The following is a 230,567-nucleotide window of genomic DNA, read 5'->3' as shown; positions in this document are numbered from 1 at the left end:
CCCCTGGGAGACTTTAACCCCCAGGGCATAAGCTCAGATCCGCTCCCCAACATCTAGTCTCTCCCCTTCCGGTTCATGCTCCATCCACACTACAGTTAGAATCATCTTCCTAAAATAGGCACAATCATGTCCCTTCCCAGCTCTTAAAGGCCTGCTCTGTCCCCGGCCTTTTAAAGTCCAAACTCGGGCAGCAAGACACTGGAGGCCCTTGAAACCGCCTTTCCAGCTTCATTTCCAATCACTCCTCCCAGCTGACTCTGCCCAGCCACACCCAAACAGGTCATATCCTCCTGGTCTCTGGGGACTTGTCCCTGGAGTGCCTTCCCCCACTTCTCCAGGTGAAGTCATCCTTCAGAGCCCAACTCGGATGTCCCCACCTCCAAGAAGCCTCTCCTGATTCCTGTTGCCCAACAAAAATAGATTTCTCCTCTCCGCCCCCCCGTTCCACTTAATTACAGACAGCTAATAGTCATCGGATGCTTCTTTCTCTATGCTAAAGTGAAAGTCACTCAGTGGTGTCCGATTCCGACTCTTTGTGACCCCAGGAAGTATACAGTCCATGAAATTCTCCAGGTCAGAATACTGGAGTGGGGAGCCATTCCCTTCTCCAGGGGATCTTCCCAACCTAGGGGTTGAACCCAGGTCTCCCGAACTGCAGGAGGACTCTTTACCAGCTGAGCCACCAGGGAAGTCCCTCTATATGTAAGCATTTCATGTTCATGATATTATTTCATCCTCATGGATACCTTAAAAGAAAATATCTTATCATCATCTCCATCTTACATACATGAAACTGAGGTTTGGAAAAGGTAGGTGACTGGCCCCCTTTCTAAAGGTAATAAGAGAGAGAGAGAGCTGAGGCTCAAACCCAGGAAGCTGGGGGCCACAGTTCAGTGCTTACTCCTTAGTCCACCTTGCCCTAGTAAGGTTTCTAGCCATGTCTCTGTCTTCCCTTGGAGACTAGCAGCACTCAGAGGGCAATGTCCAAGTCTGATTCATCCAGGGTCCCCAGGGCCAAGCATATGGCTCTACGTATGGAAGGGGTGTGCAAATGTCTGTAGACGGAATAAATGACTTCAGTCAGAAAGCTACTACTGGGTCTTCCCTGGTGGTCCAGTGGTTAAGAACTACCTTGCAATGCAGTGGACCTGGGTTTGATCCCTAGTGGGGGAACTTAGATACCACATGCTGTGGGATGTGCCACATCTAGAGATTGGCCACTACTAAAGAGTCCCCTGTGTGGCAATGAAAGATCCCAGGTGCTGCAACTAAGACCCAACACAGCCAAAAAAAAAAAAAAAGAATGCTACTAGAGGGCGGTGAGCGGGCTCACAAGGCGGGTTTCTGAGGGTAAATCAAACTGTTCTATCCTGAGTGGATCTGGTCATCATCCTGGGACCACACCATGCCCAGTCTAAATCTGGCCCCTGGTCCAGCCCCAACAAGAGTCTGCTGGTGACCTTGGGATTCCTATCCTTTGGCTGGCAGCCCCTTTGGGATCTGACAGATCCAGCTTTGAATCTCAGCTGTGCCCCTAGATATAGCTCTGTGACCCCCAGGTAAGAGGGGTCTTACCTCTCTGAGCCTCGGTTTCTTCATCTTCAAAATGGGCTCAATAGTGCCTGCTTTTCAGGGCTGTTGTGAAGAAAATGGATAGCAGCGATTCTTACTATTTCCCAAGGGACTACTACAGGCTTTGCCATTTCTTCTTAATTAGTTTGATCTTTAGGCCCAGGCAACCAGGGAGGTAGGAACCCCCACATTTCAGAGGGTCTACTTTCAGCCTCCTCTACTGGCTCCTTCCCTCACCGAATGAAGAGTCAGAGAGAGGTCAAGAGGCCATGCCTACCTGAAGCCCACCTCCATCCCCTCTAGACCACCTCTGGATACCCAGATCCTAGAAGCCCTTGAACTAGGTCCCAGAACCTGAATGGCCCTAGCCTAGACCCAACCCCACTGCCAGGGTAGATTCCTAGGCCTTTGAGCTGGCCACGGAGCAGCTGATTGCTGGGGACCGATGACCAGAGCTTGAACAGGCTGATGTGGAGGCAGGGAGGGGATGTGAGAGAGAGGCGTCCAGTGCACTCGTCTTAGGGGTCAGCTCGTCCTGACTGATATTCACATATGACCTGAAAGGCAGGCATTATCAGCACCATTTTAGAGATAAAGAAACTGAGGCTTGGACTAGAGGAGCGACTGCAAAGTCTGTTCGTTTTGCTGCCTCAGAGGTGGCAGTGATTTATATTTAAATGCTTTATACCCACTGCCTCACTTAATCCTCACAACAACCCTATGCTTTAAGTAATAGAATCATTCCACCTTACAGATGAGGAAGCCGAGGCACGGAAAGGTTAAGGGATTTGCCTCAGGTCACACAGCCCACAAGCGGCAGAGCTGGGAGCTGAACCCTGGCAGTCAAGCTCTTAACTCTAGGCTCTGCTGCCTACTACCATTTGCAGAGGTAGAATTCAGTGCCTTAACGTGGCTCCTGATCACTCTGCCTCAGCCATCTGTCTGAGGAATGGGCTTCATTGAAGATGCTCTGAGTGCCCCCTGGTTGTAAAGCCAGGAAGAGGCAGAAATGAGATCCAAGCTGAAGGGAGGGCCCTGTGGAAGGAGATGGACTCTGCTTCTCATGCAGCTCCAGGATAGCTGGGCAGGGCCCTGGGGACGGCTCCAAGAGACACCCCTCTAGCCTGAGCTCACAGCCATGCCCTCCTTTGCAGCCTGCGCCCTGAGAAGATGGCGCTTTCCCAGGGCCGAGGCAGAGGCAGCAGCCCCCCGCCCCCGCCCCCGCCTTCCCCTTCAAGACTCAGCTGTGGGGTGGCTGCCCAAGTTCCCGCCTCTCCCACTCCCTGGCCAAGTTGCTGCTCTGTGGTCACCTGGACCCAATTTCCTCCTTCCTGCCTCCTCCCATCTCTGGGAAGCACCCTGGGCTGCCCTGCCAATTTCCAAAGGCTTCTCCCCCAAGAAGCCATCTCTGTCTTCCCTTACCGCCACTCCCAGGTCTCCTACCCTTCCTGGGAACACTCCAGCTCCTCCCCTCCAGCCCCACACGTAGAAAGAATCACTTGGACCATCAGCCCATTTTCCATCTGGTTCCTGGCTGAACACTGGGTCCCCCTGGCCAGATTGTGCGTTCCCTGCACTAGGGTGGTTATCACATTGTGTGCTTTTCTCTCCCCCCATGGTGCCTGGCAAGGGAGGAGCCCGGAGCCAGTTTCCTCTGCTCCAGGAACTGAAACTTAGTGCTCAGAGGCCTGGAGCCAGCATCACCATTTGTCAAGCTTTGGAGGCCAACCTACTCTTCATTTTAAGTGAAGAAACCAAGCAGACCCAGGGACAGGAAGGGATTGCCCAGGGTCACCCAGAGGCCAGGCTGGGACTCAGACCTAGTTCTTCTGACTCTTAGGCCCAGGCTCCTGATGCTCCATATGGATTAAGTTTCTAATCCTTCCAGGTCCTCATTTTCAGGCATGAAACCAAAATCGTCCCTGACAGTGCATTGTCAGAACCTGAGGGGTTAATTCTGCCTCAAATGCCGTATCTGGAAAAGTCCCAAAGGGGTTATTATCCAACCTCCTTCCATCCCCTCAACCCACCCATTTTATAAACAAGCAAACTGAGACCCAGAAAGCAGAAGGACCTCCTCAAGGTCACAGTGAGCTGGAGCTAGAGCTGAGATCAGGTTCCATGTCTAATTCTTCGCAGGAGAATTAAGCATCACCAACTAATTCATTCATTTAAAAATTTTGAGAGCTTAATAATGCCAAACTCTGTGCTGAGTACTAAGAATACAAGGGTGAAAAAAGACAGCCATAGCTGGATGAGACATGTGGGGACTCCTGGGTACAGAAAATGTTTAGCGTCATGTCATGATGGTCTGGGTACCGGTCACATGGTGTGTTCCATTTGTGAAAATTTATCAAGCTGTATATTTCCATATGCGTGGTTTTCGGAATGTCTATTTCAATACAAAGTTTTTAAAGAAGACCTTCACAGGCACTGAGTTCAGAGAGCTACAGTGTGCAAGAGGAGATGAGATGTTAAACAACTAATTACACAAATAATTGTTTAATTACAATTGTGACAAGTGCTACAATAAAATAGAGGGTGCTCTGGGCTATGGAGTGGGAGGAACTGATCTAGTCTTGGAGCAATCAAGGAAGTCTTCTCAGAGGAGGTGAGGGATAAGCTGAACTGTCAAGAACTTCCCTGGTGTTTCAGCAGTTTAGAATTTGCCTTCCAATGCAGGGCACATGGGTTCAATCTCTGGTCAGAGAACTAAGATCCCACATGCCATGGGGTAATTAAGCCCATACCCCACAACGAGAAAAGCCCAGGCACTGCAGTGAGAAGCCCTTGTAGCCCAACTAGAGAAAGCCCCCATGCCACAACGAAAGACCCCGCGTACCGCAATAAAGATCCAGTGCAGCCAAAAAATTAAAAAAAAAAAAGAAAAAATGAGTAGGAATTAGAGCAGGAATGAGTCTCAGCCCCTACCTGACAACACACCATGATGAATCAGGGACCTATATGTGAAAGCTAACACTATAAACTCCTAGAAGAAAACAAATGGACGTACCTTCAGGATCTTGGGATAGGCCAAGATTTCTTAGGCATCAAGAGCAGATGGGGAATAGCATTCAAGACAGAGAAAACAGTATGTGTGAAGGCCCAGAGGAAGGAAGAGGCAAGGTGTGCTGGAATGAACTGAGAAAAGGCAGAAGACATGGAGGCAGTGAGAAAAAGTGCACGAGGAGGCAGAAGCCAGACTACCCAGGACTTTATGGGTTGGGTTTGGAGTTGGGACTTTATCCTGAGGGTGCTAGGCCCCTGAGAGGAGGGTTCTGAATAGGGGGAGTGGCAGGAGTGGCAACTGAAGCAACAGTTGGGGGATAACCTGACCTTAACCTGGGTTTGCAAAGAGTGCTACCTCCTTTGATGTGTCTGGGATTGCAAGGGATTGCCTACACAAAAAGAGAATAAAAGGGAACACTCCTCTTCTTCCCTGCTCAGCAACTAGACAAGGCCAGGCTTGGATTCTGCTTCCTTGCAGATCAAGATGTAGTTTTACAACCTGAAAAGTCACTTCAGGCAGGTGCCAGGATGAGGCGGGGCATGGCAGGCGGGGACTCGGGCTGTGAGGCTCTGTCCTGCAGGGCCCAGCCCTGGTCTTGGAGCAGCTGGAGCCTGCCAGCTCCCACTCACGCCCCAGCTCTGGCTATAGCCCCACCTCACCCCTGCTCAGCACCTGTCCCTGCTCCCCACCTTCTCCCATCTCCTCCCTCAGAGGACTGCAGAGGCCCAGCCGGAGGCAAGAGCGCAGAGGTCAGGGGTTTCTTCTACCCACTTCCACTCCCACTCACATACCAACATACCTGCACCAGAGCTGGAGTGGGACTCAGGCAACCAGGTCCTAGCATCACTCAGGCCTCCTGCCTGCAAGGCACTCAAGAAAGGCACTGAGGGACTTCCCTGGTGGCGCAGTGTGTAAGAACCCGCCTGCCAGTGCAGGGGACACAGGTTCGATTCCTGGTCTGGGGAGATTCCACACGCTGCAGAGCAAGTAAGCTCTATGGTCCTAGAGGCGGAACTTTTGAAACCCTCGCGTGCCTAGAACCTGTGCTCTGCAACCAGAGAGTAATGGGTGCAATAAGAAGCCTGTGTACCCTAAAGAAGAGTAGCACCCGCTCTCTGCAAATAGAGAAAGCCCACACAAAAGCAACGAAGACCCAGTGCAAACAAACAAAAAAAAAAAAAACGAGAGAGAGAGAAGCACTGAAAGTGGTGCCTCCATTCAATATTACCTACACCTTCTGAGCACCTGCTGCACTCCAGGCATGGGCTAGAGTTAAGATGTTGTTCCTGCTCTCCCGGAACTCTTGGGGTAATGGGGGAAAGGGTGCAACAAGATTACAAGTGCTTTACAGAGGTGCAAAGTGCAAGTGAGCCTGGAAAGTCAAGCTGATTTCACTTGGGGAACAGAGTGTGAATATCAAGCAAGATCTCCTCCAGGAGGTGACATTTGAGCTGGGTCATAAAGAATAGTAAGACTGACAGTAGGAAATGCTCTTTGTAGCAGAGGAAAGGGTAAGAATTACGGGAACTACTGGGAGTGTTGGGTGCTGTGCTCAGCACCATATGTATTCATTTAATCCTTACGATGAATCTATGAAGAAGTATTATAATTATGCCCATTTTCCCAGATGTGGTAACTGAGGCTCAGAGAAGGAAACTGATTTGTTTACAAACTTCCACATCTGGTAAATGGCAAAATTTAGACTTGAACCTAGGTCTTACACGCTCTTAACTTCTATGTAGAGTGGTTTGGGCAAAGGACATGTGGAGAAGGGTAGGAGGTAAGACTGGGGTTGGGGGAGACTGATGGGTGGAGGCAGAGGTTTGGGTGGTAGAAGTCTTGGTGAGGAGTGCAGGCTTTATCCAGAGAGCAGTGGGGAGCCATGCAAGGTTCATTAGTGAGGGAGGGAGTAAACAGGGATGGGACGCACAATTAGCTTTCTGTTTTTATTTATTGCCACTTTTAAACTTTATTTATTTATATTTGGCTGCACTGGGTCTTCATTGTGGCTCATGGGCTTCTCACTGAGGTGCCATCTCTTGTCGCAGAGCACAGGCTCCAGGGTGTGAGCGCTTCAGTAGCCGTGGTGCATGGGCTTGGTTACTGCATGGTGTGCGAGATCTTCCCGGACCAAGGATGGAATCTGTGTCCCCGGTATTGGCAGGTAGATCCCTAACCACTGGACAACCAGGGAAGTCCCCAGCTTTATGTTTTTAGAGGCCCACTTCGAAGGAGGAGAAATTAGAGACAGAGAACCCTGTGTAAGAGTTGCTACAAAAATTCAAGGAAAAGATGGGGGTTGAAGGATGGAGAAGATGGGGTGCCCTGGGAGATGGCAAGCAGACCCTGGGGGCTGAATGGCTCTGGCAGATGAAGTGGAAGGAGGCATCACAGATGATGTCCCAGGTTTGGGGCCTGTTATATTCCAGAAAGAAGCTCAATAACAGGTCTTTAACAATACATTGGGTACCGCCTCCCTTCATCAGGGCTTCGCTCCACACATGGCACCTGCAAAACTCACCCCTGGATGGTGCTCTTGTTGTTCTGTCGCTGAGTCTTGTCTGACTCTTTGAGACCCCACGGACTGCAGCACGTCAGGCTTCCCTATCCTTAACCATCTCCCGGAGCTTGCAAAAACTCATCCATTGAGTCAGTGATGCCATCCAACCATCTTGTTCTCTGTCGTCCCCTTCTCCTCCTGCCTTCAATCTTTCCCAGCTTCAGGGTCTTTTCTGAGTCAGCTCTTCATGTCAGGTAGTCAAAGTATTGGAGCTTCAGCTTCAGCATTAGTCCTTTCAGTGAATATTCAGGACTGATTTTCCTTTAGGATTGACTGGTTTGATCTTGCAGTCCAAGGGACTCTCAAGAGTCTTCTCCAACACCACTTAGTCTTCTCCAAATACCTGAATGCATTTATCACTTGCTTTTGTCCTTGTTCACCCGACACATATGGAGCACTTACTGTATGCCAGGTATTCTGGAGCTAGGATGGACAAGGAACAAATTGAACTGGCCTTATTAGTGGCTTAATGATTCCAGCCTGGGATCTGCATCTGAATCCTCGTTCTGCTGCTACTTGCACAGAGTTCTGGCTCTGCTTCCAGCTTGCTGTGACTTCAGGTACATTACTCTATCTCTTCTTTTCTCAGTTTCCTCATCTGTAAAATGGGAAACTAACTGTACCTGGCACAGAGATTAAATGGGTTAATACATGGAAAGTTGCTGGCACTGGGTAAGCATTTTGTGTCAGCTGTTATTATTACAGAGTTCACCTTTTAATGGGGAGACAGATTCAATTACACAATTAATTATTTAATTACAATGGGGATAAATACCTTGAAGGAACAGCACAGTCTGGAGGTGAGGGAGGGCTCCCCAAAGTGAGGGATGGTCCCCAATGAGCGGCTGGGGCTGGCCAGTTTAAGCCTGAGGGGAGAGGGGTCTCAGAGGCGGCCGGCCCTCAGGCAGAAGGAGGTGCTGAGAGGTTTGTATTTCTGTTAACTCTCCCTCTTTGAAACCTCAAAATGGTGCTGAGAAGTAGGTCATGCAGATACTCTGCCCCCATTTTCCAGAAAGGGCACTAAGACCTAGAGAGAAACAGGGACTTAGCTGGTCAGTGACAGGGCCTCCTGGTTGTTGCTCTGATCCAGGGGGCTGGAGGGGACAGGCTGAGAAGAGGCCTTTGTCCCTCTGTCTGCTGGGGCGGGAGCGGCAGGAACTGAGGCTGCAGCTGGCCACCGTTCCTTCCCCTGCCAGCAGAGCAAGTCCAGGCTCATGGCAGGGGCTGGGAATGTTCCTTTCGTCTTTTTTTTTTTTTTTTTAAAGGCACTTTAATCAACATTAAGCTGTGACTTCAAACAGACACAGCTCCCAACTGTCCTCCCTAACCCTGGGTCTCTCCAACTCCCCAGGGTAAGCCCCCCAGGCAGCCAAGTTTCCAGGAAAGGGAATGAGGCCTGGCCTTGGAATCCAAAGACTTTGTGGTGAGTCCTGGCTCAGCCTCCAGCTTGCTGCGTGACCTCGGGCAGGTCACCAGCCCTCTCTGGGCCCCGAGTGTCCTCTGCAAAACAGGGAAAGGAGGGTTGAAGGACATCAGGTGGCAGGGGAGGGTGGTGGTGGTGGTGGGGGGAGCCCAGTAACCGGGTTCAGCCAGCTGCAGCCGCTTTGCTGCCCTTCAAGTTGGAGGCACTGGGGCCTCGGGGGTCCGGAAGCTGGGGACAGGCAGCCTTTCATCTCTGCTGGCCCAGGGTCGCTGCAGGTTGGCAGGCCCCACATCCCGAGATCGCGTTTCAGGCTGGAAGGGGCCTTCCTGTGACCTCAGCCGGCCAGCCTGGCCCCTGCCCCCTCCTCCCCATTCTCACCAGAGGGAAGCAGGCAGCATCCCGCCCAAGGTCACTGGCCAGCAAGTGGCTGTCCTTCGGCCTGCCCTTCCCTCCCACCCGAGCCAGCCCCCACCGGCCTCCCACTGTAAAGCCTCAGGTCTCCTGGGCCATTAGGAATCTGCCAAGCGAGGCGTGGTCTTTTTCCTCTCTCTTGTTTCTTGGCTTGTTTTCCTGGTTCTCCAACAGCCGCCTCCTGCAAAAGCCTCCGGGTGCGTGTACAGGAACATTTTTCTTTAAAAAAAAAAAAAAAAAGAGAGAGAGAGAGAGAGAAATGCAGCCACAATTTGGGTAAAAAAGCAACCAACTCCTTAATCCTTCCCTGTAACCTCTGGCTCCTCAGCAGGGTTGGCTCCAGCCGCTGGGAAGGAAGGCCCTGCTGGGGTGAGAGGCCTGGGCTTGTTTCCCGCCCACCCCCTCCTCACCCGCCTCGGCTCTCCTTCAGGGTTTCGTCTGACTTCTGGAGCCAGGAGGAGACGAGCTGCAGGGCTCAGCAGAGCTCAGGAGGCATGGGGGGCTGGCGGGGTTGGCCAGGGCCTCTGCCCTCTGCCCACTTGGCCACTTTCTAGGGAGGTTACGCGGAGCAGGAGTTTTCACCCCTAACCCACTGCCTCTCCTCCCGCTTTCGTTCCTTTATTCTCCTCTCCTAGACATTGTAGTCTCTCCACGACAAGTCCCCTGCAAGTTCCCTGAGCGCCATCTCCCATCTCACTGCTTCGTCATCCAGCACCAGGGCTTGGCTTTCTTTCTGTGAAAGCCATACACTTCCACACTCCAAGCCTCCATCCACTCAGACTCCTCCGGAGCGGGGCACTCAATGTCCCCGCCAGGTCTTGCTCTGTCTGCCGAACCCTTAATTAATTATCTGTTGCAGCCTCAGGACCTGGGTCAGTGCTTGAAACATCCTGGGTACTTGGTGTCTCTTGCATGAGTGATTTCAAACCATCAAAAGGTCTCTAGCAATATTCAGGGTGATCCTGCAAAAGGAACATTTGATCACGTCACATCCCAGTTAAAACCCTTCCGTGCCTCCCCAGCACCCTTAGAATCCAGTCCAATTCTCCATCCCCCACCTCTTTCCATTTGCCGGATCGCATCAAAGGATTTCCTTCTTCCCCCAACACGCCATTGTACTTACAAGAAATTCCCCCCTGCCTGCCACACCCTTCCCCAGCTCTCACCTGGCTGACTCCCTCTGGCCAGTTATCGTGTCAGATTACCCAAGAAGCAGAGAAACGTGTACTCAGGACACCAGCAAAGCAGGGGCACTAAAAACATTTTTAAAAAATGATTTGATGTTAGATAATTTAAAAAACATTTAAATAGTATTCATGGCAAACATCTGAAGTTTATTGGAGTTCCTTACTCTTATAGTTAGTTTCGTTTTTATGTTGAATTTACATATGGGCTGGGTGGTGGTAGGTTGACATAATCTGGCTCTGATTTTTCCTTTTTTTATTTTTAAAAATATTTATTGGAAACTTACATTACCGTATGTAAAATAGATAGCCAACGGGGGAATTTGCTGAATGGCTAAGAACAGGGGCTCTGTAGCAACCTAGAGGGGTGGGATGGGGAGGGAGATGGGAGGGAGGTTCAAATGGGAAGGGATATATGCATATCTATGGCTGATTCAGGTTGAGGTTCGACAGAAAACAACAAAATTCTGTAAAGCAATTATGCTTCAATAAAAAAATAACTTACAAAAATTTATATGGCCGTGTTGGGTCTTAGTTGTGGCACATAGGATCTTCTATCTTCTTTGCCGCATGCGGAATTTTTAGCTGTGGCATGTGAATTCTTAGTTGTGGCTTCTGGGATTAAATTCCCTGACCAGGGATCAAACCCGAGCTTCCTGCATTGGGAGTGCCAAGTCTCAGCCACTGGACCACCAGGGAAGTCCTTGGCCCTGATCTTTAAATCTCAGCCTAGATATCAACTGGCTTCCCAGGTAGTGCTAGTGACAAAAAAACCCACCTGCCAATGCAGGAGACATAAGAGACACAGGTTCGATCCCTGGGTTGGGAAGATCCCCTGGAGGAGGGCATGGCAACCCACTCCAGTACTGCCTGGAGAATCCCATGGACAGATGAGCCCAGTGGGCTACCGTCCACAAGGTCACAAAGAGCTGGACACCACTGAGGTGACAGCACAGGCATCAACTACTCCTCCAGGAAGCCCTCACTGACCCCTTGACAGGTTTACACTCTTTTTTGGTAGTCCCAAAGCCTCTCTGGATTCTTCTTTAATACTGCTGTTTTTGCTTTACTTATTGCTCTCTTTTCCCTGATTCCAAGTCTGTAAACTCCCTGGGGGCCTGGTTAATTTCTTTCCACCTCTGTATCTGCAGTGCCCAGAAGACCTAGCATAGAACTTACCCCGGCATGTTATTATCTAGCCTTTATAGATTCAGTCTCCTTTGCAGGGTTTGCACTATACATCATATGCCATGTCTCTATATTATAACTCTGTTTGAGGAACTCCTACTCACCCTTCAAGACCCCATTCAAATAATCCCTCTTCTGGTAAGCCTGCCCCAATTCTCCAGGTAAGTTCTATGCTTCTGTGGGCTCCCAGCTCCTGCTGCAATTGGTGTTCCTCTCTTTTTTTTCCAAATAATGTATGTGTGTTTTTTAAAAAATACTTGTACTTTTCTTTTTGCTGTTAGACAGTTTTATTTATTTTTTAAAAAATATTTATTTACATATTTATTTGGCTTTATCAGGTCTTAGTTGTGGCACTTGGCCTCTTTCAATTGCAGCACGTGGGATCTTTAGTTGTAGTCTGTGGGATCCAGTTCCCTGACCAGGGATAGAACCCAGGCCCTGTGTTGGGAGCTCAGAGTCTTAGCCACTAGACCACCAGGGATGTCCTATGTATGTGTAGCTTTTATGTACGTGTTTTTCTCCCTCACTGGAGAGCAGAGGCTGGGTGGATGGACCCTGGATCCCCACTGCCCTGCACAGGTCTGGCATGTCAGCAGTAGATGCTCATTAAATTATAGACTAGAAGACGTTACAAAGGAGAGAAAATTCAGGCAGAATTTTGAAGGTGGGAGGGAAAAAAAAAAGAATAACATGTACTTACTGAGGGCATAGAGTCAGTACAGATAACAGCAAATAAAACGACCACTGAGAGCACCAGAGTGCAAAGGCAAGAAAAGAACAGAACTAAGCTCTGCCTCTCATGGGCTCTGTGGCCTTGCGCAGATTACAGAACCTCTCTGTGCCTCAGTGTCCTCATCTGTAAAACGAGGGATAGTAATGTTGCAGGAAGAGGGATCCCTTCCAGGGCCCCAAACGGGACTCTTGTCTAACACTCAGAAATGACTTGTCCAAGGAAACACATATGCTGACAAAGCAAGAGTTTTATTGGGAAAGGGGGCCTGCGCGGAGAGCAGGAGGGTGAGGGAACCCAGGACAACTGCTCTGCCACGTGGCTCTCAGTCTTGGGTTTTATGGTGGTGGGATTAGTTTCCGAGTTGTCTTTAGCCAATCATTCTGACTCAGAGTCCTTCCTGGTGGTGCACGCCTTATTCAGCCAAATGAATGCCAAAGAGAAGGGTTCTGGGAGGTGGGCGGACATGTGGTGTCTCCTTTTGACCTTTCCCGAACTCTTCTGGTTGGTGGTGGCTTATTAGGTCCGTGTTCCTTACCAGGACCTCCTGTCATAAAACAACTCATGCAAATGGTTACTATGGTGCCTGGCCAGGGTGGATGTTTTAGTCAGTGTGCTTCCCCTAACAGCAATGGGATCCACCTCACCAGGAATCAAATAGACTAATATTTGCCAGGTGCTGAGAGCTGTGCCAGGCACACGTGGGCACTGGGTGTGTTGCCATGACTGTTACCAACTCCACTGCTGAGTGCTTTGGTTGTGCTGGGCACTTTCATCTGGCTTCCCTATTTAGTCCTCACAGCGGCCTGAGAAGAAGGGATTGTTGTAACCTTTTACCAAGAAATGAGGTGTAAGCAGGCCAAACAGCTTGCAGAGGGCACTCCCTGGGTAAGCGGCAGGAATGGGGATTTGAACTCAAGGCTTTCCGGCCTGCCCGCCCACCCGTGTTCCTTGACTGTGTGGCACCTGCTTGTAGGAGGAGGGGGGAGGGAGAGAAGATGGCATGGTGGGAAGGCAGGGAGGCTTCGTCGAGCTGGGGCCTCGGGAGCAGAGCGGCAGGCGTTTTTCTAGAGCTTTCATTTCCGTCTGCCTCTTCTGAGCAGGTGAAAAACCCCACAGAGGGCCCTTCACTGGAGTCCTCCCCCTCCTTCTCCCCCTCCCAGCGCTGTCTCATCCCCCATGCTGGGAGGGGGGAGGTCAGGCTTGCAGTGTGGGGGTTGCAGACAAGTGGAGTGAGGTGGTGGGGAAGCATCATTCCAGATCCTTCCCCTCCAGCGCCGCCCCCCCCCCCCCCTTCCCCCATCAAAGTCGCTCTGGGAAGGAGAGAGCATTCCAGGTGGAGGGAATGGCAAATGCAAAGGCTGTGGATTCAGGATGTGGAGGCGGGGAAAGCCTGCAAGCTTGGCTGGAACCGAGGTTCGGGGGCCCCCTGGGATTGCTCAGTGGAGAAGAACTTGTTTGACGAGAGGGAGGGAGGGAGAGAGAGAGAGAGATGCAGTGGACCCAGCCTGCGCTGAGGATGCCAGAGGCAGGGCAGTGGCTTGGAGACCATTCTACCTCTGAGTGCAGTCCTCTCTACCCTCTCGCCCTCAGGCAGGGGTTGCGTGGAGGGGTCAGGGTGATTCTCCCTGGTCCCTCCGCCCCTGAATCCCTGTGCTCCGGCAGTTCTGTACCAGGCACTGGTTCATGGCATTTGTGCCTTCTTTCACTGTGCATTCCCTCTAGCCCTACAAGATCAGTACAATTCCCTCCATTTTATAGATGAGAAAACTGAGGCTAAGGCTGCCCCAAGGTCACACAGGCGTCAGAGGCAGATCTGGGACTCGAATCCAGGACTGTTTCCAGAGATGGCAATCTGCCTGCTATGCGCTATACGGGCTGTGACTGCTTTCCCGGAGTGCTCGCCATCCCCATAGCAACAAGGAGAGGAAGCCTTGTGCTGAAGAGTACTTTATAGTTCATGCAGGACTTGTTTTTTTGCTCCTCACAACAGCCCTGGAGGCAGAGCTATTATCATCCCTATTTTATAGACAAGGAAACTGAGGCTCAAAGACGGGGTGTGACTTGGCTAGGACAGAACCATTAACTGGCACAGTTGGGAGGCAAACCCAGTTCCGGCGACTAGATGTCTTCCTGCTTCCCCTTGCAGAGGGAGAAGTGATATTCCCCGATCTTATCGGCCTCAGAGGACAGGGAACAGGCAGGGGTTATTTTTTAGAACTGGTGGGAAAGGAACAGGGTTTGGTCTTCAGAACCTGGAACTTACGGGCAATGATTATTTCATCGTTCCAGGTGAGAACTCCTTGGGTACCAGAGAGACGGCTTGCTCTCAAAAGCACCATGCCCTCTCAAGTTCCAAGGTGGGTTTAAATTGCAGTCATATTGTTTCTTTTTTTAAATTAATTTATTTAATTGGAGGCTAATTACTTTACAATATTGTAGTGGTTTTGGCCACACATTGACATGAATCAGCCATGGGTGTACCTGTGTCCCCCATCCTGAACCTCCTCCCACCTCCCTTCCCCTCAAACACCAATACAGTCATATTGTTTCTTGACTGTTTGGCCCTGGGTAAGTCAGTTAAGCTCTCTGTGCTTCCTTTATCTCATTTGGAAAATGATAACAACAGGACCTAAATTATAGGCCTGCTGTAAGAATGTAAGAGTAAACCACATGGCTGGCACATAGCAAATGCTCAATGTTAGTGCTTATTATTAGTAACAGTAATTTTTTTTTTTTTTTGGCAGCACCACGTGGCTTGTGGATCTTAGGTCCCCAACCAGGGATCGAACCCATGCCCTTGGCAGTGACAGCATGGAGTCCTAACCTTGACTGTCAGGTAAGTCCCAAGATCAGTATTAGTATTAAGATGCAGAGTACCTCCCCTTCTGAAAGTAACCTATCTCCATTGCCTTAAAGGAGAAACGAAGTCTCCTGTTGCCAGACAACCTTCAAGCAAAGCCCCAGAATCTTACCTAGTACAGACAGTAACTGCTGACATCAATAATAATTCTTATTAAGGCGAACATTCAACAACTGCAGCTGTGTGCCAATCACTGTGCTAACTACTTCACATTTTAAATACTTATTTATTTACGGCTGCATCAGGTCTTAGTTGCAGCATGCAGGATTTATCGTTGAAATGTGCAGGTGCCAGAGCATGTGGGCTCTGTAGTTGTGCCCCAGTTGCCCTGCAGCATGTGGCATCTTAGTTCCCTGACCAGGGATTGAACCCATGTTCCCTGAAATGGCAGGTGGATTCTTAACCACTGGACCACCAGGGAAGTCCCCACATTTAAGATAAATAAACTGTGATAATCTTCACATCTCTGAGAATCAGGAACAACTGTCATCCCCATTTTACAGATAAGGAAACTGAGGTTCAGAGAGGTGAAGTCACCTGCCTAAGGTCACACTGCCAGGAAATGGTACAGATGTGATTTGAACCCAGGCTTGCCTGGCTCCAAAGTCTTTTATGATAATCAAGGTCAGATGACAACTTGCCCAGTGCCCAGGTGCTTGCATCAGCTCTCTCCCAATATCAGTATTAATCAGTTAATACTAATTGCTAATTAGTATTAGCATTATTTATCTACTGGATATGCTACCTTAGGCTCACCTCCCTCCACGCTGTGAAGGCCAAACATCATTTATGAAGTGCCTTCTATGTGCCAGAGTGTCTTATACACATTTCCACATTGAATCCTCACTCCCTCACCTTAAGCCCTTCTACCACTATCCCCACTGACTGGAATAGGAGCTGAGGTACAGAGACGTGTGGTGACTACTTAAGGTCACATGGTTCAAGGTGAGATGGCAGAGCCAAGATTCAAGCCCAGGGAGGTTGATGTCAACACTCAGGCACTACCAGAAAAGAACAGAGGCCCTTGGAGAATGGCCTCACTTTCCAAAGCCAGGCACCTTACCCTGTAACACCTTGTTTGTTTAGACCCACAGCAAGAGTTCTCTCCCCAATGCTGCAATTCACCTGCATGGGCCTGGGCCTAGATGCTTTCAGCACCCTTTCTCTTGGCCTCCAATACTTCTCCCAACCACCTGCAACTTAGTTAATCCCAATTCATCAACTCACCTCTTCAGGAAGCTTCCTGAGACCTCATCTCAGTTCCTGACATTCACTCTCATAAACACATTGTACTTTGCCTCCTTATTCCTTATCATAGCTTTTGATTTGTCTGATCATTTGTTTAACAACTTGCTTCCTTATCAAACTGTAAGCCCCATGAAGGTATGAGTCTGTTTTGCTTACCACTGTAGCTACACTGCTGGCAAGCTGCCCTACACATGGTTGGTGTGTAATAATTTTTTTTACTGAATGGATGAATCCATGAATGAATAAATAGCTATCAGGCACTTTACACACATGACTCATTAATTCCACAATTAACTTATTGAATCCTCACAACTGCTATGTTGTCCCCATTTTAGAGAAGACCTGGGTGAGGCTGAGAGTTACAAAGTAGTGGAGTTTGGATTCAATCTTAGGTTAGTCTGCCCTAAAGTCATTGACCTCTGCATAGCACCTGCTGCCTCCCAGCACCCAGTGGCTACACTCAGGATTGAAATAGTCATCGGTCGGCAGACCACATGGCCCAATTTGAGCCTGGAGGTCACTGACTCAGCCTGCACTGGGGCCTTATGGGCACCACCCACTTGGTGGTTTCTGTCCTTCTAGTGTCTTAGGCTGCTCCCCCCTGGCACTCCCTTTTTGGCTTCCTTCCTTTCCAGAGAGGGAAAAGGACTAGGAATTATAGCCAAGGCAGTCCTTCCGAGAAAAACAATCCCGCGGTGAAAAGAGTCCTGTTCTGAGAGCAGAGAGACCAGAACATAAGTCCTGGAATGGAGACTGCCCCTCTTGGAGCTTCTGTGTCCTTACTCAGGATTCTACCTGGGTTTTTGACCCACCTGTCATCCCTTACCTACTTCCTGATTCCTAGGCCCCCAGAAACAGTTCGAGTACATCCCTTGCATTACTTTTCCTAGGAACCTCGGTGCTGGGGAGTGGCCTGTACCTAAGTCTATGGTGACCAGAGAGATGGGGGATTGGCCTCAGGGCACCCTCAAGAATTTCCCTGGAATGCTAACAAGTTGGGGGAGAAAAGTCTTTCTCAGGGGACACTTGACCTGGAAGGGAGAAATACGGAAATGGAAGCCGAAAGATAACAGGTTTGAGTTCCAGCGTCATTTCTAATTCCCTGGGCGACTCAGGGTTAAGTCATGGAGTTTTTAGTTTTCTCTTTTGCAAAATAAGTACAGTATCTGCCTTTAAGAATTGCTCTAGAGAACTGAGGTACAATGTGAATCCAGTCTGCAACCTTTTATGATCGGCAAGACGCGCATATACCCACTCAAGCATGAATCCTTAGCAAACACTACAGGACAAGATGCAGACATGACTGCTCCTACTTTGCAGGACAGAGTGAGATCCAGATAAGTTGAGAGAGCTGCCTGAGGTCGCAGAGTGCGGTGGCGGCTGAACCAGGGTCCAACTCACCTGACCCTGGCGTTTCACACCCAGCACCCAATCCCAGGACCCCGGGCCTCACGCCGGAGGGACCCTTAGCAGCAGGTTGGGGCCTGTGACTCACTCTCCACTCCCTACTTTCGGCCGGCCAGAGACCGGCCGGGAAGGAACAAAGCTATCAGTAACTTTAGGGGTGTCCACAGAAACTTTATAGGTTTGGCCCCTACATCCTACCAAAGATCCTGGTTATTTGAACTCTTACAAGAAGAATTTGCATCTCGATACACTTTGTACGAGTTTTTAGGTGGGATTTTCCTACTTTGAATATAGGCGTTGGTGTAGTTTCAAAGCCACCCCCACTTCACTTGGTTTGCCCCTTGCTGTTTACTCCGATTGCGGAAGTAGCTCGGGTGGAGCTCCCGGGACAGTACCCTTAAGTACGTCGTTTGCGTAGCTTTTAACTGACGTTCCACTCAGCCCAATGGAAAGCCCGGAAGTCCCAGGCGGGTGGGGCAGAGAGCCAATCAGGGCGGTTGGCGGGGTGTGGCTGCGACCCAGGGCGGGGAATCGCGTAATGGCGGACGCGGGCCGGGCGAGCGCGGCTGGGGGCGTATCGCGCTGAGTAGGGAGGGGGGGGGGTCCGGCTGTGTGGCAGCCCGAGAGGCGGCCGGAGAGAACAGACCCTGTACGGAGAAGGGCGGCCGGCCAGCCCTTCTGACGCTAAGGGCGACCACGCGAGACCAGGTGAGCAACAAGTCCCCGCGGGCGGGCCCAGCCGTGAGGCCCCGGTCCCGGTCGGGCCGCCCCTCCCGAGCCTCTCAGGGTTCCGGAGGAGTGGGTGCCGCGCCTCCGGCCGCAGACCGACCGAAACCCGGTGAGCGGTCAGCGCGGGGTGATGTCTTAGAGTACCCTCCCCTCCCCAGGGAGGAAGTGTCCTGGAGACCCCTTCGGAGGCTTGGAAGGGCCCGCGAGACTGCGAAAGTACCCCAATCTGATTTATCTGTGCTTCCAACTCGCTGTGTGACCTTGGGCAAGTCACTTCCCTTTCTGGGCCTCGTTTTACCCATTTGTAAAACGAAGCCTTTGCGGGCAGACGTTGTCAGAGATCTTGGGCAAGTTCTTCTCTCGGTGGAGCCTCAGTTTCCATCTCTGGGCCATGAAGGCATTGAACCGCTTTTTGAGACTTCTGGCCTAAGTTGCACAGTGGCGGAGAAGAATGTGTGTGTACGTGAGTGTAGGTGTGTTTCCAGGATGGTCTGCAGAGTAATGAGGAAAGTTGGCTAAACGGGCCCATCGAGGAAGACTCTGGATGGACCCCAGATTATAATTGGTGGGGTCTGGTTGTCTTGGTCTTCCAGGACCCTAGAATCTTTGAGATGGGGAAGTTTTGTACAGTTCTTCATAGAATCGGAGAAGAGGAAGGGATCCTTGGAGCCTCTTGGGGCTGTGATTGAAATTTAGGCCCCAAAGAACTCGGTTTTCTTTTGGGTGGGTTAGTCGGAATATTTATGGTGCTCCTACTGTGTGTCAAACAGGTTCTTGTTTAATTTTTACAGCCACACTTGAGAATTTACACGTAAACTAAGTTTCAGAGGGCTTGAGTAACTTGCCCAAGGTCACACAGTAAGGTTCAGAGCGTACCAACATTAGGGTGTTTCCTTTGAGAATCACTGGTCAAGGGGGAATTGGCTGTCTACTTAAAGGAAGTTTGCTTTGTCACAGATGGGGGAGGGGTTGGGTTCCAGACACTTGATTTGACTTCTGACAAGGAGACAGGCTGGGTCTTAGTCTCTGGATGGTTAATCATAAGTGCATCCCCTTTGTTCAATCTGTGAGTTGGAAAGAACCGTTACCGAATTGTAAAAGTCACTCGGAAGTGTGTCAGAATCTGAGAACTCAGTTTGAATCCTGATTGCATGGCCAGTAGAAGTTCACTAGCTATTGGTGCATAGACTTGACTCTTGGTTTGGAATGGTGCCAGCCTAGTAACTTTTTCTCTTCCCTAAGAAGGCCAAACTTTCTTGGGATGGAAGAAATTTCCCATTTGTTAGTGCAAATTTCTTTGGATTCTTGGGGTGAAAGTTTCAATAGCCCGCCTTTTGATTAAGCGAAATACTCCTTTCTTTCTTTTTGCTTCTTGTTATTTGACTTCTAGATGAGTGAAGATTGTGGCCCTAGAGTGGGTACTACAAATAAATTGCAGCCGTTAATTTTTACAAGTCTCAGAGCTTTTGGTTAATCAAAATGGTAGGACGCAGGCAGCGTGTATTGTTCTCATATGTCAACAGTAGGGAAGAAATTTGGAAGAGGAAGTTGCTGAGAAAGAGGGCGTTTCTTAGCATTGGAGCCAATATGTATTTCTTTGTTTGAAATTCTAAAACCAGAAAAGCAGCAACTGAAGGAGGAAGCAAGGAAAGAACTGTGAAACTCTTCTTCCCGTTGAAATGTTTTTAAGGACTGTTCCTGTTGCTGTCCCCTGTCCAAGGCTCTGCTTTCACAGAAAAAGTCACTTGTAATATGTTCAACGTTCAGAAATTATATTTGAGAATGAAAGAATTTTAAATCTTAAACCTTCTGAGATAATTTTTAAAAAGTCAGAACTGAATATGTTGTTTATCAGTGAATGATTGTTTTTCTCAACATAATTACCAATTGTAGTCTTTGGGATTTTTATTTATTTATTTTTTCGAGGGGGTGGGATTTTTTTTTTAAACTCTGATTTGAATCAGTGGATTTCAGCCTGAGAGGACTTGATCTAGATATTAGATGATGCAAATGTCCCCATCAATTGAAAAACACAAAACGGTGTGTTTTTTGACATTTGTTAAGTCTTTTTTTTTTCTTGACATTTGTTAAGTCTCTATAATGCTTTATTTTACAGGATTGTATAGGTATGAATAGTTAAAACATTAAATTTATTATCTATTGCATGTAAAGATTTACATTTACTTTTCATATCAGTTATATTTTCTGTAAAAGATTTAGTCTTAATTATATATAGTTTATCAGTCTGTAGTACCGTGGGTGGGGGGGAGGTTCTTGGGGCTAGCTGTGCTTCTGAATTTAGAATTTTGAATTTTGAAAAAGAAATATGGTACATATATTGTAAGTTATGTAACATCCCTGAAAGGTGTGGGGCAGCACCTTGTAATCAAACACAATTCTATTTCTGCAGTAAAATGTCAGAATGTTCATACCAACTGAGATAAATAAATGTTATAAATAGCCTCATGTCATTTCATTTATAGTCATTTCATGTCAGGATTTGCCACCAAATGAATAATGAAAACTTGTTTTTTATAGCCTTTTGGATTTTGGAAATAAGGAATTGTGGAATTTAATGGATATAGTTTATATGATGAACAATTACAAGGACAAATATTGTCAACCAAGCAAATTTTAAAGTCATAGGTCCTTAAGACAGTATTACATAGAGGACACTTTTTTCTTTCATATGATATTCTTTTTTTTTTTTTTTTAAACATTTGTTTTTATTTATTTGGCTACATAGAGCCTTAGTTGTGGCATGTGGGATCTAGTTCCCTAACCAGGGATCGAACCCAGCCCCCCTGTATCAGGAGCCAGAGTCTTAGCCACTGGACCACCAGGGAATTCCCTCATATGATATTCTTATTTTAATATACATCAATATGCCTTTTTCCTCAAGTACAAAACTTTGCCTTTTAATACAGTTATTGGTCCCTATCTTAGATGTTTGAATGACATCCCTGCCCTCTTTTTTTAAAAAGTAATTTATAGGTCTTGTGCTCGTCAATTTTTATATAGCAATTAAGAGAATTGTACCTTTTCCCATATAATTCAGAGAAAGACTAATCAGGTGAGGATCTGTAGAATCATGTTTGCAGAATTTAAAGTTTCAAGGTGGTCTTTACTATGAGGTCATTGCTGCTGGATGAGATTTAGATCAAAATTTTTATGTTTTTAACTTTTCAAGCTTCTTAAATTTGTACATCAAGGAGTTTACTAAAATATATTGGATATAGATAGTTTTGATATATATTTTTACTTTTTTAAAAATTTCAATTATTTACCATGTGAAAAACTGGAGTTTACCGGCCTTATGAATTTGGGTGATTTCTTTAAATGGCCAAGGACCTCTAGGAGCACATTTACAAAAATTCAGTCTACTCTTTACTATTCTTGAACACTTCAACTAGGAGTGAGGTGGACTGATACTGTTAGAGGTTAAAGAATTATTTCTCCTATTTAAAAGAAGGCCTTCGACAGCATGAATTTGAGAGAATCTGGGCTTCAGGACAAATTGCCACCTGATTTGAGGGCCTCGATTCATTCTCCTAATTGGAGTGTCTCCATAGTTTCTGAGAGTGGCACTTCCACTGTCTGGGAGATTGAAAGGGTGTGGAACCAGTGTATCAGTGTAACAGTGTTATTAGGTGTAGTTGGTGTTCGATTGAACTAGGGAATAGGAACAGTTCTTATCCAGACTACCTCAGTTTCTTCTGTTTGCTAAGGATTGATAATATTGCAGAAGGGTTACAAATTAGTGAACAAACATACTATTACAAGTTACTCTGTTGTGACTGTGGGTAAGCTCTTCAAAACAAGCACTGTGTATTACACTTCTTGTATATTCTGTAAAGCCTAAAGGCCAAGACATCGCACTTTTGTTGCATCAGAATTTACCATCAAAAAGTAAATTATATCTGAGAATTCTGATGTCAGTAAACAACCAGGGTTGAGAACCATTGAGGTAAGCACATGGAAGGCGTTCAGTAAATATATGTTGATTAATTTGCTACTGGTTCTGTCATGAATTGGGTAGGGTGGAAGAGGATTTTTTCAAAAGTAAAATAGCTTTCCAAGATACCAACAGACATCCAACAGTTGGCACATCTGGATGCATAGTCAGTTCATTGGTAGTTACTCCGCCAGCATCGCCATCCAGATTGTGATCTAGGCAAGATTAGATAGTCTTGTCGACTGGCAACTGGAAGTTCTCCTGAATCTGTGGATAGTGGCCTTACTGACTACTGTGATAGGTTGGTGACAATTGCTAAATTAAAGAATTATTGGGATTTGAGTTGGGGAGGTGGGCTGCTGGGCACCGGCAATGCCAAGGGAAAAAGTGGAAAGTTGTAATTTGTTCCTCCAAAACATAACAATGTGTGGAACATTATTGGTATTCCATAGTTTTTGTTGAATGGCTTTTTGTCTGGAAAGAGGCATTGTAAGCTGTGAAGTAAGATGCTTCCTACTCATCCTTCAGAACTGAGCTAAGGTGTCTTCTAAGATGTGAATCATTCCTAGGAAAAGTTGAGTGACTCCCTTGTATGTCTTCTTCATTAAAGCATTTATCAGATATTGTCGAATCAGATAACAGACAAATTATAAAACTCTTTCCTTTACCTGGCGATGAGCTTCTTATGGGCTGGGCTCTATTGTTCATTTCTGTATGACCGATTGTGAAACACACAATAAAGCCTTTTTTTTTTTTTGCCATGTGTAATGTCGGATCTTGGTTACCCATCAGGGATCGAATCCATGTCGCCTGTGTTGGAAGTGCAGAGTCTTAACCACTGGACCTCCAGGAAGTCTCAATAAAGGCTTGATAGATGCTAGTAATGTTTAATTTAGGCCTCTGTCTTCTGTTTCATTCTTGTAGTCTTCTCTTTTTTCCAATTTATGATCTTTCCTTTTCAGTTCATTCCAACAAACATTATTGAGAGGTAGGTCTTTATTGTGGAGAAGGAAATGGCAACCCACTCCAGTATTCTTGCCTGGAGAATCCCAGGGATGGGGGAGCCTGGTGGGTTGCCATCTATGGGGTCGCACAGAGTCAGACACGACTGAAGTGACTTAGCAGCAGCAGCAGGTCTTTGTTGAGCCTTGGGGTCAGGTTTCTCATCCTTAGTGCTATTGACATTTTAGGTTGAATAATATGCTGTATAGTGGTAGACTGTCATGTGCATCGAAGTATCTTTAGTAGTATCCCTGGTCTTTACCCACTACCTATTAATGGTAACTGCACCGCTCCCCCTTCTCAGCTGTGACAACCAGAAATGTCTCCAGATATTGTCAAATGTCCTTTGGGGAGAAAATTGCCCTCTGTTGAAAACTATGGTAAGGGTAGGGTAGTAGGGTCATGGAGCAGAAATGAATGTAGGTGTCCTCACATATGCACTGTCCTTCCAGTCCTTCTCTGGTTATACAGTCTCTTGTCTCTGACTTTTGGATAAGAAAGAAAAATGAGGGAAATCAGGAGGTGACATTTAAAATAGCACCATCATTTTTATTCTGCTCAAATTTTATTTTATTTGGTTTAAATATATTAGAGCAGTACAGACAGTTGAATTATTTATGCAGATTTTGTGAATTCAGTTCTGCCACTGATTAGGTGGAGTAAAGAAGTACTAGAATATTACTACCTTGAATAAAAGACTCAGCTTTTCTCAGAAAAGCTGTTTTAACTTTTAGAGAATAATCAGCATTAGTTTTATAGAGAACTTGCCAGGACTTGTCAGGATTCTTCTCAGTTAATTTTTGAGCTTCTTGGCTAAGATACATCTTTTAATGTTTCTATATAGATACTTCATAACTCTAAAAAACATGTTTAGCTAATGAGCATGTTTTTCTAAGCTCAGTATTTTTTTTTTTGTGGTAGGTAGATTGGTCAAGGCAGGGATCCTCTTGGTTCCTTTGGACATTCATAAAAGGATGACAAGTTAGTAGTAACACTGAGGAACTTCACTCCTTTGGCCAACCCTCTACAAGATAACATAATCATTCATGTCTTAGTCACCATTAAAGTGAAGTTGAATGAGTGTGTTTTTCCCCTGTTCCATTTAAAGTTATGAATAGTACTCTAGAGAATTCAAATGTATAGTTATGAATGGTATCTCAGAATAGTTACCATTTATGCAAATGAAGCACACTTCTTAACTTAGAAACCAAACAGAATTGAATTAGAAAAGAGAAGAATAGAAACAAGAATTGTTGAATGCTTACAGAAGAAATAACGTTCAGATATAGAAGTACTAAAGAAAAATTTGGTCGTCTTCATGATTTCTATACACTAATAAAGACAAACAGTTTGAGATTGATGGGAGAGGCTATTAGACTTTGCCTATGATAATATTTGTCAAGCTGCTTTTCTTTTTGGGTAAATATGGGAAAGCCTGAGACATACTCTGAGTTATAAGATGAATTCTAGTTGAACAGAATTAAGTTTCTTATTTTTAGAATGTAGAAGCCCTTTTGGGAAGAAGCAGTAGTTTAACTGTTCCAGTTTGAGTAAATATGTGTATGTATGTGCACAGATACATACTTACACACATTTATGATATGACTTACGGGGACATTTAAACTTTGTAATTGACATAGTAAAGTAGTGAGCAACTCTTTTAATCTCACGTATTTAGAATTGAGACCTTTTCCTCCTGTGATTATGCCATTGTTCTGGCAAGTACTCAGTCTAGCAAGCTTTCTCTCAAGTCGTATCTTGAGTAATTTTTTTAACTGTGTAGAGGGAGGTCTTAGATCATGTCCATGATGTTCCTTTCCCGTCACAATTGAGAACTATAAGTAAATTTCCCTTTGTAGAATACCGATAGTCTTTTTTTTTTTTTCTTCCGATAGTCTTTAAAGAATAGTATTCCTGATAACAAAGCCATTTGTGGTATTATGAGAAATAGAAGATCCACTTTGCCCCCATTTTACCTTTAAAGTTCTTTGAACATTCATTGGGTGATAGTTTGCAAAGCACAGTCTCTGGCTTTGATACATGTTACAGTCAATTCCCAGCGTTGAGATAAATTATGTTAGCTACATTTTATACCCATAAATGGGCTTCCCCGTGGCTCAGTGGTAAAGAATCTGCCTGCCAATTCAGGAGACACAGGAGACATGGGTTCGATCCCTGGGTCAGAAAGATCTCCTGGAGGAGGAAATGGCAACCCGTTCCAGTGTTCTTGACAGGAAAATCCCATGGACAAACGAGCCTGGTGGGCCACAGCCCCTGGGGTAGCAGAGAGTCAGATGTGACTGAGCTTACATACAGATAAGCAGCCTCAGAGAGGTTAAGTAACTTCCTTAAAGTCATTCAATTAATAAATAACAGATTTGAGATTGAACCCTGTCTTTTTTTAAAAAATGAGATTTCTTTAAAGGTAAAATTTACATATAGTGGAATACATACAAATACAAGTATGTAATTATTGATAGATGAGTTTCGACAAATGTTAAGTATGTGTATGGCCAACACCCAGTCGAGAGAGAGAATGTTTCCATAACCCTCTACAGTTCCCTACTGTCTTATAGGCAACCGCTATTGTGATTTCTCTCCTTACATATTAACTTTTCCTGTTCTTGGCTCATGCAATATGTACTCTTGTGTCTGAATTCTACTGTTCAACATAGTTTTTGACGTCCATGTTGGTGTGTATATCAGTGTGAATCCGAGTCCTTTGGTGTATGTATAGAGTTCTTTCCAACAAACTGTAACTCCTTATTTGCTAATTCTTATATCATATCCATTTTTTGGGCTTTGGTATTTGCATGTAATTTACTTCATTTTTCTAATATATTAGATTTATTTGTTTTTAAAATCTCTTTGAAATTACAAAAGTAATACATGCTCATTGCAACAAATTACAGAATTAGAAGTGACTAAAGAGTGAAAGTTTCCTCAGATTTATTTTTATTTCTTCATTTTTCCAATTATGAAAATAATATGAGCTCTTTTTTTAAAAAAAAAAGCCAAATTAAAAAAAATATGAAGCAGAGAAAGGCACCTGTAATCCCACTGGGCTTCCCTGATAACTCAGTTGGTAAAGAATCCGCCTGCAATGCAGGAGACCCCGGTTTGGTTCCTGGGTTGGGAAGACCCGCTGGAGAAGGGTTAGGCTACCCACTCCAGTATTCTTGGGCTTCCCTGTGGCTCATCTGGTAAAGAATCTGCCTACAATGTGGGAGACCTGGGTTTGATCCCTGGGTTGGGAAGATCCCATGGAGAAGAGAAAGGCTACCCACTCCAGTATTCTGACCTGGAGAATTCCATGGACTGTATAATCCATGGGGTCACCAGAAGTTGGACATGACTGAGCGATTTTCACTTTCACATAATCCCACTAGTTAGCATTTTGATATATTTTCCTCTTTTTCTGCAGTTTGTTTAACATATCTCAGACCACAGTTTAGGGATTTTTAGGCGTCCCTTCTTATGTTAGGTTTGTTACATCTTCATTAATCAGTTATTTTTTCAGTGTTTGTGCTTGTGGTCACCCTAAATCTGAGTATCTAACTGGTGGTGACCTTGGCTGGGCTGGATTCATCAAACAGCCGCCTTTTTGAATACTTATTGTATACTCCTTAATCACTCATCTCATTCTTGCATATCCAGCATCCAACATTTCTTGCAGAGTAGGAGGCAGTTAGTTGTGGTTATGAGTATAGATTCTGGAGTCAGCCCGTCTGGTTTCAAATGTAGGCTCCTCCATGTATTAGCTTTGTGTGTAGCCTTGGGCATTGACTCTCTTAGGTTCAGTTTTCTCATCTGTAATAGAGGGACCTGTCTAATTAAATTAAGACAGTGAGTGGCATGTTTGGTTGGACATATTATCTAGTCCAGAATTCTGCTGCTAATGGGAAAGGGGTGAAAGTGTCAGCTTCAAAGTTTAGGGCTCCGTTGCCTAAAATTTGTAATTTTTCTTAGGAAGAAGGTTCTTATGGAAAAGCTGCCTATGAATTTTTCTAGACTATCTTTGAATGATTTTTTTTTCCTTACATTCTGTTCTTGTCATCTGAGTAATGAGTTTTATTACTTTATATACTGGATTGGGTAGTAAACTACTACTTTTTATTAGTCCTAATAAAAGTAGTAAATGTAGCCTATATACCAGGCAGTGTGCATATCTCCATCCTCATGGCAGCCCTTCAAATTAGATATTTAGAGATGAGAAAAGCGAGGCTCAAAGTTAAGTATCATGCCCACTGTCACACAGCTAAGCCTACTGGGATTAAAACTCAATTCCTTCCTGCCTTCGTATTTTTTTCCTTCTTCCCTTTCCCCCTTCCCTTCCCTTTTTTGGCATAAAACTTCTCTCTGTCTTATTCTAAAACCTGGGCTTAAATTTTTTAAAAAAATATACTTTACTGTTTGTTTACACTTCTAACTGGATTGTAACTTTTAAGATTTGATGTAGTCTACCATTTCACACCCTCTTTGTTTCATACTAATGTGTCCTTTATATATCTATATTAAAAAATATGTATATAGCTACATAAGCTCCTCTGTCTTTTGGCCTTTTTGGACACCTTTTTAGGCCTTCTCTATTTTACCTTTTTGTGTTATGATGACCACAACTGCACATTCTATTCTAATACAGATACACTTTGCTTGGTACAAGGGCAAGATGATGTGTTCCTTGTTTCCAAAGCTTTCATAATAATAACGACCAGCATTTTGTTGCCTTTTTGTAGTTGTATTCAGCATAAATCCAGGGACTCTGAAATCCTTTTCCTATATTGAAACAGGTAGCTCTAGAGCTCATCATTTGATAATTATAGTTTGGACTACTTTTCCATTACTGCATTACCTTATTTTTGTCTACATGGATGCTATTTTTCACCTTTCTTAACACACAACTTTGTATCATCATACTTCTAGCTACTGCTTTAGAGTCATGTGCAAGCTAAGAAGAGTCACTAGACAGTTTTTTTCTAGATAATTTCTAAAGATGTTATTTCTAATAGGTTTCAACATTAATCACTGGGGGATCCCCTTGTTTATAGGTCTGTCTTGAGACAGTAAATACTATCTCAGAGCACTCTTTATTTCTGTTTCTAAATGAATTCTCCGGAGGAAAAAATAAGTCTTCTTAAATAGTATTTATTTACTGTTTTCACTAGCCTTTGGAGGAATTTAAAAAAATTTTTCATTCTATTTACATTGTATCATGTATCCTCTCACTTCAGATATGCATATGTTACCTGAAGCTTTGCAAACAGTAGGTTCTCTGTAGGACTTTAATGTATTAACTGTTTAACAGTAATACCCAGTATTGGGTTACTAGTTTAACATTCAGCAAATAATTATTGAATATCTGTTATGTCCCAGGCATGGAGAACACAGCTCAGTGATTATAAGAGGCAGGGTCTCTGCTCTCATGCAGTTTAAGGAGGCTTGGGTAGGCAATAAGTAAACACATAAATCAAGATTAAATTAATCACATAGACAAATAAATCAAGATAGTCTGGAGAAATATCAGCAACCTCAGATATGCAGATGATGTCACTCTAATGGCAGAGAGTGAAGAGGAACTAAAGAGCCTCTTGATGAAAGTGCAAGAGGAGAGTACAAATAGATGGGGAAAAAGTAGAAATAGTGACAGATTTTATTTTCTTGGGCTCCAAAATCACTGAGGACAGTGACTGCAGCCATGAAATTAAAAGACGCTTACTCCTTAGAAGAAAAGTTATGACAAACCTTGACAGCATATTAAAAAGCAGAGACACCACTTTGCCAACAAAGGTTGTATAGTCAAAGCTATGGTTTTTCCAGTAGTCATGTACAGATGTCAGAGTTGGACCATAAAGGAGGCTGAGTGAGGAAGAATTGATGCTTTCGAACTGCGGTGCTGGAGAAGACTCTTGAGAGTCCCTTAGACAGCAGGGAGATCAAACCAGTCAATCCTAAAGGATATCAACCCTGAACATTCATTGGAAGGACTGATGCTGAAGCTGAAACTCCAGTACTTTGGCTACCTGATGCGAAGAACTGACTTTTTGGAAAAGACCCTGATGCTGGGAAAGATTGAAGGCAGGAGAAGGGGGTGACAGAGGATGAGATGGTTGGATGATATCATGGACTCAAAGGACAGAAGTTTAAGCAAACTCTGGGAGATAGTGAAGGACAGGGAAGCCTGGTATGCTACAGTCCTTGGGGTCGCAAAGAATTGGACACAACTTAGCGACTGAACAACATAAACAGACTCATAAAATATTGAAAGATTGTGATATGTTAGTAAGAGAATAAAATAAGGTGTTATAACAGAGATAATGGAGGAACTTAGAGATGGTTGGTCTTCCTTGGTAGCTCAGTCGGTAAAGAATCTGCCTGCAATGTGGGAGACCTGGGTTCTATCCCTGGGTTGGGAAGAATCCCTGGAGGAAAGCATGGCAACCCACTCCAGTATTCTTGCATAGAGAATCCCCATGGACAGAGGAGCCTGGTAATCTATGGTCCATGGGGTCACAAAGAGTCAGACACGACTGAGTGACTAAGCACAGCACAGAGATGGTCAGAAAAGGCTCCTGTGAGACGGTGACAAACCAAAACTGAAGAATGAAAATGAGTGAACCAAATGAAGAGGTGAGGAAAAGACAGTTCCAAGGTAGAAGGAAAGGAACTAAGGGCAAAGGCATTTCAAAGCTTTGTAGGCTTGATAAGGAGTTTTATTTTTAAGTAAAATGGGAAGTCTTGATGAGATTTTTTTTTTTTAATTCAGATGCTTAAACAGTTTTTAAAAAAACTTTTTTCTTTTCCTTTTTTCTTTTTGGCCCCACTGTGTGGCTTGCGAGATCTTAGCTCCCTAGCCAGGGATTGAACCTGTGTCCTTGGCAGTGAAAGTGTGGAGTGCTAACCACTGGACCCACAGGGTATTCCCTTTAGAAAGTTGTTAATGCAAAATTTCAAGCATATATAAAAGTAAAAAATGGTATAATGGACCCCTGTGTATCTATTTCCTAGCTAAAGTTACTAATTCATGGCTAATTTTTTCCTTCTAATACTCTATCTCCTCCCCTAATGTTATTTTTTTAACAGTTAATGTAACTTTTATTTATTTTTATTTTTTAAGCTTTATCAAGATATAATTGACAAACAAAAATCTTATATTAAGGTATACAACATGATAATTTGGTATATGTATACATTGTGAAGTGATTAACTACAATCAAGCCAATTAACACATCACCTCACATAGTAACTATTAATCATGTAACTTTTGTTTAAAATTATTATCTAGTCTATAGACAGCAGCAGTTTAAATACTTGAATTAACAGCCTTTCTTTTTTTTTTTTTTTTTTCATTTTTACAACAGCTTTTTTGAGATGTTATTGGCATAAACCACATATTGAAATGTAAAATTTGGTAATTTTTGACATCTGTATGTACCATTAAAGACACTACCATAATCAAGATAATGAACATATTTATCACCGGTAAGTCTTTCCTCCTGCCCCTTTGTAATCACTCCCTTCTGCTCTGATGCTCACCCTCACATCCCCAGCCACAGGCAACAACTGATACACTATCACTATAAATTATTTTGAATCTTCTAGCCAGCGTGCATGCTCAGTTATGTCCAGGTCTTTGTATCCCTTTGGACTATAGTCTGCCAGGCTCCTCTGTCCTTGGGATTTTTCAGGCAAGAATAACTGGAGAGGTTTGCCAGTTCCTCTTCCAGGGGATTTTCCCAACCCAGGGATCGAACTCACGTCTCCTTGTCTCCTGAGTTGCAGGCAGATTCTTTACCTGCTGAGCCATCAGGAAATCTAGAATTTTATATAAATGGAATCATACAGTACATGCTCATTGACAGAGATCTGGTGTCTTTCATTTGGGATGATTATTTTGAGATTCATCCATGTTGTACAAGTTTCACTGGTTGCCAAGTAATAATCCATTACATGAATATTGTAATTTGCTTATCCATTCACCTATTGATGAATATTTGGATGTTTCTAGTTTGGGGCTATTACAGATTAAGCTGCTATGAACATTTGTGTGCAAGTCTTTTTGTGGACATTTCTTCTTGATTTTTAAAAGTGAGATGCAGGGCTACCCTGGTGGCTAAGTGATAAGGAATCACCTGTGAATACAGGAGACATGGGTTCAATCCCTGATCCGGGAAGATTCCACATGCCTTGGAGCAGCTAAGCCTGTGCACCACAAGTGTTGAACCTGTGCTCTAGAGCCCATGGTCTGCAACAAGAGAGGCCACCTCAATGTGAAGCCCATGCACCGCCAGTATAGAGTAGTCCCCACTCGCCAAAATCAGAGAAAAGCCCGAGCAGTAATGAAGACCCAGCACAGCCATAAAAAAAAAAAAAAAAAAAAAATAGTGAGATACAATTCACATACCAAACAGTTTACCCATTTTAAATATGCAGTTCAGGGACCCCCAGTGGCCTGTGGTTGAGAATCTGCCTTGTGATGCAGGGGACCAAGGTTCAATCCCTGGTTGGGGAACTAAGATCCCACGTGCTGCTGGACAGCTAAGCCCACGCTCCCTGTAGCCGGTGACTCAACTAGAGAGGTGTCTGCATGCTGCAAGGAAAATCCCATGTGCTGCAACTAAGACCCCGACCCAGCCAAAAATAAATAAATATTAAAAACAAAAATAAAATATGCAATTCAGTGTTTTTCAGTATTTTCACAGGGTTATACAGTCATCACCACTGTTTAATTCCAAAATGCAGAATGTTTTTATCACACCAGAAAGAAACCCCATACCTATTAGAAGTCACTCCCCATTTTCCCCTCCCCACTGCCCTAGACAACCATTAATCTACTTCTGTGTCTGTGGATTTGCCCTTTCTGGACATTTCATGTAAATTCAGTCATACAATACATGGTGTTTTGTGGTTGACTTCTCTCACCTAGCATAATGCTTTCAAGTGTCCATCATGTGGTAGGCTTGTATCAGTACTCCATTGTATGAATGTAACACTTTTATTTATTTGTCAGTTGGTGGACATTTGGTTTGTTACCACTTTTTTGCTATCATGACTAACAGTGCTATAACATTTATATAGAGGTTTTTTGGGGTGGATGTTTGTTTCATTTCTCTTGCGTACATACCTATGAATGGATTTGCCGGGTCATATGATAACTGAGACACTGCCCGTCTGTTTTCCAAAGTGGCAGCACTATTTTACATTTCCACCAGCACTATATGATTCCAGTTTTTCCACACCCTCACCAATATGTCTCATCTTTTTTTTTTTATCGCCATCCTGGTGAGTGTGAAATGCTACCTCATGCCTTTTGTTTTGTTTTTGAAGTATAGTTGATTTACAGTGTTGTGTCCGTGTTTGGGGTACAGCATTGTGATTCAGTTATACATGTATATGTTCTTTTTCTAATTCTTTTCCACTATAGTTTGTTACAAGATACTGAGTATAGTTCCCTCTGCTCTACAGTAGGACCTCTTGTTTATCTGCTTTTTATGTAGTAGTTTGTATCAGCTAATCCCAAATGCCTAGTTTACCCACCTCCCACAAAGATAATGTTTTGATTTTCATTTCCCTAATAACTAGTGTGATGTTGAGCACCCTTCATATATTTGTTGGCTGTTTCTGAATCTTCTTTGGAGAATGTCTTTTTAAATGTTTTACCCATTCTTAAGTTGGGTCATTCATCCTTTTTATTATTGAATTGAATAGTTTTTCATGTATTCTGGATACAATCCCCTTACCAGATATGATATGTAAATATTTTCTTTTCATTTCTTTGTGTTATCTTTTCACTTTCTTGCCATGACCTTTGAAGCACAAAAGTTTCTAATTTTGAATACTTTTCCTTTGATTGGTTTTTCTGGGTGTCCTGTCTGAGAAACCATTGCCTAGTTCAGGATTATGAAGATTTACACCTATATTTTCTCCTTAGAGTTTTATACTTTTAGATCTCATAGTTAAGCCTTTGATCCATTTTGAGTTAATTTTTATTATGGTGTTAGGTAGAGGTTCAACTTTATTCTTTTCAGATGAGTATCCAATTGTCCCAGCACTTTTATTGAAAAGATAATTTGTTCCCCATTGAATTTTTTTGCATCATTGCTAAAAATAAATTGACCATAGAGGTTTTTGGGAGTTCTCAGTTCTGATCCACTGACCTGAATGTCTGTTCCTACGCCAGTGTCACAGTCTTGATTACTGAAGCTCTTTTTTTTTATAAATTTTGAAATAAAAAAGTATGAGTCCTTCAGCTTTGTTCTGTTTTTCAATATTGTTTTGACTGTCTGAGTCCCTTGCACTTCCATATAAATTTGGGCTCAGCTTGTCAATTTCTGCAAAAAAAAAATTTAGCTGGGATTTTGACAGGAATTTCATTGAATCTGTAGATTAATTTAGGGTGTATTGCCATCTGAACAATTTTAAGTCTTTCACTCTGTTAATATAGGGTGTTTTTTCATTTATTTAGGCCTTTAAAATTTTTCTCTATATTTCAAAGTCTCTAATGTACAAGTTTTACACTTCTTTTATTAAATTTATTCCTAAGTATTCTTAAATTTATTTCGATGCATTTGTAAATGAAATTATTTTCTTAGTTTGATTTTTGGATTGTTTGTTGCTAGTGTATAAAAATAAAATTGATTTTCTAAAAAGAAATTATTTTGCTGTGTTGTGGGTCTTACTTGCAGCACATCGGTTCTTCATTGAGTCATGGGGAATCTTTTGTTGCAGTGCATGGACTCTAATTGTGGCTCACAGTCTTAGTTGCTCTGAGGCTTGGGGGATCTTAGTTCCCTGACAGGGATTGAATCCTCGTCCCTTGCATTGTAAGGTGGATTCTTTTAACCACTGGACCACTAGGGGAGTCCCTAAAATTGGTTTTGTATATTGATCTTGTATCCTGCTGCCTTGGTTCTAAGAGTGTTTTGATGGATTTCTTAGCATTTTCTATATTACACAATCATGTCATCTGCAAATAGAATTTACTTCTTCCTTTCCAGTCTCATGCCTTTTATTTATTTTTCTTACCTGATTGCCCTGGCTGGAACCTCCAGTACAGTATTGAACAGAAGTGAAAAGACTGGATATTGCAGTCTTGTTCCTAACTTTAGGGGGAAGTCTTTGCTTTTTTTTTTTATTTATTTGGCTGCACTGGGCCTTAGTTGCGGCATATGGGATTTAGTTCCCTGACCAGGGATTGAACCCAGGTCCCCTGCATTGGGAGCATGGAGTCTTAGCCACTGGACCACCAGGGAAGTCCCTTTGTCTGGTTTTGATAGCACAGTAGTACTGGCCTCATAGAATAAGTTCAGACTTGTTTGCACTTATTATTTTTGAAGCAGACTTCATTTGTAAATATTTCAGCATGAAAAATGCAAGTATTTCCCCTACTGGAGCATGATTATATTAGCATTGTCACACCCCAATACCTTTAAATATCCATTTAGTTAAAGTGTTTTAAAGAGGGAGTGGGTATGTGATATGATTTCCATTTTTTATAGATTACTCCAGGGACTTCCTGGTGGTCCAGTGGCTAGACCACCCCAGCTCCCAATGCAGGGGGCCAGGTTCAATCTCTGACCAGGGAATTAGATCCCACTTGCTGCTCCTGAGAGCTTGCATGCAGTGACTAAAGATTCTGCATGCCACAATGAAGACTGAAGATCCTGCATGCCACAATGAAGACCCAATGCAGCCAACTAAATAAATAATTTTTTTTTAAAGAAAAGATTAATCCAGTCACTGAAAAAAAATGAATTATTTGGGGGGGGGCAAGAATTGATTTAAGGTAAATAGCAGAAGTCCTTACTTACTTTGCCAACAAAGGTCTGTCTAGTCAAGGCTATGGTTTTTCCAGTAGTCATGTATGGATGTGAGAGTTGGACGGTAAAGAAAGCTGAGCGCTGAAGAATTGATGCTTTGAACTGTAGTGTTGGAGAAGACTCTTCAAAGTCTCTTGGACTGCAAGAAGATCCAACCAGTCCATCCTAAAGGAGATCAGTCCTGGGTGTTCATTGGAAGGACTGATGTTGAAACTGAAACTCCAATACTTTGGCCACCTCATGCGAAGAGTTGACTCATTGGAAAAGACCCTAATGCTGGGAAGGACTGGGGGCAGGAGAAGAAGGGGACGACAGAGGATGAGATGGCTGGATGGCATCACCGACTCGATGGACATGGGTTTGGGTAGACTCCGGGAGTTGGTGATAGACAGGGAGGCCTACCGTGCTGCGATTCATGGGGTTGCAAAGAGTCGGACACAACTGAGCGACTGAACTGAACTGAGCAGAAGTCCAGGTGTGGTAGAGACATTAGCTAGGTTAGTGGAAGAAGAAATGAGAGAAGTAGATGTATTTAGTAAGTATTTTGGAGGTAGAGCTGATAGGCTTGATGATGAATTAAATATGTGGGTCAAGGAAGAAAACAAGGATTGAGCATGCCTTTCTTCTAGAAACTCTTCTCTAAACTTTTTAACAGGGCATTGTTCTGATTCCCCCGCTTACCTTGATCTTTCTTCTTTGTCTGTCTCCAGGTTGTCCTGTGTCCTTACCTTTCTCTTTATGCTCTTGTGTTAGGAGGTCATCTCTTCTCTCATGTCTTTGCCTATCACCTCCTCTATTTGGTAACTTCCAAATCTGTATTTCCACCTTTGAACCCCAGTCCCAGAATTCCTATTGAATCCTTCCACTTGGTCATCTCTTCTGCACCTTCAGCTTTTCATGGATTGTTTGCTTTTGGGAACCAGTGGTCATATTGGTACAACTTGTTTCCTTCTTGCTAGGGAGACATTGTTAGAGGTGTGTTTTTTTTTTCCCTCACTGTTAGAGTTTTTAAGGATAGATTTTATACTTTTTATACAGGTTTTAACGATGGAACCTTTGCTTTTCTGACAATGATGCTTAGCACACCTGGGCAGCATTTTCCTTCAGCACCTTGACTTCCTCATAAGTTAAAACAGTAAGGCTGAGCTGTTCTTCTGCCCATCCCACCCTCCAAAACCCCTTATTTACTTATTCACTCAGTCGTTTATTCAGTACATTTCAGAGCTAGTATAGGTCTGCCAACATATCAAACGTTGGCTCCACTGTTTTCCCAGTTCATTGAGATGTAAGGCCTTAGTTGCTGGTTGACTTTCCTGACCTCCCTCTTTTCTTTTTTTCTCTGACCTCCCTCTTTTCATGCCAGGACACTCTCAGGTCCCTCCCTGTCTCTTTTTCCTGCTATTCCAGTTCAGGTTCCTTGTTACCTTTGCCTTAACTGTTGCTTCTACTTTCTCTATCGCTCCTGTCCCCACTGCCACTGCCCCCCAGGTCCATTCTGTTCTTCAAGGCTCAAGTGAGATGTATGTGTGTGCTCAGTCACTCAGGCTTGTCCCACTCTTTGTGACCCCATGGACTGTAGCCTGCCAGACTTCTCTGTCTGTGGAATTTTCCAGGCAGTAATACCAAGTGAGATGCATAGCATCTTCCTAAATATTCTTTAATCTGTAACTCGTCTTGTGTAACTCCTATCTCTAAGCGACTAAAGTACAAACTCAACCTGATATTTAAGATTCTATCATCTGGCCATACTTGTCTTTCCAGCCGAGTTCCCTGCTGCTTTTGCAATAATGTACTCATCTTCGTTCCTCAGAAATGTCTCATTATTTTCTGCTTATGTACCTCTGCTCACACTGTCCACCTTAGACATAATACTCCTTGTCTTTACATGTCCAAATCCTGTCTATTTTAACACCCAGTTATATGACACTCTTCTATCATGCCTTTTTGTGATTTACATAACCAGATAAACCATAACTTCATCACTTTTACTTTATTTTATATTTATGTTCTTTTCTTGTCTCTCCTGTATTATGAAACTCTTTAAACAGAAACTCTTTCTTATATCTGCATACATCTTCTACAATGCTTTGGCCTTTGCATTTAGTTAATTACTTAATAAATATTTATTGAGTAAAGTAATATTGCAAGTAACATTCCTAGAAGCAAAAAACTAGATTGACTGACTTCTTGAGGTGCTTGCCAACCCCATCATTTATTTTCATAGATATTTGTAGATTCAAGAGCTGGAAATGTCCTTACAGTAAAATTTTCTCCCATAAAAATAGTATGTTTAGAAAATTTCAAACATTATAAATGTAGAGAAGATGATATAAGGAACCTCTATATGTCCATTACTGGACTTCAGCAATTATCAGTCTCATGGTCAGTCTTGTTTCATCTGTACCACTACTGTCTCATCCTCACAAGATTCTTTTGAAAGAAATTCCAGGCACCATATCATTTAAATTGTAAATAATTTCATTATGTGGCTTTAAAAGGTAATTACTCTTGGAAAAAAAATAATCACAGTACACAGTAACATCATTGGATATCCAGTTAATGTTAATATTTCCACAGTTGCTTTCTCTTTTCCCTCTCTTCCTTCATCAGTGTTCTCCCCTTTTCTCTAAACATTTGGTTTATTCAAGTCAGGTTCCCAAAAAATATCCATACATTGATTTGGTTTATATGGCTCTGAAGTCTCTTTTAATCTTTAGGTTCTCTTGCCTCTTTTTTCCCTTATATTTTTGTTGTTGATGATGAAACCAAGTTTTCTCATTCTAGATTTTGCTAATTGAATTTCTGTGATTTATTTATTTGTTTCTCTGCTGCTTGTATTCCTTGTAAACTGGTTGTTAGATCTGGAGCAGCATTATCTAATAGGAATATTCAAGTCTGAAGTGAAATTTAAGTTTTCTAGTAGGTGCATTTAAGAGGTAAGAAGAAACAGGTGAAATTTGTTTTATTTAGTTGTAAGTTACTATCGTTTCACCATGTAATGAATATAAAATTGTTGAGATGTTCTACGTACTAAACCTTTGTGGTTTGGAGTGTATCTTACACTCGCAGCACAGGGCAGTTCACGTGAGCCGCCGCATTGCACGTGCGCAGTGGCTGTTTACTGGTCGGCACCTGTCTGCAGGCTTGAGCTGCATCAGCTCCCTGCTTTGACAACATCGTGCTTCGTAAGTGTGGTTGTCTTCTTCTGTCAGAAGGCCGTACTGGCCAGGTGTCTCTTTTTGTGTTGTAAGTAGTCATGGATGATGATTACCTAGATGTTTGCAAAATGGTGATATTCATTCCGGTTCTGTCATTCTTTTTTTTTTCCCCTATTATTCTTTCTTCATTTATGAGTGGGAATACTTCAAAAAAGAAAAACTTCCCTAATCAACTCTTTGGTTTCTCTGAAGTTTTTGATTTGTACAGGAAAGGCAGGATAAATACTTGATTCTTTACCTTTATTCCTTTATTTGCAAGTTTCAAAATAAGTTGGTTCCCTGATACACTCCAAAGGGAATGAATGAGTTGTTTAGGTTTTTTAAAAATGTATCATCATGAATTTATGAATTTTAACATACTTGATATGTTTTAGTCTATTGTAGTTACTTTTACTGATGTTAAGTTTGTTCATCTTGAGCTAGTGGGAACCTCTTCAAGTTGGTTCTGGATTCCTTTTGACATAACTGAAGTAGTCTTTGATACTGTTCCTTGCTTTCTAGTTATAAGATGTTCCAGACTCGTCTTGAACAATTCCTGCCCTTTAGCCAAAGAGCTCTGGATGCTTTTAGTGAGATATGGTATTTTAAAGACCACATTTATTGCTTAGGACTGAAGGCTCTAGAAGTAGTGTGATTTAACCAAGGTCACACAGATATAGCAGCATAAGCTGACCTAGAACCCGAGGCTTCTGGCTCTTAACTCTGTGCCACTGCCATTTTGTCTTGCTTCCTCTGCCTAGCTTCTGTGACAGGTGTTTTAGCTGTGTTTGAGCTTCTACTCTAGGCCATCAGGGGAAGATAGGTTTTGTGGGTCATCATTGGAGGTACAATCAAACCTCATTAATTTGGGCTAATTGGGGTAAATCCTAGTGAGAGTGTTGTGTTTTGTTTTTCTTTAGGTGCAGCTGTTACTTTGAGTCATAACTGAAACTAGGCTAATAGTGTTACCAGGTTATTTTGTTAGGTAGAGGTCCCTGTACCTGGTTTAATGAATAGCTGAGAATGATGTGCAATTTAACTTTAATTGTATGTAAATTAGACTCCTGAAATGCTTAAAAACAGCTCATTAAACATTTCTCCCTGCAATCTTATTTACACCATTTTCTTAGCCAGGCTTTTCTTTATTCGAGTGCAGAGGTTAACTTTAGCTCAGGTCTGAGTTTATCTCAAGTTTCAAATGGGTGTGGAGTCTATGTTAATAAAGTGTTGCCATCAAGTTCAGAGAATTTTAGAAAAAATATTTGAGAAAATACAGAGGAAGAGCATCTGAAAGTCAGACATCTGGCATTTTCAGCCTAGCAGAATGCAACTCCTTGCATTTGAAAGGAAGCTGAAAGTACTTTTGAAAGTCAAAGAGCTTTCCAAAAGCTTGTTCACCTACCTAAAAAGTCTATCATCCTAGGGCCTCACTCTGAGGTAACTGTGTTTGTATTGAGGGGCAGGGGATCTAGGTGTGCTAAGGCTGTCCGTGTCGCCTGTTGGCTCTGTGGCCCAGAGTAAGTCAGTTGACCTCTCTGAGCCTTAATTTATTCATCTATAATGAGGTAATTAAAATTGGAAGTAGTAATACATCTTCTTTTTACCTCACAGACTTCTTGTGAAATTCAAATCAGCTAATTAATCAAATGACATAGTAGATATTTATTGAATTAATGAGAGATGACATGAAAGTGCCTTTTAAACTAAAAGCCTTGTTTGACCATAAGCATTATTAGAATAATATAGAGTGGGTGCACTAATACATACAAATGATCAAAAGCATGACAGCAGAAGGAGGAGATTCAAGATGTCTGTCCAGAACTTTACAGCCATTTCACTACAGAGACATATAGCACTTCACACCTCAAGAACCTTTGACAGCATCATGGTTTTATAGCACATCATGGTTTTATAGTACTCCTGCTGATGTGAAGACCCTGAGTTACTAAGGAAAAGGCTGAATTATATTTTGTGTATTCTGTTTAAGAAATAATGGATATGCACAACATATTTTACAGAGAGTTTTCATTAAAATGACTTTAAGGAGTAGGGTGTCTAGGAACTCCTTGGCGGTCCAGTGGTTAAGACTCCGTGCTGCCAGTGAAGAGGGTAGGAGTTCGTTCCCTGGTTGGGGAACTAAGATCACACATGCTGAACAGCATGCGTTTCCCCCCCCCCAAAAAAAAACAGAACTATAATGTCTAAAGAGTTATTTTCATCATCCGACAGTTGTACTTTGTATGGAGTCTGTGTGTTACCTCATGGACTGTGGCCCACTGCCAGGCTCCTCTGTCCATGGGATTCTCCAGGCAAGAATACTGGAGTGGGTTGCCATGCCTTTTTCCAGCGGATCTTCCCAACCCAGGGATCGAACCCCGGTCTCCTGCACTGCACTGCAGGCAGATTCTTTACCAGCTGAGCCACCATGGAAGCCCTGTACGGAGTCTGTCTCTCCCTAAAAGCAGCTAACACCTGCATTCAATGCCAAAAACTGCTCTTAATTCTGTATGTTTACTCCTTTATTTATCCCAGTAATCCCATGAGGGAAGGATTAAGAAACCTGCCCACAATTCTGGATTAGAATCCTGGATTGAGGACAAAAATTCCCATAAAGAGCATTATTGGGACAATTGGTAAAATTTAGATATGGACTTTATGTTGCATAATAATACTGTATTGTTAAATTTTCTAATGTGATAATTGGACTGTAGTATGTTCTTAGGAGTTGACTTTCTGAAGTATTTAGACATAGAGGCACCATGTCTACAACCTGTTACCAAAATAGTTGAAAAATTAGTAATGAAATTGTGTGTGGGGAGGATAAAAGTAAATATGGCAAAATGTTCATAATTGCTGAACCTCGGTGATGGGCATAAAGGAGTCCTTTGTACTAGTCTTGCAGTTGTTCTCCAAGTTTGAAATTATTTCAGCAAAATTTCTTGCGGTCACAGAGCTAGAGTTTACGTAGCAGGGGTAAGATTTGAACCCCGGCCATTTGCTCTGGAGTCCGTGTTCTTAGTCACTCTGCTGTTGTGAGCACGTGCTAGATAAATGAGGGGCATAGGTACTGAATGCTAAATAGTTGGGGCCGTGACTGGGTCCTGAACACTGAGGCGGCTCTACCTCCTGGTTCTTTTTTTTTTTTTTCACCTCCTGGTTCTTGAAGGATAGGGTGATCATATAGTTGATTGTGTAAACCGATTCGCTTAAAACTTTTTTATTTGAAGTATAGTTGATTTACAATTATGTTAGTTTCAGGTGTACAACATGGTGATTTTCTGTTTTTTAAACCACTTCGCTTTTAAGAGTAAGAGGGAACATTATTAATAATTTCTCTGGGACAATTGATGGAAATCAAGTTGATGGACACCCTAAAACAGGATACCTGTTGGCAGAGTTTAGTTTTAACAAATGTGACAAGCCGTGATAATTGCTTCACTTTAATTAAATTTTGTTTACCATGGATTCTTGTTTACACAGTACTATACTTTTTTCTCCTGCCAACAAACCTCAGGCCTTCATCTGATGCGTTTTCATTTTTTCTCTTCTCGATTTTGCTAATACTTTGCTTCCTTCCACACCACTTGGAAAATAAGCTTTGTCAAATTCCATTTTCACCAAACCTGAAAAATACCAACAAAAATTTCTGTAACACTTGTCCAGTTTTTAAAACTACTGACATTTAAAACCATAAATCCTCAAACATCTTTTTGTTTTTTTGGCCTCTTGCTGAGCAGCTTGTGAGATCTCTGTTCCCCAACCTTGGTTGGAACCTGGGCCTTGGGCAGAGAGAGTGTGGGGTCCTAACCACTGGACAGCCAGGGAATTTCCCTAAACATCTCTGTTAATGTGATTTCTGTAAGGAGAAGAGCTGGTGAAATACATTGGTATTATGAGATAGGTAGAGAAGTATTACCACTGTCAACTTCTCATAGATATTTGGGAAATCTTATTGTATAATACTGGAGGCTGTGATAATGCTTGTTAAAAAAGGATTATACCAGTTTAGAATCAGAGGTGTCTGTACTGTCTTACTGATTTGTTGCCCAGGTAGTGTCCTGGACTAGGTCCAATTAAAAAGGTTGATCTTCACTAATAGAAGACTAGTATTTTTCTGTGAGTCTCTAAACAAGCTTTCAAAATTATTCTGATATAATCTGCTCCAGATTTTTTTTTTTTTAAATCTTTTTTTTTTTATTAGTTGGAGGCCAATCACTTCACAACATTTCAGTGGGTTTTGTCATGCATTGATATGAATCAGCCATGGATTTACACGTATTCCCCATCCCGATCCCCCCTCCCACCTCCCTCTCCACCCGATTCCCCCAAGTCCTCCCAGTGCACCAGGCTGGAGCACTTGTCTCATGCATCCCACCTGGGCTGGTGATCTGTTTCACCATAGATAGTATACATGCTGTTCTTTTGAAATATCCCACCCTCACATTCTCCCACAGAGTTCAAAAGTCTGTTCTGTATTTCTGTGTCTCTTTTTCTGTTTTGCATATAGGGTTATCGTTACCATCTTTCTAAATTCCATATATATGTGATAGTATGCTGTAATGTTCTTTATCTTTCTGGCTTACTTCACTCTGTATAAGGGGCTCCAGCTTCATCCATCTCATTAGGACTGGTTCAAATGAATTCTTTTTAACGGCTGAGTAATATTCCATGGTGTATATGTACCACAGCTTCCTTATCCATTCATCTGCTGATGGGCATCTAGGTTGCTTCCATGTCCTGGCTATTATAAACAGTGCTGCGATGAACATTGGGGTGCACGTGTCTCTTTCAGATCTGGTTTCCTCAGTGTGTATGCCCAGAAGTGGGATTGCTGGGTCATATGGCAGTTCTATTTCCAGTTTTTTAAGAAATCTCCACACTGTTTTCCATAGCGGCTGTACTAGTTTGCATTCCCACCAACAGTGTAAGAGGGTTCCCTTTTCTCCACACCCTCTCCTGCTCCAGATTTTTAAAGCTCAAACCATCTCTTTGCTTCTCCTTTTTCATACAGAATGTATTTAACCAAGTGCACATCCACTGGGGCAGGAGAGGGTGGGACAGGATAGGGACTCTGAAATTTAAATTAGATAGTTTTCCTTGCAGTTAGTTAGTATGTTTTAAGGTTTGAGGAAGAAGTGAATAAAACAAATGACTAACATACTTTTTTTTAAACCACTAAACTGACTTTTTTCTTAAGTCATGAAGTGTGATTTTTATAGTAACAATAGTCTTAATAATAACTGCATTTTTATTTTTTAAAGTAATGTGTTTTTTCATTCAAAGCTGTATTTTATAGCTCAAATCAGTTCCTGCTGGGTTTTTTTTTTTTCCTTTAAATCCAATGAATTCCTGTATTTAAATGGATTTTTTTTTAACAACTAATTTAATGAGTGAAAGTAACCTCTGAAACCAGTTTTTACTTGATTGAAAAAAAGGTTTTTATTTTAAAGACAACTACAGATATTACTCAGGTCAACCATATATTAATCAAAATCAACTCTTAAGAAAATACTTGTTGACTTGAACTATCAATTTTGTATTTTTTATTTGATGTAGGAAATCAGGAAATATTATGTACATATTATGTACAAAAGACTGGTAGACATGATCCCTGTCCAAAAGAAGTCTATATTCTAGGAATGCAGAGACACATGAATACGTTGCAGTATTGTGAAATCTCAAATCTTTGTTTTGGATCCTTATCTCTGCCCTGATTCTGTCTAGTCTTCTAGATATTTTTTCCTTATAGTAATCATTTTTGCTAATCAAATTAAATAATACTATGTCATTTTATTTTAAAATTTAGATAAAATGGACAAACTTCAAAAGAAAGCTTATCAAGATGACTTAAGAAAAAATTGAAAACCTTTAACTATTAAATGAATTGAATTTATAGTGAAAACAACTTCTCCTGCAGAAAATACCAGGCCCAAATAATTTCCAGAGGAATTTAAAGATACAGCCTGAGGTTTTAGATTCCGTTATAAATCTCACTTTTTGATGCTGTCGTCCCCCACTAAAAAAGGTGACTGTACAGTTTACATGTTCACTTCCTGGCCTACCTGACACAGAGCTCCATCAAGGAGACTGAATTGTCACAGTTAGTTCTTACTAGTTCCCAGTGCTTTTGTCCTACCTTGCCTTTTCTGTGATTTTTTTTTTTTCTTCATAATCAGCAGTAATTAGAAAGAACCTTTTCATTGTTTAGAGATTTTTTCTTTTCTTCTTTTTAAGAACTATATTCTTTTTGGCCGCACTGTGCAACTTTTGGGATCTTAGTTCCGTGACAAGGGATTGAATCTGGGCTCTAGACAGTGAGAGCACACAGTCCTAACTGCTGGACCACCAGGAAATTCCTTAGAGTTTTTTTCTTAGCAGATTCTGTTTATCTTTCTGTCCACTTATCCAGTGTTTTATGAAGAATTGATGGTTGACAGAGTGCTACTCAGCCCCTGAGGATTTAAGAGATAGTACTTTCCCTCAGAAAGCTCATAGTTGATCCCTGTTACAACTGTAATATGGGATGGGTGCTCTAACAGAATTATAGAGTGCTGTTGAAGCAGTGGAGAGCTTGATTAATTATTTCTGGGGAATAGGGCGAGGATAGCTTCACGGAAGCAATTACATTTGAACTAGGCAAGGAAGGATTAATAAAATTTCAAGAAGTAGGGGGAGGGAAAAAAAAAACCTTAAAAAGGTAGGTAGGTATTCCAGGAAGCAGGAAATGTCTCATATGAAATCACAGGCAGGAGAAGTATAGAGCATTGTAAAGGTGTGACCAGAAAGGAAGCTGAAGAAGTATGTTGATGTCAGGTAGTCAGAGGCCTTAAATATTGCAATGTTTGCCCCTCTGATTTTTATGTCTCAGTCTAGTCCTTCTAAATTCTTTAACTCACCTTCAGTTCTCAGAGGAAAAATCCTAGGTTTGCCTGTGTGTCAGATGTCAGTACGGCTGAGATTTGGTCATACAGTTTTAGCTTTGTGCTAAGAAAGACCAATTTTCGTCTTGTTAGTTATTGGGAGGCAGCATTCTGAAAGACTTCCAGCCATTCTAGGCTTTCAGAGAAGGTTTCTGAAAATAAAAAGTAGCTCCTTTCTACAAAAAGCATTGGGGATGCTCAGCCTTATGAGCAATCAGGAAAACGCATGTTAGAACTACAGTGATGTACTGTTTTGTGTCTGTCAGATTGGCAAAAATTAAAGTCTGGCAAAAACTGTCAGCAAGGATATGAAGCAACCAGAACCCAGCAAATGGTAGTGTAAATGGGTACAACTATTTTGCCAAACAATTTGGCATTATCTCATGATTGAAGATGTGCATACCTGTACCCAGCAGTTTCTATCCTGGATGTCTACCCTAAAGAACTCTTGCACATGTGCAGTGGGAGATGTGTACAAAATGTCCATAGCAACACTGTTGGCATTAGCAAAATAAACAAAAAATCCAAACCGGGAAAAAATCCCAATATCCATCAATTCCAGATTGTATAAGTAAATCTCAGTGTGGCCATACAGTAGAGCACCGTGTAACCATGGAAATGATTAAACTGCAACTGTAGCAACATGAATGAATCTCAACAAATTGTAGAGTGAAAAGTTGTAGAAGAACATACATTATGATAAGACTCATGTGAAGAAACATATGAAACTAAAAATGTTTAGAGATACAGATGTGGTAAAGTTATCACTATTTGGGATAGTGTTACCTCATGGTGAAAAGAGAAGAAGGTGGGTTTGGGGAGAGACATGCAGGGGACTTTAAAACTAATGGTAATATTCTTCTTAAACTAGGTGGTAGGTACACTGATACTTGCTGTCTCACTATACATATATTAAAAAATTTATACTGTAAATTTTAAAGCATTAAGAAAAGGTTGATGAAAAAAAAAAAAAAAGAAAAGGTTGATGATACGTGATAGTCTAGTGTTCCCCCCAGAACGCACAAATGCATTTTTCAGAATGTAAAAACTGAAAGAGATTAGGTAATTTAATTGTTCAAAAGAGAAAGCTTATCAGTGACAACTTGGTCTCAAACTCAATATAGACCAATTTCTGTCATCTTACATTGCAACTTTCCCATTATGTAGATTCTATCGATCAATTAGAAGTGCTTCCACTTGGATTACTGCCTCAGTCTTTCTCCCCTTCATGTAATACATTCTCTCTGCTGCCAGAGAGAGCTTTCTAAATGCAAATCCGATCATGTCACTCCCTGGCCTTAATCTTAAATAGTTCGCAGTAGCCATCAACACACTCCCAAGTGCTATAGTAAGGCACACAAGGCTCTCTGTACCTGGGCCTCTGTCTCTCTTATTAGCCTCATCACTCATGACCTCCTGCACTTCAGCCACACCAAGCTGTTTGCTGTCCCTGGAACACTGTTTGCCTCCGCACACATTGCTTCCTTCCCCTGAAACTTCTCTTAACTAACCCTTTTCATCTTTTAAGACACTCTTTCTTATGACCCCTTCACCTCCAGTGTGAGCTGGATGCCTCCATAACCCTTGAATTTTAACATTTGTGGTCACGTTTATCACTTTATATTATTGTCCCCCTTTTTAATTTGTCTCCTTGAGTAGCTATCAAGCTTCATGAGGACAGGGGCAATGTTGAATTATATCCCCACTGTGTGCACAGTGTCTGGTATGTATGGTTTGTTGAATGAAGGAAGAAAGGAAGGAACAAACAAATGATTAATTCGATATCCTTTATACTGATGCCCCACATGTAGTTTGAAGTTGTCATTTGTTGGCCAAATTCTGATCATCTCTATCAGTATTTGTAAAGGTAGGAAGGTAAAGAAAGACAGGTGGGCAGACTGGTGGGTGAGTAGATGATGGGGAAGAAGTATCGAGGGAAGGGAAGCCAGAAGCTGATTTGGGAGGGAAAGGAAAGATTCAGAGGCTTATTAACATTTTAGGCTAAGTGCCCAGGGATTTTAATAACAGCCTGGATTTCTTTCAAGCTGTGGACATGTGCTGATTTTCATGACTTACCCTATTTTGACCTTCCCTAGCCTTTTTGGAAATTTATCTTCTTTGGCTGATGACTCTTACCATTCATCTCTCTTTACTTTAGGAAGTAAGTGAGTGAATAAAAAGGAGGTGGCAGATTGATCATATTGGTCAGGGTAACCTTTTGTTTTTTAGTTAATTTTTGCCTTGGTTTTTAATTTTTAATGTCTCACTCTGTACCAGATTAGACCCTTGATATTTTCTAGGGCTTGGAAAGTGTATGTAGATTCTGTCTTGTGATCTGGTGTGCTACCAGGACTCTTAATCTAAAATAGAGGTTAAAAATAAATAAATAAAATAGAGGTTAAACTTGGGCCGTTCAGATTGGGTTCTCTTCCCTCAGGAAGCGGTGCTGTAAGACTGGAGGTCCAGAGACACTCTCCCCACCTCACCTTTGTGAGGACTAAAGTGTAATAGCCACTTACTGTAGCTTTATTCATTTGATAAATTTTTATTGAGCATTCTCTCTATGTCTTGCATGGCGGTAGGCATTAGAATTAGAGATGATTGATCACTAGCCTCAATTTAGTCTAGTGGAAGAGCAGGTAAGAAAATCAGTCATTTTTAAGCAGCGGGATAGGATGGGCATGCACAGAGTATTATGGAATTTTAAAGAGGGTGTGAGAGAGGGGCATCAAGCTCCTTTGGGGTCAAGGCATGTCAGAAGATGTTTCACTTTAGCTTAGTGAGTGGGTTTTTTTTTTTTTTTTAATATTTAATTTATTTATTTGGCTACCCCAGGTCTTAGTTGTGACATGCAGGATCTAGTTCCCTGATGAGGGATTGAACCCTGGCCCCCTGCAGAGATTGCAGGGTCTCAGCCACTGGACCACCAGTGATCCCTGAGCTCAGTTTTGGAAGACTCTAGAAGTTGGGGAGAAGACCCTAGAAGCAGGAGGAAAAGGGGACGACAGAGGCTGAGATGGTTGGATGGCATCACTGACTCAAGGGACATGAGTTTGAGCAAGCTCCAGGAGTTGGTGATGGACAGGGAGGCCTGGTGTGCTGCAGTCCATTGGGTTGCAGAGTCGGACACGACTGAGCAACTGAACTGAACTGAGAAGTTGGAGGTTGTGGTAGGTGGTTGCTGCTAAGTCACTTCAGTCGTGTCCGACCCTGTGCGACCCCATAGACGGCAGCCCACCAGGCTCCCCCGTCCCTGGGATTCTCAAGGCAAGAACAGTTGAGTGGGTTGCCATTTCCTTCTCCAATGTGTGAAAGTGAAAAGTGAAAGTGAAATCTCTCAGTTGTGTCCGACTCGTAGCAACCCGATGGACTGCAGCCTACCAGGCTCCTCCGTCCATGGGATTTTCCAGGCAAGAGTACTGGAGTGGGGTGCCGTTGCCCTCTCCAGTGGTAGGTGGTTAGACTTGAACAAAAGTATGGAGGCAAGAGAGAACGTGATGAGATGGGAAGCCATTAGAAGATCTGTGGGGGACTTCAGGGAAGGGTATGTAAATATGAAGATATGACAGAAGATGAGACTGGAGCCAAAGAAAGGGGCCATATTGTGAATGATCTTTTCTACCTTCCTAAATTAATCAGTAGATGTGTTTTCATTCAGGTAATGTTAGATGTTTAGTGTTTGTCTTGGTGTTGTCTCTTGAGCAGCTGAGTTTTACCTAATGTTTTATTTCTTTGGTTGGTTCTTTTTATGATACCCCTTGGAGGTATCATATCAATTTGGAGCCCCCTTTCCGTTTATGCTTTAGGTTCACTCCACATTGAGTACCATCTAGTCAAACCCATACTCAGGCATTGTGGAGAGGATGATGCATTGCTTTTAAGGCAGCTTGGAAGGAGGAGGATTTAAATGACCTTCAAAGACTAATGTCAGACCCCCATGTCAATGTCACTACAATTCATGCATGCATGGAGAGTGGGAAAGGGAACTTAATTACGGAGGAGGGGAATCGTAACCCTGCTTGAATGGGTAGTTGAAAGTCCTGGACCCGCCCCTTAGCCTCAAAAAAGGGCTTTCTTACATTTGCTGCCAAAGAGGTCATAGGGAGAGCCCACATAAATACCACCCTCCCTCTGGGGTGTGTGAGCCAGTCTTATTCTTTTGCTTCCACAGGTGCAGAATAGGTTCACCAAAGAGTATTCTGATCTCCATTGAACAGAATTTGGCATCTTATTGTCCTTTTCCAGAAAATCAATCCCTTTAAAGCATGGAACATGGCAATTTTAGGTCAGCATGCATTTAAAGACACCTTTTAACTTTCAAGGGCTGGCCTAATAAGATATATTTTGTACAAAAATACCAGTGTTACTAAGATGAGACTTGAATCATTTAAATCCTGAAAGGAGCTCAGTTTTAGCTGCCAGTACACCTTTTACTTGTGAAATTACTTCTTGTTGTCTTTTAATGGCACTGTCCTTCTGGAGTCCTGTGATCATCATCAGATATCAGACTCTATTCCTTCTGCTAACCTTTGGTAACTGTTCAGAATTCATTACAGTGTTTGAAATGAGGCACTCACAGTGACCCCTTGTCACTATCCTTTTGGACCATAAAATAGCCTTCCAAGTTAGCCAGGATGACAACAGAAGCCAGCCTTATGTATTATGTGGTCAGGAACTGCTCCAGTGTGGCTACAATCTGAATGGCGAAAGGAGTTAGTCATAGTTAGGTTTATCCATTTCATTATTTGTTTTGAGAAGTCATATCAGTGAGACACAGATGCACCTTTGACTCATTAATACTGGAGTCTGAACAGTGAAATTTATTTCAGTGAAATCCTGGAGAGTTGCTGAAAACGCATGATGCTTCTTTGTAGTTTCTTTTGTGTGTGTGACCGCACTGAGTGGCTTGTGGGATCTTAGTTCCCTGGCCAGGGATTGAACCTGTGCCCCCTGCAGTGCAAGCGGGAATTCTTAACCAGTGGACAGCCAGAGAAGTTCCTCTTTGTACTTTAAATAGAACTTTTCTACTTTGGAGGGGAAGTGCTGTAGAAACATGGCTGCAGTTGTTACTGCTACAACATATATATTCATTCAGTTCTTGATATTTCTAAAGTTTGGAAAAGTTCCATGTTAATGTAAGCACAATTTTAATTTTTTTAAACACATACTCATATCTTAAACAACACTCATTGATAGATTTTGGTGGGAGGTAGACAAAGCTCAGTCTTCCTAATTTCTCGTCTATATAGGCCTTTACTCTCTGTTTTAATAGAAGTTCTTCTGTGCACAGACCGTGGCAGAGCCCATTTTCAAAGCAGTTCATAGATTTAGCTACGCAATTTACTTACTCTCGGTCATGAAGAAAGAGTAAAAATCAAAGAGCCAAATGACTGCTGAGGGAAAATGTTGTAACAGCAAACTTGAGGGGCTAGACCAGAAGGGGCTAGCAAGAGAAGAATGCTTGAGGGTAGTCTCAGGGAACTGTAATTGACAGTAACAGAATAGAAATGAGGTAGTGGAAAATTTAGGCTACTATACCAGAGACATGCTCCTAATTTTGGCTTGAAATTGTCTTGCTGAGTAAAGCTGTCGTGATTATTGGAATGCCACAGAATTCATCTCTTGGCTTTTTGTCCCACAAAAGCATTAGAATTTAAAACAGACCCTTTAACATGAGTTACAGCAGACAAGAAATACCAGTTCAGTTAGGGCAGGTGTTATTTAATTACCTTTCTTTATGGGGATGGGGCTGTTCCCACAAAAATTGTGGGTGAAATCACAACAAAGATCCATAAGGTACAGCTTTATATGTATATATTTAAAATAGACATCAATCTGTTGAGTTTTTCTGATATCAAAGGTTAATTTAAAATATTAATGCTGAAAAGATTAATTTAAGATAGTGAATCTACTAGGCAAGAATACATGTACATATTGTAATTACTTCCTTTTTACAATTAAAGTAATTGGATTATATTTAATGAGCTATTTACATTTAATAATTAAAAAAGACTTATCTTTTCAGCATTCCCCATATGCAGAAAGAGATGGGGGGGTGGGACTCACTTCTGATATATAATTATCTTTACTTGGGCTAAAAAGGAAAAACAATTGTGCTTTTTAGAAAAAGGCTCAGAAGAATATTATTTTAAAACAAACATACAGTCATCATCCATTATCTGAAGTTTCAGTTTCCTCGGTTTCAGTTACCAAAATTATTAAATAATAACTAATTTCAGTAGTCCAAAATTATTAAGTGAAAAATTCGAGAAATAAGCAATTCATAAATTTTAAATTGGTCACCTTTCTGAGTAGCATAACGAAATCTCAGCCGTCCTACTCTCTCTTGGCCTGGATGTGAATCACCTCTGTCCAGCATGTCCACACTGTGTGTGTTACCTGCCTGTTAGTCTCTTAGCCACCATCTCGGTTATCAGATCAGTTGTCAGGTGTTGCAGGGTTTGTGTTCACATAATCCTTATTTTACCTGTTAGTGATCCTCAAATGCAAGAGTAGCCAAAGAAAGGCCGAAAAGTGCTTCCTTTAAGTGAAAAGGTGAAAGTTCTCAACTTAGCAAGGAAAGAAAAAAGTATTTTGTTCATATATAGGGTTTGGTACTTTCAGGCATCCTTGCGGGGCTTAGAATGTCTGACCCTTGGAGAAAGGGGACTACTGTATCCAGTTTAGGAATTACCCATGGGACTGTGTTTTGGTTCATTGTAAAAGAAGATGACAGATTAGGCACTTAAAAAAAAGTCCTTAATGACAAGATTTGATGAGTTCAACAGTGCCCAGAGAATGAAACTTAAAGTGATTTTCAGGGACCCTGTAAATAAAAGTAACCCATCATAAGTGATGGAACCCCAAATGCCTAGCTGTTTGAAAACAGGCCTTTGTTTGAAAAGCAGTAACATCTGAACATGTTATCTGAGGCTGGCACTTTAAATGAGCCAGTGTTTCTGTTATTTAAAGTGAAAGATGTGAAGCCCCTGAGCAGCTGGCTAAAACTGGGTGTAGAGAGGGAGAAAGCAGTGTGTTATTCTCATTAACACCATTGCAGTTCCAGGGTAAATATGTCAGGAAGGCTTTCTTATGTTAGCATATTATATTTTTTTTTTGAGGGGAAGAAACTAGTCTGGGGTTTGGTGGCACTTGTGTATGAAAATGAGAAACATGGGCACAGTCTTGGCTAGGGTGTTTTGTGAAGTCAGCATAGTGTCATGGCTGCAGATGGACCTGGGTTTAAAAGCTGTGTGACTGTGATAAAGTTACAGAACTGCTCTTAGTGTTTTAGTTCTCTTAGCTGTAAAATCAGAATGCTACCGGTTACCTTTCAGTAGTGTTTTGAAGATTAGATTTGTTAAAGAAAATGTGAATAAATACGTGACACATCTTGGGCAGACACTATAGGATGCAAAGAAGTTTTTAAAAATCCCACCCTTATAACAGCAGATTCCAATAGCTGCTGCTGTTACTACTGTTTCTGTTAAGTTTAAAGGTATTTTGTTTTTCAGTTCCTGTATTCAAAGAATTGTACAGTCCAAAAAGCTGTGCTACAATATAAAATGTAGTGACTGCCGTAAAAGGTTCAGCATACTTTTTGGCACCTTTGGAGAGGGAGAAATTACTTCAGACTAGAAGAGTTGAGGAAGGCTTCTTAGAAATGGTGACATTTGCCTTGGGCCTTTAAGATGAAAGAATTTTTTTTTTTTTTTTTTAAAGAAATGCCACAATCCAGATAATAGTACCTTTGAGACTGCCTTCAAAATACATAAAGTGAAAATATTGAATTGACTCGACTATGATTTGGAAGACTGATAGACTGATACCCTTTGTCTTAATCCTTAAAATTTGTATAACGTAGGCAGAGGCCATCCATTTCTTTCTTTCTCTTTTTTGACATTGGATACATTTTTATTGAACCTTTTAGTTTACAACATGAGGTAAAAGGCAAATCAGTTCTCTTCAAGTGATATTTTGCACAGCTGTAGTAAAATATTTTAAATTTCAAGGGTTTATAATGGATTGCATTTCTTAAAAGTTGAGGGATCAAGTAAACAAGTTCTAACTTGAATTTTCCATTTGACTCTTCGCTTAACAATAGTAACCAGCTCTAATTAGATACATAAGTTTCTTCAGGGCCATGTTTTATTGTTGATGATGTCTTTACTATTTTAGTCAATATCCACTAATTCCACTTCAAAAATAAGTTTTACATTTGGTGGAATTTTGAGGCCATCCGTTTCTTTCTCAGCTCTTGTCTTCATACTCCCAGAGAACCTGTTTCAGAAGGTAAGAGGCCTACCTACCGCTTGGTTTCACTGCGACCACAGAAAAGAGAACCAGTTAGGAGAATTCTGTGCAATGCTCGGCGCTGTTTAATTTGACCTGCTCTCTTTAAATTATTGTGTTACCGCTAGGAGGTAAGTCCAACAAACTCAGTGCTCCTTTGAATTAGCAATAATGAGAGCTATCAGTTGTTGAGTACCTACTAGATGCTAGATACCCCTCTAGAAGGCTTGTGTATGTTACCTCATTTTATCCTGAAAACCATCTTATGAGATAGGTTTTATTTTCCCTATTTTACAGATGAGGTTTGGAGAGAGTAACCAGCCCAAAGTCATATGTAACTAGTGGCTCAGGGAATCCTTGTCTTTTGACTGAACTTGCCTCTGGATTCATCAAGCTGTATTGATTTTTTTAAAATGTGATAAATACCAAATGAGTACCAACTTTAAAAAAAGAAAAAGGGAAATTTTCTGCCATTATTAATTATTATTATTCAGAAAATTAAATGTTATTCAAATATGTTATAGGTATATAGTGGTGATATCCTACCTTTTTGCAGTGTTTTCTTATTTGATTTTGGGATACTGGTTCTTCCTTTTAAGTTTTCCATGGCATATACTTATTGAAGATAAATTGAAATTAATACCTCTTTATGATTGGGGACCTTGCCAAACCAGAGTGGAAATCAATCCTGACTTACATAGGAAGCGTGTGGCTTTGATTGCTGGGAGAAGGGAAATAAGGAGGTGAGCCCCGTGATTACCCTGATTTTTTGTCTAGATGTATATTCTAACCATGGAGCAAGGCCGGGGCAGGGGAAATCCCAAGCAGAGCAGATTTGTCTTACTGAACTGAAGAGACAAATTGCGTTAATAGTTCAAGGGAGGCTGAGGCAACTGGAAGCTGTGGGGTGCAGTTCTGGAAAAGAGGAAGAATACTGTTCTAGAAATCTTCTTAGGGTCTCCTTGAGGCTTGACTGATCACCCATATGCCTGGGGTCAGATTACAGGAGGTTGGAAAAGAGTGACCAGGAGTTTATGAGCTAACTGATTCCCAATGCAGGGAGGTGTTCTAATTCCTATCAGCCAGAGTAGAGAGCCCGTGTTGCTCACTCTGCAGCAGAGATCCAGTAGGGAGCATCCAGTAGAGATCACTGAAGGGCCACATCTGTACCGGGGCTAAAGAGCCAAGAGAGTAAAAGCTGCTCAAGATCCACCCTGCTGCTGCTGCTGCTGCTAAGTCGCTTCAGTCGTGTCCGACTCTGTGTGACCCCATAGAGGGCAGCCCACCACGCTCCGCCGTCCCTGGGATTCTCCAGGCAAGAACACTGGAGTGGGTTGCCATTTCCTTCTCCAATGCGTGAAAAGTGAAAGTGAAGTCGCTCAGTCGTGTCTGACTCTTAGCGACCCCATGGACTGCAGCCTACCAGGCTCCTCCGTCCATGGGATTTTCCAGGCAAGAGTACTGGAGTGGGTTGCCACTGCCTTCTCCGCAAGATCCACTTTAACAAAGCTTAAAAAGAAACCTCAGGTGTACCAAATTGAGCCAGAAGTCACTTAACTGCCAACCAAAACAAAGCCTCACACTCTTGAAACCAAGACAACGTTAGGTGCTCAGCATCATAAAATCACAATGTCCAATGTCCAGTCAAAAGTTACCAGGAAAATGTGGCCCATAATTAGGGGAAAAATCAGTTTGTAGAAACACTCAAAAATGACAGAGGTGATAGAATTACCAAAGATATTAAAACAGCTGTTACAATTATGTTCAAATATATAGAGGAAAGGGCACTACCTCCAGGTAGCACTTGTGGTAAACCCGCCCTGCCAGTGCAGGAGACTTAGGAGACACCGGTTTGATCCATAGGTGGGGAAGATCCCCTGGAGAAGGAAGTGGCACCCCACTCTATTATTCTTGCCTGGAGAATTCCGTGGACAGAGGAGCCTGGCAGGCTATAGTCCATAGGGTTGCAAAGAGTTGGACATGACTGAAGCGACTTAGCACATATAAAAGAAAATATGAACATATTAATTAGCAGGTAAACATTTTAGCCTTGCAATTAAATAGTGGAATTTGGTTTCAGTCTCTCTTATTTTTTATCCTCTTTCTTCTCATGCTGTTGATGATTTGGTAACATTTGAATATTATCTTGTAAGTGTAAGTTACCAAATCATATCATTTTCTTTTTTCTTTTTTTTTTTTCATATCATTTTAGAATTGGAAAGAACTTTTAAAGATCATCTTATTCACCCTCTTATATTATAGAAAAAGAAATATTATGTTTCATTAATTCTAAGGTGTACATTTTCCCCATATTTTAACATCTCTGGAATAATCATGCATCTTAGATTTCATGAAATACCGTAAAAACCCATTAGAGTTGTGACTTTTCCGTAAATATTTATGGTAGAATTCAAGCTTTCTACTTATATTACCCCCACCTAGAAAACTTCCCTTCTTTATTCTTTAAATCCAAATCCTGCCCAGTTCCGGTCTTTATTCCAGGAATTCTGTTCAGTTGAAAGTGATCTTTTCATCCTTTCTTTTGTCATAATTGACTACAGTATTTGTTTGAGAACTTCTGTTTATTATGTTACTTACCTGTGTTTTATCTGTCTCCTCAGATTATAAGCTCTTGGAGTCATGGGAAGAATTTTCTGTTTCTTTGTATCATCTAGTGGCTACTTGATAAATATTCATTGATTGATATGGGTGCTATAATTAGTAGTTAACCACTAATGCAACCCAAAACTTATTAAAAGAGTTGTTTACCGGTTACGAGAACCACGTATTTAACTATATGCCGGAACTGAGCGCTAGATGGGTGCAGAATGAGTACTTCTGCTGCTGCTGCAGTCATTACTGCTGTTACGGTAATTATTCCGGGCCAGGTACTGTGTTAAGTATTTTATACATGCGTTATTTCATTTTTATGCACAACAAGCTTAATAACTAAGGGTCATTTTACTGATTTTAACAGGTTAGGAAACAGATGGGGAGAGTACTGCTTGCCAAGGTCCCAGAACTGGTTTGGCAGTAGTGGGTTGAAATCCACACCTCTTTCTCTAATGTCCATGCTCTTGCTGCTCTACATCACTGCTTATTAGGTCTTCTGAGGGCTTTGGTGACCTAGTAAACTGAGGATAGAAAGAAAAGAAATGGACACTTCCTTTTCCCTCTGTTCAGGGGCTTTTCCTTATAAAGCCCATGTTTTGAGTGGTGGATAGGCCTTGTGAGAGGAAGATGTACGGCTGCCCTTTGCTGCTCTTAGTTGCTGGCAGCTTGGCCGTTAGTGACAGATGAGTGTGTGACACTTTTTCAGCAATGAATTCTTGTTACAGCTGGCAGAATAGAATAGTTGATATGAAATTTCATGGCAGTTTGCTTCATAATTCCACTCCCTGGTGTATAGATGTAGTTGTGATTGCTAGGTCTCTGTCCTCACTTAAGTTGGTGTATTAGCAGTCACATCCAGGACTGCTCTGTCTACTCCATGGTGTGTTTGTGTATCACCTTGAGCTGGCAGCAAAACATTTTGCTGAATTTCCTTTTTTGTTGTTACTTTGTAACCTTTTAAACCCTGGCCTTTCTCATTTGTGTAGAACTGGCTTCTTTTTTGGCCTTTTCATCCCAGAGAGGGAGTAGTTACTACAGAGGGATGCTTGAAATATGAAGAGAAGCATCATAGAGATTAAAATGCATGGCTAGAGGGGGGTACTCTTTCTACCCCCTTCTGATGTCTATGTCAGAAGCTTTCTCTATCTCCTTTATACTTTAATAAAACTTTATGACACAAAAGCTCTGAGCGATCAAGCCTCATCTCTGGCCCCAGATTGAATTCTTCTCCGGAGGCCAAGAATCCCGGCGTCTTTTCGAGGTTCAGCAACAACCTTTCGTTAGTTCTAGAAGGCCTTGTAGATCTTCATAGAACTGTTCAACTTCAGCTGCTTCAGCGTTACTGGTCAGGGCATAGACTTGGATTACCGTGATATTGAATGGTTTGCCTTGGAAATGAACAGAGATCATTCTGTCAGTTTTGAGATTGCATCCAAGTACTGCATTTTGGACTCTTTTGTTGACTATGATGGCTACTCCATTTCTTCTAAGGGATTCCTGCCCACAGTAGTAGATATAATGGTCATCTGAGTTAAATTCACCCATTCCAGTCCATCTTAGTTTGCTGATTCCTAGAATGTTGATCTTCACTCTTGTCTTCTCCTGTTTGACCACTTCCAATTTGCCTTGATTCATGGAGCTAACATTCCAGGTTCCTATGCAATGTTCCTCTTTACAGCATTGGACCTTGCTTCTATCACCAGTCCCATCCTCAACTGGGTGGTGTTTTTGCTTTGGCTCCATCCCTTCATTCTTTCTGGAGTTATTTCTCCACTGATCTCCAGTAGCATATTGGGCACCTACCGACCTGGAGAGTTCATCTTTCAGTGTCCTATCTTTTTGCCTTTTCATACTGTTCATGGGGTTCTTAAGGCAAGAATACTGAAGTGGTTTGCCATTCCCTTCTCCAGTGGACCACATTCTGTCAGACCTCTCCACCATGACCCGTCCGTCTTGGGTGGCCCCACACGGCATGGCTTAGTTTCATTGAGTTAGACAAGGCTGTGGTCCTGTGATCAGACTGGCTAGTTGTCTGTGATTATGGTTTCAGTCTGTCTGCCCCCCGATGCCCTCTCTCAGTGCCTACCGTCTTACTTGGGTTTCTCTTACTTAGACGTGGAGTATCTCTTCACGGCTGCTCCAGCAAAGCATGAAGGTCCCATCACTTCATGGCAGATAGATGGGGAAACAGTGGGAAAAGTGGCTGACTTTATTTTTATGGGCTCCAAAATAACTGCAGATGGTGATTGCAGCTATGAAATTAAAAGACGCTTACTCCTTGGAAGGAAAGTTATGACCAACCTAGACAGCATATAAAAAGGAAAAAAAAAAAGAAAAAAAAATGCATGGCTAGAGAGCTAGCAGGATGATGAGACTTAACTCAGTGCCTAATGTACGATTCCTCCTGATTATCTTCTTCCTCATTTTCAAACTTGCTTCGTTGTCTCATCCACCAGTAGGTGCTCCAATGTCTCGTCTGCAGGGAGATTAACCAAGTGCAGTAGACTACTGTTTGCAGGAACCAGGAAAGAAAGGTTACAGCCTAGCTCCATTTTCTCTATCCCTGGGTAATATAGTAAACTGGGAATTAGACATTCTCCCATAAAAAACAACTTTGTGTTCCTATATGGTAGCACATGTCCAGGTTAGGCTTCCTCCTAGGTATTCAAGCCCAGGTACTTGGAGAGGAATGCCTTTTGTATCTATCCTCATCTCAGTTTTTTGGCCACCACCAACTGGAGATCACTCATTTCTGTCGTTGCCTGTAAATAAAGAAAACTTTTTTAAAAAGATAATACTTTATTAGGGCTTGTGTGAGTTATTGACACATTTCTAATAATCTTGTGCAGTCATTTGTTGAGGTTTTGGCTTTTTTTTTTTTGAGGTTTTGCCTTTTTTTTTAATCTATTTTTTGTTGTTGTTGAAGGATAATTGCTTTACAGAATTTTGTTGTTTTCTGTCAAACCTCAACATGAGTCAGCCATGAAAGAACGTGAAAGTGAACTCACCCAGTCATGTCCAACTCTTTGTGACCCCATGGACTGTAGCCTACCAGGCTCCTCTGTCCGTGGGATTTTCCAGGCAAGAATACTGGAGTGGGTTCCTTCTCCAAGGGATCTTCCCGACCCAGGGATCGAACCCGGATCTCCTGCATTGTAGGCAGATGCTTTACCATCTGAGCCATCAAGGAAGTCCATATCAGCCATAGGTATATGTATATCCCGTCCCTGTTGAACCTGCCTCCCATCTCCCTCCCCATTCCACTCCTCTAGGTTGATACAGAGTCCCTGTTTGAGATCCCTGGGCCATACAGCAAATCCCCATTGGCTGTCTGTTTCACATGTGGTAATGTAAGTTTCCATGTTACTCTTTCCATACATCTCACCCTTTCCTCCCCTCTCCCCGTGTCCATAAGTCTGTTCTCTGTTTCTTCATTGCTGCCCTATAAATAAGTTCTTCAGTACCATTCTTCTAGATTCCGTATATATGTTTTAGAATATGATATTTATCTTTCTCTTTCTGACTCTTTCTGACTTTCTCTCTTTCTGACTGACTTCACTCTGTATAATAGGTTCTGGGTTCATCCACCTCATCAGAACTAACTCAAATGCATTCCTTTTTATGGCTGAGTAACATTCCTTTGTGTATATGTACCACAACTTCTTTATCCATTCATCTGTTGATGGACATCTAGGTTGCTTCCATGTTCTAACTATTGTAAATAGTGCTGCAATGAACAATGGGATGCATGTGTCTCTTTCATTTTTGGTTTCCTCAGGGTATATGCCTAGGAGTGGGATGGCTGGGTCATATGGTAGTTTTATTCCTAAAAAAAATATGGAGCACTTCATGAATTTGCATGTCATCTTTGCACAGGGTCCATGCTAATCTTCTCTGTATTGTTCCAATTTTAGTATATGTGCTGCTGAAATGAGCACAAGGTTTTGTTGTGTGAGGTTTTTTTGTCCCAGAGCAGTTGAGTTGTTTTTCATGTTAAACTCCTGTGTGAATTTAATACTCAGTTGATGACTACAGCTGAAAGAAATCTGGTACTTGAGTACCCACGAATGGTGGGAATAAGGTTTCCTCACTTATTCATAATGGTGCCAGTGGTAAAGAACCCGTCTGCCAATGCAGGATACAGAAGAGATGTGGGTTCAATCCCTGGGTCGGAAAGATCCCCTGGAGAAGGGCATGGCAACCCACTCCAGTATTCTTGCTTGGAGAATTCCATGGACAGAGGAGCCTGATGGGCTACAGTCCATAGGGTCACAGAGTCAAACATGACTGAAGCAACTTAGCATGCATGCAATCAGAGTAAAAGTAAGCGCCCATTTCTTTTTTCCAGTTTTATTGAGATATAATTGTCATGCAGCACTGTATATGTTTAAGGTATGCAGCGTAATGATTTTACTTACATCCATCATTTCATATAGATAACAAAACTAAAGAAATAGAAAAAAAGTTTGTGTGTTTGTTGAAAACTCTTAGGATTTACACTCTTAACAATTTTTGTATATAACATACATCAGTGTTAATTATATTTATCATGTTGTGCATTATATCCCTGGTACTTATTTATATTATAACTGGAAGTTTATACCTTTTGACTGCCTTCATCCAATTCCCCTCCCCCTGTGTCTGGTAGCTATAAAATTGATCTCTTTTTCAATGAGTTTATTTTTGAAGTATAATTGACCTGCAACTCTGTGTTAGTTCCTATTATACAGTATATGATTTGGTGTTTTGAAACATTTCAAAATGATCACCAGGATAAGTCTAGTTAAGATATGTTACACTACAAATATATAACATAGTTACTGACTGTATTTCCCATACTGTACATTTCATACCCCTGACTTGTTTATTTTGCAACTGGAAGTTTATACCTCTTAATCTCCTTCACCTATTTCTTTCTTTCCCTGTGTCCTCTGGCAACCACCTGTTTGTTCTCTGTATCTGTAATTCTGTTTCTGTTACTTTTTTTTTTAATGGCCCTGCCATACAGTTTGCTGCTTAAGGGATCTCAGTTCCCCAACCAGCCGTTGAATCCCAGTCTTCCCAGGTGGCCCAGTGGTGAAGAATCCGCCTGCCAGTGCAGGAGACGCTAAAGACTCGAGTTCGATTGCTGGGTTGGGAAGATCCCCTGGAGTAGGAAATGGCAACCCCCTCCAGTGTTCTTGCCTGGAAAATTCCATGGACAGAGGAGTCTGGCAGGCTGCAGTCGATGGGATTGCAAACAGACGTGACTGAGCACACGTGCGCGCACACACGGCAGTTCTGAAAGCACCGAGTCCTAACCCCTAGGCCACCAGGGAGCCCATTTCTGTTATATTTGTTCGTTTCTTTTTTAGATTCCATATATAAGTGAAATCATACAGCATATGTCTTTCTCTGTCTGACTTATGCACTTAGCATAGTACCCTCTAGGTCCATCCATGTTGTTGCAAATGGCAAGGTTTCATTCTTTTGTCGGGGGGTAATTTCACTGTTGTGGGTTTACAGTGTTGTATTAGTTTCTGCTGTACCAGACAGTGAATCAGTTACACATACACACATATCCACTCTATTTTTTAAATTTTCTAAAATGTTTATTTATTTGGCTGCTTTGGGTCTTAGTTGAGTATGTGGTGTGTTTGATCTGTAGTTGCGACATGTGAGATCTTGTGGTTGTGACATGCGAACTCTTAGTTGCACCATGTGGGATGTAGTTCCCTGACCAGGGATTGATCAGGGGCCTTCTGCATTGGGAGCCTGAGTCTTAGCCATTGGACTACCAGGGGAGTCCCTGTCCACTCTTTTTTTAGATTCTGTTCCCTATAGATTATTACAAAGTATTGAGTAGAGTTCCCTGTGCTATACAGTAGGTTCTTATTAGTTTCCTGTATGATATATAGTAGTGTGTATATATCAGTCCCAAAGGTTTTCATTCCTTTTTTATGGATGAGTAATATTCCAGTATGTATATGCGTATGTATATATACCATGCCTTCTTTATCTAGTCATCTGTTGATTGGCACTTGGGTTGCTTCCATGTCTTGGCTATTGTAAATAATGCTGCAGTGAACATAGAGGTGCAGGTATCTTTTCAAGTTAGTGTTTTTGTTTTCTTTGAATAAATATCCAGGAGTGTAATTGCTGGATCAAAAGTAAGACCTTTTAGATGGATAGTTTGGCATATTTCAGACCATTCCATTTTGATGAATTAAGTTTTGCTAGAAATTGGAATTAAGACTGGGAGAGTAAAATGAACTTTGTGTCTGTTATTAAAGTTATCAGTGATAACCATGCAGACCCTGTGTAATTTAAGTGGATTCATAACTGGGAACTTAGGCTAAGATGCAGATACAGGAAATATTTTATGTGAATAAATCTTCTCTTTGAAGCTAGGAATATTTTGTAAACAAAATCTCAGTTTCATATAGCACCTCTCAAGCATTTTTTTAGTGCAGCTCACAGCTGAACTGGAAAGATGAATTGAAAGTTTTTCCCCAATTGCTAGTCATCGTTAGGCTAAGAACTAGAACCCAACTCACAGTTTTAAGTGGTTTCCAATGCACAATTTTAAGTGTATTTTCTTTTGGACAACCAGATGGATCTTACTTAGAAAGAGAGCTTAATTTTGGCCATTTAAAAAGCAGTTTTTTATTTCTCCTTTGCAAATAAACTCATCTTTACCATTTTTCTAGATTCTGCATATATGTGTTAATATATGATATTTGATTTTCTCTTTCTGAGTTACTTCCCTCTGTATGTCAGTCTCTAGGTCCATCCACATCTCTGCAAATGGCACAATTTCATTCCTTTTTATGGCTGAGTAATAATAGTCCACTGTATATATTTACAACATCTTCTTTCCCCATTCCTCTGTTGATGGACGTTTAGGTGGCTTCCATGTCCTAGCTGTTGTAAATAGTGCTGCAGTGGACATTGGGGGTGCGTGTATCTTTTTGAATTATGGTTTTCTCCAGGTATTGCACAGATGTGGAGAACATACCTATGGCTACCAAGGGGGAAGGGTGGGGTTGGGGATGGATTGGGATAGGCGTATATACGCTACTATGTATAAAATAGATAGACTAATGAGAACCAACTATTAGCACAGGGAATTCTACTCAATACTCTGTGGTGACCTAAGGAAATCCAGGGAAGAGGGGGGTATATGTATACGTGTAACTGATTTACTTTGCGGTCCAGCAGAAGCTAACACAACATTGTAAGGCAGCTATACGGTAGTAATCAAAACAAAACAAACCCCAAAACAAAAACCAACCAAAAAAGGCAGTTTTCTATGGAATAGTTGATACTAGAAGAAACCAGTTTTGCAGGTCAAAGTTAGCCCCCAATTTTAGCTTTAAGAACAAAGCTATGATTAGAGCCTGAAGAGTAGTAGAAGAAAAAAGGTGGTATTGCCCCTAAAAGATAATAGAAAGTTATGAAATTGCTAGATGTGAGTGGTCCTTGATAGATGTGCAGTATGTTCAAAGAGTAAGATACTGTAGTTTAGAAGTCCTGTTCCCCTGGACTACTTTCCCAAAACCAAATTAGGACAAGAAGGTACTTTACATTTATTGAAGGTAAGTCCATAGCTGGTGTCATTCATTTATGAAATTGGTAATTTCTCCTGGTTTTAGATCACAAGTAAGCTTTTTTTCTTGGTTCTCCCCGTCAGATACTTTCTTTGTCCACTCTTGGAGTTCCATTTATCTTGCTAGCTTTTTTGAACATTACTCTGGTGACCTAAACTGATTTGTCAGTAATTTCTTGTGTTTGGAGAGAGTCTGGTTATATTTGTAGCTTCAGCCCCACCCTGTATTTCAACAGGAAGTGGGTAGGTGCCTAAGTCTATAAAGAGACATTTCTCCTTGTGATTGTTGCATGATAGTGAGGAACTGCTATATGCAACAGTAAATTTATACTTTAAATATTTTGATGGACCAACTTAGATTACAGTAAACCTGAGTGTTGTGTTTTATTTTGAAATCAAGTGATTGTTTGACTTTTCAATTGAGATTCTTGAACCACTGTGGAATGCATATTCTTTATCATAAAGAAATTTATAAAAAAAAAAGGAAATTTATCTCCTGAAAGAGGAAACTAGTCTACAAAGCAAGGCACTTCTCATATGCCCCTATCCAAAGTGCTGTTAACTATAGAACAGTGGGAAATGCTGAAGTGAAAAGCAGAAGTCCTAATTGCCACACATACAATATCCCCACATGTTCTCATCCCATGCTACTGCTGATCAGCATTTTGAGGGTATGTTTCAAAGAGGAATTGCCTTGAGAAGCATTTCTGTTGTTATAATTATTGCTGTAGCTCAGATATACTTGCTTTGGGATGTGACCATAGAAATCTGCAGGTGTTATCAGTGACCATGGCTTTAAATGAAGCATTGTTTATTTATTTATAATAAACAGCTAGTAATACATGTCATTGCCAGAATGAGCAGTCATCTGTTTTTTGTCCTGCTGTTAATAGGAATTCAGAATGTAGGGTACAGATGAGTGCATCTTTCCCCTCACATGCAGTCTTCCTTTATTACCTTCTTCCAGCTTCCAAATCTGTCCCTCTCAACCTACTTCACTCCACTCCTTCTGCAGTCTGTCGCGAGCAGAGTTGAGAGTTCAGAGTGTAGGGTACATGTCAGAGTCTCCTTTTGCCTTAAGATTGACCAAATGTGATATATAAATATCCCATGATAACTTTAAATACACAGACTTATAGACTCTTACTGTTGTGAAGGGACCTCAAAGAACTCCTCATCCAGTTTCCAGTTCAAAGCATGAATCCCATCATGGTACTGGCAGTCCAGACTGGTCAGTGTACTCCAAGCCATGGCTTGGAGGGATGGTTGAAGTCTTTGATTTATTCTGACTCATTCTCAAGTTCCTTAAGCTGAAAATAGCTAGAGGTGAAGATGGGGGTTGCTGCTGAGTCTGACTGGATGTCTTTAACTGCCCCCCCCCAAACAAAAGTCCTTTTTTTTTTTTTTTTTTAACATCTTTGGGTAGCCACCCCCAGATTGTCTTGGGAGGCTCCCAGAGTGTAATTAACTTAACCCCAGGGCACTGTCTGGAATGTCCTTTTTACCATTCTAGATCTATAGAAGAGTTTGATTCGTGGACGTGATCCACCTATCTCTATAGTCCCTAGACCTCCCCTGGCCTTATGTTCAAAATGCAAGTGACTGTTGGCCAATTGGAGGTTATGGCAGCTTTCAGTTCAGTTCAGTTGCTCAGTCGTGTCCGACTCTGCGACCCCATGGACTGCAGGACGCCAGGCCTCCCTGTCCATCACCGACTCCCAGAGTTTACTCAAACTCATGTCCATTGAGTCGGTGATGCCATCCAACCATCTCGTCCTCTGTCGCCCCCTTCTCCTCCAGCCCTCAATCCTTTCCAGCATCAGGGTCTTTTCGATTGAGTCAGTTCTTCGCATCAGGTGGCCAAAGTCTAGCAAATCCAAGAATATTAGAAATTCTTAAAGATCATTTGGCTTAGTCCTTTTATTTTGCAAATGAGGAAACTGAAGCCCAGAGTGAGAATTATATCATCTTTGATTTAGAGGGCATTGTATAAGTCATCCAATCTGACCTCTCCATATCTTCTTTCAGTCTAGGAATCTCTCCCCCAACATGTCTAATACCTGGTATCCAGGGGATGATACTAGGGAACTTATCACCTCTGAAGAGAACCCATTCTAATATAGGACAGCTCTAATTAAAAGGAACTAACTTAATTGAAATCTACATCCCTGTAACTTTTATCTTCCCAGTGGTTCTAATTTAATTCCTCTCCTATGTAACATCCCTGAAGGTAAGACCTTCTCAAACCCCCAAATTAGCAAATATCACTATAGCGTATAATTTTTCTAATCAAAGTAAAATATAACTGAAAAAGAACTTTTACTGATTCTATAAAGACAGGACATTCCACCTTTCATGTGTCCAAAACTACTTTTTCTAGCTAAGAATGACTACTTTCTTGGTTTTCTTCAACTGTCCCTTCATTACTGGCACTAGCATTTAGTTCTTTTCTTAGTTATTTTATTAAAAAAATTTTTTTATAAATGGCAAGATCTCAGTTTCCTGATCAGGGATTGCAACCAGGCCACAGCAGTGACAGCACCAAATCCTAACCACTAGGCAACCAGGGAACTCCCCCATAATATGTTTAATAAAGAAACATACATTTATCACTTTGTACAAAACAGTCAGGGGAGAGCTACAGATAGGGCTGAAGGATTGGACTCACCCTCGCAAACTGTCTGTGGTTTCTCAGTTCTTATTTGCTAGCTGTGGTGGGCCTCTCCATTCTATTGTTTCCTTCTCATCCTGGGAAGAGTTTCCCAACTGGTCTTCTTACCTCCAGTCTTCTGCCCAAATACAGCTTCCTACTTCTGTTAGAAGATTTGTCTAAAAATGCAGATTTGACCATGTCACTTCCTTAATTTAGTGGTTCCTCAACACCCAGTGCTCCAATTTTCCACTAAATGACTACTGATGATCGAGGAGCTTTTCTCAACTGAATTCCCATGAGAACATTAAGCCCTAATGCCATTAGGCATCCATTGTCTATAATGCATTAGCTTCTCTCCAGTGCATCTGGAGTGGTGCTAGTTGTTTACACTCTTGATGAGAATGGAGAAAACAGTCACTCTAATCCTTTTCTCTGTTCTGTGGTTCAGATGAGGAACCCATTGTAAAAGAGTAGAGGAGAGAGAATGTATGTTCTTCAAGAGATCCAGCAGCATGGCTGGGAGCAGTATCCAGAAAAAGAACTCACAAATTTCATTGACGTCTAGGGTTTCATCTTTAAATTTATGTGAATACTGCGTTCTACTACGTAATATGTCCATTGTTAAAAGTGTTTCAAAATATTTGTCAGTGAATAAAATTGACTTTACAGGAGGATTTGCCTCAGGTCTGTTGAACTAAAAATAACTACCTTTTTTTCTTAGCCCTGTAGTGGACCTTTTATATATGTTACATTATTTAATGTCTCTAGGAAAATTGCCCAAGATCACACAGCTAGTAAGGTGTCAAGACTCAGGGCCCTAACCCAAGTATGTCTCACCTCCACAACTTAAAGCTGAGTTGAGTCAAGAGCCTTGGAAGTCTTTGCCTCATTTCCAAGTTTATGTTCACTGGAATGTAGGATTTCTTTCTTGATTAAGTTAGTATTTTGGTTCAGATTGTGCATAATTCCATACTTCTTTTGCAGAAAAATGAGCAGTGATGTGGGTAATTCCATTTAATAAGGAATCTTATCTTTCTTTGGTGACTCTGAAACATGTAAAATGACTTTTTTTTTAGTAGGAGATTCACTTTTCTATTTCTTTTGTCTTGATGGATATTGAATACTGAAATTTTTTGATTACTCTAGCTCGATGTGGGAGCTGGTTTTTTTTGGCAAGACATAGTTAGCTATCTTGGTATTGAAAACTTGCTTCCCCCCACCCACCCCCCCCCAACCTCCGGATGACACAGGGTTGACTCCATTTGTGTCTTCTTACCCAAGGAACTTAGGAAAACATAAATGCTAAAGTACCAAGGTGTTAAGAGTGGCTTCCCCAGCTTCACCCCCATCTGACATTTACCTAGCTATTTGGAATCCAGTTTCCATTAGGTGTCCAGAGAAAATGTCTGGAATGCCCTGTCAGTAGCCATTCGACACAGAATTTCAAGGGCATCTGGCTCTTGTGGCTCCTCTAAGACGCTGGAACAAGTTCTGAAATGATTGCTAAGGGTGGGAGCCATAGGGGCTATTTTCAGTTATCTTTGGCTGTACCCTGAATTTCTGGTTCTTCTGGCAAGCTTGAAATTTTGGGAATCTGAGGGCATCCAGAGGATGCAGAGCCCTGTGAGCTTCTTTTATTTGTAACCCCTTGTCTCCTTTTCTGTTCTAAACTCTTTTTCAGTTTGAGTTAGTTACTGAAGCTTGCATGTTAGTACCCAATACCCTTTACATTATGTAAAAGAGGAGAATCTCTAGACTGGAAAGGAAAGTCCAGAGTTTGGATTAGAAAATATGTTGAATCAAAGGGGAAGTTAGCTGAGGAACAGAATGAAAATTATTTCCTTAGACAGTAGACAAATATTCAGGAAACACCTCTGCACCCCAAAGATAGGCACAGCTGCCACACAGTGACTATTAAAGGGAGGTTCAAAGTTATGAGCAAACAGCTGATTCTCTTGGTTCTTGGGCTGTTGCTGTTGGTGACAGGAAATCTTGTTCCCCAAGCTGCTGGCTTCCTGTTTTATTTTTACTCTTAGCAGATCAGAATGTCCATAACAAGGAGCAGTCTGTTCCAAAGGGTTCTACTCCCTCTTTGAGCTGAAGGGCTTTTTTTTCTTTTGGTCAGACAATATGTGGTTCACTTTTAAGTTCTATGATGTATAGCTTGCTTTAAGCATTTTGTGTTCACAATCAACTTTTTTGGTGATGAACTGGTGTTTTAAGATTCAATGTAAGTAAACCTCTGTGGATTTGTTTTTTTGTGTGTGTGTTTGTATTTTTTTAAGAGGTGTTTGCAGTCTTGGGGACTTGAGTATATTACCTTTATGCTTTACCATTTAATTTGCCATTTTCCTTAGCACAAAAACCTTTAGGCTGCTTTAGATTTCTTTAGTTTCACAAGATAGGTGAACAGTTCCAGCCCGGTGTGCCTTGGCTATATTCATATCCATTTTGTTGGATAAAAAACCTTCTCCTGTCCTTGTAAAGTTAGGAATTTGGTAATCTAACTCTGAAACAATAGCTCAGCGTGAACCTAAAGTGCTGGGGGATTTCCTAGGGAAAGGGGCTTAGCTGACAGGATAAGAAACCATAACTGGAGGGTTTCCGGATCTGCTCCAGACACTTCCTGATGTCTGAAGAGCCTTTTGGGCCAGGTGTGCTGAACCGGATGGGAGAGAGAAAGGGAGCTGTGAGGAGAAGAGGAAGGCTAGGGAGTCTTACAGCACAGTGTGCTTGGCGTCATGTTTGATGTATTGAACATGTAAAATTTTCCTTGGTATTCTTTCATTCTGTCAGTTTTACAGACGGAACTTTAGTAGTCCTAATAGATGCTGACAGTACTTAGTTGCACATAAGAGTCCTCCGTCAGGGAAGAACTGGAGAGGTTACGTCCTGATGTAGATCCGTGGGATCACTTGGCAACGCAATTTCATTGTGGAGACTATCAGATGACAGAAGCTCATTTTTGATTCTTATAATTGATCATCTGAAGTCTGATCTGTTCTAATTGTGGACACCCCCAGGTTAGGATCTATACCTTCCAGGACCTGCTGAATGGGCTGTTTTCTGACCGTGCGTCCCTGCCTCTAGAGACTTTTGTTAGCTGGAGCATACTTGTTATTTTAGGGTTTTTAGGTTTTTATGCTGCCTGTGTACCCTCAGCCAGCAGTCACCAGTTCAGAATTTCTAAACTTATCCAGTAAGGCTCTAATAGCAAACCTGTAAAAGGGGGGTGTGATGGGGGGGGATGCTTAAAACAGGGGGAAAAAAAGAGAGAGAGAGAGATAGAGGGAGAGATTTTTAGAAGCTGTTTAGATCAGAGCAAGACAAAAGGAAAAACGACTCACACACAGCCTTGGTGTGCCTGGAATTTGTGGTTGAGTAATACTTTCCTGTTATTTCTTTTTTAGGTTGTTTTTCATCATTCAGAACATTGCCTGAAGCAGGTCCACCATGCCGTTAGTGACGAGGAACATCGAGCCAAGGCACCTGTGCCGTCAGACGCTGCCTAGCGTTAGAAGCGAGCTGGAATGCATGACCAACATCACCCTGGCAAATGTCATCCGACAGCTGGGCAGCCTGAGTGAGTGCCGCAGAGAGCCTGTGCTTTGCCCTCAGGGGTCGTTGGTGCTCTTTATTTCCTCCCCTTCTCCTCCGTGTTCCTATTTCTCCCCCATCTGCCTTCCCTAGGTAGTGCGAAAATTTATCCCACCCTCACCCCTCCCCAAAGAGAGGCTGCTTTTTATACAGATTCTTCCCCTCAACCCTTTCTTCATCTACCACCACCCTCTAGGTTCCCTCCACCTCCCCCTCCACCTGCTTCAAAAGAAATCTGTGGGAAGGGTGGCAGGAAGGGCTGCAGCAGAAACTGCAGATGGAATGACAGAGCAGAATTCTCTGTGTAAAGTGGGAGGTTCACAGAGCAGTATCTTGGGTTGGGGAATGTGCCTGTAATTGCACAAGCTATTCGGTGTAGCCTGACTTTGTTGACACCTCAAATGTACCAATAGTCTTTATCTACACCCCCCCCCCACCACCACCACCTTTCTTCACAAAGAGGAGTAAAGCAAACACGCATTCAGAGAGATTCTGGCTGACTTGTCTACCCTGGTACACATTTAATTGTGCTGCAAGCCCCCAGGTCCAAGTTCAGGGTACAAATTACTTCTGTAGTCTCTGGGGTATTGGGAGTTTTGCAAGCTGTGTGAACACAGTGACACAGATTATAGCTGGAGCCATTCTTCTCTAGGAGGAAGATGGGGGTTAACCTAGTCTATTTTGAAGCTGAGGGAAAGCCAGCTCAACTGTAATTTCTTCTTTTTTTAATTGATAAGAATGAATGAGACCGCCTTGAGTGGGGTACATGCTTGGGTTTGGATTTCATTCTGAATTGAGTGGATTTTGTTTACTTGGAGCCGAGATATGGGAAAGGCAGATGCTTGGATAGGCTCTGCATTTGTCTAGTGCCATTCTAGCTCTCATAAGAACCTCTGTCAAAATGCCATTTTAGTGATCTTCCTTAGCAAAAGAATCTTAGTGTGAATTATTTCAGACATTTAACCCTCCTGTCGCATCACTGCCTTTCATGAAAGCAGTGTAATATCAAGAAAGCGTGCATCCCACCCCCCGATAGTAATAGCCCCTGCCTTGGAATTAGGGGCCTGAGGAGATAGAGGCCTGTGACCAGATGATGTATGGAGTCTGAGATTCCTAAGCCGTCACCCAGCTCAGAGGCCGACTCAGTTGATCCAGGGCTTAGGGAAACCTGGATGGGGCGTCAGGAAAGAATTGAAGCCCTGCCGGTGTCTGTCTCACACAGAGGCACGTTGACAGCAGTCACAGCGGCACGACTGACAGGGGAGCACGTGAAGACTGCAGAGAGCCGCACTGCACTGCTTCTCAGAAGCGTCGTTCTGCTTCTGTCACCCCGAGAAGGCCAAATGGATGGGAGTCAGTCACACGCGGGTTCCTTCTCTGTAGGACAAAGGACGTTTAGCTAATAATGCGTCTTCTTCTCTCTCAGCAGGAGTTGTGGTCTCTCTCAGGTGTTTTTCCAGGGTAGTGTTGCTGGATGCCATTGCTTGTGATCTCCCACTTGTGATCAGGCCACTCTTATCTTGAGGAAGCTCATCTGAGGGCCAGAGTTGGCCTGTGCTTATGGAAACAAGATTTTCTCACATTGTAGAACTAGCTGACCATTTATTCATCCAGTAAACATGTATTGAACATATTTTATGTGCCAGATGCTGAGAGGATACAGCAATAATAAGAAGTGGTCTCTGCCTTCTAGGAGCTCATAATCTACCAGAGGAGAAAGAAAGAAATAAGGGGAGAATGAGAGAGGGTGAGAAGAGATCTCATATTTGTTGATTGTCTACTTTATGCCAGGTTTTAATAGGATCTTGACATATAGACTATCTAATCTTTTTAATAATCCTTTGAGGTTAGATGCTGTCATTCCTGTTTTTCAGGTGAAGAAACGAAGGCTCAAAAAAGTAAGGTAACTTGCCTGCAGACTCAGTAGCCAGTGAGAGGCAAAGTTGGACTTCCTAAGAATCTCTAAGCTTGTCCCCGGCTCCCTGTCTCCCCCACGACTGCCCCGTGTTGGAGCTTTGCTGTGCCGTGCTAAGTCTATTCAGTCATGTCTGACTCTGCGACCCTGTGGACTGTAGCCTGCCAGGCTCCTCTGTCCCAGGGATTCTCCGGGCAGGAACTGGAGTGGGTTGCTGTGCCCTTCTCCAAGGGATCTTCCCGACACAGGGATCTAAACCACATCTCCTGCAGCTTCTGCATTGTAGGCAGATTCTTTACCGCTGAGCCACCAGGGCAGCCCAATTGAACACTCGCTAGACGATTCTTAGCCCACCTCTGGCCTCCCTTTCTCTGATCAACCCCTTTAAATCCGTAAACCTAAAAGTTGTGTAAAATCTTTTAAAAATCTTAAACTTACATACTCTCGCCAGAGTGGTCTGCCCAAAACTAAAATCTGACTTCTTACTTCATGATTCTGAATTGTTTGAATTTTTAAAAGTTAACTCTGTGTTAACTGTTGCAATTTAAAAAATGTTTTTAAAATAAGAGCATAAATGTTAGCTATGTATTTTATCTCCCGTCTTCCTCACTATGGAATTAATTTTAAATTCCTTCGCTTGTCATTCAAGACTTTAAGACCTACCTTTCTTTTCAGCCTCATTTTCTGCAATCCATCTTCTCCCATTTTACAATCTTTTTAAGAGATTCTTTTGAAATTAAAAAAAAAGGAAAAAAGAAGGGGGGAGAGGAAGAAGGAAGAATAGATGAATTGCCAACTACTCATAGCTTCTGAGACAGACCATATACTCTTCATACTTTCGCACGGTGCCTTTGTTGTTCCCACTGCTAGAGAGCCCTTGCCATCTTTGTAGCAGATTTTTGAGATCCTATTACTTGCTTGTATTATTACCTGCCACATTATATTGAAAATTATCTGTATCTACTATACTAAACTAAAAGTTTTTTGAAAGCAGGAATCATGTGTTGTTTTCTTGAACCCCAATGTCTATCTTGTATAGTACCCGGCACCCAGTAGGAGCTCAGTAAATATTTGTTAAATGATTCGTGCTTCTATTCTTTCTACCCTTCCATGCTGTTGGTGCACAGAGAATACAGGGAAAGAAGGAATATTTCCTATGGGGAGTGGGAACATAGCAGGAATAGGGAGAGTCAAGAAAAGCTTCATAGAAGAGGTTACATATGAACCGAACCTTGAAAGATGACTAGGATTACATCCAGCAGAGAGGGGTGCAGGAATGGGCTCCTGTGTACTTCAGGCTCATGACCTTGACCTCGTGTATTATATACTCTAGCTGGAAGTGCTTGGTCTAGTAGGGAAAGTCTGATTATGGAATGCATGAAGCACAAAACTAAAAATTTCACAGCCATGGATTGCTCCCTGATAGCATATCCAGAATTCTTATTTTCCCTCAGGGCAGTGAGATTGGCGTTTCACATATTAGGTTGCCATGTCTTAGAAAATGTGGGCCCAGCCAGCCAACCAGTGCTTCTGAATCGGTATTCTGACCACCTAGGAGAATGGAACCTCCTCTTGGGTCATTGAAAAGATTTGTTTTTCGTTTGAAAAATTCTACTGCTAAGGTATCTTTTGCAGAATGAGATAGATGTCTATTACAAATGTCCTGATTTGATAGTGGATCTGTCTTGGTAATCTGAATGAGTGAAATTTAACTCTGAACAAGATATTTAAGCATTACACTCCTGTTTTCAGAGGTTGGAGTACTTTTTAGTACTTATAGAGCAGGGCTATCACATTACCAACTGGAATTATATTTTAAATTGGAAGATCCCCTGGAGAAGGGAGTGGCTACACGCTCCAGTATTCTGGACTGGAGAATTCCGGGGACTGTGTAGTTTATGGGGTTGCAAAGAGTCGGACACAACTTGAGCGAATTTCACTTTCATTTTCAAGCATAAGTCTTAAGATACTGAGATATTGAGACTCTTAAAAGTCATCAGTATAAGGAAGAATCTCATTATATAACTGTTTACATTTTGGGCTCATTTAGTCCTATGACAACTTGGTGCGATAGATACAGTTGTCCCCATTTCACAGATGATGAAACTGAGGCTGAGAGTTTGACTTGGTGAAGAGTCAGTAAGACAAGTATAAAGAGAAAGAACTGAGACTTAAATTCAGACTTTCTGGTTTGACGACTACTGCTTCTTCCATGTATTATCTTGAGTTCTAAGTATGCTTAAGTCCTGACCTAACTTGACAATGGGGAAGCCTTTACGCCCCTCACTGCCCCCTCAAGTAGCCTTCTCAGTGTCACCATTTTTGTGTGGTGGAGCTCTCTGTGTGATTTTTATCTTAACTCGCTGAACTCTGCTCCCACTGTCACCACGCCTGTCCTGAGGAGCATGGCAGGTCCCGGGCACTCCCTTTCCGTGATCTAAGGGGGAGTTGACTTGGGGTTTTCTTTTCCTCCAGAACAGTTGGTTGGTTAACAGATACTTTTGAGCCCGGTTTATTTTCCATACTGATGTTGTGTGTTTCTCAGTCAGTTTTTCATTACCTAGGCAGGCATGATACAGTATGGTTTTTTTTTTGTTTGTTTTTTTGTTTTTTTTTGAATATAGTTGATTTACAATATTATATGTGTCAGGTGTGCAACATAGTAGTTCACAATTGTCAAAGGTCATATTCCATTTATAGTTATTATAAAATGTTGGCTATATTCCCTGTGCTCTACAATGTATCCTGATAGCTTTTTAAATTTATTTTATACCTAGTAGTTTGTACCTCTCAGTCCAGTAGCCCGTCCTGTCCCTTTCCTCTTCCCTCTCTCCCCTAGTTTGCTCTCTGTATCTGTGAGTCAGTACAGTGTGGTTCTTACAGGAACTTAGCCGTTTTATGGACGGGGATCAGATAGGAATCTTCAACCTGCACAGTGGAAATGCAGTTTGTTAAGCCAATTTTAAGTCCTTTGAGCTCAGGGCTTCCCATGGTTGTTTAGATCACAGAACCATTCAGTATGCAAAGACTTGCTTCTTCCTTGATTAGAAACTTCTTATTGACTAAATTTACTAGCATTCCAGAATATGCTGTTGATTGGTCTTATGCTTACTCTTCAGGTTTACACCGGGAAGGTGAGTGAGCTGTAGTTCACCCTGAAAGTGAAGTTTGGCCTTTGAACTAATTTTTTTCCCCTCAGGTGTGGACTAAGCATAAATGTAGTTTAGAAGCTAAAAGTCAGATCTACTTTAAATAATTCTCAAAGAAATGATCTCTTGGTTGGGCGCAGTCACTTATGCCTGCCTTCACCTTGCAAGTAACACATTCAGATGGTATATTTATTCGTATGCACCACTTTTCATTCCTACCAAGAATGTGCTTTGTGGCTTGGAATGACAGTATGGAGGTAGTGTCAGATTGCTGTTCTGTTTCTTTGGCTGCAGATTCCCCTTGCATTCCAGGGTTGAAAGTACGGAGCTCTTTCTTTTTCTGAAAAACAAGACATTGTGGAATGAGACCACTGGTATGTTGTTTTTCAGGGAGAGCTTGAATGTTTCAGCTTTCCACTTGTTCCCTGAGATGTAGATTTGAAGAATTATAACCTAAAGCAAAGACTTTCAAAATTCTAGCTTATAAATCGTAAAATCACCTTTTCACCCCTTAGAAGAAGTTGTTAGTCTCTACTAGGAGTTGTTAGTGACCGTTCAAGGCCTCTCACAGATACCACACCTCATCATGGTTGTTAAGTGTACTTTTTTTGGGGCTCCATTGAGGATGTGACTTATTTTTTATGTTAATTGTAAACACTAACTAACTAACTAGCTCACAATTTGTTTTCCAGAACCACTTTCATAGGGTACTTTTACAGAACAGCAAACAGCTAAGGGCTATAGGCAAATGTGTAGACATACTATCCACTCTTCTAGGATGTTTCTCTGTATTACACCTTTTGATTTTATTCAGCTTGCTTTGAGTTTCATGGCAGCTCAGTTTGCCAAGAAGACTCTTAGTTACAGAGCACGTTGAAGGCTGCCCAGGCTCTGGAGGGTATGTCTCTGTCTCCAAGAACAAGCTCTTTCTGTAGCCTGAACCATCTTAGAGAGGCGGGGTCCGTGTGTATTTGGGAGGTGGGGAGTACAGCCTTTAGTAGCCAGTTTTTCTGACCATTTTTGTCACTTTTATGCACTAGTGACTTGGTTCTTTGCTCTCTCAGGTAAATATGCCGAGGACATTTTTGGAGAGCTCTTTACTCAGGCAAATACTTTTGCCTCTCGGGTAAGCTCCCTTGCTGAGAGGGTCGACCGCCTACAAGTTAAAGTCACTCAGCTGGATCCCAAGGAAGAAGAAGGTAAGGAAGCTGAGCTCAGCATTTGCAGGCTCTGCTGAGCAGTTGCTTAGAATTTTTTCCCCTGATTTATAAAAAAAGTGAGGAGGGAAATCACAGAGACCTATGGAGTTCTTCTTTGAAATGATACAAACCTGGGTGATGTGAAGAAACCTTTTCATCTCTACCACACCTCCACACACTCCCTTTCTCCCCTTTCCCCAATTCTCTTTTTCTGAAATTCCTCTTCCCCCCCAATAGTGTTTTGCTACCATAAAAGTACTTGGAAGATTCAATCCTCCTAAGGAGGGGCCTGCTAGATCTGGCCACATAGTAAACCTTTGTGTTGCCTCATTTTGTTCAGTCATGAAATGGCTGGGCTGCTGACAGCCTTGTGGGGCTTCCCCAGAGGGGGAGAAGGAAAAAAAAAACCTGGCTGCAGACAGCCGCAGCCAAGAAATGCAGCAGCTGAGGCCTCTCCGGCTGGTGTGACTCAGTGTTTGCTCAGATAGCCTGTCGTCCATTTTCTAATGCCTTCCATCTTCTTTCAGTATCACTACAAGGAATCAACACCCGAAAGGCCTTCAGAAGCTCTACTGTTCAAGACCAGAAGCTCTTTGACAGAAACTCTCTCCCCATACCCGTTTTGGAAACATACAACACCTGTGATACTCCTCCACCTCTCAACAATCTTACCCCTTACAGGTAACCTGGCTAGCTTCTCCCCTCTTCAGCCTGTGGCTAACAACACTAGATTGTCTTTTTAAAGATGTGTACGTCAGAGGATTGTATCAAAAAATGTACTACCTACCCCAGAGTTGCTTGTGGTGGAAGAAGCTAACATTTACACATATAAATAGGTGTCACTTATTGCTGTTTGGTTTCTGAAACTCATATATAATATGAGTGAATATAATATATAATATTGAAAGTTTGCTATAGCATTTATGCTGCAGAGTTTAATTTGGTATAAGCCAGGTCCATCTTGGACCCCATCCAAGGAATTTAGTTATTATAGAACCAAAAGGACTTTGTTGCAAGGCAGTCCTATAGCTTACATCCCAGGGGCAACATTTTAGCAAGGCTCCCACTTACCCTGAAACCGCTAGATTACCAGATGTTTGGGCGTGTTAGTGGGGCCAGCCTTGTGGACTGGCTTCTCTGGGCCCTGAGGGTCCTTCCAGAGCCTAAGGAGTAATTGGCATTCTTCCAAATGAGTGTCGTTCACTTTGTTTTGAACATCCTTTCAACATTCCCCTGTGAAAGGACCTACAGTGCTATGGTTAGACTTGAAAAAGGTAGCCTTATAGACAGCTTAAAGCCCCTCCCCTCTAGTGGTCTGGTCTGGTAGTGTTATCCTGCAAAAAACTTCCAAGCAGGGATAGAAAGCGAATATTTATCTTGCGCGCATCCATAAATATCTTTGGAACAGGTAAAAGTAATTACAGATAGCTGGAGGCAGATGTCTTCTGTGAGACATGGGTGTACTGCAAAGTAGAATGTGTGTGTGTTTGTGAAATTCAAGGACACCCACCTGATCCAGAGAGCCAAAATAGGAACATGGACACTTCTCACACAGATGCAGAGAAAGTGCGTGGTACCTCTCCTTTGTTATTACCGTGTGAAATTATGTCTGCCCCTTGTCTCTCAAAGGGGCCAGCTAACATAGCAGGGCAGAGATCTGACTCTGCAGCCTCCATCATTGAGTCTGGTTGGATCTGGGCAGAGGGTTTGTAAGAGAGGAAAGGATTACACACTTGATAATATCTAACAGAGTATGGTAAGACGAGTATATTTTTCAGTTAATGTAGGGTATGTTCCTTTTTAACATTCTCTTCTCAGTATTCTGGATTTAGCCTAACAGAAACGAGTGATGTGGCTAACTCAGAACAAGATTTAATATAAAAATCATTAGTGCTTGATTGGAACTGGTTTCTGTGTATTGTGATAGGATTGGAGGTCAGAAAAGAATTACCTTTCCAATTTGTTTTAGTTCAGAATAGTGTTAAAATAACTATCCATCCCTAAATGCGTGCTTTCTGAAAAGTGGGAGAGTCTTAGCCGTGCAAAAGTGCAGGGTTCCAGCCAGGGTCGTTGAATCTGGCGGATGACCCTTACACTGACACTCATCAGCTCACCCTGTTCTGTCACAGCCACTGAGAGATGGTAATTAAATCTTGTGGTCATAGACCAGCTGGCCGTCTTTTCTCACTGGGGCCCCCTTGTGGTTGGGGGATGGCGGGTGGATGCTGAGCTCCTCTAGTAGGTGAGGTGCTGTGGTTGCTTGTATTTAAGAGGAATGACAGCTATACACATAATACACATTCATGTGTGTACATACATACATCTGTACACATGTGAAGCTGTGCATGTGTACACAGGTTTTGGGTGGGTGGAAGGCCATTAATGCTTGCTGGACAGTCCTGGGCAATTGATGGTGATAGGGGAGCCAGTGGCAGAAATCCCATCTGATGTCCCAAGATATCAGAATGTCCTCAGGGAGATGTCTGCGGCCCTGGAGATCATTAGACATAATCAGGATCCCTGCTGCTGTAACCCGTTCTTGCCCTCACCATGCAGATTCCTCCACCAGGAATTGAAAGTAAGACTATGGTTCTTAAAAAGCTAGATAATGAAGAGGTGCCATGCCATTCAGGGGCTTTGGAACACTGGTATAGAGGAGGAAATATGCAGTCGATTTGAATGACTTCTTGATTCCTCAGTGTAAAAACTGCTAACTGGTAGGTGTTTGGAATATTGGATTTGGTTGGGAGCTCATCTGTCTACTGACAGCTACTTGTCTTCATTTCTATCCCAGGGACGATGGGAAAGAGGCACTCAAATTCTACACAGACCCTTCATACTTCTTTGATCTTTGGAAGGAGAAGATGCTGCAGGACACCAAGGATATCATGAAAGAGAAGAGAAAGCATAGGGTGAGGGGAAAGGGGCTTCTGTTCTACACATCAGTAGGCACGATTGTGGAGGGGGGATAAAAAGGAAGCCAGTCTTATGTGAAGTAATCATTCTGAGTGGCTGCTTGCTTGGATGCCAGGTGAGACTCTTAAAAAAATGTGTCCACTCCGAGCACAACCAAGATGAAAGTATAAATCACACCAAAAATGTGTTTGTTCCCCCCAGTGCTATTAACAATTGAGTATATTCAGGCTGAGTTTTAGAAATTGACTTTTCTATTCACCATTTATTTCTCTTGCAATTTGCACCTGACTCTGCTGGACACTCGAGCTAGGCTAGTCCCTTCTGCGCCAGCTCTGCCGCTCAGCATAAGGCTCTACAGTGTTTGATTTGCAACAGGAGCGGTTTAACACCTTGACTACTGGTTGGGCGGGGCAGGGGTGGGGGCATAGGCCTAGTTTTGGTACAGATGCTCCCCTCCCCTTAGACTCCCAGTGATGTGTGTAAGCGTATGACCTAGCAGTTGCAACCTCACAATCCCATTAGCATGGCTGCTGGGAGGCCTCAGAGAGCACCAGGGGCTAGTGCAACTGCACGAGCTGAAGAACCCATCAGTTGTTCGGGTTTGTTTTTTGACTATTTCCTTGTACCTGTCCCAGATATCTTTGGCTGTCATTATTTCTCTTCTCTCTTGACTGACCTTTGTGGCATAATGAATAATAAATAGCTATTTATTAACTTCCTAACAGTTAGAGTTGCTCAAAAACATGAATGAATTACCCAAAAAGGTGGTGGATTTCCATTGCTACAGGTATTTGAGTATGGGATTGAAGAAATGTGTTTGAGCCCAGGAGGTGGTTTGGATTAGATGACCTCTAGGTCACTCTAAACCCAGCAATTTTGTAAATTCTGTGGTTACTGTGTGTTGTCTAGGCAGATTATCTCTAGGGTGTATATCCATGAAGGTGGGTGGAATTTTAATGAAGAACTTTGGGAAATGTTTATTAAGCTTTTCTGTTTCTTTTCATTATAGAAAGAAAAGAAAGATAATCCAAATCGAGGAAATGTAAACCCACGTAAAATCAAGACACGTAAGGAAGAGTGGGAGAAAATGAAGATGGGTCAAGAATTTGTGGAATCCAAAGAAAAGCCTTCTCGGTAGGTGCTGCTTTTGTCCTCTTGGTAGCATTCTTTGAAGGGTCTGGGCAACTGGGGGCAGCATTCTGACAGCTCTGGTGTGACACCTTTCGTACCCCCGAAGTCTGGCTGTGTGGCTTAAATCAATACCACTGCTAATCAGCTACTTTAAAGTACCACCATCTGGTGATTAAAATTTGCTTAAAAAAAAAAAAATTTAGAGGCTCAGCAGTTTAAATAAGGTGACCAGAGTGGTCTGGAAAATAAAGCCCGTGGCTTCTAGTGCCCTTACGATGTCTGAGGGCCTCAAAGGAAAGACTAGAAAGGGAAGAAACGTCATCTTAGGAGTCCTTTGCCTTTAGAGCATTGATTCGAAGGTCATGACTAAGAACTGGACATTTCATGGGAGTGGGGAAGGCCAGGCAGAGAATTTGTGCACATTACCAAAGCAACTTTTCAGTCAGCCTTTGTCAGTCTTGGGAGAGAGGCTGGCCAAGGGACTGAAAGCAGACCTCAGAGACAGTGTGGGAAAGGTCGTGTGGCCAGTACTGACGCTATATATCTCTGTGGAGAAATAGTAGATGTCAGTCTGACCCCATTTCCCAATACCAAATCACACTAGAGGTTTAAAAAGGGGGGAAATGGTTTTAAAGCTTGGTTTGATGCTTATCCTGGTGTCCGACCTGTGTGACATTCAAAGCCAAGTCACCGAGATTGTTTGGCGTAAATGTCGCCCTGGTTTTCCCCTAAGTACCTTGCATCCTGGCTGTTGGAGAACCATGCCAGCCATGCCGGGTGTCTGGGAATGATAAAAGGAAAGAGTTGAGTTGTTCTTGCTTTTAGGAATAATTCTACCATGAAATTCTTAACTTTTAGAAATCTTGACACTTCTGACACTTGTTCTTCCTAGATTAAGAGATTTGTTTTAAAGAGTGATGAAGATGGTGAGAGGGAAAAAATGAACCTTTCTACAGGGAAATCAGCCCTGAGGGTACCTCCATTACCTTCACCTCCCAATAAAAAGGGGCCATTTTGTTCCATGATCTCATCCTGTTCAGACAGGCCCTTGTCGTAGGAAGGCTCAGTGACTCTTAAGACCAGCAGCTTGTGTGTTCAGAATGCCAGCTATTACTGGTGTGTGTGTGTCTGTGTGTGTGTGTGGTGATTCTGTTGTCCGAGAGGTTTGGGATCAGGCAGCAAGGCTGTTCTACCTGGACGTGCTTGTTGGTGAACCTGTGAAGAGATGTGCCAGGTCTACAGGGCTGCAGGCCTTGGGGATCTTCTGCGTCAGAGCATCGTTTGATTTAGTTAGTTTCCTCCAGCTCTGTTCTCCCTGGGGTCTGCTTTAGGTGAGCTCCTTACCACCCAGCAGTGGTGTGAGTTCCTCACCACCCAGCCGTGGTGGGAAGGAGGGCAGCTGGAGGGAAGAGGCCACACTTGGTTAGCTGCTGCCTGGTGTATTCCTGCTTGCCTGGAAGCTTGTTGCTGTTCACCCAGAGCGAATTCCCCCAGCCCAGCGCTGTGAGGGACAGGGGTGCATGAGGCCAGCCCTTGCACCCCACTTGAATCAGCAGCTTGGTTTGTGAGATAAGAGACCACATAGCGACTTGCACTTATCCTCAGCTTGGTTTTGCAGTCAGATGCCTCCTTGGCCTCTGAGCACTCCAGAGGCTTGCCGACCTCAAAACCAGGCTGTGTGCCAGTCACGTGTTTGCAGCTCACTAGCCTTGGGGCCTGGCTTTGCCCTTTGCCGCAAGACAGACTTTGGGATTTGGGTCTGGGCTGCTCCTAACATTTGGGAGAGAATTTCAAAGAATTGCTGGGTGTGACAAGGCCAGCACTAGGAAAGGAACAGCATGATTTTGATAAGCTAGGTTGAGTCCCATTTTTGCAGACAATCCAACAGAAATATCTGGGAGAGGGGAGGGGTGGATTGGGAGATTGAGATTGACGTGTAGGCACTAGTATGTATGAAACAGATAACCAGCAGGGGCCTGCTGTGTAACATGGGGAGTTCTGCTCGGCACTCTGTGACGACGAGTAGGGGGTGTGTGACCGATTCACTTTGCTGTGCGCCTGAAACTAACACAGCGTTGTAAATCTATACTCCGTTAAATGTAAAAAATAATAAAATAATTACAACTACAGCAACTTGGGGGGGGTGTAGAAATATCTGGGAGATACTTAGCAATAGAATATTTAGTCCCCAAATAAAATTTCAGTACAACAAAAACTATATGGGAAATATACTAATTTTATTTCTCCTTAATAGCTTTTGTATCAAATGCATTTTTGTGGGCTCTTTTAAGAAAGCGAGAGAGTATCACTCAGACTTTAAATAACAATTTTGGCATTGGGTTCATTATCAGGTATCCACCCACTTTGGTGTACCAGAATGGCAGCATTGGCTCTGTTGAGAATGTGGATGCAGGCAGCTACCCACCACCTCCACAGTCAGACTCCATTTCTCCACCTTCTCCTTCTTTCGCAGAGGACAGCTTGCCTCCCCCACCAGCAGAATTCAGGTAAACAGTGGTATCTCTTCTATTTACTCTGGGTGGTTAAACACTCAAGAACGAAGTAAAAGTTCCAAATCCAGGCCAAGACCACTAAAGTAACTCCAGACAAGTGAGTCAGGATAATAGAAATAATTGATATTTATTGTCTGTAAGGTACCAGGCATTATGCCAAACACTATATATGTTACTTAACCTCCACAAGAGTCCTCTTGAGATAGGTGCCCATTTTACAGATGAGTAAACAGTGAAGCACAGAGGTCAGTGAACTTACCTAAGATCACACTGCCAGTAAGAAGCAGATTCATGATTGGAAAGCAGGCCAGTTTGACTTCGGAGCCTGTGTTCTTAACTACTGGCTACACCTGAGCAGAGAGAGGTCACTAGCTTCTTTCTTGTTTTTTTGCTTAGCTCTGACTCAGCATGAAATAAAGTGGTATAATCTGCTGCTGTCCATAAAATAGTGAATAGCCTTTCTCCCCAGTTGTCAAAGAACCTAGCAAGTAGTCACCTTTTTCTCCTGTTGCCTCTGCTCCATTTCACTGTGGATAGAATCTCCAGAAAGAATGAAACAAAGGAGAAAGGGATGAGACTTAGGATCTGACCATTTTGATATTTGTCAGTGTCCCTGGCAGAGGTGTATACAGGAAGAGTTAGTGTGTGATGGCTGGAAAGGGGAGGGATCTGAGGAGTGTTAGATTTCAGTGTTTCCTGAGGAAAAATAGTTGCTTTTCTTTCTGATGCCTAACAAGTGAGAGCTTTGAAAGGTACATTTGTCTCCTCGGACACTGTTTATCGGAGACTGGATGTTGAGGACCCTTCTGATGGAGACCTATAGCTGTGCTGTCACCCCCACCCCCCTCCCCATTCCTGGCATCCAAAACCATTAATCCCAAATCTCCTTCTGCCTCCCAAATCACTTCCTGCTTGTTGCCGTGTCTGATGCAGTAAGGCTCCAAGATCTGTGGAAAATTCCAACATAGATGCTTTCCTAAGGAGTAGCTATTAGTGTAGGACAGACACAAAGGTGGAAAAAGGGGCCCTTCAGTCTCATACGTGGCCTGAGACCTCGCTGCCGCAGGTGAGCAGGCCTGACCCAGGAGAGGTGAGCCTTAATGCTCCCTCAACTTGGGTCAAGTCTGGCGGCACATTCACTTCCCATCTCTCCTGACCCTCAGGCCCCTGTTCTCTCTCAGGTTTCTCCACAGGAGCACTGAAGGTGCATTCACCTCAATCTGTACCCTGCTCAGGTCTGCCTAGCGTGGCTTGGGTTTCCTGCCCTCACAAGCTCTGGTGAATGTTAATAGCCTATGGAATGGAGCCTGGTGGGTGGTAGTGTTTGAATTTTTATTTCGGTTCGTTCTTACGTGGCTTATTAGTCTTGGCTGTAGGATTGAGCTGACCCTTCGTCTTAGAGGAGGACTCAGGAGGGCGCCTTCCCTTGCAGAGCTGAAAGGTTTGAGGGGGACCTAAGAGATGGTCTTGGCCAGCCTTCCCTGTTAGAGAACTCCTAAGTCCACTTTTTTCAGGCGGTATTTCTCAATTTCTGCTTCTACTCCTCTGCTGATGGGAAGCTCATTATCTTACAAAACTGCCCATTGCAAGGCTGGGGATTTCTAACCATCCCCAGGTTGTTCTTTCTGTTTGAGCCAAAATGAAATGATAGTGTCAACCAGAATGAACCTAGGGTAATTAGATAAGCTTAACATAAAGGTGGGTGTTTGCATCCTGAGAGTGATCATGGGTCTTTTTTCTTTGTCCTTTTAGCTACCCAGCAGACAATAACCAAAGAGGGTCTGGTATAGCTGGACTCAAAAGGTCCAGTGTGGTCAGCCCAAGCCACCCACCACCAGCTCCTCCTCTGGGCTCTCCGCCAGGCCCCAAACCCGGCTTTGCTCCACCACCTGCCCCTCCGCCTCCACCTCCGATGATAAACACTCCACCCCCACCACCGCCTGGAGGATTTGGGTCTCCAGCGACCCCGCCACCACCTTCACCCCCGTCCTTCCCACCTCACCCCGACTTTGCTGCACCTCCACCTCCTCCCCCACCGCCGGCAGTTGACTACTCGGCTCTGCCACCACCTCCCTTGTCCCAGCCAGCAGGAGGCGCGCCTCCGCCTCCGCCCCCGCCCCCTCCTCCAGGGCCCCCTCCGCCCCCCTTCAGTGGTGCAGATGGCCAGCTGGCTGCACCTCCTCCGCCACTTTCTGACACCACCAAGCCCAAGTCCTCCTTGCCTCCTGTGAGTGATGCCCGCAGCGACTTGCTTTCAGCCATCCGTCAAGGTAAACCCCCAGTGGTGGGTCCAGGATCATGACGCCTTGTCTGGGCAGCTGGGATGAATGACTGGAGGGTGGATGGGGGGTTCTGTGCCCTTCCAGGGGAATGACTTTTGTTGGGTGGAGAGAGATCAGGACTTCAGACCTCAGATCAGTCTGAAGAAAGGCTTCACTCCAAAAATGCAGAGGTCTGTATTTCTTTCCACCTTGGTTTAAAGTAAAGGCTTCTTAACCTAGGATCTTTGAACTCCTTGGGAATTTATGCTTTGTGTGTTCTTGCATTCATTCTGTGCCCCAGAGAAAACCAAGAATCACTGTCTTGGAAGGTCCTTCCTCATCTGGACTCAGGCACTCCCTGTCCTTCACTTTTTTGCCTTTCCTATCCTTCTCTGCTCCTCTCCCCCGCCTTCCCACCTCCTTCCTTCCTCCCTTTTTCTCCTGTCTCCATGTCTCCTTCCTTTCACCCTGCCTTCCTCCCCTCCATCATCATCACCTTCCCATTGTGGAGCATTTATTCTCTGTCAGAGGCTGGTTCTGGACCCAGGAGGCTAGAGTGGTTTCTTTTGTTTGATCCTCCGTGAACTGAAGGGTTGTCTAGAGGAGACAACCTCAGGCAGCTCAACTCCACGAAAATCGCCGACTTTGGCAGACTGAGTGCCTGCTGGGTGGGGCATGGCGGCCACTCCTCACTCAGAGCCTTGTGGAAGTACCACCCTCACCAGCCAGAGCGCGTGGGAGCCTGGAAGAGGGGCAGGCTCCCTTCAGACGCACTTGCGCACTGGGGCCTCGGTGTCATAATGCCTGTCTGACTTCTCATCGGCTTCCCCCTTTCCTCTTTGCTCTCCTCCACATCCTTCTTTTTAGTTGTCCTTTCCAGTACCCACCACCACCGGGGGCCACTCCCTCTTCCTCAGTCCTGCATGGATTCATAGACTGACTCACCTTCTTAACCCTTCTCTCTCTCCCCCACCAGGCTTTCAGCTGCGCAGGGTTGAGGAGCAGCGGGAACAAGAGAAGCGGGATGTTGTGGGCAACGACGTGGCCACCATCCTGTCGCGTCGCATTGCTGTGGAGTACAGCGACTCGGAAGATGACTCCTCTGAGTTTGATGAAGATGAATGGTCGGATTAACTCTTCTGCCTGCAGTCTACTTCCTTTTTCTTTCTTTCCTACCTGCCTTTTTTGATGCCTACCCCAACAGTCCCAAGGGGAAGAAAAGGGAGGAAAAAAAGAATTTCAAGGGGCCAGAGCCTTCCCTGAAGCAACCAAAGATATATCCCAAGTGCTTCCTCCAAATCACCATGTATTTCCCGTCTCCCCGAGGTCAGGCCCCATGGGGCTGCTGAGGTTCAGTAGCTGGGATGTTCCCTGTTCCCTTCAAGTGACAGTTGCTCACTGAAAGAAGGGAAGACCCCAAAGCACATCCCTTTGATTGGATTTAAATTGGAGTTGGTGCCTTCCCCCAGGAGCCATTTTCTGTAGTCTTCCAGAATCCTTGCCCTCAGCTGCTTTGAATAGTGCCAGCCATCTTCTGGTCCTGAAGCCTGTTGGCCCCTTTCCCATGCACTGAGAGGGCGGAGCAGCCTCAGGCCCAGTGCCTCACCCCTCTGTCCTCATACACAGGGTGAGGCTGCCTTTTTCTAAGCCGTCTCTGCGTTTAGATGCCCTTTATTCCAGGAGCCATCAAGCCCCTAAAGAAATGTCGCACCCCTCTCTGCTCAGAGACAGTGCCTTTTTGAAGGCAGGGGTGGTTGCCTCCCTCCCGGGCTCCCTTCCCTGAATGTGTTGTTCCCATGTCCCTTAAATACCCCTCCCTCGCCACCAGGTGCCTCCAAGCACCGCAGCCCGGTTCTAACTTCTAGAACTCATGACCAAACTAGCCCTGACACCCAGGGATCTGAGCCTCTGCCACGGTCAGGAGTTGAGCAGAGACTCGAAGCTGCAGGACTGGAAGAAGGTGGCAGTCTTTGGGTTGAATGACACTGGAGCCTGGAGGTGGGAAGTGCCTTGCTCACAGTCACACCGTTGGATGGGGACAGAGCTCAAGCCCGGAGTTCCTGATTCCGATTCCCTGTGCTTTATGGGACCAAATCGTGGACACTTGCTAGATTCCGGGCTCTGTGCTGCTCCAGACCTCCCCATAGAGGAGAGTCCCAGGAGAAGGGCGCAGGGCCTGCGCCAGGCCTGTCAGTGCTGCTCAGACCCTCGTGGCCGCTCTTGTCGTTGTTTGCTCCCCCTTTGCTGTCACCAGCCCGGCACCTGGCCTTGAGACCTGCCCTTTCGGGGGACCAGAGGTAGTGAGAGGAGGGAGAGGGTAGGCAGTGTGACAGGCGCTGCTTTCAGTTCCTCTGCATCCACCCCCCCCACCCCCCCGCCATTTGTTTCCCCAGTTTAAGCATAGGTCCTGCCAACTGTAGAAACTTCAGTCCCTCAGGCTGGCAGCTGCTGCAGGTAGCTGCCTGGGGAGGTGGCGTGGGGAGGCCTGGCAGCTGTGAGGAGGGCCGAGAGGCAGGACGACTCTGGGTCCTGTTTCCAGCTCCCCTCCTCACTGCACTGTGATGTTCCCTCCCTCCCTCCTCCCTTTTTCCCCAAGCTAATACACAGGTGCTATTCTTGAGAAAAAAAACTGGTCAGCTTTGGCCAGCAATGAGGTTTCTTCTCTTCTGTTGTGTAGCCTCTTAGGCTGAAACCGCCTTTTCCTGGCTTCCCCAGCTCTCCGAGCCCTGAAACAAAGACAGACAGAATCTGTCTCCCCCCAGCACAGCACATGGTTCTAGTAATTGCCAAAGCCCTCGTCAGCCCCTCCAGCTTGAGGAGAGTGCAGTCATGGGGATGGAGCCATTAAGAGGCCGGCGTGCCCGCCTGTCTCCCCAGACAGGGCGTCTCGGGCGCCGGGCGGGCACCAGGCTCCGGTGCTGAGAGAGCCAGACAGTGTGCACCCCTGCCGTGCCTCCCACCGTGCGCTCCGGAAGCTGAAGGTGCTTCTTCAGAACTCTAAAATGGCTGTTGAAGGTGCCCCCCAGCTGTCACCCAGCAGTGACCAGAGCAGCAGGCAGAGGGCAGTGGTTCTCCCAAATAGGAGTCCTGGGGCCTGGCCAGGCCAGGCCAGGGTTTGAGCCTAATGGCTTTGACTGAATTAGCCCCATCCCCCTCCTTTCCGGAAAAGGGGGAGCCAGCACTGCCCGAATCATCCTGCTCTGACCTTGAAGGGGGCGGTATTGGCCTGGCTTCTGGAATGGACAGAGCCTGCCGTGGAAGAGGGCTGGGGGCAGGAGGAGGTGGGGAGGGGCACTGCCTGCGGAAGGTAGGATTAGATCATTAGCTCAGTGACCTCCTAGGGTTTCGATGTGCTGTGTTCTCATCCTACAGCTGGTTTGGTAATGATCTGCAAGTCCCGGAGAGCAACAGCACAGCTCTGCCTGACGCTCTCATTAAAATCTATGCAACCAAGCTCGGCGCTTTGTAGCAGCCGGCCTTGCGAAGCCTCCTCAGCTCGGGGGGCTGGGGACCCAGTCAGCCGAGCGGCCCTCTGGGCTCTACCTTATGCATATGTGCACACACAAAAAGAAGCTTCTTTAAACCCAGAGCCCTTTAAGATGATAAAGGACTCTGTGCAGGTAATTGTGTGTCTTTGGAATCCTGTAATTGTAGAAACCCAAGTTTAGTGATTATTTAAACTGGACTGAGGCTGGTGAGGGTGTGGAGCAGTGGCCCCTAAGGACTCTGAGGGCTGAAGGCAAGGAGCCGCCTCCCTTCCCTGTTCTGCCCAGCCCAGGGGACCTGCCCCCGTTCCTGTGGCCCAGGGGCCCAGCTTCCAGTCGGCAGTGTCAGAAGTGACTTGTGGCTCTGCCTTGGTTGTGAGTTGAGTACATTCCAAAGGAGCAGCCAAGGGGAGGGGGCAGGCTCAACGATCCCTTGGAGGCTCAGAGCAGCTGGCCCGAGCTCCAGCTCGCCTCCAACGGAAGCTCGCGCGCCCCTCAGAAACGACCCTGGCCAATGTCACCGCAGAGCCGAGGCGGTGTTGTCAGGGCTAATGTGAAATCTCTTCCCGTGGCGCCGATCCTCTGGCTCTGCAGCGCCAGCTCGGACAGATTGAGGTCTCTGTGGCTTTGGTGACCCTGCTTAAGCATTCCCTCCGTGTCCCAGCTCTGCTCTCTGCCTGCTTCCCACTGCAACCCCTCCTCACCTGTCTTGGGGAGGGGGGCAGTGCCCCAAGGCTCGGGGCTTTTGCTCAGGAGAGATGTCAGACTCCCTGGGGTCGTCAGGCTTTGAGCTCTACCGGGGTCCAGCTGACCTGGGATACCAGGTGTTGCCCAGAGATGCACCTCATCCCGTGCCTCAGGAAGGGCTAGGGAGCAATTTTGTTATTGTATTAACTTTACTCAGTTAACTCACTTGAGAAACTAACCAATTTTTACTTTCTGTCTAGAATGATGTATGTGTAGGAGAGTGAGCTGTAATGCTCCCAAAGTGCCTTGTTTTCTCTGATATAAATATATTTATAAGGACCTGGTCCGGTGGATTATTCTTGGGTGTGTTTGCCACATGAAGATATTAGGGACTGGGCTTGTATGTCGTGGGGTACAGTCTGAAGATGGGGCCCCTTCCCTTGAAGATGGGACAGGAGCTGCAACTGAGATCTGAGCAGTGGGGCTGAGCCAAACCCCTAAAGTGACCCTGTCCTCTTCACCCTGCTCCTCTCAGGTCCTTAGAAGAGAGGGACATCCAGTTTTTCAAAGTCCTGTGCCTCCAAGCCTGGTCTCACTTGAGTCCCTGCCAGGTTCATGTGTGTAGCACGTTAGCACCCCAAGTGACCTGAAGATTCTATGTAAATCTTATACGTATACTTGCGAATACATAAATGCCAACATTTTAAATAATTTGATGAAAGTCTTTGTAACCACGCAGCCACCTCTGGGGGTGGGGTGTGTGTGTGTGCGCGCGCGCGTGTGCGTGTATGTGTGCGCGCGCGCGCGTGCGTGTATGTGTGCGCGCACGCGCATGCACTTGTATATATGTAATGGGAGAAGCAGGTCCAAGGGGCGACGTTGATAGCCACAGGTGGTGGCCAGAGCTCCAGAGGGAGGTCGGTGTGGGTGGGCTCGGAGGGCGGGGGCCTCTGCCTCTGACTGGTGTGCCCTCTGTGGGAGGTGGGGGTGTTGATTTAGGAGGAGACCCATCGGGGGATGTGGAGGCCTCAGCTGGCTGAGAGGGGTGTGCTGGGGCCGGGGAGGGCGGGGGGGTGCCTCACATCAGGCAGGAGAATGCTGATGCTGCCTGCCAGCATCTGGCCGGCATCTTGTCTGCCTCTCAGACCCAAGCAACTTACCTTAAATAGAACGACTTACAATGGAATCCGATAAAAGGGTTAGGCTGCCGCAAGCCCCCTCTCTCTCCTGCCTGGGAAGGCGACAGGTCTGGGTTTCTCTTCTGACCCTATAAAAATGACCTACCCAGGAAGCAACGGTTGTTCCGAGCACAGCTGCTGCGGGTAGCTGTCCCCGGGGGTAATTGATGAGCGGACTCCCTGTTCCAGCCCAGCAGACGGTGTGGGGCGGCCCCGGGAGAGGGGTGGGAGCTGGGTTGGTGACTCGGCTGGTCACGCCTGCTGTTGCGAGAGAGTCACCCACTGGCATCCCAGGAGAGGGGGCAGAAGTTTTGAATCGTCAGCAAGTGCTGCGCCAGCCACTCTGAGCTCATCGCTGAGGGTGGGGGTGCAGGGGAGGGGGCGCGGGAGCCGGCTGGCCCCAGCGGAGCCCCTCGCCCCACCCTCCTGCTCAGGCCTGTGTTTAGTCAGCACTTGGCTTCCCGAAGCCGGTGACTGACAGGCAGCCAGACGCCCGCCCTGGGAGAAGACAAAATGGTGGTGTCGGGAGCCGCCCTTGCTGGAGAATTGGAGGGAAGGAATGTGGTTCTGGGCAGCTGGAAGTCTGACTTAAATTCCGGCTCCTCCACTTGGGAGCTTCAGCTCTTTGGGCTAGTCGTGAGAAGAATGAGCATTCAACTACTACCTGCCTGAGACTGCCTACACTTTATTTCACCAACCAAGGGTCTCCCACTTGACACTTGAGAAAAAGATTCAGAGAGGTTGGGTTGCCTAAGATCGCAGAGCCGACCAAGAGCGGAGCCACAGTTGCATGTGGGTCTCTCGTGTTCTGCCCACCACGCAACGTAAACCATTTTCAGAATTTCTTCATCGAGGATCATGGTCTTTGGTGTCAGAGGGGGCGTGTTAAAGGTTTTCTGTTAGAGGCTGCCCTACCTACCCGCTGGTGCCTAGTTTTATAAGTGATGGTTAATTTTGCTCTTGCTTTGAAATAAGTGAGCTGGACTGGGGGCCCTGCTGTGTTAGACCTTTAGAGTTAGAAGTACCCCGTGCCCTCGACTGCCTGGAACAAAGTGGTCTCCCTGGGTATGGGCTGGGGCTTCCAGCAGACACAACTGCAGTGTATGCACACACCTGCTCAGATGCGGGCGTTTGTGCACACAGACCTGGGGACACATGCACACAGAATCCTGTCTGTGCAAACAAGGGCACAGAGCAGCACAGTTACAGGGTCACAAGCGCAAGCAAACCGCTCCAAGTCCTCAGGAGCCACCCCTTCTGTGCTGCCTCGGCCGGCTCCTCACTGCCCCCTCCTGGCCGCCTGGTGGCCAGGGCATCCTGGCACCACTTCCTGAAAGTGCTGCTCCGGGGCGGTGGTCAGCGAGTTCCCTTCTAGATCAGGAAGCCAGGAGCTGTCTCAGGTGCTCCCCAAAGCCAGCCTTAGCCCTGGGAGAAGTGTCTTGTGAGGCGTCTGAAGCTAGAGGACAAAAAAATAAGCCTTTCACACCCAAAAGGATCTCCCTGGTAGAATGCTCAGTACCATGGTGGCAGGCATTCTGCAGAGACACCCTCCCACTGCAGCAGCAGGCATCCCCGCCCTTACCTGGGGGATTGTGCATGTGCATCTGCTCATGCCCTGCATATGTATTTAAAGAGGAGCAGATTGCCTGGCTGAGAAGTCAGAGGCCAGGTTTTCTAGCTCCCACCTTGCGGCTCCCTCTGGGCCTCAGCTCCCTCCCCTGTTCAATGAGGAGTTGAACAGGATTATGTATTCTGCCCAACATTGACCCCCCCACCACAACTCCAGTGTCTCACTGTCTTGGGAACTAACCTCTCCCAGACGTGTGCCTGAGTAAAGCACATCCATAAAGATGAACCCATGGACTCACCTCAGGCAATCCTGGAAGGATGGCCGATACCAAGCTTTCTATTCCTAGTTTACAGGTGAAAAGGCAGACACAGAGAGGTGCAGCAACTTGCCCAAAGTCACACAGCACGTTGGCAGCAGGCATGAACGGAGAAACCCTCTGCTTTCCAATGCCCCTGGCTGTCGACAGGAAAGCAGAGCTCGCTGTGGGCTCAGGCCCAGAGCCAAGGAGACAGGAACTAGAGAAGCCAAAGCCAGAACCTGCGTCCTGTCTGAGAGCCCTGAGGCTGAGGAGAACCCAGAGGGAGTACTGGACTTAAGTATTAGGCAAGTTCCACCACTCCCCACCCCCAACACACACCCCTCTCCCTATAGACTGCAGGAACTCCAGACTCCCTTTTCCTCCACAAAGCCGGTGGCTGGCTGTGGGAGTTCTTATTCTTTGGCTATTTGGGAGTCCATCATGGTAGGCACACACATGAATGGTGTGCATGTACAGGTGTGGATGTACTTACATGCCTACAGGTACACCTAGGTGTACATTCATAGGCATGTACAACATGTAAATTTGTGTTTGCAAGCATGTATACATGTGACACAATTGGGCTTTTAGGTGAAGTGTGTTTGGATGTACATATATCAGTGGTCTCTTGTGTGTCTGACAGGTGAATTTATGAACATGTAAGATTTTGATTAATGGGGTTTTTCCTGAGTGTATGTGGGTGTGTGCAAATGTTCACATGCATTTGTGTGAAGTGTGCTGGAGCATGTCAACCCACATGACTAGTGTGTGTAAAAGTGCGAGCAGCGAAGGCTCAGGTGACTGGGTGCATGTGAATTCTAGAGAATGCCCTCCCATGAGGGTACGATGCCAGTGCCCCCCCAGTCCTGGTATAGGGGCACCCTGCCTGGCTCCAGCTCAGCACTGAGCTCATAGCACCCCCGCCCTGCCTCGCATTCTATTCCCCAGACCCAACCTGCTTGGCCAATTTGCAGCCTCTCGCTCCCAGCTCCCGAGAAGGCCTGCAGCAAAGTCAAGGGGCTGGTGGCCAATTAGTGAGGGGGTTAATCAGGGATCTGGGGACCCTCGGGGGGTGGGAAGCCAAGGGCAGACACTGGGGTTGGCAGGAGCCGAGCTGCCTGTCATGAGGCTGGGGGGAGGGGAGGCTGAGCCAGCCGGATGGTGCTGGAAACCAAGGGTCTGCCTGTGAATTCATGATTGCTGAACACTGACAGTGAGGAACTGTGCGCAAAAGACATGCATGTATATATATATGTACATGTACATGTCCTTGAATGTAGTCCTGTATGCACATGTGTGTACATGACTGATGCCATCTGTATGCACACGGGCAGTTTTGTGTCTGTGTATATGTGGGTGTGCCATGGTGTGCAGATGGGTCTGGGTATGCAAGAATGCCTGGACCTGTGTGCACACATGTATATACAAGGCTGTGTGTGTGTGTGCATACATATTTGTGCAGGGGCATGTGCATACATTTAGGTATGTGCTTCTGCATGAGAACATGTGCACCTGAAGTTGACATGGTCTGTGTACATGTGATGTATCTGTGTGCACAGGTGTGCACACCAGTGTGCAGATACACTGGGCATATGTGCGTGTCTGGGTGTGTGTGCATGTGTGGGTCTTCTCTAAACAGCCAGGAACTTGGACCCCCACATGTGTGGCTGTGTGCACATGCCTGTGTGCACTCATGTCTCCGCATGTAGGGAGTTGGGAGATGCAGGGTTGGCAGGTTTCAGGCTCCAGGAGAAAATCTGACAGACGAGACTTGCTGCAGCCCCCGGCCCCAGGAGCCTGTTTTCCAGCCTGCAGAAGCTGTGAGCCCGTGAACTCATCTTATATTAATAGCTGCTGTCTCCTCACTTATTGCAGGGAGAAGCGGTCATGGCCCTGGTGGGGGCTGTCCCCTCCACAGGGCCTGGGAAGAAGGGGAGGAGAGAAGGGCCCCAGCCCCACCCTAAGGCCTACCCCCGCAGGAAGGCAGGGTTCTGGGCCCCAGCCTTTGCCTCCTCCAAGCCAGGGCGCCCCCACTGCCCAGCTCATCCTCCTGGGCCTCAGTTACTGGGTGGGATCAGGCATGGGGTTGGACAACTGGCTAAGGCAGAGAGGCTGGAAGGCTTGGCTACTCCCCACCCCGAAAAACAGACACACAGGCATACACGCACACGTGATGAGCAGCCCCAGGCTGAGAAGTCAGGCTGAAAGAGGCTAGACAGCTTCAGTCGGAGGGGCACACATGTCCCTTCTCTCAGGGGTCCTCGGTTGGAGCTGGGACACAGCCTTCAGAGGCCCCCATTCTGATGAAGACGGTAAAACTTCTCTGTAAATGTTTACTAAGGAGAAGTGTAGCAAGGTGTATAAACTGCATCTTCAAAGCCACAGGAGGGCTGAGCCAGGGAGGCTTCCTGGAGGACAGACAGACCTAGGGTACCAGAAGGACCTGAGATGTAGCTGCAGAATCCCAGGAGGAAGGAGAAGCCAGCGGGCCCCACCTCGCACACAGACCCCAACCCAGGGATGGGCTCAGACACCCTCGTGTGGGCCCAGGACTCAAGGCCGAGACTGAAGATGCAGGCTTCCAGAAATGCCTGAGCGCCACCACACAACCACACGGAGACACAAGAGGACTCGCAGCGTGAGGGTCCACCACAAATGAGGCTGGCCCTGCTGGGCCCTGGAGCCAGAAGTGAGGAGGGGGCCAAGGGCCAAGCCCACCGAGGACCGGATGGGCCCCTGGCCCTGCTCCTTCAAGACCTTGGTGGGTGCTCCTTGGAAGTGTGGTGGAGGCAGCCAGGAGGCCCATTCCTCCTCTGCCCCTCCCAAAGGTCTAGGGTGCCCTGGAGACCCCTAAAACTTTCCCTAGCCCAGGACAGGGCTCCCTGCCCTGGTTTCCTTGCTTGCTATTTCTGAGCTGCTCCTGAAACCAATTCCCTCACCCAGAAAAGAAACAGATTGGGAGTCACAAGGACCTGGTTCAACCCTCAGGTCAGCTCAGCTCTTAGCTGTGTGACTTTAGGCAAATCAAATGTCACCTTCAGTGAGGATTTTGAGGGCATCCGTATCTTTTTTTCACTTTTAGGCCACTCCATATTGCTTGCAGGATGTTAGTTCCCTGACCAGGGATCCAACATGGGTCCCCAGCAGCGGTGGATAAGCTGAACCCTAACCACTGGATTGCCAGGGAAGTCCTAAGGGGCACCCTCGTTTAAAGAGTACATGCGCTCCCTGTGTCCCATCTCTGAGGACTTATCACTCTGACATTATCGTATTTTAGTTCCTCCCGTTATTACTGTGTCCTCCAGCTAGAATTTATGCTGCCCACAAGGACAGCAATGAATAAACAAAAATTCATTACTCTCAGAGCCTCAACTTTCTCTTCTGTAAAATGGGGAAAGCAATAGTACTCCCCCTCCCAAAGGGGCCATGGTGATGTTGTGTGAGATGTTTGGCATGGGACAGGTGCTTCCTGACTGGGGACCTTTTTTCCCAGGGACCTTCTAGGAAGGTGGGGAGAGGAGGTAAGCCTCAACCTGACCTGGTGGAGCCTCCCTACTTTGGGCCTGGATTGGCACTGTGTGTAGCTCAGCCCAGGCCCGCCCTCCACCAGCTGTGGCCCAGCCCTGTCGGTACACCCACTCCCCTTGGATTCCTGTGGCTACTATTGGGGAGGAGTCTTGAACACCAGGCAAAAGCTTTCTGGCCAGGGAAACAGTTTCCCCATCTGTGCAATAGGGGTGCTCTGAGGGCCCCACCTCCAGGCTTTGCCCATCTGCATAGATGTGGGTTTGGGGTAGTCAGAGCTTCCTCTTCAGCCACACCCCAAACCTACTCCTGCCTATACCTGGTGAACAAGTTCTTTTTGGTTCTGAAACACTGAAATTCAGAGTCCTACACAATTATGTCCTCAAATGCACACATGGGTACACACACACACTACCCTCACTCACCTTTGCATAGAAAAAAAAGTCCTTACAGCTCCTGAGTGAACAGACCCCATCCAGCTGCCTCCCAAAATGGGGCCACTGGCTCTGAAAATTAACCCCGGCACAAAGCAGGGTCCAGAATGTCCTAAGCCCTTGGCTTGGGAAGGAAGGAGAGGAGGGGGCATCGGCCAGGAGGCAGTGCACTGGGTCTGGAAACAAATGTGCCTCTTTTGAATCCTGGCTCTGCCATTTCCTAGCTATATGACCTTGAGCTGACCACTGAATCTCCCTTGGCCTGTTTCCTGGTCTGTAACATGGAGAAGTTATTACCCGTGCCAGGGGATGCTTGTTAGGCATAAGTGAGGTAATGGATGCAGAACACTTAGGGCAGTGCCCAGCACACAGAAAACACCTGTGAGTGGAAGCGGCTGCTGCTGTTAAGAACATCTACATGCCTTGAGCATATTCTTCATGCCAAAACCCCAAACTAAAGCTCATGTAGGCAGGATGTGAGCAACCTAAACCCAAGGGGGTCTAGCACCAGGAGTTCTAGTCCCAGTGGAGGTGGGGTTCTTGTCTGGGGATGCCTGGGTCTGAACAGAGGAACCCATCAGATTGGCATCCTGGTGTGGTAGGTGTCACTTGCCAGCCATACTCCACCTGGGTCTCCAGTTTCTTGGATCCCCCCCATAGGCCCCCAGGACTGGCCTAATCCTCCCATTCCGGGCTGTCACCCATCACACCCCACACCATCCCTTCCATGCACAGACAAATCTTATTTATCACAAAATCATTTTTTTATTGAGGGTTGGGTCAGGGACAGGAATAGGGATTGCATTGGGGACCCTACTCCAGATAGCAGAGGGCTCAGGTGTTGGCTCGCACCCTGCCTCCTGTAGGGCACCGCAGGGTGAGACCTGGCCCCAGGCTCTGGCTATGGTGCTGGACACCAGGCTGGAGTGGAGCTGGGGTTGCTTGGCCTGGTTCCGACTGCCGACCCGGCTGCAGTTCCCCAAAAACGGCCACCAGAGGGCAGCCGGCCCCCAGAGCAGAGGAATTCTCGGTTTCTCAGGTGATGGCTTCTTAAAAAAATAAAAAACCAGAGGCTGGTGTGTTCCCCCTGCAAACCCGAGGGGGGCGGGCCTGGGGAGAAGGCTCTGGTTTCTATGATCTCTTCGATAAAAAGTAAGCAAAAATAATAACAAAATACGTGGTTTCTCTCTCTCCCTTTTCCCCCTCTAGGAACTGAGGTCAGAAATGAGGGTGCTGGGGACTGGGAGTACCCTGGTATGGCCTCGATTTCAAGGTGTGGGTCTCTTTTTTACCCCTTAACACCCATAAATAAATTCATAAATAAATAATAAATAGATATTCTCTTTGTATGTGCACATATATACAGATAAATCTTTCTCTTATCTAGGCAACGGAGTAACTAACCTCTCTGACTCTTTAGCTCAGAAACGCAAAAGTAAAGTGACATGGTCAAGGTCAAGGGAGGGGGAAGGTCAGGGACTTGGAATGGCACTGTGAAACACCCAGCAGCCTACTGGAGCTCCAAGCCTATCTGGGCTGTGGGACATTTCTAAGTTGGAACCCTGACCACTGGAACATTCTAGAACCATGGAGCCAGCTGGGCCCTGCAGGGATCTGAACAGAATCCTGTGAAACACCCAAAGTCCTAGAACTCCAGAACCAGCTGGGTCTTGGGGTGTGGAGCTGGGGGTTGGAACAAAGCCCTGGAGGACCTAACATTCTGGAATTCTGTAGTGATCAGGGCTGGAGGGTCACCAGGATGAGACTAGACATCACTGGGGGAGCGGGATCGGAAGAGCGTCTTGGAAGAGGAACAGCAGCAGCAGACAGCCCACAGCACCTTCTGCACGTCCTGGTTGCGGAAGGCATAGATGATGGGGTTGATCATGGAGTTGTAGGTGGCAGGGAGCAGGGTGAGATAGGTGTAGAGGGTTGGGGAGTGGGCATCGCCCAATAGGCAGTAGACGGTGAATGGCAGCCAGCAGGCAGCAAAGGCGCCAAGCACCACAGCCAGGGTGGCGATGCCCTTTCGGGTGGCCACGTAGTGGGAGGCAGGCAGCAGGTGCCGCTGGAGGGCAATCTGCTGGGCATGGCGGCAGACGATGCGACAGATCTGGGCATACAGCTGCAGCATGATGCCAAACACCATGAAGAAGGCAACGGCCAGGACCACCAGATGGTTCTTGGAGAGCGGATAGACCACACCGCATGTGGCCCGGGCATCCAGGCAGTTCCAGGCCAGCACAGGCAGCAGCCCCAGGCCCAGCGCGCCCCCCCACACTAGGGCCAGCATCACATAGGTCCGCGTCACTGTTGTCTCTGAGTAGTAGGTGAGCGCATTGTACAGAGAAAGGTAGCGATCAACGGTGATGGCCAGCAGGCTGCCGATGCTGGCAGTAAAGGCCATGGCCAGCACGCCAACCAGCACCAGGCTCATCACTGCTGAGCCAATGCAGAAGACAGCAGCAAAGTGCATGACCAGGCCCAGGCCCGCCAGCAGGTCTGCCACAGCCAGGCTGCCCACTAGCAGGAACATGGGGGCACGGAAGGCAGGAGTGCCCACGATGATGGCCACCACCAGCGCGTTCTCACAGGATACCAGTGTGCCCGAGATGCACAGTACTACGTCCCAGGCCGTGGGGGAGGGCAGCGGTGCAGCAGGGCCTGTGGGCCCCTCTGTGGACCCCATGCTGCTCATGTTCACGTTTCCGGGGCCAGCAGAGAGCCAGGCCAGGGGGCTGCCTGCACCCCACATCATGGTACCTGTAGGAGAAAGGCCCTGTGAGAAGCTGGCAGGGCTGGGTGCTAGGTGCTAGGTGGAGGGGTCTGGAAGCAGTGGGGGTCTCTCCTCAGGATACCTGGCTGGGTCCCAAGTTGCCCACCCCCTCCTATGCCCTGAAGCTCCTTCCAGGATACCCTTGTCTTCGACTATGCCCCTAGGCCAGCAGGGGTCTGCGGATCCCTGTGGTGGGTCGCTCCACTCTCCCTTCTAACTCACTGAGTCCTGCAGGTCTCTTTCTCCCACGTGTGTGACCGAGGAGGACAAGATGGACTACCATAAGTGGATGGAGGCCCATAGGATCCCGGAGAAGCCGGGAAAGGCCCGAACCGGGGGAGGGGACATCTCAAGACTGACAGCAGCTCTGCTCCCTCCTCACCAGGGAGGATGACGCTCAGTTTCTGAGGCTCACCAGACCCCTCACGATTCTCAGTATGGCCAGCCCCAGGCTCCGCCCCCAGAGAATGCTCGTGAAGCTCCCGCCAGCCCCCACCCTGCACTCCTGGGGTAACAACATCTGGGAACTCAGCCCCCAACACACACTCGCCCAGACTTCTGCCCCCAGCTGGACCCCTCTTTCTGCCTGAACCTCTGGGTCTTTGGGACAGACACCCACTGCTGGAAGCCAGGATCCCGCAGTCAGATCCCTCCCTCTGCCTGGACACCTGGATCTTGGGCCTGACTCCGCCTCCTGTCCGGACGTCTGGATTTCTAAGTCGGACACCTCCTCCTGCTCGGACGCCTGGGTCCTGGCCCAGACGCCTCCTGCCGGCCCAAACTCAGATGACCATCAGTCCCTTCAGGGCCTCGGGTCCTTGCAGGAGTGCTCACCCCACGCCGGGCTACCCAGCTGACAGCTCTTATCACCCAGAACCTGGGTCCCCTCCTGTTGGCCCAGACTCAGGGTTCCTGGTCTCAACCTCCGACCCCAAGCAACCGCTGGGAGCCTGACCGCTTGCCCAGCGCCCCAGTATCCTGCGTGCCCTCTCGGATGCCTGGTACCCAAGGAGGGGCCCGCTACTCACCTCTCGGGACGGGCGCGCGGCCGGGCCGCGGGGAGGCTGCACTCGGGTCCGGGCTGCGCAGGGTGTGTGAGGACCCCGAGAAGCCCCCGCGGCCGCGGGAGAAGCGGCGTGAGTCACCCCGCCCCGCCCCGCCCCCGACCACCGCTTTGGTGACGTCAGTGGCCCGGCTGGCCAATGGGTGCGTCGCGCTGGGGCGCAGCGCGCGCCGCTCGGCATAGTAATGAGGCCTCGTGCCGCCCGCTCCCCCATTCATAAAAAGCGACCGTGGCTGCGGCTCCGCCCCCTTCTGAGTCGGCCCGCGCTGTCCTTGACGCTGCGCCCTCTACGGGCCGGGGGTTTCGGGGTCGCTGGTGCGAGAGCCCTTGAAGTCTCAGGGAGGTGGAGGGGTTGTGGGGGGCCATGTGTTAGAGGGAGAGGAGGAAAGGGGCCCCGGAGAGTTTGTGGAGGTGATGGGACCTTCGGGTGGCAGAGACAGACTGACGGAATTCAGGTGACGGAGAGAGAGTGATGGGGGCTGGATGGGCGTCCCCGGTGAGGATGACAGGGGTTGCCAAAACGATGGGGCCCTGAGGTGATGGTGACAGGAGCACGAAGGAGCAGGGAGGTGGGTGGAAGTGACGGTATGAACGTGGTGACAGGATCTTGGGGGGATGGTGGCAGCGAGACGCTGAGGTAGAGATGGAAGCCCCCAGGGCAACCATAGCAGTGTCAGGGTGACTCTGGGCCATGATGGGGTTCAGGGATGAGGTGGTGGTGAAGGAAAGGGAAGGTGGAGGGGCTGGGGGATAGTTCTTCAGGTCACCGTGACCCGGTCACAAGTGCTGAAGTGACCAGGCTGTGATGAGGGTCATAGGGTCCTGGAATGAAGATACCTGGTTACTGCAGGCCCCCAGGTGAGCCGGACAAGGTGGAGGGTCTGGACTGACAGTGACTGGTCCGGCCCTCGTGATGCCCGGACTGGCTGAAGGAGCTGGGCGACGTCAATCATGTCAGCCCAATAGCGCCCTCATGGCACAGGGAGGGGTGGGCCTGGCAAGATTTCAAAACTTGAATTATTTATTCAAGGATCTGGAAAGTCAGCGGGGTGGGGGGTGCACTTCCCCGAAGCAGCAGGAGTCGGGGAGCCGGGAAGAACTTGGAAGCAGAAAACCATCAGCTCAGTCCCCAGGGCGGGCCTCGCATCTTAGGCACCCTGGCAGGGCAGGGCACAGGGAAGGAACTCCCCCTTCCCCACCTCTTCCTGGTCCCAGGGAACGTCTCCCAGCTGACTTCTCCAGATACGACAATACGGCCAGTTCTGGGCAAGGGGAAATAGCTGCCTCCTCCTCCCTCCAACTCGAGCTCTGATCCTCATTGGAATCAACCAGGCCTGTGGGATGGAGCTGGGGGGCAGGGACCAGGTGAGGGCCCAGATCCCAGGCCCCACCACTTATCCTCCCAGCACAGAACCACTGCAGTGTGGGGCAGGGAGAAGGAGGGGGTGGGCCAGTGGCAGGGTACCTGGGGAGGTCAGGGCTGGGGAAGATACTGTACTTCAGGTTGGGCATGGTGAGTTTGGGGTGGTTAGCAGGTGCTGTGGTCAGCAGTTAGTTTGGGTGAATACCTTTGGCTCTTTGGGCCTGTTTCCTCTAGAGACAGGGACTTCCCACTTGGCCCAGTGGCTATGATGCCGCACACCCAGTGCAGAGGGCTGGGGCTTGATCCCTGGTCAGAGGAACTAGATCCCACATGCTGCAACTAAAGAGTTTGCATGCCACAACTAAAAAGATCCCATGTGATGCAACTAAGACCCAGTACAGCCAAATAAATAAAGTTAAGAAAAAAGATAGAGACCTTGTTAGTATCTTCTGCATGGGATTGTTGGGAGGGGCCTAGTACATTGTCAGCACTGGCTGTGCTGGTTGCCCATCTGTCTGGCAAGAGGAGGACACCTGGGAGGCCTGGGTGTGCTGGGAGGGAGCAGAGAGGAGGAGCTTCAGGGCAACCCACCAGTGAGAACACAGACTGTGGGTGAGAAGGTTCCTGCTCCTGGGCTTTGCCTGGCTGTTCCCTCTGCCCAGAACCCCTTCACTCCATTCAAGAGTCTCTGCGGCCAAGTCAATTTCTTCCGGAGCAGGCTTTCCCAACCTCTACCCTAGACGACCACTCCCACCCCATCATTCCCTGCTTTCCTTGGTTTATCATTTTTTAGAGCACTTAGCACTCCTGAAGTTATAAATTTATTGTTTTAAGAGAAAATATATGTCAGCCCCACCAGGATATATGCTCCACGAGGGTACAGACTTTGTTCTGGTCTGTGCTGGAGAACAAAGCCTGGCATGGAGGAGGTGTTCAATAAATACTTACTGACTGGATGACTGGACAAAAAGCAACATCCGAGAAAGAGAAGGAAAACACAGAGGGAGTAGTAATATGCACAGTGTCAAGGAAAGCGGGGCATCAAAGAGAATACAAGGATATCACTGTCCCCAGGAACCCAGGTGTTCACTTTCTCCCCTGTCAGAGCCAAGTCCCAACAACTGTCCAGTTGGTCTCAGAGAGGAATGAAGGCTGCTGGAGGTTGGCATGAGAGGGTGTATGAGAGGGAATCCCTTTGAGGTCCAGTGGTTAGGACTCCACACTTCCACTGCAGGGGGCATAAGTTCGATTCCTAGTCAGGGAACTAAGATCCTGCAAGTCATGTGGCACACACACACACACACACACACACACACACACACATACAGAGGGGAGATGTATGAGAGACCATTTTCTCTTCTGAGTGGCAGTGATCTTTTTCTATTTTCCATAGTTTATTAATCCTCTCATGAAAAATCTGCACAATCACCACAGATAAAGTCACTGCAGGATCTTTAATCCTTCCTTCTGCCAGCACCAACATTGGTCTTTGTGACTCCCCAAGCTCTTTCATTCTGTCCTTGAGTTCTTTTTCTTCTCAGGCAGCCCATGTCTTGCAGGGTGGTGTTGGTTTATTTTTCTTTGCATAACCCAAGGAATCATAAATCACGTCCAAGCCAGTTGTCACCACTAAAATGGGTTCTGACTCCAAATATAAAGATGACATCTGGTGTGGTCTTGTATACTTTGGCTAGTTTTCCCCAAATTTCTGTCTTGGATACAGTTGCCCTTCCAGGGTGAAGAATGTCAATGATCACCTTTCCCTTGAAGTAGTTGATTGGTCATAATTTCCTGATCCAGATAGTTATGGTGTCGGTTCATGATGGAGGTGATCCTCAGCCAGCCAAAGAGGAAAAGAGTGGAGTGATATTTCTAACAATGAGAAACCCTGGAGACCTAAGAAACTCAAGTGAGACTGTGGAGTTTCTTTTTTGCTTGTTTTAGGTTTCTTTGGCTGTGCCATGCAGCATGTAGGATCTCACTTCCTCAACCAGGGACTGAACCTGCGCCCCCTGTAGTGGAAACACAGAGTCTTAACCACTGGACTGCCAGGAAAGTCTGAGGCTATGGATTTTCATGTGAGCACACTCTCTCATGCTCCAAAACGGCCCCATGTCAATAGGACAATTTAGGCCATCACTGCCAACCAGGTCTGTTCCCCAAAGATCTGCTATCTAGAGGAAAAGGCAACCCTTCCTCTTCTGTCATCCTCAGGCCGGCTTCCCTGTCTTCCCCCTCCAGCCCCTCCCACTTGCCAGGTGCCAGACCAGAGCCCAATGCGTACAACAATCCTACACCCCCATTTCATAGGTGAAGCCCAGAGAAGCCAGACGACTTGCCCAAATCACACTGTCAATGGCAGAGCTGGGATCTGAAGCCGTTCTATTTGGAACCAAATCCAGTGTGCCTTCGTTCTAGCCTAGATGTCACCATCTCCCCAGAAGGGGCTTGGAGTGACATTTGACTCAGGTGGACAATACTTGTAGTTCCCCAGATGACCACCAGATGGCTGTGAGCACTCACCTCCAGGTAAGACTTCTTTCTTTCTTTCCCTCCACCAATCCTGTGGGTCTAGACTCTGGAGGTAAGTGTGTGAGAGACACACAGACACAAGCCCCCTGTCCAAGCTCCAAGAATCTGGCCATCATCAGTGCACACATTCTTAGCACAGACCCATTCATTCAGCCAATATTCACTGACAGTTCCCCTGGGCTTGGGTTTGAGAAGGTACTACAGACAGAGATGATGTGGCCGTATCACTGCATTTTCAACATTCAGTTACTATCTATTGGGTATTTACTATTTGCCAGGCACAGTTCTGGGCATGGAGAATATAGCAATGAACAGATATCTCCGTCTTCATGGTGTTTCCATTCTGATGGGGAAATGGACAGTCTACAGTAAACACTTAATATGATATTAAGTAGGAAATCCTTGAGGGTCTCACAGACCAGTGAAATAGGCAAACATGTACACAGTCACAACATGGTGCAACATGGTTATTTAATAAGCACCTGCTTAGCTTTTATGGGTGCAGGGAGTCAACTGGAGATGAAGATAAACAAGGTTTCTGCCTTCCTGGAGCTTATTTATAGACTAGGAAACAACTGAGTAATTAAGTACATAGCTGATACATGTTCCGAAGGGAAAAGGAGACATTGTGATGTAGAATAACCAGGAGATCTGTTTTTAGTAGGGAGGTCAGGGGCAAGTCAGTGGAAAAGAGAATAGAAGAGTTCCAAAGAGAGAGTACAGCAGGTGCAAATCCTAAAAGATGATGCTGTGAAAGTGCTGCACTCAATATGCCAGCAAATTTGGAAAACTCAGCAGTGGTGACAGGACTGGAAAAGGTCCGTTTTCATTCAGATCCTAAAGAAGAGCAATGCCAAAGAATGTTCAAACTACTGGACAATTGCACTCATCTCACACGCTAACAAAGTAATGCTCAAAATTCTCCAAGCCAGGCTTCAGCAATACATGAACCATGACCTTCCAACAAACTGTGGAAAATTCTTCGAGAGATGAGGATACTAGACCACCTGACCTGCCTCCTGAGAAATCTATATGCAGATCAAGAAGCAATACTTAGAACCGGACATGGAACAACAGACTGGTTCCAAATCGGGAAAGGAGTATGTCAAGGCTGTATATTATCACCCTGCTTATTTAACTTATCTGCAGAGCACATCATGCGAAATACCAGGTTGGATGAAGCACAAGCTGGAATCAACACTGGCGGGGGAAATATCAATAACCTCAGATACGCAGATGACACCACCCTTATGGCAGAAAGTGAAGAAGAACTAAACAGCCTCTTGATGAAACTGAAAGGGTGAAAAAGTTGGCTTAAAACTCAACATTAAAAAAACTAAGATCATGGCATCCAGTCCCATCACTCATGACAAATAGGTGGGGAAACAATGGAAATAGTGATAGACTTTATTTTCTTGGACTCAAAAATCACTGCAGATGGTGACTGCAGCCATGAAATTAAAAGACACTTGCTCCTTGGAAGAAAAGTTATGACCAACCTGGACAGCATATTAAAAAGCAGAGACATTACTTTGCCAACAAAGGTCCATCTAGTCAAAGCTATGGCTTTTTCCAGTAGTCATGTATGGATGTGAGAGTTGGACTATAAAAAAAGCTGAGCGCTGAAGAATTGATACTTTTGAACTGTGGTGTTGGCAAAGACTCTTGAGAGTCCTTTGGACTGCAAGAAGATCCAGCCAATCAATCCTAAAGGAAGTCAGTCCTGAATATTCATTGGAAGGACTGATGCTGAAGCTGAAACTCCAATACTTTGGCCACCTTATGCGAAGAACTGACTCATTGGAAAAGACCCTGATGCTGGGGAAGATTGAAGGTGGGAGGAGAAGGGGACGACAGAGGATGAGATGGTTGGATGGCATCACTGACTTGATGGATATGAGTTTGAGCAAGCTCTGGGAGTTGGTGATGGACAGGGAAGCCTGGCATGCTGCAGTTCATGGGGTCGCAAAGAGTTGGACATGACTGAGTGAATGAACTGAACTGAACTGAAAGTCTTAGGAGGAAAGAGTTGATTGTTTAAGGGACAGAGAGGAAGCTAGTGTATCTGGACCAAAGGAGCCAAGGGGAGAGGTAGGAGTTGAGCTCAGAGAGGTGGGCAGGGGGAAGATCATGTAAGTCTTGGAAAGCAGTGAGATGGAAGCCATCGGTGAGCTTAAACATGGAATATGATTTGATTTACATTTTCAAAGGATTGCTCTGGCTGCCGAGTGGAGAACAGACTATGGCAGAAGCCCTACCAGGAGGCCACTGCAGTCACCAAAGCAAGAGATGGTGAGGCTCTAGGTGCAGGAGGGCAGATGGGTTTGGATCTACCAGCTGGGACAAGTGCCACAGCAGTTCAACCTTGCTCCGTGAAAGTCACCGAGGGCTTCCTGCAGGTGGTAGTCATTTAGTGTTGTCATGAAGGATTAGTTTGCCAGACACATGTAGTCAGGAGAGGAGGAGGACCCTCCAAGAGAGAGAACCACTACTAGATGAAGGCAAGGAGGTACAAAAGAAGATGCATACTGGGAGGAAGGCTATTCTATTTTCTCAGAGGGTAAGATGTTGGGGTGAGCACAAGACTTCTGAGGCTTCTAGAGACAGGAATCAAAGGGCTATGAAAGCCAAGTTGAGTTGAAATTTGTTTCATGGTCAAATCCACATTTTCAGGACAGCTCTGCACTGTGAGAGGTGAGCTTGGGAGAGGTCTGGAGACTGAGAGAAGGTATGAGATCAGCAAAAGAAAGCTGAGGGAACAGGACCCAGGAGCAGGATCTGCAGGACTTTAGTCTGGGGGCAAGACAGAGGGAGGGGGTGAGGATGAGACCAGGGTTTCCAATCAAGTGCCTGGTGGGATGGAAGGAGCCTCCCTGAGGGGAAAAGAGGGACTGGGCAGTTTCCAGGGCCTGAGACACAAACTCAGTGGAGGTGCCCTGGAAGCAGATGAACCCTCAGGAGGCACAGTGGACGGCAGAGTAGCCTCTGGCCTCACTAGATCCCAGTCCACATCCTGACCCCCTTCATTGTAACTGTGTGCCCCTGGAAAAATGATTTTACCAGAGGCCTGCAAATTGGAGATAACAAAACCCATGTTTAGAGAGTAGTTGTGGACATCAGAAAAGCCCTGATAAGTTAAGCCGCTTAGTAGAATGCACATTCTGCTAGTAGTAAGTCGTTAATAGTTGCTTTGTTGCTGTTCAGTCCCTAAGTCATGTCCGACTCTTTGCGACCCCACAGACTGTAGCCTGCCAGGCTCCTCTGTCCATGGGATTTATCCTGGCAGGAATACTGGAGTGGGTTGCCATTTCCCTCTCCAGGGGATCTTCCTGACCCAGGGATCGAACCCTCATCTCCTGCGTTGCAGGCAGATTCTTTATCACTGAACCACCTAAAGATATATTATTACAGGTGTGGCAGCTGGGGAGCGAGCATTGGGTTGGAGATAGAGATATGGTACTTGTTGACTGAGATGACCCAGGAGAGGAGAGGAATACGGCTCAGGACTGAACTGGGCCACCAGCGATGAAGAGGGAGAAAGAGGAAAAGGAGAAGTAGAGAAGCGGGAGGGGAGGGGAGGGGAGAGACGGGGAGGGGGAAGGGAGAGTGGAGGATGGGGCGGAGTGGAAGAGGAGTTGTCTTCTAAGGGACCTGAGAAGTGGTTGCAGAGGGAGAAAAGCCCGAAGAGGCAGAGAGGAAGGTTGCGGAAAGACCACGGATCCCAGTACCAATGAGATGGCTGGTTTGGCCAAAGTGTGTGGTGGGTCAGAGATAGACGCAGTGTATTGAGGGGCAGAAGAGAAGAGGGTGCAACAGGTGAAGTGATACAGGCTGCCGGAGTCTGGGGGCCTATTCTTCCCTCCTGGTTGGAGGATGAACTCTACAGAAGCTCAGAAATCAGGAAAGTGACCTCCCTTCAAATCTAGATTTTGCCACTAACTCTGAGACCTCTGACTCAGTTCAGTTCAGTCACTCAGTTGTGTCTGGCTCTTTGTGACCCCATGGACTGCAGCACACCATGCTCCCTGTCCATCACCAACCCCCGGAGCTTACTCAAATGCATGTCCATCGAGTCAGTGATGCCATCCAGCCATCTAATCCTCTGTCAGCCCCTCCTCCTCCCACATTCAGTCTTTCCCAGCATCAGGGTCTTTTCCAAAGAGTCAGTTCTTCCCATCAGGTGGCCAAAGTGTTGGAGTTTCAGCTTCAGCGACAGTCCTCCCAATGACTATTCAGGATTGATTTCCTTTAGGATGGACTGGTTGGATCTCCTTGCAGTCCAAGGGACTCTCAAGAGTCTTCTCCAACACCACAGTTCAAAAGCATCAATTCTTCAGTGCTCAGCTTTCTTTATAGTCCACCTCTCATGACTACTGGAAAAAGCATAGCTTTGACTAGACGGACCTTTGTTGACAAAGTAATGTCTTTGCTTTTTAATATGCTGTCCAGGTTGGTCATAACTTTTCTTCCAAGGATCAAGCGTCTTAATTTCATGGTTGCAGTCACCATCTGCAGTGATTTTGGAGCCCCAAAAATAGTCTGCCACTGTTTCCACTGTCTCCCCATTTATTTCCCATGAGGTGATGGGACCAGATGCCATGATCTTAGTTTTCTGAATGTTGAGCTTTAAGCCAACTTTTTCACTCTCCTCTTTCACTTTCATCAAGAGGGTGTTTAGTTCTTCACTTTCTGCCATAAGGGTGGTGTCATCTGTGTATCTGAGGTTACTGATATTTCTCCTGTCAATTTGGATTCCAGCTTGTGCTTCATCCAGCCCAGCATTTCTCATGATGTGCTCTGCATGTAAGTTAAATAAGCAGGGTGACAATATACAGCCTTGACATACTCCTTCCCCGATTTGGAACCAGTCTGTTGTTCCATGTCCGGTTCTAACTGTTGCTTCTTGACCTGCATACAGATTTCTCAAGAGGCAGGTCAGGTGGTCTGGTATCCCCATCTCTTGAAAAACTTTCCACAGTTTGTTGTGATCCACACAAAGGCTTTGGCATAGTCAATAAAGCAGAAGTAGATGCTTTTCTGGAACTCTCTTGCTTTTTCGATGATCCAGTGGATGTTGGCAATTTGATCTCTGGTTCCTCCGCCTTTTCTAAATCCAGCTTGAACATCTGGAAGTTCACAGTTCACGTACTGCTGAAGCCTGGCTTGGAGAATTTTGACCTCTGACTAATCACACACCTTTTCTGAGCCTCAGTTTCCTCACCTGTGAAGTAGGGATAATAACGCAACAGTGTTCATGATCCTACGAGGGAAGGGGACATCCAGGGACCTGGCCTGCTACTGTGAACAGTTCTGGACTCCGCCCTTTTTGCCAGAGCCCCACCCCAGACCCCCAAATCCCTCCCCACCAGACCGCGCCCACAAACCACGCCCCATCGGACACCGCCCCAGACAACAAAGCCCCGCCCTCCCTTCACGTCACTAGCCCCGCCCTGTTTGGGCCACGCCCACCTGGCCTCGCCCAGGTTGCCCTGGTCTCGCTCCCCACACCCGGGCGGAGCTGTCCAGAGGGGCCACGCCACACCCGCTCTCCGCCGACCCCGACCCCCCCCCCCCAGGCCCCGCCTCCGAGCCCATGGCCGCGCCGGGACCCCGCGCCTTCCGGGCTGCGCTGTGTGGCAGCTGCTGCTGCCTCCTCCTGTGTGCCCAGCTTGCAGTGGCTGGTAACGCATTTCCTTCACCCAACTGCTTGCCAGGAGCAGTCTGGGCTTAGGGGGAGCGGGAGGGGACTTTTCATTTGTGTGCGGGGCTCCTGGGCTGGGCAGACGGGGGCTCCGACTGTCTGTGGAGCCGTTTATATAGGCTCCTGCTGTGAGGCAACTTCAGGTGTAGGGAAGTGAGGCGGCCCCAGGTGAATGGGATGGGGGTGGCTCCTGATATACGCAAAGGGAGGGTGTTCTGGTGAATGTCAGGGAGCTTCTAGGTGTGTGTGCCCATGTGTTTGTGGAAACTCCAGGCGTGCGGTGGGGCTTAGGGGATCCAGGTGAGTGTATGTGTGCAGGGGGGTGAGATCCGTGGTAGTGGGGAAGGAAAACGGTAGCTTGGGTTCCAAGTGTTGCATCCACCTCACGCCCAGGTAAAGGTGCTCGAGGCTTTGGGCGGGGAGCCCTGCTCCGTGTGAACATCTGGCCAGCTGTCCGAGGGGCCTGCAAACAGCTGAAGCCCTGCGAGCATTGTGTGGAGGGGAACCGAGCGCACAACCTCTCCGGCTGTGTGTGGGAGCAGTGTCGGCCGGAGGAGCCAGGTATGGAGTTAGGCCCTCCCCAAGGTTAGTGCCCCCAGTTCTGAACACCAGAGCCTTGGCCCCGCTCCCTAAACTGCTTCCCTGCTCCTTCCACCAGGACACTGCGTGGCCCAAGGGGAGGTGGTCAAGGAAGGTTGCTCCATCTACAACCGCTCAGAGTCATGTCCAGGTAAGGGGGCTCCCAATGACCTAAGTCAAGTTGGGGGGAGGGGGCCGAGGTGTCCTCAGCCAGAGCCTGCCTCCAGTAGGGAATCAGCCTCTCCCAGAGAGAAGACTGTGCCCACGAGCACCTGGGTCCAGTGTCAGTTCTGCCTTTAGCTCACTGAGAAGTCTCTTCCCCTCTCTGGCCCGTTTCCTCCCCTGAAAATTGGTGCAGCTAGAGGATCTAGGACAAGCGTGTAGAGGGAATGGAGAAACTAGCTCTTCTATTTTAAACCATAGTGAGGACTTTGGAAGTTCAGAAGGGAATGGGGGGAGGGCTTCCTGGAGGAGGCAGCATCACAGATGATGATTAAAGGTAGAGATGGAGAGAGAGGGCTCTGCTGGTGGAAGGAACTATATGAACTAAGGCTTCGGAGTGTGCCAGGTGGGCCCGAGATGGGGTCTTGATGGGAAGTGGCAGGGGTCTGGTTTAATCATGGATTCCCTGTCTCTTCAGCTGTGCACCACCACCCAACTCATGAACCGAAGATAGTCACAACAGGTAGGTCCTATCTGGGGCAATGGAAGGACAAGAGATGCAGGGGAAAACAGCTGGGCTCAGGCACTGACATGCTCTGTGACCTCAATCCTGTGACTTCTCCCTCTGAGCCTGTTTCCAACATCTGTAAAATGGGTTGAAGAATACCTCAGAAAGTGAGGATTTTATGAGAGGGTGTATAGCACCTCGTTCAGTTTCCAATGTATAGAAGGTGATCAAGAAATGATGGTTCCCATCCTTTCTCCCTGACCCCGGTTCTGAGAACTCAGGAAGGCCCCCTCAGGACCTGCTTGGTGCTGAGGGTGTGTGTCAGGTTGCCAAGGAGATGTCCTCAGTGACTGCCTACTGCAACCTCCAGGCCCAGAGAGGGTCACAGAGCAGGGTCCCAGCCGAAAAGAGGCGAGAACCCCACCCTTTGGTTCCCACTGCCCCTCAGGGTCTGGAGGTCAGCAGGCTTGGCAAGGATGGCTGAAGAGGCTCTTGGTTAATTAAAGCCAGAAACATGATCTCAGGGACTGAATTATTGATGGCTCCTCCTCCAGTTTGAGCCCAGCTGGGTCTTGTGCAGCTCATTTCTTCCTCCTTCTGCTCCTCTTTCCCCAGTCCCCTTCTCTGGGGCTCCATGAGCTGTTGCTGGGACCACCCTTCACATTCTCAGATTCCCCTTCTGCAAGCTACACCCTCTGGGAGGTGGATCCAGCACCCACCTGGGCCCCTCTCACTGCCCTAGAATGCTCTTCTACCACCAGCCCTGCCCTGCTCTGGGCACCTGGCCCAGGGCCTGAAATCAAATCCCTGGTGGGAGTGGATGGCTAACGCGGCACAGCTGGGAGCCACCTAGACGTCCTGGCAACCGTGGGCCCTGAGGCGGGGGTTGGGGGGGGGGGGGTCAGGGGATGCCGTGTAAGTCTGGCTCTGCCTTAACGGAGAGGTGACTGTCAGGCCTGGCACTCAGAGCCTGGTTAGTCCCCTTGACACATGTCATCGAGTCTTCATTTATCCCCTTGGTCGGGTGTGGGCCACCACGTCTTGCTCTCCTCCTTACCTCTCTCTGGACCCTGGGTGACGCCAGGACTTGGGACTTGGGAGTCCTGAAAGGAGACCACAGCATCTGCACCTGGGTTTCAAACCTCAAGACCCAAGGTGCAGAGGGACTCTGAGCTGAAAGGGGTGTGGACGCTCAAGTTCTGGATCCATTGTCACCCTGTGGGGCCCTGGTGGAAGAGGGAGGCAGGCAGGGAGCTCACTTACCATCTGGGGCCTGCAGTCAGGAAGCTCAGAGAGGGTGTGAGAGGCATCAAGCCACAGAGCAACCCAGGAGCGGAGCCAGGGCCAGGTGCTTCCAGGCACTTACCAGCCACCCGTAAAATCTGGGTGGAATGTCTGAGCCTGCTGCCCAAGGCTCCCCTAGTGAGGACCGGGGGCCTCCAGATGACCTGTGCCAGGTTTTGGGGTGGGGCCGGGCCCCTGGCCTACAGTGGCCTGCTGTGGCCTCCACCCTGCAGAGAGCCCCTCGGTCCCTGAGGCCCACAGCCCCGGCTTTGACGGGGCCAGCTTCATCGGTGGCGTGGTGATGGTGCTGAGTCTGCAGGCGGTGGCCTTCTTCGTCTTGCGCTTCCTCAAGGCCAAGGAGAGTACCTACCAGACACTGTGAGTACCTGGCCCGCTGAGACCCTGCACCCGCTTCCCTGCGGCCCCCCAGGTGGCCCTCGCTGCCGTTTGCCCGCTCCTCCATGGGGCAGCCTCAGGGGCCCTGAGGCCCTCCCAGCCTCCTCCATGTAGGCCGCACCTCGTCTCCCCACCTCCAGTTGTGGGGTTCTCTTGGCTGGGTATTGGCCCGCGTGGGACTCGGCCTGGGCCTGGTGTCTGAGAGCCCAGCTGAGGCCCCCTGTCTCTGTCCCCTCATGCTGCCAGCAGGGAGGAGAACCAGTAGGTGACTGCCCGGGCCGCCTCCGGCCTGCAGCTCTGTGGCCGGGGGCAGGAGCCCAGGCCACGTGTGCGGTTTGGTTTTCCTCTGATAAGGGGAGCTGCTCCGGCCCCCATGTGTGCTGTGGGGTGGATCGCTGCAACCTCCATTAAAGTGTTTGCTCTTCTGCCCACTGCCTGCTCTCTGCAGGGTGCGGGGTGGGGGGGGGGGGGGTCCTCAGCCCGGCTGAGGTGGGGCCACCACCCTGAGTGCCTTGTCTGTCTGGCCTCTGCAGAATCTGACCCCCTTCAGGCCTGGATTCCACGCTCAGGGGAAAGAGGATGAAGAGGCAGCCCCCTCTTGGCCCCCTTGAGGGCACTTGGGGTGGGAAAAACTTTGGTCACCAAATTGTGGCCCCTCTGGACACTGAGCTGGCTCAGGGCCCCATAGCTGACATCCCTTCCTGTCCTGGGCCTGGTTCATGCAGATGAGAGCATCCTTCAACCACCTTCTGTCTCATCCGTCATCCCTACAGCCCCCGCCTGGTAGTCGGTCTGGGCCTGCCTCTTCCCATCGACCCGGCTTGGACACTGCCCCCCAATAAAGGAGCTCTTTCCAGCACTGTGCTTTATGTCTCATGTCTTGGGCTGTGTGTGGATTGGATGGGGTGGGGGGTATGGCCCACTGCCCTCTCCTTCATGGAAATTCAGCCTTAAATTGATACTGTCACCTTTTAAGTATTTTTATTTGCAGGAATTCCCTGGCAGTCCCGTGGTTAAGACTTGGTGCTTTCACTGAAGGGGCCTGGGTTCAATCCCAGGTCGGGGAACTAAGATCCCGCCAGCCGCACAGCGAGGCCAAAACAAAATTTTTTGCTGTTATGTGTTTAGTCCCTGCCTCCACTGCGCTATAGAGAAGGGTGCAGAGACTTGGAAAGGGAAGCACGCCTGCTTAAGATCACACAGAATGGAATGGGGCAGGGCTGGGCATTTAATCCAGGTTTTTCTGACTCTAGAATGAGCTGAACTTCAGAACTCCTCTGCAGAGGCATCTCCAGTTTCTTTTGGCTCCTAAAGTTAGATCTCTGCCCTTGTGCCAAGGTGGAGGTACCCCCGGGGACCCTCCCCCGGGTACTTCTGGCCTTCCTTGAGCGGGCCCTCCTAGAAAGCTCCACCCATGCCCACCTCCCTCTCTTCACCGCCACCCCCCCCCAACCCTGGGCCCAGAAGTCTTCTCTAATAACATCTCCCACCCATGGGGCACTTGCTGGAAACCGGCTGAGAGTCTGGCATCAGTGTCTGATTTAGTCCCATGATTGTCCTAGAAAGCTGAGAGGCAGTAGGGAGTCACGGGCAAGAGTTTAGCCTGTGGAACCCGACTGCTTTGTGTGACTGGGAGTTGATGGAGCAGCTCTGGGCCTCGGTTTCCTCGTCTGTAAAGTCCAGTAACAGCTGTTCCATCCCAGCGGGATGTAGGGCAGGTTCAGAGCAGGGGCATGTGTCCTGTCTGCTTCACTCCTGGGCACCCATTCACCCCTCCCGCTGTCCAAACGCCTGCATCTCTTCCTCCCCTCGAGGCCTCCTCTCCTCACAGGATCTCTGGCTGCAGCTGGAAAGGCTTTAGGGCCGCTGGGCTCCACAGGGAGTTCCAGCTACTCCTTGGCCTCACAGAGGGCTCACCTGCCTACCCATTAATGCCAAACGCAGTCCACCCCCTCATGCGCCCCGCGACACTCACTTCTATCAACACCCCCCCTCCTCTCAGACATCAGCCTCCCCTCCGAGTCCCTGCATCTGTGTCATGTGACCCTTGCTCTCTCTCCTTCAAGCCTCTGCACGCACACCATTTCTCCTGCCTGGGTCGCCCTCCCCTGGCTGGAATGATGTCCATCCCCGTCCCCCACCCTGGGCCAACGGAGAAATGCCGCCCCCCTCCTCCTGGTTTTTCACCCAGTTAAGGACATTTCTCTACTGGATGTTTTCATTTTCAAATGTAGTAAATGCCTGTAAAGAACAAAAGGACTACACAGATGTTTATGTATGTAAAGAACGAGAATCACTCTCCCCAGCATCCTACTCCCCAGAAATAACTATGCTTAACAGGATGGGTCAGACCTTTTTCTGTGAATTTACAACATACATACCTATACACACTTAGTTGTGTTTTTTTTTTTTTTTTTTATACAAAATGGGGGACTTCTCTGGTGGTGCAGTGGTTAAGAATCTGCCTGCCAATGCAGGGCATGCAGGTTCGATCCCTGGTCCAAGAAGATTCTACCATCCTCGGAGCAATTAAGCCCGTGTGCCACAACTACTGAAACCTACACGCCTAGAACCCGTGCTCCGCAGTAAGAAAAACCACTGCAGTGAGAGACCCATGCATGGCATCAAAGAGTAGCCCATGCTCGCCGCAACTAAAGACGGCACAAAGCAACGAAGACCCAGCGCAGCCAAAAATAAAATTATTAAAAAAAACATACGAAGTGGGAACATGCTTTACATTTTATTCTGCAACTTTGCCCCTTTCGTTAGAGATCAGATTTGCCCCATGACTTATTCAGATGGTGATCGTTGATTTGCCTGCATCCTATCAAAGTCCAGCTGGGTTATTTCCATTTTATCGTAATCAGCATCATGATAAACGGGCTTGTCTTCAGATCTTGGCAGACCTGCGGCAGAGCATGTGTGGTGGAGACATATTCCTAGAACTGGAATTGGAGCATCCATCCTGTCTGGCAAGCTTGTCCTCCACCTTCCTTGACACCCTCATGAACCTGGCCTTCTCCACCCCCACAAGAACTGGGCCTGGGATGGAGAAGGCCCTCAGAGAGGGTTTGATGAGTAAATGAATGAGTGAATGAATGACCAACGTTTTCCTCTCCTCTGTCACCGGAGGTCCCTCTCCAGCTCAGACCTCACCCCTCAATCTGGTCCAAAGCTGCTGCCTCTTCACTGGCCTCCACGCCTGCCCTGCACGGCCTGCCCATGTGATGGCCTATATCAGCAGCTGTTTTCTAGCCTCTGCCAAAGGCTCCTCAGTGGACCTGAGGGTGGGCATGAAGTCACCTTGCTAAGAGTGTTTAAGAGTGTTTCTCCCTGCTTGGGGGCATGGTTAGGGGCTTGGGCAAAATCTCTGGCAGAGAGAACACAAATCATGTTCTGTCTCTGAGCCCATTTTTCCTTGTTTATTCACTTATTTCACAAACATTAATGGAACACCTGCTATGTACCAGCCTATAACCCAGTTTCAATAATATTAATAACAACCATCAGTGGGACTGTGTAAGGATGGGAGGCCATATACAAATAGCACCCAGCACGACTTGTTGGGGGGTTGGCAGCAGGTGCCCAACAGATGGTATCAGTGGTCATTCCTGATACAGTGACAAGGATCAGGGAAGAATTCCTAGTGGAGATGACATGAGGGCTGGACCTTCATGCACAGGAGGAGCTTCACAGGGAGAGATGAGGAGGGGGTTCCAGATGAGCTAAGGTACAAAGGTAGAAAGACCCCATGTAAATCCAGAAGTCTGAAGAGATGGCTGCAGAGTCTTGATGGCTAGGATCAGAAATTGGACTCCATCCTGGTTGGACTGGGCAGGAATAATGCCCATTCTCTCCAAAAGTGAAAGAGGAAAAGCCCCCACCTTCTGCTGGTTCCAGCCTGGGTGGGGTGTCCCTGGGGAAAGACGATGGAGGAAGTCTTGCTTCGTGTCCTCCCACCAGCCTTGCATCTCTTCTCAGGGCCCCAGCAAATGGGCCAACTGCGGACCCCACTTTCCCTTTTCCTCCTCTTGTTTGGGGAGCCTGCCTGTCTGAGGAGCCAGGACCATCCCAGCTGCCCAGGTAGGGGCCCAGGGTACCCTCCCAAATCACCCACTCACTCTCCCAACTCACCCACTCACCCTCCCGTCCTCATCCTCTCCCTAGGTATCCTTCTCCCACCCAGGTTCACTAGCCTCAAGGAGCAGGGTGGGAGTTTGATAATTTGGGTTCTACACACACACACACACACACACACACACACAAAGTATGCAGATAGATGCAAATGATGAAAAACCTGACAGCTAGAATTGGAGGGATGGAAAGAAAAGTGCAGAGGGGTCTGGAAGAGACATGCCCACTACCCCCATGCCCCATCCTGTGCCCACCCGGCCCTGTGTCTCCCTGCAGAACCCAGGAAACTGGAAGCCAGTAAAGTTGTCCTCTTGCTCAGTTGTCCTGGAGCCCCAGGAAGTCCTGGGGAGAAGGGAGCACCAGGTCCTCAAGGTAAGAGATGGGGAGGCAGCAATTAGCATGGTCTGTGCTAAGAGACCATGGCAAAGGGGCAAGGAACCTACTGTGTGCCAGGCTCCAGGCTGGATGCCCAGCATCCTAAGATTGACCCTGTGAGGTAGGTAGTACCATCCCCATCTCTCTGGGCTAGGGGGGAAGGGAGGCTCAGAGAGGATCAGTCATTCGCCCACACTCACAGAGCCAGGAGCCAGGAAAGGCTGCAGCTGGGATCTGACTTCATTGCTTTCTGGCCCGTGACATGGGGCAGGGTGTAAGGCATCTCTCTGGGATGTCAGGGAAACCTGGACCCCTGGGCAAGATGGGTCCCAAGGGTGAGCCTGGGGAGTGTGTGGAGCCGGAGGTCTCTTCTTCTTTCTTTGCTCTGTCCCTGGACCAGAGAGGGGGCTGCTTGACTGCTGCTCAGGAATTGGCTGTGATTGATCTCCTGTAGAGGGGGTGGGAAGCTTGTGGCACTAGTGGTAAAGAACCTATCTTCCACTGCAGGAGACGGATGCACGTTCGATCCCTGGATCGGGAAGATTCCCCTGGAGGAGGACATGGCAACTCCCTCCAATATTCTTGACTGGAGAATCCCAAGGACAGAAGAGCCTGGCAGGCTACAGTCCACAGGGTCACAAAGAGTCAGACACGACTGAAGCAACTTAACGCTCATGCACTGGGGGTGGAAAGCTGGGAGGAGTGGGGAGAATCAGGAGAAGGGCCTGGGCACCCTCCCCTCTGGTGGTTCATGAGCCTTCCCTTGGGGGTACTCAGGGCCAATGCTCATCTTTCCTTGGGGCCGGAGATTCAGCGAACTTGCTGTGGGGCCAGGAGGGTTGAGGCCACCTTCGCTGGACCCCAGGCACCTAGAATCAGATGGTGCTGGGGTGTTGGAGGGTCAGCAGGTGTGGCCCAGCCCATCCCAGAGCCTCTCTTCAGGGGTCCAAAGGAATTGAGAGGACTCCTGGAGTCCAACACATGGCCTGTTCCATTGCCTGTGGGCTGGGGCTTCAGAAATAACTTGGGGGCCCCCATCAGCTCATCTGCCCTCCCCTTGGCCCCGGGAGCTGCCAGGAGCTGCTGAGCCGGAGTACCACTTTGAGCGACTGGTACCATCTGTGTCTACCTGAGGGCTGAGCCCTCCCAGTCTTTTGTGACAGTTCAGTTCAGTCACCCAGTCATGGCTGACTCTTTGCAACCCCATGGACGCAGCACACCTGGCCTCCCTGTCCATCACCAACTCCCCGAGTTTACTCAAACTCATGTCCATTGAATCAGTGTTGCCATCCATCTCATCCTCTTTTGCCCCCTTCTCCTCCCACCTTCAATCTTTCCCAGCATCAGGGTCTTTTCAAATGAGTCAGTTCTTTATATCAGGTAGCCAAAGTATTGGAGTTTCAACTTCAGCAACAGTCCTTCAAATGAATATTCAGGACTGATTTCATTTAGGATGGACTGGTTGGATCTCCTTGCAGTCCAAGGGACTCTCAAGAGTCTTCTCCAACACCACAGTTCAAAAGCATCAATTCTTCAGCTCTCAGCTTTCTTTAAAGTCCAACTCTCACATCCATACATGACTACTGGAAAAACCATAGCTTTGACTAGATGGATCTTTGTTGGCAAAGTAATGTCTCTGCTTTTTAATATGCTGTCTAGGTTGGTCATAGCTTTTTTTCCAAGGAGCAAGAGTCTTTTAATTTCGTCTTTTGTGACAAGGACACCGCAGGTGGTGGCTGGCTAGTGAAGCAATGTCAGGGAGAGCAAGGACTCCAAGTCAGAGCCAGTGGGCACTTCTTCCCCTTGGCCCCTAGGGGGAGCCAGAGCCCACTGGAGCCAAGACATCCCTTCGCTGATTCACTAACAAATGCTTACTGAGCTCCCAGAGCGCCTGAGGAAGTCTGAGAAGGGTTCACAGAGGAGATGCCATTTGAAAGGGCCCTGAAGGCTGTGTAGAAGTTCTCAAGCTAGGTGAGGTGCAGAAGGGCATTGCAGGTGGAGGGAAAGACAAATGCGGGGAGGCCGGAGAGCACGAGGGGGTGGGGGAGACCGTGTGAATGAGCTGAGAGCGGGTGGAGTGCTTGGTTGAGGTCTACGGGTGTGGGTCAGGCATGGATGAGGGCCCAGTCTGCAAAGACCCGTTCACAAAGGGCACTGAGTGACTGACTCAGTGGGGAGTGGGGAGCCCTGGAAGAGTTTCAAACAGAGGAGGGACCAGGTCAGACATGTTTCAGAAAGAAGACTCAGGCTACACTGTGGAGGATGCATTGGGTGGGGACCAGAGTGCAGGTAGGGACACAGTTTAGGACAACTGCAGGGGTCCGGGCAGGAGAAGAGGGTGGGCAGGGGCAGGAACGGAGGCAGAGGTTCTTAGACTGAAAGATATTTAAGCGAGAAACTCTACAGGACCTGGGGACTGCTTGGCTTGAAGAGGAAACTGGGGTTGAGAGGGCGTATCAGGGTAAGGCTGAATGGACCTCTGCTCCAATACCTTGGTTCTTATCACAGTAAATGAAAGCAGGGTTATTTTGAATCTGACCCCCAACTGGACTAACCGTCTCCTGAAGGCAGGGACAACGTTTCTACTATTTCAGTCCATCCAGGGACTCTGGTGTGAAACTGAGAGTCAGTAAAAGTTAATAAGGGCATGTAGGGTTGATCGGTATATTCACAGGCAAGGCTCACTTGGACTCACACTTTATCAACAAGCCCACAAACCAAAGAGGGGGCGCCTGTCCACCTACCCCTCGCAGTGCCTCTGCCCGATGCATCTCCTCATCCCAGGCTTGGCCTGGAGTGATGACTGCCATCGTCACCTTCTCTGCCTCCCTAGGTGTTCCAGGGGTGATGGGATGGTTCTGTGGATTCCTTGGTCCTCCTACACAGCAGGTGTGGGGAGCCAGGAGTCTGGATTCTGGCGGGGGATGAGAATTTGCACCAGCTTACTCTCCAGGGTAGGTTTCTCAGTAGGGTCCTGGGAGTCTAAGGGGCCTTTCCCTGGCATTCTGACTTCCCAGCTGGGATCTGAGGATTTCTCCATCTCTGCTTCCCCGTCCCCTCCCCTAGGTACCCAGGAGCTGTGGGTGGAGCTGGAGAACTTTAGGCAACCACACCTTTGTTTCCTGTAGGTCCTTCCTCCTCCTAGTGGAGGCAGACCATCACCAGCTGGTGCTGGGCAGGTTCTCAAAGGGTAGGGCAGGTGAGCGAGCCTATGGTGGGGCCCTGGAGCAGTCCAAGAAGTCTAGGGAGGCTGGATTCTTCCCCAGAGCTGCCATGGTCTCCACGAATGACCCAGGACACCTCCTTCCCCTGATGCGAGTCTGTTTCCTCACTGGAAAAATGGCAGTGATGAGACAGGGTGGTGCAGGAGTGAGCAAATTGGGCTCTGGAGGCAATCGATCCTGAGTTTAAAATCCAGCTCTGTCATTTACTAACTGTGTGACCTTGGACAAGTCTCTTCTGGGTCAGAGCCTCAGTTTCCTCCCCTGTAGAATGGGTAAGGAGGCAGGGAGGGAGGATGTGAGAGCCAGCTGAGGTTCTGTTGAGTGTTATCATTATCTGCTTTGGAAGAGGAACCAAGAAAGGCTTTTTTTTTTTTTTTTTTCCCTCAGAGAAACACCAACAGTCGAGAAGAAAGTTGAAAGAGGGAAGTGGTTACAAGGAGGTGCCTCAGCGGAGCCCCCTTTCCTGCCTAGGCATCTGAGAAGTCCCTCTTAGCTCCCCCAGGCACAGTTGCTCAGGCTGCAGCTGGGAGCTGCGAGGAGACAAAGCAGCAAGAGGGAAGCGGAGATTCTGGGAGGGGACGAGGCAAAGGGAGGCGTCAGTGGCTTTGGAGCCACAGTCCTGAGCTCAAGTCCCAATGCCTCTGTGATTAGCTGCCTGGGCCAGTGCCCTGGCTCCATGGCACTGCTGTTTTTCCCACAGGGCCTGCAAACACCCACCTTACAGTTGCTCTGAGGCTCCTGCGAGATCATCTCTTCAACAGTGCCAGGCATGGTGCCAGCACCAAGGTGCCTCCCACCCTCTTCCTGCCAGAGGCCCCCAGAGCTTCCAAGGCAGGAAACCCTTTCCCACCGACCATGATACAAATGGGAGAAACTGCATGGTGACTGTTCCCAGCGCCTGCTGGTACAGATCCTGCTATCAGACCAATCTCAACGGGCGCTACTCGATTTTCAAAGCCCCTGCCCATAATTATGGCATCCACTGGGCCTCACGCCAAGGCGTGGGCCATCCTTACCACAGGGATTAAATGGTGCTTCGCTAGGGCACCCTGGTAGCCAGCACCCTTATCTCTATCACACAGCTTCCGGACTCTCGGTGGTTGTTCAGTTGCTCAGTTGTGTTCGACTCTTCATGACCCCATGGACTGCAGCATGTCAGGCTTCCCTGACTTTCACTGTCTCCCAGAGTTTGCTCAAACTCATGCCCATTGAGTTGAAGATGCCATCCAACCATCTCATCCCTGCTCCTCTTACTATTTATTAAAAAATAAAATCATTTTTACTCTTTCCCGACTGGCAGACCTCTTCCAGTTACTGGGAAAAACTCAAGAGGGCAGAGCAGGGACACAGGTTTCAGTTCCATTCAAGGAAGATCTTCCTTCCAGTCAGGAAGATTGACAAGTTGACCTCAAAAGGTGGTGAGGCTTCCGTCCCTAGAGGTTTGCAAGTCGAGGCCAGAGGAGCATGGAGTAGCAGACATGGAAGAATTCAAGCATCCACTGACAATATTCTTGGGTTCCCTGGGTCCTACAAGTGGATGGTTTCGTGGTGGGAATTGCACCGGCATCTCACCGGCTCTGTTGTAAGTCACATTTTCATCCTCTGCTACTTCCTGCCTGTTCCATTAGGGGTTAGTTCGAACTCAGTCAAAACAAGGCAGGCACATTTTTCTCCCATGGGGCAACAGGGCAGTGAGACAGCAGTTCCTGAGCTGGCATTTAAGTAGTTAGATAATTTGCCAGAGTCACATTCAAGAAAGTGTTAGAACAATAGTTAAGAGTCTATCTCTGAGTCTGACAGGGAGTCCTGGGCTTGCATCCTGCTTTGTTATGTAGCTGAGTGATCTTGGACAAGTTACTCAACTTCAGAGTTCCCAGTTCCTGATTTCAGAGTCCACTGATGTTTATGCCAGGCTGTGGCCTCACTAATTCCCACTAGAAGGTTAGGGATTCTTGGGAATTGGAGCTGGGAAGCCATTGTAACCCAAGGGCTGGGGTTCCTGGGGTTCTCCAGGGAGATGGAGAAACGCTTGCATGAAGATTCTTCTCAGGTTTCATGGTCATGTCCTGGGTGGAGGTCAGGGGTCAGAAGGGCTCCAAAGCAGATTGAGTTCCGGGGAAAGCAGCCCCCTGGCAAAAAAGGCAAAGGACCCAGCTCTGATGCCAAGTCCCATGCTCCTGACAGGCTGGGGAGCAGGCTTCCCCAGTCCAGTCCCTCCCAGCCTGCCTACCAAGGACGCCGAGGGACGGGCTCTCTCCGCCGTGTTTGTTCTACACACCCTGACATCTCTGAAGATCCCTTCTTCCAAAAGATCCCCGCAGGGCAGGGCCTGCAATGCGCTTGGGTCTTAGCTCTGGCCTGGGCACCCATCTCACGAGTGCCTGCTCTGAGCAGTCCACAGTGGTTGGCTGCCCAGTGGCAGAGGCTGTTCCGGAAGCGGCCTGTCTCAGAGGTTCTGGCGGGAGCGGAGGGAGGGAAGAGGCAGTGTCCCGGGCCGCTAGGGAGCGGTGCTGCCCCAAGGCCGAGGGTGGAGCTTTCCCGGTCGGCCGGGAAAGGGCTGGGCCCGGCCTACATGTGGGGGCAGGAGACAGCGACGGCCGGCGTTTCGCGGCGGATCCTGGGTGGTGGGTACTGCTGGCCCGATGCCTGGGGCCTTCCACGTGACTCTGAACTGCGGATCACTGGATGCCCAAGATTCCCAGGACCCAATCCCCGAAGTCAGATCTTCAGGACCTTGCAAGTCAGAGTCCGGATTTTCGCCCTGCACACCAGATTCCCAAACGGGACCTCTGGCCAGACTCCTGACCTCCAGATCCCGCAGGAAATTCTCGATCCCGGAATCTGTTCTCCGCTCCCGTCCCACCCCGGGTGCCCAAAGTCCGGCGCCCGACACCCGAGCGCCCCCGTATGGCGGGGCCGAGCCCGCGGTCCGGAGCCCTGGAGCGCGCCGGCAGCTGCTGGCAGGACCCGCTGGCCGAGGCGCTGAGCCGGGGCCGGCCGCTCGCGGCGTCCCCGGGTCGGGGCTGTGCGCGAAGCCGGCCGCTCAGCGTGGTCTACGTGCTGACCCGGGAGCCGCTGCCCGAGGCAGAACCCGAGACGGGAGCCGAGGCGGAGCCGCTGCCTCTGCGCTGCCTGCGTGAGGCCTGCGCGCAGCTCCCCGGACCGCGGCCGCGACCTCAGTTGCGCAGCCTGCCTTTTGGAACCCTGGCGCTGGGAGACACCGCAGCGCTCGATTCGTTCTACAACGCGGGTGAGCGCGCCCGGGGGGCGGGGCGCTGGGTGGAGCTTAGAGTCTGGGGGCGGGGCTCAGCGACCCCGAGGTGCGGAGTCGTGGGGGCATAAAGTGAACTAAAGCAGAGGGGCTAGAGGAGGGACCCGCGATAAAAGCGGAGTTTAGGGGGTCTGGAGCGCGGCCAGACTCGGGCAGGGACTTCACGGATCCAGGTCTGGCTCGGGGTTCAGGGTGGGAGCTTAGGAACTCTGGAGTTGGCACGGTGCCTAGGGAGTGGGGCTAGAATTAGGGAGTGGCTGGGAGCGGGGCAGGGTGTGGTATCTCAGGAATGGGATTGGAGAGCTCAGCCTCGGGATGATCTCTCACGGAGCTCATGACGGAGGATCCTGGAGGTGGGACTTGGACTGGGGGAAGGGGCCCCTAATACGTGGGGCTAGAGTTCAGGGGTCCTAGCATACTACTTCCGGGGATCCGGCTGCAAAGGGAAGCTAAGGGCACTAACGGCATTGGATTCTAGAGGCGGGAGCTTGGTTCATGAGGCCCCAGGAGTTCTGAGAAAAGTAAAAACTGTGGTGCTGGGGAAGACCGTCCCCTGGACGGCAAGGAGATCAAACAAGTCAATCCTAAAAGAAATCAACCTTGAATATTCATGGGGGGGGGGTCGCTGATGCTAGTGCTGAAGCTGAAGCTCCAATACTTTGGCCACCTGATGCGAAGACCCGACTCATTTGCAAAACACCCTGATGCTGGGAAAGATTGAAGGCAAAAGGAGAAGGCAGGCAGAGGATGAGATCGCTGGATAGCAACACTGACTCAATGGATATGAATTTGAGCAAACTCCAGGAGATAGAAAAGGACAAGGGGAGCCTGGCCGTTCTGCAGTCCACGGGGTCGCAGAGTCGGACACGACGGAGCGACTGAACAAGTAGCTCCGGGAGAATCTGCAGAGCTGGGGCGGAACTGGAGGCGGAGAAGGGTCGTCCGGGGGCGGGGCCAGAAAGCGGGTATTCCCCAGGGGGATCACCCCGCCCTCTCGCCAGCTCGGATGCCCCGCCCCGATACTAATTTGTTTATCCAAGAGTTCAGGAACCCTGCTTGCAGGATGTCCATAAAACGTTAGCCTAAAAAAAAAAAACACGTTAGCCTAACAATGAAGGCTGGACTTCCCTGGTGGTCCCGTGGTTAAGAATCTACCTGCAGGCGTGCTCAGTCGTTCTGTGGGTCCGACTCTTTGGGACCCCATGGACTGTAGCCCGCCAGGCCCCTCTGTCCACGAGATTTCCCAGGCAAGAATACTGGAGCAGGTTGCCATTTCCTACTCCAGCAGATCTTCCTGACCCAGGGATGGAATCCACGTCTCCAGCGTCTCCTGCATTGGCAGGTGGATCCTTTACCACACTGCTGCCACCTGGGAAACAGGGGACATGGGTTCAGTCCTTGGTCAGGGGAAGATTCCGCCACCTGTGGCAGGGCAACTAAGCCTGTGTGCCACAACTACTGAGCCCGTGTCAGCCTGCAAGCAGCAACAAAAACCCATCACAGCCAAAAATAAACAAACATCAAAAATGAAGGCTGACTCGACCTTGAGATCACAAAGATACACACAGAATCATAGACAAACTCACAAATTGTGCATATCTTGCTTCACAAAGGCTGTCACAGACACTGTCCCACACAGAGATACAGACAGCAAGCGACACACTCACAGAGGCACAGTGTTGTACACACACAAGGCAAGTATGTATACACATGTGTATACACCAGCACTGCTGGTGCCAGCCCCTTTCAAGAGACTGTGTTGAGGATCCAGGGAATGGCACGTCTCTCTTTGCACAACTCTTGCCCCTCATATGGCCCAGAACAGGCTCCGGGCTGGTGCACAGCCTCCCCTTCTCTGGGCCCAGGGCCCGTAGGCTCTGCACAGTGGGATACAAGCAGTGGGGCCTGGGGAGCTCCACTCCTCTCCTTGCAATACTATAGATATAATTTCTGTACAGCCCAGAGGAACCCTAAAAGGGGGAAACTGAGACCCAGAGCAAAACTGGACTCTGAGGAGTTACATGGGAACGCAGGCCCAGCCAGGATGGATCCCCAGGCTTCTTCCCCACAAGCTGGGTTCGGGACTTGAGGTTTGGGGTTCGGGATCAGAGCTCAGGGCCTCCACCTGTGTGCCCACAGACGTGGTGGTGCTTGAGGTGAGCAGCTCCCTGGCGCAGCCCTCCCTCTTCTACCACCTGGGTGTGAGGGAGAGCTTCAGCATGACCAACAACGTGCTCCTCTGCTCCCAGGCCGACCTCCCTGACCTGCAGGCCCTGCGGGTAGGTGGCCAGCGGGCTGGTGGGGACCAGCCCAGGGCGGGGGTGGCCCTACCCAGAGCGCCAGTATCTGAATGTCTGTCTCCTGCAGGAGGACATTTTCCAGAAGAACTCGGTGAGCCGAATCCACCCCTCCTCTGCGGTTTCCCTTTGACCTCCATTATAACCTCTGCTCTCCACCATCTTTCCGGGCCTCCTCATTCACCTCTGACCTCTCTAGTGCCCCCCTGACATCCATGTGACCTTTGACCCCCTATTGCCTCCTTTCGTGAAGTGGGCCCCTTCCCCACTATTCTAATCCCCACGGGGGTGGACCTCTGACCCCTCCACTGCCCCTCTCTAATCTAGTCCTGACCTCTGACCTCCTCTGATTCCTGGCCTCTCTCCCACCCTAGGATTCCATTGGCAGCTACACGCTGATCCCCTATGTGGTGACAGCCACCGGTCGGGTGCTGTGTGGCGATGCAGGCCTCCTGAGGGGCCTGGCTGACGGGCTGCTCCAGGCTGGGGTGGGCACAGAGGCCCTGCTCACACCCCTGGTGGGTCGGCTGGCCCGCCTGCTGGAGGCCACGCCCACGGACTCTTGGTAATGGGGGTCCCCTTCAGCGAAGGTGCCAGGAGGAGCTGGTGAGGGCAAGGGGGGCCTGGAGCTGAGGGGCAGGCCCTGCCATTCTCTCTCTCCTGCCCTGGGCATTAGTGGCTACTTCCGGGAGACCATTCGGCAGGACATCCGGAGGGCACGGGAGAGGTTCAGCGGGCAGCAGCTGCGGCAGGAGCTGGCTCGCCTGCAGCGGAGACTGGACAGCGTGGAGCTGCTGAGCCCCGACATCATCATGAACCTGCTGCTCTCCTACCGGGACGTGCAGGTGTGTAGGGCTCGAAGAGGCAGGCTGGCCAGTCCAACAAGCCCCAGGCCAGTTTCCGGACCCACTGGAGGCTCTGAGTGAATTATCTGACATCTCCAAGCCTCGGTTTCCTGGGCCGTGGGGGAGGCTGGGCACCCACTGAGGTCTCCCTGTACAAAGCGGTGTCTGTACTTCCTGGGGGAAGTGTGCAGAGGATGGTGGGTGGGAAGGTGGGGTGTTGGGTGGGAGGGGACCCCCGCTCAAGGTTTGCCTCAGGGTCTGTGGGCTGAAGGGACCCCCCGGAGGCCATGAGGCCAGTGCATGCTGTTCTCTCCTGCAGGACTACTCAGCCATCATTGACCTGGTGGAGACCCTGCAGGCCTTGCCCACCTGTGATGTGGCCGAGCAGCATAATGTCTGCTTCCACTACACCTTTGCCCTCAACCGGTGGGTTGGCAGAACAAGGCTCAGGTCATAGCCACATGGGGACATGGGTCTCTGCTGTGCAGTCACTTCAGTCTGCAATCACGGCTGTTCAGGGAATTTGCGGCCCAGGATCACACTGATGTCAAATGGTCACTAGGGTTCTGTTTCTGCTGCCCAGGGTGGGGTGGGGTGGGGTGGTGGTGCCGACCTTGGAGTAGTCACAGCCGTCTAAGGCCACGGCTCCTCAGAGTCACTGCAGTCACTTCCATCTGGGATTCCCACCTCTCGGAAAGTCAGCGCTGCCCAGAGACACCGCTCTTCTGGGTTCATGATGGTCAGGCCCTTGGGAAGGTCCCTGCTGTTCAGGGTCTTGGGGTTTCTGGACAGAGAGTGGGTCTCCAGCCTATCTTCCCCTTCCCCCTAGGAGGAACAGGCCTGGGGACCGGGAGAAGGCACTGGCCGTGCTGCTGCCACTGGTACAGGTGGAGGGCCCGGTGGCACCTGACCTGTACTGCATGTGTGGCCGTATCTACAAGGACATGTTCTTCAGCTCTGGCTTCCAGGATGCTGGGCACCGGGAGCAGGCCTATCACTGGTAAGGGGCCCAAACAAGTGGACAGTGGGCTGAGCTAGTGGACTGAGGGATGGGGCTGTGGGCATTAGTCCAGTCCCACATCACCCCCACCCTCACCCCAGGTACCGCAAGGCCTTTGACATAGAGCCCAGCCTCCACTCAGGCATCAACGCTGCTGTGCTCCTCATTGCCGACGGGCAGCGCTTTGAGGACTCCGAGGAGCTCCGGCTCATAGGTGAGCCCCAATCCTGCACCCCATCCCCTACCCACAGGCGCTCTGAGGGGCTTGGAGAGAGGGCAGGGATAGAGGACACTGGGCTATGGCTGGGGCTGACCCATCCCATGTTGGCCTGTTCTGCCTGAACCCACACCTGGGTCCTCATGCGTATTCTGGACCCTCATGAGCCCCTGAGGCCACAACTGTTCCTAAGCTCACACCTGTGTTCCTTACACACTGAATTCCACGTACACTTGTTCCCACACCCTCACCTGTGCCTGAACTTCTACTCCCACCTGAGATCTGGCCACACCTAAGTTTTCACCCATTTCTATCTTCCTACCCATGTGACTTTGGTGGCCTACACCTGGGCTTTGCCAAAATCCACAACCACATTCATTACAACCCAGGCCCCTCTCTCCCAGGCATGAAGCTGGGCTGCCTGCTGGCCCGAAAAGGCTGCGTGGAGAAGATGCAGTATTACTGGGATGTAGGCTTCTACCTGGGAGCTCAGATCCTCGCCAATGACCTCACTCAGGTGGCACTGGCCGCAGAGCAGCTGTACAAGCTCAACGCCCCCATATGGTGAGCGGCCCCCTCTGGGGTCCTGGGCTGGCCTGGGCTGGCAGCTTCTACACCTATATCCCCTGGCATCTAGTCTGAATCCCTTCCAGACCAGTACCCACGGCAACCAATGGCCTGATGCTGGCTGCATCCAAACCAGTCTAGTACCGCTGGCAGTGCCAGTTGGTGCCTGGGCTGAAGACACGCCTGTTGTCTGCAGGTACCTGGTGTCCGTGATGGAAACCTTCCTGTTGTATCAGCACTTCAGACCCACACTAGAGCTTCCTGGAGAAGCCCCCCATGGCGCCCACTTCTGGCTCCACTTCTTGCTACAGTCCTGCCAGCCACTCAAGACGGCTTGTCCCCAAGGGGACCAGTGCTTGGTGAGGCAGTTGGAGTATGGGACCCGGGAGAGGTGCTGGCCCCTTCTGACCAACCCCTCTGCCCTGTCTTCTGCAGGTGCTGGTCCTGGAGATGAATAAGGTGCTGCTGCCGGCCAGGCTGGAGGTTCAGGGTACAAACCCAGTGAGCGCGGTGACCCTGAGCCTGCTGGAGCCCAAGAAGCAGGTGAAGTCGCCGGTAAGTCACCCCCTTTGACATCTATGCACCTCTTCTGTCCGGCCTTCCCCCCCCCCCCATCCCCAGACCCCTCTCCCTGTCCCCAGCACCCCTCTGGGACCCCTTTCTTCTCACAGGACGTTCCCTCCAGCTGGACCTTCCTGGTGGCCTCCATCAGCGGCGTCAGGTAAGAGGGGGCCCTGGGGGAGGTGGGGGCGGGGGCGGCGCGACTGGGAGGCCGGCTTACCCGGGTTCTTCATCCCTTCCAGCGTCTCGAAGCGGGATGAACGCTGCTGCTTCCTCTACGCGCCTCCTCCCGCTCAGGACGTCCAGCTGTGCTTCCCCAGCGCCGGACACTGCCAGTGGTGCGCGCTGCCCCGCGGGGTCGGGGTGCTCCGAGGGCCAGGAGAAGGGACCATGTTCCCTGGGTGCGCTGGGCAGAGAGGGGAACAGTTTCTGCCCCAGGTTGCCCTCCCGTCAGTCTTGATCTCCTCCCTCAGGTTCTGCGGCCTGATCCAGGCCTTGGTAAAGAGTCCGGATTCCGGGGCGCCCGCAGAGGAGACGGAGGGCGTTGGGGAGGTGTTGGAGGTGAGGCGGTGGGTGCAGGGAGCTTGAGGAGGGGGGTGGGCCGAGGGTCCCACCGAACCCCTCATCTCACGCGCCCTCGCAGTTTGATTACGAGTTCACGGAGTCGGGCGAGCGGCTGGTGCTGGGCAAGGGCACGTACGGGGTGGTGTACGCGGGCCGCGATCGGCACACTCGCGTGCGCATCGCCATCAAGGAGATCCCGGAGCGGGACAGCAGGTTTGCGGGCGAGGGGGTGGGCCCGGGGCGCCAGGGAACAAGTGGACGGGGCACATGGGCGGGACCGGAAGTTGATAGGCTCCTGTGGGCCGACTGTAGGCCGCGGCGACGCAGAGGCACACGTGGTCGGGACTGAGTGCTTGAGCTCAGAGAAGCGAGAGTTCGGGCCCCGGGGGCCCAGCCAGGCCTGTGCACAGAACCGCAGGGACCCAGCGGGTGGGCTAGGGTCCGGCGGGGCGTGTGGGCTGGGTGATAAACTGAGGAAGGAGGAGGCGGGGGTCTGGTGGGGTGAGGGGGGAGAATCTACAGGTCTGTCCTGCCGGCACTGGAGTGGGGTAAGCGCCCCTGCCCCAAGCAGGCCTGTTAGTCACTCCCTACCGGCCCCCAGGTTCTCTCAGCCGCTGCATGAAGAGATAGCTCTGCACAAACGCCTACGCCACAAGAACATCGTGCGCTATCTGGGCTCCGTCAGCCAGGGCGGCTACCTCAAGATTTTCATGGAGGAAGTGCCTGGAGGTATCTGCCCTGCGTGGGAGGCAAATGGAACTGGAGTTGTGGGGCCTGGGGATGGAGCCAAGCAAGGGGTGGAGAACCCTCCGGGGAAAATGACCCCTAGCCTGTGTGGGTGGTGTGGCCCAGAATTAGCTGAGGCAGTGCGATTGGGTGATGGAAGCTGGGCCATGGCCTGGCCTTCCAGCAGACAGCTGTGGGCTGGACTAAGTGGGTGCCAATTATGGCCCTGGACTGCACCTTCCCAGGCAGCCTGTCCTCCTTGCTGCGGTCAGTGTGGGGACCCCTGCAGGACAACGAGAGCACCATCAGTTTCTACACCCGCCAGATCCTGCAGGGACTCAGCTACCTGCACGACAACCACATTGTGCATCGAGATATCAAGGTCAGCCTGTAGCTGGCTCACCTTGGTGGGAGGTGGGGTGGGCAAGAGGGAGGAACAGAGAGGGCTCCAGACACAGGCTGGCAGTTTAGATTAAGTGGGCAGACACTTTGCAAAAGCTTGGGAAATTCATCAAGAAGGTTCCCTAGGGAAGGAAAGAAGTTCAGATCTGAAGCCAACTTCCAGGATTTCCCTGATTCTTCCATGGGTTAAGAATCCACCTGCCAATGCAGCGGACATGGGTTCCATCCCTGGGTTGGGAAGATCCCACATGCTGTGGGCCAACTAAGCCTGTGCGCCACATCTGAGTCCGTGCGCCCTAGAGCCCATACTCTGCAACAAGAGAAGGCACCGCAGTGAGAAGCCCAGGCACCGTAACTAGAGAGTAGCCCCCACTCGATGCAACTAGAGAAAACCTGCACACAGCCACAAAGATCGAGCACAGCCAAAAATAAATCAATAAAATGCAGCCAACTTCCAGGGGGACATAAATGGGATGGCAGGGGGAGGGGGTTGAGAGAGGCAGGGTCAGGCTGGGAGTCTCAGGAGATGGGGTCTGGGATAGAGTCTGGTTCTGGCATCAGGAGCCCAGTCCAATGTGTGCTGAGCACAATGTCCACTCTGCTCAGGGGGACAACGTGCTGATCAACACCTTCAGCGGGTTGCTCAAGATTTCTGACTTTGGCACCTCCAAGCGACTAGCAGGCATCACACCCTGCACTGAGACCTTCACAGGTAACAGGGTGTGGGGTGGTGAATGGGGCTTGCTGATGTGGGGCAGAGAACTCTTGGGACATTCCAGGGAATGATGTTTCTCCTGGGCATGGAGTTAAAGTCTTAATGGGGGATGGAACCTGGGGCAGGTCACTGAGCCAGGGGGCAATGATACAATCTAGAACTGGAGCTTGGAGAGCTGATAACTGAACTGATTGAGTTCAGTCCCTGAAATGGAGCCCAAAAGTGTGAATGCGGACCAAAGTTCAGAGCAGATGATGCAGTCCAGGATAGATGATGGCACCTCCTGTGGGTGATGGAGGCCATGAATGTGATGGAGCCTGAGATGAGTGAGGAGACTCAGGATAGAGGTTTGACGACCAGGGTAGGTGATGGGAACTGTTTCGGATGATAGAGTTCAGGGTGAAAGCTGGTGGCCAGAGGATAATAGAGCCCCCTGCCACCCCCACAGTGATACAGCCTAGATGAGCATTCCTGCTACTGCTCCTGTCCTAGGGACCCTACAGTATATGGCCCCAGAAATCATTGACCAGGGCCCACGAGGTTATGGGAAGGCAGCAGACATCTGGTCACTGGGCTGCACAGTCATCGAGATGGCCACAGGTCGCCCGCCCTTCCACGAGCTAGGGAGCCCGCAGGCTGCCATGTTTCAGGTGAGATCCTCAGGGCCTGGCTTATGAGGTGGGGTGGGGGCAGACTGAGTCCCAAACACCTCTAAACGTGTCCCTTGTTCCCTGCCCCTGCTCCCTTCCCAGGTGGGCATGTACAAGGTGCATCCGCCAATGCCCAGTTCTCTGTCAGCTGAGGCTCAAGCCTTCCTCCTCCGAACTTTTGAGCCCGACCCCCGCCTCCGAGCCAGTGCTCAAGCGCTGCTGGCGGACCCCTTCCTGCAGCCTGGGAAGAGGAGCCGCAGCCCTGGCTCCCCCAGACAGGCTCTAAGGTCCTCAGGTACTAAGTGGGTGGAGGGAGTGAACACCCTGGGCTGAGGGCAGCGGAGGTCTGGACGGATAGGGCTCAGGGGCCCCAACTGATGGCCTTGTCCCTCCCTCAGAGGCGCCATCCGCCAGCCCTGCTCCTTCAGCGGACTCCACCTCGCAGTCCCAGACATTCCCCCGCCCTCAGGCACCCTCTCAGCACCCTCCCAGTCCCCCTAAGCGCTGCCTCAGTTATGGGGACGCCAGCCAGCTCCGGTGAGCACCCAGGGTCCCAGGGTGGGTTCGCTTCATCTGGTTTTGTCCGCGGGGGACTCCCTCCAGCAAAAGCCCTTCTTTTGGACCCGGACACTTGGACCACATGCAAGCTTGGCATTAGGTGCTGTCCTCCCAAACGCCCTTATTGAAGTTTATTGTGCCTTCTCAATACTGAGTTCATCTCTTTTATCCCTGTGAGGTGGGGGATAAAAGTAAAAGCCAGGATTCAATCTTCTGGGGTGGAGGTGGCTGGGTGGTGTTGCTGCCCTTCCTCCATCGGCCACTCTTCACTGCACCCAGGGTGCCCGAGGAGCCTGGGGCTGATGAGCCCGCGTCCCCTGAGGAGAGTTCGGGGCTGAGCCTCCTGCATCAAGAGAGTAGGCGCCGGGCCACGCTGGCCACGGTACTGGAGCAGGAGCTGCCGGCCCTGGCGGAGAGCCTGCGCCTGGAGCAGGAACAGGTGGGCGGCTCGCCCCAGCGCCCCCTGCTGGTCGAGCCCCGACAGGACGCCTGCTTTTCCTGCTGACGGCCTAGCGCCCACCCCGCACATCCTCCCATGAGCATCTCTTCTGGCTCATGCGTAAACTTGCTGAGGACCCTTCTCTTCCTTCCCAGGGTCCCCGTCTGGAGAGGAGTCATGTGGAACAGCTACTGCTCTGCCTCAGGGCGCACATCCACACTCCCAACCGTCGGCAGCTGGCCCAGGAGCTGCGGGGACTGCAAGAGCAGCTTCGGGCTCAAGGCCTTGAGCCCGAGCTTCTGCAAGGACCACTCTTCGCCTTCCCGGATGCGGTGAGGGAGCCCTCTCACAGTACGGGCTGCCCAACTTCCCAGGTGGTGCTTGGTGGTAAAGAACCCACCTGCCAATGCAGAAGGCATAAGAGACTCGGGTTTGATCCCTGGGTTGGGAAGATCCCCTGGAGGAGGGCATGGCAACCCACTCCAGTATTCTTGTCTGGAGAATCCCATGGACAGAGGAGTCTGGCACGCTACTGTCCATGGGGTCACAAAGAGTCGTACTCAGGATGAAACAACTTAGCACGCATGCACTCAGTAAGGGGTAGTGAGCTCCCAATGCTTGGGCATGTGCAAAGACTTGATGTCGCAAGATTCCGCGTCTTCCCCGTGAAGATAGAGCCTTTGGGAATGGGACGCCTGCCCAGTCCTAGCTGCTCCGACCCTTCTTTGATCCCAAGCCCGCCCACCCTACTTGGCTTTCTAGGCTTTTCCAACTCAACTCCACCCCTACTTGAGGCTCAGCCGTCTCAGCCGCACCCTCCCTCCCTCTCCAGGTGAAGCATGTCCTCCGCAGGCGCCAGATCCGCCCACACTGGATGTTCGTCTTGGACTCGCTGCTCAGCCGCGCTGTGCGGGCAGCCCTGGCCGTGCTGGCCCCAGGTGGGCGGAAGGGCGGAGCCTACCTGCCTGCCTGCCCGTGGGGCGAGGGTGTGATCCTTGGGGGCGTGGCGAACACCAATAGGGCAGGTGGGGGCGTGGCCACCGAGGCCCAGCCTAGACTCGGCGCCAAGGAGGGGGACGTGGCCAAATGGACATCTCCCAGGCTGACGCGGCCTGGACGGTGCCCAGAGTCCCGTGTCTTTTGCCGATGTTGGGGTCCTAAATGGGCATTCTCGTCCTACCTGAGTTCAACCCCCCCTCGGATTGGCAGAGGCGGAGAAGGAGGCGGTCCCACCGAAGTCGGAAGAGGCCAATAACACAGAGGAGTCCGAGCCCAAGCAGCAGGAGACCCCAGCCGAGCGGAGCCCTCTCCTGGGGGAACCGGAGCAGGGCACCCCTTCTCTGATGGTGCAGCTGGGCCTCTTGCGAGCAGAGACCGATAGGTACAGTTCTGGGGACTTGCCCATAATCTCTGCACAAGCTTCACCCCTACTCCCCCTCCATTCTGTGGGCTTCTGCCTTCAACAGGCTTCGAGATGTTCTGGCTGAGAAGGAAAGGGAATGCCAGGCCTTGGTGCAACTGGCCCTCCAGCGGGTCAATGGGGAGGCCAGGACCTGTGCCCTGGCTTCAGACCCCCCAGGTGAGCAGGACCAGGCTGGTGAACATGAATGGTGGGTGGGGGCAGCTTCTTGGCCGAGGCACCCTTGGGTTCAATCTGAATGTGACTTCTCCTTCAACCTCAATATGACTTCTCCCTGACAGCAGCTCTCACGGTGGACCAGGGCCTGGTGCAGTGGCTACAGGAACTGAATGTGGATTCAGGCACCATCCAGACGGTGAGGGGAAATGTGCTGGTTGCCCCTGATACCCACCAACCAAAGACTCCTCTTATGCCCATCTTTCAGCTCTTCTCCCTTTCTCCGTCTGATGCAGAGAATCTCAAAACTGAATGAGCACTTTGTATACCCCTGGTGGCTCAGATAGTAAAGAATCTGCCTGCAACGCAGGAGACCCAGGTTCGATCCCTGAGTTGGGAAGATCCCCTGGAGAAGGGAATGGCTACCCACTCCAGTATTCTTGCCTGGAGAATTTTGTGGACAGAGGTGTCTGGTGGGCTATAGTCCATGGGGTTGCAGAGTCAGACATGACTGAGTGCCTAACACTTTCACTTTACTTTTCCAAACCCCATCGTACATATGAGAAAACTGAGGCACAGAAAGGACTGCCCTTGCATGTTGGTAGTATTGGGTTGGCTAAAAATTCATTCAGGTTAAAAAACACTCGAATGAACTTTTGGCCAACCCAATAACCCAGAGCTAGTTCTTGGATCTTTGGACCTAGCTTCCTCTGATTTTTACCTTTCCCTGTTTCTGTGTGGGGGTCTCTGTCTACAACCAGCTACTGAACCACAGCTTCACCCTCCATGCCTTACTGACCTGTGCCACTAGAGATGACCTCATCTACACACGCATCAGGTATGTCCTGGCCCTCGAGGGATAACCCACACACATGGCCTCATGCTGGCCAGATCCTGACATCACCCCACCCCACCGTTACAAGCCTGTCTGGGCTCCTCCCTGAAAACTACTGGGACACCAGTGTCCACTGGGGACAGAGGGGGCATCACGCAGACAGTGGCTACCAGAGAGCACCCAGGGCCGCCTTCTGGCTGAGCCTCACCAAGCCTGGTACCCCCAGGGGAGGGATGATATGCCGCATCTGGAGAGCCATCTTGGCACAGCGAACAAGATCCACGCCAGTTACCCCTGGCCCCCAGGAGGCTGAATGAGGACATCCGAGGCAGGAGGCCAGACCCAAGGATGGATGAATGGAGGAAACACAAGAGGCTTCTGACATACCTGCCCCAGGACCCAGTGGCAACTGGAGGAGGCCAGGTGGGTGGGGGGTAGGGTAGGGGCCAGGCCTCTAGCCCCAGTGGGGAGAACCAATCACAGATGTGCCTCAAGCTCACGAGGGCCACCAGGCAAAGACTATTAAACAATACTTTTGTACCCCTGGGCCTTGGCAATGTCTGAAGTATGGACAGGGGTCCTAGGACCAGCTCCCTGAGGTCTTTATGTCTTGAGTCTAAAATTCCTTCCTCTGGCCCCCTTCACTTTCACCACCAACCCCCTCCCCCATACCAGGCAGACATCAGCCTCCTTGTTGCCCTCAGAATAGACTTTATTTTTTAGCCAAGGGAAGGCCCTGAGATGGGGATCCCAAAAGAGGGGTTTTGTAGAGCATGTAAGGCAGCTATGTCCTGGGGGCCAGGTTGGTCCTGAGGGGCAGAAGGCCATCCACCCACTCACATGGCCGCTCCAGGAGGCTTTGCCACAGCCGCCTCTCCTCATGTGTGGAGTCCATCCAGGGCACCTGGAGCCCGTAACTGCTGCCTGGATGTAGTGGGCAGGGGAAGGGGTGGAAGGCATGGTCACGTTGGACACCCCAGATCCTGAGAAACACTGCCTGGTCCCTGGTCATGCCCCACCCCACCCCCCAGTTCCCAGTGGACACCAAGCTCAGGAAAGGACAGAGACCTGCCCAAGGCCACACGCTGAGCCCCTGCCTCTTAGCATCAGGTCCCCTCAGGGCTCTGCCCCACTCACCGGTGCCCAGGCTGAGGCGTGTGCCCCCCAGCTGGCGACTGCCCAGGGTCCCATGGTCCCAGAGGGAGAGCTCTGCACAGGCCTGGCGCAGGTCAGCAGGCCCGAAGCCATCATAGACCATGGTGTGATTGAACATGGGGTTGAGGCTGCGTCGCACCACCCTTGTCCGCTGGCGGCTGGCCCGGCTATCATCAGGCAGCACCGAGCTGTGGGGGAGGTGGGCTGACGTCAAGTGGCCACCCCCTCACACTCCCCAGCACCCACGGGTCACCGAGTCCTACCCACACTCCCTCGCAATGTCCATGTCCTCTGGTTCCTGCCTGAGAACCGGCCTCAAACCCTTGCTGGGACCTTTGCTTTGATCTCCTGCTTTTAAAAAGTACAACTCCTATCCACAGGACCCCAGAGTCCCTGAAATGCCAGTCTGCTGCTCCTCAGCTCAATCACCTTCAAGACCACCCAGAAGTGATTTCCAAACTTTTCTAAAGCAGGCGCTTGAAGCTCTTTCTGCAAAACAAAATATTACTCAGAAGTACAAAACCTAAGGGGAAACCAAAGCCTCTGGTTGAACCAGGGCTGGGAGCTCAGAACCTCATGGGCCCCACCTCTGTTTTTTTCTCTGAGGGTGGAGCAGCAGATGCAGGCGCCCCTAGAATTCCTCCGGTGCTTACTTTGAAAACCACTGAACTGCAAGGAAAACCACAACCTGGTTTTCCAGGTCCTCCATGGGTGGGCCCCCAAGACCAGCCAGGTCTGTCTCAGCTCTCCAGCAAGTCCTATAGGCACCAGTCACTGGAATGCAGCTGCTGGAAGGAGTCCTCACTCCTGACTCGAGGCCTTTGCTCAAGCGGTCCCCTCCACCCCTGCTCAGTGGTCAAAGCCCAGAGTGGGGGTAGGGGGGAATCAAGAGTGGGTGCATGTTAAAGGCGGGGGCACGCCATTGCAGGAGAAAGGAAGGGAAGCCAGGAAGTGGCGATGCCCCTCACCATTGTACGAAAGTATCTGGGGACCCTGAGCGCAAAGGGATGAGATCCTGAACCTCCTTCACCCAGAAGTGCAGCTCCCCGCTCGGGGGCAGTCCCGGACCTGCGGAGAGACTCGGCTCAGGCCCTGGCCCGGGGACAGCATCCCCTCACCCTTGCGGGACCCGGGTTCCCCCCCTCTCCAAGCCCATCCGGCTTGGCCCCTCGGGGGCGGTCACTCACCCTCGGAGCCAGCAGGGACGTACTTGAGGGACAGAGAGAGCAGCCCGCGGCTGGGAAGGTCGTCGGGAGAGGGCGGGACCTGCGAGAGGCGGGCTTGTCAGGGTCTGGGGACGAGGTCATAGGGAAAGGAGGGGGGCGGAGTCCCCAGAAATTGGTGGGGCGTGTCCCTGGGGCGGGGTCTCTGGGGCGGGGCTCCGAGAGAACCGCCTGCGGAATCCGAGAGCCACCCAAGCACCAGCCGTTGGAGACCAGACTTCTGCATGGGGCCGTTAAGGTTTCGAGGGCGAAGGGGACTTGGGGAGAGCCCGGTGGGGTAAAGGCGGGAGATCTGTGCCGGGCTCTCCCCACGCGGGCCAGCTGCTCACTCGGGGCTGCAGGGGGAGCCAGGTGGGCTCGGAGTCCCAGTCCCACGTGTTCAGGGGCACTTCGACTTCGCCCAGAAAGATGTTGCGACCCAGGCTTTCGCGGTGCCACACGGACAGGCTCAGCACGCGGCCCCGGAGCTGGGTCTGCGGGACGGAGTACTGGGGACAGGAAAGAAAGAAAGGGGAGTCGCTCAGTCGTGTCCGTGAGGTCTTTGCGACCTCATGGACTGTAGCCTACCAGGCTCCTCCGTCTGTGGGATTCTCCAGGCAAGAATACTGGAGTGGGTTGCCATTTCTTTCTCCAGGAGATCTTCCTGACCCAGGGATTGAGCCCGGGTCCTCCGCATTGGAGACAGACGCTTTGCCCTCCGCGCCACCAGGGAAGTCCGCTGGGGACAGGAGGTGCACTTAAACAAATGGAGCAGCGTCGAGGCCGCGGCCTCAGTGCTGTCGGAGGGTTCGCTGGGGCGTATCCTACCACGCTCCTTGCCAGAAGGAATCCTGGGGAGCCCCAGACGGCGTAAATGGGGGTCTGGACTAGCGCCGTGCCCACCTCTAGACCGACGTGCCGGCGGGTGAGTTAATGCGAGGCCCTCCCTGCCGTTCCTCCCGCAGAATGGAGGACTGGAGCGACCAGGAGTGATAGTACCATGTCTATCCCTGCCCCCCTGGGCCCGCAGGAAGGGGGGTTCGGTTCATTAATGGGGCCTGCCTCGTCGTCGAAGCCTCACCCGGAGAATCTCGTTGAAGACCGGGTTCAGATTCCGTTTCTTCACGGTTGTCTTGCGCTTGCTCTGCTTATCCGGGAGGAGGTAGCTTTTGACGTAGCTGGAGCGGGGGAGGTGAGGAACGGAGGTAAGGAGGGGGGGGCTTTACCCTTCCAGCCCCTTCCAGCACCTGCTCCAGCCACAGCCTGGAACGCGTGGCAGGCCTCGTGCCGCGCTTTATAGGAGTTAAATAACCCAACTCCCGCGTCTCCCAAGAAGGTTATTCCCATTTTGCAGATGGGGAAACTGAAGCCAAGAAAAGCGGCGCGGTTGGACAGAGAGCGCGGCCCCCTTAGCGCCCCAGCCTCGCGGGGTCGGGCACTCACGGGTCGGAGCGGCGGCGCCGTGCGGCGGCCAGGCCCTGGCACTGGATCACGTGCACGCGCAGCTCGGCGGCTCCGGGCTCGTAGCGCAGCGCGAAGTGCACGGAGCCACGCACCTGCACGGCGCCCGCCTCCGGCTCCCCTGACAGGCTCATCTGGCTGCCGCTCAGCTGCGGACGGAGGGTGGGAGGTCAGGGCGGGGGACCGGGGCTCACGTCTGCGCTGGGAAAGCCGAGCGCCGAGGGTTCAGATAGCGGGAGTTGGGGGTGGGGGGAAAGTGAGGTCAAGGGAGGGGTTATGCAGGGGTTGCGTGTTGGGATACGGGGAAAGGAGGCGTCCCCACCCCCACCCCCAGACCCTGTCCCTCGTCCCCTCACCGTGGAGGAGTTGAGGCTGGACATGGAGGAGCTGCTGCTGAGCATGCGGTCGAACGAGGGGTCGGTCCCCGGGGTCTCCTCCCCATTCTCCAGCATCTCAGACGCCGCCTGGGTCTTAGGAGGGGGGTAGGTGACTAAGTGACCGGGGCGCCCCCGTAACCCCTCGCCCCTCCCGCGGCGTTTCCCGGTCCCGCACAGCTCGCAGCCTCGGGCAGAGGTGCTCCCCGCCCAGAATCCGCTCCGGGTCTTGAGAGCAGCCGCGGGCCTCTCCCGCCTACCTGGGCAGGCGGGGGCTGCGGCTCCTCCTCTCCCCTCGACGGCGGCTGCATCTCCGGGTCCGCCTCCTCGCCGGCGACGACCGGAGGGTGCCCCAGGTCAGGGGCTGGGAGGGGCAAAGCTGCTCAGCGAGCCCCTCCCTTGCCCGCCCGCCAACCCGCCCCTGAGCAAATTTGGAGGGACTGGTTTACCAGCCAGGTTCAGGCCCCAGGGCTGCCCTGCGGTCGCCCGTGGAGACCACGCCTCCCCGCCCACAAAACAGGAGGAGAAAGGTGAACACAGGTGTTTGGGGGTCACTTAGAGCTGTCTCTGGGCTTTCCTGGACTGTAGCCTGCCAGACTTCCCTGTCCATGGGTTTTCCAGGCAAGAATATTGGAATGGGTTACCATTTTCTTCTCCAGGGGATCTTCCTGACCCAGGGATCGAACCCATGTCTCCTGCATTAGCAGGCAAACTCTTTACCGTCTGAGCCACCAGGGAAGATCAGATGGTAAAGAACCCGCCTGCAATGCGGGAGACCAGGGTTTGATCCTTGGGTTGGGAAGATCCCCTGGAGGAGGGCATGGCAACCCACTCCAGGATTCTTGCCTGGAGAATGCCCCCCCCCCCCCTCCGTAGACAGAGGAGCCTGGCGGGCTACAGTCCATGGGGTCGCAAGAGTCGGACACGATTGGGCGACTAGGCACAGCATGCATAGAGCTGTCTCTGATCCCCCAGCCTCCCTGTGCTTTGAACACACACCTCCTGGCTCATCTTCTTGGGCTTGGGGCTCCTCCTCCTGCTCTGAAGGCTTTGGGGGGACACATGGTGAGGAGACATCCGGTCCCTGAAAGAAGCAAGGGGTAGAAGTCACAGTGGGGACTGGTAGTGAAGGGGTCAGAAGTTATGATGGGGTCAGAGGTCAGAGGCTTCAGCTCCAGATTTTCCACCGCCCTCAGGGCCGAGCCAGCAGCCAGCTGCAGGACCAGTCTGGCCCTTTTACTTCACACCCCTTCACACTTCAGGACCTGCCCTGCCTGACTCCCAGGGTCCCCAGCGGTGGCATCTGAGTCTTGGACCTTGCCCAGTTCTGTCCCCCACCCCACCCCTAGTAGCCAATTCGGTTTCCCTTAGAGGCTGGGCCCAGAGCCCCATGTGACAGAGGAGGAGGACAGAGGCCTAGCCCAGGGTCTCCCAATTAATTCGCAGTCTGGGTTCTTTCCCCCCCGCACACCCCACCTCCGCTCCAGAGACTGTACACGCACTCGTTAGCCTGTTGAATCACTCATTACTCACCTCCGCCTCGCTGAGCCTCTCTTGGGGGCCCTCGTCTACGGAGAGCCTGGGAGGAGGGAGAGGTGTAGTCAGGGATGGGCCGACTGGGAAGCACCTGCCACTGCCTGCCACACCTTCTCACCTGGGCTCCAGGGCCTCTTCAGTCTCTTTCCCTGCAGCCTCGGCCTCCCCATCGCTGCCTCCAGCCTGGTCTCCTGCACCCAGGTGAGACGTTCTGTGAATCCCTGTTCCTGGGATGTCTGGCCCTTGGAGATGCCCACTCACTCCCCAGAGCCCATGCCAGGGCGGTGCCCACCCAGAGTCACATAGTACCAGGGGCCCCCTCTCCTTGTCCACATATACCCAGTGACCTGGGCTGCACAAGGCCTGCCCCCTCTGGGGAGCTCCTCTCACCCCTGCAGCCCTTCTTTCTGCGGATAGAAGCTCGGACCAGGTCAGAGCCGAATTGGGCGTGCTGGTGCCGCTGGGAGCGTGCTTCCTGGAACCAGTCCCCAGTTAGGATCTTCAGCTGCCCAGGGTCTGCCAGTGATGCCCGGAGCTTGCTGGAGGATGGGGGAGGACGTGGCGGTCACCGCTTATGCAATCAAGCATTCTTGCCACCCACTCTGTGTGCCAGGCCCTGTACCTGGGGCCAGGGATATAACAGTAAATCAGACTTGGTCCCTGCTTTGGAGGTGCTCAGGTTGGCGGGAGATTGAGTCTGGAATAAACCAGGACTACTATAATGTTGTAGGAGTCATATGTATGTAAGAGGGTCAGCTTTGCCTTTGAGAGTCCTGGAGAGCTTCCCAGAGGAGGTGACATTTGAATTTCTTCTTTAAGAATTCAGTTCTCCAGGTAGAGAAGGAAAATATTTATTCTTCATTAAATGACTGTGTATAACCCTTCTTAACTCTATGAAGTAGGCTCCTTAACCCCATTTTACAGATGAGGAGAGTGGTGCTGGTGAGGTCCAAGGTTATAGGCTAGGAGGTGTCTGTGTGTCCCCAAACACTACTGACAAGTCCCACGCTCCTCTTCACCGTTTTATTCCAGGCATGAGGGAAAGCACAGAAGTGAAGGGTGTGTTTGGGGACTGTGGAGCGACTGAGTGGCCATAGCATTACACTTTGAGTATGTCAGGTGGTGGGGTTTACTGGTGGAGGGTGAGATGGGAGAGGCTTCCAGAGACCAACCAGGGAGGCCTTGTGGACCACAATTCTGAGCTTGTCCCTGACGGGATGCTGAGGTTTCAGGAGTGGATACCAAGAATAGATCTGGAGAGTTCTGGCTGCAACATGGCAGGTGGACCCGAAAGGGCGAGACTGCAGGCAGGGAGGCTGGCCGGGAGTGGGTGCAGCCATGCTGGGAGAGGTGATGAGCTGAGGCCATGGGCCTGATGGCCAAGCGCCAAGTAGACCAGGGGGCCAAAGCAAGGCCTACTGAGATTTCTGACGGGCTGCACCTTGAAGGGACAGGGTGGGGGCCACCTGAGCACCCCCAGGGCCAGAGGCCCCTTTCTCCAGGGCTTCCCTTGTTCTGCCTTACCTGACCCGTCCCTCCTCCAGCTGGCGCAGGCGGGCATCTCGCTTCAGGACCTCGGCAATGGCCTCCTGCTCCTCCTCTGTCAGGAAGCTGAGATCCAGGAGCCCATCGGCCTTGGGCTCTGGCTCATGTGCCATGAGGAGGCCAGGCAGGGACCAGAGCCCCTCTGGAGCTGGGTGGCCCCTCTGGGGCATCAGCCGGGGCAGCGCCCAGGCTGGGCACACGTGGCTCCCTGGGGGCACACCAAGGGTCAGGGCACATCCTGGAGCCAGCTGCCTTTTTCTGCCCAAATATACAACCCTGTGGTGGGCAGGGTACAAGCCCAGGAAGGCTGAGATCAAGGTGGCTTGAGAGGTACTCATGGACACATGCTTACAGAGGCCCATGAACATACTCAGGGACACACTTCAAGACATGTACAAAGACATGTGTGTACACACTGATACATGTAGATACACTTGTCCCCAGTGAGACGTACACCTGGTCACGCATGCACACTGACCCTTGTATAAAAACAGGCACATGATATCTGGTCCCACATAAAGGGCCCTAGGCGGTCATAGACCCAGATCTATGTGCAGACCAAGAGATGTACCTCACACATCCTCACACCTGCACACAGGCAGGGGCATACAAGGGCGACAAGGACCACAGATGGCTTCACCTGTGCAAGGGTAAGTCTGGGAGCAAAGGCGTGTCCCTAGATACCTACAAATCACACAGACTTCTGCACACACATACTGAACCCCCCCAAACCGGATTGTGACCTTGAAGCTAGGGACCAGGGCCTCCCCCCTAAAGCCAGACTTGTGCACACAGCAGATGGTCAGTAAATGTTTGACTAGTTAAATGCAGAAATACACCTGCACACACATGGGGAATACACACACACAAACACACAGCCAGACACATATCTGGCTTGGGAAACACAGGCTCACACACATATCTGCTTGGCACTCTGCCCTGGGAATCTCCCTACCTGGGTCCCTCCCCTCCACCCTTCACCCCCACCCTACCCTGGCCCAGTGGGCCTTCCTGTCTGAGGCAACCTCCTCCCCAGCCCACAGCCCAACTTCCTCCCCCGGAGGTAACCGCGGCACCCACTCCCCCTGCGGCCTCCAGCCCAGGGATGCCCCTGCTGCCAGCCCTGCCCCCTGACCTGGAAGCCCGGGCCACTCTACTCTGACTGCATGGGATCCCCACACCCCGGCCTGGCTCTGGCTGGGGTCTTGGCCGTGGAGGCTGAGTGCTGCAAAGCAGCTTGGGTACCATGGTGACTCCGGAAGGAAAACATCTCTGCAGCCCCGAGGGGCGTGTGGACGTGGCAAGGGGCCCGTGACCCGGCCTGAGCCCACGGGGCGGGGTGGTCTCTCCTGTCCTCCCACTCCACCAGTCCCCTCCCTCCCGGGGCACCAGGCAGGGCCAGGGTGGGGCGAGGACGCTCAGTAGGCAGGTCCTGGCTTGTGTCCGCGCTCTGTGCCCTCCCAGCTGAGTCAGCGAGCCCGTCGAGCAAGCCCCTGCCCCACCCTCCCAGGGGAGGTGGGTGGGTGTCTCGATCAGGTGTCCTGTATGACGCTGGGGAAATGCCTTGTGCCCCACGCTAACAGCATTTCCTGAACATCTACCATGTGCAGGTCCGGGGTGTTGCAGACGCAGGGTTTGGGGCTCCTCTGGGGCCTGGCGTGTGAGCCCCCGTGTTACCTGGGGTCGCTGTGAATCTCTGCTCTCGGCAGGCGCCTGCATACCGTGGGCCTGGGCGCCTGTGTGTTTTGTGGGTGTGAGTGTTGCAGCTGCGTGTGTCTCTGGGCGTCATGTCACAGCGTGCCGCTGCAGAGGGGACTGTCGTCTGGGTGGTGTGTTCTGTGACCTTCTGGTGACAGCAGAGTGGGGTGTGCGCCTGTGTGTGTATGTGTGACGGGGCTGTGTGTGGCAGTGTGTAGCCTGGTGCCCCGCGGGCTACCCAGTGTGTGTGTATGAGCGTGGAGGCAGAGGGACGGTCTGTGGAATTGACTCTACCCTGGTCCTGAGGTTGAGGGCTGGGCTGTGGGCTTCTGAGCCCAGGGTCCCAAGTAGCGCGCCCCTCCCTGCAGTCCCTTCTGGTCTCAGAGGCAGAATCCAGCCTCTGGCCCTCCCCATGGTTCCAACCCTCATGGGACAGACCCATTGGTCAGCTTAAGTGTCTGTCCGTTTGTCTGTCTGTTTGTCTGGTTGCTCCAGTCCGAGACACGTTCCACCTCCCCCCTACACCCTGAGATCCTAGAGGGTGCTCAGGATGCCAGGTGGAAGTGCCCGCCCCTCTAGGCACAGGCAGGGGACCCCCAGCCCAAGGTGTATTACCTGTAGGGGTCCAGAATGGAGGGGACGCCTTTGTGGGGTAGCCCTGGCTCCCCTGGCCGTCAAGTTCAGGGACCAGGAGAAGAGCAGTGAGGGCCTAAGGCTGACTCAACCGGCAGCCCAGCAAAGTGGCTGCCCCACGGAGGAGGAGGAAACACCTTCTCACAGGGCCCGATGCAAAACCGGGCCTGGACTCCTGGCTCCCCAGGGGTGCAGTCTTGGCTTTCAGCAAACCCAGAGCTGATCTGGTCAGTGGGAGAGGCCCCGGGCTTGGCCCCAGCTCCTGGGCAGACTTCCTCTGTAACTCCTGTAACCCGAGCTGGCTCTCACCCCTCAGAGCCTCGGCTGCCTTTTTCTACAGAATGGGTTGCAGCCCCATCCTGCCCACTAAGGAGCTGATAGAAACTTGCTTTGAAAGCAAAGTTAGAAACCTTTCTGAGAACAAGGGCAGTGGAAGGATTGCACACGGCAGCCAGATAACCCCGAAGAGTTCCTGCTCTGCCGCTGTGTGACCTTTAGCAGGTCTCAACCACTCTGAGCTGCAATTTCCTCCTATGCAAAGTACGGGCTGCAGAGCGTGAAGAACCTCTAAGGGAGATGGAAGTGCCTGGAACCAGTTGGCACAGTTACCAGGTCCTCTGGCCAACATAAGGCCCTTTTGACAACCGCTGTCCCTCAGTGTCCACACATGCGTCCCAGGAAGTGCTATTACCCACCCCGTATCTATTAAATGGGGATAATAATCCCTCCTCAGATGGGTCTCACTAGAGTGCAGTGAGATCCCTACAGGCCCTTAATAAACATGTATATGCATGGGTAGATGCAATAGCCATTGAATGTCCACTGTGGGAGCCGTCACTTTGATGCCAGCCTCCTCTGCCAAGTCTCCCCAAATGGAAGGAGAGTGGCCAGCAGCACCCTCACCCTTGCCCATTATTCTGTCCTGGCTCCACCCAAGGATGCTTCTCTATTCCACTTCTCAGCTTTCACCCTGGAAGGCATCAAACTTCGCTGTCTATTCTGGCTTCTATACTCTCTTCCTCTTTCTCATCTCCTATCCTAGCATCTGTGACTCTCCTCTCTTCTCAACCTCAATTCCTCTGTACCCTTCCCACCTCTAACTTTCTGTTTCCACGTTTCCATTTCTGTGACCAGCCCTCCTGTCCTGGCCCCCAGGCCTCCTGACACTTGCTGCCGCTCCCGAGGCTGCCCCCTCTTTCCCATCTGTCCCCCACTTCCGCCACCGTCCCACTGGACAGGTTTCCGTTCCTGTCCAGTCTCTTCTGGAAGCCTCTTCCTCCTTGCCTCCTGGCCTCCACCCTCAGCACTACCCCCAGCCCTTTATCGCCCAACTGTCAGAGGGCTCTTTTATCTGTCATTCCTCAGCTTTGGAAGCTGCCAGCAGACAGCCAGGGGAACCCTCTGACCCTTTTAACAAATCTACTCCAAGCCTGCCCAGCCGATTCTTATCATCTCCCAAGACAGTCCATCCTCCTTTGGGCTGCCCGGCCCCTCGGCCGACCCTCAGGACCCCTGCCTGGCTTTGACTGGTCCTACATCCTTAGAGCCCACCGACAGGCACTGCTTCCTGCCCCTCAACACCCCCCTGCCCCCGACCTGGTCCATGTGTGCTCCCAGCTCAGCTGCAGAACTCCTTCCCCACCCGCTGCCACTCCGCGCCTCTGCACTGCGGCTGGTCTCCAGGCAACTCCAGGCTAAGAGGCCCCGGACCTCAGCTAAAATTCTGGCTCTGCCACATGGCTCCCGTGGCCTTGGATCAATGACAGTCTCTCTATAGTGTCTATCCCTTTATGAAACAGGGACAATGGCAGCCGCCTCATAGAACGATTGTAAGGAGGTTCCTTTTTCTTGCCTCCAGCGTCCATTCTCCCTCTTCGTCAGGGACAGCCCCTCCTCACCTGCCCTCCTGGGCTCCAGCGGGGCCACCTCGCAGGGTGGCTCCAAGTGGGGGGCCTGGGAGCCCCGGTTGCTGCCTTTGAACGTGGCTCCACGCTTCCTACCTCTGTGACCTTGAGCAGATCACAGCGCTTCTCTGTGCTTTTCTTTTTCAAAAAAACATCTTTTAAATTTTATTTTGGCTGCCTCGGGTCTTAGTTGGGGCGCACGGGTTCGTTCCTTGCGGTGCATAGGCTCCAGAGTGCAGAGGCTTAGTTGCCCTGCGGCATGTGGGGTCTTAGTTCTCTGACCAGGGATCAAACCCGCGTCCCCTGCATTACAAGGCTGATTCTTAACCACTGGACCACCAGGGAATCCCTTCCTTTTTTAATCTTCAAATGGGGATGACAGCATGTTCCTCATGGAGCTGAGGTGAGGGTAAATGACAGACTTTATCAGCACTTAGTAACCGTTAAGTGATTTTTATGACACCGATTTAGGTCCATCACCACACAGCTGATTTAAAGTTCTGCTGTGTGAAAGCAGGCCTGAAAACTTTCCCGTCCATTCTGCCATTGTGTCCTCTGTACCAGAACTTAACCCCAACCCTTAGGTTGGACCCCAGTATGCAAAACAGATTTTTGAAAATGGGATAGCTCTTAAGAGGGAAGGTGGCACTACCCTAACCCGGAGAACCCCCAGGCTTGCAAACCACAACACTGTAGGGTTTGGGGTGAGCCGACGGACATCTGATCCAGGGCCCAGAGGGCCATCCTTGGGCTTTCAGGATTCTGAGACCAAATCTTTTGCTAGTTCAACTAAAGTGACAACTGGCATAGCGCAAGATTAGGGAAGACTTTGCCAAGGAAGTGGCTTTTAAGCCGGGAAGGAAGGGCATGACTTCAACAGGTGGACAGCAGAGGACCAGAAGCAGGCGGGTGTTGAGAGTGGGTGCTAGCTTGTCTTGGTGGAGACCAGGAGGCACCGAGAGAGACTGCCGGGTCCCCAGGGCCATGAAGACTTGAGGCGCCACGGAGCAGGGCAGAGACCTGACCCCTAGGGGTCAGCACTGGGAGCTTGGCAACACGATCCGTGGATACGGCGGGGGCTGGACCCAGGGCTCTGGTCTATCCTGCACTGACTCCCAATCCCACTGCCAAGTTCTTCTCAAAAGGGAATATGGGAGGGGATTCACTATTCGTCTGCCTCAGGGAGACAGCTTCGGGGTGGTGGATGAGGCGTGGTGAGGAACCTCCACAGCTCAGGCTCAGAGCGGGATACACCCGAAGGATGCTGACTCTAAGCTCCAGACACAGCCATGTCCTCGGCAACCAGATCCCTTGCTGGGGGCAGAGGATCCCAAGTTCATCCAGAAGACAGGAGCTGAAGGGAGCTCACATCCTCCGTGAACCCAGGGAGAAAACAAGGACAGGCCTGCTCCGGAGTTCACACTCTTTATTGTCCTGTCCAGGGAGGCTTGCACAAAGCAATCTGTGCAGCAGAGGTGAAGGGGCGGCATGGCCCGTCCACATCTTGGAGAGAAGAGGGAGCTGTGGGAGGCGGGCAGAAACAGCTCTCCTTCAGGCTTCTGATGGCGCTGGCTGCACCAACGGCCCTGCGACATCTTGGAGGTTGTCCAGTCACCAATGCAAGGTCCACACCTGGGGCTGAGGTCAAGCTTTGTGACACTGCTCTGATCTGCAGGGGTTACCTTGGGTATATCACTCGTTTCTCCAGCCTGGTTGGGGGAGCCCAGGCCCCGAACTTCAGGGGAAGATAGGCCCAAGGGCTTGCAGGCCCTGGGAGAGTGGGAAGACAGTGCTGCATGGGCTGGAGGCCGCCCGCTTGTGGGGCCCAAACCACCCCGAGCGCAGCTTCTGACAAACATCTGAGGGGTCCGTCAGTCCTGCTGGGCCATTCTGGTGGCCAGTGGAGAAGGCAGGCCCTGGGGCGCCGAGCTCACGGAGACTTCTCAGGGTGCCCTCGTCCTGGGACCAGAGCTCTGGCAGGAGAATGCAGGGCTGCCCTGGCTGGTGGGTCCAAATGCCCTTCTCTCCCCAGCCATGCACTGGGCTGAGGCAGAGGGAGCCCAGCTCCAGAGGGAAACTAAGGCTTTTCCGACAGATGAACAAAGGGTACCTCGAGGATGGGGGTCTCAAGCCTGGGATGGAGGGGTCCGGGAGCTTCTGAGCAACCGGTTAGGCACAAAATGCAAACGCTTCTGCCCCAAGCTCACCCTCAGCCTTTTACTCCATCCCGCCTAGACCAGACCCTGGGTCAAACCCAGCAGGCCCATCCCTGCCTTTCGGGGCGAGGACAAACAATCTGGGACGAAACAGAGGTGGTGGCTGCCTCCTCAGGAGCTGGGTGGGCCCAGGGCCACGGAGCGGCTATCACCGCAGGTTAAAGACCAAGCTGACGGTCAGGATGATGCCCAGGAGGAGGACAAAAGGCAGCCAGGTCTTCACGAAGGCGCCGACGCTGCGGAGAGAGAGGAGAGCGTGGGCCGTAAGGGCCTGGGGAGTGAGTGAGTGTGCAGCTCAGAACATCGTCCACCTGCACACCCAGACGGGTCTGCTCCCCGCAGGAAGCTCCCAGACCCACCCTCTCAGACCCGAACTCGGTCAACTGAGGGACTGGTCCATTACGGAGGCCCACCAGTTCCCATCCCGGGCGGCCACCATTCCAGGCGCCTAGTGATGGGACACCTCGCTGGGCGTGTACAGGAAGACAGGCCCCGCTGTGGGCCTTCATGACTCCATCCACAATTGCCCCTGTGTCTGGGGAGGGGTCTCCGGCAAGAGAACCAGCAAGTCTTTAGTCTGTATGGTGCAGACAGCCTACGAGGTGTGGACTGGCTGGCCAGAGTCAGCACAGGGTTGGGGCTGGAGTCAGGGCCCCGGGTTCAACCCCGGCTCTGACTCAGCCTCTGTGTGACCGCAGTTAAGGGCTTCCCAGGGGACCTCTAAAAGCCTTTGGATCAAAAGAGTCTTCTGAAAAGAAGCCTTTTCAGAAGCTTTGAACCATGAGCGCAGCTGGAGGAAAGCCTGAAGAGCCGGCCAGGCTAGCCCAGGTGTGCGCTGGGGCCCCATAGGTGGGTCACTCCACCTCTCCGAGTTCCCTCTGCCTGTGAATCATGACTACGACCTGTGACCTCACAAGTCATGAGGCCGTGGCTTCAAAGGGCTTCCCAGGCCACCACGGGGGGCCCACCTGCCCAGAACCCTGCCTCTGGCAAGGAAAGCTGGGAGGGGACCCTGTGGGGTCACCCACCCTCCTTTGAGGGTCTACCTGGTTCCCTCGACCTGAGCACAGGGCTCAGCACGTGCGCAGTGTCCCCGAGGAGCCAGCATCTTTATCTCTGTTTTACCAAAGGGCAGGTGCCGCTTAGGAGAGGCCAAGGCTACTCGCCGAGATCTCGCCGTGAGCAGGGGACAGAGCTGGCCTCAGACGGCACGCCCTCTCGGCCAGCTCTGCGTTATTTCAGAACCTCCGCGGCTCCCATCAGCACCTGCTTGGCCCTGCTGGTGGAGGACCCCAGAAGCCGCCCTGCTGGGATGCATGGCCCTGGTGGGATCTGTGGAAGCACAGCCCCCGGGGGCTCACCTGACATACTTCCCGTAGAGCAGGCAGAAGAAGCAGAGCGTCACCATGTTCCAGTTGGTGCTGTTGTTGTAGCGCATCAGGTTCAGGGCCAAGGCCACGTGTGAGTGGCAGTTGTCACAGCAGAGATTGTGCTGGAGGTGCAGGGAGGGCTGGCTCAGGCCAGGCTGGGGGGGGGGGGCGCCCTCCCATCCTGTTTCCCGCCCCCAGGGGTGGCCCACCTACCATTCGGTGCTTGTACTCCTCTGAGGCGTCGTGCACACCGGTGTCCCACGCGTTGGGCCCGCTGGCGTAGACCTGAGCAGGGTCCAGCTTCCAGTACCTGCGAGGGGGAAGAGGGCGTTCTGGGCACTGGCTCAGCTCCACGAGTGTCCCCTGACGCCTGCTCCGTGCGCGGCCCTGAGCGGGGCGGAGCTGCAGGGGTGAACCAGGCGCAGGCCGAGAGCCACGCAGCTGGCAGCTGGGACAGTGTGACATGCGCGGCCTCGCAGATCCTGGGGAGGACATGGGCTCACTCAGGGGGGCTGTGAGAGGCTTCCTGGGGGTGGGGGTGGGCGGGAAACACGAGTCTTGTGTGAAACAGGAGGGATCAGCCAGGCACGGCGTGGGGAGTGGACGTTCTAGGCAGAGGGACCGTCTGAAGGGAGGAAGCGGCACGGCGTTGTGTGGCGCCTACAGGCATGAAGACACTGGAGAGGCGGGGGGCCATGCTGTGGGGACCCGAATGTCCTCCTGAGGAGTTTATCCGTCTTTCCCCTCACCTCCTCACTCGGGAGGCTAGGGTGAGGAGGAGAACACCCGGTGGAGCTTAAAGCTCACAGCCCTCAAGCTGGGGGTCGGCCCACAGGGTCTCTCAGGCGGGGGCGCCGGGAGCTCGAGCGCCCTCTGGCCGCTACGTGGGGAGTGGCTTGACAGAGGAGCCGACAGCCTGGACGGGAGAAACCGCCACCGTCTGGGGACGTGGTCTGGGGACTTGGGCTGCTCGGCGGTTCCTGCTTGGAAACGGGTGCCTGATGCCCTTCTGACTCCTGCTGAAGAGCGGGCTGGCAGCAGACACCCAGGCCAGAGGTCCCTGAGGACGCCAGCAGGGCTTGGGAGCCCCGCTCCAGGCTGCCGGCGCTGTGCGGGACACCTACTCCTCCAGGGCTCCACCCTCCTGGATGCTGCCTCGACCAACAGGGCACCTGATGCTCTTCTGAGCAGACCAATGACTGAAGCGCTGTTTCCAGGCCACAAGAGAGACAGGCCCCCAGACAGAAAAACTGAGGTCCCCAAACCCCATGCAAACTAGCAATACTCCAGGAGAGCCTAAATTTGCTTTCGTTCTCTCCAACCAGAACTTCCCAGCAGAGTTCCAAACAACACCTCCCTTTTACCTTAAATGGTGTATTTGTTCCCTGAGGGGCAGGAGAAAGGGTCTAGGTTTTGGAAGGAGACACACCTGCATGCAAGTTCTGCCACCTCCTTTCCATTTCTCACCTTTTCCTTCTTTCCCTCACCTTTTCGACGCAGCTGAAAACACGACCTTGCACGGCTGAGGCAAGGTCTAGAAGTCCTGTGGGTAAAAGACCTGGCCAGGGACCGGAGCAGGAGATGTGTGGTACAAGGCCAGACCCTCTGGTGGACCCTGGCTGCGCCCCCCTCAACCCCTCCTCATTGCTAGCTTCTGCTGTGCCCCTAGGAGGCCTGGCCTGCTGCTCCAGGCAGAGGAACCTGGCTCCAGGGCCAGTCACATGCACATTCGTCACTTACTTGGCAGGCTTCCCAAAGGCCATGTTGTCTTCCTGTTGGGGGACAAGAGCAGAGGTCAGTGGGGAGCCTGCATCCGGGCCTAAAGACAGACCTGGGTTGGTGGTGGAAGTGTCGTGACTTAGAAGGAGGTATGTGGGGTGGGCACAAGTGGGGCGTGGGCCCTGCTCTGGGGCCGGCGGGGTATCTCAAGTGCCTGCAGCAGCTTTGCTGTGTGAAGAAGGCGATGCAGCAGGGGTGCACAGAGTCCTGTGCCCAGAGACGAGATGCTCGGGGTACAGGCATGACCGCCCCTCTCTGTGGCTCCCAAGTAATTCTCTCCCCCTCTCCGGGCCTGGAGTTCTCCAGGTTCTCTGGTCAGTCCCTGGTCTGTGCCCACAGGGAGGTGGTTTCCTTGACAGTGTGAATGAGGATGCCCTCTGACCTCCCAACCCGACAGTGCTGGCGCACTGCAATCGGAGCAGGACGTGGGGTGGGTTGCGGGGGGACACAGAGTGGGCCTCAAGAGGCCTCCTTTGAGGGAGATGTTAGAGCCGAGTCCTAGACCTGCTGCACAAGACGTGGAGTGCAGGAGTTACACATGGACAGAGGCTGGGCTTAGCATCTGCTCCCAGAGCTCGTCAGAGATGAATTCTCATCAACGTGTATGACACGGAAAGTGAGGGGTATGAAATTTGTGGTGTTAGAGATCATGATAAATGTGAATCAGACAGGCTGGTACTGTCACACTCGTTTGTCCCAGCCGCTGATGGAGAGGAAGCTGCAACCTCGAAAGAGGCAGGATACTGCCTGCTTATCTAGAGCAAGCCCACTGCCTCTATCTTGGGCCCAACCCCTGGGAGCAGACCTAAGAACACAGCTGGTTCATTCTAGAAGGCCTGCCCCTTCTTCTCCATGGCCACACCCAGAGAACCATGTCAGCCTCCCATGTGCCCCAACCTTGTGACTCCCACCTTCTGAAAGTCCAGAGATGTAGTTCCAGGATGGTCTGACTCTCCACTCTTGCCTCTAACCCCTACCCATGTCTTGGTACCCCCGGGGTGGGCCAAGGGCTGGGTCAGTTACTTAAGACTCCTTCTGGCCACACTGCCCTCCCGGCCTGTCCTGGAGGCAAGAGAAGGGGAAAAGGGGTCAAAACACTGGTGGGGACCAGAGGGCCAGGGCCAGGACTGTGGGGCAGCTGCACTCTCTGGATACTAGGGACATGGGAAGGCTGCCTGCTGGCAAGATAGGCCAGCCTTCCATGGGAGCCTCAGAGCCCTCCAGAGGGCGCAGAACGGGGAACTCACCGACACGAAGTAGGGGCCAGCAAAGTCCCGAATGACTCCTGTGGATGTGCAGATGCCCATGTGGCCAATGATGGGGAAAAACCACCTGTGAGAAACAAGGACATGGAAGGGCAGAGCTCAGGGGAGTCTCCCGGCTGGTCAGACAGAGCTGGGGACACTCCATCCGGCGTGAGAGCAGATGAATATAATATGTGTGATGAGTGCCCATGAGGCTGGTGTGAGGGGCGGGGGGCTAGGGAAGAGGGGCCAGTGCAGACGAATAACAGAGCGGGGAATCTGTGCACCCACAACACAGCTAAACTCCAGGGACAGTAACACCGAGTGAGGTGCGGATGCGGAGCGACGGGAATGCTCCTTCACTGCTGCTGGGAGCATAAACCGTTCTACAGCTTTCACAAACGGGCACTACACCCTCTACTTCAGCAACTCCACTTCAGAGTAAACACCCAACAAAAGCAATCTTTTGGTGCCAATGTCCACCAAAGCTGTGGACCAGAACCTTCACAGCACCTTTATTAAAAAATAGCAGGTAAAAAGTAAAAGAAAAAACATTTTAAAAGGAAGGAAAAAAAAATAGCTGGAAATATTTGTCAAAACTCACTGAACATGCACAGTAAAGTGCATGCACTTTACTGCATGTGAATTATACCACAATAAAGTTGATTAAAAAAACCAGAAATAAGCTAAATGTCCAACGATAATAAAATGAGTAAGTAGCCTGGGGTATAATCACACAGTGGAATAGCAGCTAACAATGCGAAAGAATAAACTGCTACATACAACACAGATCTTCACAGACATAAGCAGAGTAAAATAAATCTCACACAAAAATGCATGCATAGTATTCTGTTTATATAAAGTTCAAGAAAAGGCAAAACTAATCTATTGTGCTGGAGGGAGAAGATGGGTTGTTTCTGTGGCAGAACTGACAGGCACAAGGGAGGCCCCCTGGATACTGGAAATGGCCTTTCTGGACCTGGGTGACGTGAGCGTACACATATGCAGAATTCATTAACCCATACACTTAAGATCTGTATCCTTTATGCTATATCTTATATCTCAATAAAAAGGTTTTTTTTTTTTAAAGTAGGGGGGAGCATTTAAACCAAAATGTGTATATGTGTGTGTGTGTGTATGTGTGTGTGTGTTGGGTGTGGGGTAAGTTCAGAAGCTTCCTGAGGAACTGATGAAGAAACAATACGTGCAAGGGTAGAGAACCGGACAAAAGCACAGTGTATTACAGGAATTGAGAGTTCAGACTTTTAAAAGTCATGGGCATTTACAAAAACCCAAATCTCAGTAGGACCCCTATATACAAAACACACAGGAACTCTAGATCTGTCTGTAGTCTGAGAACTATGGCTCCACAGGAACTAGGTGGTGGAGAGACTGATCAGTTTAAGAAGGACTCGCAGGGCCAGCAGCCAAGTGTGATTTTAAGGCTGCCTGCTGGAGAGGTGGAGGCAAAACCTGGAGATGCAGCCCCAGGAAACAATTATGTGGGGCTAGGGCATCACAGGAGGTGACCTTTAACCCAGACCTGTGAAAGGACAGGATGTCCAGAGGCAGAAAGCAGAACTCCAAAGGCAGCAAAGTGCAGCATGTGCCTGGAGAATGGGAGGACAGTTCAGAGGCTCTTCTGGAATACTGGCAAGAGGTGACAGTGATCCTGAGCAGAGGAGTGGTGGTGGGGTGGTGAGAAGCAGATGGCTTCAGAGATCTTTCAAAGGAAACTGGGTGGTTTTATGACGACAGAATAGAGTGATTCTGGGCTACAGCCTGAGGACCTGAAAGGATGGTGGGGAGCGGTGGTTTGTTTTAAATTTTTTGCTGTCACATGGCTTGAGGGATCTTAGTTCCTGGACCAGAGACTGAACCCAGGCCCCTGCAGTGAAAGGGCTAAATCCTAACCACTGGACCACCAGGGAATTCCCAAGTTGTCTTTTAAGAACGTAATCCAAATGCCGTCATTCCCTTGCTTTGATATCCACTGAAAGCTTCCTGTTACACTTATACTCCAAACTCCTTCCAATAGTCTCGTCTTGCTTATCGTCTGATGCCACCTCACTCTTTTCTCTAGCTACACTGCCCACTTCTGGTTCATCAAACACACTAAGTCCTCCCACCTTGATGCTTTTTTTGTTTCTTGCTTTGGCTTCCATCCTAAACCCTCTTCCAGAGCTTTGAATAGCTGGTTGCTGCTTATCATTGATGCCTCAGCTCAACCATCAACTTTGGAGGTTTTCCTTGATGATGCCTTCTAAAGTAGCCACACACAACCCCAGGCACCCTAGATCCCATTACTCTGCTTTAATTTCTTTATAGTATCTACTACAATCTCAGATTACCTTGTTCACTTATATGGTCACTGTCTTTCCCTATGCCTGTGAGCTAAGTTGCTTCAGCCATGTCTAACAGTCGTGTCTGCAACCCTATGGACTGTAGCCTGTCAGGCTCCTATGTCCATGGGATTCTCCAGGCAAGAATATGGAGTGGGTTATCATGCCCTTCTCCAGGAGATCCTCCAGACCCAGGGATCGAACCCACATCCCTATGTCTTCTGCAATGGTAAGCAGGTTCTTTACCACTAGTGCCACCTGGAAAGCCCCTGTCTTTCCCCACTAGCATGTAAACTCCAGGAGAGCAGGGATTTTCTCTTTGGTATTAGAGTAGCCCACAGGCAGTGCCTGGCACATGACTGGAGCCAAGCAGCCATTGACTAAATGCTGAATGAATGAATGTCCTGCATTTAAGAGTGGAGTCAGGCTCTGAAGTCAGACCTGGGTGGAGTCTTCACTGTGTTTTGGGCAGGCACTCATTTCCATCTCTCAGTGAGAGGTGAACACTAATGATAGTGCCTCAATGTGGCGTAACTGTGAGGATCAAATAGGATATGCTTGCAAAATGCTTGACACTTCCTTGCACTTGGTAGTTGGTCAATGTTGTTACCATGAGGCGTACAATAAACACTTGCTGTATGACTGGTTGGACTGGTGTATAAGTTGCTGAAGATTCATAGCGGCCACAGCATGGACACTCAGGATTACGGGAAAGGCCTCAGATCTCTCAGACCCTAATCTCAAGATCCCTCTTTCTCTCCTCTCCCCAATTTCTTTCATCTGGTTGGGGCAAACGTATGGCTTTGACCAGTACTCTGTATCCATGGCTGCACTGGAGGTTAGAACAAAGCCTGGAGACAATGGCAGGGCCTGCACATGGGGAAGCCCCAGAGAAGAAACTCTCAAAGTGTTTGTCAGTCTGGAAGCTCCACAAAGGCAAGCTCCAAAGCTGCTTTGTGGACTACCGTCTATTCAGACCTAGTATGTAACAGGGCCTCAAGATCTGCTTATTGAATGAATCAGTTACTGACCCTGGACCCTTACCTAGTAAGGTAGAGTATTTCAGTGGAAAAAGCCCTATGCTGGCTTCAAAGCTTTTGTTTCCTCGTCTATAAAATGGGGGTGATAGTATTTATTTTCTTTCTTTAGGTTGATGTGAGGACTGAATGAGACAGTGAATATAAAATGTTTAGAACAGAGCCCAGAACAGAGTGAGTATCTACTCTTTGCTGTTTTTTGTAGTAGCAGTAGCTGTTATCAGGCTTTTCATGCAGAATCATCAACAGTTCTGAGGGGACAGACAGATCTCTGGATTCAGTTGCCTCTTCTGATCCTCCCCCTCCAAAATCAACGACAGTTGCTTGTACCCCATCTGTTCCTAGCTCTGCACTCGAGGTCGGCAATCACCATAATGCACTACAATGGTTCACCTCTCTCTCTCTCCTGCTGGAGGGCAGGTCCTTTGATGGGAACAGGAGCCCTCTGACAGGGGCACTAGATTCATTTTATGAACACCTGTACACAGATCTGCAGAGAAACAGAGTGTGCGCTGCTTCTAGCCCAGATGACTGGGGCCTGTGGTGCTTCCACTCAACGTTGCTACCAGCTCTCTGAAGAGCAGAGGATTCTGCAAACATGTTTTTGAGAACAGGGGAAAACCAAAGAGATCTTGGGATAACAACACGATTTTTAGCAAAACCAATACATTTCCTCCCACTTATTCTTACATTAACATTTTACTTTCTTCATAGCACTAATCACTATCAGTTCTTTTAATAGTTCACTTGTTTACTATCTCCTTCCACCATGATTTAACTCTGTGAGAGCAAGGATCATACCTGCTTTACTCACCACTATATTCTTGTCACATAGAACTATTCTAGGCACACAGGGGTCACTGAGCAGGTGTGTTAAAAGGAATATTGAGTTAATCAATGGAAACACTTTCTTAAATATTTTTATTTTTAAAGGACCCATACTTGGATATTCTTAAACAAATGCAAAAGCATTTGAAACAGAAACAATAGAAATATTTTAACATGATGCAAGACTTAAGAAAAAGAGCTCATTTTAGAATCAGAAACATATAAGGACAAAAATGATCTGTTCTCCATACCACCTGGCTGTTTTTGATACAGAGAACAAATAAGTCTATTCCATCAACTGAGAGGGAACAGGATGTGGTTAAAAGAGAGCAAGTCAAAAAACGGTGTTGGGGATGGCTTTGCTCACTGTCATGTGAACCTGATCAAGACATTTAATGGTAGAGATCCATCATCTGAGGCCGTAATTCCTACCTCAGAAAGTGGCTGTGAAATTCAGGGAAAATGGGTGTAAAAGACCTTGGCCAAGTGTCCAGCACGGTGGGTAATGGTTATCATCAGTTGTCAGGGCTGAAGCACCAGGGCAAACCAGCTCCCTACCTCCCTAACCCCGCGGCTCCTTGCTACAAGGCGCCAGCACTTTCTGGAGCACCTGCTTTCTTTTCTGACAAAGGCTGATCTGATGCCATAGAAAGAACTTTGGTGGTGGCAAACTGCCTGGGACCTAAACGCGCTTTGCAACAGAGATGATGTGGTCATATGTCTAGGGGCCCTTCCAGTGACGACATCCCAGGAGTCAGTGTGGTCCCAACCAAACTCCCATTCTGGGCCTCCAGACCCAGCAGGATGTCTTGCGTAGAGGAAGTGACCAGAAATCGTCTGTTTAATGAATGAATAAGCCAGTGAATGAATGAAGATGTCTCTCTCACACTAAGTCAAGGGGCCCCTTTTCTGTACGCCCACAGGTCCTGAGCTTCCCAGCCGCTGAACCTCTCCACAGTCAACAACTGTCTCTCAGATCAGACCAGGTGTAACGAGGGCGAGGAGCCGGTCCCATCCGTCAGCACCACTGGCAACACGCGGGTGGCGGGGTACTGATGAACCCCGGCCCCTCGGGAAGGCTTTGCTGCGCTTTGGGCCCGGAGGCTGGCCCGGGGCCGCCGGAGGACAACGCGCCGGCCCCTCTCCCCGTCCCGGCCGAACGCCAGAGAAGACTCACGTGAGCACCGGGATGGGCGTCCACACCACGCAGTACGGGAAGCGGCTCCGCTCCACGTCCATGGCGCCGCTGCCAGCACCGCTAAGTTGCTTCTTGTCCGTCTCGGCCGCCGTCGGCACCTCCACTTCCGCCATACCGAGCGGGGGAGGCAGCGGCGGCGGCAATAGGAGCGGCGAACTCCCTTCCGCTTCCGCCATGGTTCGTGCGCCCTGCCGGCCCAGCCCCTGCTCCAGTGCAGCTCGCTGGGTGGCGTCACTTCCCGGAGATGGGGTCCGCCCGGCTTGGCTTTCCCCCCGGGAATAGGAGCTGCGTCCCTCTGGGCCCGGCGCCCGCCAGCGCCGCGCCGTTGCGCCCGTGGCGCACAGTCTAGTGCGGGAGCCTCACCAAGCACTCAGTAATTCAGTACGCTGAGGGTTTCTGAGAGGTGTGGTTCAGTCTCTACTTGTTGAGCGCTCCTTAGGTGCCACGCGCCTGACATACACTGTTTTTAATCCCCACAAACTGGCTAGACATGCGAGAATTACTGGAGTGGGTTGCCATGCCCTCTTCCAGGGGATCTTCCCGACCAGGGGATCGAACCCGCCTCTCATGTCTCCTGCATTGGCAGGCGGGTTCTTTACCTCTAGCGCTACCTGGGAAGCCCCTAGATATGCGAACATCAGTTCAGTCAGTTTAGTCGGTCCGTCCTGTCCGATTCTTTGCGACCCCATGGACTGCAGCAAGTCAGGTCTCCCTGTCCGTCACCAACTCCAGGAGTTTACTCACTCATGTCCATCGAGTTGGTGATGCCATCCAACCATCTCATCCTCTATTGTCCCCTTCTACTGCTTTCAATCTTTCCCAGCACCAGGGTCTTTTCCAGTGAGTCAGCTCTTTGCATCAGGTGGCCAAAGTATTGGAGTTTCAGCTTCAGCATCAGTCCTTCCAATGAATATTCAGGACTGATTTCCTTCAGGATGGACTGGTTGGATCTCCTTGCTGTCCGAGGGACTCCCAAGAGTCTTCTCCAACACCACAGTTCAAAAGCATCAATTCTTCAGTGCTCAGCTTTCTTTATAGTCCAACTCTCACATCCATACATGACTACTGGAAAAACCATAGCTTTGACTAGATGGGCCTTTGTTGGCAAGGTAATGTCTCTCCTTTTTAATATGCTGGCTAGGTTGGTCATAAGTTTTCTTCCAAGGGGCAAGCATCTTTTAATTTCACGGCTGCAGTCACCATCTGCAGTGATTTTGGAGCCCCCCCCCCCAAATAAAGTCTGTCACTGTTTCCATTTCCCGCAGGTTACAAGTGAGAAACTGAGGCTTAAGAGGTGAGGTAAGTGGCTAGGACTCAACTCCAAGTCTGTTTCCCTCTCTTTTTCATTCTGTGGTCTTTCACGAGGTAGTGGTAGCATAAAGGAAGGATAAGCTAAAATGATGTGTGGCATATGTGTAGAAGTAGGGAAAACTTGGCCTGGAGATATTAGAGCTGAGTCCTGATGTTTGCTGGGTGGCTCCAGGATGGGTGCGTGCAGTGGTGCAAAGCAAGGAAGGCCTTGCAGAGCAATGCGCAGGAGTGTGAATATCATCTTGGCTGGAGTAAATCACAAGCCTGAGATGTGATCCCATCCCTTCATTGTATAATGGGCAAAACTGAGACTCAGGGAGGTTAAGTAATTGTTTGAGATCACACAGTATCATATGAAGAAGCTGGGCTCAAACCCTGAATTCTTTGGGCTTTTTAAACAGATGCCAAGATACACAAAGGAAATGGAATCTGCTGCAGTGGGAAGGGGAAATGGGAGGACAAAGAAAGAAGGCAGAAGCTCAAAATTAAGCTGGTGAGAGGTATGGCTACATCCACTCAGAAAGGTGGGAGCTGTGTATTTTGGGGAAGATTTTTTTTCCATTGAATTACCCTCCTTCAATGCTGATCTATTTTTAGCACCTAATATTTTAATGCATTTGTGGGGCGTACACCTACCTCTGTTATGGAACTCTAAGGTCCTTAATTTCAGTAGCTTGCACTGTTCCTAGTGCAGAGCAGATGCCCACTGGATATTTCCTGATTTACAGAGTGACTAAATGGATGCTTTTATAAAGGCCTTGCAGACATCACAGGTGAAAATGATTCTCACCCATTCAAAATTCTTTTGAGTATGTTGTGCCTCTCCTGTGGCCCATGTGTGTGATCCGTGAAGGGCAACGACCAGCACCTGGCACAGGTATAGAAGAGGTGGACAGTATGTTTGTGGAATGAAGAAATTGCATCTTGATTCACTGGCTATAGCTGTCTCATCTCTTCTGGAGGAAGGTCTTCGAGGAAAGTCTATACCTCAGACATGCCTCTTCCATCATTGTCAACCCGTAATTCTAGCAAAGGGCTGGTGGGTGCTCTTTAAACATTTATTGTGTATATGGATGAATAAACAACCAAAGTCAGCCTTTCTCAGGGTCTGCCACAAATCTGGTAGTACTAACACAAGCAGCACATCTACTCTGCGGCCTTCAGTGGCTTCCCACTGCACTTTAGACAAACCACAAATCCACTGTGGCTCACACGGCCCTGCATCGTGCCCTTTTGCCTACTTGTTCACTGTCGTACAGCCCTTTTCAGTTCCTCTCATGGGCCATGCTGTTTCATACCCCCATGGACTTGGCACATACTGTTCTCTTTCACCTGAAATGCCCCTACTGCCTCCAAAACTGGCTAACTTCCATTCATCCTTCAAGTCACAGATTAAATGTCGCTTTCTCAGAGAGCTCTTCCCTGGCCTCCCAATCTAAATGAGAAAGCTCCTGGAATACCTTGTTCTTTTCTTTCACAGCACGTTTGTGGCTATGTCTTGTTGGACTCCCCCACTAGGCTGGAAACTCCTTGAAGGAAGACACTGTATGTGTCTTATTCGCTTTTGTAAAACCAATGCCTACTAGTGTCTAGCATAGAGCATTTCCTTAATCAGTATTTGCTAAACTGAATGAATGACAAATACTTATAACCTTAGTATGACAGCTACAGTCAGTTTGAGGGCAGGAACCTAGCTTGTTAGCTGCTACCTCGCAGTGCCCCCAGAGTTTTAAGGGCCCCATGGATGTTGCTAGGCACAGTGCTCCGCAGGGTCTGACTAGAGAGCCCCAGCCCCTCCCCCGTGGCCTGCATCCTCCTACCCTCGGTCTAAGCAGCTGCAGCAGGCACACGAGAAGGGGCAGGCACCTGAGGGGGTCCATGTGCTGTGCTGAGCTGCTTCTGTCCTGTCTGACTCTTTGCGACCCCATGGACCATAGCCTGCCAGGCTCCTCTGTCCACGGGATTCTCCAGGCAAGAATACTGGGGTGGGTTGCCATGCCCTCCTCCAGGGATCTTCCTAACCCCGGGCATGGCAACCCACTCCAGTATTCTTGCCTGGAGAATTGCATGGACAGAGGAGCCTGGCAGGCTATGGTCCATAGGGTCGCAAAGAGTCAGTATTCTTGCCTGGAGGATTCCAGGTACCTGGAGGGAGAAGCCAGCTCCTTCTCTGACTCCTCTGGAGCCTCTGTCCCAGGCTTGTTCCGCATCACAGCCTGTTCACAGGGCCCCCTGCCACACGTACACGTCACCTTGGTTCTCTTACCCAATGTGAAAGCCTCCCTGGCCTGTGTCCTTGCTTCCTCTGCTGCTGCCCACCCCTATCACGCACAGACAGATGGGATACCTCCACCAAGGCCTAACACTCCCTTCCAGGCTCAGAGGATCACAGCAGTGTCCTGGAAGAAGCTCCTCTAACAGAGAGCTCAGGAAAGGATTGATAGAGCTCAGAGCTACCCCTCCCCCAACACACACCCCGACCTAAAATAGGAATGACCATCTGGACCCACTTATAGGACTGGCTGGGGGAGGGAAGGATGGCAGAGCTGGAAGCATCAAGCTGGGAAGCTTCTAGGGTGAGATGCTGCTTGTTTGAAGGGTGAACTCAGGGCACGTCCTCTCTTGGTGTGGGTCAGGACAGCCCCTCAACTGGCCCCAGGTAGAAGTCCCCAGGACACACATCCTTCCTTCCTTCCCCAGGCCATTTCACTCCTCATTCTGGCATTCAAGGTTCTCATGGTCTGGCCCCAACCCTTAACCTTCTTTTTCCACCCTCATCTCTCGCTCTCTGTCTCCCTTGGGACTTGCTTGGAGTTAACCTCACCGCGCTGTTTGCCCTTCAGAGAAACGAGCCCTGCACTTCATACCTCATGTCTTCGCTTGAACTGTTCCTTCAGCAGAGTGCCCTTCCCCGGCTCTCCTACACCACCTTCAAGGTTTCCAGCAAATCCTCCCTCTTTGCTCCCAGAGCACGGAGGCTGTTTCTGCCTATTGAATATTCATGTGTACTTGCATTAGCATTAGCTGTTTACATGTCTGTCTACCCCAGGAGACTGTGAACTCCTTGAGAAGGGGACTGACTAGATCCTTTGGACCTTGGAGTCAGAACGGCACCTGGCAGATAGGAAGCACTTCGGGACTGTCCCCGGAGCTGTTTGTTGACCATAGATTGGTCTCCTTCAGGGCTCTGGCAGAAGAGTCACCTCAATCAATAAGCCAGGGAAGCAGAGCTGAGCCTGGGGCAATCTCAGCGCAGGTTGGAGGAGCTGCTGAGGGTGACGCTCTGTCTGTGTGTGTGTCCCCTCTCTTCTGCAGCATTTCTGCTTCTGCTCCTTTGGATTCCCCCCATTAAGCCCTAAACTGTCTTCCTGGATGGCTCCAAACCTTTCTGTGGTGGGGAAGGGACCACCGGGGTAGATACAATGCAACAAACCATTTGAGAACACACCCTCTGACCCTTAAGACATCAGAGATTACAAAACGACTTCCTTCTCCATTCCATTTTATAGATGGGTAAACTTCCCTAAGAATATAGAAAGCACAGCCAGGCCCAGAATCTAAGTGTTCTGCTGCCAGGTGGGCAATAAAGCATGATGGTTGAACATGTGAACTCAGGTGTCAGCCAGCAAGCCCAGTACTGACCCTTAACTCTGTCAGAGGTTGTCAGACCTTAGGAAAGTAACTGAACCTGTCAGGACATCAATTTCCTCATCCCTAAAAGGGGGAGGGGGGAGTTGCAAAGTTCCTGTAAAGTTTATTGGATAAGCTATAGCTCATCAGCTATTGGCCCAATATGAACACTCAGTGTTAGCTATTATAGCAGTTAAAACCACTCATCACCATTTTAAGACTCTTAACCACTTAAAAAGCACTTTGATGTGCATACTCTATGATTTGGTGCCTCCTTACAATGCAGTGAAGTAACCAGAGGGCAGGTATCATGGCATCCATTTTCCCAAAGAGAAAAATAAGCCCAGAAAGGTTCAGGAACTTTTCCAAGGTCTAAACATAAACCGGGCTTCTCAGGTGGTACTAGTAGTAAAGAACTCGCTTGCCAATGCAGGTTAGATGTAACAGATGGGGGTTCGATCCCAGGGTGGGGAAGATCCCCTGGAGGAAGGCATGGCAACCCACTCCAGTATTCTTGCCTGGAGAATCCCATGGTCAGAGGAGCCTGGCAAGCTGAAGTCCATAGGGTCCCACAATCGGACACAACTGAAGCAGCTTAGCATGCATAAACTAGATAAGAGTTGGGGTTCTGAACCTCAACCCTGCTTTTTCTCTGCTGGTGACCCCTTTTAGGGCCATTAAAGAGAGAGGAGGATGAGACCTGAGATTCTGTAAATCATCATAAAATGGTGCAAACTGTGGCCTCACTGGACCAGGACCTGTTTGTGTTAGTCACTCAATTGTGTCCGACTCTTTGCAGCCCCATTGACTGTAGTCCACCAGGCTCCTCTGTCCATGGAGTTCTCCAGGCGAGAATACTGGAGTGGGTTGGTTGCCATTCCCTTCTCCAGGGTCTCTTTCCTACTCAGGGATTGAACCTCGGTCTTCTACATTGCAGGCAGATCCTTTACTCTCTGAGCCACCAGGGAAACCCTAGGACATATGCAGGAAGCAGACCATGTCTCCATGAGTGCCTCATGCCTGCCATCACGTCCATCAGACACAGGGCCTGACACTCAGCGTGGAACTCCATGGCGAAATCCAACATTCAGAGACCATGCACAACCCCCATAATTGCTACCCACGTCTTCCAGATAATGTGGGGGCTCCAGGAAGCAGGGGCTAACCCATTGGGTGCATTTTGGTTAAGCCAGTGCTGGGCAAACAGGGGCTCAAAAAGTATCATGACATTAAATAAGAAAAATGATTCTTAAAGAAGTGGACCAGGAAGCAGAGATTAGTGACCCAGTCCTGGTTTTGCCTCTAATTAACTTGGGTTTTAGGCAGCCCATTCCTTCTTCCTGCTCCTCTTTGGAACTTGTCTATATTCGTAAATAGGACTCCATAGATGATCTGGAAATAGGACTAGATTGGTGGTTCTCCACTCTGGCCCTACATTAGAATGAATCTGGGGTTTTCAAATAATGTATGGATGCTTGGACACCTCCCCACCTTCCCTGCAGACCAGTTAAAACAGAATCTTTGGGGTGGTTAAGTATCCCAGGTGGTTCTGATGTATAACCGGAGCTGGGAACCTCTGAGCTAGATGATCTCTCATCACCTTTTCAGTTCTGCAACTACATTTCAGCATGCTCCTTAGCACAGAGACCCACCACAGGCCCCTGGGACCACATCTGCCCACCACAAACACAGGAGCTCCAATTCTGAAGTCTCTTTTGCTACACATTCACTGTGCAGGCTTATCTGACTGAGCCCCAGGCTCCCCACCAGCAGGGTTGAGTAACACAGGTGGACGCATGTTAAAAATGGAGCACTACAGGTCTTTTTACTGTCTCTAGTTTTGCCTTTTCCAGAATGTCATATAGTTGGAATCATATGGTATGGCTTTCAGATTGGCTTCTTTCAAAAGCAATAATGCACTTAAGTTTCCTCCCTGGCTTTGGGGCTTGATTGTTCATTTCCATACACTGCACAGCTGTACCTTTTTTTTTTTTTTTTTCAGCTGTACCTATTTTATCTATTCACATTTTGAAGGCTTCTTGGTTGCTTCCGGTTTTGGGCAATTATTAATAACGCTGCTGTAAACATTTACGTATGGGTTTGTGCATGGACATAACACTTTCAACTAAGGAGAGTAGTTGCTGGATCCTACAAAAAGACTAATTAACTTTGTAAGAAACTGCCAAACTCTTAACATTTTGCATTCTCACCAGCAGTGAATGAGTTCCTGTTGCTTCACATCCTTGTCAGCATTTGATGTTGTCATCCTAATCGGTGTGGTGTGGTATCTCATTGTTGGTTTAATTTGTAATTCCCTAGTGACATAGTGACATAGAAGAACTGTACAAAAAAGATCTTCATGACCCAGATAATCTCAATGGTGTGATCACTCACCTCGAGCCAGACATCCTGGAATGTGAAGTCAAGTGGGCCTTAGGAAGCATGACTACGAACAAAGCTAGTGGAGGTGATGGAATTCCAGATGAGCTATTTCAAATCCTAAAAGATGATGCTGTGAAAGTGCTGCACTCAATATGTCAGCAAATTTGGAAAACTCAGCAGTGGCCACAGGACTGGAAAAGGTCAGTTTTCATTCCAATCCCAAAGAAAGGCAATGCCAAAGAATGCTCAAACTACCGCACAATTGCACTCATTTCACACGCTAGTAAGGTAATGCTCAAAATTCTCCAAGCCAGGCTTCAGCAATACATGAAGCGAGAACTTCCAGATGTTCAAGCTGGATTTAGGAAAGGCAGAGGAACCAGAGATCAAACTGCCAACATCCCCTGGATCATTGAAAAAGCAAGAGAGTTCCAGAAAAACATCTATTTCTGCTTTATTGACTATGCCAAAGCCTTTGACTGTGTGGATCACAATAAACTGTGGAAAATTCTGAAAGAGATGGGAATACTAGACCACCTGATCTGCTCTTGAGAAATCTGTATGCAGGTCAGGAAGCAACAGTTAGAACTAGACTGGTCCCAAATAGGAAAAAGAGTATGTCAAGACTGTATATTGTCACCCTACTTATTAAACTTATATGCAGAGTACATCATGAAAAATGCTGGGCTGGATGAAGCGGAAGCTGGAATCAAGATTGCTGGAAGAAATATCAATAACCTCATATATGCAGAAGACACCACCTTTATGGCAGAAAGTCAAGAAGAACTAAAGAGCCTCTTGATGAAAGTGAAAGAGGAGAGTGAAAAAGTTGACTTAAAGCTCAACATTCAGAAAACTAAGATCATGGCATCTGGTCCCATCACTTCATTGGTAAATAGATGGGGAAACAGAGGAAACAGTGGCTGACTTTATTTTTCTGGGCTCCAAAATCACTGCAGATGGTGACTGAGGCCATGAAATTAAGACACTTTCTCCTTGGAAGGAAAGTTATGACCAACCTAGACAGCATATTAAAAAACAGAGACATTACTTTGCCAACAAAGGTCCATCTAGTCAAGTTTACGGTTTTTCCAGTGGTCATGTATGGATGTGAGAGTAGGACTATAAAGAAAGCTGAGTGCTGAAGAATGATGCTTTTGAACTGTAGTGTTGGAGAAGACTCTTCAGAGTCCCTTGGACTGCAAGGAGATCCAACCAGACCATCCTAAAGGAGATTAGTCCTGGGTGTTCATTGGAAGGACTGATGTTGAAGCTGAAACTCCAATACTCTGGCCATCTGATGCAAGGAGCTCACTCATTGGAAAAGACCCTGATGCTGGGAAAGATTGAGGGCAGGAGGAGAAGGGGAGGACAGAGGATGAGATGGTTGGATGGCATCACCGACTCAATGGACATAAGTTTGGGTAGACTCTGGGAGGTGGTGATGGACAGGGAGGCCTGGTGTGCTGCTTTTCATGGGGTTGCAAAGAGTCGGACACGACTGAGTGACCGAACTGAACTGAAGTGACATAATGCTGGACAGCTTTTTTGTGCTTACTGCTGCTGCTGCTGCTGCTAAGTCTCTTCAGTCGTGTCCGACTCTGTGCGATCCCAGACGGCAGCCCACCAGGCTCAACTGTCCCTGGGATTCTCCAGGCAAGAACACTGGAGTGGGTTGCCATTTCCTTCTCCAATGCGTGAAAGTGAAAAGTGAAAGGGAAGTCTCTCAGTCATGTCCGACTCTTAGCGACCCCATGGACTGCAGCCTACCAGGCTCCTCCATCCATGGGATTTTCCAGGCAAGAGTACTGGAGTGGGGTGCCATTGCCTTCTCCGTATGTGCTTACTAGTCACCTGTATATCGTCCTTGGTGAGGTGTCTATTCAGATATTTTGCCCATTTTTAAATTGGGGTGCTTGTTTCATGTTGTTGAGTTGTAAAAATTCTTTTCTCTCAATTGTTGGCTTGTCTTTTTTACTCTCTTAACAGTGGTTTCATAGAGCAGGAGTTCTGATGAAGTCCAGTCCATCAATTTTTGCTTTCATGGGTTGTGCTTTCGATGTTGTATCTAAATACCTGTTGCCAAACTTAGATCTTCTCCTATGTCGTCTTCTGAGCTTTATTGGTTTGTTTTACGTTTAGTCCTATGATCAATTATGAGTTAATTTTTGTGGACAGTGTACTCAGTGTTTAGATCCTTTTTTGGGGGGATGGGGTGGGGCATGTAGATGTCTGGGCCTCAGTGAGCCGAGAAAGTTTGGGAACCTCTAGTCTAAGAAATCCTCTCATCGAGGGCCCATCAAGAAAACAGATTTTGAAATCAATTTAGTGGGTTATAGACAGCATTTTTCTTCCCCTCCTTCATAAAATAGAATGGTGACTAGAACACACTGCATGTAGCAAGGCTTAGTCTTATTGTGTAAAACTTATGTTCATTATATACATACGAATTAGCATGGGTATCTTGGGTCACAATGTAAGATGTATATTTGTTTGGGTTGTGATTTTAAAAGTCTGAAAAACCACTAAGAGTTCACCCTCCTTACTTTACAGAGGAGAAGACAGCCCAGATAATAAAAGCTGATTATTGCAAATCACAGCCATCAGGGCCAGGCTCTGCACTTGGTCCTGCTGGACTGGTGGCCACGGTCCACAGGGAAGCTCCAAGGCCGGCCTCATTCCACCCGGCAGAGGTGTGGTTACTCAAGAGTCATGGAGCTACGGAGATGACATCCTCTCCCTTTCCCCCAGACCCATGGGCAACCCACAAATGCCACCAGCCACACCTAGAACAAAATGGTTTTAATCAGTTGCGTCACCCTCACTCTCCTGGGAGCGGAGCAACAAAAAGGCTCGGCTCCTGCCCCCAGAGGACAGTAAGGCTTCTGTGTCTCTCCACACGCAGGGCCCAGGCTGGGCAGGCAGGAGGCAGGGAGGGAGGAAATGGCGGGTGGCTGGAACACAGGAAAGCAAAGGGGCCCCTGCTAGTCCTTGGGCCCCAGGCCCAGCCTCAGCGCTCCGGCTCTCCCCTCCCGGCTGGAGAAAGGTCGTGGAGAAGAGACAGGGGAGCGAGTCCCAGCAGCAGGAGAAGCAGCAGCAGCTGTTTCCTTCACCAATAAATACACTTCATTACCAAGCTAGGAGAGAGGGGTGGGGGGTGATGGGGGGGAGAGGAAGGGGGAGAGGCTGCCACCTGTGTCGCTGGGATTAAAGCAATGACGAGATGGTGCCAGACCCCCCACCACTATCCTCACCAGCCCACCCCCACCCCCATCTTCTTAAAACTGTGAAAAAGCTTTTAACATGGCCCTGCTGTCTCCAGGGCTTCTCTGAAGCCTGACTGAGAGGAGGCACCTGGCAGAGACAGGGCGGAGGGAGGGAGCGGGGCGGAGGGAGGCTGCGGGGCGGAGGGAGGCTGCAGCTGGAGGCTGGAGCCGGGGAGTGCCGAGGGGAATGGGGAGGTGGGGAACCAACGACTGGGAGAGCTCCTGAGCTGAGAGCCAAGGGGGCCAAGAGGGAGGCCTGGGGGGGGGGATGCTGGGGTGCTGGGGTGCCCGCTGCATCCAGTGTAGAGCTCTGGGCTGCTGAGGAGGGGGCCGAGTTAGGGACTTTCCATCCCAGGGCTCAGGAGACCCACCCCTCCCCCCAGAGCAGCAGGGGGCAGAGAAAAGCCATCACTTCTTTGGTCTTTGTGGCGGCTCAGCGTGTGGGGGGGGGGGGGGGGGGAGGGAGTGCCATCTCAGCAAGAGGAGGCCTGGCTGGGAGCTCTGGCAGAAAGGTCACAGTGAGGCCGGAGAGCGCCCAAGGGAGGAGTGGGGCCCCCCAGAGTGCAGAAGGGCTGGCGCGGGTGGGCGGGGAATGGTGTGGTGCCCCCGCCCACTGCCAGGGCCCATGGGAGAGGCTGAGCCCCCAGAGGGCCGGTGAGGGCGGGCGGCGCAGTAAGGACCCAGCACCCATGCTTGGGGGGTCTAGCAGGGCGGTGGGGGGGGTGGAGAGGGAAAGGACTCCGGGCTGCGAGGAGGCAGTGGCCTGACCGTGCCCTCTCCAGGTCTCCCTCCTCACTTCTGTTTCCACCCTGACACAGCGGCTCTGCAGGGATGGGGGGCACCCTGTCCTTTTCTAGAACATTCCCTGAAGACCAGGAGGGAGCCAGCCTCGCCCGTCAAGAGCAAGAATGCTAACAGGCCAAGGCCAGCCTGTCCAATTCCACCCCACTCCTGCTGCCAGCCCAAGGGTGGGGCAGTCCCCGGAGACAGCAGCAGCCCTGGCCTCCCCACCTGAGGCAGGCCAGAGCCCTCAGGGACGTGGAGGGGGGAGGGGGGAGGGGGGTTGGGGGAGATGGAGGGGCTTCCCCTCCTGCTCGTCTGCTCAGGGCTGGGGCCAGTCAAGGGGCAACTGCCCAAAAGTCCAAAAGCCAGCAAGTTGTAGCAATTCCCACCCGCAATGCCAAACTAAGAAACGTAATGGGGAAAAATGAAAAAAAAAAAAAAATGGGGGGACAGGGAAGACAAACCAAAACAGAACCCCCTGACCTCCTGCCCGGGCAGAGGATCCAGCCGATAGCGGGGGCTGGGACCGGGGCTAGGAGGGTCTAGCTGGGCCGGCACTGCACCTGGCCCTCGGAGCTGTCCTCGTCATCAGAGGCCCCGGCACCCCCACTGCTCAGGCCTGTGATCCGGTAGCCCATGTTGAGCAGCATCACCTCCAGTGGGTCTGCGTTCATGCGCCGCTGGTTGGCCTGGGAGGCGCCCTCCATGTCCTCCACAACTCGGCCTGTGAGGTCTTCACTCTGCGGAGGGGAGCCGGGGGAGGCGCACTTACTACTGGGATCTGTGTGCAGGGGAAACACACACGCAGACTGAGCTACACGTGTGCAGGGGTGTGTACATACCAGGGGGTGTGCGTGGGTGTACCCATGAGTGCCCAGGTGCAGGGCAGCATGTCCTGGGATGTATGTGGACGGAGGCACAGACACACACACAGACACAGACACACACACACACAGACACACACAGACACAGACACACACACCAGGATGCATGTGAGAGGGATGACGGATTACACTGGGGGTGGGGGGGCACATGGTCATACACAGTGGGATATATACTGGGGGGAATACACACACCAGAGTGTCTTCTGGTAGGCCCCACACTGGAAACTGATGGGGGGAATGCACGGACATAGGCGAGGGCGGACCCACACCAGGACCTGCTGGGCACACATACTATACCCCCGGGGGGGGGGGTGGTACGGACACAACTCCCCCACCCCACTCTTTTGTTGCCACTCCCCCCTCAAGGAAAGGTCTTAAAATGTATAGGCAATTGGGAAGGGGGAGGAGGTGGGCAGAGAGCAGGGGAGGCCTCAGGCCAGCCCACCTGACTGCCCACACCATCCCTGTGTCCCTGTGGACCAGACACATCACAGGCATCACTTCTTTAATCCTCAAAGCGACCTTCTGAGGTGGTGCTGTCAGGCCCATTCCAATATACGGAAGATAAAAACCTGGGTTGAGTCCCTCAGGCCTAAGTGAAGGGACCAGGATTCAAACTGAGGCCCATCAGGCTCCAAAGCCTAGGCGCTGCCCCTGTGACTGAGGCACTGGCCTCTGCAGGGCTCCTGCGGGACATGACGCAGAGGGACACAAGGGACAGGGCGCCGGGGGGGGCACCGTTCTCGGGAGCTGGTGTTGGGGCGGGGTGGGCGCCCTCCCTGCCCTCCCTGCCCTCCCGTACCTGGTCCCAGGACACACCTCCCGGGTGTGAGGCTCACCTTCACACCTGGCTCACGGATATGCCCCTAGAATTGCCCGCTTCATCTGGAGCTTTCAGAACTCGCTGGCTCCAGCCCTGACGCAGCTTGGACCCCTGGGGAGAGAGCTCCCCTGGCAGCCCCTTGCCTCGTGAGGCTGTGACTCCTTTCCCTTCCCGCCCCACACAAGCTCAGCTGGAGGCCTCACAGAGGGTACCGCCCTTCTTTTCTCCCAACCTGGCTTCTGCCACCCTGCCCATCCCCTCACCTCCGGTCGGGGGTTCCAGAGCCGCACTACAGGGTCAATACCGCTGGTGGCCAGGAAGCAATAGCTGGGGTGTGGCTGCAGGCAGTTGACGATGGATTCGTCGCCTTGCAGCACGCGGACCAGGTTGGTGGTCTCCTTTTCCCAGACGAAGAAGGAGCCATCGTCAGAGCCACTGACGATATACTGAGCGTTGCTGGCGGGGGGGCAAAGGGCAGGGAGGTCAGGTGGGGGTATGGCCCACAGGCTGCATGGCTGAGGGAAAGGGGGAGCAGGGAAGCTTGGAGCCACTCAGGCCCCCTGAATTCTGGGGTCTTCACCTGACTTGGAACTCCCATGCACACGAGAATCCTCTCCACACTGGAGAGTCGTGTCACTGTCCAACTGTTCTCCTAACCTTGGGGTCACAGATGGCCTAGGTCCCTCTAACTTACTCTCCCTCAAAGTGCATTATAAGCCCCATGGGTGCTAGGATCGGATCCTGCCTTTCAGGGGTCTCTGGGAACGCTCCTGCCTCAGCCTTTCCTCAGTAGTCCTAGCCTCTCTGGATCCAGACCCCCAGATCCTACAGCACACCTGCCCCCAACACACTGTAGATATTTAGAAGGGATCTTGCTGGAGATGCTTGATTCATATTCATGAATCTCACCTACCCAAGAGAGTACGTCATCTACAGGGGAGGGCTGGGGGTGATGGTGGCTCACAGAGGTGAAGCCATCTGCCCAAGGGCACAGAGCTGTGATTTGAGACTTCTGAAAGCCTAGGTCCCCACGCCACCCCCAACCTCCAGTGGCCAACCGGGCTGGGCCCTCCTCCTCCTCTTCAGGGCTTCGGACCTGCCAAAGAAATTGGCCTCCTTGATATCCGTGGTGGTGTTGCAGTGGCCACAGTAGCGGAACTGGTAGTCGTAGCTTCGCTCCCGCAGCACCATCTCATCCTCGGAGATGGAGTCCTTGCGGCTCATGCTGCGGAGGCGGACGGGGCCGCCACCACCACCTGCTCCCTTCTTCTCCTCTGGGGCAGAGAACAGGGACCGTGAGAGTCCTGCCCATCTCTCCCCTGCCTCCCCATTTCCTCCCCACCCTTCACCCTGTTCTCTGTCCAAGTGGTAAGCCATGAAGAGCTATCCCTCTCCCCCTACCCTGGAAAACTGGAAACAACTGTGAAAAAGAGGCATCTGTGCATCCTGCCCTTGAGGGTGTTCAAGAGGAGACCGCTGATGCCAGGAGGGCCTTGGCTTAGGTCCCTGAATAATGTCTGGAAGGCCCGAAGATGCACGGCCCTAAGGTCTGTTGCTGTGGAGGTGAGCGGTGGGGAGGGGAGGGCAAAGCACTGCCAAGAGAGCCTTGAGCGGGTGATTTTTCTAAATAGATTCATGGCTTTGAAGGCAGTCAAGTCCAAGCCCTCCTGCTCCAGAAGACAAGTCAGCCTGGATCCCAGCAGACCGCTTAAGTGCCTTGGTAAAGTCATACCAGTTCTCTCAGTGCCTTGTTCCTGCCTGCCTCAGGGCCTTGGCATGTGCTGGTCCCTCTGCCAGAACGCTTTACCTCTGGCGACACTTTGTACCTAGTCACCTCTTCCTCAGCTTCAAGATCTCTGCCTGAATGTCTCTTCCTCAAGAACCCCAGGCTGCCTTCCAGCCCTCCCCCGGCACTTGCACCCTGTCAGGTCTCCAGGGCCTTCTTTGCTGCTCCTTCATCGCTCGATTCCTTCACCAGGCTATGGATTCATGAATATAGAAATTCATCTGACGTGCTCCCAGGTGTATTCCCAGGGCATAGCACAGTGACTGGCACTATCCAGACAAATGATCAATCCATGGTCCAGTGCACTGCAGAGCAGACGAGGAACTGCAGTCTGCCCGCAGCGAGCTCCCCTCTCGTGGTTGCAGCCTGCACAGTTACCTGGTTCACTCTCCAGCGCCACCCAGGGGAGCAGGGCGGGCCCTTCAACACCCTGTACAGATAAGCCAGCAGGTTCGGAGAGGCTGTGCTCTGCCCAAGGTCGCCTGGGTCTACACGGCAGAGCTGAGATCGGAACTGAGGCTCCATACCTGTGTCTGAGGCCTTTCTGCTGCCCTGGGTGCTGTCTCTTCTGCACCCATGCAATCTGGAGCAAGTGCATTCTAGCCAACTAGCTGGAGTTTGGATCCCAGTGGAACGGCCAGAGCCCTGGCTATGACAGGAGAGGATGACTCCTATCCTGAGCCCCGGGGGAACTACACTGGGCACCTTAAACACGCTATTGCTAATCCTTGTCTCAAAGAGACCAAGTGACTGTCTCAAGGTCACGTGGTTCTCAGTCAGTGTGAGCCCAGGCCTCTGCAGCCTCAGAACTTCTGTCCTCTCCAGAATGTCACGTGGCACCTCCAACAGGCAGAGTGACAGCAACCCCTCCTCAGCGCGCACTCTACTCACCACCGTCATTTTTGGAGAAGAGGGCGGCCGTGATGTCACGTCCCAATGCATCACAGGCGCTGCTATGGGCCTGCTCCGGGAACTTCCCTTTGAAATCATCCAGGCACTCTAGGGCCTCAGCCACGTACTTGAGCTCAAAGAGGCATCGGGCCAGGCGGAAGTGCGCCTTCAGGTGGCATGGATTTAGGGAGATGGCCTTGAGGCAGTCCCTCAGGGCGTCGTAGTGGTCACCATCCCTGGGAAGGCAGGCAGTGTGGTTTGGGGGTGGGGCCCCATGGCAGGCAGGGCATCCCCATTCAGCCTCGTGGCATCCTGTGGCCACCCCAGCCCACCTTTGAGCGATCTCAGGCAAGGGTATTTGGGGATGGAAAGAATCCTGGCTCAGTCCAGGCCTTGCTTCCCAGGAGGAGGCAGAGTATGTTTAGGAGGCAAGCCAGGAAACCCAGGGTCTTGGCAGGTAGAGGGTGGGAGGTGGGCATGAGGCAAAAACCAGTGTCGGGCTGCCCTCTGCTGGACACAGTGCAACTGTGCGTCCGCTCACCCCAGGCACCCGCAGCTCTGCAGCAGAAGGCCTGGCATCTTGCCCGCCTCAGGCTCCCCAGGCCCTCCTTCTCCCTTCCTCCACCCACCTCCTCAGATCCCCCCGGCTGGCCTTCAAAGCCAGGTCTAAGGCAGGGGGCCCTCAAGGGCAGTTCTGTGGTCCGGGGAAGCCAGAAGTGTCAGGCTGGGTCTGACCAGCAGGCAGCAAGTCCTCAGCCAGGCCCCCCTCTGTCCTGGCTGACTGATCCACAGCAGCTGTGGCCTCTACCTCCCGGGGCTGGAGGATGGGGCCCGACAGTCTGGCAGTCACTTCTCTGGAAGCGGATGGCGGGGGTGGGGGCGGGTATAGGCCACAGGAGCTCCAAATTGTCCACACTAACTTCTCCAAACTCCCGAAGCACGGATGTGGGGAAGTGGGAATGGTTTTGGTGGGGGGTGGGTTGGGGAGGGTCAGAGAAGCCCCTCCTCCTCCCACCCTGTGCCGGAGTACAGAATACACATCTGCCCAGGTCCACACACAGCCCCACCTCTCCACTGGAGAGCAGGTGCCTCACAGGAGCCATTTCTCCTTTTCCCCTCTGCTGGGGTGAGGCGAGCCTAGGACCCACCTGTGTTAAGAAGCACCCCCACCGCCCCCCCCAGAGCTGATGGCCTCCCCACCAAAGCGCAGCTCACAACCCTTGTGCACGGGGGCCAGGGTGGGTCTGACGCTGGAGCTGTGCTCCTGACCTCCCTCCTATAGCACCCAGAGGGAGCACTGGGCCTCAGAGCAGCCTGCTCAGACCAGGGACAAGCGGCTCAGCAGTGCGGAGGCAGGCAGGAGGCAGCGTGTTCCGACGGCGCCGCCTGCGTCAGAACGAGTGGCTGTGACGGAGGAGCAGGCGCTGTTCGGAAACCCAATTACCGCCTGCAAGGTGCCCCTCAGAACTCCCGGGGAGAGCCAGACCAGAAAGCAGCCAGGAGCCAGAGGGTGACGGCTCCCACCGCATCCAGGAGCAGATGGCCGCCCTGGGGAGACTGGCCTGGGACAGAACGTGACATTCTAGGGTCACTGGCAGGCACGTGGGATGGGGAGAGAGCAGGCTGGCCCCAGGGCGCACCCATCCGGACTTGCTGCCAGCTCAATCTCCCTGAAAAGACAGCCCTCAACACCTCCCTCTCCTGCTCGAAACTCTTCAGTAGCTGCCCATCATCCACTGAATCGAGGCCAAAACGCCACCGCTCTGCATTCCAAGTCCTTCCCAGGCTGGCCCCAGGCTACCTCACAGACTCATCTCCTGCCAGTCCCTTCCCGAGCCCTCTGCTCCAGCCAAATGGATTTGTTGTTCTGCAAACAAGCTCTCCAGTCAGTCCGCCACCCCCACGCCTTTGTTCACACCATTCCATCTCCCTGGGAATGTCCCTCCCCCACAGCCCCTCCTCCTTCCCTCTCCTGTCTAAGCCTGCCCACACTGAAAGCAGACACCATGTCTTCCCGGAGCTCCCTGATCCCCAGGTACAGTGACCCAACTTTTCCTCTGCCCAGGGCACTTCACCTGACCCTTCAAAGACTCACTGCTTCCTGCCTCTTTGGTGATGGACCATGCCCACCTCTTTATCCCCTGTCCAGAGGCTGGGCGCTCTGAAGCACAGGAACTCGGAGGGACAGAACTTTGTGTCTCTAGTTCCCAGTGCATAGTAAGGATTCAGAGAACATGTTGAGGGTACTGTGGATTGGGAAATCATCAGTCTCTCTCAGCAAAAACGCAGGAGTGAGAGTGTTCTCAGCCTAGAGCCTGCGTGAAGACCACTGCATCCTACCCACCTGCTGGAAAAGAGGGGCAAAACACCTCAGGAGGGCCCCCAACTGTCATCTCCTGGGGTTGGCTGCCATCTGAGCCCTTGGCCAACTCCTGATGTCTGAGCTAAGGCCTGTGGCGGCAGCATCTTCCCAAACCCCCATCCACCAGCCTGCTGACTTGGGTGGGTTTCTTAAGCTTCCCTCTCTGGCCTGCCGAGTTGCAGCCAGACGATGGCACACCAGCTGGCCTGTCTGTCTGGGCAGAGCCGACGGATGCCAGACGGAGCAGAAATGGCTGTGGGCCCAGCTTTATCCATCTCCCATCCTGGCCCTGGCTGGGGGATGGGGTCTGCCTGCCTGCTTGCCTGCTGGTGCTGCAGGCGGAAGGGCTGGGGGCCCTGGTGGTCTCCAAAGATAAAGGGTTCTTCAGGATATAGACCTACTCCCTTACCACTGGCCACTACCACCCAGCAAGACCCACAGCCAGCTTCAGATGTCTAGGATCCTGCTTGTGCTTGGTCCAAAGTGTCCAAGAGCATAGGACAGCAAACCCCAAGGTCAAGGCGTTGCACAATCACTTCAAACAGCAACTGAATTCACCAGGGCCTCATTTCCATCTAGCAAGATTCTACTGCTCCTTCAAAAGTTAAATTCAAGGCCCCATTCTCCAAGGACTGGGATTAACCACTCTCCTAATTCCTGCTTCCAGCAACCACAGCACTAACATGCCGAAGCTACTTGTGAACATGTTCCACTTAACTGTGAGCTTTCCTGGTGTTTGAGGCTTCCTGACTCACAGGTCAGGCACCTGCCTACCACCAACCAGGAGCTGATGAGAGGCCTGGGCCTAACATGCCCAGGGGGCAGCAGGATGCCACTGCTAATGTCCCTGGATGCCTCAGCAACTTGGTTCCATCAGGCCCACTCACCACTTGCGCTTCATGTAGGCAGCAGCTCGGTTCCCGTAGAGCATGGCGTTGTGAGGGGCCCTCTGCACGGCCTTGCTGTAAAGCTGAATGGCCTGGGTCCACTGCTGGCAGGCAAAAGCTTCATTGGCTTGCTGTTTCACCCGCTCCAGGTATGGGGGCAGCTCTACCTGGGGGCTGCGGGGGAAGCAGAGTGTCAGGCCAACCAAGGAAGGGCAGAGCAGCCCCTCAGGATGTCTGTGTCCCTGCCTGGAGGCCTCTCAGGTTTTCTTGGTCCCTGAGATCTGCACTGTCATCTAAAAGAGGACACCACTCCCACCCTTGGCCTGAGTAACTGTGGCAGGTCAATGGTCACAATTCCATATGCTCTGTGCCAGTGAATAAAAACCAAGAGAGGCAGAAATGAAGTTGTCTTAGACAGGCTTAAAGGAATTCTTCACCAAACTGGGCATGAAAGTAGCTGACACCTCCAGCCTCCATGCTGAGCTGAACTTTGTCACCGCCCAAGTCCCGCCCATGGATCTCTCTATAGAGAGGTTTCTCCCAAGGGCTAGAGGACCTGGGCACCTCTATATCCAAAGCTGAGCTCAGGGCCTGGCAGTGAAAGAGGCGTGAAGATGCTATGAATGGAGCAAACACAACAGGGGAGGCCTGTCTATGCAGGACCCTTTAGGAGGGAGCCCAGGGCTAAGAGGAGCTAGCCCCTGGGTCCTGACCCCAGCTACTGGCACCAAGAGACCAGAGCTTCAGCTGGAGCACGACTGGGGTCCCACCAGGCAGAGGCGGCATGGGGACCACTAGCCACATTCCAGAAGCCTCTGTGCCCCAAGTCAGGCTGGCCTTACCTGACATGCCCCCTAGTCTCTGGCAGCCGGAAGCCATTGCTGTGAAGATGCAGGCCATTGGAGACGCCATTGGACACACCGTTGGTGGACATCTTGCCATTCTGAACTTCTGGCAGGGGTTGGTGAGAAAGGAACAGCAACAACTTAGGAGGAGGTCCTCACTTCTCCTCAGCAGCCCTCCAGCCTCCATCTGGGGATCTGACGGCTCCACAGCAGGGCTATCCCTCCCAGGGTAGGTCCACTCCCAGAAAGCAAGTTCTGACAGGCAGGCCGGCAGGCACATAAAGAAAGCCTGTGCGCCCTCTGCTGGCTGGAGAGGGACATAGCTTCAACTTGGCATTATCGGGCTGTGGGGAGGCCTAAAAGTGGGGGGTGGGGTGGGGGTGGGGGGTGAGGAGGTGCCCCAGGAAGAATCACTGAGGAGACTGGTCTAGGATGGCAGGGGATGGCACAACTACTTCAGGTCCTCAAGAGCCAAGCCACGGAAAGAACCTGCTTTTTCTGAGGGAAGTGAAAAGGGCCGTGAGGCAAACCCGTTTTTACAGCGCTCTCTGACCTGGGATTCCCTTTCAGTGCTATTTCAGAGAACCTGCTCCTTCTTGGAGGATCACAGCCACAGTGCAAGGTAAGGGGCAGGCTGCCCAGCAGAGGCAGCGTACACTCGCGTTCCCCAGCAGAAACGCCCTGAAGGAGCCGGGGAGGGAGAACTTACCCCCTGAGGAGTGGCATTTTCTAGGCAACAGGAAGGTGTACGGCCGCTGCTTGTAAGTCAGGTCAAACAAATAGACCTAGAGAGCAGGGGTCAAGAGAAGATGGACACTGTGAGGCAAGAACGTGGCTGGGCCAGGAGTGAGGCCTGGGCAGCTCTCAGGAATGTAGCTGAGTGTTGAGCAGGGAACCACCAAGTGACCCAGGACGGGGTGCTTCATGGAGCAAACCTCAGGCAGGAAAATCCTCCCAGTGCCCGGCCCTTGGGGTGGACGGCTAGAAATACTATCATTCCTTAGAATCACACGTGTGTTAGGTCAACAAGGGCCTCAGGGGTTTCATGTTACAAATGGGAAAACTGAAACCTCAGTTTTCAGAGAAGAGAAGCAGTTTGCCCAAAGTAACATTGCTAGTTACTTCCCTCAGTAAATATTATCTATTATTACCTAACATGTATTGAATCCTTACTTTGCTCCTCTGTTAAGTGTTTTATATGACTTTTCTCATTTCATCTTAGAAATGAGTACCACAAAATGAGTACCATCTTTAGTACCACAAAAAGGTACTATTATCATCAGCCACCTTTCCAGAAGAAGAAATGTCAGCTCAGAGTTTAATTAATTTATCCAGGACGATAAAAGCAGCAAGTGGCACAGCCAGCACCCAAAACCAAGTCTGTTTGGCTCTGAACCACTCTGCTAGCCTGTCTCTCCACTTATCCTCATACCACCTTTAAGCCAGGCGATGGCTCAACAATCCGAATCCAGAGCCCTCTTCTGAACTCGGGGGCTCACCCAGTTTCCACATCCCGTTTCGCCTGTATCACACCTTGCCTTTAAATGTCATCAATGGTTTGTTTCACTTGCCATGTCTCTCCCATCAACCTAGCATGGATCATATTTTGCACCTGTCTCCCTCATGTCTATGATAATGCTACTCCCAGAGTAAGCACTCAGTGAGTATTTGGAGAGTAAATGAATCTATGCAAGGGTTATTAAACAACCTGAGAACAGAAGGTTTAGCAACTGGCCATTATCAAAGAACACTTCCCAAAGCTGGTCCTGAACTGCACCCTGGCTGTGTGCTCTGAGCCGCAGGATTTCCTCCTAGGAAAGCAGCAGATGAGGAAACCAAGGTTCAGGAAAATGAAGACAGGTGTTCAAAGTCACAGCACACAGCTCATAAATAAAAGGCCAGAGTCTGAAGACAGGTCTGTCAGTTCTAAGGCTTACGCTCAAGGCCAGGGTAGTTCTCTGGGAATTCCAACAGTGCCATAGCATTTCTGTATTTCACGGTCACATCATTTACAGTGAGGCTTCTTATCTGCCTCACGGTAGTGGATGTGGCGGACACAGCCCTGGCTGCCGGATATGGGGGCAGGGGGAGGGGAGGGGCCACCTTGGGCGGCCAGCCGTACCTGCTCTCCCCCCATGTTGACCAGCAGCTCTGTGCCATTGGGGCTGAAGGTGACATAGGTGGCAACCAGCACTCTCAGACGGTTGTTGTAGTCAGGCAGCTTCACTGGCAGGTGACCTGCAGGGAACAGTTACCCGAGTGTGAGGCTTCCAGTCCCTCCCAAAAGGCACAGGGAGTGGTGAGAAGTCAGCCTTCCTAGTGATCAATCATCTTCCTCAGAAAAGCAGCTCTAAGTGTTGAGCCCTTACTGGGGCCCTTACTGGGGCAACTCTTATACACTATGTCACTGAGTCATCACAATCCCATTTTACAGAAAAGAGACTAAGATTCCTTCAGGGTAAGAAATTTGCCAAAGGTCACATAAGAGCTGGTGGATGGTAACCAGGATTAAATCCAGGTCTGTCTGACTCTCGGTCGCCACTGCCTCCTTGCACGGCTCCAGACGCAATCACCACCCTACCTGCTACGTAATACTGGGCCGCGCCGTCCGGGAGGGGCTTCTGTCGGTCACAGAAGGTGTGCACGCCTGCTGAAGGGCTCTGCTTCATGCTTTTTCTGGTGGCAAGGCAAACAAAATAGGTTATAACACCGATCAGGACTCCTGGCTAGACTACACTTCCTCGGGAAAAACCCATTTGTGTCCCTGGAGAGATACAGGAAGAGGTACCTTTCTTCCTGACCTAAGCACCCCCGAAAGTCAACCAACTAGACAGCTGTGGACACATCACAGTGGCCCTGCCTGCCGCCTTTGGTTCACGGCCACCCTGTTACTCCCATTTCATAGATGAGGAAGCTAAAGCTTGTGGCTCACTCTAATGTAGTGTGTGAAGAGTAACAACACTTGTCCAAATCCACAAAGGAAAGTAATGCAGGCCAGAAATTCGTACACCTGTCCCAGGACTCCACTGAAAACTCAGACTGGCGGAACCGCGCAGGTCTGGGCCTTCTGTGGAGGTTCTGAGTATACTTTATTTTTTAAAAAAGAATAAAGTAAAATCATATGTACAAATAAAGGAATTTACATGTATAAGATGATAACTATGTACACTATGTATGTACAGAAGATAATATACACAGTGATTTCTTTCAGGTAATGGAGTAATAGTAATTTCTTTAATACACTTTTCATAAAAACAAGCATGGATTGAATTATTTTAAAAAATCAAAGAATGAAAAAAACCCACCTCAAAGAGATGAGGGCCTGGCAATGAGGGTAAGGGGTAGCAGGTTCCCAGGGACTTGCCGCATATTCCTACCTGTGGTTGTGGATCATGCGAATGTCGTAGAGCCTCACAAAGGGACCGCTGGCCCCCACGGCCAGGCAGTTGTTGTCCTGGGGGTTGACGGTGAGGCACTTGGCCTCCACCAGCTGGCCACAGTACTCTGTCAGGTCGATCAGCACCTCCGAGTGTTTGCTGTTCTCCCGAAGGTCATACTGGCTGTGAGAGAGGACACAGCTGGTTGGGGGTGCGTCTGTGGGCAGAAGGCAGGGGAGAAGCCAAGGCCTGGAGTGCCAAGGATCTGGGAGGGGTTCTGGATCTGTTTCTAAGTAAGAATGTCAAAAACCACTCCCATATCTTGAGTGCCCTGTGTGCCAAGCACCCGTAGGAGGCTTCTCATACATTCTTTTTATTCTAACAGAACTCCCTAAGGTAGATACTACTGAACCCTTTTATTAATTTTTTAACAGATATCAATATTATTGCCACTAAGTACTATTACTACTGACTACTAACACTTCATGAGACATTGCTTGGTGTCCAGTATTGTTCCCAAGTGTTACACAGGTATTATCTAATTAAATTCTCACACCATCCCTAGGTACCACTAGAAGTTCAAAGAAGTTCCATAACTTGCCTGGATGACACCGCAGTAAGTGCAGTGCTGGGATGGTGCAGAGCTGGGAAGACTGCGTTTTAACCACTCTGCTCTGCTCCTTGATTCTAATTCTTAATTCTATTCTTAACCTAGTTTCTTGTAGGAAACAAAAGAAGTACAGAGGTGACAGAAAAGAGAATCTGGAGATCATCTACGAGCTTCCCAGAAACGCCAACACCCAGAACAAGCCGGAGTCCCATTCAGATGGTAAAGTGAGAGTGAAAGTCGCTCAGTCGTGTCCGACTCTTTGTGACCCCAAGGACTGTAGACTACCAGGCTCCTCTGTCCATGGAATTCTCCAGGCTAGAATACTGGAGTGGGGAGCCGTTCCCTTCTCCAGGAGATCTTCCTAAAGCAGGGATTGAACCCAGGTCTCCCGCATTGCAGACAGATTCTTCACCATCTGAGCCAATGGTAAAGGTCAGGCCAAAACATCCACCCAGCACAAGCACACTTCTGCCAGGGACCTGTTTTGCTTCTAGGACGCAGGCACATCCAGAAAATGGCAAAGGCATCATCCCTGTGCTCACCCACCTCCACCTAAACACCTGCAATAATCTCTTCATTGTTCGCTTAGCTTTCTAAGCCATCCTCACCAGACTGCTCTTCCTAAAACATGGTTTTTGTTACAGATGAGGAAACAGGTCTGAGGGTGAAGTGACTCGCCTGGACACTGAGCAACAGAGGTGGGACTCGACCTGTTCTGAGTTCTGGTTCATCCATGACGTAGATACCCCTCGTCCTCTGTGAAAAGGAAGCGCGCACAAAGTCCCATGGGGTCTCAAGGGAGGCAATTAAAGCAGATTGTGGAGAGAGGGAAAAAGTTCTCAGGTTATATCTGAAGAAAGGAGTTAAACAAAGGTAATGAGACCATTGTAAGAAAAAGGGAAGTAGAGGCAAAGGTGTGATGATACAGGTCAGTGAAAAGGGGGAGAGTCCACTTAAGCATTTCTGGCTGGTGATCTCCCTCCCAAGAATATGTCCACTGACCGACTGTTCAAGGGAAATGTATCATGTGCCTCTGTGTGCCAGGCATTGTGCTGGGCTCTAGGGACACAACCAAGGACAGGACAGACAAAAACATTGACAGAGTTTACTACTCAGTGAGGGACAGACAAAAGAGTGAATCATCAAATACATAAAGTAACTCCAGATGGTGATTAGCGCTACAGAGGATACAGTGAGGGCACGGAGACAAAAAAACAACGGTGAGAGGTCTGTGGTATAGAGGACGGCCAGAGAAGGTGCTTCTCGGGAGGTGACTCTTAAGCAGTATCCTTAGGGTAAGAGAGTGCTGAGAGAGAGCCGGGACTGAGAAAACCAGGTCGAGGGAACAGCATGGGGGAAAGCCCAGAGGAGGCAGACTGTGTGTGTGAGGCGGTGAGGAAGCCAGCGGGCTTGTGTAGCTCAGGAGATGGTAAAAGAAGTGAGGGAAGTGAAGAACAGGGTAAGCAAATGCTCCCACTGTATTTGTTCCCTGATAACTGGGCTGGGCAGACCATTGAGGCTGGACCTCTGTTGGAGGGAAGGACCCAGGTCTGCGGGAGGAAGCAGGAGGGCAGATGGGAGGGGGGAACCCACAAGGAGCGGGAGCAGGGGAGGCCCCGGCCCCATGCCCTGCCTCAGGCCCTCACCGGATAAGCCCGTCCTCAGCAGCGCTCCAGAACGTGTTGGGCCACATGGGTGCCGTGGCGATGCGTTTCACCCGGTTTGTGTGGTCTCCAAACATGTGGATCGTCTCCTTCACGGTCAGGTCGTGGACATGCACCTTGGAGTCAGCTGCCCCTGTGATCAAGATGCGGTCCCCAGCATGAGGCAGGAACTGCTTGGGAGAGATTGAAGAAGAGGTTGGCAGGTGGTGGGGGTAGGCCACGGAAGAAGACTAGCCTGCATGTTAGCATCCTTTTTCCCCCCTCTCCATAGCAGATAAGAAAAGGAGCCCATCCAAGACAATCCACCAAGAGAACTTTGGATCTTGAGCATCAGCCTGTAGGCCTAAAGGTCAAACTCAGGGTGTACACCTTTATTTTCCAGACTGGTCCTGACCCACGCCAAGCTGGACTAGCTAAGGAACTCTCTTCTTCTGATTCTTCCCCAGGCCAAGAGCTGAATGGATGATAATCACAGTTGTTACCATTTATTAAGCATTTACCATGTGCTAGACATCAAGTACGTGATTTATCTTATTAATATAATATAAAAATCTAATTTAAATTGAGGTTTGGCACTAGCATTCAGCAGGACTGGGTTCAAATTCAAGTCTGTTTGACTCCTAGATGCTTCATGATGACTATTTAATAACCTGGGGGTTAAGTAATAAATTAGTCTTAAAACACAAGTCCCTCAGTGTTTTAAGAGAGTGGGTGTTTTAAATTGGTTCGAATATTTCTGGAGAACAATCTGGCAACAGGTAACATAAAAACTATTTCTATCTTTTGATCCAAAGCTACCACTTCTGAGAAGTAATTCTAAAAGAAAAAAGGGACCCATGCACAGATGCTCCAAGTAGCACTCCTTATAAGGGCAGTGCTGGAAATGGCTCAGAAGTCAGACCCTGAGGAAGGGCTGAGCATCAGAAGGCTACAGCTCTATGTGGCCATCATTCAGAAGGACAACCCTATCATTCCAATGAAGCTGAGGACAAAATGGTCCAGATCACATATGGCAAGGACAAAACAGCCACAAACATAATTTCGATTAAGACTAAAAGTCTAAAAATACTAAAGTTCCACCTGGCTTGAGCTAAAAATTCACTCTTTCCACATACACTTCTCTGATAGCTCACCAGTATAAGGGCTAGATGAAAGATGGAACTTGATCATTTTTAGGGACAACTAGTAATCTTTAATCCTGTCTGGAAACAACATCACCCCACTTGCATCAGAAACAGAAGAGCTTGTGGCTGCTGCCCTACTCGTCCTGCATTATAGATGCCACGAGGGGGAGCTCGTGGGTTAAATACATCTGTGGTTTATCACCAGAAGGGAGAGGAACCCTTTTATAAGAGAAGAGAAGACTGAGGGTCTTGCCCAAGGTCTTAGTATTAGGAAATATCAAGGCCACTGTCCAATTCTGGTCTCTGAACTCGACATTTTGTGTTCTATGATGCCAAACTGACAGCTTAGGTCCCTTCTCCTCATCTGACCCCGCAGATTTAAACTAGACCGAACACTTTTCAGGGGACGAAAGCAGTTTCTGGTCATCATGTAAGAGGTGACTCAGCATTTCTCAGTCATTAAAAATCACAGAAATTAATCTAGGCTTGGTCCTTGGAACAGCAGATGAGAGAGCTGGGAAAGAAGTTCTGATTAGGGAAATAAGTTGGTTTTGAGCTCTTGAATCTGTCTTCCTCTTCAGGCTTCTTGTAATTGGTCTTGATATTAATCAGGAAAAGATTTCTTGGATTAGTGAGGCTTTCCAAAGAACAGCTTCACTCTCACATACACCATTATAGAATGTCAGAGCTGGAAACGTCCTTAAAGGTCATTTCCTTTAAGTTTCCAGTGAGGAATACCTCAGTGCTGGGACACTGACTACATCCTCAGAAGGCCCATTTTGCCTTTTTCAAATACCTCTAAGCATTAGACAGTTCTTTCCTTCATCAGGCCTACATCTGCTTCTGGAAAACTCATAGTCACTAATCCAAGGTCTGTTCTCTGGAACCAAAAGGGACAAGCCTCACGTTACTTTCACATAACACGTTTCCTGAGGTCTGAAGAGAGGCCTCACCAGTGGCTCAGACCATAAAGAATCTGCCCGCAAGGTGGAAGACCCAGGTTCGATCCCTGGGTCGGGAAGATCCCCTGGAGACGGGAATGGCTACCCATTCCAGTATCTTTGTTTGGAGAATCCCATGGACAGAGCGGGCTGGTGGACTATACAGTTCATGGGGTCACAAAGAGTTGGACATTTTCACTTTCAGAAGTCTGAAGACATTTGTAAGTCCCCTCCACCAACAAACAGCAGACTCATTTCCTACAATCACCTGTGCCAGGTGCTTTTTTTTTTTTTTTTATCAACCATCTCCGTAAACTGTAACATCAACCCTGTGGATTGCTACTTCCCTTTTTAGTTAAGTTATTTACTCATGAATTTGAGGGATTTTCCTTAGCTACTTCCTTTTTATAGATGGGTATATAGGCTCAGAGAGGTCAGGCAATTTGCCCAGTTCACACAGCTTCCAAGAGGCAAATAAGGGAGTCAAACACGGGTCTGCCTGCTATGCTATCAAAGTTCATACTCAGAACCATACCTTATATCATCACCACTCACATGCGTATACATTCATTTGGAGCTGACCTCTTGGCTCTGAGAGAGGAATTAGCGCATGGAAAAGAGACAGAGAGTTTTAGAAATCACCAGCAGATGCTCAGATCACAAAGATGTCTGTGACCCCCAGAGTAGGTGGGAGACACACATGCAAACACGACCACACACACAACCCAGTCACACAGTTCATCTGCTCTGCGGCTTCCCCTGCTCACCTTGACAGAAAAGATATTTGCAGTGTGTCCTGTGTGCATGGAAAGCAGCTTCTTATGGTGCAGCGGGTCCCACACAATTGTGTGCTGGTCATCAGAACCAGAGGCCAGCAAGCTGCAAGCAGAGACAGGAACAGTTTTGACCTCTCCTCAAGTTCCGCTATCCCGTGTGTCCCAGGTGAAAAGGACTTAGGCCACACACAACTTTAAGAACAACAGTATGTGTCACAGAATATAAGGTTATCTTGTAAACAGTGATTGATTCTCTTTTATTTTGTTCTGAGGATTTCTCATTGTTCCTTAAATGCATTAGCTTATCAAAAAAAACAGAGTTTGGAAGGTCATCCAACCTTCCATCTATCTGGGATTCATTATTTAACTTTACGCTGCTCCTGATGAATGAAACTTAAGGAGACAGCAGAGAGCAGAGGACCCAGCTCCTCTTCTGGGTCCACTCGTGTCCTTAGATCTACAAAGAGGAAGGAAAATCCCCTCCTCCCAACCTCTCCATATCCTCCTCCAGCACCCGTAGGTGCCGGATCTCATACTTACTCTCCTTTCTCATTCCATTCCAGACAGTTGACACATCCTGAGTGACCCTGGGGGACAAGAAGAGAGCCAATTAGAAGTTCTCCTGGAGAACTCAATGTCAAGAAGTAGAAGTGGACAGATAAAATAGCCTTTCCATCATCAGTGTTTTCTAGGTGTATGTGAGTGACCAGGACTGAATCAAACCACCTTGCAGTTCACAATATATAATGCACTTTCATACGCATAATTCCACTTGATACTGAACCCCTCTGAGCCACAAAGGGAAGATTTTATTGATTTTATTTGCAGAAAAGTAAACTGAAGTTCAGGTAATAGTGGAAGTGTATCCAAACAAATTTCTGCTCCTACCACTAGAGGGGTATCTATTAACAGTCGCTACCAGGGACAGCCCCTCAGCCACAGAAAATCTGGACAGAGGAGCCCAACTGACTGAAAGGCAGCCAGTTAGCTAGAAGCTTGATCTTGCATTCATCTGGCACATATTTATCCAGCACTCACTGCATGCCAGGTACTGCTCAGATGCTGGGGGTATAACAAAGTCCCTGGTCTTCTGGAGCTTACTTCAAGTACATGTAAAGTAAGGTAAATTAAGCACAGGGGTGTGAATTGAGAAACATGGAGAAGTGAGGCACTTAATGACAAATGCTGAAGTTGAAAGCATTCACAGAGAGAAGTCATAGCAAGCTAGAATTACGAGGAAACAGAAACCATGAAAAGCAGAAGGTATGAAGTAGCAGAAACAAGTCTTACATGGGAGAAGAAGAGAAAAAGGCACTTCCATTCCTACATTCTATTCTTTCCTTCATTCCTAATGGCATTTTGATTTTCATTTCATCATCTGTCCAGCCCAAAATAAGACTATGTATTTCAGGAAGTATAAGTTCATTGCCCTTTCCACAATGGTGGGTTCAGGAACTTAGATCTAAGCCAAATTGGCATTCACCCAGACATAGGGACTGGCTCAGAAATGAGCCTGTAACACCAACTGGATGCACGGGGGCCAGGAGTTGACAGCATGTAGAAAAGAAGTTTTCTCATTTTCAGAAAAGAGTCTACAAAAGGGACGCCTTTCTTCCTGTGGATGCTGAGTGTCCTGATGTGACTCCGAGAACTGTGACCATGAGGGTGGCCAGCCTGACAGTGAAATAAACATGGAGAGGAAAGCCCAGCCAAAGGAATCACAGAAAGATGGAGCCAGAATGACCAGAGTCACCCACCCTGATGCCTACCCGACTCCTGGGCTCCAGTCAGGAGCCAGTCATATCACTGGTTTAAGGTCACCAATGTGCTGGGCTGTTACTTGTGGCTCAGAGCATACTGATCAACTCATTCTTCAGGTCTCAGTTCATGGGCACTTCCCTCAAGAAGCCTTTCCCACCCCATAAACCTGGGAAGGAGGCACACCCTTCCTGTGGGCTCCTACTGTCAGGCTGTATCACGGCCCTGTGTTGACATGGTTGTCTGTTTCACCAGACTGAGCGGGGGTAAGTGGCCTCTGTGACCACGCTCACTGTATCCCTGAGGCCAGGGACAGTGCTCGGCACGTATCTGCTACACAGTGAACAAGTAGGTCTGGTGGGGCTCGTGGGAAGACTTGAGAGACATGAACAAACCCCTGACTCTCTCATCAGCAGAGGCTTTTCCTCTGCCTTTTCCTTCCCTCTCACCCAGTGTCCTATAAAAATTCTCATGTGGGTTGAACCTCATGTCTTTGTAGGTTCTGCACTTCAATACATAATTAACACATTCACTCTGTTCAACTTGCCAGACCACTGGCTGACCTGCGGCCTCTCACTTTCCCATGGCACTAGGTTGAAATCCCATACACGGCTCTGGTCACTCTTCCTGAATCAGATTCATTTCTGTCCTCACCCCTCTCATTTTCCCACCAGGCTTTAAATTACTTGTGCCCAGGGGTTACATCTTCAGCTTGCAGTTTCCCAGAGTGCTGAGGGCTTTCAATGTTCGTCACTTACCAAGGGCTTACAAAGAGCTAGGCATAGTGCCTTGCACCTGTGGTGGGCAGAACAACGGCCCCCTTACAAATGTCAATGTCCTGGTCTTCTGAAACCCACGAATACATTATGGTAGATGGCAAAGATGCAGATGTGATTAAGGTTAAAATCCTTGCGATAGGGAGATTATCTTTATCCAGGGGAGCCCAATACAATCACAGGAATCCTTAAAATCAGAGAACCTTTCCTGGCTGCAGAGAGGAGAGAGATGTAAGTGTGAAACGGCCTTGACCGACAACTGCTGGTTTTGAAGGTGGAAGGTTTCTTCTAACCAAGAAATGCTAGAAACTGGGAAGTGCAAGAAAACAAATTCTACTCTACAGACTCCAGAAGGAACAAAGCCCTATCAAGACATTAGGCTTGTGAGACCCAGGTCAGACTTCCGACCTACAGAATTAGAATATAATACGTTTATGTTGTTTTAAGCCACTAAGTTTATGGCAATTTGTTACGGCAGCCTTAGAAATTTTACAGCATTCTACATTCATCATCTTGTTTAAGAAATAGGTATCATTACTTATCTCATGGATAAGAAAAACTTCCCTGGAGGTCCAGTGGTTAAGATTCTGTACTTCCAACACAGGGGGTGTGGGTTTGGTCCCTGTTCAGGGAACTAAGAATCTGCAAGCTGAGCAGTGTGACCAAAAAAAAGGAAAAAAACAAAACAAAACAAAACAAAGAAACAACTCTCCCCTCCCCCCAGCCAAAAAACCCCCAAGAAAACCCAATACTCAGAGAGGTTAGGTAAGCTGCTGCGATTCTGTAATTTATATGTATTTACTGTATGTCAGAAAGATATAGTCTTTTTTTTTTTTTTTTAGAAAGATATAGTCTTGATCCTTCTGTCTGGCACAGAAGTCCTAAAAACCCTTGGAATTTTCTAAGTAATAAAAGTAATAAAAATATCGTGATATCCATAACAAATCTCTTTTAACTAATACCTGAGTTTATGTTAATGAAGAGATTTTTGGGAAGCACCTAAGGCTACATACAGGCTGGTTACCCAGAGAACCAAACATATGACTGGAGGGTTGGAACTTTCAGTCCCACCTCCCTGACCGCCAGGGAGGGGGAAGGGGCTGGAGGCTGAACTGACACCAATGGACGAAGATTTAATCAGCCAGCCAGTGTAATGGGATACCCAAAAGGACAGGGCTCAGAGAGCGTCTGTGTTGGGACACATGGAGATCTGGGGGGAGTGGCATGCCAGGAGAGGACATGGAAGCTGTGTATTCCACCCCAAGGACCTTGCCCTATGCACCTCTTTTATCTGGCTGTTTTCTGAATTATACCGTTTTATAATAAGCCAGTAACCTAGTAAGTAAAATGTTTCTCTGAGTTCTGTGAGTCACTTTAGCAAACTAATTGAAACCAAGGAAAATGGGTTTGGAACTTATGAAATGTTAGTCGCTCAGTGTGTCTGACTCTGCGACCCTGTGGACTGCCAGGTTCCTCTGTCCATGGAACTCTCCAGGCAAGAATACTGGAGTGGACTGCCATTTCCTTCTCCAAGGGATCTTCCTGACCCAGGGATCGAACCCGGGCCTCCTTCATTGCAGGCATACTCTTTACTGTCTGAGCCACCCGGGAAGCCCCTTGGACTTCTAATCGACAATTAGTCAAAAGCACAGGTGACAACTTGGATTTGCAATTGGTGTCTGAAGCAGCTGTTGGGGCTGAAGGGCAGCAGGGTTGTTTACAGGACTGAGCTTTTGACTTCCTTGGTGGTCCAGCAGTTAAGGACTGAGCTCCTAAACGAAGTGATCGGATACTATCTCCAGGTAGACAGTATCAGAAATGAGTTAAACTGTAGAGAACCAGCTGGTATTGGAGAGTTGCTTGGTAGTATAAACCAAACCAACACACACCCACACGTTGGACATGGCTAATGTAGCACAGCTAAGCAGTGGTATCAGGAAGCATTTTAACTCAAGGGCTCGGGCTCTTAAACACTGTCCGAAAAGTGCATGAATGCTTCCAGGATTATTATATTTGTCCTCAAATCAGTAGCCCATCCAAAGTACAGAAGACAGGCCACAGCAGACAAACATACTTATGACTCATTTTTACACAGTAAAAAGCAGCTCAGAGACAGGTTAAGTTGGAGAAAGCATAAAGAGAAAGTCCAAATCAGATTCTATAAAAATACAAAGTAACTATTGACAAAAAGCATTAATAAAGGGCTCTATAAGTTAGAATATGTGTTTGGGAAGCTAATTTATATAAGGCATGGGATGTTTAAGAGGATTTGTTTTGGCCTTGATAAATAAGGCTGGCTTAGATGAGGTACGTGATCTAGGATTAAGTTGAATACAGTGGAAGAAAATATGCCTATGACATATCAGAATTAAACAGTAGGTAAAAAAGAAGGAAGAAAACCTCAAACTTTAAAGAAATAGAGAGGAGTGGCTGTTTACAGATGGCTCCGAGAGAGGAACAGACCTCTGTGTGGCTGGCTCCCTGGAACCCTGGCCATGTCTCTACTTACGGTGAGCCTTGCATACCAGGAATAAGGAAGAAACAAACCGCACAGAGAACGAACCTGCAACAAAAGTCCCAAATCTCACTCAAGTTCCAAATTCCAACCTCTTACTACCTGCTTAACTTGATTAAAGATTGATTATAATTACTATTTATTATAAATTCCTATAATTGCTAGGCAGCATTAGTATACAGGAGGAAAAGCAGGCAAGGAGATGCATTTTATCACTGACACTGCTTAGAGCTGCAGGTGCATAATGATGATAAAAAGCAGATGGACACTTAGGTGGTTTTCTTACTGCTTTTAAATTCTTTACAGACCACACACCCCCTTACAAGCCTGCACTACTGCCCCCAGCTTGGTATGCCACTGCTGGGTAGAATACTAGATAGCAATATACATGACCCTATTGTCATTCCCTTTTTACAGGTAAGACTAAATCTCAGAGATATTAAATTAAGTCACTCAGACTGTTAACACCAGAGCCTGGATAGGAACCCAGGTCTATATAACTCTAAACATTTCTCTGTGCTGGATTACCTCAAATGCCGCCCTTATTCCCACCCAAGTTAAAAAGAGATCTCACTGCTACTTTCACCTTAGAAAACTGTCAGTTTGATATAAAGTCAAATTCATATCTACCCTATGACCCAGCAATTCCATTTCTTAGGTATTTACTCAAGGGAAATGAAGACATTTGTCCACCTAAAGACTGATATAAGAATATCCCTAGATGCTTCAATTTTCAAAGTCCCACACTAGAAATAACCCAAATGATCATTAACAGGAGAAGAGATACACAAAATGTAGTGTATTCAAACAGTGTAATCCTACTCAGAAATAAAAAGGAACTACTATAGATACATGAAACCATGTGGATGAAACTCAAAACACATGATGCTAAGCAAAAGAAGCCAAACAGAAAAACATGCATACTGTGTAATTCCAGTTTCAGAAAGTGTATGAACAGGCAAAACTAACCTATGGGGAGAAATAGAAAACAAACAAACTAATCTTTGGAGACAGAAGCCAAAAAGTGGTTGCTCTGAGAGAGGAGTGTTGACTGGAAAGGGCACCATGGGAAGGTCTACGGTGATGGAAGTATTTTCTGTCTTGTCATGAGTAGTGGTTACTCAAGTGTCAAAACTCATCCAACCTGAGACCTACGTACTTTATTTTTATGCAAATCATACCTCAATAAAGGGAAGAAAAAAGGTAATCATAATAATAGTGATAGTAGTAGCTAATATATAATAAGTGGTATCTCACCATCCTCTAGGGACAATATTATGCCCTTCACTTACACGGATTTAAACTTTACAACTGCCTCATGATGGAAATACTACTACTATTCTCATTTTTTTAAATGAGAAAAAGGTTAATATCCATATTGCATAAACAGTATAGTAAGAATGTGAATCCATGTCTGACAGACTCCACAGCTTGGCTCTTAACCATGGTGTCATACTGCCTTTTTAAATTCCAGGGTATCTCCCTCAAAACTGAAATGTCTGCTATGTACCTGTAAGTGCTAAGCTTTCATGTATACCAATTCATTTAAACTTTATAATACATGTTGTTTATTAGCCTTAACATATTAAGATTACACAGTTGCAGTATATGTAGTGAGTCCTGAAGGCAAATAAAACTCAGTTATCTTAAAGGCAGAATGATGTGAGTACACAAACATTTCCATAAAATCCTTCTGTTGCTTCTTTAACCGAGTTCAATGCTTTCTCAAATTTTAGTGTGACTGAAAATTACCTGCTAGAGTAGTAAGAGAAACAAGAATAACTAAAACTCATCATACTACGTGTCAGGCTCTGTCCTAACTGCTTCACATAATTACTCTTCAAAGTTCATTAAACTGTTCATAAAGGACAGTAAATGTGTTTCTGGGTTCACAAGCTGTGTTTCCTTGAGGAAGTCCTATAACTTCTCTGTGTTTCAGATTTTACATCTCTAAAAAAAAGGTGATAATATACATAACCTCATAGGATTGTTGTGGGGAACAAATCAGTATTTGTAAAACACTGTGATAGCTGAGTAACAAAATTGGAAATCAAGTCCAAATATGTTCTGTCCCCTGCACCATGATAATTTAAGACTTACAGTACAGCCTGATGTGAACTATGATTACTAGGGAAGGAAAAATCCTCCTAGAAGTCATTAAAAGGAACGATTTAAAACATATTTCTAAAAAAATAAGGTAAAATATATTTCAACTGCTATATGTTTAAGTAAAAGTCTAAGTATGAATATAGTGGGGTGAGTCAACAACCATAATTCATATGAGAAACTTTTTCCTTATGCTGACCTGTATCTGCTGTCTATCCCAGCAAATTCACTTTATTTGATTGATGGACTGATTTATTTTTATTTCTTATATGCTAGGCACTCTTATATATGCAAAGGCTATGGTGGTAAATAAGATAGAGAACTCCAGTGATGAGGGAGACAAAAAAACAAATAAACACAGGGATCAATAAAATGAGTTCAGACAGTGATAACTGTTATGTAGAAAATAAAACATGGTGGGACTTAGCTGGTGGTGCAATGGATAGGAATCCACCTGCCAATGAAGGGGACATGGGTTCAATCCCAGGTCCAGGAAGATTCCACATGCCACAGAGCAACTAAGCCCATGTGCCACAGTTATTGAGCCTGTGGGTCACAACTACTGAGGCTGCAAACTCCTGGGTCTGAGAGCCACAACTGCTGAGCCTATGTGCTGCAATTACTGAAGCCCATGTGCCCTAGAACTATATGCCTCACCTACTGAGCCCACATACTGTGACTACTGAAGCCTGTGCGCCTACAGTCTGTGCTCTGCAACATGAGAAGCCACAGCAATAAGAAGCCCATGCACCACGAAGAGTTAGCTCCCATTTGCTACAACTAGAGAAAGCCCCTGCACAGCAATGAAGACCCAGTGCAACCAGAAAATTAATTAATTAAAAGAAAAGAAAACATGGTGATGGGTTATACTTTAGATACACTGGTCAGGGAAACCCTATAGATATGTTTGAGAAGAAATTTGAACACTGAGAAGGAAAAGCATGCCAGGCATAGGAAAGAACAAGTACAAAGGTAAGATCAGGCTTGGCATGCTATAGATATAGAATTAAGGCCAGTGGCTAGAATATAGGGATAAAAGGGACAGAGTAAGGCAAGCTAGGTTTTGGAGGTAAGCAGAGGCAAGATTTAGTGGTGTCACATAGGCCACAAATAAACCCTTACATTTATGTAAGGTTAGCTGCTTTCCAACAAGAGTGCCAAGACAATTCAAATGAGAGAAAGAGTAGTCTTTCAACAGATGATGCTGTAATAACTGAATGCCGCTCCTGCTTAGTTGCTTCAGTCGTGTCCAACTCTGTGTGACGCTATGGACAGCAGCCCGCCAGCCTCCTTTCTCCATGGGATTCTCTAGGCAAGAGTACTAGAGTGATTTGCCGTGCCCTCCTCCAGGGAATCTTCCCAACCCAGGGATCGAATTCAAGTCTCTTACGTCTACCTGCTGTGGCAGGTGGGTTCTTTACCACTAGCGCAACCTGGGAAGCCCAATAACTGAATGGTGGTAGTGGTTTAGTCGCTAAGTCATGTCTGACTCTTGCAACCCTGTGGACTGTAGCCTGCCAGGCTCCTCTGTCCATGGGATTCTCCAGGCAAGAATACTGGAGTGGGTTGCCATTTCCTTCTCCAGGAGATATTCCCGACCCAGGAATTGAACCTGGATCTCCTGCATTGTAGGCAGATTCTTTACCAACTGAGCTATGAGGGAAGCCCATATACATAACTGAATAGGTATATGCAAAATAATGAAACTGGGCCTCGACATGACACCATATATAAAAATTAACCCAAAATGGATAAAAGACATACATAGAAGACTTAAAACTATAAAACTTTTAGAAGAAAACACAAGTGTATATCTTTGTGATCTTGTATTAGGAAATGGCTTCTTAAATATGACACCAAAAGTGTAAATGAAAAAAGAAAGAAAATAACTTGGACTTCAAGAAAATTAAAAGTTTTGTGAGTCAAAAGTGCTCTCAAGAAAGTGAAAAAATCCACAGAATGAGAGGAAAATTTTCAAATCACATAATCTGATAAAGGTTTATTATCCAGAACATACAAAGAATTCTTATGACTCAACAATAAATAACAGTTTAAAAATAGTCAAAGCACAAATAGATGGAGAAATATACCATGTTCATGGATGAGAAGAATCAATATAACAAAAATAAGTATACTATCCAAAGCAATTTATAGATTCAATGCAATCCCTATCAAACTTCCAACGGTATTTTTCAGAGAACTAGAACAAATAATTTCACAATTTGTATGGAAACACAAAAAACTTTGAATAGCCAAAGCAATTTTGAGAAAGAAGAATGGAACTGGAGGAATCAACCTGCCTGACTTCAGACTATATTATGAAGCTACAGTCATCAAGACAGTATGGTACTGGCACAAAGACAGAAATATAGATCAATGGAACAAAACAGAAAGCCCAGAGATAAATCCACGCACCTATGGACACCTTATTTTTGACAAAGGAGGCAAGAATATACAATAGAGAAAAGATAATCTCTTTAACAAGTAGTGCTGGGAAAACTGGTCAACCACTTGTAAAAGAATGAAACTAGAACACTTTCTAACACCATTCACAAAAATAAACTCAAAATGGATTAAAAATCTAAATTTAAGACCAGAAACTATAGAACTCCTAGAGGAAAACAGGCAAAACACTCACTGACATAAATCACAGCAGGATCCTCTATGACCCACCTCCCAGAGTAATGGAAATAAAAGCAAAAATAAACAAATGGGACCTAATTAAACTTAAAAGCTTTTGCACAACGAAGGAAACCATAACCAAGGTGAAAAGACAGCCTTCAGAATGGGAGAAAATAATAGCAAATGAAGCAACTGACAAAGAATTAATCTCCAAAATATACAAGCACCTCATGAAGCTCAATTCCAGAAAAATAAATGACCCAATCAAAAAATGAGCCAAAGAACTAAACAGACATTTCTCCAAAGAAGGTATACAGATGGCTAACAAACACATGAAAAGATGTTCAACATCACTCATTATAAGAGAAATGCAAATCAAAATCACAATGAGGTACCATCTCACGCCAGTCAGAACAGTTGCTGTCAAAAAGTCTACAAATGATAAATGCTGGCGATGGGGTGGGGAAAAGGGAACCCTCTTACACTGTTGGTGGGAATGCAAACTAGTACACCCACTATGGAGAACAGTGTGGATATTCCTTAAAAAACTGGAAATAGAACTGCCATATGACCCAGCAATCCCACTGCTGGGCACACACAGCGAGGAAACCAGAACTGAAAGAGACACGTGTACCCCAATGTTCATCGCAGCACTGTTTACAATAGCTTGTAGTATTACAATATTACTCAGCTATTAAAAAGAATGCATTTGAATCAGTTCTAATGAGGTGGATGAAACTGGAGCCTATAAGTAAGCCAGAAAGAAAAACACCAATACAGTATATTAACACATATATATGGAATTTAGAAAGATGGTAATGATGACCTTATATGCGAGACAGCAAAAGAGACACAGATGTAAAGAACAGACTTTTGGACTCTGTGGGAGAAGGCAAGGGTGGGATGATTTGAGAGAATAACATTGAAACATGTATATTACCATATGTGATATAGATCACCAGTCCAGGTTCGATGCATGAGACAGGGTGCTCAGGGCTGGTGCCCTGAGGGATGGGATGGGGAGGGAGGTGGGAGGGGGGTTCAGGATGGGGAACACATGTACACTCATGGCTGATTTATATCAATGTATCACAAAAACCACTACAATACTGTAAAGTAATTAGCCTCCGGTTAAAATAAATAAATTAATTAAAAAAATAAAAATTGTCAATGGATCTGAATAGACATTCCTCCAAAGAAGAAGATATACAAATGGCCAATAAGCACATGTAAAGAAGTGCAACATCATTAGTCATTCAGTTCAGTTCAGTTCAGTCGCTCAGTCGTGTCCGACTCCCTGTGACCCCATGATATCACAGCACGCCAGGACTCCCTGTCCATCACCAACTCCTGGAGTTTACTCAAACTCATGCCCATCGAGTCGGTGATGCCATCCAACCATCTCATCCTCTGTCGTCCCCTTCTCATCCTGCCCCCAATCCCTCCCAGCACCAGGGTCTTTTCCAATGAGTCAACTGTTCGCATGAAGTAGCCAAAGTATTGGAGTTTCAGCTTCAGCATCAGTCCTTCCAATGAACACCCAGGACTGATCTCCTTTAGGATGGACTGGTTGGATCTCCTTGCAGTCCAGGGGACTCTCAAAGAGTCTTCTCCAATACCACAGTTCAAAAGCATCAATTCTTCTGTGCTCAGCTTTCTTCACAGTCCAACTCTCACATCCATACAAGACCACTGGAAAAACCATAGCCTTGACCAGATGGACCTTTGTTGGCAAAGTAATGTCTCTGCTTTTAAATATGCTATCTAGGTTGGTCATAACTTTCCTTCCATTAGTCATTAGGGAAATGCAAATCAAGACCACAATGAAATAGCACATCACCCCCACTAGGAATGACTGTAATAAAAAAAAGACAGTAAGTATTGGAAAGAATATGGAGAAAATGGAACCCTTGTACATTTCTGGTGGAAACATAAAATGGTGGTGCCACTTGGAAAAACAGTTTGGCAGTTCCTCAAAAAATTAAACATAGAGTTGCCATATGACACAGCAATTCTACTCTTAGGTATATAACTAAAAGAACTGAAAATAAATGTCTGCACAAAATCTTCTACACCAATTGTTCACAGCAGCATTATTCACAATAGTCAAAAAGTGGAAACAAACAAAATATCCACTAACTGATGAGCGGATAAATAAAATGTGGCATATCCATATAATGGAATGTTATTTTGCCATAAAAAGGAATGAAGTATTATTCATGCTTCAACATAGATAAATCTTGAAATTATCATATTAAGGAAATGAAAAAGATGTTAGTCACTCAGTCGTGTCTGACTCTTTGAGGTCCCAAGGACTGTAGCCTGCCAGGCTCCTCAGTCCACAGAATTCTCCAGGCAAGAATACTGGAGTGGGTAGCCATTCCCTTCTCCAGAGGATCTTCCTGACCTAGGGGTCAAACTGATGTTTCCCACATTACAGGTAGATTCTTTACCTGTCTGAGCCACAAGGGAAGCCCCCTTATTAAGGAAGTCAGATACAAGAAGCTACATAGTACATGATTCCATTCATGTGAAGTATCCAGAATAGGAAAATCCACAGAGATAGAAAATAGATGAGTGGTTGCCAGGGGGTGGAGCCAGGGGCAGGGGATGGGGAGTGCTATGGGTAAAGAGCTTCTATTTTGGGTAATAAAATGTATGGACTTAGGTAATGGTGGTAGCTGCACAACACTGTGAATGTACTAAAAAACAAAACAAAAAACCCAGTGAATGGTCCACTTATATAAAACACATAAACGTGAAAAAAACCCAAAAAGCTCAAGTCAACAAAAAGAGGGCAGGCTAGATTTGGCCTGCCAAGTCATAATCCGCTGACTCCTGATCTAAAGGATAGTCCTTGAAATCTCTCACAAAGTCAGATCTCTGCTCCATCTTTTTCTTTCAGGGTGACTACTTGATAAACGTTGTCAAATTTCCTTCTCTAAACTGATATTGTAAAAAAAAAAAACTCTGACAAGTCTTCATTAGAATCAGGTTACTCTATCAAACTATCCTGGTCTACCATACCAACTATATTCAAAAAGAAAACCTCACTAGTTTGATATGATTTGTTTCCAGTGAATTTATGCTCAAATTTACACAAGAAACAAAACATAAACAAAAAAGCAATCAAACCAATTGTGAAGTTGGGGTATATATAATGTATGCAACTTAAAAGGTCATTATTAATAAAACTAAAAAGGCAGAAAAATAAATCCACCAAGCTAAGAACTATTTGTTAAGGACTTTAAAAAAAGCAGACGCATGGGTGAGGTGGGAAAGACTATGAAATTTAAGGCCAGACAGGCCTGATATAAATCTTACTAATCTTATTTCTACCACTCATGTGAACGGAAGTGCTTTTTTACTCTCCTTATTTGTAAAGAGGGTCCTTTCTTCTCCCTCTCTCTACCTCAGTGCTAATGCCAAGCATTGTGCCAAGAAATCCCATGAGTGGAAGAGACAGAATGGATCAAAGTATGATCAGAACTTTTTAAGGCAGACCTGGAAAACCCTAGCGATGTGGAAAGCAAACAGCTCCCTGCCAACAAAGTGAGGACTGCAGGTCACAAACTGAAATCCCAGGGTATTTGGTCCTGTCTGGTTAGGATAAAACTCACTGAGACAAGATGAGCTAGCACATAAAACTAGATGGGGACAAGGAATGCTCAGCAAAGGTGTCCAAGGAATACAGAGAAGTGTTTTGGTCTATATGACAGAACACCTTACAACTTATCCTAATCAACGTTAAACTTAAATCTTGACCTCCCTTTGGTCTCTCTTAATCAGTTCCTGCCACTGCAATACTTCATATTTTCTTAATGAACATTTTAAACTCTCTATTTAAAAAAAAAAAATGGGTGCAAAAATATATGGGTGCAAAAACACCCATATACATCTTTCCCCTAATTCATTAACTGCTAACGTTTGTCTCCCCCTCTCCTCTCTCTCCACACACACACACACACACACACACACACACACACACACACACTTTTCTTTTCCCCCTTGAACCATCTGAGAATAAGTTACAGACTTCAGGACCCTTTATATACTTAAATTTCAGTGTCAGGAAATTTGACACTGACACAATACTATTATGCAATATATAGTCTATATTGACGTTTCATCAACTGTCCAATATTATCACTTTGAATCTGTGGATCGAGGATCCAATCCAGAATCACATGCTGCATTAATTGTCATTTTCCTTTTAGTCTCCTTTAATGTGGAACAGTTCCTCAGTCCTTCTTTTTCTGACACTGACATTTCTGAATAATATGTCAGCTGTTCTGGAGAATGTCTCTGGGTTTGGATTTGTCTGATTATTTCCTCATGATTAGTTTTAGATCATGCATTTTGACAGAACCACCACCCAGGTGATTTTGTGTCCTCCTCAGTGCACACTATCAGGTGGCACCTGATGTTAATTAAGGTGGCGTCTACCGGGTTTCTCTGGCTTCCCAGCTGGCGCAGTGGTAAAGACTCTGCCTGCCAATGCAGAAGATGCAAGAGACATGGGTTTGATCTCTGGGTCAGGAAGATCCCCTGGAGTAGGAAATGGCAACCCACTACGGTGTTCTTGCCTAGAAAATCCCATGGACAGAGGAGCCTGGCAGCCTACACCCTACAGAGTTGCAAAGAGTTGGATGAGATTGAGCACAGACAGACCAGGTTTCTCCACTCTAATGTTATTATTTTCCCTTTTGTTTGTGAGAAAGTACTTTTACATTGTGCAAACATCAATTTCCACCCAAAGGTTGGATAACTCACTGATTATTTTTGTCTGAATCAATTACTGATTTGGTATGATGCTTATAAAACTGATTTTTCCAACATTTCATTTCTTCATTTAGCCTTCCCTTGAGGCTCAGCTTGTAAAGAATCCTCCTACAATGCAGGAGACTTGGCTTCGATCCTTGGGTTGGGAAGATCCCCTGGAGAAGGGAAAGGCTACCGACTCCAGTATCCTGACCTGGAGAGTTCCACGGACTGTATAGTCCATGGGGTTGTAAAGAGTTGGACAAGACTCAGTGACTTTCATTTTGGGCTTCCCTTGTAGCTCAGCTGGTAAAGAACCTGCCTACAGTGGAGGAGACCTGGGTTCGATTCTTGGATTGGGAGGATCCCATGGAGAAATAAATGGCCACCCACTCCAGTATGCTTGCCTGGAGAATCCAATGGACAGAGGAACCTGGCAGATTACAGTCCATGGGGTTGCAGGAGTCAGAAACGACTTAGAGATTAAACCACCACCACAATCTACTAGAATCAAGTGGGTTTTTTCCCCCTTTCTCTCCTCCCCTTCTTCTCTCTCTCTCTTACCAGCACAAACTCAGGTATTTTTTATTCAGTGGGTTTTAATTCATTAATGTCATTATTCATCCTGATGCTCAAACTGCAACGGGTTTGGCCAGTAGTATGCCTTTCAAGTTGGCTTCTGTGTCCTTATGATAAGCCCCTATCATTTTTATTTCTTCACTTTCTGTTAATCCTCTGCCACAAGATGTTGTAGGCTCATGGCTGTCCCAGTCTTGAATCAGTCACTCCTCCAAGAACCCCTAGTTCTTTTTAGAAACCAGTAACTCATATGGCTATTGAGGTACCATTGCTTCTTGGACCCTCTCAGAAGACAGAGCTAGAAATAATATATAAATGTATGTTAAAATAGATGTACTTTTAAACAATGAATTCAGGAATTCCCTGGCAGTCCAGCGGTTAGGATCTGGTGCTTTCACTGCTGGGACCCACGGTCAATCCCTGGTTGGGGAACTAAGATTCCACAAGCTGTGTGGCCGAAAAAAAAAAAAGCAAAACACCCATGAATTCATACTGATACTAATAATTCCAATTTAATACCTCAGAGTTCTTCTTTTGCCTAATCCATATTTGAATTTCTCTTTTCCTACAGCAAGACAGGAACAACACTGATAATATTATATCAATATTATAAATATTATATGTATTATACATTGATAAATTTACCCCAACAACACTGACATATTTACTCATTTGCTCAGTTCTGCAACATACACAAAATAGTTAACAGAACTGCTGCAGAAATAGCACTACAAATGACAAATTTACTAACTAGAGTTCAATCAAGATTTCTTTGTCTTCAAAATATATACAAAGAATATTATATATATAGTCTAAGTATTATGTCAAAAATAACCTGAGTTAGTTGACATCCCTTTCCCCATCTCTGCCAACTTTATTTTACTTTTTGAATGTGTAAAACCTCAATGTGGTTATAAAAGTAAAAATTTTACAAAAAGGTCCAGAAGCATTATTCCCTTTTCTCTACCCCTCCATTCTATGCCTTCTATCCCCCAGAGATGACTAATTGCATTAGTCTCTGCTTATCCAGTCTATGCTTAGGGTTGCAAAAATATGCAGTTACGTATATAAATTCTTACTCTCCTTCGTTACACCAAACTTGGCAAAATTATATTAAACAACCCTTACATACATTAAAAAAAAGATATTCCATCTCACTCATGTGTGTTAGTCACTTAGTCGTGTCTGACTCTCTAAGACCCCATGGACTGTAGCTCTCCAGGCTCCTCTGTCCATGGAATTCTCCAGGAAAGAATATTGGAGTGGGTTGTTATTCCCTTCTCCAGGGGATCTTCCTGACCCACAGATCCAACCTGGGTCTCCTGTATTGCTGGCAGATTCTTTACCATCTGATCCACCATGGAAACCCACTCATAAGAGAAATGTAATCTGAAACTCTATTGAGATACCATGTTCCATCAGCTAGAATGGTAAAATATTCTAAAGCTCAACCCCCCAATCTGTTGGTAAGTTGTGGAGAAACAGGTGCTGTCATGCACTCATACTAGGAAGGCAAAATGGTGTAACTCCCATGGAGAAAAATTTGGCAATAGCTAACAAAACCACATATACATTTACCCTTTGGTCAGCACTCCCACTTCTAGGTGGGATGTATCTCCAGCAATACTAAAATCCCTATACACAAGTTTATTCATTATGGCATTGTAATTACAAACTATTAGAAACAACTGTAAGAGCGCATACATGGGAAATTCACTGACTTAGCCTTGCTTTATCTACATACTATTAATAGACTACCATGCAGCTGTGAAAAAGAGCTCCATGAGGGGTTCCCCAGAGGTCTAGTGGCTAGGATTCAGCACTTTCACTGTCATGGGCCTGGGTTTGATCCCTGGTCAGGGAAGCAAGGTCCCACAAATTGCAAGGCAGAGCCAAAAAACAAACAAAAAAAAGAACTCTCTAAACTGACCCGGGTGATTTTCAAGACATATTAGTAAGTGAAAAAAAAGAGAATATATATCATTCCTCAATGATTCTTATCCTTAACAAGTCCTCCAAGTCCAATCACTCCATTCTTCCCTTACAAGCTACTTATATCTTGACTTCCTTCCCACTCCCCTAAAAATCTATGATTCATTACCACAATCATTCTCTTCCAACCTTCATCTGACAAAATCCCAACCCTAGATGATCTTTTAACTTTTCTGTATCTTCAACTTTCCCTTTCTCTACTGATTCTTTCCTGCTGAGATTAAGTGTGCTTAAGGTTCTCTAATCTAAAAAGTCCCCCTTGATGCCAAATTCACATCTAGCTGTGGCCTTCCATTTTTCTTCCTTCATAACCATACTGAAAGAGCATTCTATACTGGACATCTTTACTTCCTCATTTTCCAATAATTTCTCAACCCACTTTTACTGATACCACAAAAGTAGCCCTAGACAAGGGGACCATGAGGCTTCCCTGCCCTAAATCAAAGGGACACTTCTCAATCCTTATCTTACTGGTCCCTGGCTGTATTTGATGATGCTGACTACACTTCCTCCTCAATGAAACTTTCCTCTTCTGGGTTCCATGGCATAACCCTCTGTTTTCCTTCCCACTCCTCTAGTTACTCTTTCTTTTCTTTTTTAAGGTGCTCTTTCTTGATACCCTTTGCATGTTCTTCTTTGTCCCCCTGGCTCTTATCCTGGTCTTCTTATGGCTCTATCCTAGGCTTTCTTCCTACTCTATACACTCAATGGCAATCATAACTTACTTTTATTGTTCCAATGTATATGTTGCTCACTGCTCCCAAATCAACATCTCCACTGTGTAACTCATTCCTAAGCTCAGACTCAAGTATTCCAACTGCCTATCTAGAAGCAACAGTTAGAATCAGACATCGAACAATGGACTGATTCAAAATTAGGAAAGGAGTACATCAAGGCTGTATATCGTCACTCTGCTCATTTAACTTATATGCAGAGTACATCATGTGAAATGCTGGGCTGGATGAAGCTCAAACGGGAATCAAGATTGCCAGGGGAAATATCAATAACCTCAGATATGCAGATGATATCACCCTAATGGCAGAAAGCGATGAGGAACTAAAGAACCTCTTGATGAAGGCAAAAGAGCAGAGTGAAAAAAGCTGACTTAAAACTCAACATTCAAAAAACTAATGATCCAGTCTCATCACTTCACAGCAAACAAATGCGGGGAAATTGGCAACAGTGGCAGATTTTATTTTCTTGGACTCCAAAATCATTGAGGATGGTGACTGCAGCCATGAAATTAAAAGACGTTTGCTCCTTGAAAGAAAAGCTATGACAAACCTAGACAGCATATTAAGAAGCAGAGGCATCACTTTGCTGGAAAAGGTCTGTACAGTCAAAGCGATGGTTTTTCCAGTAGTCATGTACAGATGTGAGAGCTGGAACATAAAGAAGGCTGAGCGCTGAAGAATTGATGCTTTCAAATTGTGGTGTTGGAGATGACTTTTGAGAGTCCCCTGGACTGCAAGGAGATCAAACCAGTCAATCCTAAAGGAAATCAGTCCTGAATAGTCATTGGAAGGACTGATGCTGAAGCGGAAGCACCAATACTCTGGCCACCTGATGCAAAGAGCTGACTCAGTGGAAAAGACCCTGATGCTGGGAAAGACTGAGGGCAGGCGGAGAAGGGGGCAAAAGAGGATGAGATGGTTTGATGGCATAATTGACTCAACGAACATGAGTTTGAGCAAGCTCTAGGAGATAGTAAAGGACAGGGAAGGCTGGAGTGCTGCAGTCTACGGACAAAGCTCAGCGGCTGAACAGCAACAGTCTAGAAAGCACTAGACGACACGTGGCCTAAGCTCCAGAACAGCCATAACCAAGCTCATCATCTTTTCCTTCAAAATTATTTCTTCTCCAGTGCTCTTCAACTCTGTGAATGATACTATCATTTACTCTGCTAAAAAGAAACTTAACTTCATCCTGGCTCCTCTCTTTTCCTAACTTTTCACATTCAATCACCAAGAATTCTGTTAATTCCACCTCTTACATCTTTCAAATTCACTGACTTCTCTCCATCCAAACTACCATTATCTAGGTTCAGGTAACCAATTACTTCTTCCTGAATCACAACCACGGTCTCTTAAGTGGTTTAGCTGTCCACAGTTTAAATGTCAGCAATCTTCATTTTGAAGGCAATTTTAATTAAAAAACAAAAACAACCTTAACTCTCATCATGTTGCTTACATGGTACGGACCACTCTATTAGCTCTCCACTGCTCCGAGGATAAAATCAACAATCTTCAATACAGCTTACATCACTCTTCATTATGGAACATCCCATTCACACTCATCTCACCAACCTCATCTATATCCTTTTTCCATTTGTATCTATGACTATCTGTTCTCTTGAACCTCTACTCTCTACTCTCTTTTGTATCACTCAAATGCTGTCTCCCAGTCCAGAAATTTTCTCTTCCTGCTGCTGCTGCTAAATCACTTCAGTTATGTCCAACTCTGTGAGACCCCATAGATGGCAGCCCACCAGGCTCCCCCGTCCCTGGGATTCTCCAGGCAAGAACAACTGGAGTAGGTTGCCATTTCCTTCTCCAATGCATGAAAGTGAAAGTGAAGTCGCTCAGTCTCTTCCTATCTCCCCCAAATCTAGTTAGCTCCTTCCATCCATATTTCAGGTATCAGCCTAGACTACATTTCTCTTAGGAAGCCAAGTTGAGATCTCTCTGGCCCACTGTATTTCACTTGTATGTGAAATTTCTCAGAATAATGATGGACATGTCGGGGAGAAGAGGTTGGAATTGAGAGAACAACTGTTTGTTGAATACTATGTTTAAGAGTGAAGAAGTGTGATAAGAATGTAAATTGATGCTTTGAGTATAAATTGATAAATTGTGCAAATTCCATGAAAGGCAATTTTGTTAATATTTGTCAAAATTACAGGTGGATACACTCTCTGACCTGCTAATTTCATTTGTAGGTATATATTCTAAAGATTAACACCCACATATGTCAAATGATGTTGCAAGGAATAACACTGTCCATACAAAAGATTGTAAGTAATCTATATATCCAACAACAGGGACAATTTAAATAATTTATACTACACTCATACAACACAATACTCTGAAGCCATGAAATAATTAGATATTAGAGACGTCTTTATGTACTGATATGGTAAAATCAAGAAAGTATATTTTTAAATTCAAAAGTAAGATACAAAGTAGTAAATATGTTAGGCTAACATTTATGAGAAAAGGTAAGAATCTACATAAAAATGAATAAAATTTCTCTGGAAGGATACTGAAATTGAGTATGTTAGTTGGTTCCCAGAGAGTGCATTTGGTGGCTGAGAAAAACACTGGAAAGGAGATGATCTTTTTAAACTTTTAAGCTAGCTCTAAAACAGAAAATTTTAAAAGCCAATCAAACCAATAGGCTTTCAGTGAACCTCTACTAAATGTTCAGCATTATATCCTAAAAGCTCTCTTGGAATTTCCTTTTGCCTTTTTCAAAAAGTATACAAAGTAGTAAGTTAGGAAATCCAGGAGAAAAAATTCCCCCAGACAGTAAGAGGAAAACATTACAATCAATAACCACAAAAGGCAGGAGCTTTTACTGTTGATTTTACCGCTTTTATTCCACCCCCCAACCCTTATAATATCACCTCTTAATGCCCCAAATCAACTCTGGTTAAATGAAATGGGGTCCATATGTGATAAGGGATTCTGTCGTGGCTTAGATGGTAAAGAATTTGCCTGCAGTGCAGGAGACCCGAGTTCAATTCCTGGATTGGGAAGAGCCCCTGGAGAAAGAAATGGCAACCCACCCCAGTATTCTTGCCTGGAGAATTCCATGGACAGAGGAACCTGGTGGGCTATAATCCATGGGGTTGCAAAGAGTTGGACACAAGTGAGTGACCAACATACACATGTGATAATGGGTGGGAAACAAAACAAGGGAAGAAAATGACAGTAAAGCATTTTTAAAAGTAAGATGTCATCAAATCAGCATCTTAGGGAACTTTAAGAACTTTCTATAAATAACAATAATAATAGCAGCTATTATTTGAGGACTATATATCATGAATTTTACAATATACTAAGCACCATGCTAAATACTTTACCTACATAAATTAACTATTCCTTCTCTTAAACTTAGAAGACAAATAGGATGTGTATCTTATTATACAGATGAGGAAATGAGTCCTAGAAGTTAAAGGGCTTATCCAAGGTCATATGACTTATAATAGCATTTTTATTACTATAGTTGGGGGGTTGAGGGTATCAAAAAAGGTTATCCTTTTCAACCTCAAATTAGGAAAGAGGGAAATAAGATAGCCTTTTGAGATTAGGATTGTAAAAATCAGTACAGCTGAATATTTTTCCTCCTTGACTTCCAAGATATCATGTTCTCCCACCACTATGCTATTCTGTCTCCTGTGGGTAGAGAAAGAGAAGATACAGTTTAATCTCTAGATGCTGAAAATGCCTTGTTCTTGTTCTTGGTCTTGGGCCTTCGTCTCTCTTCTTTTTTTTTCCCCAGTGACACTATCCAGTCACTCAGCTTCATGTCTTTATAGACCACTGGTTTACAAACTTTTTAGTCTCAAGACCTCTTTGCACTTTTAAAAAGTACTGAGGATTTTTTTTTAAAAGGTTATCAATGTTTACCATATTAGAAATTAAAACTGAAATATTAACTTCATTTAAAAGTAACATTATTAATTATAACTTTAATGAAAATAAAATTATTAATTTCACTTAATAATAATAAAATGATAAGTTAACACATTTTAAATAAAAAGTAACTATATTTTCCAAGGCAAAAAAATTTAATGGGAGGAATGGCAGTGCTTTACCTTTTTGCAAAAGTCTTTAATGTCCAGCTTAATGGATTCTCATGTCCAGGCGCTCATATCTACTTTTGTATTTACTTTGGTGCAAGATGTTATTTCAGTTGAAGTATATGAAGAAAATCCAGCCTCATAAAGATAAGTAGTTGGAATCAGGAGTAGTATTTTAATGGTCTTTTCAGATCATTGTAGGTATCCTTCTTTGATACTACACAAAAACTGGATAAATAATGGTTTCTTAATGTTACGATGTGGAATCTAAATCCACATAAATGAGCTGTTGGTAACCTGCTACATTAAAATGCGCTGGTTGATTTTACATTATGCCTGCGTCTTTTACACACGTATGACTTTTGTACATGTATGACTGTTTGGAAAAGAGCGACTTATTGAATTTGAAGATCTTCAAGCGCTAACATTTATTATACAATAAAATATTGCTGACATTTGTTAATATTACCACAGATCTCATCAAAAAGTCTTTTAAGAAGTATTAAGAAGGGACTTTCCCAGTGGTCCAGTGGCTAAGACTCTGCACTCCCAATGCTGGGGCCCCAGGTTTCATCTCTGGTCAGGAAGCTAGATCTGATATGCCACAACTAAAAGATGCTGCATGCTGCAGCTAAGACCTGTTAGAGCCAAATAAATAATTTTTTTTTTAAGTATTGAGAAGCTATCAAGCTCTTGGTGGCAAACACAAGTTTTCCTATATTCTTTTTTTTTTTCTCTTTAAAGTTCAAATTTTATCCTTGGCAACAAACACTGTCAGTTGTTCTTCTTGAAGTGACAGTTTACTTCATTCATTTTAAAGAAAATGTCTGCCAAATACCCATATTTGAATAACCACAGTTTTCGTCTGCTAGCCATTCTTTCAGATGGTGTTCCATGAAAAAAAATGTCCAGTTGAGCTTACAACTCAAAACAACTGAACAAGTGCTTTTCCTCAAGACAACCATCATAATTCAGTATGCAGCAGCAGTACTTTATGGATTCTTCCTACCCCATATACTGAAGAGATCTATACTTACGGGTTGAAGTTTAAAATTAGTTAAGTTTTATTGCACTTACATCAAGGGCATTTTAAGTAAGACTGGCTTGTTTTGGGGGGGGGGGTCACTGCAAATGCATAGGGTGAATAATTTAATGAATTTGATGTTACTTGCCTTGAGTCACACTAAAGTGACAATAGTTTTACCACTTGTTCACAAACTTTTAAATGAATTAGTTTAGTTTTGCAAATAATGTCTTAGTATTATTACTATGAAAGTAGTTTTGACCTCATGGACTCCATTGAAGAGGTCATGGGGATCCCAGGGGTCTGCACACCACACTTTGAGAACTGCTACTGTACAGACTATTACAATGACGTTCTGGTTTTTATCCCAGTCTATTCTTCCCTGGTGACTCAGCGGGTCAACAATCCATGGGCAAGGAGCCACAGGAGATTTGGGTTTGATCTCTGGGTCGGGAAGATCCCCTGGAGAAGGAAATGGCGACCCACTCCAATATTCTTGCCCAGAGAATTCAATGGACAGAGGACCCCATACTGTCTATGGGGTCGCCGAGAGTCGGACATGACAGAGCGACTGACACTCTCACTTTTCATGCTTCTTTTGGTCCCAGGCCCACTGGACCTTGCAACAAGGATAGAAATGTCTTTGCACTTATCAAAGGCTGAGCCCTCTGCTTCAACTGTGAATCCTAAACCCTCCAATCTTCCTTAGGACTTTGCTCCTTCAGTTATTCTGTCCTAATCCAGCATCCTCAATCCCTTTCTCTCTTATCAACATACAAACAAGCTCTAGTATTTCTTCCCATTCTTACAAATCCCTCCTTTGATCCCATAGGCCCCTCCAGCTACTGTCCCATTTCTCTGCTTCCTTTGGTAAACAAAGTCCTTCAAGAATTGTCTACACAGCTCAATGGAGCTGGAAAACAAATACAAAAACAAAACAAAAGTGACTTTGAAGGGTGGAAACAAGGGGAATAAAAACAGATCTTCTTCCTCCAAACTCCTGAAAGACTCCCCACTGGTTAAAGTCAAACAGAAGAGAGACTCGATACATCTGTGCAAGTCAGCTGTCCAGGCAGTGAGCAGAAGATAAAACAGTGAAGAGGAGGTGTAGAGACAAGAGAACGTTATCTTTTACAATTTTGTTAGGGGAGCCACTTATGGAAACCTCCCACCATGGCCAGGCACAACAGTAAGAGTTTTCCTACAATAGGAGGTCCTGGTGAACAAAACAGAACCAACAAGGTACCACCAGCTGGAAGCGTTTGGGAAAAGTCAGAAGGAGAGAGGGGATGCCAGTCCATATGTCCCTTCAACCTCTAAAAACCCTTCTCATGGAATTCATCCTGGCTGAGTGATGAGTGTGCCAGTGGGAAGGACCCTGGGTCAGAATGACTGGCCAGGGACAACCCAGGAACCTGTGGTGATAGGATTATATCACCATAAAACCTGAGACTGTAAGCCACGGGGCAGAGCAATTCTCTTGGGTCCCTTTACCCTGCTGTTCTCTGCCTGGGTGCCCTTTCCCAATAAAGTCTCTTGCTTTTTCAGCATGTGTGTCTCCTTGGACAATTCGTTTCTAAGTGTTAGACAGGAGCCCACTCTCTGGCCCTGGAAGGGGTCCCCCTTCCTGCAACTGTTTACACTTTTCACTGCTTACATCCTATCTTTCCTTTCATCTAGGGGAAAAGTTTGTAATAATTAAATAAATAGATATATAAAATTTAATCACCCTCTTTAAAATTTTGTGCAGTTGTGGGATCTCAGCTCCTCAACGAGAGGATGAACCCAGGCCCACTGCAGTGAAAGCACCATGGGACTTATGAGTCTTAACCATGGGACTATGAGAGAATCTCTCAAAAAAATTTTTTTTTAAATATAGAGTTGTCTACTTGCTATGGGCTTCCCTTGTAGCTCAGTTGGTAAAGAATCTGCCTGTAATGCAGGAGACCCAGGTTTGATTCCTGGATTGGGAAGATTCTCTGGAGAAGGAAATGGTAACCCACTCCAGAATTCTTGCCTGAAGAATCCCATGGACAGAGGAGCCTGGCAAGCTACAGTCCACGGGGTCGCAAGAGTTGGACAAGACTTAAGCGACGAAACCATTACCACTACTTGCTACTGCACTCCTTCATGTCCCACTTACTGCTGTCTAGTATCTATTGTCACCACTCCAATAAAACTGCTCTAGTTAAGGCCACAGTCATTGTTTTGCCCTTACTTATTCAAACTTTCCAAAGCACTGAGGAAAACTGACCACTCCTTTCTTGAAACGCACTCCTTACACCCTCCTGGTTTTGTTTCCGTTCTACTTCATTGACTCTCTTCGGTGGTTAACTTTTCAATCTCCTTAGGTTGTAATCGATTCTGACAGCTGGAGTATCTCTAACAGTTAGGTATTGGACTCTATTCTTTAAGCCTAAATGGATAGCTGAAATCTCTGAATTTCTCCCTATGGTCCAGAGCTCTCCCCCAGTTAGCACCATCAACTGCCTACCTGACAGCTCCACAAAGCTATCCAACAGGCTTCCCAACTTTACAGGTCCAACCCCCTGATTCTCTCATAAGCATATTTTTTCTCCCAGTCTTCTTTCCATCTGCTCTGACTTCTCTAAGCCTCACAAGTGGCAAAGCTGGGATGTTTGCTTTAACATCTAAACCTCTGTGCATGCCTTCATACTGTGCACTGCAACTACAGGTCCCCAACAAGGCTGCCTTCAGCCAGGTGTTAAGTTCAAACAGTTCATCCACCTTAACACATTTTTGTATTTGAGTGCCAAATCTTTGGAAATCATAGAATCCTGTTTTGTGTTCACCAAAGTTTCCAAGTCTATTGTGGACAAAGTTATCAAACCAGGAAGAGATAGTAGAGACAATATGGGTTGGGTGGAGGCACAGCTAAAAGGAGAACCCCAGCCAGCTAGCGGGAACTGTCTACTCAGCATCCACCCGAGCGGGGTTTCTCAGCCTTGGCATTATTGGCACTGGGCAGTGCATAATCCTTTGCTGCACGTTCTTTGTTGTACTCTGATTGTAGGATGTTTAGCAGCAGCCCTACACTCTATTCACTATATGCCAGCAGTGCTCTTCTAGTTTTCACAGCCAAAATTGTTTCTGGACATTGCCAAATGTCCCCTCAAGAGGTAAAACTTTCCATGCACCATCCCCAACTGCACTAAACAAATGTACTTTATCCTCTAAAGGAAATACGGAAAGAAACAAACAAAGGATAAATACAATATATTTACAAACTTATGAGTTCAGAGACTTTTTAGAGATATGTGTGTGTGTGCTAAGTCGTTCCAGTCATGTCTGACTCTTCAACCTTATGGACTGTAGCCCACCAGGGTCTTCTGTCCACTGGGATATGGGGAAATAAAAGTATAAAAGAGTTTAACAAACTGTGCAAATGGTGTAAGCCCAATTTTGTAGAAAAAAATTGTAGAAAACACTGAAAAACTTAAGAATAATAATTGTTATTTACTGAACTACCTATTTTTGATAAACTACTATTTTTTATTAAAAAAAATTTCAAATATCAAATCAATCAAATAATTGATTATAATTATATGAAAATACGCAAGAGATGAAAGTATATAAAATGCTAATAGTAACTATATTAGGGAGGTGGGAATAAGATGCAATTTCTAGTTCTTTTTTCATATTACTATTAATGTGGTCATATTTTATAAGGGATAAAAGTTTATAATGAAAAGAAAGCAATAACAATCATCTATAATTTCACTACCTCCAGATAACACTGTTAGTTTTCAATAAATTCCTTTCTAATCTTTTTCTAAGATCAACACAATCACTTACAAACATTAATGTGAAGGAACCAAGGATGTCACTAAGTTGGATAGGACAGCTAAAAGTTGGAATTCAGAACATGATCTTGAGGAAGGAAAGGGAATGAAACTAACATCATGGGCTGTTTTGGGGTCTAACACAACGAAAAAGCTCAACTTCTGGATTCTGGATCTGACTCTCCATGAACTGGACAGGACAACACTGGACAAGGTGCTTAGATTTTCTAAATCGCTTTTAAAAATATACATATCTATTTCCTATCTACCTCCCACAGCATTTCTTTGAAGCTAAAATGAGAAAGCATGTGTGTGTGTGTGTGTGTGTGTGTGTGTGTGTGTGTGTGTGAGAGAGAGAGAGAGAGAGAACACTTTGTAAACTCTAAATTCATATACAAAGGTAAGAATCTTAACTGTCCAAGCCAACAGTAAAAATAGCGGTATGAAAGAAATTCAATAGTCTTTTTCCAAGCACCAAGGAAATAATATGACAAAAAACAACTTCCGTGTGACCATGTGAATCACTAATCTTGATTCAGATTTCTGTGCCTAATAAAGCTGCTGTAAAGGAGAGGTAACCTTCAGGTATGACCTACAGAGAAAAACTGTTTATGCCTTGAACAGTGCCAAGAGGATTCTCAGCAGGCAGAGAGTGGAGAACCAGTCATCTGCATCAAGGGTGCAAAATGGATCTCTTACCTGCAGCTCTGCTTCCAGGCCCAGCCGTCTGATAAAGGGATCAGTGACATGGTAGCGCCGCTCAAAACTCAGGGCACCCCGCTCCTGGGGGACAGAAACAAACTCATAGGTTCACAGATTCAAATGTAACATGATTTACTATGTTCCTATTACACATACAGCATTGTGCTGGGCTAGAGCTAGAAAAAGAGAACAAGAAACTGGCCTGCAGGAAATTATACTGTACTTCGGCAGGGATTAGAGAATAGAAGCGAGTATGTAATTAAGCACTACGTCATAATTGTTAGGCTCCAAAAAAGAAACCTGAAACAACAAATAGGGAATGTTTCCATATTTAGGTTAAAGAAGGTGGGCAACATCTTTAGGACACATATTGCAGGATATATACAAAGGAGAAAAATAACTTGCATGGTCCTCCAATTCTGTGACTCTGTGCCTCTAGGAATTAGTCATGGCCCCTGAGGGCCACCCAGTCTGATGAAATCAAACCAAAAATGCATCCCGACAAGTGGACAAAGCTGCAAAAGGATGCAGGGCAAAATACATGAAACACAGACTAATGTGCACCAAGTACCTAGCTCATGTAGAGGTACACACTCAGTCCTTCTAGATGGTGACCACACCCTATGCTGCGTGCCACTTAATTTTTTAAAGATTTTTGGCACCTAACCTTTACAAAGAACTTTCTCGGGTTCTTTTAGATTTTATCCTCAAGATTAGCCTGCAGGCAGACAGACATTATTGTCGTTTAACAGTAGAAAACCACGGCACAAGGAGGTGAAATGACTAAAGTCATACAGGTAGTTAATTAGGGCAGTGAGATTATAAGCTCCTGACCCCAGCCTGGGGTTCTTATTTCAGAAGCACCTCTTGTCTTGGTTGAATCTCCTCCATTAAACCCCTGTGTTTCTTTACTGAAGGCCTCCTTGACAAAGTCTGGGCTACATAGCTAAATGAGTGTGACTGCCCAGTCATTTATTCATCTCACAGTACTAGAGTGTCTTCCATGTACAAACCGCAGAGAAGAGGTGCAGGCTTTGGTACAGGAGACCCTCGACGAAAAGAAGAGCAAGCTTACGCTAAAGTGGGATTAGGACTCTCCCAGGTTCAGCTGAGCAGCCAGAGCAACACGAAGAAGCTCTACTTACTTACTTCTGCTGCACCCCCACCCTCAGAGATGTGCACACTCATGCTCCCCTCCCTCACCAGACTCCATCAATCTCAGGAGCCCAGGTACAAGTGCTTGGACAGAGGAATCTCCATGCATTCCACGTTCTTGGATAAAAGAAGATCAGAGTCAAGAGACCTTGGCTCTAGTCCTGGGTCTGTCACTAATTAAATTATTCGTGCAACTTCAGGCAAGTCAGAGACTCTAGTCATCAGTTTATTCAGCTATAAAAGAAACCTGTGGGGAGAAAAGGACCTCATGTTCTGGATCATGGGCCTGGGTTGCTTACCTTTATCTGCCTACGGATGAGGTCTCTAGTTATGTTGACTTTTGCCATCTTCTCTTAATGGGTTCAACAGAAGGACGCTATAGAAGGATCTTCAGGACCCTTGAGCATTCCAGCCAAGCCCAGGTCCACAAGACACACATTTAATTACCTGGGGGGAAAAAAAAACATCAAACCTTGGGGGATGGGAAAAGGTGGCTTTGGAGCCCTGATTCCACCCCTAACATACCCCACCAGCCCACCCAGTAAACTGGCTATTGCCTGTGATTTATGACATGGTGCACTGGCCCTGCTCCATAGTGGTGAAGAACCTCTGGAGGGTCAAGGGGGCAGGGGAGAAACAGTGATTCACAGCCACAGGAAATACTGGAACAAACACTGAAGGAGCACACACTGAAGGAGTGTGGGCTTCTCCAGAAAGTGTGTGTGTGTGTGTGTGTGTGTGTGTGTGACTATGAGTATGAAGGAAGATGGAAACACATCCTGAAAGGAAGAACAAGGCATACAGTGAGAAAGATGTCAAGTTTCACTTGCTCAGTATGCATCTGTGGCCACCGGTCTGTAACTTTTAATTATGCTTCAAAATCCTTGACCTTCAGCTTAGCTCTCTCCCGAACCAAATCAGTATCACAGACAGAACATTCAACTTTGTAACAGATCCACAGAGTCAAAGAGTGGAGAGGAAATGTAATGGTGACCATGTCCAACTTTAAGAAAACTTTCTTCAGTATCCTGATAGGTAGATTTTCATACTCAAAACCTCTTGAAGCAAACTATTTCTTTGTTATACAACTCTGACAGAGAAACCATTTCTGATAATTTACCATTAAGAAAGCACAAAATACGGGAAATAAAAAAGTTCCAAACTGAAGCACACTCATCACAGAGTTTGGAAGAGCAAAATAAATAAATAAAGCCACCCAGGTTTCCAATGATAGAGGAACAGCTAAATAATGGAATAGCCATATGATATAATGCAGCATTAGAAAGGCTACTTGTGAAAGAAAAATGCTTATATTACATTGCCTGTATTTTCTTTTGCAATAAACACTATCATCACAGCTATGTTTAAAAAAGGAAATATAAGAAATAACAATTGCCATCTTTACATAGTAGTATGACTGAATCTTTCCTTCTACTTTTTGATGTTTTCAAATTTTTTCTATACAAGCACATTAATTTTACAATCAGAAAAAAAAAAAAAAAAACCAGCTAGAGAAAATAATCCCATGAAATTTTAAAAGAAAGTTCTGCCTCTTGTTATGCCCACTTTTTGGTCCTGTTTCTACCTCTGGAGTCACACAGGAGGTCCAGTCTTTCTTCTCCATGATGGCTTTATGACAATGGCTTGGGGACCCATCAGGCCTCTCTGCCAACCCTCCTGAGTCAGCAGGACCCCCTGAAGCCACTTTTGGACCTTCTGGCCCGGGCTTTCCTCCTGCTGGCCTCCTGCAGATCCCTTGTACACCCTCCTAAAACCAAACATTCCCCACCTGAGCTGTGAGGAGACTCCTTCCCTTCCTTTTGGCATTTAACCACAAAAGGAGACTCCATTTATAAACACTATGTTATTGGAGATAGCTTTTTCCCCCTTTAGTACTAGGCACACAGTAGGACAATAAAAAAAACTTGCTGCCTGAATACATGTTCCCATTCAGCTTGAATTCTTTGGGGTTTATGTCTCCATGATCTATTTTGGGATTACAAGCTCTTAAAAGGGCAAGAACCTTCCCTTAGAATGTGGAAGCCAACCAGCACTGCATCTCAGTAAGCATTACCTGGGATATACAGAAGTCATGGGCACTACCTAGGATCACAAGACCTACAAGCACCAAGAACATCCAGGGATGCTATTTAAGAACTCCAATTCTGGGATGGCTTTTCCAGGGGCCCTTGGCTATCAAATTAAAATGATGAATTTGAACAAACTGACATTAACTAAGCACTGGCCTGCAATTGTGTTTATGGCTCTGATTCGTGTTATAACAGTCAAAGCCAAAATATTAACAGTAATTGCCCCCACAATCACCAAGAATATGGGATGGGGCTTATCACAATGGAAAACATCAAAGTCAGTGAGTATATCTGATATAAAGTAAGACTAGCCATGTGGCCTTGGTCAAGTCTCTTAATCTCTCTAAGTAGGCACTCATTCCTGTGACTCACAGGCACAGGAAGCATTGAAACAAACAGTGAAGGGGCCATGCATGCTTCACCAGAAGAAGGCTCACTTTTTCCTCCCAACACCCTTTTCCTTAGAAGGTTACTGGGAAGGTCAAATAAAATAATGTAAGTATAAAGCCTTTTCCCTAATTTTATTTTGAAAGGAACATAAATACTTGTATCTGCTAAGAAATAGTAAGTTGCCAAATATTATGTACTTACTATGTGCCAAAAATTGTGCTAAGTGCTTTATATTTATTCATCCATTCATTTATTCACTCAACAAGTGAGCACAAGAAGCTTCTACTATATGCCAGGTACTATTCCAGGCCTAGGAGACATAGCAGTGAACAAAACAGATAAATTCCTTATTTTCAGGGTACCTATATTCCAGCAAGAGGTGATAGATAACAAATAATAATACAAATAAGACTATATCCAATAGTGAAAAGTGCTATGATGAAAATAAAACAAGCTGACCAGAGAGTGACTGATGAGCTACTTTTAGACTTGACGTTAAAAAAGATATGGTGCATTTTGGAGTTGTCTGGCTGCTCAGCATGTGAACTTCCTTCCTGTATTTTGGGAATTTCCCATCTGATGAGTCTGGTGGGAAGTGGAGAGCCCTCTCACTATGAAGTGAGAATGGTGGAGACAAGATTCTCTTTCTAGGCTCCCCTACACCTAGTGTGTATGCGTATGGCCCAGGCTACGTCAATAGACACATGAGCCCCAGACCTTAACTGAGATCTGCTGTCAAAGAATCAGAGGATCATGGAGAGTCCATGCTGGCAGGAAGGGGTGCTATAGTTGCCATTAAGGTCCAGTCAGCTGGTGGTAGTGTAAGCTATGTAAGTGGCAGCAGTGACTTCATGGACTGGTTCTGTGAATAATTTTGGCTGTGGGTCCTGGCTGCTAACTAATTTCCCTTGTTCCAGCCCATTCTTCAAGCCTGGCTTTTTGGCCTTCCTTGATATTTTGTTGAGTTTCCTTAATATCCTTTCAACAATCAGCTAGAATTGGTTTCTGTTGCTGACAACTACAAATCCAGTCTGATATAGAGGAGTTCTCTGAGATGATGACATTTAAGCTGAAATGTGAATGGCAAGAAGTCACAAAGATCTAGGGGGATACAACTGAGAAGGGAGACAACCAGTGCTAACATCAGCTCAAAAGCTTGTATGGTAGATGCTGCTCCTATTGTCACTGTCCTATCATCACACAAGGAGACACAGTCATAGCTATGAAACAATTCCCACAATGTCACATAGCTGATAAACTGGAGCCGCAGCAGGGACCCAAACCTAAAACTGTATGTACACTCTTAACCACTATGCATACATAAATAAATTACTACGGTATGCAACTTCCTAGAGTAATGATCACTACAAGAATCCCCAAAGTGAAAGTTGCTCAGCCGTGCCCGACTCTTTGCGACCCCATGGACTATACAGTCCATGGAATTCTCCAGACCAAAATACTGGAGTGGGAAGCCTTTCCCTTCTCCAGAGGATCTTCCCAACCCAGGGATCAAACCCAGGTCTCCTGCACTGCAGGCAGATTCTTTACCAGCTGAGCCACAAGGGAAGCCCAAGAATATTGGAGTGGGTAGCCTATCCCTTCTCCAGCAGATCTTCCCGGTCCAGGAATAGAACTGGAGTCTCCTGCACTGCAGGCAGATTCTTTACCAATTGAGCTATCAGGGAATCCCCAAAAGAGCCAAATAAACTGTCATTATTCATCCACTAATTTTCTTAAAACATAAACTGAATTTTTACCAAGCACCAAGCACTGTGCTAGTCATGAGGGAATACTGAAGATGAAAAGATACAGTACCTATGCTAAGAAGCCAAGAACCAAAGGCAAGGGACTTTGGGGAATTCCCTGGTGGTCCAGCAGTTAGGACTTGGTGTTTTCACTGCCAAGGGCATACGTTCAGTCTCTGGTGGGGGAACTAAAATCCCACAAGCCACAAGGAGCTCTAGCTAATATTGGTGTGTAGCTTGGAAATACTAAAAGGAACAAGAAGGGTAAAAGCAGAGAAACTAGGCAAGCAAAAATTGCTGCTATTCAGGTAAATGATAAAATGGAAACTGGGATTTAAAACAGTATCAGACTGGTAGACAGAGGTTTAAGACCCCAAATGTCAAATTTAACACAACTACTACTCAGGTGGTATTTTGGTAAACAGCTCCATCCCCATCCTGAGAAGAAACGATAGCACACTGGCAGACAGCTCGTTCTGTAACACAGCCCACCCTCTCCTCTCTAAGGAAACAGTGCCTTTTCATAAACTTTTAGAGGCAGACAAGCATAACTGGAAATGCTTCTAAATAGAGGTCATTTAAAAGGCTCACCTCAGGAGAGAAATACACTCAAATGTACAGAGGGCATAACTAGTTTCATACTTCTCAAATACAAACAATCAGAGCAATAAATAAAAGTTGTATGAATACGAGATTCAATCATGGTCAAATTTTAAAAGCATTATTTTAAGGAATGTTCAGAAATAGTCGATTCTACAGAGTAGTCGATTCTACAGAGTAAAGAACTTACAGACATGAAATGATATGAATGAAATATTGAAATTGGCAAAAGGAAGTTACGTGTGTGTGTGTGTTTGTGTGTGTGTGTGTGATTAAACACTAAAAAGTGTTTAATTCAAGAGAATTTCTATCTCTGGTGCAGTATGCGAATTACATAATATTCAGTTCTGTTGAGGGGTAAAAAGACCAAACTAAGTGACTTCAAGAATCCATAAAGTAACAATTTCAGTATCTACTTTGCCAGGTATGTGCTAGACTAAGAGCACACAATGTAGTCAAAGTTACTTGAGTATCAAAGGCACCCAGGCCATAATCAGAGCTCCAAAGAGAGACTGAAGAAGGCTAACTTTAACTTAGTCAAATGATCAAAATGAATAGCTAGGACAGTAAGATCAGAAGGAACATGGAACAATAAATTAAATCTTATTTATACTCATTTATTCACACATCTAAACATATAACAGTAGAGCTAGACAGACTCCTGGGAAATCACTAATGAAGAATGAAGAGTTTAACAGTCGACAAGCAACTTTTTTTGGGCTGCGCCACACGGCTTGTGGGAACTTAGCTCTCCAACCAGGGACTGAACTGAGGCCATCACAGTGAAAGGGCTGAGTCCTAACCACCAGGGAACTCCCAGACAACAAGAAACTTTTAATGTATCTTCTTCATCCTAAGGATAGCACAGTTAATAAATAAACTCTGATTTTTCACACTTAAAGCTCTCATAACATTGAGGGCTAATTTGCTGGCAGAACATGAAAGTTCAAGAAAACGTTCTCCAGCTAGAATACAAAGGTTTAGGAATGGTATTTACTTGTAATTTAAGATACTACAGGCAAACTCCAGCTGATATTCAATGGAAAAGAGGAAGAAAGAAGCCAGTTTTTGAGAATCAGGAATATGAGAAATATAGAAACACCTAAGGCACAGAGGAAAACGTTATAAAGAAAACGTGAGCTTCTACGTAGATGTTGTATCTTCCAAAAGGTATTCTGTTCCTGGAGCTCTAAAACATCTAGAACTTAACACCATCACTTCCACAAACTTTTAATTTAGGCTACTGGGATACTTTCTTCAATGGGCCTATATCTGTTACACTTAAAGGAAGCTAATAAAATTCAGTTTGGAGGACTTAAATGCATACTTCATAATGCAAGTGTTAGTCCCTCAGTCATGTCTGACTCTGTGCAACCCCATGGACTGTAGCCCACCAGGCTCCTCTGTCCATAGGATTCTCCAGGCAAGAATACTGGAGTGGGTTGCCATTTCCTTCTCCAGGGTCATAATGCAAAGGGTACCAGTAACATAACAGCTTAAGGTTAACAAACCCTAGAACAAAGTACACCTGGAGAAGCTTACTCATCTGGAACCAAGGATTAAATGGTAATATGCAAACATGAGGAACCACCCATTTTGGGTGTGCTTTAGTCCTTGTTTGGGCTCTGGTTAATGTAGCAGAAAGAGAAGCAGACTTAAAATACATAGGCACCCGGGCCTGAATTTCAGCCTCTGGTTGGGCAAGTGACTTAATCTCTCCGAGTTTCAATTTGCTCACTTGTAAAAGAGGGATGCTAACCTACTTCAATGGATCATTGTGAGGAATAAATGATGAAGTATGTATGAAAGTGCAAAATATATACCTGGATCACAGTAGGGGCTTAATAGATGGTTAATTGAAGGCTTAGTTGGACACGACTGAAGTGACTTAGCAGCAGCAGCAGTAGTGAAATGACAGTCGCTCAGTTGTGTCCGACTCTTTGTGACCCCATGGACATTCTTCAGGCTAGAATACTGGAGTGGGTAGCTGTTCCCTTCTCCAGGGGATCTTCCCAAGCCAGGGATCAAACCCAGGTCTCCCACGTTGCAGGCAGATTCTTTACCAGCTGAGCCACAAGGGAAGCCCAAGAATACTGGAGTGGGTAGCCTATCCCTGCTCCAGAGGATCTTCCCCACCCAGGAATCGAACCGGGCTCTCCTGCATTGCAGGCAGATTCTTTACCAACTGAGCTATGAGGGAATAGATGGTAGCCAAACCTAAATTCTAAGACCGGACAACTCCCGTTATCTATGCTTAGTGACACGGTTACAACATTTCTTCCACATTTCCTTCCCTACTAGAGAGACAAAGCTGACACTGAGGATTCCATTGTGTGTGGTATGGTGCGGCATAGAGAACAGGATGTCTTTATCACCTCTGCTGGCTTTGAAATACATCAGGAAAAAAAAAGTGACTTTGTTGAAAACAAAAAAATTCCATACAAAACTTGTGTAAGAATGCAAATAGTAACATTATTTACAATAGCTAAAAGGTAGAAACAACCAAAATGTCCATCAACTGATGAATGGATAAACAAAATGTGGCTTATGCATACAACGGAATGTTATTTGGTCATAAAAAGGAATAAAGTATTGATTCACGCTGTAACATGGATGAAAACTTGAACACATTATGCTAAGGGAAAGAAGCCAGTCCCAAAATGCCACATATTGTGTGAATTCATTTATATGAAATCTCAAGAATAGAAAAAGCTATAGAGACAGAAAGTAGATTAGTGGTTGTCTAGGGTTGAGAAAGAAGATGGGGTGATTGGGGGTGGGCAGTGATAGCTAAAGGGTATGGTTTTCTTTTTTTGGGGGGGGGGGAATGACGAAAATGTTCCAGAATTAGATGGTTATACAACTGTGACTACATCAAAAAGTGAAGAACTGCACACATTAAAATCTTGGGTTTTATGGTAAGTAAATTATATCTCAGCTGTAAAGGAGGATAAGTCCCCAAACCCTTTCTTCGGTTCTCTACCTCAAAACCACAATTTAAGAAAATTTAGTTCTCACCCTTTCCTTCATTTGTCTCCTAACTCGAATAGCAGTTATTTATGTGGCTTCTTTTCCTTAACAGACTGAAAACATCCTGAGGGGCAACTCTATCTATCTGATTCATCTACTGACCCCTCCTGGGTCTCCCAAGGAGTGATGTGAGCTTAGCAGGTGCCAATATATTAAAACTTGCTGAACGAATAACAGCATGACTGCCCTGCATACAACATTATACCTATCACAATGCTTCTGTTCATGCTTTTATTTGAACTTCACAATATCTTGAGAGGAAGCTGGAAAGTTCCTATGATCCCCTTTTAACAAGGGCAAACTGAAGCCCACTGCTATGTGGTACTGAGGATTAGGGTCTTGTGCTCCAGGCCAAGACCTGCCCATAACTGGCTATGTAACTCGGTGAGTATGGCATTTCATTCCCTCAGCCTATTTACCCATCTGTAAAATGAGAGGTAGACTGAGATGCACTGCAAAATTCGTTCCAATTCCATTATCCCAGGACACACTGCTAGGAAGCAGTAGAGTGGAAATCAAACCCACATCATCTGTATTCTCTTTCCTCTGGACTTGCTGCCTCCCACTGCAGGGAGGTGCCCCCAGCTGAGTGACAACTGACCGACCTCCCTGTCAACATCCTGAATTATGCAAAAAGATATATGCAAGTTTCCTCTCTATTTGCAATGGTTTTCCTACTGGAGCAATCCTATGGGGGGGAAAAAAAGCACTTCCAATGCATAAAGGTAATCTGAACTAAAATAATAAAATAAAAAGTTGGCTGTGGAGTCCAACAGACTTCAGGTTCAAATTCCAGTTCTGCCACTTACTTTCTCTGTGACAGTATTTCTAAACCTTGGTTTCCTAATCTATGAAACAGGGATTATAAAGCCCACCTTCATAGAGTGATGAGGAATGGGAGGAACCACATATGTAAAATGCCTGACACTAAGTCTGTAAATAGTATTTATTGGACATTCTAAGCACTTTACAAGTACTATCTGACAGACCTCTCCTCATAACAGCCCTATGAGATGGGTACTACTATAATTCTCATTTTATAGATGAAGGACTGAGGCATGGAGAAGTTAACTTGCCCAAAGTTACAGTAATTAAATGAAGAGTCAAACTAGGTAGTTTATCTCCAGAACCCAGGCTGCTGACCACTAAAAAAGAATTACTTCTACTATCTTTATTTAGAGCACATCCAAGCAGTCTTTGCCAAAAGAAACTCTGTCTCTTATCATTTCTTAGGGTTAAGCTAAGGCATCAAAATCACCTTGACTCTGCTGGTCTCAAACACAACCTTAAAGGTTGCATTTCAGGGTCATGGACTAAGTTGGCACAAGAACATCTGAGAAAGGTGTGGATGGCAGGACAAGTCCATCAGCCAAGCATCATTGGAAAAGTTCTTTGCCATCTTTGAGGCTCCTGGCTTAAACGATTCTGTATGGGGCTGACTGAAGCATTCTCTGGGAAAGGCCATCCTAAGAAATGCTCCACTTTGTGGGAGCACTGGATGAAACTCACCTTGATGTCTTCTCTGTCTGTAGAGTTCTCTATCGCCATCTGAGTTTTGTAAAAGAATTTCCTGTTCTCAGAGCTTTGCTTTTCAATGACCATACTAATTTATCTGTGATGTCACAGGGCCACAATTATCTTAAGGTAGTGGAAGGGAACAGAAACAGAAATGGGAGAGTATTCTGATAACGTTATCCTTTCTCACTGAATTCAAGAGCATCCAGTCTTGCATTTCACCTTTAACTTGCATCGTCCCAAATCCTGCCACAACTCAACGTACCTCTCATAGGGAAGACCTTTAAGTTTCACCCTCTAATTTCACTCCTAGTAGAATCAAGGAAAACTAAGTCAATCAATTTGGAAAGGTTTCCTTTTTGATTCAATTGCAGTTGTGTTACATCCAGATGTCCAGCTCAAGAGGGAACCGGAAGAGCCACTGGCACCCTTAATCAGGCCTCAACTGATGAAGCTCTCTGACCAGAAATGCCTGACTCCCATTCTGCAAAAGGCTCTCTAAAAGGTTTACAAATAAGCACAGTTTTATGTTTTCCGAAAATAAAATCTGGAGGTTATGAACAAGGACAAAATTTTACCAAGGTCCTGATCCTAACACTGCCTCCAAAGAGCTTGGAGACAGCTACCTGGGCAAGGACTGATCCTCCTCTGCCCCCTTCCCCAAGAAAATGGGGTTAATACCTCCCCAGATGGCTACAGGGAGGATTAAGGGTTATTATTCTTTGCATCCAGCTCTGTCACAGCTCTAGCAGTTATGACCTTGTTCATTCTAAAATAAGACATTAAATATAAAGATGCAGCAGTGATCCCTGAGTCTGACTCTACAACAGGGTGAGAATTTCCTTTCCACACGGCCTCCAACATTGCCTCCTATACCTCAACCTGTTGGCTGAATCCTCCTCTTATTCAGGCCTCAAGTTTTTAAGGTATTAGTCACTAATGCCACAAAGCCCTTTGTGGAGTCAGCAGCTATTACTAATAGCACCAAGAATGAACCCCAGAACTACTCTCAGGGTTTCTGAGAGACCTGAATTCACCCTGAAGAAACCAAAGTCCCTTCACCCCCAAACCCAGGCCCTTGATGGGCAATAGATGAGATCTAATGAAAAGCAAATATTACATCAGTGAGTCCTCACAAACCCACTGTAAAGTAGCTGGTCATTTCACAGATCAGAAAAGCATAGCTCAGAGAGAACATGTGATTTACTCTAGGACACGCATCTAAGAAGGTGCACACACAGGATCAGTATCAGCCCTACCATTACTCCCTGTGTAACCTACAGCATATCTGTCAACTTTCTGGATCCTCAGTTTCCTCACCTGTAGAGTGGGAATAGTGATAATACTTATCACTAGGACTAAATGAAATATTGGAGGAAAAGTGTCCAGCAAGTGCCAGGCACAAAATATTCAATACATATTAGTTTTTTATGGATCAAAACAGTAGGAATTTTATATAATTTTCATATATTAAGTTTAAAATACTAAGAAAAAAACCTTCTCCAATTAACTACATAAGTATGAACTCCTCTTCCATATCTTTGATAAAAAGTGGCAAAGCCTCTGCTTGAATACTTCCAATAATGGGTAACTCACTCCTTCACAAGGCAGCCCATTTTGTTTTTAGAAAGCCAAATTCTCTACTGTCAAGCCAACATCTACCCTCTTGGGATTTTCATCCTCTGATCTTAGTGCTGCATTCCAGAATCACACAGAGAAAAGTCCAGGTCCCTTTCCAAGGACAGTTCTTCAAGTATATGTCCCCCAGACTCTTAGCTCTGGTCCCTTCAGCTCCTGATCAAGTGTCACAGTCCCCGAGGAGAGAGAGCTGGATCTGAATTCTGATCCTTTCACTTACTAGCTGTGTGGCCTTAAGCAAGTTATTTTGCCTCTCTGAACCAGTATCTTCATATGTATGCCAGGAAAAATGATTTTTGCCTCACCGGGTAGTCATGAAGGTTAAATTAGATAAAGTAAGAACACTACTGAGCGTAGAGTCTGACATATACCAGGCCCTCAATAAATGTCAGTCACTTTTTAGGATGTATTCCAATTAGCAAATATCCCTCACAGTAAATGAGCCAGAATTAAATGTAACACAAGGGACTGGTTTCTGATGGGAACTATCAAGGCTTGGGTTTTTGAAGAGCTTTCTTATTATACAGCTGAGAAGAAAGCAAAGCCCAAGAGTTATATGGGTTTGGCAGCCCAAAGATATGGTGGAGAATCCGAAAGGTGACGATGAAAGAAGAAAGGAAACAGAATGGATCATTAAACCAGTCGCCCAAAAGAAAAGGTATCACCACACCATGTGTTGTCTATGACTCCCTCTCTGAGACCCAGGACTGCACATGCAGGCTATATTCCTTAATTCAAAAGAGAGAAGAAAAATAATTAAAGAATAATTAAAGTCACAGTTCTGGATCGTCCCAGCAGTTAGCCTCTCCAGAGCTACAGATGTTTAGCAGGGGGCTTCTTCAGTTGTAACCTGCCAGATTCTGAAGCCCAGGTGTGTGAAAATATCCTTCACAGGATGTCCCATGAGTTCTTTCCAGCTAGGAAAGCAGTTTGACAACTTTAAAACTCAAAACTGGCAAATCGTCAATGATACCATCACCACAAGCATTACACATATTCTCTTTCCTTCAGTGACCCCCAATGGAAGGAATCTCAGGCACAAATATAAATTGCTGTTCAGTTATTCCTCAGAGTTGACCCCAAGCACTGCTTCTACAAACGGGAATGTGACTTGAACACAAGTGCCCCCAAACAGATCAAAAGAGGGAAGGATCGCTAGACTCCAGAACTGAAGCAGTGTGATCGCAAACTATGGCAGAAAAGGTTGTTTTCCCACCTACCAATGAAGCACAACAGCTTACAGTGAAGAAATTCATTGTCAGTCTTAAGACTCAGCCCAGGGAGGGGGGATTGGGATGGGGAATACATGTAACTCAATGGCTGATTCATGTCAATGTATGACAAAACCCACTGCAATGTTGTGAAGTAATTAGCCTCCAACTAATAAAAATAAATGGAAAAAAAAAAAGACTGGGCCCAAAGAAGCCCTTCTAGTTACTCCTTGGCATGTGATAGAGGATCTGGTTATTACTATACTCAACAGCCAAGACTCAATTCAACCTCTTTAAAAACAGAAGAATTACAAAGAAGAAGCCAGAATTCAAACCAAAATAGCCTTAAGTAGTTCCTTCAACTTAGGAAGAAAGACTAGCCACTCAAGAAAGACTGCAAGATAGAGGAAAGTTGAGTGAGGCCACTGGGCATACCTGTGCCCTAGGTGGGGATTTCATAATGCCTCTGAGTCAGGAGGTGACCTCAGAATAGTTTTCTCAAAACTGTTTCAGGCTTTATTAAAAGTGATGACTTAACTGCCACTTTGCCCTAACCACCTACCCATCTTTAGGAAGAATGGGGAAGCTACAGCGACCCTACCAGGCTTTTAAACTCACTAACTTGAGAAGAAAACTTTAAAGTTGCTCTACCAGTTAAAGAAAGTCATAGAAGAAAAGGCCTTTGGGCGAAATAGCCAAATTAGGTTGTCAGACATGAGTCGTAAGCCCCAATATCTCTTTTCTAGAGACCCTGGTAGCACACCTGCAGAGGAGAGCCAGAGGGCACTGAGCAAATTCAACCTGGCTGGCAAGGGGGCGTCTCACTGCAGCTTTCAGCAACGAGTATTGGAACCTGCTGGGTCGCAGTCTCTCTCCTACTCCACACTTCCTACTTGCCCTTTGAAGTGGGTACTGAATAGCCAGTTCCCAAGTAAAGGCCCTTTTGTACGGGCGCTACAGTCGCCTGGTGGAAACACCTCGGCAGAGTTCAGTTTGGTGCCAGGATGGGCCACTGAAGGCATCTGCGGCTGCCAGAAGCCTGGACTGGACACGGGGATGGACACAGAGAGAGAGAGAGAGAGAGAGAAACTAAGAGAGAGCAGGAGGTCAGGTCAACGTTGCCCTCACGGCACTTCCACCTGCCCCCTTCTTCCAGAGACCCGGGCCAGATCAGATGTCAAACAAAAACTCCGCAAAAAAGTCCCGTGATGGGACGACTTCCATCTCTCCCTCTGCTGAGGCTTCCCGAATTCCCAAAGCCTCCCCCCCGCCCCCCACGTCCCAGCCAGCCCTCCGTCCCCACCTCGCCCCCGGCCCACTCTGCCCCCCGCCCCGGCGAGGCCTGCCCCTTCTCGGGACACCCCATGGGCCCCCCCAGGCGGACAGGCTCAGGCCCCCGGGCAGGCAGGGCTGGGGCCGGCCCAGAGCAGAGGCGGCCCGTGCGCCCAAGGCTGCCGGAGCTGGTCCTCGCCTCGGCGCCAGCGGAGAGCAGGGGGCGGCGGCTATCCGTACCTGTCAGGCCTCTTCCTAGGACCGGTGGCGGCGCAACTTCAGGAGCCCATGTCCGTCCGGGGGGCCCGGCCCCTCTCCCCGGAGGGGGGGCGCGGATCCCGGGGAGGGGGCTGGGGAACCCGGGCTGCTCTAGCCCCTTCCCATGCTCCCCGCCCGGCGCCTGGCCGGGGCCGGACAGCGCCTCCTCCCGCCCCTGCGCACCACCTCACACCCGCGCTCACACACACACTCACACTCCCTCGCGCGCTCTCACACACGCACTCCCCTCCCTCCTCCTCTGTTTATCTCCTCCAGCTGTCTGGGGACCCAGGAGAAGCCCAGCACCGCGCCTGCGCCACGCAGTCTCCGCCCCCGCCCCGCGCTTCACAGCCAGCGGCTACGCTACGGAGACAGCGCCCGGCAGTTTCCAGAATGGCGATCAGGGCCCCCGCTCCTCCCCGCCCCGACACCCTCCACTCCCCGCGCCCGGTCAACGTCTGCTGCCGGCGGCGCCCACTAACCTGCTAGTGGGGGAGCCCCGCACAGGCGCGGCCAATCCGCTTCGCCGCTCGCCAGACCGGCAGCCAGTGGGCGGGCGGAAAAGCTGGGCTAGGCCCTGGGGCATCCTGGGAGTAGTAGTTTTTCTCCGTCGAAGAACTCCCGCAGCGCGGGCTCACCCCGCCCAGTTGCCATTAGTTACCCGGACGCGCCTTCTACCCTATATCCACGTAAAACGCTCCCTGCTGTCGCTTTTGGGACACTCGCCTCACCCATTGCCCCCAGAGCCCGACACAACCTCCTAAGAGCCTTCTCAAGACTTCCTCAGAGCCCCTTAATCGCGGGACCCCTGAAGGCTG

At 47.9% G+C, this 230,567-nt stretch overlaps 8 protein-coding genes, 1 long non-coding RNA gene and 1 other non-coding gene across 21 annotated transcripts; 4 read left to right on the top strand and 6 right to left on the bottom strand.

Annotated features, from left to right (window-relative positions):
* Positions 1-6,394: 6,394 nt before the first annotated feature.
* LOC133060684 (uncharacterized) lies at positions 6,395-17,680 on the bottom strand. Of its 4 annotated transcripts, XR_009693806.1 has the most exons (6): positions 17,591-17,665; positions 10,666-10,816; positions 10,143-10,229; positions 9,387-9,938; positions 7,918-9,195; positions 6,395-7,765 (listed from the first exon to the last, which is right to left on the bottom strand). It is a non-coding gene; the product is annotated as an uncharacterized LOC133060684 (long non-coding RNA). The 4 variants fall into 4 exon arrangements; XR_009693808.1 differs by lacking the exon at positions 10,666-10,816 and having other exon boundaries at positions 6,396-7,765; positions 17,591-17,680; XR_009693807.1 differs by lacking the exons at positions 10,666-10,816; positions 17,591-17,665 and adding an exon at positions 16,169-16,428 and having other exon boundaries at positions 6,396-7,765.
* A 439-nt stretch (positions 17,681-18,119) lies between these two features.
* Positions 18,120-89,925, top strand: WASF2 (WASP family member 2). 3 transcript variants are annotated; one of them, XM_061148329.1, is made up of 10 exons: positions 18,120-18,304; positions 30,641-30,761; positions 69,772-69,944; positions 76,087-76,221; positions 76,749-76,902; positions 79,016-79,133; positions 80,147-80,271; positions 82,620-82,775; positions 84,534-85,051; positions 86,019-89,925. In XM_061148329.1, exons 3-10 carry the CDS (start codon positions 69,815-69,817, stop codon positions 86,174-86,176), a joined length of 1,494 nt encoding a protein of 497 aa, XP_061004312.1. In that variant the 5' UTR covers positions 18,120-18,304; positions 30,641-30,761; positions 69,772-69,814; the 3' UTR covers positions 86,177-89,925. The 3 variants fall into 3 exon arrangements, with proteins under 3 accessions (XP_061004312.1, XP_061004310.1, XP_061004311.1); XM_061148327.1 differs by lacking the exon at positions 30,641-30,761; XM_061148328.1 differs by lacking the exons at positions 18,120-18,304; positions 30,641-30,761 and adding an exon at positions 68,422-68,591.
* LOC133061113 (U6 spliceosomal RNA) lies at positions 59,952-60,058 on the bottom strand. Its single transcript, XR_009693943.1, has one exon. It is a non-coding gene; the product is annotated as a U6 spliceosomal RNA (small nuclear RNA).
* An 8,059-nt stretch (positions 89,926-97,984) lies between the features above and the next one.
* GPR3 (G protein-coupled receptor 3) lies at positions 97,985-98,977 on the bottom strand. Its single transcript, XM_061147854.1, has one exon. It carries the CDS (start codon positions 98,975-98,977, stop codon positions 97,985-97,987), a length of 993 nt encoding a protein of 330 aa, XP_061003837.1.
* A 10,561-nt stretch (positions 98,978-109,538) lies between these two features.
* On the top strand, positions 109,539-112,569 carry CD164L2 (CD164 molecule like 2). The gene is made up of 5 exons (XM_061147853.1): positions 109,539-109,634; positions 110,048-110,215; positions 110,313-110,384; positions 110,874-110,918; positions 112,421-112,569. Exons 1-5 carry the CDS (start codon positions 109,547-109,549, stop codon positions 112,567-112,569), a joined length of 522 nt encoding a protein of 173 aa, XP_061003836.1. The 5' UTR covers positions 109,539-109,546.
* A 3,715-nt stretch (positions 112,570-116,284) lies between these two features.
* Positions 116,285-121,359, top strand: FCN3 (ficolin 3). Its single transcript, XM_061149139.1, is given in 11 exon segments — positions 116,285-116,666; positions 116,994-117,089; positions 117,392-117,456; positions 118,134-118,259; positions 118,812-118,835; positions 119,926-119,957; positions 119,959-120,008; positions 120,011-120,046; positions 120,159-120,192; positions 120,194-120,483; positions 120,968-121,359. Coding segments are annotated over 11 exon segments (1,299 nt in total). The 5' UTR covers positions 116,285-116,512.
* On the top strand, positions 121,340-136,071 carry MAP3K6 (mitogen-activated protein kinase kinase kinase 6). Of its 4 annotated transcripts, XR_009693804.1 has the most exons (30): positions 121,340-123,566; positions 125,727-125,866; positions 125,955-125,978; positions 126,259-126,449; positions 126,561-126,729; positions 127,049-127,155; positions 127,559-127,729; positions 127,831-127,943; positions 128,351-128,510; positions 128,710-128,872; positions 128,949-129,068; positions 129,185-129,234; positions 129,317-129,412; positions 129,548-129,635; positions 129,718-129,851; positions 130,240-130,367; positions 130,610-130,746; positions 131,373-131,478; positions 131,974-132,131; positions 132,234-132,426; positions 132,530-132,668; positions 132,969-133,128; positions 133,284-133,460; positions 133,961-134,066; positions 134,338-134,509; positions 134,595-134,707; positions 134,830-134,903; positions 135,001-135,083; positions 135,466-135,542; positions 135,766-135,823. XR_009693804.1 is itself a non-coding variant. In XM_061148320.1 (29 exons), the coding sequence occupies exons 1-29, from the start codon at positions 123,224-123,226 to the stop codon at positions 135,975-135,977; spliced, it is 3,939 nt and encodes a 1,312-aa protein (XP_061004303.1). In that variant the 5' UTR covers positions 121,340-123,223; the 3' UTR covers positions 135,978-136,071. The 4 variants fall into 4 exon arrangements, 3 of the variants coding, with proteins under 3 accessions (XP_061004303.1, XP_061004302.1, XP_061004304.1); XM_061148320.1 differs by lacking the exons at positions 135,001-135,083; positions 135,766-135,823 and adding an exon at positions 135,845-136,071 and having other exon boundaries at positions 134,833-134,903; XM_061148319.1 differs by lacking the exons at positions 135,001-135,083; positions 135,766-135,823 and adding an exon at positions 135,845-136,071.
* Positions 136,072-136,230: 159 nt separating this feature from the next.
* On the bottom strand, positions 136,231-145,301 carry SYTL1 (synaptotagmin like 1). The gene is made up of 15 exons (XM_061148318.1): positions 145,126-145,301; positions 142,792-143,020; positions 141,658-141,806; positions 141,386-141,458; positions 141,265-141,310; positions 140,731-140,815; positions 139,992-140,095; positions 139,714-139,827; positions 139,340-139,506; positions 138,978-139,074; positions 138,247-138,405; positions 137,882-137,960; positions 137,663-137,762; positions 136,677-136,882; positions 136,231-136,463 (listed from the first exon to the last, which is right to left on the bottom strand). Exons 2-15 carry the CDS (start codon positions 142,980-142,982, stop codon positions 136,324-136,326), a joined length of 1,710 nt encoding a protein of 569 aa, XP_061004301.1. The 5' UTR covers positions 142,983-143,020; positions 145,126-145,301; the 3' UTR covers positions 136,231-136,323.
* Positions 145,302-148,456: 3,155 nt separating this feature from the next.
* TMEM222 (transmembrane protein 222) lies at positions 148,457-159,275 on the bottom strand. Its single transcript, XM_061148317.1, has 6 exons — positions 159,041-159,275; positions 153,660-153,744; positions 152,374-152,405; positions 150,847-150,943; positions 150,625-150,755; positions 148,457-149,499 (listed from the first exon to the last, which is right to left on the bottom strand). Exons 1-6 carry the CDS (start codon positions 159,235-159,237, stop codon positions 149,412-149,414), a joined length of 630 nt encoding a protein of 209 aa, XP_061004300.1. The 5' UTR covers positions 159,238-159,275; the 3' UTR covers positions 148,457-149,411.
* Positions 159,276-169,171: 9,896 nt separating this feature from the next.
* On the bottom strand, positions 169,172-230,148 carry WDTC1 (WD and tetratricopeptide repeats 1). Of its 4 annotated transcripts, none has more exons than XM_061148315.1 (16): positions 229,732-230,148; positions 216,300-216,447; positions 214,843-214,926; positions 187,944-187,990; positions 187,395-187,506; positions 184,545-184,735; positions 182,289-182,471; positions 181,493-181,587; positions 181,034-181,149; positions 179,621-179,696; positions 178,909-179,014; positions 178,067-178,240; positions 174,818-175,053; positions 173,237-173,414; positions 172,404-172,596; positions 169,172-171,173 (listed from the first exon to the last, which is right to left on the bottom strand). In XM_061148315.1, exons 2-16 carry the CDS (start codon positions 216,345-216,347, stop codon positions 170,976-170,978), a joined length of 2,037 nt encoding a protein of 678 aa, XP_061004298.1. In that variant the 5' UTR covers positions 216,348-216,447; positions 229,732-230,148; the 3' UTR covers positions 169,172-170,975. The 4 variants fall into 4 exon arrangements, with proteins under 4 accessions (XP_061004298.1, XP_061004295.1, XP_061004299.1 ...); XM_061148312.1 differs by having other exon boundaries at positions 178,909-179,017; positions 229,732-230,146; XM_061148316.1 differs by having other exon boundaries at positions 184,545-184,732; positions 229,732-230,145.
* Positions 230,149-230,567: the final 419 nt, after the last annotated feature.

This window comes from Dama dama, chromosome 8 (assembly GCF_033118175.1).
Source record: "Dama dama isolate Ldn47 chromosome 8, ASM3311817v1, whole genome shotgun sequence".
Taxonomy (NCBI): Eukaryota; Metazoa; Chordata; class Mammalia; order Artiodactyla; family Cervidae; genus Dama; species Dama dama.
This window is presented reverse-complemented; position numbering and strand designations above follow the sequence as displayed.

Bases quoted from the DNA above. Each gene is read 5' to 3' on its own strand.
- MAP3K6 (XM_061148319.1), top strand. From the start codon at position 123,224: ATGGCGGGGCCGAGCCCGCGGTCCGGAGCCCTGGAGCGCGCCGGCAGC. The intron at 125,979-126,258 runs GTGAGCCGAATC...CTCCCACCCTAG, and splicing joins ACATTTTCCAGAAGAACTCG to GATTCCATTGGCAGCTACAC. The intron at 130,747-131,372 runs GTCAGCCTGTAG...CACTCTGCTCAG, and splicing joins TTGTGCATCGAGATATCAAG to GGGGACAACGTGCTGATCAA.
- SYTL1 (XM_061148318.1), bottom strand. From the start codon at position 142,982: ATGCCCCAGAGGGGCCACCCAGCTCCAGAGGGGCTCTGGTCCCTGCCT. The intron at 141,459-141,657 runs GTGAGAGGAGCT...ACCTGGGTGCAG, and splicing joins CAGAAAGAAGGGCTGCAGGG to GAGACCAGGCTGGAGGCAGC. The intron at 136,464-136,676 runs GTGAGTGGGGCA...CACTACATCCAG, and splicing joins ACGCCTCAGCCTGGGCACCG to GCAGCAGTTACGGGCTCCAG.
- WASF2 (XM_061148327.1), top strand. From the start codon at position 69,815: ATGCCGTTAGTGACGAGGAACATCGAGCCAAGGCACCTGTGCCGTCAG. The intron at 76,903-79,015 runs GTAACCTGGCTA...TTTCTATCCCAG, and splicing joins AACAATCTTACCCCTTACAG to GGACGATGGGAAAGAGGCAC. The intron at 82,776-84,533 runs GTAAACAGTGGT...TTGTCCTTTTAG, and splicing joins CCCCCACCAGCAGAATTCAG to CTACCCAGCAGACAATAACC.
- CD164L2 (XM_061147853.1), top strand. From the start codon at position 109,547: ATGGCCGCGCCGGGACCCCGCGCCTTCCGGGCTGCGCTGTGTGGCAGC. The intron at 110,216-110,312 runs GTATGGAGTTAG...TCCTTCCACCAG, and splicing joins GTGTCGGCCGGAGGAGCCAG to GACACTGCGTGGCCCAAGGG. The intron at 110,919-112,420 runs GTAGGTCCTATC...TCCACCCTGCAG, and splicing joins ACCGAAGATAGTCACAACAG to AGAGCCCCTCGGTCCCTGAG.
- GPR3 (XM_061147854.1), bottom strand. From the start codon at position 98,977: ATGATGTGGGGTGCAGGCAGCCCCCTGGCCTGGCTCTCTGCTGGCCCC.
- WDTC1 (XM_061148312.1), bottom strand. From the start codon at position 216,347: ATGGCAAAAGTCAACATAACTAGAGACCTCATCCGTAGGCAGATAAAG. The intron at 187,507-187,943 runs GTAAGTATGAGA...CTCTGCTTGCAG, and splicing joins GAATGGAATGAGAAAGGAGA to CTTGCTGGCCTCTGGTTCTG. The intron at 184,736-187,394 runs GTGAGCAGGGGA...ATCTCTCCCAAG, and splicing joins CAAATATCTTTTCTGTCAAG to CAGTTCCTGCCTCATGCTGG.
- TMEM222 (XM_061148317.1), bottom strand. From the start codon at position 159,237: ATGGCGGAAGCGGAAGGGAGTTCGCCGCTCCTATTGCCGCCGCCGCTG. The intron at 153,745-159,040 runs GTGAGTCTTCTC...TGTTTCTCACAG, and splicing joins ACGCCCATCCCGGTGCTCAC to GTGGTTTTTCCCCATCATTG. The intron at 150,756-150,846 runs GTAGGTGGGCCA...CTGCACCTCCAG, and splicing joins AGGAGTACAAGCACCGAATG to CACAATCTCTGCTGTGACAA.